Source organism: Anguilla anguilla, chromosome 5 (genome assembly GCF_013347855.1).
Source record: "Anguilla anguilla isolate fAngAng1 chromosome 5, fAngAng1.pri, whole genome shotgun sequence".
NCBI lineage: Eukaryota > Metazoa > Chordata > Actinopteri > Anguilliformes > Anguillidae > Anguilla > Anguilla anguilla.
The window spans coordinates 16,091,220-16,350,001 of NC_049205.1; the positions used below are offsets into that span (position 1 = coordinate 16,091,220).

At 42.1% G+C, this 258,782-nt stretch overlaps 5 protein-coding genes across 12 annotated transcripts in view; 2 read left to right on the top strand and 3 right to left on the bottom strand.

Annotated features, from left to right (window-relative positions):
• Positions 1–13,218, bottom strand: part of LOC118226888 (serine/threonine-protein kinase DCLK2-like) — a 50,569-nt gene extending 37,351 nt beyond the window's left edge. For 2 of the 5 annotated variants that reach the window (XM_035416858.1, XM_035416856.1), the window contains exons 1-2: positions 12,049–13,215; positions 4,391–4,725 (exon numbers count right to left, since the gene is read on the bottom strand). In XM_035416858.1, coding sequence (XP_035272749.1) covers positions 4,391–4,725; positions 12,049–12,487 — 774 coding nt within the window. In that variant the 5' untranslated portion in view covers positions 12,488–13,215. Of the gene's footprint in view, positions 1–4,390; positions 4,726–12,048 lie in introns of all 5 variants that reach the window. The other 3 variants (XM_035416855.1, XM_035416857.1, XM_035416859.1) reach the window with 3 other exon arrangements.
• Positions 13,219–56,904: 43,686 nt separating this feature from the next.
• On the top strand, positions 56,905–130,068 carry LOC118226724 (mineralocorticoid receptor-like). The gene is given in 10 exon segments (XM_035416549.1): positions 56,905–57,672; positions 59,734–60,409; positions 60,411–61,516; positions 96,853–96,989; positions 109,369–109,485; positions 112,543–112,860; positions 114,641–114,785; positions 117,683–117,813; positions 125,695–125,852; positions 126,761–130,068. Coding segments are annotated over 9 exon segments (2,925 nt in total). The 5' UTR covers positions 56,905–57,672; positions 59,734–59,752; the 3' UTR covers positions 126,917–130,068.
• Positions 130,069–135,719: 5,651 nt separating this feature from the next.
• LOC118226725 (rho GTPase-activating protein 10-like) lies at positions 135,720–186,170 on the bottom strand. Of its 3 annotated transcripts, none has more exons than XM_035416552.1 (23): positions 186,152–186,170; positions 168,420–168,515; positions 168,057–168,118; positions 166,322–166,393; positions 165,054–165,155; positions 162,932–163,042; positions 162,444–162,548; positions 162,119–162,248; positions 161,693–161,799; positions 160,256–160,350; positions 159,917–159,998; positions 159,581–159,620; positions 159,049–159,117; positions 157,135–157,209; positions 155,242–155,329; positions 154,391–154,449; positions 150,642–150,747; positions 150,021–150,180; positions 145,493–145,634; positions 143,778–143,904; positions 139,200–139,346; positions 138,007–138,098; positions 135,720–137,058 (listed from the first exon to the last, which is right to left on the bottom strand). In XM_035416552.1, exons 2-23 carry the CDS (start codon positions 168,511–168,513, stop codon positions 136,970–136,972), a joined length of 2,154 nt encoding a protein of 717 aa, XP_035272443.1. In that variant the 5' UTR covers positions 168,514–168,515; positions 186,152–186,170; the 3' UTR covers positions 135,720–136,969. The 3 variants fall into 3 exon arrangements, with proteins under 3 accessions (XP_035272443.1, XP_035272441.1, XP_035272442.1); XM_035416550.1 differs by lacking the exon at positions 186,152–186,170 and adding an exon at positions 184,372–185,045; XM_035416551.1 differs by lacking the exon at positions 186,152–186,170 and adding an exon at positions 180,790–181,054.
• Positions 186,171–200,244: 14,074 nt separating this feature from the next.
• Positions 200,245–239,980, top strand: tmem131l (transmembrane 131 like). 2 transcript variants are annotated; one of them, XM_035418905.1, is made up of 34 exons: positions 200,245–200,469; positions 201,280–201,350; positions 205,194–205,237; positions 217,156–217,227; positions 219,081–219,204; positions 219,660–219,776; positions 220,426–220,530; positions 222,427–222,510; positions 223,525–223,672; positions 224,985–225,043; positions 225,156–225,261; positions 225,389–225,491; positions 226,000–226,147; positions 226,405–226,572; positions 226,830–226,899; positions 227,621–227,738; positions 227,941–228,010; positions 228,372–228,481; positions 229,560–229,629; positions 229,947–230,059; positions 231,025–231,167; positions 231,696–231,882; positions 232,529–232,714; positions 233,771–233,920; positions 234,675–235,197; positions 235,542–235,666; positions 235,964–236,127; positions 236,347–236,547; positions 236,862–236,940; positions 237,610–237,716; positions 238,109–238,241; positions 238,603–238,673; positions 238,793–238,929; positions 239,493–239,980. In XM_035418905.1, exons 1-34 carry the CDS (start codon positions 200,346–200,348, stop codon positions 239,778–239,780), a joined length of 4,518 nt encoding a protein of 1,505 aa, XP_035274796.1. In that variant the 5' UTR covers positions 200,245–200,345; the 3' UTR covers positions 239,781–239,980. The 2 variants fall into 2 exon arrangements, with proteins under 2 accessions (XP_035274796.1, XP_035274795.1); XM_035418904.1 differs by having other exon boundaries at positions 200,247–200,469; positions 225,997–226,147.
• Positions 239,981–241,005: 1,025 nt separating this feature from the next.
• LOC118227075 (secreted frizzled-related protein 2-like) lies at positions 241,006–244,294 on the bottom strand. Its single transcript, XM_035417191.1, has 3 exons — positions 243,678–244,294; positions 242,735–242,815; positions 241,006–242,374 (listed from the first exon to the last, which is right to left on the bottom strand). Exons 1-3 carry the CDS (start codon positions 244,174–244,176, stop codon positions 242,070–242,072), a joined length of 885 nt encoding a protein of 294 aa, XP_035273082.1. The 5' UTR covers positions 244,177–244,294; the 3' UTR covers positions 241,006–242,069.
• Between the last annotated feature and the right edge of the window lie 14,488 nt (positions 244,295–258,782).

Below are 258,782 nucleotides of genomic sequence, written 5' to 3' on the forward strand. Positions count from 1 at the left end.
AATTTCTATTAAAAAATGCCTATATAAATAGAGTGTGGACTAGAAACTCTCCAGATGGCTGCTGTGGTCTCAAATAATTGACACATGACACATGTTAAATTGTCAAAACTTCAGTCCAGAGTTAAAAACTCGAGAACTACATTCAAACCATAATATCCTCTTCCATGTGCCTTTCTATTTGGGGCGCTTCCAAAATCAGCATCCACATATGTTACTCGTATCTTTGGAATTTCTGGAGGCCTGAAACCCGAAAACCCCCCCTTGGGTACATCTCTGGTAACATAAACGTGAACGCATTACCACAACACCAGTGTGCTTCCACATAGAGGAACAGGCCTTTCAACTATTTCAGATTGCAAAAGTGACAACCTTGTTCAGAAAATGGCCTCCTCTGCAGGACTGTACCCTGAATCACACTTCAGATTCAATGACAAAGCTTCTCAGTTTGTTATTTTTGTACAAACGGAAGTAACTTGTTCTCAGTTCCTCTGGCCAGGCTTCACTTGCAGGCATGTTTAATGTTTAACCCTTTGAAGAGCAGGTTTGGAATTTCTAAATTCTAAGTCAGTGTTCTAGTGTTCTAGAGTGATTCAACAGCATTCATCAGCATTAGAATGTCCAGTTAAGAACATTCTAATCACATATTAGAAGAGTAAGGCATGGTAGGCCTCACCAGGAGCAGAGGTTGCAGGAAGCTGTACTCCACGCCTGCGGCTCTAAATTAGCGTTGTCACTCAGCAGGGTGACAGACACCAGTCAGAGCTTGCCCACACTGCAGAAACATAATCGATCCTGTCACTACATATACTGTACAGACTCTCTTTCTCCTCCCTTGCTCCATCACTCTCAAAGTCTGAAGACCGAGCAAAACTTTAAATCTTTTCTTTATCCATTTTTTCTGTGTCTCAAGTACCAGTTATAACTGCAGTTCAGAAGAAATGTTCATATATTTATGCACTCTCTCTAAAGATTTTTTTTTTTGCCAAATTTGTTTATGCAATAGTGAACATGCACATTTAAATAACATAACAAACCCTAACCTTCACTGCCCTATAAACTCCTGGAGGAAAATCCAGCAGCAACAGCCCTGGGGATTTCACTGTGACTCACCACTGCAGCAGGATATACACCTAACGACATCAATGTTTGTCACACCGTTCCCATCTCTTAGACTGGAGTCTCCGGCGCTTCCTGCAGACACAGCTCATCTTTGAGCGATAAAAGCAGAGAGCTTTGCCCTTTGTGTGAGGTGCGTTTCGCACTGCTCAAATGATGGGTGAAAGTTACTGCCCTGTCATCAGCTTAGCGCTGCATAAACAGAGGTCACTGAAGCGGGGTTTTTAGAGGGCGGGTGTAGGGTCACTGAGGCGGGGTTTTTAGAGGGCAGGTTTAGGGTCACTGAGGCAGGGTTTTTAGAGGGCAGGTTTAGGGTCACTGAGGCAGGGTTTTTAGAGGGCAGGTTTAGGGTCACTGAGGCAGGGTTTTTAGAGGGCAGGTGTAGGGTCACTGAAGCGGGGTTTTTAGGGGCGGGTGTAGTGACACGGGCTTTCCGGAAAGGGAGATCATGCGGGCCCTCCAAAGAGATGTTCCTGCATTGCTATCAGGAGAGAAAGAAACAACGGGACACAAGAGAAAGCCTAAACATGTTTTTGAGTCTGGCTTTGGAAGGAAAGGAGATCATAGCTTCCGTGTCCCGAGAGACATCTGTGCTTTTTCACATTCCATTTAGCGTTTTCCCTGGTATGGTACATTAATAACCCTCTTCAGTACTAACCTGGTGCTTGGGATTGCATGGACATCTCTGGGTATAGACTCTGGGCTTATGGGTGTCTCTGGTCATAGATTCCTATAGTGAGGTTGACTCACAGTTCACAAGTTTTTCTGGATGGGAGATCAATCCGGAGTCACAGAGACACTTCACAGGTCAATGTTGAGGTTGGACAGCTGCCATGATTACAACCGCCTAAAGATTTTGTTGTTTTGTCCTTTGACACGGTGTACACTGAAGGAAATTCCCTATTCCAGAAACCGTGCCGCAACATTCATTCATTCATTTTTTTTAAAATAAATAATGCATGATTATGGTTCACTCACAATATTTACAGAATAATTCATTCATTCATTTTTACAGAATAAAATAAGTTGCATACTTTGAGAAGAGGACGATATGTTATAAGTAAGAGTTGGTGACTTTTCACAGAACTGCAATTTATTATTTATGATGTAATGTCATTTTAATAGGAGAAGGTCATACAAACTGAAAATCTAAAAGACAGAGAAAATAAATCAAGAGAATTAAATTTTTACTGCAACCATTTTCTGTCAGTCAGACCCTTAATATCTCCCATTAGAGAATAAAACACACTGTTAGGGAAACAGAACTGTTGCGGATAAATCTCAGGATGTTCTGTGATCAGATCCTTTAGTGGGCTGTCTGCTATAGGTTCTAGTAATGTCTCGTGGCACGCTAGCATTTTTTTTCTAGCATTTCAGTTTAATAAGTATTTGTCGTGTTTGTTTGTCTTACTTTCTTTAAGATAGGACAGCCTATCGATGGAGGGTATTTTTGCGTGCACTGTACTTGTACATTAACAAAAGTAGAATTTTGAAATATCCTAGCGAGCGCTATTCTCCCATTGATTTGTTCAATGATATTAACAATCAAATCTCACTGCAGCGGATGCTAAACAGGCTAAATTCATCCAGAAGGTTCCGTGTGGTCTACATCAACAGATCCATCAGCGGCTCCGTCTGAGCGCCGTACCTTGGTCACGTGCAGTCTCAGGATTATTCAGGCTCCGGTCTCCTCCTCAGAGCTCCGTCTGAAAGAGGGCTCTGTTGGGGAGCCACGGCTGAGCGGAAACAGCTCATTATTTTCCTGAGTCATGTCTTCGGCCTGTCTCTGAAGATCCCCATTGGCTGCTGGGGAAATAAGGCTCGATTGTGTTTCGGGCCACAGAGCCGTTCCGTCCGCTCGGCTGAAAAGAGCACGTGATTCCGCATCACGGTCGCCTCTCTTAAAACACCTGCTCCGCGGTATGCAACCGAACATTAATGCACTCAAGGACACCTGGGGGGTAGCTTGTCTTAATCAAAATGGAGGCCAAATTAATATTGTGTATTTTTCTTCAGTTTAACCAAACAATTCCCTCAAGTGAAGACTGAAACAGTCACTGGCTTCTACAGGAGAACTGGAGAAAGAATTCAAGGGCCAATATGACACAGCCTTTATATTACCGTGCAGTTTTAGTCAGAGTATGAATCAGGTTTCAGAGGTCAGCTACATTACAGTCCTGTGAAGTATGAACCACTGCTGTGGTTTTGACACACAGCCAAAGATAGCTTCCCGTTTCCAGCACATCTGCCAAAGCCACATATTCTAAAGTATTAACACACATCTCCCAGTCCTGAGAACACTATTCCTGCCAATCATCAGCAAACCCCGCCCTCAATGGCAAACATCTGGCCGATGAACAAAACATAAGAAAAGCACATTCTTTAGTCACTGTCCATTTTTTTCCCCAACTAGAAAGAGTAGTGGAGGCGTGATATTGGGAGGAGAAAGGAATTGGGAGGTCATTTTGAATAGCGGTTACTGAAGGATTACATTAACTGCAGTCCCGCAAAAGTTCTACTACTTTCATCTTTTGGTGTGTGCGAAATAAAAAATACAGGCAAAGCTCCGAAAACTCATAGATAGATCTCTGGCATCCCTGTCCTCTGCGAATGCATGAGCCCCAAAGAAAATTCATTAGCTCTGTACTGACAACACATTTCCGTGTGGCCACCCCATACGAGGCGAGGCAGAACGGACGAAGCATTCCAAAACATGAATTCTGCATTAAAAACTGGAGAATCCCGTTTTGCATGGTCAATTAGCAACAGCAGCACAGAGCAGCAAGACATGACTTCTAGGAAACACGTTCGAAATCCATTTCAAAGAAACATTTACACTGAATACTCTGAAGAACAAAACTGATTTGCCTCAACCGACAATATAAAGTACTTTATAGCTCAAGTACCGTCACATTATATATGTTCAGAATACTAATGGAGCTATATAAAAAATACAAAAATAAAAACACAAAGTTATATTGAAGTCTCCTAAGAATTCTGCTATGAATGTGAATATATCATATACACTCCTACAAGCAGCTAGGTTTGACAATTGCATGACCCACTTACTGAGCAAATACATATAAATGAAGAGCCTGACAAAAGATCAAATACCGTAAATAAAACTGCTGCTGCATTCAGATACTGCAATATATGTTTTAAAATATATTGAGAAATATATTTTTATTTATATATTTTTTTTAAAAAGGCCACATAGTTACTATATATCTTGATACAGTTGTATTCCATTTCTTTAAGGTGGGGCAGTGCTCACCTGCCTGCCCTCCAGCGTGTAGAGCCGCTTCACAGCGCCGGAGTCCAGCTTGATGGCGTCGGTGATGTCGGTGAGCACCTGCTCGAAGGAGTGGGCGGTCTTCTTGTTGAGCAGGACGCGCACGGCCTTGCGCGGCTTCACGCCGCTGCGGATCACCGTCACCAGCTTGGGCTTGATGAAGTCCTTGCTCTCCCGCGGCTCGCCCCGGGACGGCACCAGCGAGGGGAGCGACCGCGACGCCCCCGTCTTCACGTTCACCGACCAGTTGGGGTTGATGTTCCTGGTGTAGTCCACCCGGCGGTACGGCTCGTTGGAAGCGCACACGTAGCTCTCGCCTGCGGGGGGGCAGAAGAGATGGAGTCGGGTGATGCAGTCGCATTACAGGCATTTAGCAGATGGTGTTACCCGGTAGTGCCCTAGAGGGGGAAAGCGCCCTAGAGTGGAGAAGTGCCCTTTAGGGGAAAAGTGGTCGAAAGGGGGGAAGAGCCCTAGAGGGGGGAAGTGCCTTAAAGGAAAAGTGCTGTAAAGCAGGGAAGTGCCCTAAAGGTGGAAGTGCCCTAGAGGGGTAGAGGTAGAGACCCAAGAGAGAACACAAGTTCTAGAAGTGCACTCGAAAGACGACTTGCCAGCTATCTTATTGAACATTAAGCCAACTTGTACAAACTAGAACAAACAAATTTAAACAAACAAAAATAAGAGACTTTTCAAACAATAAAAGGACTTACATCTTAATGTTACATTGGTTAAGGCTTATCTCCAATGGGATACCAATGCACACACCAATAAAGATAGTGATGACTCTAATGGTTGAGATGCTGGTAGCAATAAGGACAAATGTGATCACGATCAAGGCAGAGGTAAATATAATCGTCGCAATGGTAGTCCCAATAACAGCACTGCTAGCACTAAAGATGCACAAGGAAATAAAGCTAACAAGCTAATTATTGAAAGCGTCTAGACTACAGCAATAAAAAGGAGATTGACATGATTGACATCAATCAGATTGCACTCAAAGCAATATTCTCCAATAACAGAATATGTCTAGCCGAACACTGCTGAGCACTTTACATGGGCATGAGCATAGACTGACAGTTCATTTAAGTCGCTGATTGTCTAACCGATTGTCCACATTGTTTTCAAGCACAAAAGACAGCAGCCACTGCAGCCTGCCAGGACTGGTGCTCCATAATCCTGGTACAGGCGCTAGCAAACTCTGTATAGTTCATCTCAGCAGTTATTTTCCCCAAAGGAAATGGGCTTTATGCACTCATCTGGTTCTCCCCATTCCCCGGGAAGTGCTTGCGATCACCAGCCTACCGGGTGTGAATAATGCAGCAGAGGGAGAAGCCGATAGCCGCGGCTCCTGGGGTTAGCGGGAAGGAGAGTAAACTGTGTTATTAACCCGTCGGTGAACGGAAACGGCCCGGGACCTCACCGGAGCCTTTGCCACCACTCAGGTACCCGGCAGGCTCTCTGTGGGGCTTACCCAAATAACCGTTCGGCGCGTGAACCGCGAACGGTCCCCTGCCGGTTCGCTGCAGACCGCTTTTGACCAGGTAAACCGAGCCATTAACGGCAAAACGATAGGGCAGATCGGCCATGACCCAAATACTCCGGTAACCTGCACGCACATCATCACCCAGGGAGAATAGGTCTGCTGAACACTATATTCTAAATCTCACACTGTGGTTGTGAGTATCTGCATCACGATGATAACACGCATCACAAAACAAGGTCATTTTCAGAAGTGACATGGCTGATACTTGTCCATTTTTTCCCATGACAGCTCAAGGAACTCTCAACTAAATTCAGTCTAAACCAGGATGTCTTTTTCTGAGCAATGCAAAAATAAATAAAGGAAAGCGTTTTGAAGTCTTTTCAAGGATGCAAAAAAGGAGAGCAAAAATTCTTTTTTGAGGTTTACTGCAGATTAGAACTGCACTGCAATGTCCTCTGCGCTTGGTAGCACTTTTGCACCCGGAGGGACTTTCTCTGGGACAAAAGCCCCATTCAGGGCCTCCATGTGCCCACCCCGTCAGTGTACACTTCGCACCAATGTGCTACATCCAGATAAAAATATTTCCCTTTCCTCTGTCCCTTCACTGCAGCTGCTAGTAGCCTGCGTACACGCTTGTCCGCGTGGTGAAGCACGAGGACCCGGACAGGCGAAAAGGCAAAAACGAAAGGTCTGTAAAAAGGCAGGAAGCCAGGCCTGGCTATTGTTTTCTGGAAATGATTGTTTAACACGTGAACTTCCTCTGGCTGATACAATCAGCGCGGCAGGAAGAACAACGCAGACTTGGTTGGAAGCGTACCTAAATTGTCTGGGAGATCTGATGTTCAACAGATACGTTTCGCTTTATAAATCTTAAGATTTAAGCGAAGCGCGTCCAGGGGACAGTCCGTACGACCGCCAGAATCTCAAGCAATAAAGCTAACCCCCCCATGCAGTTGGGGGTTCGATCCCCCGCCACGACACTTCCTACACAACAATCCCTTCTCTATCGGAATAAAGTAAAAAGAATCCAAAGGGAGGGCCAAAAAATGTCTAATTTAAATTTTAAATACCCAAACCCCAAAGCATCCGCACATGTGGATCAAATCCTGTTACAAAACCGACCACATTCGAAGGTCAAATAATTCAAACGCCGCAAAGCGATTACAGAACAATGCACTCCAGATCAAGAGAGGCTAAAGCGCTTTAAACCTCTTGTTATGTTTGTTCAGCCACTCTGAAAAGCAGCCCTCTGCTCATTTGCTGAGAAGAGAGAGGCACTGGAGAGGAGAAGTGATTTTAACCCTCGCAGGGGTGATTTCCACACACCACAGAAGCAGAACAAATGAGGTTATTAAACATCGCCTCGGCTCTCAGGGCGGCGCAGAGTTGCGTGTAAAATGTAATGCGCTACGTTTGACCGGAAGAAACGCAGCCTCGTCCGCAGCGTTAGCAAAGAGGTTAACGATCCTCGCAGGAAGATGGCACAGAAAGGGGGGTGGGGGGTGGGGTTGTCTTTCTGAGTGAAAAGAACAGATCAATTTGACCCAATCTATTTGGGTGTAATTGCCTAGAGCTGTGTTTGGTTCAAGGCCATTGGTCTCATTCTGCCTGTAACCTCTGCTTGAATTACGGGATTCAAACAAAAGAAGTGAGACAATGGCTCGAAACATGGCTGGGCACAAAGTAAGACTTGCACATCGGTGCACTTTTAAAAGCTTTCTGCAATTTACAGAAACTCCTTTAATCTCTTACACATTCTTACACAGACAGTAAGACCATGAATGTCCAGAGACAAAGGACTAAAGCATCAATTTAAAAAAAAACATCCTCTCATCTTTGACCGTGTTGTTCTCACACATTCCCTTATACCGCTGCAGTGCCAAAGAGCAAATATCTGTAAGAAAATGAAATGAATGAAAACACATTTAATTATCCACTTCAATGAAGGCCATTATGAAATAAAGCCACTAAAGCCATTGTGCACACACGCACTTATACTCCTCTAATGTAAAACCATTTACGTCTGTACTCATCTCTACTATTCACACAGGACTGTAGATAAATCAAGAGTAACCACGTGGCAGTTAACTCAAGGAATAGTATAAAAGGATGTCCAATAGCGTAAAATAACCTCACACAAAACTGGCAGCGGTGCAAGTTACCGGCTGTAAATCTATGCCACTAGAGACCAAACGTATTCTACTGTAAGTGTTCCCTGTAAGTGTTCCGCACTCCACCACAAAGAAATGTCAATGCATGTCTCTTCAAACACTTTCCTCTCCCGAATATGAAATGGAAAACACACAATGAAATACACAACGGAATCACAGTACATTTATCAAAACCACACTTTAAAAAAAATAAATTAAATTTATAACTAAAGCAAAGAACAACGTGCTCACGTCTTTACGAGACAATAGCTCATGTGTTCAGGCACACGACGGCCTTGCACTTTGAAACAAAACCAAACTCTGACCGCGATGACTGCGCGAAACTGATTTAGGCTTAAACGCAATCTCTTCCAGGGATTGAAATGAGACCAGGATGAACCAATGTTGGTTTTTATTTTAAGTTACTACCGGTCATGCGTACGGCAAGCGTGCAGCATAAATAGAGAAACGTGGTTCAGATGCCCCAGGAGTTCTTACGGGCAGCTTAAGGGAACAGCGTGACTCACTGCAGCTTATGGCCTTGAGTGATGGGCCCACTCCTACTTCCTGTGATGTGGGCAGAGCTGTCCGTGGTGCTGAACCCAACGTATGGGGTTGACCTCAATTTCCTGAACCTCGTCAAAATGCCAGGTCATTAACTCTCTTTGGTTTCCGTCTCTAACTGGCCACAACTGGCCAGCTGATGTCTGGTCTCCATACGGCACTCAGTGGGTCAAAGCCAACAAAGTTGTCTCAAAAGACAAAGCTGGAAATGATTCCGTGTTTCTAAACTATGTTTAGAAATATGATTTCACAGAACATGTTACCTGTAAGTACGTGCCTTTATTTCACCAGAATATGCAGGTTTGCTGTATTTTAATAAAATGCACATTTGGACTTTCTAAGAATCTGATTATAAGCATTATGTGTGAGCAACTGATGAGATCAAACCATAAACATAGTACATACATTCTATTTCAACTTTTTCCAGTTGTGCTCTCCTTCCAAAAGAACAGGGTCATTCCATCTGTCTTTTTTTGCACTGTTCTTCATCTACATATCGCAGACAAAGAGACAGCTGAGAGACAGTTAAACTCCCTTGACTGTAGGCTTTAATAGGGCCTCAATTAACAAACCGCTAATTAATAAGATTAGCTCCAGCTGAGTGGGTGTTGCCTGAGGCCTGACTGGTGACAGCAGTGACACAAATTAGGGGGGAACTGTCATTAAATCTCAGAGACATTTAAAAACCGAAAGAGAGTTTCCTGTAGGAGGACAGGGGGACAGGGACCGCCCGGAGAGCCCGGTCTCAGGTGTTTGATTATAGTCAGACCCTAAACACAGACACCCTCCAGTGAGCACGGTTTATCAGAGCCTCCATTTGCTCACCCTTAAACAAATGCAATTCCCTTGTCAATCGTATCCAGATTTCTCTCCAAGGAGGCTCAATTCAAGTCAGCAGCTGTGCTGTTCAGTGCTCACACAAGTCAACACTGATATACGCACTGGCTTTACACCACCAAACTTTGTGTTGAGTTCACTTTAAGCTATCCCCAGGTCAGTTTTGCACTGATTGCTCGCTGCAGCCTCCTCGATATGGTCCAGTGTGCTGTACAGGAAAGGAACAGTAGGGGAGCAGCAGTTGGTCTGCCCCCTCTGTTCCTTAGTGGGGGGCACTAACGGTCTTCCGTCTATTCCTTTGGCTGCTGAGCTTGGCAGTTCTGGGGTTCTTCCCCTCCTGCCTGTTTAATGCCTGAGTAAACAAAGACAAGGCGCTGGTGTTTGGCTTCCCATTGCCCCCCTCTCCCCACCAACCGCCCGCCTGCCCCCCACCGTGTGCCCAACTCAACTGGAGGCAGCCCGGGTCCTCCCCTCTCCCGACATTGTTGCGAGTGACTCTGTATTGCCTACGCGCACGCACACACAGTCACTGACACATGCAGTCGCAGTGTGTCACGGCAGGACGTTTTTGAAGGGTATGGTTCTGAACTCTATCATCCACTCGGGGCCAGTGGTCAACGTTTCCAATAGAATCCCTGGAATGACGACAAATAATTCCACGTGGAAATGATAACGAGCACGTGTGCAGCTGCCGCCCTCCGCTACTGTAGATTAGCACAGGGCGCCATCGCGGGCGAACGAAAGAGTAGCGATCCAAAATAGCCTTGGCTCCCCGCCAAAGCGCAATTAAATCTGATTCAAAAGCCCGAAGTCACATGTCTCTTGCAACCCTACAGTGAGACTAATGCATTTAAAACACAGGCCGTGTTAATTTCCCAACCTCCCTCTCCATCTCCACAAATTTGCAAAACAAAACTATAAACCAAATATTTGCTTTGAAACATGTATCATGTTTCCACAGCATACCTCTAAATTGTATTAGACTGTGAAAGTGGAGGACTAGATTGAGCTCAGAGTTAAATCATCACAGATGTAGACCACAGCTGTTGTAAAAGATGGTCTATGTGTATTCATACGTTTTTTTAAAACTGTTTCACTGGCTAATGTCCAGGTGTTTGAAGTCTGATTAGACAGTGAGTATGAAAGGATACGAGTCGCAATTTTGCAGTCTATCTTCCAGGAGGAATGCTCAACTGCTCTCCAAACCGCATCATACAATACCTTGGTTTACCTCAGTTAGGCCTAGTTCTCCCATCCAAAAACAGTCACTAACCACCATGAAGACCATCACAACCCCTGTAGGATTAGACCACATTAAACCTTGGATGAGATATAGGATAAGTAACCAAAGGAAAGCCTACTGCTGTACAAATAAAAACAACATTTACTGGATGGCCTGGTTACGGTCATATGAGAAGAAAGAGGGTCTCCGTGGTTGCACAACTAAACTATCCGGGCAAACGCCAAATATTAAGGAATTACCAAATCACCATCACCCCCTGCAGACAGTTAAGCCATGCAGTACAAGAACCACTTGGCCAGGCATTACTGAGGAAACACCAGGCAGAGGTGAAAGTCATATTCACATATAGGTTAATCACTGCTTCCCCTGCAAAATGTAGTGTCGACAGATAATTATCATAACCCTCCACTCGCCTTTCTGTTAAAATCCTTCTGACTAAATTTAACAAACAACTGCATATGAATGGAATCATTTGCATTACGTTCTTACACTCAAGAGAAAATTCACATTTACCTACTTATGCTCATAAAGACAAACAAAACACTTGAATTTATCTGTACATGTTCTATATAAATAAAAATTTAAATATCTATGAGCTAGTATGAACTTGGCAGATTAAACCTTTAAAACTCTACATAAAAATCAATGGAATTTATCCACTGAAATCAGACATGCACCAAGCTTCCACACCATGATCTATGAGCACAGAGATTCTTGGAGATCCAAACAAAATCAATGAGGTATTGTGCAAGGAAATGGAAAATTTGATAAAGGCAAGACATACTATAAGCTATATCCACATGTGTCTGATATCTGATGTATCAAATGTGAAGTTTACTTGCTTATACACATCCAATATAACATTGACATAGCTTTTCTGACATGTGAAATATCCTTTTCTGACACACACACAAACACAAACAAATAACCTATATTTGTCTGATATGTGAAAGTTAAATATATATATTCTGCTATATGATGTTAATCTGTCAATGAATGTGTTTTTCTTTTATATGACGTATCCAGTTAGACTACTTCGGAGCTCGTCGCCCTCCTATACTTTTATGTGGTGTAGTTTACATTTTTTAAGGTCTCTTTGAGCACTTTCTGGCAAATTCAGTAAGCCTTGTTTAAATTCTCATTTTAATAGATACAGCTTAATAAAGCGGCATGCGCAGGTGGCTAAGTGATTTGAATGTTTATATCGGCACAGCTGTAACCTGCTTTATAAAGATGGATCCATTAGGCTGGTCATTTAAGCGATCAATTAGTTTGTCCACCCGTGCATGCGCGCCTATCCAGCCGAGCAGTGATGCGCTGTGATGCGTGTCCACTGGTGCAGGCGGGTGTTCTAAACTTGATTTACCTTCCACCAGCTCCTCCAGGCTTGTGATTTTCCTGGTTCCGTCCACAGTGTATATGCTCCGTACCCCTTGGGGCAAGTTCACGTTGTCCGACAGCGACCTGGTCAGTTCCATAAGCAGCGCGTCCAGGGACCTGAAGCGGTCATTCGACACCGCGTACACCAAACCCTTGAAGTATTTGTCCCCATTTCGGTAAAAACGAACTTTTTTGGCTTTCTTCTCAGAAGTAAGGGACTGCAGCGTACGCGTACGGTAGAAGCTGCAGTGGGCACTGTGCGCCGGACTGGGAACCAGTCCATTTCCCCGAGACCCGGACTGGGAACCAGTACCTGTGCCCCGAGAAGACCGGTGCATCTTGTCACGCTCTTCAAAATGTTCCCATTCAATACTTTTATTGAGGGACATTGTTGTGTCAAACAGAGAGTGCTGACTACGAGACATAAATGACTTTTCTCAACGATCCAGGGCAATCCCTTTTGTCAGCAGCTTTCTGTGATGACGGAGACAAAAAAACCCTCTGCAATCAGCTGCAATTTTGACGAGTATATTCACACAGACCTTCCATCTACAAAACGTAGCTTTACCTTCATGTATCGTAATAAGTAATCAAACCGCGAAATACACCTACACCGAATTAACATTAACATAAAATACAGATGTTATATCCACAAAAACAATGTTATATCCGTCCTGCTGAACTCGACTAAAATTGAAACATGTAACGCCTGACAATCGATGGGTTCCTACCCTGTCTTCTTAAGCCAGCCAGTGATAATTTTGGAACGTAACTCTTGAACATAAATGAAACATAAAACATAAATAGTGTTTCTGTCCATGAAAAACTGTCCTCGTTAAAATAAAATTAATAGTCATTGGAAAATTAACCCAGATATTTTGAGAACGCCGTCCAAACTGAGAGCTACACTAGCTGTTACAGTGCAGTATATCCGTAGTCCCAAAAACCCGAATTACGAAAAGAGTTAAAATATTCAAGGGAAAAAGAGAATTTGAATCGTTACAAATTGGCTGACAATAGCATAACATTGCAATCAGCGGTGAGCATACCGACGTCCAGACCATTGCCGAGAATGCGAACCTCCCGTTTCTAACTGGCGACCTCCTTGCTCCACGCTACAGCAGTCGAAATTGTAAAGCTAACACATCATGCTGTTCTCCTGGGTCCTAAAACCGACTAAGTTCTCGTTTCATGTCGTTATCATGGGGGGCCCAGTCTCGCCCTTTTCGTCCCATGATGTTTATTGACCAATTAAGATTAATTAACAGCTGTCAATTTCTTCCAAACGTTTTCCTTTCCTTACTTTTTTTTAACATAATACAGGGTTGGCTCATTGCCACTTTATTTGCCTTTGAAAGAAAGTTATTTCTATTTCAGCAAGCAGATATTGAAGATATTGATTCTGCATTTAGAACTTTTTTAGATTTTACCCATTAATCATTTATCATTTATATGTATTCTCTTTCTAAAGCAATGACTGGCAATATAGCACATTGTACAAAATGATTCTGGGGATGAATGGGCATTCTTTTTCCTATACATTTGAACTTCTCACCTAATTTGGCCTTTAGAGAGTAAATCATCCTTCAATGATCATCAGAAATTAGTGGCTCTTAGCACTTCAGGGATTTAAATTGCACAAATATACATCCCACACAATACAGCCCCAAGGCCAAATCTGGGAATATGTATTTATTTATTTTATTTTATTTGTTTATTTGTTTGTTTGTTTATATTTTTTTGACCTGTATTTTCAGTGCGATCCAACTCCAAATGAATTACTTGATTGCTTTTCCAAATGATTCCACTTATTATGTATGCTATCGCATGCAGGTCTAGAAGTCTAGAAGTGAATGTCTTTACAGGAAGGCATTTTGGATGTTTGATTTAAAAGATTATCTCCCAACAGTATAGATGAGAATTTCAATTTATCCCACTTGCTATAATCCTCATCATTAAATGAGCAGAGTACCTCAATGTGTGATCTGTTGCCAAGAATTTTTACTTCTGTCCTGAGACCTTCTGTTGAGAGAAATTGATATGTAATCATCTTGTGGCCCAAGGCTAAATATTATTCTGTAGACAATATGTATATGCATCTTTATTTAGTATTTTTTAACCATTTAATTCTCAAAATATGTTTTATGCACTGTGCTTTGCAGAAAACTTGCATTGTAAATTCTAAAATTGTCTTGTGATTTCTTGCCAGCCATTGCCTGTTGAATGCATTGTATTTCTAATGGGAAATTATCTTGGGTGTCAGTTGTGCAATTCCATTACAGGTTTTGCATCAAGTCGTTAGCTTTTCCCCCTGTATCAGTCTCTCAGATCCGAAATAATAAGTCAGGAGTGCGACAAGGGTTGATCCGTTTCAGGATTTTGTTCCAATTTCTACTCTTAATTATTTAATTAACACAATCATATCTTAATCTGACATTCCTATAAGCATTAGCTATAGCCACAGACTGCAAAATGTACCCTAATGATTTACTGTGTTCAAGTACAGGAGAGAAACAGTGTAGTGTATATAGCTGTCAGAAAACTGAAACTATTGGTAGTTTCACCCTCCAGGACAGGAGTTATACCCAGATATAACTAGATGTAATCAGTTGATAATGCAATTAACTGACTAAATGTGCTACAGTTAACTATTTAGTCGGCTCTGCCTGATCCAGCCCTCCAGAATGATTGCTTTGTTGTTTTCCTTGTGTAGAACCTATGATAAAACCTATTAAGATGAAGACCATGCAAATACGAATTGCCTAATGGCACTGCTATGTTTTTTTACCTTGTGGTTCGCTGCACCACCTATATCCAATATCTCCCAAGAGTTTTAATGGCTGTGTGCGTGTAGTTTTGCTTTAGGAAAATTACTTGCCTGAATCTGCTGCTATTTTGCACATTTATTTATTTAGTTATTTGTTCTTTTTTCCTGTGGAAACAATACCACATAAATAAAATTTTTGCTATTAAAGATCTTTGTCTAGAAGGTGTTTTTCACCTGTATGAATATCAAATATTCAGCGGCATGCTATAGTCATACAACCATGGCATATGCATGAAAACATGGCTTGGGACTACAATCATCAAGCCACTTGGTAGCCAAAAAATTGCTTGTCTTGGCATTTAGCCAATCAGAGCAAGGGGGCTAAAAATTCATGAAAACCTTTGCCATAATAAAGGGCAAAGATTAGAAAAGTGTTACAAACAGGCCATGCAGGGACGTTAGGAACATCCCTTTGTATTGAACAATGCCTGGATGTGGGAGGAGGACAAAAAGCAGCCAGCCAATGAAATCCCTTTGCAGTATGTATAAACAAGTCCGAGATGAATGAATGTAAGCATACAGTGTTTACCAAATCACTGGGCAGGCACACACTACAAGAGCTGAGTGGACCTGATATGGAAAGAACAGAACAGCAGATAATTTTGATTGGCCAAAATCAGTATTTTCTCAGCCTTATATTAAATCATGTAATCCAACTGAGAAAATAATCTTAAAAAAGAAACAACTGAAAACAAAATGAAAACACTGAGAGAAACTCCTGGAAAGGACAGAAAAGAACAAGAAAGACATAAACCCAGCATAAAATAGTTTTTTAAAAATGTTTTATTATTAATTAATTTTTTAAAAGAAGATAGACATAGTAGATAAACCCAGATGCAGGATTGCTTCGTCTGGTCTGTGTTGTGATACTAGGTTACCTGTCAGGGCACAGACTGTGGGAGAACAGTGTCCTGAATCCTAGAGAACCTAGAGAACCTAGAGAACCACATGGTTTCTTTATATTAGTACTATTTTTTTATTTCAGAACTTAATTGATAAATTAAAGTAAGTTATTCACCTCACCTATCTCATGGGACAGAACTGGTGCAAAAAAAAAACCCCACCAGACTCTCTGTGGCTCTCCAGGACCAGGGCTGAGGACCACTCTTGTAGAAGAGGTGAAGGAGCTGGTCACAGGATTATAGGAAAGAGGAGTCCACCTTATTATAAAATGCAGCATAAAATGCATAAAACAAAGATACTAAGGTTGAGGGATGGTTGTCAAACAGTTAAAATATTTGCATTCTGTTACCATACAGAATAAAACCTCCAGCTTTGATGCTATGTTGTATAGGACAGTGAAAATCTACACTTGGATTAAGGCTGGTTTTCAGGGACACTGGATTTCAGACTGCAGGAGGTACAGCACAGGAGGGAGGGGAGGGTGTTAGGGGTCAGAGGTCAAGCTGTAGATTAGACAGCCAGCTTGCCAGTGTCACAGTTACACTGCATTGCATTCACTTGGCAGATGCTCTTATCCAGAATTAATGTTACTCTCATTGTTACTCTCAGGAGTACAAGAAGTGTGACATCACTATGAAGGCATGAAAATAGCTGGTGCAAATGTGAAGGACAGAGGAAGGTGAAGATAATGAACACAGGGGTAAATGGTTGCTCATTTTAAACTAGGCATACTGTAAATGCAAGACACTCCTCTGTGTGAATGCGTGCGTAAGTGTAATGATTTCATTCACAGTTATGCATTTCATCATTTTTAATTATGTAATAGGTCATACATGCATTGTAAAGTGAAACCTACATTCCAGTGATACTGTATGAAAGTGCCATTATAGAAATTATAGACTAACCAGATAGTCAGTTTCTGCGTTCTTTTTGTGCACTATTAGCACAATTCCCCAGCCAGAAGGTCAAACTATTTAGTGAAATCAGCTAGCTAACTACAAGAAACACATGGCAAGAATTTTAGTTTCTGACCCCTGGACTTTCCACCTCTGGTTTCTATTAGAAGATTCACCAAATCTGAATGTCAGCATCAGAGGAAGGAACTTTCAATGTTAAACATAATGAGTGGAGCATCTGGTTAGTCTGTGACAATATCTATGGTACTACTCAGGTACAATACCTTACATTTAGGAGACTGATTACTGCAGGTTAGTAAAAATATATTGTATGGCTATGCAATTCAGATATTCAGGGAGACCAGTTAGGTTTGTGAGTGAAATAAATATGAGTGCTATGCCACAAACTTAACAAGGAAAAAAAAAATTTTAGAAGAAAAGGTCAGCATGTTGTGCCTCCTTTTATTCAGGACCACACAGAATTCCCACTGCTCTCACAACACACTGATATGAGCGAGAGTCCTGTCAGAGATCTGGGCAGTACTAAGCAGCTGCACACACATACAGCCAGAGTGTTTGTGGATTAAAGAGAAGCCATACACCGTAATCATAATTCTCAGTGGGCCCATTGCTGCAGTGTTCTGCGCTCATTACCTGACAGGCGTGGCTCTCCGGTCAAAATTCAGGCTCTTCCATCAGCCACATAGCTGTGATGCAGCTAACGAGCTTCTCTACATCAGATATGGAGGTGTGATGGCACTCTTGAGACGCATCACTCGGGTGTGACATACAAATTGGTGATGGTTGAGACCAAAGCTGTTACGTGAAAGATAACCACCTTCTTCTTCTTCTTCTTTGTAGAATGCACAAGTTTATTGAACACCGCAGTCCTTGTGTTTCTACATGCAGACTCAAACACTATTAGTTGGCAACTCATCAGGTTGGTTAGCTAAAACAGTGTACCAGTTTCATTATGGTTCGTTACACTAGTTGTGCTATAGTAAAAATATGGCCTAACACATGCAATCAAAATGTTCTGTTAAAATGTGTTAAGAAAACTTGTCAGGAAGTCAGTAAATACCTTTAAACCTACATTCAATAAAGTTGTCCTTTACTCGGACTAAAAGTAAACCAGCACAATACGTATTCACAAATCCAGTTTGGGGATTTTAGTTGTAATTATTTGCTTTACTCACTAAACCATGTTTGTGAAACATGCAGCCTTTATCTGTCAGTCACAAACCGTAAGCACTAGCACCCCTTTTGTGACCACAGGTAATTTATGTTTCACTTCAGCTCTCTTAGATAAAAAACCTTTGGGGAATCTTCAGTGAATCTTATCAGAATGTGTATGCGGTTGCTGATGTCTCCAATTAAATTACAGTCTCTAATAATCTGTCCATGTGCTTTAGTTTTCCTGTTTGAAGAAGACTGTGATTAATTACCTCCCTGAAGGCATCTTTCACCCCCAGAAATCAACATGTTTTTTGTGAGAAAGCATGTCTGAACACTAATGTAAAAAAATGATTTAACATTGACCAATGGACCTGGTAACAGCTGTCTATTGCCGTGGCTGGCTCTTTTCCCATAATGCTATTGCAAGTCAACCATGTCAGGCGACGGTTCCTGACCTCCAAAATAATCAATCTGTGTGTGTAGGATAATGCAGTGAGATTCTTAATTGTTTAGAGTTTTACTGCCATCTAAAGGTAGAACACCACCGGTGCACTAATCAGTGAAATGGCACTGACTGCGGGCAATAAAAAAATGCCAGGTGATTTATTTGTGGTTCCCCATAGTCTGTCAATAATATTTAGGTGTTATCACTGATTAATGGTTGTTTTGTGTAGCATAAGATTACCTTATGCCACTAAATCACTGTAACTAATACTGACTGCAGTCAACTTGTGTACAGTCTTCCCAAAGATGATCATGTTACACCCCTCCTGTGTACTATTCGCTGGATACCTGTTGCTGCTCACATCAAGTTTTAAAGAGTGGTTCTAGCCTACAGAGCAGCGAATGGAACAGCTCCACCCTGCTTCCAACACATCTTCAAACCTCCACCCTGGCCAGACTTTGAGGCATCTGGCTCACTCTTCCCTGCGTGGTGTCTTCTCCCAGTCATGATACCTGTCTGTACTGGGCCCACAGTGGTGATGCAAACATCCCAATCCCAAAGTGGTTCCCTAGCAACCATGGGGCAGAGTGCTCCGCTGCGTAGACATAATACATAGACGCCTCATTGGCCGCTCCGGCCCCTTGCTGCGATACGTCAACGTGGCCGCCATATTGGTCCAGGCAAGACTGGGCTGAAAACAAATAGAAGTAAACGGGGGAGCTGCGGTTTTTCTGGATAAAAAGCACTATAACGTTTACATTTCTCAACCGATTTCAATAAGTCGTTTTTATATTCAAGGGTTTATGACCTACGTGGAGTACAAAAAAAGTTTTATGTCCAGTTACTTAGAATCTTGATAGTTAGGCTAATCGCTGCTAGACGCCCAAGAGAGGAGTGTGTATCAACGTTAGGTTATATATATATAGCGCTATAGCGCTTTTTACCCAGAAAAAACGCAGCTCCTCCGTTGTATTTGTTTACAGGCAAGTCTTGCCTGGACCAATATGGCGGCGACGTTGACGTACGATCCAAAGGCCAATGTGGCGTCTATGTATATACGTCTATGCTCCACTGCCCCACAGCAGAGAGATAGGACCATAGACACATGTGTATGGATAGCACAGGAAGCGCAGTCCGCAGCGCGAGCACACATACACACAAAGGAAATTACTCCAAAACAGCACTATAAGGATTGTGAGTCAAGTTTATTATATTTATACACGCAAATTTCACCACTGAATCACTATTTTGTACTAAATATAAAATACGTTATGCCACAACGTTCAGATGTTACGAGACTCTTGCACCACAGCGCCATCTTCGGTGGGGCACTGCCCCACATGCCCCTAATGTAAAAACGCCCCTGCACATAGGTAGGCAAAACCAAATAGATAAACAACAGCAGCACAGCAGGCCATCGCATAGCAGAACACTTTGGCGCTGGCTATTTATGGAATGAATTGTGTGGCCCACCCACTTTTATTCAGGCCCACCTGCAATTTCATTTCTGGCTACGCCACTGAGCTGCACACCAGGTTTTCTTCACTTGTCTCAAGGTAAACCCTAGGTTTTAGCTGCCCGGATGATGAAAGGCTCCCGTGATGTGTCCCTGTGACATGTGGATTGCCGTCCCGATTTTGCGTCAGAAACAATTCTGCTCTTCTCGCTATCGAGGCTAATTGAATTAAAGCAGGGGATGTCTGGTCCTGTGCGGGGGGATGGGGGGGGGGGGGGGATGTTGGGTGGTGCTGCATTTCCCATGACCCAATTCTCTCACATTCCATTAGGACAGGGTGGCCCTGCCCACCCTGGAGCAGTGCGACTGCTGCCACGCTCAGCTCTGATCCGGAGAGACAGGCCTATTCCACGGCTGTACCTCCCTCTCCCTCTATATCTGACCGTTTCAATTCCATAATGTAAAAATGCGCCAGAGCGGGCATCTCAAACTCCAGTCCTGACAGGTCACTCTACCTGTTGGTATTTGATGTGCGTCAGAGAATGAAAACTTTCTTAAGTTATTGAAATTATTCTTCTGTGGCCTACATTGGCTGCTCATATAAAGGAAATCTAGAAAGGCAAGAAAATGGAGATGCCACAACCCTGCAGGACCAAGGCTAGAGGTCCCTTCACTTGAGGGCATTTAATTATAGTTTGAAAAGCCACACGGTGGAAAAACAAAATCCTCTCTTCCCCAGTTTCACTTTTCATCTCTCCCTTTTAACCAGCTCAGTCCTGTGTTTTTACATTCTGTTATTTGAGTTTATTAATGTCTAACACTAAGATTCTCCTTTATTTTAGAGTAAGTAAATAAATACCAACCCAAAGGGAGATCAAGCACTCACACAGTGTAATTATAAGAGACTTGTCTGTCAGTTATGGTCCCTTATGGTTGGAAGGTCATAATATCTTTTAGTATTATTATTAAGTGACACATAGATGTGTTGTACTCTATCAACAGCCTAGTGCATCATCATCAGTAACCCCATAGGCTAGATTATATAGATATTAGCTGTTGGAGTCATGAAATATATAAAAAATATGGGACTGAAGGCCACACCTGCTATATAAACCTTTATCTCTGTTAACAGTCTACATTCAGTATGTTTCTGATCTTACGTCATTTCTCAGTATACATTTCCCAGACATATTCCATCCCTTCCCACCATGCATCTGATGCATGGAGAGATAGGTGTGTTTTTAGTTTCTCATATAAAGGCACAGGAGCTGATCTTGCCTGACTTGCCCGCCATAAATGGGAATAAAATATTCGGCTTTTTAGCGACCATTGCTAACAAGAGTGTTCAAATTGTGACCAGCAGATGGTGATGTTGGTTGGTCTCTGTAGGACGTGTCCTGGTGACAGCATGCATGGGTCTCACTGGCAAATTAAAGTGAAATAAAGCTGCCAAATGTTTTTTTTATTATAATTATTTTTATTAATAATGAATGCAGTAAAAGTCCTGCTGCTGTGACACACCAATAGGGGCCTTCAAAGACATGTAAATGTTGCCCATGGTTTCTTAAACCATGGTGAACGAGTCAGGAGAGCTTTGGTAGAGCCTGAGAAGGTGCTTTTCAATCTTCAGCCTCCAAATATTCAAATATATTATTCAGAGTATTACAGAATATTTTTCAGTGTGTGACTATATATATATATATATATATATATATATATATATCTATATGTATGTATATATATATATATATATATATATATGTATATATATATATATATATATATGTATATATATATATATATATTCATGGCATAAAGGGTAACACAGAAATACGTTTTACGCTTTAACTTTCTTATAGTCCACGTAAGCAGTATGGTTAAGTGAGAAATATGTGTTCCTTAACTGCAGACAAATACAATCCAGACTGCAGTTTGACCAAATTGGATTACTTAGACAGTTTGCCCATCTACTGCCTAAAACAGTAGTTTCTGTGGTTGCTAGGAAACCTGTCCCTCGATCTTTAGGACCAGCCCACTGTCTGACAGACCAGTGCCAACATACACTCTCAGTGCTGCCAGGCGATGGAGCGAAACAGTGTTTGTCATGGGCCACAGGTGGGCATATAGTAAATTGAATAGTTGTATGTACAGGCATTTTGTTGATTATATATATTTCATACACCAACAATGCACACAAACAATTGCACATATTGTTTCCATACATGTACACATGAAAAACATAAATATATACAGTACTGTGCAAAAGTCTTAGGCACCTGTAAAAAAAAATGCTGTACAGCTAAGATGCTTTCAAAAATAATGAAATGAAAGGTTATAAATATCGAAAAAAATATATAGAGAGCCGTAAATAGTTAAAAACTAAATAAAATCAATGTATGGTGTGACCACCCTTCGCATTCACTACATCAGTTCTCTTTGGTACACTGTCCTGCAGTTTTAAAAGCAAATCAGCTGCTAGGTTGTTCCAAGCATTTTGGAGAACTTGCCACAGTTCTTCTGCAGATTTTGGCTGTTTCGCTTGCTTCTGGCTCTCCAGGTAATCCCAGAAAAGTAGTATATTACTTAAAATATAACTTTATTTAACAAAATACAAAAATGTATCTGTAAAATTTCATTTTTTTGGAAAATTCATGTTTAGAAATCTCAAATTAGCTCTTTTCTACTGACACACTAATACAGAAACCAAAAAATTAACATCTAATATATACTATATATTATATTTAAAAATCTAGGGTGCTTAAGACTTTTGCACAGTACTGTACCTTTTTATATTACATACTACATTACATTTTTATATTACGTTATATTTTATATTGAGAATTACAGCCCTTTTTATACATAGTTCCTCCATTTTAGGGGACCAAAATGGAATGGACAACTAGCTTGACCAGCTATGTGTCACTGCATCATTAGTTCACCTGCCTCAGCTATAGTCTCATAGTACCAAAGAGGCCAGTTCTCTCATCCATTGAATGCAGTTGTCACTTTGTTCCACTTTATTTCTTTCAATTTATTCACTAGATTTTTGCATGAAGAATTGTATACTATGAATGACAACATGAAATCTTGTTCGGTTTCAAAGTAATTGAAAATTATTCCAAAATCAAAAGTTAGTTCCATTTTATTTAAATTAGTGATACTTCCTCTTCAATAAACGCATAATTGTATTATTTTACATTTATTTTTAATGTATTTATATGCATCTAAAAATTGATATTTTCATATTGCATTTTGTCTGATAGTCAGCTAAAATGTCCTCGGAAATGGTGGGATGCTTATTTAATAATGACTTAGTGGAGAGATATTGCTGTTTTGTCTCAGACAGGCATTCTTTTGCATTGCCAATGTCTGGAGGTGGCTGTGAAGCTCCCCTCATAAAGTATTTTGATATCCTCAATAAATTGGCTACATGCAGCACCATTTTTTCTTTACTGTTATTAAGTCTCTCAGCCAGTTTGCGATAAAATCCTGCTGCTAACATATCAAGGAGACCCAGCAGGGGTGGTGCTCAAAACAGGATTCCAAAACAGGATGTCCTGTTTGACTGTGTGCCTGCGCTGCAAGATGGTGAGGCTGGCAATACCCTGATGGCCCTAATGTCGCAGCTGGCATGGCTGAAATGTCCTTGCGCAATCATACGGGATCACTGCTTTTCAAGCTGGCCTCCAACCTCAAGTTCAGGCAATTTTTAGCTGGGGTTAATGGGTTTTAATGAGTTTTGAAAACAGAAACATCCTTCAACCAGTCAATGAATCACTCACACTCACTCTTGATCGATTAAGGGACTCCCAGGATAACTACAGCGCCCTTTTTTTCACCACTAGATGGCAGAAGTTACTAATATGGAGTTCCTCCTAATTTGGTGTTGTCACTGAACAGTATGCTCTCCTGTAGTACATCACAGGGAAGTACATAGTTAAAACTTCAACGACAGCCCTTTAAGGGATATTAAGCTGTAATAAGATCAATGTTGCAACACTGCACACGTACTCAGCGAGGCTGTCCACACTCTTTCATGTTCTGCCTATCACAGAATGGAGGTTTTCTTACAGTAAAATACTAGCTGCTTGTACTTGTAGAATACCCCCCCCCCCCCCCCCCCCCCCACACACATGAAATAAAATGTTGGATTGTTTCCACACAGCTGACCATAGTAACTGTATTATTTCTTGTTAATAGAGTACTAGTGTTTTGTGAAAAAGAAACTGAAACAATACACATTGTATGTTGTTTATTATATGTATGTAAGCTACCCTATCAATGTACATTGATGTATTGCCAATGGTAATTGTTCCTTTTTGTTTTAAAGATGAATGTTCTTTCACATAGCCTTTTGTGGGCCTATCTTTACTGTGTTCACATAGGTGTATGAAAGACTATTGCACACTATTCATTCAAAAATTACATTTCTGATTAATTATATCCTTTTTATAAGCCTTTTGTCAAATGATGAAATAAAATAAGGCATTTTAAAAATGATATTGTACGGAAAGCTTGTTGCATGATTTGTTCACAAGTAATATGCAAATAAGTTGAATTGTTTTGAACATGTTTGTGTGAAACGGATTGTTCTTCATTACTGATGCCACTGCTACTCTATTGGATTTCCTGTTGAAAAACTAACTCCAGACCATCCGTGGATACAGACCATTTGGAGATACTGTTGCAGACTGTAACATTCAAAACTCCAAAAATGGCTCCAGGTGCCACAATTCTGTTCTGTCATCTGTAGACAGTTAGAATAAATCAGTCCGTGTTCATATTATGATGGCAGTTCTGCAATGCTCTGAGAATTCCTTATTTCACTCAGAATTTATAAGAACATTTTCTCTCGTTAATGGCCCTTTGCCTTTTTCTTTTCAAAAGAAAAGCACAAATATTCTTTCGAGTTTTAGTGTACCATTAAAATAAATTGATTTTACAGTTAGATGATCAAATAGTTATAATATATATATATATATATAATATATATATATATATATATATATATATATATATATATGTACAGTATACTGTATATGTACTACAATTCCAAAGATATGTGGATACCTGAACATTACACCCATATGTTGCTGCTGTAACAGCTTCGACTCTTCTGCGAATTTTTTCCAGTAGATTTTGGAACATGGCTGCAGGGATTCGCTTCCATTCACCCAAAAGAGCACTAGTGAGGTTGGGCACTGATGTTTGGCGTAAGGTCTGGCTTGCAATATTTGACTGGGAGCAAATTCATTCTACTGCAAGATAATGATCCCAAGAACGCTGCTAAGAAGATCAAGCTGCTGGTGTTCTCAGAACAATGGAATGGCCACCCCAGAGTCCAGACCTCAACATCATTGAATGTGTTTGGAATTACTTGGGTCGAGAAAAGCAGAAAATGCAACCAACTTCTAAGACTGATGTTTGGAGGACAAAAGATGAAAAAAAAGAAGCACAGAAAAAATGCCCCTGTGGATTTCTTTGAAAAACTCAAAGCAAGTCTCCCCTAAAAAAGTATAGGACTTTTTATACATAACCCCCCCCCCCCCCCCCCCCCCCATTTCAGCATACCATAATGTTTGGGACATATTCATTATATCATGTAAACATTATAGCGCTATGGAGCTTTGTCTACACCTTCTCTTTCTCTCTCTCTCTCTCTCTCTCTCTCTCTCTCACACACACATACATATTCACACTTCTTTATAAGCGATTGTAAGTGAAATGGCATGATTATTTAATTAGTCTGGAGTTTAAGGATTTGACTGCTATAGGGTGATTCATGTTTGTGAGTTCACTCTCCTTAATTCTGAGATGTCTCTCCATGTGAAAAATGAGGAGCAGTGCAGCGGGAGGAGATTATATATCACTCGTTTTATAATGATGGAGGCGACACTGTCCCTCTGCTGTCTGCAGGGCTTAGGGTACTAACACACACAATACGTGGACACACACACATTCGTGCACATGCACACACACACACACACACACACACATACACAGACACACACACACACACATGCATACATAGGCACACACATTCACATACACATGCACAGAGACACAGGCTAGAGAGACGCAGACACAGAGACACGCACACGGTCTAATACACAGATATAGGCACGCACACACACACACACACACAAGCATACGCACATACACTGACACACACTCTGTCACCATTCTGTCTTTCCAGATCTCTGAAACGAAGAGTGGAAGCACAATGGAATGATGGAAAACACTGAGAAACAAGAGCTCCTGTTCATAACTATTTTTTTTATAGTGTTCATCATTGTGAACTGAAAACTGCCATTACTCCCACCCACCCACTGGCCTCAGCTTTATATCTTTCAGGATATGAACCAGGCCGTACCAACACCATGACAATAACTGAGCTTTTTTGGCATGTTTTAAAGAGTCTAAATTACTGTTGTACTTACTGATTCCTTTTATGCTTATTTTTAGGTATGAACAACATCACGCTGGTATTTTGCTCATAAAGATAATTGTGAGGAACAGCGTGTATGCTAAAACTATTGCTGTTGCATTTCAGCACTGTTTTTCCAATTAAAGCTTGATCACTGTGTTCTGTTCCGTTGAATGTTCCCTACCTACAGCATGACCTGCATTGTCCAGTGTTGCCACAGGTTCCTCTTACCCTTATTGCTCCCATGCGATGCATTTATTGTTGTCTTGATGTTAAACCTTCTGTAATTCACTCTTGATATAATGGTCTGGGAAATCTCACTCTGATTCTGTGTTATGCATTCATTAGCTAAATATTAACATGATTGTGAAAACACCTCAAATTAAATTTTACAATGAAAAAATTACCCGAGATTGAAAGCATCCATTAGTGTTGGCCCCTAAGACAATTTCAGTACCTGGTACCTGTCACACATTCCACACTGGGTTTTAATTTATTATTATGTCATTTTGTTACTTGGAACACACTTCACCTGTAATTCACCGGTAACAGTCCAATAGGGACATTATTTACCCTGATAGAGTTGAACGTGTCAGATTTTCATTTACATTTTACTAAGTAACCACAATTTATGTGATTACATCACATATGTACTCTTGTCATCCGCAACTTGCACTGCTCACATTCTCGTACATGCCATCTATTCATGGAGCTGGACATTTTTAGTGAAGGTTGGGCAGAAGGGTACAGCAGAAGTGGCTGTCAAAGAAATTGAACCCATAACCTGCCAGTTTTGCACGCCCAGTTCCCTAGAATTATGCTACATGCATTTACTGACCCCCTCCATGCATTTGATTGATGGGTGTCTATACGAAGTAGGCTGAATCCTCATGCAGACAGCGAACCATGTGCCTTAAACAGTAAGTAAGACTGCTGATTGGATTCATGACACATGTTTATAATGCATTTATTTGTGCTGCACATAGTCTCTAGAAACTATTCATAAGTCTGTGCACAGGTCAGAATGTTCACCTTGAGTCATTCCATGATAATATTTTACATAACTTGTGCTCTCCTGCCTGTTTCATTCAGTCTCCTCCACTCAAAATGTATATCTATTTTTCAAAGAACATTGGCCAGATAAAGTGAAGAATAATATTTATATCTCTATATTTCATCTAAAAAAAAAAGCTTTGCAATCAACTGAATGTAAGCCATATTGCTCCAAAATGATCCATGCGAGAAATATTTTGAATAAATGATAGAGAGCAGTTTGTACTGCACTCGTAACTCCACCAATGCAACATTGATAGACATTCTGTCAGACCAATCTGGACCACCCTACAATCCCCCCCACCCCCCACCCTCTTTCTAGAACAGCCCAGTCATATTTCCAGGCCTGTCTCTCAGCTGCAATGTCCACCATCAATTTGGAAGAAAGCAGACTGGCGCAGACATCCTACAAAATTTCCCTTACCGGCTGTCTCCACTTTTCACTCTGCTGTCTAAAAGCTGAGCCGCACAGTCATTGCACCGGAGAGCCACATTGCTCACACAGCTGGTGCTGGCAGACTGCAGTGATGCCGCTGACCAGAGGAGGCGCTCTTGCACAGTGAAGCGGGGTGCGCTTCTCAGACCCGCTCACTCACTGGGCGATGTCACGGTCGATCGTGCCATAATTATGTGCTCCCCCTGGAGCTGCTGGCTACAGTTGCCATTGGCGCTGTCAGGGTCTTATTCCAGTTCGAGAATACATTGAGCTTTAGTTGGACACACCTCCCCACAGATTTAACCAAATGCTTGAAATGTAATAAATGTTTTGCTTTCAATGTCGTTAGCAAATTAAGACTATCAGCGAGGAGCAGGTAGAACTGATTTATTTTAAAAATTACTGACTCATTCACTTGATCCTTAATGTAATCCATTTCTGTGTGCCAAAGCCTTCCATAGAGAATCCTGATTTGTCACCATTGCTTTCTATTTATATTTGTATGTTATACCTTATTTTGTTCTGATTTTTAATAAATAAGTACCTAATAAATACTACATGAAATCTTACTATCTCTGTCTTCGATACTTACATCTTCCAAACATAAAAAAAAAAACTTTTAATTGCTGGCATTGTAACACCTCTTCTTAATGCAGGGATTACAGCATTTGCCACATTTGAATACATTTAAATAAAACACCGTCGTTTTTGTAGACCGCTGCTTGCTTTCCGCCCCGGTGCTTGATTGATTACCAGTGTTGGCTCCCATGATTTTCCACATCAAAGTTGAGCCTCTTCAAAGCAGAACTGTTACAGCGTGCACTGCTGGGAGGTAAATTACTGTGATGTCTGCAGCTATCATAAAATCCCAGGAGGGACTTGGTCGGAATCTCTGCTCTTACCTTCTTTATTCAGGGTAAGACAAAGCGGTGTAAGACAAAATTAAATCTTCCCAGAGGTTTAATCAGACATAAAAAAGCAGACAAGTACATTTCATTAAGGAAATCTTTTGTGACAAATTTCATTGTATTTATCAAATTGTGTCATTTTGTTCATTTATTGTTTCACTGCATATGCCAAACAGCAAAATGCCCTGTGAAAATCAACTCTGATGGAGTACTTTTAAGTCCCGTGGAACACACATTGTCCTTAAGGAACACATTTGAACATTAATGCATAGTTGTGTTCAAGCAGAAAAGGGTCATTCCTGCATTTTCCTTCTTTTAAATATCAGGCTTAGATCACTTAAAACATCTTTAACTGTGAAGGCAACTGATTGAATTGACTAAGCTAAGATAGGCTTGACCACTGCTCGAATGTAGGAGAAGAAAACATGATTTATTTTTACTGAACATTTATGGAATTTTGAATTGCTATAACATAAAATCAAGCTTATCCAATTATGTTGGTTTCAAGGAGATGTAGGCCAGCAGGCATTTAGACTTTGTGGAGCTTTTCCATTCAAAAAAAAAAAAAGCAGTAAATAACTTTCAAAAGGATGGCTAAGTCTTTAAAACAGTAAAATTCTTGTTTACTTAGTAATTCACCACATCATATTTAAGGGAAATTATGGCTTTCTCTCAGTTTTTGCCACCATAAATCACCCAGTCATCAAGAGAACACGGACACTCTTTCAGACTTTAACTTTCCATGAAGAAAATCTGATTTGCCAGGATGGAATTAAATTTATTATCGCAGGTTATATATGTTGACAGGGTCTATAATTAATGATTCACATCCATTATTAAAGGGATAAAGTCTGGACAGGCCACTGTGTCCCAGTAAAACTCATTTCTTGGTCCTCCATTTCTCTGTGTTTTCCTTCATTAGTACCTCTTGCTTTCTTGTTGATGGTTCTTAAAATATAGCAGAACTTCAGAAGGAGCTTCCCAGAATCTCAGCATTTATTAATTATGTCTTTGGTACCATTAGCTGCCATTGTTTTGTGTTTGTGTTAACAATGAAAGGGATACTAAACTATCAATCATCCATTGTTGGGTAGGTGCTGACCATATTTGAAGCCTTTCTGTGGCAAATTGATTTTAGAGGGAATGATCTTCGACATTTGCACTGATAAACTCCTAACTTCAATAATACACCTGCTTGTCTATCACATAGTTATTTTTATGAAGATTATTATGACATCTGTGCCAATCTGTAAAATCAAACTCTACAATTTCTTAAAGGGGGACAATATCTTTCACTGCTTCATACAGGTGTTTGCAATGCAGTGTTGTATCAAACTATGTTAAGTGTTTCTGTGCTAGAGTAACGGCTTTGTTTGGATTTGCTGGATTATCACAATTGTAACTTTCATAATAGACACTCTAAACACATTTATATGTGCCATCCTCAAGGACAAATGACCTGATCTTTTCAGAGTACACTACGGCCTAGACACAATCTAAGGTGTGCTTATGAGTAGAACTTAATAACACAGCCTTGCTATAAATGTTTAATATAACATTACTAACACCATTATTGATTACTCACAGACATCAGTAAATATGTTATTTAGGAGCAGATCAGCGTTGCCACTTTAAAGAAATTCCACACACGGTTTCCCCAATGCACTGTTGCGATGAGACCATAACACACGTGGACATGAAACTTTCTTTGACTCAGCTAAGCAGGGCTTATCAGTTTGAAATAACCCACACCATCCCTGCCTCTGCTTGACCTCTAGCTCAATCCGAGGAGGGAATGGATAGCACTAAGATGAAAACAATTAGCGCTAAAGTGTGGTGGGAACCGCTAATCGGAGATGTGCTGCCTAGGGCTTTGGGCTCGTTCCATCCCAGAAGCCCCGCCCCCGACCATAGAGTCTTCGCATCCTGGGCGTCGCCGAGGCTCCTGGAGATTCGCCAGGTTTCCGTTTATCTGCTTCCACAATCCAGTGTGCTATTTAAGGAAGCAGGAACCAGCTCCCTACACTCTTCTCCAGGGTGCCATGGAAACAGCCCGCTTTAACTCCGAACTGTAGTGGAAATGTGTAGTGACCAACTCCTGCACTCACCAAAACCTTATAGAACCTTAAAGAATAACTTGAACGCATTTCTAACTTTATTCTAGTCAGTTAACAACAATTATTGAAACAACTGGAACATCACTTTGTGTTTGTATGTGTGTGTATGTGCGTGAGTGTGTGCGTGTATGTGTGTGCGCGTGTGTTTAAATGTTTTCCTGTGCATGCATCTGTGGGCCCCATTTACCGTTATCGTTTTATTAAACATCCGATTTCTTAAAAGTAATCATATGTGTTTTGCCATTCAAAATTGTGGTCAAAGCACTAAAGATGGGACATGGACTGGAATTATCCAAAACCGATTTTGATTTGAGTCGATTTGATTTGAGACAACTTGGAGGTTATCTGGGTGAGATACTGTCAGCATTGGAGCTGAATGTAAACACTTCAGCATGCATCTTCACCTGCCACCAACGTTCCACTAGAAAATGACATCCCATCATAATTATGCAATATAAACCACATACTGTGAAATACATATACAGAAATGTAACTTGTGCAATGATGCACCCCTACGATGTCCATTTTAGGACATTTTTATATGTCAGCCGTGTCCTCAGTCTAAACTAAAAAGGCATTGGCTCAAGTACTGTCACCCATTTCAGCCTGATGACCCATCACAAACACTGTCATACCTCAAACAGCAGGTCTTTACTTCCCATGACCTTGTCTTAAACATGAAACGAAGCTGTGGCTGGTTGACTTTTTACTTGATAGAGGTTGCAGCAATGAGCCAAGCATACAAATTAGATTTGAGGTTCTTGGCTCATTGCTGCAACCTCTATCTGTGAAAAATAAAAAAAATAGGAAACAAAAAGATGCCTTAAAGTTGTGCATTTTAAAATTGTACACTGTATGTTTAGTCTAGCCCTTATTTTGCGCAACACCATTGTGCAAAAGCATACACCACACAGAGCACCCTGCATGTGGCTTGTCCTACACAAGGAAAGTGACTTCCGTAACTGCCATGACAACACTTCCATGGATTCACTGCCCCTTCCGTTATCCGCTAATTTCCCAGAACACAGAACATGTTCCGTGTAAAATAAACTCTGACAGAATACCTTTGAGTCTAACAGACTTAGTAAGTATGGTCCCCATTGTTAGTTTATTTAACCCTGAGAGTTTTGCTGTGAACCGACATGTTATTGTTCCAGCTGCTGGTTGGTTTGGAATAGTACAAACATGTATACTATGTGAGCAAACCATAATAAATATTGAGACGTTATTTGCCTTCATTTTGTGCCATGTGAGTGCAATTTCAGGGTATGGAACCATAATAAGAACCCAATTTGTCGTTAGTTACATTAACAGTATGACAGACCACTGCCATTTTTTTGAGAGGAAACCCAGTGACAGCCCATGTTTATTTCAGGCTGGTCTTCTGCCTTGTGGCCATATTCAGGTTTCTGACAGGAAGTACAACTTCCCTCTGCTCATTGATTTCACTCATCATAAGGAAGTGGACCCTGAGCAGCCAGGGGGTCCACATTACCAAACCCAGGGGCCCAAGGTGAGGTCATTTCCCTGACTTCCCAAACACGACTGGTTTCATGCATGTTGTTTCATTCGTTTTGGGACTGAATACACAGAAGCAGTTGCTTTTTTTCTTCTGAGGCAGTGCTTCAGCTTTGAGCAAGCTAATATTTTCCACAGAAAAGTCCAAGTTTTGCAGAAAGTTTTGTGGAAGTTTCCGGAGAATAATTTTAGGCTTCATTACCCTGCTGTGTGCTGTCCAGTCTGAAGAGTCCGGTTGGATCTTTCACTTCAGTGATCAGAAAGAAAAGAACATCTGAAAACATATTTGCTAATTTTGTCATTCATTACTGTCTACCATGTTTGAATACCGAGATGCTAAAATTCATTGCGGTTGTTGATTTTTCTACTAAAGTTTGACATTTGCCCGTGTATATTTTTTGAGATGAAAAATAAAATAACTGAATTTCTCTTTACATAGTGTGTCATCTACAAAAATATCACTCTTGTTGGCAGGACTGTGTATCAATATAACTTAGAGTAGATTTATGGATGTTGGTGTGACACTTTTACTACTTTGATAGGTAGCTATAAATCAAAGATATAAAACTTTTCAGCTGAATTTTAGGACAAATTACAACCTTTCAGGAATATTTTGCATTATTCTATAAACTTTGATGACAGATTGAATAATAGCAATACACAAATTATCACAGATTGCCTCGCACCTATTGATTGTTAGTAATTGTAAGCTAGTCTAAATACATATTGGCTTTACACATTTTAACATACCCTAACGATGGCTAGAAATGCATTGGTGCAACGTGTTTAAAGATCTGCCCAATGATTGTGCATTAGCGAAGTTAATTTTGATATTTCAATGCAAGTGGACTGGCTTGGTGACAAATTGAAAGGATAATGGTAGCATTTAACAGTGAGGCTCCATTAATTAACCTGAACAAATAATGAACTAATCTATTAATGTTAATTAAGCCATTAGCGAAGGTGGAATACAAGCTAAAGGTTGAGCCAGTAGGTTTCTTATGTGTAAATACTGCTTTATTCATGCATGCGTTACATTAGTGAACAATTTGTTTGTTTTAGGAGATACAGCATTAGGCATGTCCTCTCCGTATATGAAACATTACTTGTGATGACCAAAAGGGAACACATCATACTCCTATAACATTGAGTTAACATGGAAGAGAATGGTACATGATTTGATAAAATGCAAATAAATGATTTGTTCAAGTCAACGGACGCCTTGCTAATAGATCAGTTCATTCTTTGTTCAGGTTAGTGAATGCATTAGCTCATCTCAGTTAATGGAACCTTATTGCAAAGTGTTATCAGAATAACTAATTGAGCAGACCCTTTCAAAGAAGCAGTTCTTGCTGTTCTTCTTTCATGCCATTGTACCCTATCCAGCGACAGTCTTCTCAGCCTCCACTGTACATCCGTGAATGTAAAGAACCCCATAAAAACTAATATGATATAGCCTCAAAGAGTCATAACTGATCAGTCAACCAAACAGTGGATGAACCCAGAATTAACATAAGCAAGTACACATTTTCATGCTTCTCATCATTTAACACACAGATTGTTATTATCACTGATGCAAAATACACTAAATGAAAGCCACCCCATTGATTAAAAACATGGCCAAACACCTCTTCCTCCATAACTGCATGTTGGGCCTGTTCAAAAAGTAGTGAGCTAGCTACCTTTATTCTAAAAACCTGAAATTGCACCATTTGGCATTAGTTCACTGAATGTACAGTAAGTTAACTAATGCCAACACAGAACGATAATGCAATACAGACACTTTTAGCTAACTTGCTACAGTTCCTCTTCACCACCAGAGGAGAGCAAAGGACTAATCTTGTGCATGTTCTTATATCAATAATGTGATCATTGTTTTCACTTGTCACTTTGTTTGTGTATTTGTGTATGTTGTGTATTTAAGTTGCTCCAGTTGCTTAAGTTGCTTCAGTCTTGGAGTCTCTTGTCTTTTGTCTCTTTTTGGCTTCATAAGTTCCAGTCCTTTGAAAAAAAAAAGAAAGAAAAAAAAGCCTCTTCATCGTTTATCCTGCTTCCTGTATTTTGTTTTGTTTTGTCTTTTTTAGTGTCTGCCCTTTGGTCTACACCTCTGTACCCTGTTACACAACTTTCACGTAAAAAGCATAAAGCATGCTGTTACATCCTGAAATAGACACATATGAACAAAAACAGATTTCTTAGAAGTTTATGAAACTTGAGATCTTTGTTCCTCAAGTTAAAGCTGTTGCTACAGCCAGGGGCAATACAATAATACCCAGCATGTTTTTGTTTCTTTGTTTCTTCTGATGCCATAGCCTGTACAGAGCATATTCCATTGCAGGCATTTACTGTAGCAGACACTCTTATGCAGAGCGACTTACACAGCTTTTATTTTGTTTTGTTTTGCATTTTTACATGTATCCATTTATACACCTACAGTGCTGAATTCATTCTGTTAATTACCTTGCTCATGGGCTCAATGGCAGTGTCCTTCTTGGGAATCAAACCTGTCTTTACGGAACATGCCTGGTTCCCGAGCCAGTGTGCTACACTGAAGGTGACATAGGGGCGACATAGCTCAGGAGGTAAGAGCGGTTGTCTGGCAGTCGGAGGGTTGCTGGTTCGATCCCCGCTCTGGGCTTGTCAAAGTGTCCCTGAGCAAGACACCTAACCCCTAACTGCTCTGGTGAATGAGAGGCATCAATTGTAAAGCGCTTTGGATAAAAGCGCTATATAAATGCAGTCCATTTACCATTTTACCATTTACTGAAGTCCTATATGTAAACAAAAACACTGAATAAGTTGTTGAAAATGGCTAAGAGCTATTTCCATTCTGGCCTGTTATAAGCTAATTTTACGTTGAACCTGTTTTTTCAAATTTTCAATGGCTGTGATGTCTTACATTTCCCTAAACTTCCTTATACATTGCAGTTCCACCTTCAACTGCTTCAAGAACAAGTCATTGACAGGAAGACAGAAAATATAATGCATATCTCATGCGTAAGTACGGAGGGAAGGAATGAAGGAAGGATACATTTTGTAAATGTATGTAAATCACAATGACAAATCGCTAAGAGCCAAACTCTATAGAAATGTGAGATAGCATGAACAAATATCTCAGATGGGTTTCGTGAAGAAACTGATTTTAAATCCGGATGGCGTGCCTGCTATATACTGTATCCCGAGACCACAGCAACACGCATTGCCAATTTGCATATTCATAGATTCTGGCATTCTCAATGAGGGTAAAGTTGTAAAGATGCTATTGAGCCATTTTCAGTAGTTTATTGAAAACCATCTTAAATAATTATTGAATATAGAATATTTTTTAAGGTTTTAAAATACACCGGGAGGGGTACTTTGAATGTTGAGTGCAGCTCACTGAACCTGTGTTTACTCTGGTGCACTATGGATGACCTTCAGTCTCTCATAATTGCAGGTCTCAGCATGTCCTCATCTGGACTTTTAATGGGAACAATTAAGGAGATTTACAATATGAATACACGTGTTATGAATGAGCCAATGCATCAAATTCAGAAGAGCAGCCAAACCATGGCAATCTTTATGATTAATTAAGGTTATATCTTTTCACATCGTTTATAATGGCTGATGGGATATCGCGTGTAATGCGATATTATGCGGGTGTGCAATCCTTTTTAATCCTTGTATTAAGGCACCTTGGCTGAAAGAGGATTGAAGTTATACAAGATAAGATACTTTGCAGCTGAGGAGGCTGAGCAAGACCAGAAATTGGTGCGATTGGTCTCAGGCAAGTGTGTACTTTCGGATGAAAGAACGAACTGTTGAACAAAATGTTGATACGCAACTAACCTGGAAGGGCGACTCAATCCCTAGCACCTCTTTGAATTACTGAATAATGAAAAGATGGTAATAATGTGATCATAACTTTTTATATTACTCAGTTACAACTGAAATTTTAAATTTCAAACAGTGGGTTCATTATCTAAGCTTTAGAGTTCATGAGACTAATTTTGATACGAAACTGTAAATAATTGTATTCTTAACAATTGTTAAAACCTCTCAAAGATAGGACTCACTCCAACTGGTTATGTGACTGGCCCCCCAAAGTCTTATGGGAAGTGGACTGCTAGACTGTTTATTTTTCTGATATTTTCCCTTACATTTCACCTACTATGCCGCCACATACATGCACAAGCACACACACACACACACACACACACACAAGCACACGCAAGCACACGCACACACGCACACACACACACACACACACCACAAAGGCAGGCTGTTAGTATTTTATTATGCTGGTTCTGTCAGTAGTTAGCACTGTGCTGTAATGCTTGCCCTTTGAATGCAGCTCTAAGTTACTGCCAGGGCTGGTGCTCTGGACACAGCTGCTTTGGCTGGATGTTAACATTTATTGGTCCTAGTTATCGCTGAGTAATGTTTGGTTTCTTTCTACATTTACATTACATTATATTTCAGACTTTAGCAGACCCTATTATCCAAAATTATTTACACACATTACATTTTTACATGCAATTTATACAGCTGGGTGTTTTTACTAAAGTCTGCGATGGATTGGCAACCTGTCCAGGTGATATTCCTGCCTCTCACCTAAAGCTGGGATAGGCTTCAACCTGCCCACGACCCTGACCAGGAATAAGCAGTTTGGAAGACAGATGGATGGATTCTAAGTAGTTCAGGTTGGATACCATGCTCAAGGTTATAACAGAACCCCAGCTGGGAAACAACAAACCTACAGCCTTTGAGTCGAATGTATTACATCACAAGAATTTAGCAGACACCCTTATCCAGAGTGACTTACTCAACTTTTTACATTTATGCAGCTGGATGAATACTAAAGCAATGCCGGTTAAGAGCTATGCTCAAGGGTACCCAGGAATCAACCCATGTATCACAGTTGTGACCTTCAAGTTACAAGAGCAGCACCTTACCCATTATACTACACTGCCGCCCAATGCCCAGGCCCCTAACCATTATACTCTCTGCCCCCCAGTATTCCTTCCTGTATTCCTTTCAATCCACAGCTCCACAGACTTGAAAGCATTACAACTACAGCTCTGTGGCAGTTTAGTATTGCGCTCATAAACTATTTATGAGTTACAATTTTTTGGACTGCATGTTAGGTTGCCCTGAATGTAACTGCTGATTCGAGGAGCGTTCCAGTGGAGGTGAACATTCTGGAAGGATTCAAGGAAGATACAAAACTGCAGTCTGCTTCTCTCCTATGTCTCTGGCTCCCAACGCACCTGTAACAGTGTTATGTGTTATGCGAAAGAAACAAGCGCTGCATAAGGAAACCCGAAAACCTCATCATTAGAAATATATGCAAGTCTTAGAGCATTAGTCACACCTACTTAATTCACATTTTAACTAAAGGAACTCATTTCACAGTCTGCTAAGCAGGGCACCGAAAATGGCACTTATACGGCAGTCAAGCATAAATCTTATGGCTTCTCTAGATATTGACAAATTTATCTTATAAAAATTACAATTGCGCATAAATATCGAAAATGCTGTAAGACTAAGAAATGGGAACGGTCGAAAGAAAAAAATATGAAAGATAATGGGACTGTTGGGGAGTGGGGGGTCAGGAACTCCTTCCATACAGGGATGAAAAATACTTAAATATATGGGCTTTTTGAAAAACAAAAGATAAATATATTACACAGCAGTATATTTTAACATATATTGCAATATTTGAAAGTGGGAATAATGTCTACACTGCCTCATTTATTCTGAAGTGTTGACACTATCTTGATTATATATTGTAGTATATTTCATTTCTGTACGTTCATATAAATCATCTACAGTACATTCTACTCAAAGTTAATGTCAATGAATTTTAAACTATTACAAGCACATTTTAAAGTTCCCTGTGCAGTTAATTTTCTCTACTATTCTCTCGATTTTCTTGTGAGGTGAAAAATGTATGTACACTTAATTAAAATAAGGTTCAACACAAATTTTTATTCCTTCAGTCCTTAATTTCTTGACACATACTGAATACTGTAATACATTGGGTTGGTCACACTATCTTGCTTCCATATGCAGATGGAGTAGTTTTGAGATAGGAAGTTTTATTAAAGGTTTGTATTACATCACGCAAGTTTTATTGTGATCTTCAGTTGTCTGACCTATTGCATAGCAAAAGGGTACTACAAAGAGAATTTTGAATCTTATGTTAATGATTCATTTGAATTGTGAATTCTAAGCCTCAGTATTTTCCAGCATGTTAGAGAATTGAATGACTTTAATAGGATTGTCTGCAGTAACAAAACATTTGAGAGAAATCGTAGCACTACAGTTCCCAGTATAGAGCATGATAAATTTTTGGCCATTAACTGCCTGACAGTAAGATAAAAACCGGCTACAGTTTGTTCTGAAAAATAGGGAATTGCTAAGTTCTCCCATGCAGTTTTGCCTTGATGATACTCTAAGATATAAATATCAGATTCTCTGACAGCCTAACCATCTATTCTCTTCTCAGCCAACTCCCTGATGAAGTCATCATTCACAGGATGTCTGTGATGACCATCGACAGGCAGCAGACTGTGAAGGGTACATCTTTATAACAACCTCTACAGTGGCAAGCCAGGATTGGCTTTAATGTCTTTAATTTACACTTATCAAAAGTTAAGACTGAGACCAATGACACCTGGTTATGAGAAACTGAAATTGCTTTGGCTCCAGAAACATTGTATGACATTACAGGGTGCTGGTGGGTATTGAAGTACAAGCTGAGTTCAAACCAGACTGTCTGACCCCATGAGGCTGTTCTCTATTTTAAAGAATGAGATGCTCAGAGATGATTCATTAGCTATACTGTATGAGCACTGCAGTAAATGCCACCTTTTCACTGTTCAAGAGCTCAGAACCAAAAAAGGCCAGAAAGGAACAGACCCGATTCAGCATGCAGAGTTCACTGGAACAGGCCAAACATAAAATGTCACTCAAACATGCAGCTCAGTAGTCCCTCTGTTCTATTCAGAAATACTCTGCCATCCACCATGATTCAAACAACTGATAAAGACAAACAAAATGCTGCATGAAATAAATCCCACTAAATACTAGGGTGTAGAACTTCATGAATATGGGAATTAACTTATTACTTTATTTCCTAAAAATACGAGCTGGCTTCCTTTGCAAAAATAACACCACAGAGGACACTGAGTATATATGGTTATGGGGGGGGGGGGGGGGGTCACTTTTTGTGGTCACTTTTCAATTTTCTCTCATTGTCTTTTTTAACATACAACACACAGTCGTTGCTTGCCAAACATGGGGTTCAGGTTCCTGAAAATGCCTTTGGCTGTCAAAACTACGGCTCACAAGAATAAAGGTTAACAGGAAATAAGTGATTAGGTTACGCAGTTTCAGTGAACACTCATGAAAGCCAAACAGAGTTTCCTGCTCCTTCTGTGAACATAATTAAAATAAACAATAATGACTAAAAACATACTGTAATGCAATTCAGACAATTGTAATACATTGCAAATACTACAAAGCTTCTAGTAGGCTACAGTAGAAGGAAAACAGTTTCTTATAACTGCCTCCAGAATTAAAAATGCACATCCAAATATCATGAGGAATAACTGCTTAGAAAAAAAATATTTCTTCATTTTTCTAAGTGTGAATGAACACCATGCTTTTGAGTGTGCCTTCATCAGATGCATACTGTTGGTAAAATGGCGCACAAAGAGCAAATTGTGGATACACAGAGTCCGCTGCAGCTCATTACCTGTGTTATTTATTTTACCGTCTTTTTTGCTCTTCTTTTCAAAGGTGTGAATTACTTTGGAGGGTGCTGTAATTTCCAGCCAGTGACATACAGTTCTTGCACAAAAAAAAAAAAAAAAAAAATATATATATATATATATATATATATATATATATATATATGTGTGTGTGTGTGTGTGTATATATATATATATATATATATATATATTTTTTTTTTTTTTTGTATATATAAGGTTGTATATATATATATATATATATATATATATATATATATATATATTGCCCAAACACCAACATTTTCACATTTTTCTTCCCCATTCAATCTCCTGCTAATCTGGGAAATCTTTCCGCTCTGCGGGCTACCTGTCAGTCATGTCGGCCCACAGATTCCTACAGACTGAGACACTGCGAGTGCGCCACGTTTTTGAATCACTTCGGCGCAACGACAGTGCCCATTATCTGCGGCTTCCCATTCTGCGATCGCTTTATTACCACATGGAGGGAACAGCTTGAGTGGAAATGCTTGATGCCTTCCCCTGCTTTAAGAGGATGGCAGTGCACATACTGTACAGACTGTGGCTCCTAAAGGCTGGCTTTGACCATGTGTGCGCTCCATAGGCAAGTGATTCCCGAGAAGAATTCCGTTTCAATTTATGGTGAATTTCAGAAACATGCATAGTACCAGTAAGGATTATTGAAATAAAGGACATTAGTACATTTTGACTTATTTAATTTTTTCACTTTCGAGTGTTCAAATGAAAAATAAACAACCTTGGAAAATGTAGCCTATTTGGAGTCATTGCATAAATTGATGTGCTTATCACAACAATGATATTTTTATCTTCACGAAAAGACAAGCTATCTGATACATGTCATCAATCATCTAGACTATTTCAGCTTTGAATACCTAGTCTGAACCTGTTGAATGTTCTTTTTTCCATAGAACGTTGAACAGTTGCAACATATTTCTTAGTTTGAAATGATTATTTGGCTCTGACTCCAGAGAAAGATAAGCCTTTCCAACTCAAACAATGGTGATAATAGTGACACGGATCACCACGGCCGCGAACAAGAGCTGCGTTGCCGCGGCAAAGAACGCCGGCCATGGCTCACCACAGTTCTTTTCCAGCGTTTTTTTCCGCCCCTTCTTCTTTCGCTTTTTCAGCCAGGCCTGTGAGAAATGCGAGCTTTTAATGGATCAAAGGCATTTTTTTTTTTACTGGAGCGGCATTTGTTTTTTCTGGCATGAGCATCCGCACCATGGAGAGCTCGAAGAAAACTCTAGAAAACCGAGGGGCCTCGGGAAGAGAGATAATGAAAGTAGGCTCTCTCGCTTTGGCATTTTTTTTTAACGTTGGGTTATTTAAAGATGTTCGCCACTTTTATTCCATTGTGAATTCTAACAATATTTAAACTTAGTTGGATTTTTGAAAATGTTAATTTGTTCTGGTGTTGTAAATCACAATGCTTTATTGTTTGAATAAAACAAATGCTAAACTGACATCCAAATGAATATGTATGTTTTTCTTAGATTACTTGAAACTATTATTGCAAACTGGACTACCAGTTTTGCACAAGCTTGTTAAGATGAATTTGTTAATATAATAAACATTGGTGCTGAGGTGTGCATCTGCACACGCTCTTTAAATATTAATATTAATGGAATGCAATTCAATACAGCATATTTGCGATATTGTCTTCAAAGATCTCAGTGCTATATTTAACATTATTTTCTTACCGTCCTCTTTTTTCTTCATATTAAATAATTCATCTCTTCATTAATTGAGTTTATCGTATTCAGGTCACATTGTGGATAATTACCCTTGCGTATTGTTCCGCATTCTGTAAACAAATTGAAGAGAGGAAGCGATCTTATGGCTCATTTCCATTTCACAGAAAGTGTTTGTTGTTTTGGGATTTTGTCCTTATTCTTCCTTAACTATGCTGTCACATGATCACAAAGTCTTTCCTCTAAGGTGCTGTAACAAATAAATTAATGCAATTTTAATGATGCAAAGAGTCCTTCAGTGTACTTCATTCTCACCGGGGCAAGCTTGTTGGATTACTCTGAATACCAGAATATTTTTTGCTGCAAGTTGGTCACAGTAATACTGAGGTAATTGCAAATGACAACAGAGACCAACAGAGGCTAAATATAGAAAACTGCTGGTTATATGAATGAATTCAACCTTGTCATAGAAATCTAAGGTTCCGGTTCAATTTAGCATGTGGTATTCATTTCATTTAACAATTAAAATAAGATTTACAACGTTTTACAACTTAATAAGTTACTTGCAGTATAGTCAAATTGATTACAAAAACACAATCCAAAACAGGAAATATAAGACCAATTAAAGGGCAATGTCTTTTTTTCTTAGTTTGGCCTGCATGTAAAATTGCAAATAATCTTGTGGGGATGTATCTGTGCATGTCTCAATGAATCCTGGGTAGAGAGGAATGCCTATTACTCATCTATTTTTGATGACACATTTCACTTTAAACTAGATCAATATCACATGTTCTTGTCAAGAAAAAAAATAAATATATTTTTTAGTCTGATCTGTTCATTGCTGCACAAGTCCTTTCTCCAATCATACTTTTAGACTCAAGTGCACTCATAGTCCTGTAATTGGACACACTTTGTTAAGCAGTTTTCATATTTGAGTAAAATACACTTGTAGTGAAAAGTAGCTTATATCAAATCTCAGAATATTCTCCCTACAGATGGATCTTTTATAAATATCTAACTAATAATTTTGTGTTGGTTAAAAATGTTCATATAAAAGCTGGCTTTTATACTATTCACTCAAAAACAGGTTGCTTATTCTATATTTCCAATATTTTCATATTTGCTAACAGACATTCTGTTTAGTTGAGAGTTGAAAATGATGCACTTTTAATGATGTTTGGGTTAAATCATTTAGTTATTTTATTTTATTTTATTAATTAATGTTTTCTGTTTGCTTTTGCACCCAGTCCTTGTTTATATACTGATTTTAAAAAGTGACTGAAAAACACACCCACAAAATTCACGAGGAAAATAAAAAATAAAAGTCAAATTCTGCATCTGTGTCTCATCTCACACACAATGCACCCTCTTACGATAAACATATCTTCTTGCAGGCATTGAATCAAACTCATCCGAAAAACCCAAATCTTTTATTAAAAATCAGCCGTGCGAATCTCGAGTTGTTTAGAGGCCGAAGGCTCTGGGTTGAACAGAAGGTGCAGTCTGGCACTGCAGGCTTGTAACACAGACACGCAGCAGAGACAGGTTAAATATTAACAACCCGGCCTTTTCACTGCATCTCAGCTGCCCAGTAACGGGAGCTGCAGTCTGTGTCCCTCTGAAGGGAATACCGTAATGATGAAGGTTAATGAGACCTTTTCAGAACGGTTTTACTTTGCAGGCGGGTTTCCCAGTTTTAAGAAGTGGTTCTCACTGCAATCTGGCATCGCTGCAGGGCCCCCACATTGAATCCAGTTAGATTTTTTGGCTTTTTTTTTTTTAGTTCTCAGATGTTGTTTGTCTGGAGGATCAGCGCAAAGCAAACCTGAGGACAATGGACTCATGCAGCAGAGTGGAGCAGTCTGTGGCATTCTTCTCTCTGAGAGGACTGCTGCCTCTCTGCAGAGGCACTTGAGGATGACAGAGGAAGCCACTTCACGCATAGCTTGAACAAGCTGAACGTAGGTTTCCCGGAATGACCGGTGCAACATGGTCATCTCAGCCAACTGAATACCTCTCTCCCTGGGTGATAATATTGCCAATAATAATAATAATAATAATAATAACAACAACAACAACAACAACAAACAACAATAATTGATTGTTATTATTATTATTATTATTATTAGTAGTAGTAGTAGTAGTAGTAGCATTTTTGGAATATGGTCTCTGCTTAATTGAATCCAAATGTTGTCTGCCAAGGCAGCACAATCGGACCTTGATGTTTCTCTTTTTCTCCTCACTCCACCATACTGGCATTCACAAAGTCAATTTACACTGTTATCAGCCGCACATCAATATTCTGAGGAAACAGCAGTCCACATTCTTGGCTGGCCAGACTTGAATTCAGTGAATCTGCTGTTAATTAGAATCTTTATGGATTGTCATATTTTTTACTGGAAGTTTTAGAAGGCTGATTTTTTTGCCCAATTTTATATTGTGTTGTACTGTTCAACTGTGTTTTTTTTTTATTCATGAGCCTTTGGCTCAGCTCTTATCTTCCTCCAAGCTGTTATAACAATATTCACCAATGTCATCATTATTAAAATTTTTGTTTATATAACCATTCATTTTTTTCTTTTTGCTATTATTATTGTTGATGCTGTTCTTATACTGTAATTTCTGACAGTCCTCCAAGATCAGCTTCAATCCATTGTTCTCAAGTCATAAATAAATTATATAAATTGACACATTTATACAGGGTGAATTATACATGTATGGTGACATTTAGATCATACCAGAAATGGCTGATATCCTACATCCCAAAGTTTGACTCCTCTCAAATAGGTCATGTGCCACCAGCTGACAAACTGAACCGGTGTGCTGCAATAAAATGTAATCCAAACCAATCGTAAATGGTAATTATCAAAGTGGTGGTAAAAGCAAAGGTTGATGTCATTTACTTTTTGAGCCAGCGGACTAATTACTGGCTGACCGACCGAAAAAGCAGGGCCAACTCTGTTATTGCAAAGTCTCTAGCTGCCACTCAAAAAGTTCTCCACACTTCTGCCTGCTCTAGACTATTGCTGACTGGCTCATCTGCATGCAAATCACCAAAAAGCCCCAGCGTGTTCAGAACCCTGCAGCAGAGACAGTAGAGTGAAACAAAGATAGTGTTAACCCCATCTTTAAAGTCAATTTACTGAATCCAGATTACATCTGATAAGCCATCATTGTCTACAAACCACTGTTGCCAAACTGTCTATAACCTATGTTTCTTTATATAGAAATAAGATGCATTATGAAGATTAATGACACTGCAACCTGGTCACAATATGTTGGCAAATATTCTAATTATTGCACCTTTCAGATTACTACTAGAAATTGTATTATACTGTATATAGAGCACACATGTAAAACGTAAAAATGAAAATTCATAATGTAGTAATGTAGTAAGCAAATAATGAGTCCAGGTGGGTTGCACTTTCTGTTTTCATCAAATATTCTCATACCCTCCTGTTTCCATGTATATTTGATTGTCCATTTGTGATCTGCTAAACCCAGGCTCCCTCTCTCCATCTGCACACACACACAGTCACACACACACTCACACACCATCTCAGACTCATCCAGAGGGTAATAGGAACCTCTTGCCTCACTCGTTGGCTTTATACAGCGGAATATCAACCCAACCTAATCTGAAATATTGAATCTATCTAATATCTAACGTGAACTTCAAACTCTATATTTTAAAGTAGCAATTGTTTTCGTTTATTGTTGCACGCTCTGCAGACACAAATTGTATATTCGCCTGACATTTATCGTGTTTACTCCTTTGCGACTGCTTGTTTTCACCCTGTTTTTTCCCTGCTTTTTTTCTTCTCATCCCCATGACATCGTTAACCACAGTGTGGGAAGTCTACACACACAGACACACAAAAAAAAAATCCTATATGAAATTAAGTTTTATTTTTATTATCACCGCAAAACTGTACGTTTTAAAGGGAAAGTAATGGGCAACAGCTGGGGAAACTGAAGAAAATGACTGCATTTGCCAGACTGATTTACACTTTGGCCAGATAACATAGTTCCTGTAATTTCACACAGGCAGTTTTGCTCCACAGAAATGGCAGGGAAGCAGGCGCGTCTGCCACGTTCCAGATGGAGTGCACAGTTACTGTATGAATAATGAAAAAGTTGGGAATGTGTTTTGGATGCCGGGTTATGCAACATTAAGTAAGTCACAGATTATCATAATTATTCTTATATAACAACAGATAATTTATTATTTAGCTGGTGTGTCGAGTGTGTGTGTGTGTGTGTGTGTGTGCGTGTGTGTGCATGTGTGCGTGCATGTGTGTGTGAGTGTTAATGTGAGTGAGTGTTTGTGTGTGTCTGAGTGTGTGTGTGTGCGTGTGTGCGTGCGTGTGTGTGTGTGTGTGAGTGAGTGTTAATGTGAGTGAGTGTTTGTGTGTGTCTGAGTGTGTGTGTGTGTGTGTGAATGTTAATGTGAGTGAGTGTTTGTGTGTGTCTGAGTGTGTGTGTGCGTGTGTGTGTGTGTGTGTGTGAGTGTTAATGTGAGTGAGTGTTTGTGTGTGTCTGTGTGAGTGTGTGTGTGTGTGTGTGTGTGTGTGTGAGTGTTAATGTGAGTGAGTGTTTGTGTGTGTGTGTGTGTGTGTGTGTGTGTCTGCGCGCATGTGTGTGGTGTTTTCAGAGGTGCTGTCAGGGTGATGTTTCACAATGTTTCTCATTCATTCTGCTCTGGTACATGTGCAGTCATTGGGGTTCCCAGTTGCTCTGAACCAGTTTCTCCGGTGCACAGCTTTAATAAGAAACCCCCCAGAATCCTCATCTCTACCGGCCAATTGTATAATAATGTTAATATGATGAAAGTAAACTGTTTGCACATTACAGTGAGGAATTATTGTACACTTACATCTAAAAAGTAGATGTAAGTGTACAATCTGTTGTTCATCATAAAATAAAAATTAATTTTTAAAAATGTTTTATATTTTTTTATTTGCTGGTAAGTATGTAGGGTATGAGCACCCACATTTCATTGCCAACTATGTGAGCATGTATGTGCATGCCACTGATACAAAAATAATTTCCTGGGAACACCTTTCTGGGCAACATAGCTGCATTTGCATCAAATGCTGTTGCTTTTTGTTGTTTTTCTGCATTTATGCCAAGGAAAGTTCTGCAAAGGAACGTATTGGATACAGAAAAGCATTTCTTTTTTAAACCTAGAAAGTCTTGATTGCTTTTCTCACCGATGCACATGGTGTGTTTATTTTGTTCTAAGCAGTAGATGAATCCCTCTTGCATCTTCAAGAGATATTTTTATTCCGAGAGGGCTTTATTTAAGGCTCCCTCAAATATTTAAGTCGCTAAAACATGACAGCACCAAAGACAGGCTCCTTCAAACACAGCTGTGCTCATTTTTGGTTTTCTGACCTAGAATTATGTCCTCAGCTGCTCTGTGTGTGATGCAGTCATTCACCGCACCATTAAGCAGATAACCTCAATGTTTACTGAAGTGTAAAGTGCTGTCTTTTATTTTTAATCCCTGTCTCTTATTTAACATACTGTTAAACAAGTTGTTGTAAAACAAGCTTTGTCAATATTGTTTTTGATATTGCTATGCCTTAGTGTATTGTTGATAGCTCTGTATGGTTTGTACTACAGAAGCATTCATGCAAAGTGATGCATTACATTATATATATATATGCATATACAGTAATTATATAATTGTATAATTTAATCATATGACATCATATGTTGTCATTGTTGGGCAGATTACTTGGAAAATGTGATCTTTTGCTCATTACAAATTACATGACAGGTATGCATGTGCGTGTCTATGTATGTGTGTGTGTGTGTGTGTGTGTGTGATCAGGAAATCTTTAGAAAAGGAACTGCAATCAGATTATGTATAAATTAAAAAGCATCCTGGATAAATTACAGTTACTTCATTCATTCATTCACGTAATCTGTTACTACCCAACACTGCATACTACAACAACATTACATTATATTATGGTATTGAAAGTGGAATCATTTTTGTGAGCAGTCAAGCAGTGCAGCAATATAAAGTAACAGTCCACGTAATGTTTTGGTTAGTTAGTGTTCTTGTTCTCTGTGGTAATGGATACAAGGGACTGTGGGGCAGATATTATCTGCTGTGGGGCAGTTCTTTGCTCCTCGAGAATCATTTGGGATCATTTGGTAAATAAAGCAGCAGCATTTAAGACTCAACCATACTGTTTTAGTTTATATATTGGATGGACAGTATGATTTTAATAACTTAAAATTATAGGGTTCTACTGACAAAGCTAAAGCTGAACCTAACAAAGATGTAATGAAATCAATGCTGTCATGTGGAATACTGTCTGCTGATGGTACCCTATGAATTTCCTAAAGCTCTCAAACGAGCAGTTAATTAATGTTCATGACAATGTGCATATACTGAATGAAACTACTGACTGCTCAAACATTGGCAGCTCCAGTCCATTGTGGTTTCTAGAATCTTCCATCCTCTAATGGCAGCTGTACATCCTTATAAGCTCTGACTTAGCTCACTAGAGCACAGTAGTTGAATGTTTGTATTATGAGTTGGACACAGAGCACATGGACCTCCATACTCAAAATGAGGTTGGTGGTTTTAAACTGTCTGGGTCAAGGATTACTTTTATTTCCCTGGAACGGTTTGTTTATCTTTTTGAAATAATTACTGTAAAATTTTGCTTAAGCAGTCATAACATTTACAGAAGTGTGTGTGTTCATTTGTGCGTGCGTGTGGGCGTGTGTGTGCATATGTAAACAAAGTTCTTATCAGTCAGATATCCACTACTGTGTCATTTCATTAGTGTAGTAGTTTTCCGTATAATTACAACAAATGTACCATTTTCAATTATTACAACAACAATTGCTTGCAATCTGCAAGATTAATCATGCTCAACCACTCAGCTAAATGAATGAAAATATAAGCTGGTGTGACTGTCAGAGAGAGAAATATTCAACAAGAATGTTTTACCCCTTAACCAGACATTCAGCCCACCTTATTATGAAAAAATGAAGGCCTTCATTGGTAATCGCTGGGCTAAATGGACAAATGCAGCAGAAGCCTATCCATTTCTCGGTGAAACTTCCCGATTCAAGCCAGCGTTATTTTTATTTTTTGAAGACACCCACATGATTTTCTTTTTACAGAAGCCAAAGGAAATATTTGTGTTAAAGTAACCAAGCTGAAAGACTAACAATTTAATTCATTCAATTACACATCGGTAAAAGATAAAGGCGCAAAACTTACTTGTTAGAAAATGTACGTTAACTTTGCTATCAAGAGCGTGACGCCTTAGCTTCAATCAAATCTCGGCAGCTCGTTTGACAAAAACGCTACGATTCGAAACCGGCGAAACGACGCAGCCAGGCGCTAGCCCAAGTAGCGCTGGGTTAAAAACGCTCACTCGGTCAAAGACGGTCTGGACTCATAGGTGTGATTCCGAGCAGGGGCCAATAAGATGCCACCCACCCTGACACGCAGTATGGCTCGTTATGCAACGGCCCTTATTAATTACCACTGACATGTCTGAGAATGTTCCCTGTCAAATTAATCATCGCACTCACGTCAGCGCTCGATGTGTAACATCAACTTTTTCGTGCAAACGATCATAGCCGTCCCTCTTCACAAGCCATGTGGCGACACAGCTTGGCCTACACGCAGGGAATGCATTCCTGTGCTCAGGAACGATTCTGCGTGTCAACAACTAAATCTTTTATTTTTTGTTTTGTTAACCTGGCATGCTTGCAATCGAACTGTTACAGGGTGCTTTGCAAAGCACAAAGTCAAATGACAAAGAAACACAAAGAAAAAGGACAGAAAAAGAGGTACAAGGTCCAAGATACAAGAAACAATTGAGATAAAGGTCAGTAGTACTGCTGGTTTTCTATTTGCCTGATAGTTCCTTGTCCAACGCCACTGATTGGCCAGAGATTACACTCACCTGGTGTATGAGGTTTAAATTAGTCTTTGATTTGAGGGGAGGAATGAAAACCAGCACTACTATTGACCCTGAGGGCCAGATTGGAGTACCCCTGAATGAGAGTCTGTGTGGAACCATCAGTAACCCACAATGAGTAAGGCAGAGGGGACAACATGGGAGGAGACACCTCAGGACGAGCCAATCAGAGGAAAGGCCCCGCCTGATGTCGACAGGCTGCCTGTAGTGGTCCAGATCCTCTCTGCTCTGGCTATCGCTGGTCCCAGTCAAATCCCCCATGCACGAAAACTAAAAATACCGACCATTCCCTCAGAATAATAAATGTTCAAGTCCGCTTGATTTTGCAGCTGAAAGTGGATCCCTAGTCCCAATAAGTGTGAAAGCACTTGAGCTTCTAGCGCAGCGTGACTGCTAACTGTGCGCGGGGGGAGTCCACGCTGGTTGAAGTAAAGACAGGATGTAATTCTACTAACAGAACTTGGCTGTTTTGCAACACAGTTGCTGTTAACGGTTTTTAATTTTACACTGCTGAAAATGGGGGGGACTCGACGCAAAAACAGCCATTTCTGGAAAATGGTCAAACGTGTATGTAGATACCATGAAATAAAATATTGTCTGTACTTCTGTCTTGTATGTACAGCTTATTGCATAATTCATCACTGAATTCATAAGCTTTAAATCAAACATTTTTGAATTAAGATATTTTACTGGTCTTCTGATTTGGGATTCCAACCACTCAGCTAAATTAATTCCTGTCAAATATGTCATCAACGAGAAATAGCAATAAAATGGGAGCTTGAGTCAATTTTTTTTTGGATATCAACACACCAATTCTCATTTTTGGGTGTTTTTTTCCTCTTGTGAACAGTGGATGAGTAACATAATTACTCATACATTGCTTACATCAATAAGCAGTAAACTGCTCACACAAATATTAACCACTGGAAATTTACATATGATTCAGAATACAGAATTCAGCAGAATATAGAATTCAGCAGAAGTGATATATGCTATAAGTTCATTTTAAAGACTTTCATGTTTTGGAAATATTAAATCATATTAAGATGCTTTATTCCAGGATCAGTGTTAATCAGGATTTGCACCCCAGAGCTAAATTTGGGCTTGTGGGAATATTAAAGGAAGAATGTCGCAACATTTTGCAGTATAATGATGATGCGCATGTAATCGTGTTTGTCGGAAGCCCGAGATTGTAATAGCACTAATTTCATTATAAATGCTCCATGTGGAGAGTGCCTTTCTTTACACAGATGAATGGATTTGACAAAGTGCAGGATTATCCTAACACGACCCTTTGAATGGCAGCTCTTGACCCAGTTCTGGGTCCCAACCCTGACTTTAAAGCCCCTGCTCTAGATAAACTTCTGTTTGCTTAGGGCAAGTGGGGGTCGGGTAGGGTGGGGGGATTCTCTACTGTGGCATACGCACTGCTCCTCAGTGAGGAATACTCGCATGGCTACGGTCACAGGGTTCGTCAGCAAACCAGTTAAAGCAGGTCAGATTGTGTTATCATTTTCAACGAAGAGGTGCCTCTTGTACACAACTGAAAAGTGTACGTTCTCAGAATCTGCATGGGGTTTTACCCTAATCCCCCTGCCCCCACTGCCTCAGCCAATCAGCAGGCTCCTGCCTCTCTGTTACATCACAGACTGACTGACCCAATTTGTCTGACAGTCTCTGCACCACAGCTTGGACAAGTTCAGCTCAGGACAAGCATGTGCATGTGTGTGTGTGTGTGTGTGTGTGTGTGTGTGTGTCTGTGCATGTGTGTGTGTGCGTGTATGTGGGGCGGGGGGGAGGGGAGTAGTGTGTGTGTGCATGTGTGTGTGTGTGTGTATGTGGGGTGGGGGGGGAGGGGGAGGCAGAGAGTGTGTGGGGAGGGGGAGTGTGTCAGCCATGGATGAACTGAAACATGTGTAAACATTATCTCTGCTTGACTTCAAGGACTTGAGCTAGTGTGAGATATGACACAGTGCTGCAAACATTCAGCCAAATGTGACCATTTTTAAGTCTTAGCAGAACAAAACATGTAAGTTCTCCCAAAAAGTAGCCCATACTTAAAATAATAATAATAATAATTATTATTATTATTATTATTATTATTATTATTATTATCCCTGTGGCTTAACATTTTGCAGTAGATGGAATTGGCCCTGACTGAGTCTGAACTTCATGCTTGTTGAATTGTTTTAATCTATTATAACTACTTATTTTGTGTTGTCTTGGAGACAAATATAGCTCATAGGATCAGTCAGGGTGGCAGTTAGTTCTGAGAAGCATGGTTTCCTGCTTCCGTACGAGACAAGTTGCTCCGACGTGGCAAACGAACAAGAAAATATTTTCCTGTGGTGCTGATGCAACACAGCTCCACGCAACAGGGCAGAAACGGTAAACACACGGCGCTGTCGCTAAACGTAGAGCTAAGAGAGGTTCCTGAGCGTTCACACTTCCCTCTGCACCATGTGTGCTGGAAAATATACTGCTGGGTTCAGTGAAAAACGATTAGATACCATTTCACCCAACGTCACATAATTCTTTAATTAAGGGGAGCGCGATAATGCGCAGATTAATATTCCGGCTACATTTTACACACCGTGTCCCTTATGAATATGCATTCGCCGATGTTTTATGTCCAACGTGATTCATCTCAGGCTACGTTCAGGCTGCAGACCTTGATGCTGAATCCCGATTTTGGTCCGATCTTTTAGACTGACTGTCCTTACTCATTTTTTGAAAGCGACCCAAAAGTACTGCCAATGCAGAATTACGAGAGCATTAACCTGTCGTGTGATGTATAAATCATTTTGCCGGTGTTCCTCCAGTTGATCCTGTCTTTGATGGAGGGCATGCCCCACCCACTCGGCGTACACTGGTGCACTAAATGCACCTGAGCAGGGAACAATTTCAATTTAAGCATCCACAGAAGAGTTGCATGCAGGCTGCGGGGTTACACATCAATTTATTTCCACATAGAAACCTAGCACAAATCAGAACTGAAAATATGTGAGTTCCGTGTGGGTTTCAGCTGTTCACGCTGCTCTTAAAACATCAAATTGTGTCACATCGGAAAAAATAAATAATTTGGGCCATTTTTGGCTGCTGTCTGAATGAAGCCGTAATGTGTTACTCTGCACCTTATTTTGAGGTTACTTGCCAATGCGGAAGGAATCCATGCTCTAGGAACTGATGCGGGCACCATTGTTTAATAGGAGGAATGGCACTTTTAGGAATGGCACTTTTGATGTTGAACTGTCAACTCTTGGTCGTTCTTCTTTCGGCTTCCCTCTGGCAAGCTTTTGGGATGAATCTCTCCGGTCAGAATCTCCGGTGGGCAGCCAAGGGAAAGATACGTAAAGACCGCCACCGAGCTCCGCGGGCCACGATCCGAGCAGGAAATGAGAGTTTTACAGGATCTCTGGGCCGAGCGTCCGGGAGCAGGAGAGGTCACGATTGCACGCTGTCAGGGCAGGAAATTGGCTCGGTTTCGAGTGAGGAGGCGGAACCCACTGCCGTAACATACTGTAGATAAAAACGACCCAATGGACACGCGCCAATGCCAGAAAGGAGAAACCGGTCACTACTGTGTCTCCAAGAGAATGCCATATGTACATTCTTTAATGTTATTTTGTCTATCTTGCCCTGTACAGATCAGCACACTACAGTTCCCACACTGTACATTAATAAAGATGGTGGGTATTCAACAATGCAAAAGCAGCCCAACCGCCCTGAATCAGAACCGATGACTTCCTGGTACAGTCATGTCCAGTCCCATTTTGACTTTGACATTTTGACCATATAAGTAAATGGGAAATTCTTTGAAAACCGTGCTGCATCACATATGAGCGGCAACATGCGTGACCATACTGCATTGTCGTTAGCAATCTGGTGTGTTAGACTGACAGAGTAGAACCATGGACAGAAAGGGTGGAAATCAACAGGGGCAGCCTCTGCCTTTACCCATACGAAGAAAGCAAAGTCACAGAGAAACAGATAAAGCTGAGGACATGCAGCAGGGTAAGGAGCTGTCAGTCCTCTGATCTTTTGCACAGGCAACCTCCTTTGTTCCAAGGATGAGAAATAAACAATATACACATGAAAAGCCATACTGTAAAGTCATCAAATATATATATAAAGCAGTTTTACATTATTGAAACTTACCTACAGTATGGATTGTGATGTGGAAATGAAACCTCAGGGTTGGGTTCATAATGATGTCTAGTTTAGAAAAAGCTGTTCATTAAAAGTAGGAATTTCACAATGAAAAACTTTCCTTTACTTATTTTTTATTGGGAAACTTTTTTCTTCTTCAGTATCCTGAAATTGAAGGCATGGTTATATAAGTGGATTTAAATAATTAATTCAGATCACCTGTAAGTGTTTTTATGAGTCTTTATCGCCAAAGATTTTTAACTTTGATTTTGCTTTTAACATTAATTTATGCAACAATTATTTATGCAGAATTATTGAAGATTCCTTGAAAATTATAATATTTTACCAGGAAGTGCTTGTTATCTGGATAAAAAGGAAAAGATTTTACCTTTAAAAAATGCTCATTTTTTTCTGATGATTATAAACTGTGTGTGCATACATGGTGTTATAAGACAGAGCCAAACAAAACTATCTATATATATACATATATATATATATACACATACATACATATATATTCTGATGCTCTTGTTCAACTGCATGTAGAGCTGTCCAAAGTGCTGAAATGACTAATGTGTCTATGTATCTTAGAGTACATTTATCATATATCTGGATAAGGACACCATTTGGATAAGGACACTGCAATTTGGAATAGCCAGTTGCGCTTCTGTAGTCACCATTGCACCCATAAAATGAGTGCAATTGCTGACGTGTTAGCACTTCTGATGCACTTGCTTGTGAACCAGTGACCATTTCATAGTCTACAAACCACACTGTGCTACAGCAGAGCTAGCACCGACTGGAGAACAGGTGCATCTACCGCTGTTTGACTAAACCTGCCAACCTTCTGGCACCTGCCTCATGGCTGAGAACATGTTCTGATACCTTCACAAATACATTTAATTCCCTCAGGAAAGCACAACAAAATCCGCCCGTTGGAATAACTTAGAACGAACACAAAGCTGCTGTGTTCTCAAGAATTGTATTTTAACATTACATTAAGGGCCGTGTTGAAAATAACACATTCCCATCCCAGTAATTACAGTTAAAAAGGCCTCAGAGCCCTGTTCAAAGGGATGAGCAGGGATTTTGCCTGTCAGATATATGAGAGATAACTGCCTAACAGAAGCTCAGAGCTGCCGTTACCATCTCCTCAGGAGAGAATTTCATGCTCTTTTAAGCAGCGTTTGGGGGGGTTGTGGGGGGGGGGGGGGTGGGCTGAAGGTCTGGGAGATCTTTTTTACCTGCCCCCACCTCCACCCAGCCACCCGCTCTTCTCTATGCTAAAGTTATATTCAGCTTCTGCAATACCGAATGGGTCCTAATGGGAATTGGAAAAAAAAACAATTTGTTTTACACCTAAAGAGTGTGATTACTTACAAATGAACAGGAAACAGCATTGAGTGAATCACGCCGCTGCGGCATCGAAACAGACAGTGAGTGGGCGGAGAGAGAGACAGCAAGGCTAACAAGGACTTTAACCCTCTTGAATTGTTGCATTTAAATCATTCTGAGGGAGAAATAGGACATTCAAAGCACATGGCTATAGGCAGACAGAACACGTACAGTATTCATTATACATTGTCTTTTGCATATAGGTAATACGGGAGGATAAATTTACCCATGGAAATCAGGCAGCGAACCAGCCTGCTGTCTTGCCTGTCTATTTTCCTTTAAGCTACTGTTGCCTGTCACTGCCAGATATTTCATTTGAATAAAGTGAAATAAAACATTCTGAAGCAGGCTTCCTCTGTGCCCAGCAGCCACACAGACACATAGGGTATCTATTCACTGCATGCATATCATGCCATACACATTAGAAGACAGTTGTTTTTTTTATTTTTTTATCTATGATGAATAAAAAAAGGCAATGGAATCAAAGGAGTTTTGACTAATGTTAAAGTTTCATGGATTCTTCATTGCAGCAGAAATGTGAACTCCCATTTAGATTTTTTAAAATTCATTTTAATTAAGCTTTCATTAACCTTGACTACAGCCTTTACGCGAGAATCACTTACTTCTGTATCCAAACGGTTTTATCTCTGAAACTTACAAATCCACATTTTTGGAAACAAAGCAAAATAACCTTAAATGTGTGTGTCTAGGGTAAAGGACAATTCAGGCAGAATGAATAACCATTTTCTATGATATTTGGAACTGGCCACAGAAAACACTCAGGACATAAATTGCTTTCTATTTCTCAAGCAGTATCTAGAGAAAAGACTGTAACCAAACACATTTTCTTTCCAAAGACAGCGCAGTACTGTGTAATATCTCTGAGCAGGACATTACTGAGACTTATGAAAACAAGAATTGTAGTGACATTACGTTACGGTGTCACCCTGCAACATAAATCAGCCTCTCAGCCCTTACAATACACCGCAGTTTCAGCAATATAGCACCACCTGGTGGGACGATATTTCACCGTCCCTCGACTGCCAGTTGTAGACATTGCAAATGTTCAATGCTATGCAAACGGAAATTTTTCTAACAAGACCATGTGAGAAACGTGCTAGATCCGGAAATGCAGGCATATCGAACAATGTTTCTGAATATGATGCGACATGAATACGACTTCGGTTTTTGTGTTAAGTATGTGACTGGGAGTTCGTTATAAACTTCAAAAATACATGGCAATGATTATGAATTACTGTAGTGGATTGTGGTAGGACATTTCCAGACATTTTGTTTATACATTCAACGTCGTCTTTAAATGAAATGTGCAATTTGCCATCCGTAACTTATATGTCCTTATTCATTTGTATGTTTTATAATTCTATAGATTTACAGGAGTAGCCTACTGTTTCATTGCTGTTTTCAGATTAATTAGCTTAAAACAACAGAAATCTTCATATACCCTATAAATGTGGCACAATTAGTAGGCTATGACATAAGCATTGATGTGAAGACGCGCGTTATAGCCTACCACACCATACCACATCACACAGAGGGCATATTACAATGCAAGTCAGCACTCCCGAAAAGTAAGACCACATAAGCAAACTTACGATTAATTAAAATGGAAGATACATTCAACCTGATGGTAACTCAAACTGCATTGCAGTATCAGAATATGTCGCTGGAATGATAATTAGAAAGATATTATTTTCAGTTCCACGGTGATAAATAATACAAGCATATACCTTCACACGTGGTCTGACATTGATCTATGTGTGCATTTTATCACATAGCTAACAGTTTAATCTTTACAGCTACAAAACCTAATCGGCCATGGTACATTGCAACAAAATGGCATTCTCTACAAGTTTAATTCTTTTTACCATCTTCTTTCCTCCGTTTATTTAGCTTGAACGGAACACCTGCTTAATTAGAATGCCCTGTCCTACTTCCAAAGGTTTGCAGTAGCGAACCTCTGTGCAGCAGCCGTAGAGTCTACCCCCTCCCAACCCGCGCCCTCCCATCCCTTGAGTTTGTAATGCACTCGTTGCAGTAGGAGGATCCATGTGCACGGAATGACGTCTCACTGCAAGTCTGTCTGACTGCTTCGCTGTTATTACCAGTCTTCTGTCGGGAAGCAACATAATCGGAAATCAGCCGTAATATGAAGTGAATGTAAAAAAAACAAAAAACAAAAACTAGACCATACTGTTGAGTCGTCGGTGTCAATCGACTAAAACGCCACTGTGCTGTACAGGATTACGACTGAGAAATGCAGCCATACACTTTTGCGCTTTAAGCTGTCAGAACTGGAACTAGTGGATGTATGGCAGGAGTAAATGGTTGTCAGCACACTGGGAATATTGTAAGGAAAAAATCTTTTTCTGTTTATTATCGTCTATTCTTTTCATTTCTGGATTATTGCTGCCCAGCAACACTGTCACCTGACTAAATTGGATGTCGTAATTCAGGTAAGGACTCACACTGTTCGGTTATATGTAGTCGACTAAAATCAGTTACACTTTATAGAATATTTGTTTGTTTTTTTCAAGTTCAAAAGATTTAGTCAAAGTAAAAATATTCACTTTGAATTTCCCGAGACCTCGTAAAACGCACGGTTCAGATATCCTATGAAACCACAACTGATATAGTACGGTCTATAAAACCATATAGGCTAGCCTACTGAATAATTTCAATAATAACTTCAGTTTAATAAAGTTCAGCGTGCTATATAATCTCCTCAATACGAATAGCAACAAAAATTAATGTTTCATTAAGTTTTGAAAAGGATGCTCAAACTATTAATAACTTTCACCGTGTAAACAAGCCTACATGTATTTCCTCTAACCCCGGTTTATTTACCTAATAAAATCTGACTTGACTAATATAACGATATATTTTATAGCCTAGTTAGTTAATATTTATCAAATTATGAATAGTAACCTACCTTAGTTGGAGAAGCAACCTTAACCCCTGTCACCCCATTTCATAGTTTCTGTCAACCTCTCATTAGAAAGTTTTAAACGGAACCGTAAAAAAGTCTGCAGAAACTTAAGGATTTTGTTTATATCCTACTTATTACAAGGACTTAGTCTACATTAATTCGCGGTTCTGGTGTGGTCACTAATATCAGTACCGTGTAGGCTGGTAATATACGCAAGCTTGCAATTCTGCGTTTAAACTATTTCTAGCACTTGCAGTGATCAATAATAAAAAGATACATCAAAAAATCGCATAATAAAGTATATTTGTCTATTTCGTGTTGACCATGTCCTTGCAAAGTATGGGTGCAAATTTATATTTGACGAAATCTGCTGAGTTGTTAAAATTAACATGTCATTTTCCTTTGAAGTACTTCCTACGGAGAACAGAAATCGGCATACTGCTTTCATCTAAGCATTTCCCCCCACTTTCCCTTATTCTCTGTAGCCTTATAGATCTTATAATTTTAGGCGACGTACCAGCAATGTTTTGACTGCAGTACCAATAAATGCGCGAAAGACAGTAGTCGAACCAGTCGAACCAATCGGTAGGTAGCATGATGGAAGTTTTCACGCAGCGCCTCTCATTTTGTCCAATGACTGGAAAGAAGAGGTGGGTGTAACTTAGAAGAGAACTCCACAGAGCCACGTGATGTAATTTTAAAGCAGCACCTATAATAAATAAATAAATCAATAAATCAATAAATAAATACTTCCCTGGGGAGAATTGGGTGGGACGAAGGGTTATCTAATATAATGAAACTAGTAGCACATTATGTTGAATTTTCCACAATATAAAATAGTTTTCAATGTTAAAGATAAGCAAATAAAATGACCAGTCAATGAGACACATTACCAGAAATGCAATCCTTAACTTATGCATTTGTGCCGTTATGTTTTTTTATAATAGCAAAAACACATCCATTGGGAAAGGCATTGGATAGCACTGCCAAAATCAACTTCAAAGTGGCACTCAGTGGTGTTACTTGGCATGAGTGAAAATTTCTGTCCCACTGGCCCCATCCCCCTGTTAGACAGATCATATCTCACCTCTGCTCTGTCTCAGTACCTGGCTGTGCTTCCTAGTTATTGTCACTGGATATTATTAAGACCTTTGACAATTGGTTTCAAATATGTAATTGAGGACTTGTGTATGTGTGCCCATTGCACTCCGAGCATAACTATTATACAGAATGCAAATTAATTTAAGAAAATAAATGTACCAATTCAGATTTTTTTAGAACACATTAACATATAAAGGATGTTAGCCTAACTTGTTTTCTTTGTGCCTATATTCTGGATATATCACAAATGTATATCTCTCCTCATGAACAATGCACAAAATATATTTATCAGCACATTAGGAAATATATCATATTCTGATGCTTTTAAGGGCTAATCAAACAGATGCACGTCGTTTTCAATTCATTGCTTTGTTCAGATGTGTATGGACGTCACAGCAGCAATAATGAGTGATAAATTATTCAAGGAACACATTCTAAATGCTCTTTTGCTTTGCTCCCCCCCCCCCCCCCCCCCCCCATCATCCAGGAGTATCAATGGTCCAGTCATGGAAAGACAGAGATACCAAAGCTTCTTTGAAGGCAAAGACACAGAACACAGGTGGCCTCACGCGCCCAACAGGGATTACGGTTGTTCAGGGGTGGACGGGAATCAGACCAACTGTGACATTTTAATAGAGGGTTTAAACGTCAACTCCGGGCACAATGTAACGGACAGCTTCAAGGAGAACGATGGAGACAAGGTCGAGGCGCCCCCGCCCTGCGCGAAACGCGCTCGACTGCTCGCCCCCCCGCGTTCCGGCACTTCCGTCAAATTAGAACCGGACTCTAAAGAGCTTTCCAAAACGGTGGCGGAGTCCATGGGACTGTACATGGATGACGTCAGAGATGTGGACTACGGCTATGGCCAGCAGCGGGCCCACGAGGGGCACTGCGCTCCCCAGAAACTGTACACCGGCGCCGGGCCGCACCTGGAGGTCGGCCTGCCCGGGTCGGCCGGCAGTCCTAAATTGACGCCTCCGCCGCTGTCCTGTCCCACGGTGCCCAATCTCCTGAAGAATCCGGTGGATGGTTCCTCGGGAGTCGCGCAGGGGTCTGGCTCTCTGGCACCGGCCGTCTGCTGTAGCCCCCACAACTCGCACAGCTCCCTCTCCAGCCCGACCAGCCTAGTGTCCTCCATCGCCAGCCCCTCCTGTTTCGGGACCCCCCCGCACGTCTGTGGGCAGCCCCATCCAGCAGGCTCTCCCCGGGCCCGTCCTCTCCCGAATTCAGCCCCGGCTCCCCACCACGTGCAGCCCGTCGAACACCAGCGGCGTCGGCTCCCCGCTGGCGAGTCCGCTCAACGTCCTGCGGTCGCCCATCTCCAGCCCGCGGAGCATGAGCAGCGTGAGGTCGCCGCCCTCCTGCAGCGCCAACCTGCGGTCTTCGGCGCTGAGCCCCGCTCACGGCGCTAACGGCAACGGCGGCAACGCGCACCCGCCGCTGCGCTCCAGCCCCGGTGCCGCCAACGCGGCGGCGGTGTCCAGCCCCCCGAGCTCGTCGGGGTTCCCCGTCTGCAGCCCCGACAGCGCTCTGGGCCTCGGCCTGGTCCAGAGCGACAGCCTCAGCCCCGGCGAGAGGGGCCGGGAGTTCAAAGGCTTCGAGTTCCCCAAGGTGGAGAGCGAGGACGGGGAGACGTACAGCGTGGGCCTGGACCAGACGGGCTCGGTGAAGTACATCAAGAACGAACCCGACCCCGAGGGCAGGAGCATGTGTCTGGCCTCTGAGCAGAGACGCTCGTCCGCCACGGCCTTCTCCGTGCAAATAAAAAGCGAGCCAAACCACGGCGGAGCCTGCCTGAATCTTCCCTACGACCAGCCACAGCACTCTGTGAGTCTCTTCCCTGCCACGGAGACCACTTACTTGTCCCTGAGGGATAACATAGATGAGTACAGCCTCTCTGGGATATTGGGACCTCCCGTCTCTTCCCTGAATGGTAACTATGACCCCGGTGTGTTTCCCAACGCCGCGCTGCCAAAGGGGATTAAGCAGGAGCTGAACGACGGCTGCTACTACCACGAGAACAGCGGCGTGCCGGCGTCGGCCATCGTCGGCGTCAACTCGAGCGGCCACTCGTTTCATTACCAGATCGGAGCGCAGGGAATGATGTCGTTTTCGCGGCACGACGTGAAGGACCAGACGAACCCCTTGTTGAATCTAATTTCTCCCGTTACGCATCAAGTGGAGGCCTGGAAGCCTCACCCGGACCTGTCCCAGGGCCCTCTGTCGTCCAGAGCAGGAGGTTATGCGGGTCAGAACTACATTACAGAAAGGTAAGAAACACGTGCTACATTTGAACATTGGCATTGTATGTCTTGTGTGTGGAAGCAACACTGCGAGGACTTACTACTAGAGGCAACATTTTGAGTACTGTGAGTTGTACTGTGAGGTGACATTATGAGGACTGACCCTGTAAGTGACTTTTTTGTTATTAGCATCATCATCATCAATAATATTACGGAGATACTGGAGATATTTTTCCCTAAATGAAGACTTAAGGACACTTTATGGGAAGGGTTACAGTGCCGCAAGCTGCCACTCATCTCGGGGGAGCAGAAAGAATCCACTGAAAAGTAGAATTAATGTTTTAGAAACGTGCATGCCTACATATATCTGCTGTAGGGTTTGAAAAAATAACAACTGTAATCATTTAGATTTATTAGTTGCTCATGTGTCAGCGGTGTATTAGAAGCTGAAGGTGATAAATCCATTCTTATGAGGAAAATTACAGATTCAGTGCCAAATTTGTTATTGGTGTTTTTCAGGAGACAGACAAGCGAATAACAACTTCTGGGCTTTCATCGCCCTTTATTATTATTGATCGAGAAACAGAGTGAGTTTGAGTTTGACGGAAATAAATGTTATATTTCCGTTTGTTTTGTGTCAAACCGCACAAGTTAGATTTTTTTAAATGTTATTTTTTCAAGCCTACACCTTAGGCTACATTCATTTTGCCTGAAGTTGGTTTAAATTATTTTAATTAAATTAAATTATTATGTTATCTCCCTCCATCATGAATATGTTTCATTTGTTTATTTAAAGATCATGTTATAGAGTTATGGACTGGAGCATTTATAGATATGCGTCGTGACAGTTCAATGAAAATGCCTTATAGTCAAGGTGCTTATAAGCTTCTATCATTAAGCCTGCATTGTCGGAAACAGTGAAGAGAAATCCAGTGAGGGGCGGGTGGGGGGGGGGGGGGGCAAAGACCTGACAAGCCTGAACAGGGATGCAGAGAACACACACTGAGAAACGACGATTGTGCCATTACAACAGAAACATGTGACCCTGATATCGTCTGTAAACACTGACATTCACCGTAGTGTAACTAGGAGCCAAAGTCTATCTCTTATCAAGGGAACATGTATGCTCAAAACCCAATTTATCCCATTATCATCAAGACACCCGACAACAACCTTGTGTAATGGAAATATCTTTTATGAAGGGGTCCGTCAGTTTTGAAGCAATATATATTAATTATTAATAGTAGGTTCCATGCTTTTGTTGCCAAATGGTTGGATTAAGCTGCTATTTTCTGTAAATGGGCCAGCATGCCATTAAAAAAATGTGTTTAAAAGAGACCAGGCTGCAATACTTTTTTAGGGGGCATTTAGATGGCCTAGTTGTTATAAAAAATATATATTTTCTGCTCCTGGAAATTACTAATACTTCTAATACTTATACGTATGTTGAGCAAACTTTAATTTTTGTAAGTCCAAAATATGCAGAAAACCTAACAAAACCATGAATTTTGTTTCCCTAACATAAGCTTACATAAGATCCGTAAACACAGTGATCTTTTTCTGGGTTGTGCATCGCAGTGCTATTCCAGGATAACCAATTTCAGTGTTCTAGCCCAATGTGACTCAGTGCTTTCCAGTTAATGATTTTTTCCCCCCAACTCACCACTACAACCTCCACAATTACCCACACTGTCAGCCACAATAGCATTGTTAGTTCAGTTGCGTAAGATGAACTGGGCCAAGGACAGTGGTAATGACCTTGTGGTTGACACGGCCCTACAGTCTTCCTAAACCACTCTTGGTGTTGCTTGGCAATGGCAATAGGATCCCCGCTTGAGCTGGCTTTGGTTATGTCTGCCCCTCCCTCCCCCCACCCCCAACTCAACCCCAGCCACTCTCATTCCAAAATGAAGGATTATCCTGCCAATTCTTATCCTAAACCCTGACCCAAGATTGCTGCTTGTGGGCAGTGCATCCACTCACCACACTGTGACTAGGCCCCTTCATTCATTTAATTTCAAGAATTGATCTTGCTGTGATTGGCAGAAACCATTTGTCTGAAGCAATTTGGGTTAACTATTTTGTGCCTCTAGTTGAACTTTCAAACCTCTGGCCAAAAGTCACTTTCTCTCACCGTATACTCATATGCTAGTGTACACAAAACCCCACAAACTCTTGCACTTAATCCATTTACCAGACACACATTTTAAACTTTATCCATGTACACACTTACCGATTTAACAAACCTTTACCAAAGTTTTATCAGTTGCTATTTCTATTTGTAGCCACTAGTACATAAGTATTACTCCAATGGTGTTTCAAAGCCAGCAGCTTCCTGTTTATAAACACACAACCCCACACTGCAGCCCAATTAGCTGCATGGCCAATTAATTGGGCCACACTGCTGGCAAATTAGTAGATTTAGTTGAACAATTATGGGAACAATGAAAGCATTTAGTTGATGATTTTCACTTCTTTGTGTTTGATTGATTTTCACACCGCCTGTCTGTAAAGAATGGGATTTTTTCCCCCCACATCACTCTTAATCAAGCTTAGGGATGGGCCAGATCAGGTTGGAGGACAAGTGATTGACATCAGAAAGCTCAGTATGGTCACATGCTTCTATGTTTTATTATAGATTTTTGGTGCACTTACAGAACTTCAGCAGAAAATGCAGATGCTTCCAACAGATGGTCCTTTCACTGCGGCAATAAATTTGTCTGCAGACGATGAAATTATTGCAGGAAAAGTTTAAATTGAGAATACACCATGAATATAAAATGAAATTATTTCTAAAGGTGCTCATTTACTTCAAATGCTCATTCTTTTTTGGCCCTGGTCTTCTACATCTGGGACACGCCCTTCTCCTTCTGAATGGATGCGTGTGGTCAAGGGTGTATCTGGGTAATCTCTGTCTAGAATTTGTACTCGTGAAAAGAATCTGCCCTTTTCTATTGGTGAAGCAGAAGCAGTAATTACCAGACGACTGGATCTTTTGAGAGTAAATTAAGCGCAGAGGTCAACCTACAGCTTAGTAACAGTTGTCACCCTCCCATTTGAACCCTATTCTGTATTATTGACCTCATTTGACCCTGAGGAAAAAAGCACTGCGTCCAGGATAACAGAAATCAATTTCCCCTTTTGCTCAGTCTCTACTCTGCTGGAATAAAAATAAATAAAAAAAACTTTACCTTGAGGGTATTTCACAGATAGATTCAATTGTTTTATATAATGGTTGCATGAGTTTGCTGTGTCTAGATCAATAATTGGCTTACAGCAAGCTATGTGTGTCTGATAAGATAGGAAAAAAGGAAATGTGTATCCGACAGAGTGGAAAAAACCCACTAACCAGACAGCGAAATGGCACTACAGTCCTACTGTAAAGCCATATGGTCCAGGGATATCTGTGGAATCCCAGCCACCCTTGTCTTAATAAGATCCAGCTTATCGTAGTGTCAGACGGGATGACAGGGCCGTGGGTGGAGTGGCAGGGCGCCACACAGATTTGACATCGGGTTTGACATTGAGCAGTGTCCACAGAACTAGGGGACTTCATAACCGCAGAGGTCAAACCCATTCTCTTAGGATCGTTCTGCCAATGTGCTGCTGTGGACGTTTTCACTGTGATATCCGAGCCCTGCGTTTATACTGAAACCGTCGTCTGATACAATACATTACATAAGAGTAAAAGCTCAAATCTTTGGCTCCCGCTAACCCCCAGAGTGAAATCCCAGCTATGTGTGTCTGTCTTTGGTGGGCCTGTAGGCGGGGGTAACATTTTTAATTAAAAAAGGCTGTACAGCAGAGGAATCTGGATTACACAGTGTGAGCTGGCTCCGCTTTGAGAGCTTTTAAACTCATTTAAATGCAAAAAAAAAAAAAAAAAAAGATCTACTGAGACTGAATGTATACTTAAAAAATGTGTGGAGGCACATTCCTCCACTATGTGGACAAAGTATATTGTTTATTAAATGTACACTGGTTAAACATTATGCGAAGAGGAAACGAATTACTTTTAACTACTGTTGTTCCACGCAGACGCAGATAAATGTCATTTCAGCCAAGCAATAACAAATGAGGAAACATTATCAATGACCTACTTTTACGTTCTAAATTACTTGTGTGTGTAAAATCATCCAATACCCTATTTACTCAGGGATTCTGCACGGGAGAGCAAAGTCAAAGTTGGTCATGGAGGAATGCTTTGTATTCACTCTCAGATTCTATTTAGGCTATCCATTAAAGACCAAAGAGCCCTGAAACTGGTTGATTCTCTCTGGTTACTTTGAAACTGTTAATGGCAAACTGTTTCATTTTTACTAAACTTTGTAGTAAATGTTTATAATTGAATCCTGTTTGAAAAGGGACTTCTGACCTGAAGGCTGCAAGTTTGAATTGAAGCGAGGCATTGCTGATTAGCAAGGTGCTGTAAAAAGCAGTGTAAAAAGAACGAAATGCAAAAGACAAGATGGTTACACAACGATAAAAACGAGCATTAAGCAAATGTTGCTGATCATACTGCGATAGAGACATTATTCTCAAATGATGATAGCCATATTGGCCTATTGGATTCAAGTCAAAATCAATCACCCAGTGCAAAGGAAACTGCCCGTAGCAGTGGATCCCAAACTGAGGGTTGCTCCATATGAAAAAGGTGTTACACATAAAAATGAGGGGGGGGGGAACCAATGTTGCATGGACCAATCACAGTCCAATGCAAAGTATCAATAAGGGGTGGATAACGTGTTAACGTGAAAACTGTTTGCTCATTCAGAGGTTCGCGGGCTTCTAAAGTGTGTTTACCTGCCCTGTGTAGCTAAGGCTCAACAGCTGACAAGACAACAGGGGAGGATCAGTTCAACGGGAAAGAACACTTGTAACTGGACCCCTGCCAACGCAATGTTCTGCACTGGGACGAACGCGCATATTCCTGCTGGATCGCTAATAGGCGCTTAATTGTATGTTCTTATACTGAATTAATGGAGGGCGTTGATTTGATTAAGCCCTACGCCACTGGATACAAATGCCCAATTAAATCCGAACCGCCACGCGTTCTCCCCGTGCGTCGTGTAGCATCGCGTGCAAAGCACCGAGAGCACGCCGAGCCGTGCTAGTCGCTCGCCCGTTCGGTTTGGTCAAGTTCAGTTTGCATGCGATTTGCAATGCTGGTGGTCCCTCGAAGGTTTTGTTTTGAGTTTAGTCTTGGTTTGCTTCAGGCCTGGACCTACTTGAATTTGTTTAAAAACTTGCAATGCGGATCAGCATTATTTTCATTTTGGGCTGCGGGGTGGCTGATCCTGTTAAGGCACTGTTCTAATGCACGGACAGGCCCCAAAATCTGGCATCAAACCTGGACCATTTCAGTGTTGATTGTTGCACAGTTAGCTGTAACTTAATGCAGGCATGATGGGGTTTATGATGTGTCGATGGAATCATCACACCCACAGTCCCCCTGCTAAGATGAATGAAGTGTCTTCCTCCAACTCGTGTCCGACTTGCAGTCGGAGTGTGCAAGTGTGACCAGATGTGGTAGATGCATTATTATTTGTGCTTGCCTGTCTCTATGGCAGAGATTTTGTGGGAATGAGTGGTGAATATGATTGGGCATTACAAATCGGCGTGGAAAAGCATACATTATTTTTTAAACAATTCTTTTAATTTCAGATTATAATTTTTTATAATTGGAAACGATTGTACGGTATGAAATTGAGTGAACGTGAATGGTCGAACATTGTTTGTGTTCACATCCAGGTATGATCCAATAACCGTCAGACATGCTGCGTACCACCCTATTCTATTCAAATCTGTCAACAGAACCAGGTGCAAAAGTGCTGATTGGTGGTGTGAAGCAGGTCGGGTTGAAGTGACCGCCCCTGTTGATGTGCGATCAGGGTAGGAGAGTGTCTGCTGCAATCGCTGAGCCTGGCCGAGTTGCTTCAAGACCCACACTGTTGGTTTGCTTGTGTAGCGTGAGTGAAAGCTTTAGCCAGGGTTTCCCGCTGCATATGATTTACATCTCATAGTATCTCTTTCACACGTGCAGTAGGTTTAAGAGTTTGCTTTGGACACTCCACCTGTAAGGCATGTTAAACCTGCTTGTCAGGACTCAAAAAATAATTTCCATTACATTCTTCAGGTAAATTAGAATTGCCAGTACATCTTTTGCGCATTCTTCCACAAGAAACAGTTTGTCAGAGTAAGGTTCCCAGCTTTAATGAAAGTTGTGCTCGGTCGAGTCAGTTTAATAGGCCTTGTTAACCTTTTTCTTATCAGCTTTATTATAGGAAACATATGCAAACTAGTTCCCATGCTGCATTGCTGTTGATAATGATTAAAATCTAAAGCCTTTAGGAATAACTTGTCTGAGGAGCACTTTTAAGAGTGAAGTGGATCCACAAATGCTCTATTTCTGTTATTGAGTGGGACAAATTTACACTTTTCAAATTCTAGATAAATTGTGCAGACTTTTGTTTAATTTAATTTCTGGTTTTATGATCACAAATACTTATGAATGAGGCAATGGAGACATGGCACACTGTTTTATAATGTTTAAAATAAAGATTAAAAACATGTACATATTTTTTATCTTTATTTTAAAGACTAAAAAAATAGACACGTGGCATACTGTATGTTATATATTTTTTTAATCCAATGTTTATTACAATAATATATTGAATATTGCTTTTATTATGTAGGCATATGAGAGTGCTTTTTCTGGGACTAGGTTTAAGGATTAATGTGGACTGGCCTTCCTGTATCTCAGATGTACCATGGGAAAATGAAAATAACTGAGAGATTAGCTGCTGTGTGTGGTAGTTACCGACTGTTGCAGGTAACCGTACCTCTGACTGTTGGGTGCCTTTCCTCTTCCTGTACGTACAACGTACACAGCATGTAATAACAATAATTCTTAGGCCCGTAAACCTTTTACTTTATATCTTTTGTATGTTAGAGACAGAATTTTGTTTTGTTTCGCTGGCACTCACCTCCAGTCAACCTCCTCCCACTCCTCCTCCATCGCACGCACACGTATTCATGCAGGCACGTACACACACAACTCACACTCTCGCTCACGCACGCACGCACGCATGCACGCATGCACACACACACACAAACACACACACTCTCTCTCTCTCTCTAATGTATACACAAACATAATCACTCCCACACATGCATGTCCATTTCTGACAGGGTGCTGCAAATCTCCCCATGAATGCACGGCTAAAAAGAAGAAGCCTGTCCTCATGTGAACTCCTTCCTGAAACGCCGCTTGAAAAAGTTGTGGGCATGCCCGAGTGCTAAAGTTTCCTTCTTCCTTCTGACAAAAAAAACCACACTCCTTAATTTTCCCTTAAGCCTATATCTGGGGCCGGACCTGGTATTTCTGTGCTCCATGTGTGGTGGGGTCACTTCAACGGAGCAAAGGAAGCAACGCGTGTCCCCACAACTCTCCTCTCTATTCTCTTCACTGGGGGGTGTTCCCCCTTATCGCAGCTCTTGGAACCTGTCTGGACATGAGTGGCCATTCCTACCCTGCCCTTAGAGCTCCTGAACACACTACATTAGCACGTCCGCGATTACCCGTCCGTATTAAACCGTATTAAACTATGCCATATGTGTTAGATATCCTGCAGGGTTTTTTTTTTAAACTGGTGTTACAAATGGGATTTCGATTTCCTCCAAAGAATTACCCGAAGCACAGTAACACATTTCTTTTGCATTGTTCCAAAAAAATAGTTTGTACCTGTTATTTATCATTTGAAGTATTTCCCACATCGTATGGTTTATTCATAAAACAAACGGACCGAGGCATTTGGCAGTAACAAAACTGGTGATTCAGTCCATTTTGGCTCACTATTTGCCACACAGCGTGGAAGTTTGGCAGGGCATTTACATGCCATCGACTGTGTATACATGCCACTGACTCCTTTCTGCTGGGGCCTGTATCACAAAGCAGGATTGCTGAGTTAGCTGGATAACTGCACTGAGTAAAACCCGGTACCCTCCCCATTCTGGAACATGGACTGTAGTAAAAAGAGCTGTTCCAGGTTTTACTCATTGCAGTTATGTGGCTAACTCAGTAATCCTGCTTTGCGAAATACCCTCTGGGTTTACAATACAAGCTATGCAGTATATTTGTACATACTGAATTTCAACAGATTGCTATGTTTGATCCTGAGAAAAAGATCTGCTGCCACTTCGGAATTCTTTTCTAGTAAACCAGAGCAACTCGGTTTTCAAAGTTACAGCCTACTTCATTTAGCTATTGTTGTTGTTGTTTTTGTTGTTATTATGGGAATACGGAATTAACATATTTTTTTGCGGCAATCATGACTGAACAAAGGATAGTTCAAGTTTATTTTGTGTCTTTGTGCACAAATATTGATTCTGTAGTGTTTATTGTGAGACTGGTTTTATTGTATTTACAGATTAACTTGGATCTGCTTTCTTTTATAGCAAATCTAGCCTTCATAAAGATTTTTTTTTTTTTTAAATCATGCAAGATGCTACCTGAATCAGTTAGGTCTGGCAGACTAGGAGTATTTGATATGAAACAGTCTGTATCAGGTGGGTGAATATTTGCATGTATGAAAGGTTCTGAATATGCAAAGAATTGTGACATTTAGCTTGTTGTGGGTTACATACCATTACGTACTTGCTAGATTTACAGTCGTTTATAGTTTATATGCAGGTCTATAAACATTGCAGGAGTGCATATTGGAAAGGTGTGGATCTTAGCTGCCATTGGAAATTGTAAATGGCATATAATTTGTCAGTGAAAATGTATGTAGGGCCACTATGAAACTACGTTTCAACTTTTAAATTGTGTACCAATCGGATTCTGGGTAACTGGAATTCAGTAAAGTCCACTGAAAAAATCACTACGAACCAACTGTGGATTGTATAGAATTATGCGGTATACAGTATTTTACCGAAATTGCTACAAACAAAGTGTACTGGAAACAAGTGCAACAGGAAGTTTCTGTGCATTGACTGATCCTGGATTACTGTTATACAGCTGCTGAAAATCCTGTTTACTCATCGGGGTCTATACCGGGGTTTCACACAGGTCTTGTGTTGCCTTCGGGATATGCAGTAGAATGACACATTGACCCTGTAGCTGAAGAAAGTAAGAAGAGGAGATGCCTCATGGCAGCCCACAGAAAAAGCACACATGCTGTATCGCATGGGCCTGCTCAGAGATTGGACAAAGGCCATAAAACAGGAATATAAATCATTGCTGCAGAAAATAAAAAAATAATAATTTTTGTGCCAGTTAAAATGTCTGCGGTACAGTGGGTCATAGGAGAAAGACTTTTTTGACTGTACTTGTTTGACGGGAAGCTTTAGAGTGATTTCGTTCTGAGGCTGATTGAGGGCTGGATGGTGCAATGCTGTGCTGAGCTCAACTTGCATTAAGCCATCGGTGTAGCGCACAGACGGACAAGATGCGACAACGGTGTTTGAGGTGGCATAGCAACTGCGTGAGAATGTGTGACATTACAGCCCAGTGGTGGGGGGGGGGGATTCGATGTCTCCCTGCTGATGGAACTCGCAGGCTTGTCTGGGGGCTTGGTCCGGCGTGTTCCGGATGTTTTGTGGGCACGTTCCGGGTCCCTCAGTACTCAGCTGGAGGACCGCTCTGAGATTGCTTCTCACCCTTAGCCTCTGTGCACCTTTCACCACCACAGCTGCCAAGGCTGCTCCGGTCTGGACAGCTTATTTTTTACCAGTTACCTTTCCTGTCACTCCCCCAGGGGGCGGGGCTAGGAAGTAGAGCTCTCTGGAATCACTTCAGAATAATGATGTCCTTCAAAACGCAATAGTTTTGTGCTAAAATTTCACACATTTCCAGATCTCCGATGCCATTTCATGTTTCTAGGGCATCTTTTTTTATGCATGGCAATATTCATCAGGCTTAAAAATTTCATTTTGAAAACTGAGACAACTGTGTCATGCATCTGATGCAGATCTATGTAAAAACCGTTTGGAAAACTCCCAAATTTAAATACTCATTTGATATGTGCTTAAGGCGTCAACAGAACACACATCTGGAGTGAGAATTTAGTATTTTTCATGGATGGCTGGAGTAATACTTTGCATTCTTTACTCGAGCCAGAAAATGAGGCAAGAATGCACGGAAAAGTGTCATTCGACCATAAAATGCACATTCCCACCATAAAATGCACATTATACAAGCTGTCGATAAGGGCATTCAGGTACACAGCCAGAGATGTCGCTGATACCATCTGTTCATTTCTGGTGGTGCTATCCCCATCCTCCCCAAAATGAGAATTTGTTATCTGACTGAGACAGCCAGTACATTGCTAGCCTCCTACTTCCAGCGCTAGCCTTTATTTTTGCCCTTTGCTAGACTGCCTGGCAGTTCATGTTCACTTTCATGACTATTGGATTATTTTGAATAATTGAATATAATTGTATTATCTATTGATAGTGACTCTACCTTTGGCGCAGAACCAGTCTGCCACTGCTGCTATCTCAAAGCCAACGTTTTGTTCAGTTTTTTTCCACTTTTTTCCAATACGGAAGGTAATACGAATCCCATATTTATTTATTTAGACCTTTCCTGGAATTTGTGAGTGTTTCGTTCACAAGAACTTAACTGATCCAAACAGTTTTTTTTTTGTTTTTGTTTATGCAGATGCTGTTTCTCTCAGAAGTAGGAAGCTTTTTCGCTATAGCCAGTTCTCGGGATGCCTGGTGCATTAACTTCGTTCCTCTTCTCCTCCGCGCTGGCAAAACACGTTTAAATTAAACTGCGCAGAAAACGGCTTCAGCGTGCGTGTGGAAGAGCAGCAGCGCCAGATCCATCAGGCAGACTCACGTAGCCCTGTGTGCGCTGCGCTGAGCTCTTCACACACAGCTACTTTTTATGGCTTTACCCAGAGGGCTTTGCTCTTTCAAGGGGATGCTGTTCTGTCACAACACGTTTGTTTGTTGTTTTTCGTTCACCTGTTTTCAGCTCCCTTTTCCCTTGCGTCCAGTCCAGCCCGAACAGAGCTGGGGGGGGGCGGGGGAACGGGATGCATGTACACACGTACATACTTGCCATGTTGATATGGGGGTGTGTGTGTGTGTTAGGGGGAACTGGTCTTATGAAACAGAGGTTCCAGTTTCAATTCTCTAGACCCTTGAACAAGGAAATGAACCTAAATTACTTGTACAAATGGTTTGTGTGCTTTAAAACATATACAGAAAATGCAAAAAAACTTCCTCTGACTCAGACTTAATACTAATTTCTGGATGTGTATGTTATAATGCATTTTTTCTGGCAGTGTTCTGGCAGGATGGCTGCCTTGCACCACCCAGGTGGGTTGTTGAGGTGACATTACCCTTCCTTCACTGTAGAGCACTGTGTTATTCTGAATGGTGTTAAATGAATGCAATGTAGCATTGCTATTTTTATATATGCGTCTTAAAGGGATGGTTAGTTTGCCTGCCACTAACAAACAGTAGTAGCCCACCAGTTGACCAATAGCGAACCACTATCAGCAAAGTTGTAAGTCATGAGCATATTGCTGATTGGCACTACACCTACCTGCCAGCACACAGTCAAGGTCCCAGTGAGCAAAAGCCAGATTCTAGATGTCTAGAGGGGTGGAAATCTAGGTTGAATGATGTTTTGACGTAAACGGATTAGGTTACCCTGAATATAGCTCAGGTTTTACCTGGATATAGCCTGGCTATGTCAACTAAAAAACTTTCCCTTTTCAACCAAATGTAGCCGGGTTTTCACCTGAATGCCTAGATGGCATTTCAAACACATTTTAACCACAAAACTATTCACTGGGGTGAAGTAGTTAATGCAATAAATATGCATAATAATTGGTGAATCTCCTGCCACTAGCAGGCTGCAGTAGCCTGATTTTTAAAATATTGGCCGTCCAACATCTGGTGCCAATGGTAGACCAGCAGGTTCTTGCTTTCTGTGTTAGCTAGAAAAGGGCACTCTACAAACTGCATTGGATCATTGTATCGACTCTTATGTCAAGTAGAAAAGAAAGAAATTAGTCTATGAATTGCCTAGTCGTCTATACACTTCATTTTAAGTCGGTAAAAGCTCTCGATTTTGATAGCTACCCTAACTGTATGTTGATCTTGACTCAATCAGTATTGTCTTCAACTTTTTCTTGTGCAAACATAGTTTTCATGGTAATTAAACTCCCCAAAATGTGTTTGTAAGTAAAAAACACATTCAGTGTGTATGTAAGTAATTAAAAATATGAAAGCTAAGGACAGATGTTGGTTGTATCCAGGCCATTTATCACAGAAAGCATGGGCTGCTGTATATTGGTCACACTCTAATGAAGGATAAAGCCAAATTACATTTGACTGTCATGTTCAGTAGTGAAGCAAAAGCTTGATTACTCTATAAAATCACATTTGGAGGGGTTCTTTCTTGATCTAGGACAGCATACTATCTATGTCTGCCCTTCCATTGAAATGTAACGCATTTAAAACTAGTCAAGAAAATGCAAAACTGAAACATCAAACCTTTTGTAGCCAAACCCAACAAAATTCTGGAATGGTTTGGCCCAGAACAGTTCTGTCAGCGGGTGAAAAAAATTTAATTCAGCTGTCAGAGATACAGGAAAAATAAACATGCATATAGAAAATAACCACCTTAAAAGTGAGGTTTTTTTATAATGACTGTAGTTTGGTTTCCAGAGGTCTTTAAAGGCGCCTTTAGAGGAAACAGACCACCAAGGCAGCTGTGGCAGGAGCCAGGTAACACAGACAGCTAAAACCCCAGCGAGCGAGCGAGCGCCCACCTAACCGCTGTTGGCCCACCAGAATTTTGCTCATCAGGGGCAACCAGATGAACCGCATGACCCGACTTGACTACGGCTATCTGCATGCGGCAGGACTCTTCTCCAGCCATTTTGCGTTCTCCAAGCCATTTGCGTTGATCCCCATCGCGGGTGCCTCGCCTGAGCTCCCTGCTGGTGCACTGCTGACACGTCAATTTGCAAAATGAGCAAAAAAAAAGAAAGAAAGAAAGAAAAAAATTTGACAGTTGAACCGATGGTAGGCCTGAATCGTAACTAGCTGGGAAGTGGTCAATACAAAGAGCCGATCTTGCTTGGGGTGGGGAGAAAGGGTGGCCTCAGCTCCTACAGTACATTATTTCTGTCCTCCCATTCTTTCTGTCCTTCCTTAACTGCATGCGAACAGGTTGTTAAACAGGATTTTCTGGTACAGTGTTGCAGTTCAAGTTATATATGCCCGTGGCTCTTAAATAAATTTACAGAAGTGTCAAATTTGAGTGCTTTGGCTTCCATAGAACTGATGAGAAACCATTAAATGAATATAGAGTTGAGTATCTGTTGTTAGGTTTCAGGGCTCCTCCCACAATATACAGAGGAGGTTCAGTTTCCCATATTCCTGCCCGAGGTCAACAAAGCACAACACTGTGGCACCTTTCATGGGTGTCCTAAAGCCCAAGGCATCCTTCCATTAGAAAGGGAGTGCAAGGGCAAATCCTGTGGTAAAATTGGGGCTGCACTTGTCTTTCTTTCCAGGGGACATTTTTGTCGTGAGAATTCAGTGAAACACTTTCAAGCATTCAGGTGAAAACCTGGCTAAATTTAGTTGAAAAGTGAAAGTGAATGTAGGACACAGCCTGGCTACATCCAAACCATATCCTGAGCTATATTGGGGTTAACCTAGTCCAGTGGTAACCAACCCTGTTCTACCATCCTGTAGGTTTTCATTCCAATCCCAACAAAGCACACCTCATTTAACAGCTGGAGACCTTATTAAGCTAATTAGTAAAGCCAGGTATGCCAAATTGGGGTTGAAATGAAAACCTGCAGGATGTTAGATCTCCAGAAACAGGGTTAGTTACCACTGACCTAGTCGATATTTGTCTCTCAGCCTTGATTTCCACCCCATTGGATGTCTGGATTCTGGATTTTGCTCACTGGGGTCCTTCTTCTTTGTTCTAACATCACACGGGCCAGCGCTGGCAGTCATCGGCCACATGCATTTTGTGGGCGGGCTTGCCTAGAGTCCCACCCTTTTCCCTGTTTCAACAGAAATTAGCAGGAGCACAGTGTAGGGGGAAAGGTGTCGGAACTGTGACTGTTTGGCTTCCTTTCTGCTGCTACACGCTGAACTCTCTCCAGATGGAGCTGATTTTGAATGTTATTTTTTTGTTTTTTTACCTTCAAAATAAATGGTGGCACTGACATTCACTTAAGCGCAGACCTCACAAGAAACGGCAAACTAATTTAAGTAAATCTGCAATCACTTTTGATGAAAAATGCTGATCAATTTCTTTGATCATTCTGTTCAGATGGGCACACCAATGATGTGGTGCTGGTCTGGATGGATGGGGTATCGGTGATTTGGCCTGAGTATTGGTAGTATTTACACAAACACCAAATGAAACACAGTGTCCTCGTAATGTCAGCAAGGAAACATGCTTACCCAATTTTAAAAGCTATAAAAAACAAAGAAAAAAAAAACATCAAATGTTTATTTTTGGATCGATATGAAACTGAAGTACACACGGAAGTGTGTATAGTATGAATTTCCGTTGTTTGTGAGGTTACTGTGTGCTCTGAGGTTACCTCTGTACCATGGTGCTCATCCGAAAATAATAAAAGTAAAGCAATATAACTGTAAACCAAATAGAGTCAATTTTATTTTTAAAGCTCATTTTACAAAAACATTTCACCGTGTACCCAAGCCTAACAGTCCAACAGAACCAAGGCTAAGATAAACAGGGGCAGGGAAAAAGTCCCTAGGTGGAAGAAATAGGAAGAAACATTGGGAGGAACCAGACTCAATAGGGGGAGCTCTTCCTCCTCCTCCTTAATTACTTGGCCCCGGCCAAGGGGGTGGGGGACTGTAAATTTGGCATTGTTTACCCGTTATCCCACAGTACGGTACACGCCTGCTATATGAAGAGACTGGCTTTCCATCATAGTCAGAGTCTTACACATTGTCCCCAGCTTCCTGATGCATGATCATTGTGGTTTCATTTATGTAACATTATTCAGTGACTTGTAACCTGCTGGGAATCCATTCAATGCTCATGACCAAGTAGACAAATCTGCAAAGCTACTGTATGAGAGCACATTGTGGCTACTGAATTAATTATCTGTCCTGTTGTGTATGCTTATGAATGTGTGTGTGCATGTGTATATGAATCTGTGTGTGTGTGTGTGCTTGTATGTTAATGTGCGTGTATGTGTGGTGCAAGGAGGCCGGGACTTATGTGAACTGTGAACTTAAACAGTGGCACAGTAAAGTCTGTCTTATTGAAGTGAGTCATATCCTGTACTCCTGTACCATGTGACACTGCATATAATCTCATACTACTCCCCCACACTGGTACAGATGATAAGAAAGATTGTTCTTCTTTACAGATTACAGATAGGAAGACATATTCTCAGGAAATGAAACATGCCACCTGTGCCCTCTTCAGTAGTATTTTTCTTTGTTTCTGTTGAGGCTGTGTTGGAGAAGATGACAGACTAATCAGGAATGAGTGGTGTAAACTGGCCTTTCCTGAGAGGTGTTGTTCTGACCTCACAGGGGTCAGTGGGCGGAGCCTCCTCTTGAGTTTCATAATTGGTCAGTGGTGAATCATAATGCCACAGGACCTTTTTCTCCTCTCAGTGTGCTTCTCTGTCTGCTGTCAATAACATTGTAATAATAACATAGCTTTATAATATATTAGGATTGGGGAACTGTAGCCTCTAGAAAATAAGAGTTTAACCTGTGTCTTGACTAAAATGTGGGGAATGACAGTTTACAGATACAGGAAATGAAATTGAATTAATTGCCTACGACAGTAGTTCTGGATTACGCTGATTAAGCAGCCTGTTGTAAATTGAACCTATCGGTGATTATGGAGGGTAAATCCATCAAGCCATTAATGACAAAATCCAGTTAGCACGTGATAAACAGACTGACATACTGTAAAGCCTTGCTGTACAAACTTGTCAGAGTGAAACTGATTCATGGTCTTAAAAATAGTATTCAGTGGTTCTGCCTGCAAAGACTCACTCTAAGGGTTGCACAAGGAAAGCAAATTACCGCAAACACGTCCCTACGAGTTTCGAAAACGTATGACTGTGGCCTTTGATTTGTCCATAATTTATTTGTTAATTTATTAAAAGCGGTCGGCATGCAGCCTGCAGCTGCCATCTTTGTCCGTTTGTTTTCAGATTACTCGATAATCCAATTACTGCCGGTGAGCTTTCTTTAGCCTAGCCTTCTGGCTGCACTAAAGAGCACTCCATAGCAGCATGAACCCAATGACCTGCTGTGCCGTGCCTCTTAAAGAGTGATGTCCCTCTCGTCTCCAAAGCAGCCAGTTCACTGCAGTGTTCTGAAGTGTCAGAACTGTTACCATGGGGAGGGGGGGAGGGAGGGGGGGAGCATTGAACAAACCTAATCCTGATCACTGCTTCCAGTCAGCAAATCTTTAATCTTTAATTGAATAAGATGTGGATGATTCTATATATTCCTGTCTGCTCAATATCAAGGTTAAGGGTTGACACAACTGATCTCATAATGTGAAAGAAGTGGAAGCGGATTGCTCTGGGGTGAGAGGAGGCTGTTTACAGGTGCCTAGTAAAGGTTAATTAAATTGCTTGGTAAGAAAGAGCATCTCTTGTCTGAGCTTGTTGCCATGCAGAGGAAAACCCTTCATGAAAGTAGCTTTGGATATTTCTGGTAACTTCTCAGATACGAGCTGAATGAAAACACAGCGGTTGTTAAAAATGATAAATGATAATGTGCATTTTTTAAACCAGTGAAGTTTTTTTTTTTTTTTTTTTGCAGATACAGTACAGCCATGGCTCAGTAGGGTGATTTTTTATTTATTTGACAACACCAAATTATCGAGGGAGCACAAAACTTGCTTTTACTTGTTACTCAATTTGTAGGGAATGTGCATTGTAATTGTTTTGAAACTATGCCAGTTTTTTGTGCCAATAAGTTTTGCTTTCATTTTTAATCTTATATTGAGACAATAAACTGGCAGCCATGTAAAAGTGTTAATTTTGTGATGACCAAAAAATGGCATTGCATTTTTAAACCCAAAAGTGTATAAAAAGTGTATTTTTTAATTATATATTTGCATATGCTTTTTTGGCACTGGTCATGAATACTAAAACTGGCATTCAAGACCAGTTGAATGATGATTAATATACAAAACAGGTAAAAGGCAGGCAATACCTACAATATGTAGAACCAATGCTGTGCCACTGCAAAGAGCCAGCTTTTTTAACTGATTGAGAAATCTTATCAGCATACTTTCCTCACAGATTAACTGTGATTCCCTTTTTACTTGCATGACCTACATAAGTTATTATACAGGAAAAGATACTGAGCTCCACACTCAGTATGCCTTGCATTTCAATGATTGGCTACCATCAGAAAAGTGTTACTTGGTACTATTTCAGTTTTATTGGCTGTGCAGTTAAACCACTGGTCCAATTTAACAAATATAACTTTTTTATTTTCAGTTTTCTCTTTCTGTCCTTGAAGCAAATTTAATCAAAACATTAAAGCCTCAGACAGCTCAGTCTCCCTGGCTTTATCAAAAGCCCAGAAATGCCAGTACAGAATTTTCATTCAAGCGCATGTATTCCAGGAGAAACCATCTCGGTAGAAGCAGAGCTCTGTTCCTTTTTGTATGTTTTATTTTATTTAGCCTAAGTGTTGTAGAATATATCATCATAGCCTTGATATGCCAACTGAGGAGTGAAGTTGATTAATGACAGGCCACAACTTTTAGCCATCTGGTGCTCTGACTTATTTTCATTTGACAGTATCTTCACTAGAAAAATAAAGCTTTGGAAAATGAATGTGAACTTCTGACGTATTGGGAAACTCTAAAGCTTATGGAATCCTTCTGGTCAACCTTTTCATTAATGTTCATAATGTTCTGAGGATGTAAAGAGAACGATAATCTGTACACTGTTTTTCCTGCTTAATGTGCTTTAATGTAGATATGCATGTTTCATATTTTAAGTTATTGTACTGAAGTGGCTAAATCTGTTTCTTGTTCAGATGTCATTTAAATTAACAAAATATATCATCTGAACTACAAAAAAGTAGCATGATTCATTTTGATAAATTGATATGTGAATGTGAAAGCGAACTTCTGATAAAACCCCTCTTGGTCCGGGGTAATTTACAATGCTTGCAAAATCGCAAGCAATCAAAATACTGAAACTAATAAATGACATTCAAATAAAATGAGGGACCAAAATACATTTAATCTGCAAGCCATTTTAAACAGCTAAAAAAAATCCCAGGCGCAATTACTGTACTGGAAAACAAGCAGTCATTAAGAGAAAAATCATGTGCGCTATTCCAGAAGATAAGAAGAAAGAAAATGGAAGGCATAAATGAGGTATGAGTAGCAGAACGAAATAGGCAGATGAGGAAATAATTGTTGTTATAAATCAAGTCCTCAGATCTTTCTACCTGTATATGTTCTCGTTTTAACTCCAAAAATGTTTTCCAATACCAAAGTGAAACCAGCTGTTAATTGGAGAAGTTAGACTTAGCTGTCAACAGTTAGTTCCTTTTTTAAGGTCATACTCTGTTGGAAATTCTCTGAATTGATAGTGGAACAGAAGCAGTTTTGCAGGTCTGTTAGATCAATATTTTTTAAAAGGTGAAGATAGCCTGGGAAGAAGTCAGAATGAGGACAGCTGAATAGAGTCGTTAATGGTTGTTTACGTGCCAAACTTGAGAATTCAGGGTGATTTTAAAAACGGCAAGAGGACAAAACTGCCATCGACTTGGTCAGAGGGATGCTTGGACTATAGTTAGCATAGCACAGCACAACGTAGCAATGTACAGGTTTTTGTTGACCAGTTCAGGGCCTATAGGCAGGGGCTGGGATTGTACGATCCGACCTGGTCTGGAAGATCTTGAGAGAAGAGAGACCAGAGGAACGGCAGAATGAAAAGACAGGGTACTGTAAAAGTAGCGCCGCGTCAACACATTTCTTTCTTCTCGCTCAAGCCAGTCTTGTGAACTGCTTAATTCCCCATAGCAGTGTATAAAGCCAATTGAGACAGTGCACGGCGCCAAAGTCTTATTTGCCTGTAAGTCCAGGCTGTTGACTTTAATGCTGTCATTACCGCAGTGTGGATTCCTAATGTGTCAGATCCACGATGACACTACTGGTGGCGCATTCACACATAGTGCTTCCTGACCAGCTCCTAGCAGGTCCCCATTCCCGATCACTCGCCCTCATGGAAAACTGTACCCTGCTCCATTCCACAGAGCTCTTAAATCAACAGTTTTATGATAGGCACGAGTCTTTTTGTTTTTACTTATCAGAATCATACCAAAATCAACTACTGCCAATAGCTTTGGGGCAGATGTGTTGGCGGGAGTTCTGTGGTGGATATCCAATAAGCCAGTCAGAAATCACTCTGACTTTGGGAAACGAACGTCAACAGAGAGAGCCTTCGAGTATCGCAAAAAATTATTTTCTGTTTAATTCAAAATGTTAGTCAAGTAAGCTGAAGCTCCGTTTATGTTATTTTAATATTCAAATGGGCCTCTCCAGTATACAGTATGTGGGCAGCTGATGGAAGTGGAGCGGCAGAGGGTGTTATGTTACCCTGTTCACTGCTGATGATAGCTCCTTTGTGTCATAGAGTTTGGATGCCTCCCACTGTGTCTTCAGTATTGTTGTATTTCATAATTATGTCTGTAATTTCCAGTGATAAAGCTGGTCATTAGCAATGGAGTGCTCTACATGAAGCTTCAACAATGGTGTGAGACACAAAAGAATAAAATTGAATCCATAAGTGGGTATTCTTACAGACAACTGAAAAATCCTTTTCTTTTGTTAGCAATTTACAGTAGCATCGTAGTGTACAGTGTTTTAAATCTCACTAGAGGCTGGAACAACTGGCAAAAATATGAAGTCATCCAAAACCCCTTTCCCTAGATTTTACAAAAGTGGTTTCACAAAAAGTCCCCATTGAGATTTCTCTAATCTTTTCTCTTCTTCCTAACACATACAGTACACTCATGGAAAAAAGGCCTGAGAAAGTGTCTACAAAGGTGCAAACACTTGTCACTGGAATGGTAACCTATAGCCAGAAATATATACTTAATTTGTACCTTCTTTGGTTGTAAAGGGAACATTATTGTTGTTTCACTGTATTTTTGGAAATTAATTCCTTGAAGAACAGTGAAAGCACCTCCACTGTACCTTTATTTCTGAGCTTTACTGGAAGTCCATGGAATGACTGCATTTTGGGACCATTGACTAAAAGTATACCTGCTAAAAAAACAAGTATGGTTGTGGTCAAATTGCCCATTGAAATAAGTGTGAAACAATACATTCATGACATGTCAATGTCCATATGCAAACAAACACACAATATCTTTATTCCCATTCATGTACAGTATGTCTTACTGTATGAGAAGTCATTTTTGCACTGTAAAATACAATCAAGATGCCAGAAATTACAATGAGACCACTTCTAGAATACACTACCATAAAATGTTTTAATTCAAATATTTTTCAGATGGAGAATGAAAAAGAAATTTGCAGGGCTTGATCTGAATGCTTCCTAACCTGAGAAGCTGCCAATTTTGACTAATCAAAAGTGTGATATGACAGAAATCAAGATATAGAGATTGATCAGCTGCAGAAGATGGAGGTCATTGGCTGAGCTAGAGATTTGTACATGGGCATAGTCTATTCATTTGGGTCAGGTCACCTCTGTTTTGATACTGAATCACAGTGACCATGGTGAGCTGGATGCACAGATGAATCAGCGGGACCTCTGTGTGAACAGAAGGTGTGATTTATTCATGGATGAGTGTGTGTGTGTGTGTGTGTGTGTGTGTGTGTATGTGTGTGTGTGTGTGTGTGTGTGAATGTTTTCACATGCGCGTGTGCGTGTATTTCTGTTCATGAGAGTATGCGTGTGTGATTATGTGTGCGTTTGTATTTGTTTGTGTATATGCATGTGTATAGGTGCGTGTATGTATGGGTATGTGCGTGTGCATACAGTGCATTTTATGTGTGTATATCTGCATGTGTGCGTGTGTGAGTGTGAATTTGTGTGTATGTATGTGCGCATGCATGATTGACTGAGGTTAGCTGATAAATGCCAGTAAAAAAAAATCAAAATTAAGAGTTATGTTCAGTAAGTGAGTGATTTATCCCCTGAACTGGACTTCTACTACTACTTTTCCCCCATTCCACACATTTTTATAAGCCATTTGCTGACAGAATTGACCGCAAGCATTCAAATGCAGGTCACACAGATGAAACTGGACCAGATTTAAAGATCACATCTCAGGGATTTGTGGTTCTGGGGTTTATTTTAGAGATGTGCCCCAGAGAAACATTTGTAACAAATACAGTTTTAGCCAATTCCAACTGTGGCATGCATCCATTCCTAATTGGCCATGACATCATACAGAGAGGGAAGCATTTTGCCAGCAGGGTGGGTCGGCTAAACCCATAGGTAAGGTATAGTACTTCTATTGCACTGCACAAAACCTGTAGTTGCCATTTCGGTCCCAATTCAGTTCAAATCCACAAGAACACCTTTAAAAGTTTCCCGAGAGGCTGTGGATTCATTCTTGTTTAAATCAGTTGACAGTGTATACATTTTTGTCAACTTCAAAAGGCCATACCATTGACTTGTACCATAGATTACCTGGTCAGTGGGCCAGAAGGACGTTGCTTCTATTAATTTTCATTGAGATAGGTAGGTCTGTCTGACTGTGTTTTATTAGTCATATAAACACAATTTATTGTGTTTATATGACTAATAAACCACATTTAGGCCACTATTTTGAGATATATTCAAAATAAATGGAAAATAGGCACAACAAAGGGAATTTTGAATGAATACACTTAGATACTGTATGATGTCATACTGTTATGCCCATTGCATTAAAAAAAAATAATGTATGCACTTTCATTATTTAAAAAATTGACAGTGGGGTTTGCGCATGAATGCGGCTATGGTAGCAGACAGTTTGCCATTTCAAAATACGGTGGGAATTTGACATGCTCAGCCCCATGTTTGGCATATATAAGTTTTATTAATAAAGTTTTTATTAGATTTAATTTATGTAAAACAACATTTGTTGAACAGGTGTGATTCAGCTTTGTTCTTTTGCTGTAATTAAGTACATTCTTGAAATCTGAATATCCTTTGACTTTCCTGTTTTGTTGAGTGATGTGGCAGCTTTTATTAGATTGTAATTGGCCAGTTAGAAAAACCACAGTAGCATGAACAGACATTAAAGAGTGAAAGTGATTCTGTTCATATTGATTCATTATCTTGTAGATATTCAATTGATTTAAATTCACAAATAAAAATGCATTGAAAATTCCTTGCCTGGGAGGATACATAAAACTGAAAGCCTGCAAAATATATTTGTATCCTTACTGTTTTGTAGACATTTATAAATTTAAAATCACAAGTAATGCTTTGAACATTTTCTGCCTAAGAGAATACAGACAGGTTGAAAGATTGCAAAATATATTTGTATCCTGCTGTAAACTGGGTTGTAAATGTGCTATATATTGGAAAGTTTTTTAGCATAGATAACAGTCAGGTCTTCTGCTTTCACCTGTTTTTTGTCTTTCGTCTGTTGAGTTGTCTTTCTTCAAACCCTGCAGAGATACCACTGGCAAGTCACTGAGGTCACCTTCCGCATTAACTTCCTGTAAGAAGAGATGAGCGTGCTCAGTTCACAATCTGAAAAGAATAAAGAACAGACCAAACAGAAAGTTGACTGCACAGCTGTGTGTCCAGAGAAACGTTACCTCTTGCGAGCGTCATCGCACGCAAATCGGGTGTATTGCCGTGCTGTTGAGTAGCAGTTTGGAAGTACTGAGGGAGATTAAGTGGCAGTCGGTTGGCCCTCGATGGGCAGCAGGGTGATATTTCATCCTTTGCATGGAGTATGTTAAACCAACCCTTGAGAGGAAAGCTAACCGGTGTGGGAGGGGGGTATGGAGGAGGCGGTGGCTTTGGGGGGTTGTTCACATCCTCTTGCTGGCTTCTTGCTGCCGCTTTCTCTCAAGGGCCTTAGCTTATGGTTGCGGTTTCAGTCTTTGCGATGATAAACACAGCTGGCAGTTTTCCAAAATAAGGTGTTGATATGCACCCCCCTCTCTCTTTCTCCATTGCTTGCTTTTTTTTTCCTGCAGTCTTTTATTTACATTTACTCTGCTAAATCACAGGTTTCTATTCCAGCTGAAACTGGCAGGGTACAGTTACATTTTGGGAAATGTTTGACACATAATAATAATAATAATAATAACAACCAGGGTAGTTTAAGAAGAATACTCTCTGCCAAGAAGCAATTGATCTTAGTAGTAGATATCTGCTGCTTGAAAATCTGTATGCAGGTTTGTACACTGTCCTATCCAGCACTGGGAATGCTTGTGTAAATGGGATTTAAAGAAGCCTAGCGTATCCTCATGTAACTTCTTGTTTTGCAACTGTTGGACACACGGAAGTTGAGGAGCTCATGGATCTTGCATTTTTCTGACCATAGATTATCCCAGCTGAGCGGCTTCTCTCCAGACTTCCGTCTGCGTCTTACTGTACATGTGTGCACTAAGCTAAACTGCACAGGCATGTATGCGCTCACGTCCTGTTTAAATGGTTACTGTACTTACAGGAAAAAGCCAAATCCATCTGCCTTGGGGGGGGGGGGGGGGGATTTAGGGAGAATGTCCCGGCCTGAACCCTATTGTTTATTGTTCTATAGAGTAAACACCCAGGCTAGATGGGGTCCGGTCAGAAGGCTAAAGCACAGATACTGAAGCTGTGCGATGTCAGATGACATTTATTGCACGATTTAGCGGATATTTTTGATATTTTAATAAAGAAAATGTGCACCTGCAGGGGATCTCTCAGACCCTGACTAACCCTGATAAAGGCAGTGGATGTGAAGGAAAGAGTATGTGGAGAGAGAGAGAGAGAGAGAGAGAGAGAGAGAGAGATGGGTCATGAGGACTCTGAGTGATCCTTTGAAGTTAATCTCACGCTTGAAGGGTTTATCATTCCTGTTTGCCCCAGCCACTGTAAGCCTGGTCTGGAGGTCGCCACCAAATCCAGGCCAGCCTGCCTCTGCCCAGCGGGACCTCCCCCTTCGACGAGGGGCTTCAACCGCTCGGAGGGGGGGAAGTTCACAAGTTCACCCTATGCCACCAAAAGCAAAAGACCTGTGCTTTAGTGACACAGATTTACCTAGACAGCCCGGACGCTGGTCTGCCTTTTTTTTTTTAAGGCAAATGCTGCTGATCCAGATTAAGGCATTTAGCATGTAGACCGTTAACTCTGAGGTTTGGGGTAATGATGCCAACTGTTTGCCCAGATTTCCCCGTAGCAGTTATTCTTTCACGCAGTTACAGTATCGCAGAACTCGCGTTATTAGGAAGGAAGTTACGATGAACCTGTGTGCCTGGTATTCCACGTCCCTCTGTTTGTTTAACCTCAGCCGCGTGTGTGACAAAACTCCTTTTCCTCTGCCTGGAAATAAATCCAATGTCCAACCGTTTCTCAACAGTTGAAATAACCTCGTGCCCAACAAACGAGTCCAGGAGCCAGCTGGCCCTGGGTCTCACTCAGAGTATCTCCGTTTCCTGATCTGACTCGTTCCAGGAAGGCGGTGACTAAACATGGTGGAGGTTCAGTAAATGATCAGCCAGTAAGTCTTTTACACAGCAAACACAAATATTGTCAGCCGGCCAGATGGAACTGCTCCCGAGGGCCAGATTCCGGAAAGGCTACTTCAGAAGGTGACGTAACCAAACTTTTGTTATTTCTTTGAGGTTTGAATGTATAGAAAACAGTGTGCTCATGGTAGGTTTTAGCAAGCTCGCTGAAAGGTGAGTCTGAATTTGCTATACAGGCTTTCACGCATTTCTAAATGGGATTTTCCTGGCAAGAGAAAGTTTTTTGCAAACTACTATAACAACATACAAATATAATCATTTTTGATGGAGAGAACAGGCCATTCAGCCTATGTGGGCTCATCAATTTGATTACTGCCTGGAAATTATCTGGCACTATGTCAAGTCTGGTCTTCAGAACCCCAAGCGGTTTTGCTTCTGTTATATAACCTGGCACACTGTTATACAAATTGACAGTTCCCCATGCAAAAAATGCTTCCTGATATCAGGGCTAAATTTACCTCTATTTTTCACCTATGTTCCCTTGTTCTGTTGGCAGAACAACCTAAATTGTGTTTACTATATGAAACACAAATTCTTGAAAAGTGCAAAGGTTTTTTTGGTGCCTTGGCATAATATTTCTGAACTGTTCCTCTCAGAACAAGCAACACAAGGTTCCAGCAGGACCTGACCAATGTTTTAAAGTAATAACTATAGTGGTGTTCAAACACATGGACACCCACTACAGAATGTGACTTGTGTGAATAGTTCCCTTGGCAGGGGACCTTGTTCTTTATCTCAGTTATCTGTATCTCCTGTGGAAAGCAGTACAGGATGAGTGTGGTGAGACCTACCCCAGATACAGAACCATACCACCTCAGAATGCTTCAGTCCTTGGACGGCAGATATCCTCCCAAGACATGGCAATTTATTTCTGTCCCCTATAGGAGACATGAGTATTTGGTTTCAATCTGAAGACCCATAATATTCTTAATGCTGAAACCCACACTACAAGAGACATTCAATAAAAAATAAAATAAACAATATTTTGGAAAATATTTTCACTGCATTGTGTTTTTGTCATCCAAGATACATGTACTATGTCAACAAAAATTTTAATACTTAAAACTTTTATTTTCTGCCAGATCTCAGCAGGATATGGAGATGAACATTGTTATTTCTGTTTATTAATAACTGTCTCTGATCTCAAAGGTCTATGAACATAACATATTTATGTGGGCACTGTGCATTGCTTTGTGTTCGGGTACTGTGGTGGGTAGCACAAATCTTTCCATTGCTGTTGGGCAGTGCATTGTGCACTGGTAGGTGCTTTAGTTGATTATTGGTTTGGCACTAGAATGGGCACTGTAATAGGTACTGTGGTGGGCACTGTGATGCATACTTCATTGGCCACTGTGAAGTAATACTTTGTCTGGTTCAGTAATGGGTGCTGTGACATTAGTTTCCCCTCTACGTTCTCTGGGAGCTTTTTACACTCAGAACACGGGATCCATCAAAGAGCATCATCTAAAGAGTTTCAAAGCAGAGACTACAGAACGAGACTACATTATCAAATGCAGTAACCATCAGTATGCAATCATACATTTATTTCACAATGAAAGGGACTGTTTTTGGTTTCGTAAAGTAATCAGATGTAGCACAGTATTGTTTTTTAAAAAGGAGAGGGGACCGCCTCCCCCCCTAAAGTTCTTCCCCCTTACCACTTCATTCAGACAGTGCTGGGAATCGAACCCTTACCTGGACAGGGGAATTAATATATGAAGAGTCAGCAGACCTATCCACACAGTCCCCAGTGTTGCTGCTCTCTTACTTCTTCACACATTATTCCTTCATAAGCAATTTTTTTTAGTATGAACACGGCACACTGAGCTCATACTGTAGGTGCTGCAGGTGGTGTGCATTGCTGCATTCCACAGATACAGCGCATGCAGATTTATTTAGCTGAGTGTGTACTCTCGATTATAAATTAGGCCTGGATACTGATTCTATTATTGGCTCTCTGTGTACTGTATAGATACTTTATGGCTTTCAGTGGATCTTTATGCTATGCTTTGTAATATTTCCCTGGCTATGATATGAAAGCTGTGGATGTCCTTCCTGTATCCTTCTGAGAGAACCCTATCTGTGGCCTCATGGGGCAGGCAGGTACCTGTAGTGAAGTGCCTGTAATCTAAATCTCTGTGAAAGGCGGGTGATTTATTGTTTAGTCAGGCACTTTTCTAGACGACCCCTAATGAGAGGCACCTTCATTATTGGAGCTGAAGGACGGTGGTCTGCAAGTGCAGCCCAGGGGGGGGGGGCTTGTGTGGCAAGAATATGAGTTGCTGTCGGGATAATGTTTACACTCTCATGACCACTATATAACCTGGTCTGAAGGGCATTAAAATGGAAAACTTCTAGATGTCTGGCAGTTAGTATATATTATAGACAACTGTACCTCGTCCCAGTTATGCCTGTTCTTTATAACTGAAGTTTACCTCAGTCTCTTGTTGTCCTGCATCGCCCAGCACCGGCGATGGTTATTATTTGGGCTCTGCTGTTATCAACTGCTCAACCCACTTGAACAGGTGCAGTAAAATTTAATGAAACTGCTCAGCGCTTGGTGCAGTGCTGCAGGCACCTGTGATTTCAGGTGATTTAACTTAATCATTTTCTCAGCTGGCCCACTCACATGCATGTTGTTTATATATGGCAGTGTTAGCAGCATGGTCTTGACAGATACACTAAATAGCCAAAAGTCTGTGGACACCTCACATCCAAAATTTTGTCCGAAATTATGGGCATTAACCTGGAGTTGGTCCCTTTGCTGCTTTAACAACCTCCACTCCTCTGTGAAGGCTTTATACTAGATGTGGGATCATTGTCTCAGGGATTTGCTTTCATTCAACCAGAAGAGCATTAGTTTAGGTCTGGCACTGATTGGGCCATTAGGCCTGGTTCGCAGTTGACTTTCCCAAAGGTGTTGGATGGGGTTGAGGTCAAGGCTCTCTGCAGACAAGTTCTTCCACACCATTCTTGGCAAAACCATTTCTATATGGACCTGGCTGTGTGCCCAGGGGCATTGTCATGCTGAAACAGGAGAGGACCTTCCCCAAACTGTTGGGGAAACACAGAATTGTCTTGAATGTGATTATATGTTGTAGTATAGAAGATTTTCCTTCACTGGAACTAAGGGGTCTAGCCCAAACCATGAAAAACTGCCCCTGACCATGGTCCAGATACTTTTGGCCATATGCTGTAGGTCAGAAAAGTTGTTGTTCTTTTCCCACACCTGCATTGGTGCTTGTAGCATGGGTCGCTTTACTACGTTCCCTGACATGCAAGCAGCACGGCCAGCCATTTTTGCAAAACACAGAGTACTTTCAGAACCATGAAGGAGGATTGGTTTTGTTATAAAAACTGAGATTCATGGCGAATGACAACTGGTTGCCGATTTGTGTGGGAGTTGTTTTGTTGTTGTTGTTGTTGTTGCTGCTGTTCTCTCCCGATTCCGAGTTTAACATCTCTGTCAGTCGCAGGCCCCGCTCTGTAGTTGGAATCACACGGCTCTTTAGTCGCTCTGTGGTATCGATCGTTCTTGGAGGACCGCGTGCCCCCGCTCCGCTGTCTTTCTCGCCAGCTATTTTTGCTTAAGCGGAGCCGACTGTGTTACAAGCGCTTGACTCCGTACGGCGAGGCCTGTGGTCTCTTTTCCGCCCTGAGCTTTCCCACATCTCCTCAGAGTTCAGGCAACCCTTCCTCTGACCCCTGGCACAGACCCATCATCTCAATGTTTGTTCACCGCTGTGAACCAGATTGACTTAATGAGGCTGGGAACTGAGCCGGGCCAAAAACAGCAACCCTGCTCCTCAGTGTTCAGGAACCACAAACCTGGTCCTCTGTGTTCAGGAACCATAAACCTGCTCCTCAGTGTTCAGGAACCACAAACCTTGTCCTCTGTGTTCAGTAAACACAAACCTGGTCCTCTGTGTTCAGTAACCACAAACCTGGTCCTCTGTGTTCAGTAATGACAAACCTACTCCTCTGTGTTCAGTAACCACACACCTGGTCCTCTGTGTTCAGTAACCACACACCTGGTCCTCTGTGTTCAGTAACCACACATCTGCTCCTCTGTGTTCAGTAACCACACACCTGGTCCTCTGTGTTCAGTAATGACAAACCTACTCCTCTGTGTTCAGTAACCACCCACCTGGTCCTCTGTGTTCAGTAATGACAAACTTGGTCCTCTATGTTCAGTAACCTCAAACCTACGTGTCTATTCTCTGTAACCATAAACCTACTCCTCTCTGTTCAGTAACCAGAAATATGGTCCTCTTTGTTCAGTAACACCCTTCTGCTCTATGTTAGTTACCACAAACCTGGCGCTCTTTGTTAGTAACCACTAACCTTGTCCTCTATGTTAAGTAACTGTAACCCTGGTCTTAGACATTCAGTAACCACAGTGCTTGTCCTTTCAATAACTGTTACCCTGATCCTTTAAAACCTACTGTAAATTTGGTCTTATTAACAAATAACTCAGGCTCATCGTAGTTCTTAAAATTTAATTTCAATTAATTTTTGTGGATGCTGTGGGTGGACGGGGCCACCGTATTCCAACTTTTCCACCCACGAATCACCATCTCCCCCCACTGTACAGACTACAGTATGCGCTGATGCAGCATGGCTCAGACAGCTGTGAAGCAGAAAATCTGAACAATGTGGAAAATGCTCCCACTGCAACATCCAATATAGACCAAGAGCTAAATATGAGCCATGTGCCACACTGAGCCTGAACATCTGTCCCGCGGTAAAGACACGTGTTCGGCGCGGCCCTTCGGCTTTTTAATACGCCAGCAGTCACAGAGGATGACTCACCTGAAAGGAATTGCTTGATCATCCAAGGCTGGATCATCACAGCCATGGATGATGTCAGCCAATAGAATTCATCCCTCCTAGCGCAATTCACGCAAGCTGCAGCTGTCAAGCCAGCCTGTTAGTTTCCGTAGGTAAGGAAAAATTGTTTTTTTTTTTTGCCCCCATTGCAGTTTTATTTTTAAAGGCCAACATGAATGTGAGTATCCAGAGGGTTTGCAGTACCTAAACAATTACACGTAACTACAGTGACATTGAACATTTAATGGCTGTTATTTTTCTGTTATTTGTTGTAATGTTTGCCTTTCTCTGTTATTTTATGTGTTTGAGTGTTTGAGCCAAAAAGAAATGTCTGTTTTTTTAACACAAATGGAGAACAAAGCTGTAGGATTGAATTGCCTTGAATTGTGGTGTTTACAACAGTTCAGAACTTCCGTCAGATAAAATCTATACCCCAAAGGGTTCACAGTGGGTGACTGTGAGGGCCAATTCTACAACCACAGTTCCCTTCATCCTAAACACCTTCAAATTACCAGCTCAGGGAGCCTACACCTTCTCATTGGAGCGGCGTTTGTTTCTGTTTGTGACTACTGACAAGTCTTTTTTTCGCCTGTCTGTAACTGTCCAAGTCTCTGTTTCCCCACATAGACTTGGAATATCTCGACCGAAGAAGTGGTGCGGAAATCTGAAACTCAAATTTGTACCGACACGTTTGCGAGCTGCTTTTTTTTTTCGCTTTCGTCTCTGCTCCGCTGCGTTCTGAAGCGCTGCGGATTTTGTTCCGCTGTGTTCCAGCTTGACTCCCCGGGACGCGAGCGCGCGTAAACAGCGAAGCCCCGGCCCGGAGCGACGCGCGCGAGGAAACGCCCCTTCGATCGCGCGCCGCTCCGCGCCCCCTCGGGCGCTCCCGTTCGGAAAGACCGGCGTGCATGCAAACGCGAGGAGGCCGGGAGCGGGTCGGAGAACCAGGATTGATTTCACAGGTAGCCTACTGGCTGCACGGGCGAGTTTAAGGATTCGGTACGCGTACGGTTTGTCAGCACGTGGCCGTTGGCATTGTCAGTTATTCCACGTCACTGTATCCAGGACATTGTGGTTCCTTAGTCCTCTGAATCAATGAGGCTTACACCCTTGCGGTGACAAGTTCATCGATTGGTCCTTAATTGTCTAATTGGTCATGTGCCTGTGACTGTTTACTGCTGATTAGTCCAATTAGAGTGGTTATAGTGACGCCATGAGGACAAGGCCTACGTACATGTTAAATGTTTTCCTGGTCACATGTTCAGGGAAAACTCATGGCCCTACTGACAGTACAGTGTGGTTCTTTTTGGGTTAAGACCAAGCTGTCTTTAACAGCATCCAAGAGGAAAGAATCTAACTTTTATTCATAATGGCAGAATTAAAACGGTCACAACATTTATCAAAGCCATACGAGCCTCTCTATAATGCAATAACTAGGGGTTCCACATAGCTGTCAGACTTCACTATGAAAGAGGAGCCAGTTCTTATTAGAACCGGGTCCACAGTCACGAAGCATCTCAGAGTAGGAATGCTGATCTAGGATCAGTTTTTTCCTTTGCCTTTAGCTCGTAAAGTAGTGGTGTCCAATCTGATCCAAAAAGACCCCTTCAGGTAACTGCAAAGCAGTGTGGGCTGGAGTGTATCCCAGCATGCAGTGGGCGAGAGTTAGGAATACACCCTGGCCAGTTTGGCGATCCATCGCCGGGCCCACACACTCACACACTCATTTAGAGACACTCATTTAGAGGCAATTTAGAGACTCCAATTAGCCTACTGTATGCATGCCACCCTGTACATGTATTAGGTGCCTTCTTGTACATTCATAACTTACCCAATTATTCTTCCAAAATGGTGTTAAATCTTATATTCAGCTGGAGCTATTTCCTCTGGTGCATGCAACCTGAGACCACTGTGCTCAAGGAAATTGTTGCATGGCTTCCAATATCAACATTACCACATGGGTCCTTGGGAATGAAAAGCTTGCACCTCTTCAGAACTGAGAAGGCCAGAAGTACTCCACAAGCAAGATATGAAAACTGAACTGATACTTATATCTGTAATGGAGAATAAATACTGTGAGATGAATGTGTTCATTTGTACAGACTCTGGAAACATAATGCACCGACTCAAGCTGTTTAGAGTTACTTGAAGTGCATTTTCCTACATTCATCCCCTGAGTACCTCTTTTTCAGCTATCGTAAAGCTAGCTGGTCATCAGAATCTCATGTAAGTGTCTGAAAGATCCTTCTTTGATCAAACAAGATACCTTGGACAACTGGAAACACAATAAAACTGTAATTACATATTTTTTTTTAAACTCCAGGAAGTGATCTATGCCTTTAAGAGATAAGGTCAAACTATGGAATGGTGAAACAGGCCCTGATTCGCTCTGTTTCTAATGGACCGATATGTCTTTCTGAAATCTGAAACATTATTTTATTTATCTTTTATACATTTTATTTTATTCCTTATACTGCAAGTAACAAGCCCTCAATGATTAAAGTTTGTAATTGTAATGGAAAAGAGACAATGGAAGACGATATTTTTCACCCCATTGAAATGAGCAGCCGCATTCATTACTATGACTCTCAAGTTTATTGCCAAGTGGATTTGTAAGGACCTCCTTCAGAAAGTCACCTTGTCTCGAGCGAGCGTTTGAAACAGTGGCGACCGCGCGCAGGCAGGGTGTAATATACAATCGATATGACCCCAGGTGGCATAAACAACAGCTCCTTTCCAGAAAAAAAAAGAGCACGTGGCAGGGCAATGGATTAGGTCACACGCTGATCCAAGGTCTCTGCCCAACAACAGGCCCTGACAGGCCGAGTCGGAGTGCGCGTTGCGAGGACCCATCGGGGCTGCATCTGGGGCCCCGCCGGCCGGTACGTCCAAACTGCTGTTAGCTCACATTATGTGAGAATGTGCCTTCGAGAGGAGACAGCCTGTTTAGGACGAGTTAGAGACAGAATCCTAAGCAGATCATCAGCCTGTGGTATTGACTGGATGGCTTGTGCTCTAATGAGACAAACTGAGTATCTCCAATGACCCTAAAGGAGGGAAACAGAGGGGGAGAAATGAGCCAAATGTTGCGGTTTCAACTCCCTTTTCAGCCCTAAAAAAACTGTTTATCTGCAGATTAAACTGTTTTAGTGTTAATGCTGAATACCAAAAATACGCAAGCAAATTATAGAGATGGCAAGTAAGTTTTCTTTCTGAAGAAAAACTATGGAAATTCTACATAACCTGCAGATTTTAATACTGTATTTAAATGAAGCTTCGTGCTGAAACCTACTGCAACAACACCGGTTCCCTGCCGTTAATAATAACTTTAATGTGAAAAGAGAGGCAGGCGGTAGGTCTTGGCAGTTCAGTAAATGAGGGCACATGTGCGTTTAAGCCGCCCGTCCCTGGGAGCTTCCAGAGAGGCTGCTCTGTGCCACACCTACCATGTGAGATTAGTCTAGCTGTCTGCACTGAGGACTTTGTCTTCCAAATGCTCTACCTCCCATGGTAAAGTGATGTGGATTCAGTGAGAGCTGACCGATCCTCTGTTGTACAGTCCAGCTTTGTGCTGTTTTTTTAGGCAGGTCCCCTCTGTGCAGCGGTGGAAAACCCAGGGGTCAGAAAGTGAAAGTCCAGTGATGTGTTTCTTCCATCCATGAACTGATTCCACTGATTAGTTCTACATCCTGGCTGATGAATTGTGCTAATTAGCAAATCCAGGTGATTGGAACAAAATACCGGGGAGGAGTTTTGCTTTCCTGGATTTTCCACCTCTGGGTCTATGCAAAATGTGGCTCCCAGTTTCAGAGTTCCTCCTATTTATTCATATAATGAAAGTAATACTTTAGTATGCACGGTATATCTTTTGAGGAGGTCATCCTGCGGAATTGTAAAGGTTATACTTGTGCGCACTCACACTGAAAATGTGTCGGTTTTGGCTACTTTCTGCTGAATCAGAAGCTATAAAGCAACAAGGCTCATTTTCTAGTGTTTGTGATTCAGCTGGAGGATATGCCACACAAAAGGATATCTCTCACATTCTCTCCCTTGCTGTTAAAGCAATGAAAGCTTTTTTTTTTTTTTTTGCATTTAATAATTGATGGAAACACAGTAAAACCAACAGGATGCTCCTGGTGTGGTCACAGAATAAGGTGTATCTGATGCATAATCTAGAGGCCTTCGCGGAGCCAAATGGCTCGGGGGGTGGGGTGGAAGTGGGCGGGGCCCCAGAGAGGACACACCCACTCACAGAGATGTTTGCAGTGAATGAACACATGGCGCACATTACCTGTACACTCCACTCTCAGGTTCTCAGCACTCAATAGGAACCAGCCTCGCTGAAATAATGCTGGGAGTGATAAGGGTGAGGAAGGAAACTGGAGAGCGGGTTTGTTTAGATTTTCTCCTTTTGTGTTTTTTTCTTTGTGTTTATTTTATTTTTTATTTTCATTTTGCTGATATTGTTGTTGATATTATGAATTGTTGTAGCTCTATTTCTTCTTCTGCTTCTTCTTCATCATCATCTTCTTCTTGAGCTTCACTGTTATGCTTTTCTATGTCACTTGTGTGTGAGGGGTTTGGGGGGAGGGGGGTGAATTTTGTTGTGTGAGGTGGGGGGGGGGTGGTGGTGGAAAGGCTGCAACCTGCAACCTGGGGCAGAAGGGGGTCACATAAATGTACAAGGCTCAAGGACAAAAAAAAAGAGAAAAATAAAAAAAACAGGAACCAGCCTCCACATTGCAGCACACTTCCCTCACCACTGCAGTAACAATGATTCACTGTGATCGCTATCACTCTGCGTCTCTCACTCTGCATCCATCTCTCAGACTGCATTATCTTTACTGCCGAGCTGCCTGTCAAACTGCACTGCATCTCCCGCACTGTGCACGTATTTCACACTGTGTTATCCTTCTGCACTGTCTCTCACACTCTGCAACCTCTCTCACTATGTGTTATCTCAGAGTGTGATCTCTCTTTCTGTACGCCATCTCTTACACTTTACAATCTCTCTCACACAGTGTTATCTCTCTGCACTGTCCCTCTCACTCTGCAATCTCTCTCAACATGTGTTATCTCGTGTAATCTCTATCCATATGCCATCTCTCACACTTTGCAATCTCTCTCATACTGTGTTATCTCAGTGTGGAATCTCTCTTTCTGTACACCATCTCTCACACTTCACAATCGCTCTCATACTGTGTTATCTCAGAGTGAAATCTCTCTCTCTATGCTGTCTATCATACTCTATAATCTCTCTCACCATGTGTTATCTCAGAGTGTGTAAAATCTTTTTATGTTGTCTCTCGTACTCTACAATCATTCTCATACTGTTATCTCAGTGTGTGCAATCTCTCTCTGTGTTGTGGTCTCAAACTGTGTATATCTCTTATCTCTGCTATCACTCAAAATTGTGTTATGTGTTGCATCTCAGTTTGTGCTACATCTCACACTGTGTTACCAGTCATTTGCGCATATCAGTTTACTTCTATTCAAGCATGGATATTCTATGAAAGGTGTTTGACTATTTTCCACTGTCACTCGAGAACATTTCTATTCTAAACACAGCATAATCAGCCAGGTTTTCTCCTCAGCACGCAGCTGCACGGTCACACTGTAGTGCTCCACCATACAGTTAGACACTCAAAATATAACAAACTTGCGGCACCACTCTCCTTAACTCTAAGCTGCTGGGACACACTGAGAGAAACGCTGTTCCTTTAGTCGCTGTTTTGTCCTCCCTCGGGTGTTTTACGTGTTAGAAAGTGTAACTCACGTCCCTGTTTTTGTGTTTCAGCGCGTCCCTGAGGCACACACCCATCGGCTCCTCGTCGGCCAAAGTGTGCTTGGTTTGTGGGGACGAGGCGTCGGGTTGTCACTACGGGGTCGTGACCTGCGGCAGCTGTAAGGTCTTCTTCAAAAGAGCAGTGGAAGGTATGTGCAGTATTAATGGGGTTTTTTTTCACTGCCAGTTTTTCCACACCTGTCATTCTCTCCGTGCCAAAATGTATGAATATATCTACCTATGCAAAGACTGAAGCAGTGGTTCTGAGCAAAGGGAGCAGAGATGAAGGTGTGTCTGTTGCATTGGTGCCTGAAGCTTTGTCTTTGGGCATATTAGATACCCCAGTCTGAACCATATATTGGACAAATGCAGGATATGTAAAATTCGCCAAAAAATGTTTTTTTTAAAAAGAATCCTAAGGGCAGAGGCTGCCTCGTGTGGAAGCACAAACTGAGATTAGGAGAGAGATTAGGAGTTTTTGCCGATTTAAATTTTTCCAGAACCACTGGCCTCAAGGGAAGTGAAGAGGTGAAGAACATAGCTCCCCCTCCCCAATCCACCCACCAAATAGCCGGAAACACGCGTTCAAATTGGAGAGAGTGACAGCACATACTAGCCTTATCATTCCACAGTGTATTTGTTGAATAGTTTTCACTTGAATGGCGGTTCCACAAATCTAGTATTGACATGCCCTCTGTTATCAGTAGGAGTGAATGAAAGTTTGCTTGAACAGGAATAACAAACAAACTGATGATACTTGATTGCAGTCCTGTGGGTGGAATCGTATGGCATGATTGTCACATGGTGGGAAAAACCTGGATTTGGAAATTAAGCTACTCTAAAAGTAGATGACCAGACCAACCATGTGTGCTGGTCTGCAAAATACACAGCATGGGATTCAACCAACATACATACTTAAAATGGATCTACAAACAGATGTTTCACATGCACAGATTGGTAGTCAGTATTAATTTGCCAAAATAAATGCCCATTTATTTATTATTGAACATTAAGAACAAATATTGAGTCCAGAGGATAGTCTTCTGTCATGATTCTGTAGTGTATGGACTAAAGACCATACAAGATTCCATAGTGTATGGTCTTCAGTCCATACATTATAGAACCTTGGTTGGCCATTGGGTAATAACCTTCAATCTCTGAGCCAATCAGAGATGCAGAGAGTGCAATGTGAGGGTTGTTTCAGCTTCTGTGTGAAATAAAAACGATGACAGAAAAGGCGCAAGCAGCTGTCACCTTTCATTATCCCAAAATGAGTGGACTCAAATGTGGACTATATACATTTATTCTCACACAGAAACAGGAACAGATGGACTGACTTGTGTTTTATATTATACTGTCATTTTATGACTTCAAATATAATTTTAACTCTAAAACTGCTTCCGGATGTATTTGAAAAGGATCGGTGCCACTTTTTCTTATTTACTGTTAGAGGCAGTTGTTTCAGTGCAAAGTTTTTAAGCTTTCCTTTAAACTTTCCTTTTCCTTTAAACTGATCTACATTTTCCTTTGCCCTGGTTTGGGAAGATCAGTGCCTTCTGTGGTGTTTATTTTTTTTCTCCTTGAACTGACTATTTCAGGAAAGGACCATCAGTTCTGCGTGCCCTGTCCAGCTGACGCATCTTGCACTGTAAAAACGTATAATCACCCCCTGGCTAGTACGTGGCCAATGAATACTTTAACCTTCCAGCAGGTCGGCGCTGTGTTGCAGGCCTACTCTCATCACTGCTGAAAAGAGAAAAAATAATAGAGATTGAGCAAGCCTTTATTTTGTCTTTCTACCAAACTGTAGATTAGACATCCCGCAGAAGCAAAAATACAAACAATGCAAGTTAAGCTAAAATATTAATCATCTAATTAATCATCCCAAGGTAGAATATTGCTTTCTGCAAAAAGGTTGTGCTCATCAAGTAAAAATGTCTTTTTTCCAGTTTTTTGTACCCCTGCTTTTAGTACTTTTGGCATCCTCCTTTCACAAATGATAACACTACTGAGTCATCGTTTATCATGTTTTAGATTTGTCAACATATATGTGGGGGAGGGGGCGGGGGGGGGCTCATTGACCACTCCTCCGGAAATGTCTGCGATCATTCAGATCCTTTGGTCAGTGCTTGCCGACTGTCCTCTTCTATTTAAATGACAAAATCTTGATCAGGTTCAGCTGTTGGAAAACAGTAATTTTGTGGTCAGTTAACCGTTTCTTGGTTGATTCTGCGGTGTTCTTGGAATCAACGTATTGCTGAAATATCCATTTTTGGCCAAGTTTGAACTTCCTGGCAGGGGGAATGAGGTTCTTGGCCAAAATGTCTAGGTGCTTGCTGGGGTTCATGATTCCATTGACCTTAGCAAGAGCCCCAGGGCCAATTAGATGGAAAATGAACCCAAAATCTGAACTGTCCTCCACCATTTTTCATTGTAGGTATGAAGTCCTTTTCAACATATGTGCCCTTCCTCTGATGCCAAAGCCACCACTGGTGTGTGTGGCCAAAAGCTTCATTTTGGTCTCCTCTGACCGTAACACCCGGTTCCAATTGAAGTTCCTGTGCCATTGAGCAAACTCCAGATGCTTATTTTTGTTGATTCAATAGAGGCTTTTTTTTCTGGCAACCCTTCTAAAAAGCCTACTGGCATCGCATCTGATGGTAGATTTGGAGACTCTGTGTCTCCAAGATGCAACCAAGTTGTGCAGATCTCTTTTTGTTAAAAATTACATTTTAAACAAAATATGTTTCTCTGAACAATTGTATTACTGTAAAATGACATAATTTTTTTAGCATGAGCTCATTATTTGTATTATTTATTTATTTTGTTTTCTTTTCTCATCTTTATCCAGGACGTGAATCATTTTGGATGGCACTGTATGCTGTACAGTATACCCGTGTGGTGTGTGTGTGTGTGAGAGAGAGAGAGAGAGAGAGAGAGAGGATAAAAAGGTGAAAAGAAAAAGGGAGAGATAGAGAGGTTTTGGTTTTAAAACAATGAGTCAGCACAGAGGGGCATTGGTTGACAGTCTGCTTCCCACTCTCTTTCTCTACGGTTGAAAAAGAGAACAGTTCAGTCTATGATATATGAGAGGAGACTGCAGGACACAGCCAAGGATACAGGTGGGAATTAAAACAGCCATTGCTTAATTTCTGTTGGCGTTGTCCTCTCAGGGGAAAGAGCTATTTCTGTGTCCTCCAAAGCAGGAAGGCCTGGGAATATACTGACTCAGACAAATCACAAAGAAAAAAAAACACTCTTTTAACTCTTTAACTTTGCGTTCTTCTGGATTCAACCATGCATGTCCGCTGACTTGCACTGACTATCTGGGGGTTCTGAGTAGGGGTTATGAGGGTACTGTATATGTAACCGATTGTAGGGAAGGAGAAAGAGGTCTGTTTGTGAGAAAGTCACAACCTACATATAATGTGATTAACTGCCTCTACTATGGGTCAGTGCCTCTATTATTGTAGCATTGCCCTCCTTGGATGACCTATACCATTTTCAGGAGATATTTCTCAATCTGTGCCCCTACTGGACATCCTTGAACTTCTCCAGATCTAACATTGCCCTTGCATTAGGTACTATCTTGGTTACTACCAAGGTCGTTACTTTACCCTGTGTATCACCTAGGGAAAGTAGTATTCCAACAGGAATCAAATTTCAGTTCTCTTTTCTCTGTGTATGATCTCCCTTGGCAGTATTCAAAAACAAAGTGTTTGTTTCCATAGCTATATGGAGGACACACACCTATATATTTCAGTCTAGCCGTTCCGAGGTTGTAGGTTCAAGTGGGACACCGCTATTGAGCAATGTACTTAACCTGATTTCCTTTAGTAAATGTCAGCCATGTAACTGGAGTGTAGGCCTGTTTTGAACAATTGAAGCTGTGTACTGTAAATTTCTCAGTATAAGAAAAACTGAAAAATGCCTAAAATATGAAGAACATACAAGTTTGGATGCCCAAACCAACTATTTTAATTATTGTGTCAAGAAGAAAATATCATTTGTGACCTAGGCTCCTTAGAATTAAATGTTAAACAAGTGGTGATGAACCTATGATTAATCTTGGAATCAGAATGCTTTCAGTCCCATATTGGAAACATTACTGACTGAAAGTGATTTTTGTTTGTTTATTTTGTTTTAGTTTTTCAGACTATAGCTGCAGTTAGGTTGTTTTGTTCACATTCATGAATGAATGAATTTGCACATTTGTTTCATGTAGACCAGATTATTGGTAGTGGACTTTTTCCTGGCCTTTCAAAGCATGTGTCTAAAATCAGTCCAAAATGTTGCTGTGAAACTGTTGACTAAAACAATGAAGGCAGCTCATATTACCCTGTACTTGCTGTGGTATTGATTTTAAAATTCTTTTACTTGTTTTTAAAGCCTTAAATGGCTTGGCAGCAGATATGTTGCTGAACTTTTTGCAGCTCAGACATGCTCTTTCATCCACAGATGCTATATTTCTCTGTATCGCCAAAGTTCACTAGTGAAAAGTAGGTACTGAAAAGTAGGTGAAGCTTCCTTTTCTATCTATACTTCTTGGCCAAGGCTCATTGTTCCCTTGTAGGGAGTCCCTAGCCTCCTCTGCTTCTCCTAGTCCAGTGCACAGAACCTCATAAGTAGACGAGTAGATGAGTTACAGGGTGCAGGTTAAGAGAAATGGAAAACAGTTTAAGTTATAATTATAACAGAGTTTCAGTTATAATTCTCCTTAATTATGGAACATGTTACAAACATGAATGAAGCTAGAGAATCTAGTATCCCTGTTCAAAGCATTGTTTTTTGCATGGCTGTGACTGTTTTTATGTGTGCTAGCATATATTGTACAAGTTAGTTGCATTGGAATAGTAATTTGATGTCACAGGTATATGTTTCCTTGCCCTATCTCTCACGCAACATACTGTAAATCATTAAGCTCAAGAGACCCCTGATTAAACAAAACTGAAATTAAATTTGACCTAGAAAACAGAAGAACAGCGAGGTGGTGAGATAATAGGTAACAAGGTAGTTTAACAGTTACAAAAAAGTGTGTGAAATTTACAGATATAAGTGATAGGTTTGATAGCAAGACAACGCACTACTGTTGTACTTTTGAGCAAGTTAATTAAGACTTTTGATTTATCCGCTTATGTAAATATCCAGCTGTAAAAATGGCTTGTATGCCAAGCAATGTAAGCCATGTAAGTCACTCTGGAAAAGAGCATTTGCTGAATTCTATAAAATGTACTAAAATGCAATGCAGTGTAGTGTAAAGTAAGAATATTTAGTGCTGCATCACCTGACGCATGTTGAACAATTGGTGCACCTCGTGTAAACCCTGGCTTGTCCAGCCAATGGGTGTTAGCAGTGAATTAATTTGCTTTAAAATGGAGGGTCCCATCCTAATAAAATATCTAATGCAGCTCAAAAACATGAAAAGCTTGTGCAGCATTGGACAGGGCAATATGCTTTATTATGTCATCCATATGAGAAATAGCCTGCTGTAGTTTAAAAAATAGAAACATTCATTTTAGAGAAATGATTAAATGTAATAACTTATACTGAATAGTGCTCTGTGGTTTTTCAACACTGAGAATATAACTTGTCAACAAGCATAATTACTTATTAAATACATTGTTTTAGAATATATTTTATATTGGTCATCCTACATGCATAATTCCTCCATTTCAGTGAAATGCAAAGCCCTCATTGGTTTTATCCTCACTTAATTTACCTTGCCCCTCAGGTCATGTGATCGAATTGGCCATGCCCTCTTCTTGGGACTCAAACAAGTTTAATCAAGCGTATGCTGGGTGTGCAAAGTCTTATTGAAGACATCATGGTCCATGACATCATCCAATTCCGTAAAACCTTTGCGAAGGACACGTGTTCCCTTTTGTGGAAGCGTCCTTCACACCCTTTTTTCAGAATTGCCTAACATTACACAGAGTTGCATAACATTACAGACCACAGTGCTTTTGATAACAGTTGCACTGTTGTGCTGTTACCTTGTCCAGGAAATGAGAAAAAAACCAGGCTGAACATGTCACTCAAATCAATAATATGAACAACCAATTTCTAAGAAGAGTGACGACTATCCAAAGATGTGTTTAACTAGTTAAACTAGTCATTATGTTATCAGTACTCAGTACTTGTGATATTCAATTATCTTTCTGAAATTAATGTTGGAATTTTTAAACTACAGCATTTCTCATAGGGAAGACATATGAACCATACTGTATATGCGTGTTAGTCTGAGAATAAATTGGAATTAGCATTTTTAGTCTATGAAAACTGAAGTTTGGAGCTTGCTGTTTGTTTGGAGCTTGTCCAGTTGTTTTAGGTTCGACCGAAGCAGGGTGGCCACTTCACCCCGCAGGGCAGGCCATTTCTAAATCGAGTTTGATCACTACTAACTCGATGTAGCAGCGGGATGAATCAGTGCCCACTGTTCAGCATTCGCCAGGCGATGCAATTGAGCTAACATTTACCTTATGTTGCATAGCATTTAGCAGACACATTTATCCAGAAGGACTTTCTTTTTTACTTACAATCCATACATACAGTGAAGCAAATATAAAAATAATAGCCAACTCGATCAAGAGTGCTAGAGCAGAACATCACGTACGTAAAGAAGCTATCACTCCTAAGATGTTTCAGCCACTTTTCTCTTGTCAATCTACAACCTATGGGAATATAAATGAATATAGTCAAGGCTGTATAAGAAACTGGTAGCTTTAATGTTTTTTATCATCTTTGCATCTGTTTTCTGAAGCACTTTGGGCTACAAATAACTTGCATGAAATGTGCTATATAAATAGGTTATTAGTTATTATTATTATTATTATTATTATTATTATTATTATTATTATTATTATTATTTATTTAGTATTGTTACTGTATGTTATATTGCATTGTAGCCTCTGTGATCTTGTGGAATGAGGAAAGAAGATAGTATAGCTGTTCACATATGAACTGCCACCTGTGTCCAACATCCAAAGAGCATGGAAACTCTGCTCATAAGCAACACAAGTGGCCACAGAAACTTACCTCTCCCAGTTTTAACCATTCATCCCCACTCTATGGCCATATCATTAGGCCAGAACCCTGTGGCCTCCATTTCACCTAAGCGCACTCTCCCAGAGCTCAAGGGGTTTTACCGCAAAGCAGCCTAAAGGCCTGAAGCCTCGCTGTGCGGCTCCTGGTTGTCGGTACTGAAATAAGTCGTCTGGATGGTGGTTGTGAAACCGACCACTAGGTTAACAGCATCCTTATTTCTCCCTCGCCTGAAATGACTTGTGTCACTCATGCCAAAGGCCCAATTCTGAATTACCAGTGATCTCTGTAGCGCCACCTAGGTAAGTGCTCTTTGACATCACTGAAAAATGAGAGAGAACTAAGAGGATGTACCTTTGTGCATAAGCAGGAATGAGAGAAGGTATCTGAATCCATTTTTCAGCAGGAATTACGTGCTGTTGTGTGTCAGTGAAAGGTGTCTGACATTGTACCTTCATGAGAATTGGCAACTGTTGTTTTTTTTGGAGTCGTTTGATGTAAGTGCAAATTAGATTGTTAGAATGTTATATGGATAGAGCTTTCGTTCTTTTCTAAAGCTAAAAACATCAACAGGAAATCAGAAATGACTGTACATTGATACATGTAGATAATTTAAAAATAACAGTTAATTTACGGAAAGGTTATTTTGACTTTTAATTCTGCAGATGTTCTCATTTGTGCACAAAGTATAGCTCCATGGAGATTTGCCGTCAGGCATTGAGAGACTGGTCAACTGAACCCTCTTCTATAGTGCTGCCTTAGTGCCTTTTGGTAACAGGCTGATTTTTCATCGGTTAATAGACGCAGATGTGAAATAACATAACCTTTGACTTTTAAGTATAAGCCTGCATCCACTAAATGGAAGATTTACCTGAGGTTGTTCCAGAGTCAGTGCATTTAGTTGCATTGCATTATGATTTATCTCCATGAATAAAATTTTACGTACTAGATAATAGACAAAATATAAATGATAAATATAGCCACATAAAGTATAAATAGGGTATGCTGGCTGAAGAATTTTCTATAAACAATAGAAAGAAGACTGTTTACATAAGGCTTGGATCTGTTGGTTTAGTTTTGTATCTCAACAACAAAAATATATTTCTGTATCATGATTTACTAATGACGAAGAGTATTGACTCCTGCATGGTAACTACAGAAGGCAATGCTCACATGCACAGACACACACGCACACACAGACTCACAATCATACACACACACACACGCACGCACAAACGCACAAGCGCTACACAGCTGGCCCCTGACAAGTTTATTTCGTATTAATACAGCTGGTGCCGAGAGCCATTAAATCTCCACCTCAGCAATTTAACACGGAGAAGAGGCGCCACATTTTACCCTGATACACAGAAAACAGTGGACCGGCTGAAGTGATTTATGTTCCTGGGCTGATGTTTGATTACATAAAACTGTATGCGAACATCAGTGGACCCGCGGATGCAGCTGGTAGGAAGAGAGGCATTTAGGGTGAGGTGTTTACAACCTCGGAGGAAAAAAACATAAATAAAAAAACGATAAAAACCCATGAATCTGTTGCGTAAACAGCACAGTTTCCTTTAATGTGAAGCCAAGGTTTCTCTTTCTTCGGCTGTTTTACCCCAGTCTGGTTTCCCCAATTCTCACTGCTCATTTTTATATCCAGCTCTAACAACAAGGACACAGAAATACGAGCGACAAATTAATTACAGAACCGTACCATAATGCAGTGCCTCATTTCCAAACTGGTCTTCCTTCTGAAAAAGTTAGTGGGCAGGAGAAAATCGTGTGAATTCTACCTCCTGTGTTATAAAATAGTGACAGTAGCTCATTTGCATTGTTTAGAGGACCAACACAGCCTCCCGGATCTCACTATGGGGGATGGGGGGGGGGGTGGAGGGGGTGGAGAGGGTGTTGTAACTAGTCAGAGAGGAGAGAACTGATGATTCTGCAAAGGCTGCAGGAGTCTGTGCAGAATGAGGCCATATTTTACTGAATCATTGGACATGGTGGCGTGACACTCCCACTCTGAATTCTGAACACCAAAAATTCACAAGTCTCATCAGCTCTACATCCAAGATCCTTCACGTTCCCCAGAACCGACTGTGCTCAGTTTCCAGAGAGTGATGTCATTGGCTAAAAGGAGTCGCCAGTCCATTCAGGAACTCTTCTCTTGGATTGCACTGAATGATATTTAGCAATTTGTTACTGAATTGTAATTCTGAAGTATCAAAATATATGTAAGTTTCTAAACACACTGAAATATTAGTTGGCCCCATTATGGTTTTAATACCATTACATAATCGAGTTTAAAAGGCCTTCAGTGTTGCTACAGAATTGTTTACAGAGCAGGAGTTGGAGGCGTGGGGGGGGTAAACACTAATTCCAGAAACAAATCTCCACAGTTTCTCAATCCATATGAAAGGTTCATGATTAATCCCTGGAAAAGGGAGCTCTTATCACTTTCTGGAAACATTGGGGAAAACCCTGGTCACTGTGCTGGAAGTTTGATGGTGGGTGAGTGTACAGTTGTTTCTGACAATGATTAACCAGATCGAGGAGGAGGAGGGGGAGCTCTCTGCTGTGGGTTTCGTCTCTGTTGACTTCGGTCTGCTCTGCGCTCGGTGCTGCACCCTGTTTCCTGTGTTACAGTTGAATGTTTTTTAGAGCAGGAAAAATGGCCTTATGTAACAGCCATGTGATTCAGACCGAAATAGCGCCGGAGCTCTGACTGCTCCTCCTGCTGGCCCTTTGGCTCTGCCCCGGCCTCCCGTCAGACAGACGGACGCGGCGTGCGGCCCGTCCTGCCCGCCGGGCCCTCTCGTGTTTCCCGCGCTCGGGAACCGCCGAGAGAGAAGCGTCGACGCCCGAGCTCTCGCTCGCCGCCGTTCTGCGGGAGACTCGTGTGAAAAATGTGCGGTCTGCGGGACCCAGAGCGAGAGAGAGACATTAGTGAGACGCAGACGCACAGAGAGAGAGAGAGAGAGAGAGAGCAAGGGAGAGAGGAAGAGAGCTGAAAGGGAGTGAGAGAGGGGGAGAGATGAGAGAGAGAGAGGGAGAGTGAGAGAGAGAGAGAAAGAGAGAGAGAGAGAGAGAGAGAAAGAGAGAGAGAGAGAGAGAGAATGTTTGAGGAAGCCCTGGACTCCCAGTTTTGAGAGGGTGTAGGCGTTCGGCTCGCTGTCCTGGGGTCGGTCTTGGCTCGGAGAGAGCGTGGGCGTGCGGTTCTCTGTCCTACGGAGCTGTGCGAGCGAACGCGTAGCAGACCTGAAATAAAAGCCCATACCGTGAACATTTTTGTGCAGGTGCTGCTTTAAGGATTCTCAGGTTGTCACGTTGGCAATGCCACAAGGCCAAAACCAGCTGTCAATCATCCAATTGGTGATGGCCGTTGGCCAAGAAATGGAGGTGTGTGGAGTGGAGGGGTGGGGATTAAACAGTAGCCTTGAAACCTATTGTTCTCCTGCCTCCTTTCACTTGCTTTTTTCCGCTGTCAAGCTTGCTGTTTTTATTATGCATCACCCATCTGCAGCTGATTCTTTTTTTTCATAATTGGGTCTAACACTCCTATTCACACGTTATTAAAAAATGGGAAAAAAACCAGCAATCTCTCGTGTTTTGCAGCTTTTTTTTTGGGTCAGAATGATGTCCCCAAGTGGAATTTTGTTTTTGCCTTCTGTTGTTAATTAAGTTAATTAATCCATCTGCCTTTTTTTCCCCCGTCCATTTGAAAACCGTTTCTGAAGGGCACAATAAGAATAATCTTTTATTATATCATAACATGCAATCTGAGAGGAGAGACGACTAATGCTCACTGAACACAACAAAACGAGCCTGCTCATAAGGGTCTGAAAAAACGGACGATGGACAAAAAAATCTGAAATAATGAGGGTTTTGAAGATAAGACTTTATCATCTACATATAAATCTACACTGTGCTTGAGAAAGCTAATAATTATATTGTAATATTGTGCCTGCGCGGGTCACATTAAATCAACTTGTGAATAAAAACAACGTTTGTCAAAACTGATGCGCAACTTCTTTGTTGTAATCAAAATGAACCGGGCCGCAGTCAAAGCTGCAGTTATCCTCAAAATGATCGAATGAGGAGAGAATAAAGACAATGCAGTCACTTAAGGGGACAGCATCATATTAGAAAAAACAATACAATTACATAAAAAGGAGTCTGCCACTGGTGGGTGAACTTATTAAATTCAGTAAAATTGGCAGGCTTGAGAATCACAAAAAAAAAAAAAAACGCATTAAACTAAACTGTAAACAGGAAAATTCTGCATAAACAGGTAGCCTAAGCTTCTGTTTTTGGGTCATGACTACGTAACATAGCATTAAGGTTGTTGAGAAGGTCTCGTATTACAATTGTGGGTTAAAATATATTGCTGTGCTCAATAATAATCAAAATGTGCTTTAAAGAGCATCTAAGGTTGTTTGTATCAATTTGATGAAAGCAGAACAACGTAATAAAATAGTTGAATATTGTGTGCATGGCAATGCTTGAAAGAGAAAAAAAAGGATTAAATAAATCTGTTGCTGTGTTTCCTGTTTCTTTGCTAGGAAGCTGAAAATGGATGTGGTGGGGACTGTTTCAAAATAAATACGAAATTTCAAATAAATTACATGGATAGATAGCTTTTGAGTAGCATGTCAAGATAGTGAACAGCAACACATCCTGCTACACAATAAAATGTTTAGTGTTAATTCAACTCTAACAGAGCTTATACGAGTCCAGTAGGAATGACATGTACCCAATCATAGGAAAATGTACTACATCAGAATTGATTTAACACAGAGCATTTTACTGTGCTGTCAGAATTGTTTTCATTGTGGAGCCAATACATTGCTGCAGTAAAACACTGAGCTTCCTATACTTGTGAATGATAAAGCAGGAGGCCCTCTATAGGTTGTTCATGGGACTCATTTTAGTAGCACTATAAGATACTCAGTGAAGGAGTCGGGATTTCTTAAAGGCACTATGCACAGACTGCTTAAACATGAATAAATGACTACTCTTTTATTTTTTATTTTACCTAATGCTTAAGGTGTCACTCTCACTCTCCACTGGAGATCTTTAGCAAGCGAGGGTGAGACTCCCACTTTAAGAAAAGGGAGGACTTTTCTTCTTAAAGGGGGCAAGTACAGCAGATACTAAACCACAATGGAATCTCTGTTTATGAAAACTGTGGGGATGTCATTCTCTGCAATTACCAACAGAAGATGATGGAACAGTTTAAATGGCCAAACCAGTGCTCATATTACACTTACTGCATACATGAGGCCACGCACTCCTTCAAAAAAATGCACCATTGATAATATTGTGCACTACCCCCGATAATTGCTATTGCCTGTTGCTAATAGGCATTCACACAGTACAGTGTCCTCCATATTCTGACAGCTCTCCAGCTTTGTTACGCTGCGAACATTAGGTCATGCCACCGTCTTTGTTTCCTTTAAAGCTGAATGTCCTTCTGTTTCCTTGCAGGTCAGCACAACTACCTTTGTGCCGGGAGGAACGACTGCATCATCGACAAAATCCGGAGGAAGAACTGTCCGGCTTGTCGAGTCCGCAAGTGTCTCCAGGCCGGGATGAATCTCGGAGGTACGGGAGTGGGCGCACGTACTGCCTGCCTGAGGGGGGGCAAAAATAGTAAATACCCTCAACCTTCGCCCTGGAGAGCCGCAGGGTGTGCAGATATTTGTTGTTACTCAGCACTTAATTGATCCATTAGAGTGGCTGTCGCACAGTCAGCTTGCTTCACCTGGTTTCTTGGGTCTGGTTTCTTGTTTGTTGATTTTAAGGTGAAAGCAAAAGCCAGCGCGTCCTTTGGTCCTCCTGCAGTGCACTATAGCTTAAATGTGTTCTTGGATCTATCAGATCTAGCTCTGGTGAAAACCAAATCAAAATTATCTCCAGTTGTAGAATGAATATGGAATGGATGCTTTCTGATGTGATACACAGTTCTGCTATTTTCACCGTTGGAAAATCAGCTAAATGAGACACAGAAAGAAAATTGCATACAGCTCTGAAAAAATGGGATTTGACTCCATTGGCCTTATTTTTGGCATTGCCTCTCCCCAAGTATTTATTTTTTTTAATACAGTGTACAATTGAAACCATTCACACAAAAACAAAGATGTGGAACACAAAAGTTACAGTAACACAGAGGCTAACAGCGATGGCAATGAAAGCAACATTTTCTGCGTAATGGATGCAAGCTTGCTGTCCTGAGACGGTACAGTAGGCAGAGGTGAAGCCTCACATAGGCGTGTGCCTTTGCATCCCGGTCTCGGCAGTGCGGGCTTTGTGTCGAATCTCTGCTGAGGGACTCTGGGAAGGTTGACCGCGAGAGCCCCGCTGACAGACGCACCTGCGCGGAATACCTGATCAGCTCCTGAGTGCTGGCGGCTGGAACTCAGAGGGTGCGCCGTGCCCAAGGTTACAGTTTCCTCAGTCTGTGCCAGTCGATTTCTGCCGGGCTCTACCAGTTTCTGTTGACGTCCGGTTCAGCTCAGCTGAACAATGGATGTCAGGCAGATAAAAAAGACGTTGGTTCATTGCCGCTGGTTTTTCCGTTTGAAGGGTATCGTCAAGGGTATTTAATAAAATTGATCCCTGGAGTAAACAACGCATTCGCATACAGCGGGTGGAAAACAATTATGCCTCTAAAAACAGAGCTCTTCAGACAGTGTTTACAGTATCAGAGTGGTAACTAGCCCTTGGTATCAAGTAGCGAGTTGAGACACCAATAAGAATCAAAAATTTTATTTGTGAGCAGTTATTGGAGTTATTTACTGACCCTTCCTTTACTTCAGCATTTCGCAGTTCCACCGCTGAGTCATAGTCTGATCAACATTGGTTGATATCATTTTTAAAGTTTAAGTTATTGAATTTATTGTTATTTCTTGTCATTCTCTTTATATTTAAAAATCTGTTTTAAAAAACATTTTTTTCAAATCTCAAAGGAGATGTGTGGCTTAACTGTAGATTGCTATAGACGTACACTTTACAAATCTGTGAAGGCTGAAACGTTAAGCATATTTGTCTCCAAGGAAACCAATTTGGCAATGGAATTTATTCCACATCTGTTTTTTTCTGTATTTAGCATACTGTGAGGATTTTCAATAAGCACATTATTTACATTTTTGAAAAAAGTAATCTTACAGTTCAAAGGAGAGGTAAGTGGAATCTCAACATAAACACATTTTCATTGTACAAAAAAGCCTAGTTTCTCACGCATGTAAAGCACCATCTGTAAGTCTTTAATTAAAACTTTCAAAATCTAGGCCTGCCTTTTAAAGTATTGCTATTAAATTCAAGCCATGTTGTAACAAACAATATTGGCTATCTTGGTTTGCACAAATTAAACAAGCTCTATACCAATGCAATGCTACCCAATATTTCCTAAATTATTGAATGTAACTTGGCCTGGTGATTTCTTCTCCGTCTGAAAAGAATGTGGTCATTCCAAGTTTACATGTCACATCAAATAACAGAAGTGTCAAATAACAGAAATTTCCTTGTGGAAGAAGACATCGTTTAAATGAATTAACTAAAATTATTAGTTAGCAAGAAAGATAGCTTCCACAAAAAACCAAGGTGGAAACCACAAATTTTTTATAATGCCCTTTCGCCCTCATTGCATATCTGAGTGTCTTGCTACTTTGATCTTGTTATTTTGATGAGATGTTGTTATTGGTTGATGCAGCTAAATGTCCAATGGGAAGAATTACTGATTTTGGGACTGGACCCTTGATGCTGTATAGGTATGCCATCCCACCAAGCCATAACTTGGCGGGATGGCATACATGCCATCCCAATAGAAATCCACTTTAATCAGTTTTGACATTATGGTTTTTAGACTACTTAATTTTAGCACTGATTGTCACCTACACAAGATTACTCCAATTTAGATCCAAGGTAAATAAGGTAAAATTACGAAATGTTTTCAGCCTGTCTTGGCAGCAGCCATACCACCCAATGCGCTCCTCCTGTCTGATAGTTGAAATTAAGAAGGTTTAGGATTAGGGTTTGAGGTGAACTGGGAAAGCTAAGTTACTGCTGGATGCTGGTAGGCCAGTCGGGGATAATCGTCCGTCTGCATCAAGTAGAAAACCAAGATCTTAATGTAGTGATGGTTCATTGTTGTGTAAGAGGCACCATTTTTTGGTTTCCTGGCAACTTGGCTTTTTCAGCCTGCCCATCTGATCACCCTCCATTATAATTGGCTTGATAAGCTTGATAATCCCTCCCTCTCCACCTTAACTAATGAATGTTGACCGTTGTGGTGAAAATGGCTGCCTGGCCACAACCTCCAGGGTTCTACACATAAGAGTACATAATGAGCAGAACAAACAATACACCCCATCACCATTAACCTAAAGCCTAGAGAGCACTGTAAAAAACCTGGACTTCAACACCCTGAGGGTCTCTGCCTCTATTGCTATTGCTACATTGGTGGTGGTTGTGGTGAGTCCCCCCCCCCCCTTAATGTATTTTGATTTCATGAGATGAAAGGCTGGACACACTATCATCACCATTTTGGCTCTTGAGAGGTAGAGTTGTCCTGAAATGAGATTTGTCTCTTTTCATTTTTAATGGGCTATACGGTAGTTGGGTCTCAGCTGACTGGCTGATCTGTGTCCTTCCGCTTTGCAGCTCGGAAATCAAAGAAGCTGGGGAAGCTGAAAGTCCTGAGCGATGACGGTTCTCTGCAGAGCGCCAAGGACGGCCAGATGTGCCTGGCGTCGGACAAGGAGCTGAGTGCCGGCGGCGCCCTGGTGGCCGGCATGGGCGGCGTCACGCCTTACCTGTCCCCGTCCATCTGCAGCATCCTGGAGCTCATCGAGCCCGAGGTGGTGTACGCCGGCTACGACAACACCCAGCCCGACACCACCGACCACCTCCTCTCCAGCCTCAACCAGCTCGCCGGGAAGCAGATGATCCGGGCGGTCAAGTGGGCCAAAGTACTTCCAGGTCAGTGGGTCAATTCGTGTAGCTGTGGCGTGTGCATGTGTAATGGCGTCGGTCTGCTGTGTTTTGAGCCAGCCACTCCTCAAAGCTAGAGATATGAGTGGCCCGTTGAGCTGAAGACCAAGGTCCACAGCCAATGGAATGAGTCATATGTGTATCGCTTCTCCATGGATTACATCATGTTCTGTAGTGGATGTCACATGTTTCATTGACATCCTTGAACTGCTGCATGCTACACATGTACATACTACACATGAAATATCTCTCTGACACAGCCGTACTGTCTGAAAACCTTAGCCAAGGTCTTCATGAAATACCATAAAATTCTATTTAATGTATATTATATATCAAGGCGTAACCATACTTAATGGTTAATTCATCCAGAAGCACTTGTGTCACATTAAAAAATGAAACCATTAGTAAATATATTAACATCTTTTTATGAATATTGAAAGTTATTGGAAAATATAGGCATAACAAATTACACTATGCAATCAAAAATATTAAGTGGCCTAATGTCAGCTGCCATGGTAACAACATGTGAATGCCAGTGTTTTACTCTGTGATCCTGCATGTCAGATGGATTTACTGTGGCTAGCAATGAGGTGGCTATCAAAGAAATGAATTTAGCTAATTTCATTGCTTTTTTCCCCCATCAAGTTGGGGTTCAACCTAACTTTTAACTACAGTAATATCACTAGTTAACACCCAATTTCAGAACTCATAATAAGTGTGGAGAATAATGTTAAGAATGTGTTGCATGCTACGACAGCTCACCAACGTTTTTATGTTTAATACTTCTCTAGTGGTTGCAGGCCTGGTTCAGGTGTATAAATAGGCTATTAGGCAAACAGTGGGCCAGAATACATGTTTCTGACTTTGAAAAGCACCATGTCATCAGCCTGCATTCATTTTAAGTCTGCTCTGAGCAAAGATAAGAAAATTAAACACAGATGAATTTTGAAAGAATTTCTTTAGCCTCAACTGCTGATTGTGTAAAAAGTTTTTTCACCCACATTGGGGGGAAGTACCTTTAATATAGCTCTGTAGCTTTAATTCAGGCCTGGAAATACCTGTCACTTTCACTTTCCAGCATTTTTAATGGTTTCTCTGGTATTTTGTAAGTTTTCATCCATCTTCTTGTGTTTATTAAAATCTGTCTTATCCAAAAAGCAAGGGTTTTTTGACAGGGGGCAAAATAAATGTTCTCATGGCTGTACAGTATTAAACTAAGGCAATGACACATCGATGCTGTGTTGACCATGGTGTAATGGCATGAATACGTTGTTAAATTACCACAAACACCTCAGCCCTCCCTGCCCTGACCAAATGTACTGCATATGAAACACTGTATGACGTGAAACAGTATCTAAGATATAGTCAAGCAGAAGGATAGAGCAGGAGTAGTAGATGAGCCTGTGATGTAATCATGGCCTTTTGACTTACTGCTGCGGTTTGAACTTTAAAGGGTAAACTCAGATTAGAATGCCTCTGGCCATGTGCCAGTGTAAATAATGTGTGCGTGTGTGTTTGCATGTGTGTGTGTGTGTTTGTGCGTGTGTATGTGTTTGTGTGAGTGTTTACTTTTGTGAGTGTATGTTTGTGTGGATGTACAGTACGTGTGTGTGTGCACGTTTCGGTGTGTGTGCGCGCGCACGTGCGTGTGCGTGTGTGTATATGTTGCTATGCCACCAAACGCTTTCCCGCCTTACCGTCTCCATCCCCCTCTCAGTCTCGGCTCGCCTCTCACCGGCCCCCTTCACGTCTTCCCGTTCTCCTCCAGGTTTCAGGGGTCTGCCCATCGAGGATCAGATCACCCTGATCCAGTACTCCTGGATGTGTCTGTCATCCTTCGCCCTCAGCTGGAGATCCTACAAACACACCAATGGACAGATGCTCTACTTCGCCCCGGACCTCGTTTTCAACGAGTAAGTGCCCACCCACACCCTTTTTTTAGATTATTTTTCCTCTTGTGGAAAACATAATTTCCTCTCAGTTGGGCAGGAAGAGTGGTATAGGTCAATATTTATTCGTTAAATTTTGTTGTGTTTAAAGTAATGTTAATGACACTGTGTCAGTCTGTTTTGATGGGAGCATTTTGACTGAGTGAGAATACTGTAAAGCTTACAGTATTGTTGTTTTCTCAACAAGGAAGATCATATCATCAGAATAGGCTCATTGTTCCTGAATGAACCCTCTTCCAAGGAAGGAAGTGCTCACACTCATTTGCATTGTTCCTCAATCGTGTGTGCGTGTGCGTGTGTGTGTGCAATCAAAGCAGAAAGAGGAGGAAATGGAGCGAGTGATCTGCTGTAATGTATTTGGAGAGGAAGAGCATTGGGGAGGTGTGCAACAACACTGTGCGGTGTTATGCGTAAGCACTTTCCAACACGTGCCATACTGTACGTCTGTGCTGAGCATGTGAGGAAGTGACGGGAACAAGAAGAGACTGGCCCCTGCAGGTCACTTAACTGTACTGCAACACAACAGATGCAATACGTGTTTTTAATTAAGTGAGGTCAAGGGAGCCTTATGCAATGTATGTCTGGTGATTATGAGTCAAGGCAGTGTCCCAAAGTGAGTTTTTACATTTGAATTTAGATTTACCCTATTATTACCCTATTATTTTGGGCATAGGGAATGGTATCAATTTCAAAAACTCTTAATAAGCTGCTCATATGTTCATATAAGAACCTTCATTTGTGCTTAAGATGATCATATGTAAAGTCTGTTTAGACATTTTCATCATTTGGTATATCATTTTGGTAACATAGTTATGTATTCAAGAGTTAAATTGACTGCATAATATTCTATGCAATTGTATATAATTGTACTATCAATTATCAAGTATTCATGCTTCGGTAATTGTATTTGGCTAATTGCATACTGCCAGCTATAGCTTTTTTCTCGTCTGTCTATGCAGGAATGGACCTTGTAATTATTTGTGCAGGGAAAAAAATATGAGAAGGGACCCCTGCGTGCATGCGCACACACACACACACACACACACACACACACACACACACACACACACACAACCTCTAGGGGCCCCCAAGACTCTCTAGAACCCAGGGTCCAGTGGCCCCGTTACATCCTGTTGGCTCCACCACTACGCCCATTGATGATACATTGCTTCATTAGCATTGCTTAATCATATATCCTTATGGTCCAGGCTCTTATGTTCAATCACAGAGTCATCTCTGAGCTCTCACAAGTGGGCAGAGAGTCACTGTATGTAAAGTATGCATTGTATAAAACAACAGGAAAGAATAACAATTAAGTTTCATGCTGGTGGTTATGGGTAGCTCCTGGGAAATGTAGATGACAATGACACCCCTTTTTAAATTTAGTTTTTAATCCTTGTTTATTGTTTGTGTGGTTGGTGTCACGCCTCTCAGTAATTCCTTAAGTAATTAAGGTCATCGTGTCATTAAATGTTTTTTTTTTTGTTTGTTTCTTGTTTGTGAGCTGCTCAAATTTTTGTGGCTGATCTGTGTGCTTTTCCAGTTATGACAGTTGTTCTAAAAATGCAGCTCCATCCAAATTGCAACTGTGCCTCTCATGCGGTGCTAGCAACTGATGCAGAAAGATGGATTTTTCTGCCCCACTTATCCCATCAAATATCAAATATCCCATCATAGTGCTCAACGACTATACATTAGACCAGGTGCGTCTTTTGACTTGGGTATACCCAACCTTTTTTAATTAAGAGAACCAGTATGCTTTACACTTTTTCTAAAATAGAAAAGGGAAAATCTTTGTAAAGAGAAGAACGAGAGAGCAGGAGGAAACTGTGAATCAGTGGCACTATACAGCATGCACGTCAGAGTGAGTCTGTGTTCTGTCTGTCTGAGAGTGAGCCAGTCTGTGCACTGTGTGTCTGAGAGTGAGACTGTGTGTGTACTGTCTGCCTGATTGTAAGACAGTCTGTGCACTGTGTGTCTGAGTGTGAGACTGTGTGTGTACTGTCTGCCTGATTGTGAGACAGTCTGCGCACTGTGTGTCTGAGAGTGAGACAGCCTGTGTACTGTGTGTCTGAGAGTGAGACTGTGTGTATATTGTCTGTCTGAGTGTGAGACAGTCTGCGTACTGTGTGTCTGAGAGTGAGACTGTGTGTATACTGTCTGTCTGAGTGTGAGACAGTCTGCATACTGTGTGTCTGAGAGTGAGACTGTGTGTATACTGTCTGTCTGAGTGTGAGACAGTCTGCGTACTGTGTGTCTGAGAGTGAGACTGTGTGTATACTGTCTGTCTGAGTGTGAGACAGTCTGCGCACTGTGTGTCTGAGAGTGAGACAGCCTGTGTACTGTGTGTCTGAGAGTGAGACTGTGTCTGTACTGTCTGCCTGATTGTAAGACAGTCTGCATACTGTGTGTCTGAGAGTGAGACAGCCTGTGTACTGTGTGTCTGAGAGTGAGACTGTGTGTATACTGTCTGTCTGAGAGTGAGACAGTCTGCGTACTGTGTGTCTGAGAGTGAGACACAAAGCTTGTGGACTGTCAGATTCTCTTCCACTGCAGCATCTGCTCTGATGTGGTTTGTGGCATAAGATGTAAGCTTGAGCCTTTCCGAGCAGGCTTGCGTTTGATTTATCTGTGGTTGCTATTGAGGGGGATTCCCAAGCTACGGGGCCAAATCCAACAGTCCCCTGCCCGCATAGCATCTGTTCAACAGGTTTTCATATACAGTATATGACACACAGCTTCCCACTGACTCTCCTCCGCTGTTGTCCTGTTATGTCTTTGCCTTTAAGATGTTTGAGTTTTGCAGTACGACGCAGAATCTGCTGAGGGAAGGGGTTAACCGCTCTCTCTCGCCCCTGCAGGCAGCGGATGAAGCAGTCGGCCATGTATGAGCTGTGCGTGGGCATGAGGCAGGTGAGCCAGGAGTTTGTGCGCCTGCAGCTGACCTACGAGGAGTTCCTGTCCATGAAGGTGCTGCTGCTCCTCAGCACAAGTGAGTGAACGCTGTGTATCGTGGACACACACACACACACACACACATGCGCGCACACACACACAGGCACACACACACACACACATAGATAGATGCACACACACGCACACATGCACACACACACATAGATAGACACACACATGCACACACAAACACACACACACACACGCACACACATTCAGGCAGACATGTACTGTATAGGCTTATACACATGCAGTATATAAACACTCAAGTGCGCACACACACACACATGCACACTCAAGAATGAGAACATATCTCTCAAATCCTTATGACCAGGACACACCTTGCCACTAATATGTGCAATGAGGAAGAAGTGATCCTGGATGCAGGTAACACCTCCCTCAGAAAATAATAACTGGTTTTCGTGTGGTGGGGTGGATACTTGTGCTTGTGAAAATAAAGACACTCGATGGTCACCAGCTGTACAGGATCAAATGACCCAGAGAAGGAAACAAAAATAATGAAAAGGCTTAAGCAGTTTGTTCTTACATTGAGGAACTGCCTTGACAGGAAAGAGGGAGACAAATATACTGTTGTGAACATGGTGCTATATACCGTACTGAGAACTGTTTTATGTCACTGTGAGAAAGGTCCTAAAACATATCCTGTTCTAAATGGTGTTCCTGTTTTTTGATTATGCAATGATTGGATGATTGGAGTGAATGGACCAATGAGCATCAGCGAGCGCTGAATGATTACTTTTTTGTGTAAGATGGCAGACAGACATAAGAGCCTGTTACCTGGTGTAGCGCAGGAAATAAGCCGAATGAAGAGAGGAAGAGGATTCTGAGATGGGCCTTAGTGGGAGATTTTTAGAGAAGGGAGAGGTGGCCTGTGCCTCAATCTGTTTGGATCCCTTCTGTGATTTATAGAGATATTTATCAAAGCCATCGGGCCATGGTTTCTCTTTCCCAGCATGCTCCAAGTATGTGTGGGATTGTGTGTGCATGCCTATGTGTGTATGTGTGTATGGTCTGTATTCAATCAACATTGGTCCTTAACTACGTTTAAAAGCAAGTCTTACATTTTGTTTCCTTGCATATACTTTGGCTTCAGTTAGTCTTAATGATTGTTGAACATGCCAAACTGTAGAATAATAATTTGCTTTCTCGCTTGTTTTTAATTGTTAGTCAGAGGTCCAATGTAGTTTTAATCCCAGCCTATGTACGTGATGCACTGCTAATGCTCACAATGATTCTGAACACTCATTTTGAACAATCTGAACATTCTGAACAATCATTTTCCATATTTTGAAGGTTATCATTTCCTGTTTAAACTTTGGTGAAATGTATATTACCATTTCGAGCAGCTACTGTAAGTAGTAATGTACACAGTTTGAGACAAATGTTTCACTTTCTTTTTACTACAAGCTCTATTTCAGAATTACTCGCTTGAAAACACTTCAAGCGGGCGCCAATTTACACTGCTGTGCTCATAATCGCAAGGTGATAGGCCTTGAACAGCACGACGCCAATTATTGTTTCTTTTTGACAAAGCTTTATTCGCCCATTTTTCTTTCCGCCGCATTTGGAATGCCTGGTCGTAACCACCAAACTGAGCTGCACTGCGTTTGCGCTGGGTTACTGCGCAGTTAATGTAGCTGATGCGGGAAAGGTACAGGCACTCAATGGACCAGAGCAGTCAGTAATACAGTGGATGACACCCTGCTGACTGAGAAACTCTGCCTCTGGGTTTTTTAAACGTGACCTCATCCCACACCCTTGGGTATGGTCAGGATTCCATTGTGCAAAAGGGATAGTGGGATTTTACTTAAACATTTGTGCATAATTGTAACAGGAAAGTCTTTGGTAACACTTTACAGTAAGGTCACATTAATTAACTGGCATTAACTAATGTAGTTGTTAACATGAATGAATGATGAACAACTGCATTAAAAATTGCTGTGTTTATCTTTGTGTGTGTGTGTGTGTGTGTGTGTGTGTGTGTGTGTGAGCGCGAGTCAGTGTGTGCACAAAAGCTATTTTTGTCATTCCTGTGTGACCTTGGCTAATGTTTCAGGTTGCCCTAGCTGGCTCCTTTATGGAGTGACCTTGCCTGTGTTGGAAGTATTGACCTGTTGAGGTCTCATTCTCCTGCTCCAAAGCTAGGAGCTGCGCAGCTATAAAGGCCTGAGTTTAGGAGCTCAGAGAGTGAGAGCCTGCTCTTTGCTCTCGATACCACACAGTCCTGATGTAATGTAAGGGGAAGGCAGGCAAACCCCTGCTCTTTTCTCTGTTCATTATCTGTATGTACGGATATATCTTTTCTTCACCTCAAACATTCTCCTTATTTTTAGGTAATTTAGTTTCCCTTATATGCAGTAAGAAAATCTGTATAATACACTTTCATCTCCAGCTCAGTGTGTTGTCTTCACACATTGTATTAGCTTGTTTATTATCCATTAACCATGCGGGTCATATTTCATTTACCCTGATGATTTACAGAGGGAAAACAAGGAACTTATTAGCCAGTAAAGGTGATGAACTTAAAGGAGATGATTAGGTGGCCAGATTGGGAGTTTGACCAGGACTCTGCTCCTTTTAACACCCCCCTCTTTTGATGAGTGCTATGAGCCATAATTACCACTAGTGACTCAGGACCTAGCATTTGAATCTCATCTTTAAAAACGTGCAGAATGGCGTCCCCATCATCGCTCATCGGTCTCCAATAAACCAAATGCATGTACACACGCAAACACACACACACACATGCATATGCACATAAACATGCATATCCACACAAACATGTACACGCACACACACATACACACACCCACTCTCACACCTACACGCACAGGCACCGTTAAAGAAATGAATAATGATACTATTTGTATATCTGGTAGTTATTTTGAAATTAACTATTGAAAATGGCAATTGTTTGTCCAGTATATTTATCCATTTACTGTGAAGTGTTGCAATATCACAGTGTATTTCATTGCAATATATTTGCAGCACTTTCCATTTCAGTAAGGGCAAATTTGCCCTGAAGTATTACTGTGCATGTTCAAGAATAACAAATGAGTGGTTGGCTCTTTTTGAATGATTTTTATCATTTTATTTTCACTACTTTGCAGTGCAGTGTTAATGGGTCTCATTTAGAGGTGTTGACCTTGCAATCCTTTTCCTGCCACAAGAGCCTCGTCCTGTTGATCTTAGACACTGGCAATCCCTTGCATTAGCCCACTCTCACTCATGGGCAGATTAAATGCCTGCAGTGTCAGTGTCTCCACTTTTAAACAGAGTGCCTGGCTGTCTTGCACTGGAGGTTAGGCAGCGAGATTTCTTTGGGAGACAGCCGAGTGCTCACTCTGGCGTGCAGGATGGGGGGGGGAGGGGGGGGGGGGGGGCGCTGAGGTCAGGAAAGGTCAGCTCTGCTTCCTGCTGCATCGGTGTAATGCAGGTTCGCTAACAGATACATACTGGCAGGGGAAGGGTCAAGCCGCAAAGTGCTGTCATGCAAGGGTTCTTGGTGAGGGAAGATATGAATCAGAAACTATGTTATCCCTTCAGGCATGAGAAGAGCATCTTTGCTGAAAGGAACAATTAATGATCTTTATGTATGCAACTTCCAGCCTCCCTCATTTTATATGTGATTCTGCTTTTGTCCTGAAAAATGATTCAGCTACATGAACAACTAATCTTGGATTAACCAAACATGTTAAATATTATTACATTAGAAAGAAGGAGTGGTTAGTTACCAAGCCAGCCTTAAGGACAATTATGCAAACCAAGTCCGATAGTGTAGACTTCTTATCAAGTAGCTTGGTAAACATGCTTACATGAATAACTACACTACATTGTCAGGTCAATTTCAGTTTTGTTTGTATAGCATTTTTTACAGATACATTGTCACAAATACACTTCATAGAAACAGGAAATATGACAAATTAGGAAAGACCGAGTCATTGTCATTTTAACCAGCCAGTCCATCAATCAAAAACCTGATCACCACATCAGTTGAATCTGTCTGGAATTTGTCTTGGCAGTTACTCATATACCAGGAGTTTTAACATGCGCATGCTGATTGACAGTATAATGTGTGTTCACATAGAGACAATCACGTGATTAAATATATCTTTTATTACTGTCTTGATTATTGTTATACCATATATCCCAATGTAAGTGATTAGAAATCAGACACTCTTTACAATGCGCATTATCTATTTTATTTGGCTGGATATTCGGTGAAAAGTTCAGGTGCCTTTCTACAGGGTCCAGTGGCTCACCAGAGATTCAAACCGCCGTCCTTCCGGGCACCGCTACGTCACGCTGCCCCTGCCGCTCAGCTACCTGCAGGGAAACGCATTCCCATGACTCCAATTACCCGGGCATAGTGGTGCCACTTTCCGCGGTGCCAGTCTGTGTCTAATAAGTGCTATGTAGGTCAGTGGGGGGTGGAGCCTAACAACAGAAATGTCAGGGTTCATCATGGAGCAAAGACACATCATGTCTGACTCAGTCTGCTCTGTAACAAATTCAATTACAAATAAATAAATAGATAAAAATCAGGACACAAATACACGCTTGAGATTTGGTATAGGTGGAGTGTAACTTTTGATTTATTATTCATTACTTGAGGGCAGTGGCAGTTGGTGAGCTGAAAATTGGTGAGGAGGAAAACTTTCTGCTGAAGTGATTATTATTCTCAACCTTTTTAAGTAAATTTTCTTAATTATCTATATGATAAATTCATAAAGTACTCTACCATCAAATTTAGCCAGCTCTCCTCAATTAAGCATTTAGCAAGTAAGAATTAAGCATTTAGCAAGTAAGAAAATTATTTTAATTGAATTGCAAAATTGTGCACATTTTATCAACATTATCTGTGGATACATGTACAGTACAGCTCTTCCTTCTTTGCACTCGCGCTCAGTGAATATTCATGGATCTGCAATGTGCAGAGTTTAAACAATCTTGAAGCGTATGTTTTGTTATAGCTCGTTATGCTGAAAGCTAATGCGGTAGTTAACATCTTTTTCGTTGAGTGTACTTAGTGATGAAAATTGATTTTATCATTTAACCTCCCAAACATGATATGAAGAAATTGTGTGTTACTTGCCAAATTGGCCGGGTTGTTGGCACGCTTGTTAATCAAGGACAACAGGTTGAGACAATGATCAATTTAAATTAGTTTTTCAGTTCAACTGCCGCTGCCTGTATGTAATTAATGAGTTCTGTGGTGTTATATTAATTTAGTGTGAATTGACCACATTTCTATACTCCACTCTACTACTCTCCTTTCCAATCCACTTCACTCTTCTCCACTTTACTCTAATTTTCTTCACAATACTCTGATCCACTCCACTTTACTTTTTTCCACTATACTCCACTCAGTTTATTATACTACTTTAAAGTAATCTGTTTTGTTCTATTAAACCATAGTACAGTATGCTGTACACTACTCCAGGCTACTTGGATCTACACTACCATACTACACTCAGCTCGTTGGCCATGCTGAGTCTGTACACCAGTACCCTTTTCACTATATAGGAGTCAGCACAGTGGTGTTCACTGTCTTCAGGTGTACTTGACACAGGTGGAATAACACTGTTTCAATTTAGACGTTATGGGACCATAACCTTGCAGGAGCCCTCTGTTGCTTTTCAATGGTTCAGCATGCAGCACTGATGAGAGCCTTAGGGTCTGTGTGTGATGTCATACTCCTTCTGATTTTGCATTTAGATTCCAGGTGTGTAAAGCTCTGCTCCCTCACAATCTGGAACATCAGAAAGCCCAGTGTATAGTTTTTTAGCCTACCACTCTACTCAGAAAATGATTCTCTGGTCAAATCATATGGTATATTTAATTTACAAAATGCTGCAGTAATAACCTCACCATTACCTTTTTTTGCACATGACCAAGTTACAAATGTTAAACGAGAAGCTATATTTTTTTAAAGACAAGAACTGAATTTGAATGTTGAAAACTGTTTCCATCACGTTACAATTATTGCTTGTGATTTCTTGTTTAATTAGATTTATGATGTGGCCAGCTGCCACCCTTAACTACTGCATGGTGCCGTGAGTAAAAGCAGCTGTAACTGATGTGATAAACAGGCAGCTGGCAGATCTGACTCCATCCCATTTACTAGTGAGAGACTAAAGTCACTGCATCTCTGTACTAAATACATACTGTCATTTGAAGAACATTGATGATAGCATGGTGGACATTGTATTTCTCTGCGGTAAACATGAATATCTTTTATAATTATTATAATTATAATTACCCCCACAGAACCCCCCCACCCCCCACCCACCACACACACACATCCTCACAACCCACAAAATCTCAAAAGCTTGCAACGATGCCATTAATCAAGACATACATTACACATTTAAGCTCGAAATGCTAAAAGATGTCATGCTTAATTTACGGAGGTGAAACCGATAAAGACAGGGGCACGCTTCTTCGCAAATGATTCAGCCGCTGGACGTCATTTCAGACTTTGGCTGAGGTCCATGCCTGTCGTTCTCCTCAGAGGGCCCGGTGGGGGGGGGGGGGGTGGGAGGGGGGGCATTGAGGTCTCTCCTCAGGACACCTCGTACCGCCGTTTCACTGCGCCCGGTGCCTGAGTTCCCGGGGCCCTCCCGAGGAGCGCGGCGTCGTCCTCCTTAATTGAATTCAGCTTTAACGCTCTCTCCATAAAGCCTGTGACACCTTGTTCTTTTCGGGAAGCTCTCCCTATCTGTCCTGAAAAACTAAATGTGGCCAGGGACCATAGAGTTTCCCACACCGACTTTTCTCAACGCGTTTGATTTCGATCCACGTCCCGAAGGTCCCAGCGAACAGCTAACCAGATCTCATCTCCACTGCCCATGAGTGTTTGGCCAGATAACAAAAGTTTTGTAAAAAAAGAAAACATTACGTGGTGAAGGTGGCAGTTCTTTCGAATCCTAAAAAGACAGGGAGATGAATTATGCAGCGCAATCTTGTGGCATCTTGACATGTAGAAGGAGTTTAGATTTGTAAACAAAATATCACTGTTCATCCGTGACTGCTAAGGACAATTTTCAAACGGAGGATATCTGCGCCACTCAGCATGAGTAGAATGTAGTCATGGTTCTCTCCAAATAGGTATTAATATGGAATAAGAAGAAAGCTGACATATAGCACCTTTTTAACTAATTGTAGGTCACAAGCCTAAATATACTGTATCTGTCTAGTTTGGCTAACTGTTATATTCTGTATGATTTTATTTAAATTATGTGAAATCATACTTGGACTTCAACTTTCATTTAGATCTTGCACAGTCACCACTTTCACAACATAGCATAACATAATAAAGAGAACATGCTTGCTACTAAAGTGTACAGTAGTGGTCAGTTACCTACAAACTAGATAGTACAGTATCTATCACCATATCAAGCTTGGTTTTGAGAACCCCCAGAGATTCGGCCTCTACTATATGACCTGGCAAGCTATTCCATACAGTGACTACTCTCTGTGTGAAAAAATATGGATTACACATTCAGCCTTTTCTGCTATTTTTCCAGGCACATATATGATGTAATCACACAAACTGTTGCCAGACAAATGTGGGAGTGCAGTATAACCGGGAACTGGGTTTTTAATTCAGAGTTTGATTCCCAGAAGGGGGCACCTTGAACAAGGCAATTAATGGGAATTGTTTCAGTATAAATAGATGGTATGCAATAAAAAAATGTAAAAAGTCAGTGGTGTAAGTTGCTCTGGATAATGGAGTCTGCTAAATGCCTGAATGTAAATGCAAATGCAAAAGTGCCAGTACACCTTGGTGTGGTTTTTACGGTTATTGCCGCGTTAATGAGTAGATGCGTATCTCTACCTGGCCGATCGCTCCATTTAGGCGTCCCTCGCTGAAATATTGCTCCTGACTTCGCAGTTCCCAAGGAGGGTTTGAAGAACCAGGCGGCGTTCGAGGAGATGAGGGTGAACTACATCAAGGAGCTGCGGCGGTCGGTGGCGAAGGCCACGAGCACCTCGGGCCAGACCTGGCACCGGTTCTTCCAGCTGACCAAACTGATGGACGCCATGCACGATGTAAGGCACGCCCCCTCATCGAGAGCTTTCTCAGGGTCAACGGGGGACAGCCGTCAGCTGGGAGTCAGTCTGAAGCCCAGTTTGTCATTGATATTTAGAAAAACCAGAATACTTCTGCCAGCATTTCCTGATATCAGTTATCAGGAAACTCTGGCTTAAAGTTAGTTTGAGGAAACCGTCCATATGAAATTTCACTGCTGGCGAGCTACAATGCTTGTTTTTGTCCGCTACTCTGTAATTATTTCAGTAGACTTTACTCATAATTGTTTGGATTAATTATTCAATTAAATTTAATTTGGTCTTTCAGATCTAGTCATTATCTGGGTCCCTGACCCAAAATCAGAAACATTTACTACAGTATTCTCACAAGCAAAAAAATAAAAAATAAAAAGATTTAAGTGTTTAAGGCTGAGTAATGACATAGATGTCTCAGCTCCTTATTGTATTATTTTAATGATTAGTTAGACCGTTGTATTTTTTGTGCAGTGATTTGCAATAAATCAGATATATTGTGACTCAGAATAAGCAATATAATCAGTTTGCATCACAATACAGCTAGTGATGGGACAGTGAGGTTTCATGAACCATAGAATGGTTGAAGTTACATCTGGCAATCTGGCAATCACTGACTTGTTTGGGCCAGTCAAATGATTTTGTATAGCAAATGGGATGGTGGTTAGATGTTGGGATCAATGGTGGAGGTATGGGTGAGACACATTAAGGGAACTTGTACTGTAACACCACTCTGAGTCCAAGGCATGCAATTTTAAGTACACGCACTAATTTAAATATTTAAGTACACCATAAATGTGGGCAGGGCCAGAACAGTGGGCAGGGCCAGAGAGCTTGAAGCTATTACATTTCGGCTGCTTTAGTCAGACCTGTAAGGCAGTGCCTTTTGTTTACAGCTGGTGGGGAACCTTCTGGATTTCTGCTTCTACACCTTCCGTGAGTCCCAGGCCCTGAAGGTGGAGTTCCCCGAGATGCTGGTGGAGATCATCAGCGATCAAATCCCAAAGGTGGAGTCGGGTCTCACCCACACGCTCTACTTTCACAAACAGTGATGGGGCGGAGCGGCACAGCAGGAGGACCCTGACGTGACACACCAGGTGACCAGCCACGCCTCGGAAAAAGGCTCCCTCGCGCCCCGACGGCCAACTGGGAAAAGCATTTGGGAGGAGAGCGCCCCTGACTCCAAAGACCATGGAAACGTTTCAGTGGATAAAAAGCCATACGTTTGTTTGGTCTATGAATCACAAACAATCACAACACACACGCACACCCACGAACGTACACATGAATGCGCGCGCACACACACACACACACACACACGAACACGCACACACATTCATCTATTAAGTCACCCTGGAAACTGCCTTGTAGTATGAAGTGCTATTGTGAAGCTGGCTCTTGCAGTACATTAGTCTCAAAAGTCCGTGGTTCAGAAATGATTTAATAGGAAGCAGTCTGTGGCACTTTAACAAGAGAATACAGGATGAAAAGCTAACAACAATAACATCTGAGCATTTCCCAAGGGCTACAAGAGTATTACGGAACACACACACACACACACACACACTTAATTTACGAGCGAAGTGCAACAAGCGAGCTTTTACCGATATGCAAAACCTAGGAATATGTACCCATACGAGGCAAATCATTTAAAAAGAAGCGGAACATTCTGACAACAGCAGAGGACGGGGGAGGTGGGAGCAAAGTTTCTGTGTCTTCTAATTAGAACATTCACAGCGAGAGATGCACAAATGTGCGCGCTGCAAACGCACCACGCCGCAAACATCCATAACCACGAGCTAGGACAACAGAAGCAGCAACAGATGCAAAAACGCCGGCTCTGTCTGAACTACGAAATTCAAACCCGGTCCATTTCTTACAATGGGACGTCTCATTGCGCTATGATTCATCTCTTGTGATGCCACGCGCGTACTTACTACAGCTCTTTGTTTCAGCTGTTTGGAGTCGCGGAGTCGACCGCTCATTTATTCAAAATCAGCTCTTTGTGAAACAGAAACGCAGACCAAGGTTCCAGCGAAAATGAAAGCAACATTTATAAAAGTGCTTAAATTTGTAACAAAAAAACAAAAACAAAAAACAACCTGTTCTGACAACATTTTATAAGAAGTCTGGGTTTCTTAAAGCTAAGCAGATATGACAAGCAAATGTGCATATATTGCGTTTTCAGCATTTGCTGAAATTATCAGTACCTGCAGAACCTAAAATTATTTGTTCCACGTGTAATGTTGCATTACATTAATGAATTAACATCTGTAGATATATGCAGATAAATGGCCTCTTTTAAAACAATACTTTTAAAGATATTGTAAAACAGAATCTTACATTAATTTTTTGTTGCAAAACAATATTCCTTTACAGTTTTTTGTCCATTTGGTTGAATACTACTGTTACAGTGTGTCCACCCAATGATTATACCCATTCAGAAAAAAATAGTAACAATAATTATGATGTTTCCTGACTCCACTGACCATAGAGTCATAGAGGAGCTCTGCCACTGATCAATGGGAAAGCCCCAGACTGTTTGGCCATCTTGTTTCATTCAGAAGTTGGAGGAGGGGGGAGGGTGTCGATACAGAGCTTTATTTAGAAAGCTCTTTTTACAGGACATTTCCTTTTCTTTAAAACGGGATTAGACTGGTCCCACTGCCAACCAGTAGATTTGCACAGAAAATTAAATGTGATTATTGAGACATTAGTATTGCTTTAATGTGATGTTTATGTATAGAAATGATGTGAGTGTGTGTATTGGGTGTGTGTGTGGAATGGGGGGGGTTATGCCACTTTATATTGTGGGCCCAGGTCCGAGTGAGAGAGCAAACCCAATGATGACAGTATACAAATTAGCATGTCCCTAACATCTCATGGATTCAGTTTCTTGTTATTTTGTATATTGCCGTGTGTATAAATTGTGAAGGACATGAAATAAGCTGTAAAGATGGTTTTATTGTTCATTTTCCTTTTTATATATATATATAAATGAGAATACATGTTAGTGGTTCAAAGCGAGACTGGGAAAGTATTTTTGAAAGAATTCTATTTTGCTGGAAAAAAAATATTTAAGTACTTTGAATAAAAAAAAAAAAATTATCTTTTTTGTAAAGTGAAATGTTTATGCATGCACACAGAAAGAGATGTTTACAGTGTAGTGAAGGGGACATGTGCCTTTTTAACTGATATGTTTTGCCATTTTCCAGTATCTTGTAAATACCACAGTGAGTCATTACGTTGAGTAATATAAGAGTTTCCTCTTTACCTGTGTTGTTAAAATAACTTCAGTTTGCGTTGTCTCCCACCAATACCAATGTTCCGGCTAGTTGGTGAATTTGTGAAGGTGAAGCCAGGAAGTGGCAGAAGCCATCAGGCATGTTTGGGTAATGAGAATGAATGTACAAACTATCGAGACTGACACCAAACTACCTGAATGTTAGTGTAACTTTTATTTGTGTTAATGTTGCCGAATGGCTTTTTGTATTATTTTGTACACTCTGAATTTCATTTCAATGTGATTGTCTCAACATTTCCAGATTGCCAGAATGGCTTTTCGGTTTTCCCAGAAGGCACCGGCGCGGTGTGTTAACACATCTGCGGCAGGCGCGATGCCTTCGCCGCAATGACAGCGATTTCCACGCTCATTCCAAACGGATCTTTAAAGAATCTAAGCTCGACTGAACTGCAGCGAGACGTTATCCAGCCTGCAAGCAGAGAGATCCGAATCAAAGATCAAATTCGAGAACTGCGGAGGACCAGATGTGACCGTGCAACCGCTTTGGCGAAGGGCGCCATGGGCCAGTCTTAAATACTCTGCGAGGAGTCCACGGGAATGTAAAAAGCAGAAGAGCTCATCTTCCTGTCAGTTCAGCCTCCATGGGCTGTCCGTGGAACATCACTCAACCCTTCTTAATTGGAATGTAGACTCTTAAATAATGCATTTTTTTCCCCTTCCCCCCGTTCTGCCCTGACATCGGTTCATCCTCTCTGCAGTGCGTCACCAGGACTGTCCTGAAGAATATGCCACTTTGTTTCACAAAGACAGCATTCCGCTGAGATTCAGCTGATCCTCTCCCTTTTCCGACCAGTTCTTGGATTCTGTATAATAAAATAAATATGGTAACTTCAATGATTATTAACTCCAGCTGAATTTCTCAGTACTTCATGAGAATAAGAATAAAATAAAAGCAACTCGCATTGTCTCCGTGTGATGAAAGTATTACGAACTGCTTACGGTGTGGGTGAAAGAGAGATGTTGTGATCTTCTATTTGGTAAAAGGAAAAAAAATTGAGCTGATGCAATTTTACCCAGTTTCTGAATCCACAGTACCTGAGCACGTTTCCTTAACACGCCTGAACTCTTCCTCCTCATTTTTAAAGCTGTTTTATTCCAGTGCTTTGAACAATATGGTGTGTCTGCTGATCTCTACAGTGCAAGAGCATCCTGAGTTTAAAAAAAAAAAAACTTAACAATTCCTGCAAAACTTACTGTATATCTTGAAGCAGATATTGCCCTAACAGTGTTTGCAGAAATATCGGGGGGATTCTAATAAATCATGTAGCGAATGCACTTTCCTTCCTTACCCGGCACCGCCAACCCCGAGACAATTCGGCGGGATTCTGACGCCAAGGCAGCTGGCAGGCAGAGGCTCCTGCTCGCATTCTGCACAAAGCCTTTCTGAACCAAGAGCTCGGCGGACATTTTGTGTTCATTTAAATATGACACCGCTAAATAACACATCCCCGCTCCCAGAAAATACAACACCCGAAAAACACGACCGCCTGTTCCCTCGCCTGACGGACCGAGACAGACGGACAGACGACCGTATTACACATGTGACCATGACAGGAGTGATTTTGGGCTTCAGGGTGAATTCATTCTGCTTTCATTGAACAGTATCCCGTGTTAAACTGAAAACACACATTCCTATATTTATATGTTCATTTTAATAGCCAGTTATGGGGCAGCAGTATTCAAATAGGTGAATATTCATATAAGTCATAACAAGCCAGGGTGTACTAACATTCTTCATAGACAGCTGTACCACTGATGTATCACAATCTAAAGACATAGATTAAATATCTGCTTGGTCACTCTCAGGCCAATGTTTTAATTATTATATTTTAAAAGCAAATGATTAATTTTCACACTGCCACGTAACATGAATGTAGAGACACAGTAGACTGCAGGTACGACTTAAGCTTCCCTGTAAGCTTCCTTAAGAAAGTTTTTAAGAGAGTTTCTGATTGAAATTATGATATGAAATTATGCTGTTTTGATTTGCTGGAAAATCTGAAGAGCTGTATTCTAAAAGAAAAAAATACATTGTTGAATATTTGCATATATTGAAGGTTATGGAATGAAACAGAATGCACAGGAAGATCAGATTTGTGGGGGACAGGATTACCTAGTGTGTGAGGAAGTGCAACACTGGGATTTGTTTCGGTGGTGCGGTGCCCCGACAGCAGAGTGAGACAGGGGGTCAGTGAGACTGACTGAGGCTTTGGCCCAAAGGGGACTTTCCAGGCTCAACAGAACCAGGACTGGGGCGGTGAGTAGAAGCAAAGACATAAATAACAGCACCATGATGCCAGGAGAGGGAAAGACAGAGGGAAGGAGGGAGGGGGGGAGAGAGAGAGCGAGTGGGGGAGGTAGAGGGAGAGAGAAGGAGGGAGAGAGATACAGAGAGAGATAGAGAGACAGAGAGAGAAGGCACGATTTCTACACTGAACAACCCCCCCCCCACAAAAGACGTTCACCCTCAGCTTTAGTCACCGCGCACAGAATTTTCCAGAATGCCAGACGGGAGAACAGACCGCTCTCTCTCTCTCTCTCTCTGCTTTTTGCTCTTTTCTCAAATCTGCGGCCCTCTTCCAAGCCTCGCTCCTAATCTCGCGCAAGGCTCCAGTGAGCTCAGGCTGCGCCGCGGGGCCCTCGAGAAGAGACTCCGCGGGATCAGCCCGACCCCGCCACTGCTGCTCACGTCCCTCCGGCCTGGCTCACCTGTCCTCACCCCGCGGCGCGCTAAAACGCTTCCGTCCTCGCTCCCTGTCATCCCTGAAGAGGAAGCTGGAGACGGAAGGACGCGCTGCTCCTTTGCTTCAGGGCTCAGGAAAAGGGTGCTCGACGGGAGCAGGTTTTGTCAAAATGTCAGAAAGTAGCAGAGTCCAAGAGGACTCCTTTTTTGGAATGTTTAACAGCCTTTATTAGGTTGCCATGACTATCAAAAAAGGGTAAAAAGAACCTTTGTGCCTTGGTCAGCGTGTAAACTGCCGTGTAGACTGCCAGTCTCTATGGAATGAGAGGCATGTGACAAGGTGGAATAACTATTAGAGGACATAAACAGAGGGCAGGGCAAGACGCCATCATCAACAAACAGAAAAAAATATTGAAATCATACATGAAATTACAGTAGGTAGTTACGCAACAGATTCAAAGAAAAGGGTCGCCATTCGAGCCTGATAAAATTGTGACTTACAGCCTAATAGAGGGCTTATACGCTTTCAAAAAATGAGCGCTTTGGATCGGTTTGACAAAAGGAAATACGTCTTTTCCGACAAAACTAGGTCTCCACAGCAGCGAAAACAACTCGCGAAGCAAATGATTTTTCAATTTTGAGACATTTTTCCCCCTCTGTTTGTTCCAATTTTCTGGTCATGCGTGAGTGTGTTTTGCATTTGGCCATTTGGGTATTTCTTCTGTACTGTACTGTAAACGCAACAACAGTACCACCTTTATTTTCCTCATAGAGCTTGGTTTTCTTATTTAGTATTTCTTATTTCCTTCATAGAGGCTTCAACACCATGTGTAACACTACACTGGAAGTGTACGCAGCTCTTGGCAGTTGGTAGGAGTGACAGTTCATCACACTGAGGGATAACCAATCATTTACAGAGGAGCCAACTGCTGTACAGTCTCTCTCACAAAAACACACACACGCAGGCATGCAAGCACGCACACGCAGACACACATTTGACCCATAAAAATGTGTGCGCACAAACACACACAACACAACACACACACAGGTTAATCATCTGCGCAGAGCACGCAAACACACAGATACGTGCACACTCGCACACAAATACACGGGCGGTGAACCAAACCCCCGTTTGGTGCCAAGCAGCAGATTTGAGCTTGGATGAAGCGCAGCCTCAGTGCTGCAGAGGTGCACTGTCAGTGTGTACAGCTGATGCATGCAGTCAGTGTGCAGTCAGTGCGTACAATCAGTATGCACAATTAATACATGCAGTCAGTGTGTAGTTATTGCATACAGTCAGTATGCATAGATGGTGCATCCAGTCAGTGTGTACAGTTAGTGCATACAGTCAGTGTGTAGTAAGTTTGTACAGTCAGTATGTACAGTTGGTGCATAGTGTGTAGTCAATGTGTACAGTCAGTATGTACAGTTGTTGCATGCATTCAGTGTGTATAGTCAGGGCATACAGCCAGTGTGGACAGGCCATGCATACAGTGTGAACTGTCCGTGCATACAGTTGGTGTGTACAGTCAGTATGTACAGTCAAAGTGTTGTCAGTACGTACAGTCAATGTGCACATTAACTGTATGTACAGTACAGTCAGTACTGTAAGTACAGTCAGTGCATCAGAGGTGCGCCTCCACGGTTCAGGCTGTGCACTGGGGTGTGCTGAGCAGAAACTGCATTAAGCCGGGCTAGGCTACGCTGGCAGATTTTAAATCTTTCATTTAAAATCTGAAAGCGACCATCAGTCACTGCATCGGGAGCGACGAGAAGCTCACACCTCGTAACGTCCACTTTGGCCAAAACGGTACGTGCGTGCGTGAGGCTTCACAAGCGCCGTCAAACCCTCGAGCCAGGGACCCGGAGAGACACAGAGGGGACTTCCTGCGCAGACGACCTTTGAATCTGGCAGGCGGAAGAGAGTTTTCGCTCTCAAAGACATTAGGATTCAGCACTGCTCCAGGACCTCAAAGACGAAAAAGACCTTGGAGTTTGATCACGGGAATAATTACCCCGCCTCGTTAGCTCTGCCTGGTTTGAGCAGGCGAGGCGCTCCCGTGGAAACGGTTCTACGCTCCGTCTCCAGCCGCCTCTCAAGTTTCTGTTTATTTTTACGGTGGTCAGGCTAAGAACCCTGCCGACACCATTAACTCCTGCACAAATTGCTGGCCTCTGGCTAGGAGCGTCATCTCCACGCTAATTAACAGCATATTATGTTCAGGTGCGTGTGAGCCGCGTTAGTCATCAACGAAGAGGCTCTGTGTCCGTTTTGTAATCGGTGTCAAGTGTTTCAGTCGACCAAAACATAGCTTTTCATGGCATGAAAAGTGTTTGACTGGATTTTTTTTCTTGTAGAGCGATTAGCGACATGGTTAGATGTATTCCACTGCTGAACAGCTAGGTGTGTTCTGGCCAAGGCACTACAAGAACACTTCTTTGCCTGACACAGGAGTGAAGAGTTGTCAAGCCAGCCATCTGTAATCATTCACCAGGAGGAGGAAGCAGACTACTTTTTTTTTACGACAAACAATACCAAGATGCTATTTATTAAGCAACCCTGAGGAGGGTCAGATGTTAGGAAATTGTAGTTGACGTTGCTATCAAGCATTTGTAAAGACACTGCATTTGTTTGCACGATTATCTATTAAACGTGTACACCCCCTTCCCCACTCCAGAAATAAACTGCGACGTCCTACTTAAAAGTACCAAACTGGAGGAAAATTATCCATGTAAGAAAATTAAGCTGCATATTTAAGTTCTGGACTGATGCTTAGAAGCAACACAATGTCTTAACCATGTAAAATGAACCCTGTTTCTCTATGAGGCATGGCCACACATCACTCAGTTTCATCAGAAATGACCGTGCAGTCCTTCTACAACAGTCAATGCTACGATACCTAGGATTTGGGGAACTGGACGTTTGGATAACCACCAAACTGTCTGATTAAAAAAAGTACCTTTGTTCAGGAAGAAATCTTGAGTGAACATCACAAGAAAATTGCCTCAACACCCAATAATTGCATTAGCCATTTTGAGCCAGTTTTTTTTTCTTTTTTAAAAACCAAAGGTTAACATTTAATAATGAGCCAGCTCAGTGACTGGAAATGTTAACTGCCACTGAACTGAGCTTAATGTCATAAAAAAGCCATTAATGAGTCGATTCAATACTAATTTTCTTCACTCATATCACAGGGTGGCATTAAAAGGTTGCTAAGACCTCTAAAAACTCCGCATTTCATGAACTTTCGGAAACAAGCGACACCAAAGTCACCCTTTAAAATGCGTACGCCGCGTAAGGGGGATCAGATGTGATTTTACCAGCCATGCCTCAGACATCAATCAGAAAGCTGGGAAATGGTACAGTGTAACAGGGCTCATTCATTATCTGTGAACATTATAAACGTTATATTCTCTTGCGTATTAACATCCACATACAAACAGAAAGACTCTTCTGTTCTGCAATATCTTTCACAGTAGACACAAACAGTATCTTCTCCTATGCATTAACATTCACACAGAAAGTCTCTTCTATTCTGTAATACTGTATCATTCACATTAGACACATACAGTCTCATCTCCTCTGTAATATCATTCACACTAGACAGACACACAGTCTCTTCTATTTTGTATAATCATTCACAGTACAGGCAGCTTCTCTGTAGTCTTCACAGTACAGACACATATTAAATAAACATATTACCTCAGAATTATAATCTGCTTCTAGTGAGCTATTTATGTCCATGTGTTGGTCTTGATGGCAAATCAAACCATCACGACTGAGTCAATAAATCTCTAACATTGACACATCCCTGTTATTTTTTTTATTTCTAATGTTAGTAACGTATATTATTCAGCGCCCAGACTATGAATTTTAAAAATCTTTATTATTTTTTATTGATTAGAGATATCCAAAAGTTACAAGCATCTTAGCCTTGATATATGATTACAAAATACACAAGTAAAGCATTTTTAATCAATCAATGGATGTCTTAAATTAACACACTTACATTCCATATTCAAAATTCATTCCATTCCATATTCAAGATTCAAAATCAGGTTTCATGAGAGCATGCAGTAATATCATTGCTACTTTACTGAAAATGAGTGGTTCATTGATGTTTCTACGCTCCACACAAACTTTCAGCAAAGTGAACACACGTATCCTTCTTTGAAGAAGCCGAAATCACGAAGTTGGACAAAGCTTTATCTCATCAAACTGAATACTGAAGCCTTACATATGAGGTCGAACATAACAATATAATACTTAACACAGACAGGTAAAATAGGGTAAAATGTGCTTGTGCTCATAAAAATATAAAAAGTCATCAAAACAACAACAATCAATAAGAGCAACTGGTACTTTAAGTTTAAGTTCACAAGTGCTCCAATTATAGGCATCTTTCATGTGAAGTCCATGTGAAAGTGTCATCCATATCAAAATATACCCATCAAATGTGCCTTGTTTCAGTCATGGTGAGCCAGAAGACACTATTGTGCAATTGTTACAGTATTTTATATGTTTGCTGCATCTAATAAAGAATCACAGCTCCAAATATTAAACTCATGCATGACTTCCAAACATTTTTAAATGACAGTAACCGTTAAAATAACATTTTTTTATTTTCATTCAGTATATTCCCCAAAATAAAGACTGGTTTCAGAATAACACAGCGTCGGACCACCAGTCTCCAAAGTACAAAATTTAACATTCGATTCTTCACCCTTGCAGAGACAGAATATCCTGAAACATATTGAAGTAAATATATTATCAAGACACTGCAAAATTCACGCATCTGTAAATATACAAATCTTTTTTCTACACAGCTGCTATTATATATTGCAAGAATTTTCTATTTTATTTACAAATAGGCTGGCGTGAAATAAATTTCTCATGACGTTTTCAAAAGATGACACATTTAGAATATATTGCAGCATATTCCATTCCTGTAAGGGTCCTTTTACGTATGAAGTTTGGTGGTTTTGGGGATGTGCGGGTTGATAAATATCTGATTGGGCGGTTGGTGCATAAGAAAAAGTATGCAATGGTGAGTCAGCATGTGAGGGGGGCAGGGACCATGGATACCATGTATAAGTGGGCGGAGTCAGCGGCCCTGGCTACAGCATCTCCACGTAGTTCTCCGGGATGAGGCCCCTCTTCCCCTCCAGCTCGCCCTCCAACCAGCCCGGCTCCTGGGAGACGGTCACTGCGGAAGGGACACGGTGCAAGCGGAGGTCAGAGGTCAGGAGGCGGGGTCAGCGGAATTAGGAGCGGTCTGCTCGATCGGACAGACACAGCGAGAGAAAAACAAACACGCGCTCCTAGCAAGTTTCACCCTGCGGAATCCCAGCCCAGCGACAATGGGGTTATACTGTAAGAAACGTTCGATAAGAAACGCGGTGACCTTCCTGTGAACCTCCTTACGCGTATCTACCGACTGCTGTGAATCGTCAAGCTGAAGCACAGTGCTGGGCCAAGATCTGATGAGCCCCAAAGACAAAAAAAGATTAAGGGGGAAGGGGGAAAAAAAAGTAGGAACCACACCGGCTTTTTTTCAGCCGTGACACGCCATCTTCAAAGCGCTTGGTGTGAGAGAGAGACAGAGCTGTCAGGCTGGAGCACGGAGCCTGCTGATTCCTGCCAGGTCCCACAGCTTTATGTGGCAAAACCCTGGTGTCTGAAATCTGCTCTGTATTCAGACACATTATATTGCACAGAGCAGCCACTGCTAATGGCTGGTGGGAGCAGTTGTTGACAAAATTGGGACACAAGGCCAGCCCATGGCTCCTGTTTTTTAACTTCAGGCATAAAAAGTGCCCAGATCCTCCTATTAGTGAATCGTTTGGCCTCCAATGGCGCTGACCCTGTGTGGCCTTGTCTGTACAGGCCCTGCAAGTGGACAGTTAGGGGAGATCAGATCTACAGAACACACTGGGGTGCAGCCTGGAGGAGCCCTCGTATCCCCATGTGGTGAGCCCAGTGCGATGCGTTTCACGTGCTCTTCCGCTGGTCTCAGATCAGCCTCAATGCCCTGCACAGTGCACTTCACACACTACTCCAATGATCTCAGATCAGCCTCACTGATCACTGCAGTGCACCTGACACGCTCCTACACTGATCTCAGATCATTCTGCGGTGCCTCTCGGATGCTTACCGTCACGGAATATGGCGCCAACTCGGAAGGAGAGCTCTGAATGGTGTTCGGCCTCACAGGGGTACACCGCCTTGGCCCTCCGGTTTGAGACGCTGTGAGACAGAAGGTGGTGACGGTATGATAAATATCTAAACAGCTGTATTCATGCTTGCCCAATGGCACAGATAGACACCCTGTCCTGAGACAGCAAGTCTGCCCTTTTGGCTGGACCAGTTTAAAAAAGCCATATTTTCTGGCTGTGACTGTGGGAGTGTGGCTGTGACTGTAAGAGTGGTTGGGGGTGGGACTATGAATGTGGGAGTGGTTGGGGGTGTGGCTCTGGATGGGGCCTGAGAGGAAGTAGTAAGTTCAGGGCTACACTGCTTTGCACATGGAAAACTGAGGTACCAGCACTAAACTCCCATGACTGAAACACAAAGACGTGCCATGGGAGCTTCTTTCTGGGGGAATCTGATCCTGAATGGGATCAGCAGACAGAGGGAGCTGTGCCAGGCACCGACTGCGGAGATACAAGCCTGCACCTGTCTGCCGCCATTTCAGAGAGAGTGGAGGGAGAATTTCACTTTTTATTCAGTTAGGGAAACAAGGGGAGAAAAGTCTAGAAGCACATTCTGCACCAGGAAGGAAAACACACACACACATACGCTTGTTTATTCAATAATTTTCAACAAAGAGAAAAAAAAGCCGCCAAAGGACTTTGGTTAAATCAAAATACGGTTAATATTTTAGCCTCGACAAGGCATTCCGTATCAAATGGCTCAGGGAAAACTGCTGGAACTTCTGTCTCTTTTCTAATATTTATTTTTGCTGGCAGAATTTTCTGGGCACACGCTGACTTCGATATTTGATAAATATTTCATGCATTTACTCAGAGCAGGCAACAAAGACACATAAATTGGAAAAAGTTTTGAGAACTCTTGTGAAGCTCTGCGACGGAAACGCATTCACCCGGTGATTGACACAGATTGATAAGAGCTTGACTGACTGTGCATAGTGCTTATGGAGACTGATAGGAAATGGGCGGAAACGGTGAGAAGGATTTATCAGGCACTGAATCAAGGGATGGGAACAGTACAGGAACAGCCAGGGCGTCGGCGGCGGTGAGCTCAGACTTCTCACGGGCCTGCGGTCACTAGCAAGAGAGTGTGCAAAAGGAGAGCGAGGAGAGAGAGAGAGGAAGAGAGGATGTTTACCTCTCCTCCTGCTTGTCCACGTCGGCGGCTGAGGTCGTGGGCGGGGCTGTGACCATGGGAGTGGTCGCGGGAGTGTTTGAGGGCGTGGCTGTGGGCGTGGTCCAACAGGCAGTGGAGGAGGCGGGTCCTTTATCTGAGGTGCCAATGCTGAGAACACAAGCGACGGAACTGTGAGCTCCTCTCGTAATAGCCCTGCAAGTGTTTTCAAATGCAATCTATATGGACAGGGCTGACTTACGAAGTCGCTTGGTCTCAACTGTATAATATAATAATATAAGACACAGGCACAGTCACAGATGAAAAGTAGAAAGGGAATTCATACACATATAGTAGGATTATATAGTCCTCACGTTTTTGCCTGCAAAAGATGAGCTTTGCTATCTGGTTCTTCCCCACCGTATTTTAACAGAAAGTTGATTTATTAGCATGAATCCCTTTTTGATAATATTGTTGCTATCGTTACCAATGCTCATCACATATACAGTATGCCTGGAGAGGAAGATAGAACTTTCATGAGAATAAACAAGGAAGCCTCTCCCGAACAAAGTGTTCTGTGGTGCATGAAGATTGTGTTAAAGTACATTTCACCCATTTAACTGGGAGTCACTGGGAGTCACAGCACAGGGAATGCTGGGCCTGAGCAGCACATGAGAGGACAGGTCCTTAGCAGAGAAGAGACCCTCAGTCAGAACAGTGGAGACCGAGTCAAAGTGTAGAGACTGAGAGTCACAGCAGAGGAGAGGTTTAGAGTCACAACAGCGAAGGACGACTGAGAGTCACAGCAGTGGAGAGGTTTAGAGAGTCACAGCAGTGGAGAGTATTAGAGGCACAACAGTAGAGACAGAGAGTCACAGCAGTGGAGAGTATTAGAGGCACAACAGTAGAGACAGAGAGTCACAGCAGTGTGGAGGCTGAGGGTCACTGCAGCAGAGAACAGGTTCGGGACGTCAGGGGAGGGGAGGCCCTTTTGTGCAGCACGAGACATTAGCATTAGCATGAGCGGCCACTGGAGCATTAGAGTCTGACAGAGAGAAAATGAGCAGGCCGCAGTGCCTAATGTGGACGAGCAACGGCAACACCTCCACCAGCAGTGCGGAAGGCAACGGGAGCCAGAGAAATCACACGGACGGATTAAATTCCCTCCTGCTAGTGCCTGAGAACGCCGTTTCCAGCTCTCTCTGAGAACAGAATCAGGCCTAACGAAGGGGAGCTGGTATCTCACTGTACTCAGATCAGTTTCATCAGTCCCTGCTCTTCTCTTCCTCTGACACCGTACGAGCCAATTTAGAGCCATCTCTCAATTCTCTGCAGATATTATTTGCTGGAGCTCATTGTGTATAGGGATATAATGAGCCAGCACATTCTTTTTCTATTACAAACAGAGCGAGTGCGTTTTAAGGTTTTTTTTGTTTTTTCCTCCACAAGGGGAATACTTTGCAGTGGGACGGATGTGAACACAGTCACAATAACAGATTTTTACCACTGAAAAGTCCCTAAAAATATAGAGGGCATCTTCATACAGAATCGTAGATCATGCACCTACATTTGATGACACATTTATTTTTAGCCGAATCCATTTTTAATGTATAATCATAATTATGATCACTTGAGATTGGCTGCTAGTTATAAAGTTGGACCACAGAGTTCAAAGCACTGGAACCAAAATATTTAGCTTCATTAAGGACCCAGATCCCTTGGCTTTCTCTTTTCTTCCTCTAGGCTTCTTTAGGACACCAGACGAATGACGCAGCTTCCAAATCAAAACTTTCGGAACCTCTATCGAACATAACACAGCAAGACTGAGGCACATCCTCATCAAATACTCGCGCAGAAGATTAGCACTTTTTAGAGAGAGGGACGTTCATGTAGAGGGCACGATGAGGGCCGATCAGCTTCGGGACTTCGTCCCAACATTCACTCTTCATTATTTAATTAGCCCCCAGGTCATTTTTGAGATAAAGCCATTACTGACTGTACATGTAGCCTTGCTGAAATTATTTTACTTGGTCTGATACAAGGTGAACTTGTGGTGTTCAGCTGTTTATGAAAATTAAACAAGAACAACGGGTCAGAAAACCAGCATGCACGCACGCACGCACACACACACACACACGCAGACAGACAAAGAGACAGACAGAGAGAAAGGCAGAGACACACACACACACACACACCCCCGCATAAACACACACATACACACACGCGTACACACATACACTCTTACACACACATCATCCCTGTGGGACTAGACTTGTGCATCCCTAATGCACTGTAGGCAAAGTTTCACTTCTAAGTGTCTCAGTAACACTGAATAACTAGGCAGATAGATTGGTAAAACAAGGAAAGAAGGTGCGATAGTCCTTTAAATAGGCTGTCTGGCTCATCAGAGTTTACTGGTGAGATGGTAACAGTGTCCATTAGAGGGGACTGCTGCAGAGGGTGTGCAGGGAGCGATGGGACAGTCCTGGGCCCAGTCACCATGTGATTTATGTGCCTGCAGAGTCTGCTGGCCTCATCACACACAGCCTAGGCGCTCACCTCTGCAGCACCATTTCTTATTCAGCTGCTACAGCCTGATCGGCACCCTGTATAATTCACACACACGTGAACACACACATACACACACACACACATATGCACCCATGCACATGCATGCACACACATGCACACACACACACACGCACATACACAATACATCCACACACACATGCACCCACACACATGAATGCATACACATACACACACACATGCACACATACACCCACACACACATGCACACACACACACACACACACACACTCAGGCACACTCAGGCACACTCACACACACACACACACACACACACACAAAAATGGACACGCACACACCGTGTTTTCTCTCATGCAGGCCCTTTACAGCTGACCTTGGAGAGCTGCGGAGCTAATGGGTATTCAAATTACTTCATGAAACGGCTGCTTTCAAATGATCACAGAATGAAATATGGTTGCTGGGGGGGAAATTGTTTTTCCTAAAAAAACGAAACATTTTTGAGTTAGGCTTAACCGAAGAAAATTGACTTAATTTAAACAGAGTATAAATAGCATTAAAAACAGAATCACATTTGGAGTGCTTTTTATCTACAGCTGGGTATCAAATCTTGGTAGTCCCTCCACGGTGTCCTCAGCAAACATGGAGAACGAGGGAAAAAAACGGGACAAATGTGAGCAGAACTAGCGCCACTGTTACACTGTACTTCTGTTTCTGTAAACAAGCCCATAAATCACACGTCTCAGCCGCATTTGTACAGAATAATCAGGCAGAGAGGCTGGAGCGGCTCGCCGCTTCTAAACAGTCAGACCGCGGGGATCCACAGCCCACGATATGGCACACTCAAACCCTGCTTAACCAATCACAAGGCGAGGGGGAAAAAAAAGGAAATAAGCAGAGAGAATGATGAATCAGCATTCCTGACGCAACACGCTTGCAGTGTTTCGGGCCTCGCCGGAGCCCGGCGGATCTTTCACCTGCTCCGTTCGGAAGAGCCAGACGGCCTCGCTATGACTCAACGTTGCATCAGTCCGCAATAGCCGGACGGCAAATTATGGCACTGCTAACGTTCGGGAGGTTCATACACTTCGACCCAGATTGCATGTGCGCATCAGGCACTATCCAGAGCAGCTGAACATCTTACCGAAACGATTTGAGTCCCCGGTCAATGACCTCTGAGTTACGAGTCCGGTTCCATAACAATTACACAACACAGCCTTCCGAGAGATAAGGCTGGGCTTCGCCCGTTAGCCATGTTCCTCAGAACTGGCACCCTGCTGCTGGAACCCCTGGTATGTGATGACATTAGTGACACCCTCCAGTCAGCCTGTCGTTAGCTGGGCGGTGGCACTTTCGCACGCCGTGTCCAGTCTGGCCGCGGCTCCCTCGCGTAGTTTTTCGTACACGGTTACCACAACAAATACCTCCTCGTTGTTAATATTTGCCTACTCTATCTCCCAGCATGCCTCACAGCTGTGCTGGATACTACTGAGGGACAGAGAGGAAAAGAGGGCAATAGGAAGAGGAAGTATATAAACTAAAAAAGTTATAAACTACAATAATCATTCTATATTATTATTTTAGATATTATTTCACTGGCACCCTCACCATTAACATTAGAATATGTATGTCTCATTTTTATTAAAACATGTATAGTATTTCTTGTTTCTTGTAAACTACCTGAATGTTTCACTTTGGCTAACTGCCTGTATCTCAAGCCAGCAAAGCACGTTGTGTCGAAGTCAACTGTATTGATATACACACAGATTATGCATATAATGCAGAGAGAGATCGCAGTACATTTATTCGGCAGATGCTTTTAGCCCAAGCAATACAATAAGTGCATGCCGAAGGCCACTGGAACAACTACAAACACAGGAGTGATAAGGCACAACGCTCATTATGTAACAGTTAGCAATAACCATGAACATCAAGAGATGGTGTGAAAGAGTGACACACAGGGAGAGTGGTGGTGATGGGTTCCAGTCCCATCCCGGATACCCCCAAACCCCCCCCCCTCCCCCCGCTACAGGTGCGGCGGGAGCGGCGACTCACCCCGCGCTCCCCTGCAGGCTGGGCGGTTTTTCGGGCGGGGTCCCGCACGAGACGCCGGAGGACTTGGACGACACGGACTCGGAGCTGCCCAGGGACGCCCCGTCGGCCACGCAGTTGGAGCCGTCGCCTGCGCGCAAAGCCACAGGGAGAGAAAACGTGTCTACAGGACAGCCAACGACACCAGCAAGAACCACTGGAATCCGCACGTCTGACTACAGCTTTGACTGTACTGGCAAACTATAGCATTGTTCGAACATCACCGCTGTTCTGAACTAGCTCATGAGGGTGAAGTCAGCATTTGGAAGAAAAATCTCTCTAATAACCAGTAACAATATATCAGAGAAACTACACCTCACAGCCATAAAGTATGACTTAACATAGGATTTTCAAAAAACAAATCTAATCTACTTACTGTCTGGCAGGAATTCCAGACCACACCCGCGTAGCATTATGCATACAAGCCTACTGAGCTCAAACAAAAGAGAAATCATGTTTTTCATAGCTGCAACATCTTTAATACCGTGCCAACATATTGTTAACACGTTTGCTCAATTTTCTTGAATTGGTCACATCATTATTTCCATCTTTGTATTATTATACTATTTCCACCTTTAAACAATATAATAACTTAATAACTTCTGGAAAAAAATACAAACATAGTATTAAGGTTTTAATAATGTCCAGCCTAACAAACTAACATTTCAGGAAACGGCAAAAGCAGCATAGTTACTGTAAACTTTGAGTCACAGTGTGTTAAGTTTTCTCCCGTTCAAGCAGTTTACTAGAGGTTCTGATCGATATCTGTTAAGAAGAGGGTGACCACAAATTCCAAAGCCCCTTTTGCTCTTCTGTGAAGTGACAAGCCCTTTGTAAAAGCAATTACTCTTCGTCCAGATGGAAGACAAAAAGATTTTTTAAATTACTGTTTATTTCATTGAAGAAATATTCAACAGTAAAAACCTGGTAGAATATAAGGAGCGAAACAGAGAAATATGGAGAGCACATGTATGCAGTTTATTTTATTTCAGAGTGGGGGGGGGGGTGTGACACCTTCAGTGTGTAAAGGAGGAGGGTCCATGTTTCCCTGCTCTCTTGGCCCTGGGTTTGAGTAGAGACCCGACTGCTAAAGCTTGTTTGAGATTTGAGAGGTGACAAAATCGCAGCGCCGCGACCGCAGTCTCGGTTGCGGTCGTCCGCAACGGCTCCAACGCGGTCGACCGCATGCAGCCTAGATTTTGTGACCGCACCACAGATATTACTGCAGACTAACAAGATGGCCGACTCTTACATTCCTTCCATCCTCTGTTTTTCTGACCTACAGGGAGACTGATTACATAACAACGAGAGCTTTCAGTAATTTGATCGTCCACTGGATTGTAATTTTTAATACAGCTACATCAAATCGGGATCAAATTGGAATGCACATAGAAAATGTGTTAAATTGTAATGTTTCAGGATCAATGGAAGAGAGTCAGAACTTTCAGGATTTAGAATAAGGATGTGAAATCTGGTGGGTCAACAATAATAGCTACGACCGTGCAGATGTGGCTTTTATCGACAAGACGGGGAAAAAAAAAAAAAACAACAAGGAAGACTTAAAGGCATAACAAACCCACATAACCAAAATGAAAGCTTTAACACCACAGATGGCCAGTCTGTGTGTAACAGTGGGCGGGGCTACAGCTTCTCTTCCTGGAGTCCGGTTTGGCCCTCACCTGTCTGCGCGTCCTGCGCCGGCGGATTGTAGACCGCCAGGGGCCGGTTCTGCTGCCGGCTCTGCTTCCTGGACTGCCGGGCCGGGGCGGTGGGGGACGGCACGGTCGTGGAGGGGGACGTGTCAGGAGCGTCTCCAAAAATCTGGAACCACCAGTTAAAATGAAGAGAAATTCGTAAAAATAAATAAATAAATAAATAAATAAAATAAAATTAAAATAAATAGCACGATGCATGTAAATTAGTCAAAATGACATAGTTGGGAATAACTTCATTTTTAATGTGAAAAGTATACATACACTGGCATTCTCAGCGACTCAATATATTTGCAGTTTCACGATCATTGAGTGTCTACTGTGTACCTGTCCCAAAGAGATTTATGAATGCATAAAGGCAATTACAGTCCAGGTACAGTGCAGCGCAGTGGAACTGGAAAACACAAACTAACTGACGAGTTAGCAAATGTCATTCTGCTAACCCAATGAGATCATACACTGCAGACAGAAAGATGGCGTTGAACAGTCGGTTTCTTTGAATTCTGTAAATCCTGCAAGGCACATAAAACAAGCCAAAAAAAGCCTCCCCAAAAAAAACAACAAAGACGAATTTTGACAGAGTTTTGACACGACTGCGCGTAGGAGGTGATGTAAAACGCCGCGCGTACTCGTCTTGACCCTGGAAGAAAAAGGCACGCAGAAAGCTAGAGACACAAAGACGCGTTCTAGACGATTCTGCTTTTCGGGGGTAACTTCGTATTGTGACTTTAAAAGCAGAGAGCCGATGACGGGAAAAGTGATGACTAGCGTCTGATGAGAGAAAGAGCGAGACAGACGAGGGGAGACGGGCGGGAAACCTGACGCGGCCCACGCTGCGCGCCTGCAGCGCCTCCCCGTCTGCACAGACGGACCCGAATGCAAAACAGTCTCCGCCGGCAACCTGCGGGACGGCAACGGTCTGCGGAAGACACGGCTGCCGAGGAGAGTCTGGCGAGCAGAGCGTCTGACTGAGAGGAGACGGTTCTGCTGCGAGGAGAGAGAGCCTTGGAGGGAGGAGAGCGCTTTACTGTGAGGAGTGAGAGAGTCTTAGTGTGAGGAGAGAGTGGTACTGTAAGGAGAGAGTGTTACTGTGAGGAGAGAGTGTTACTGTGAGAGTCAGTAACTGGGAGGAGAAAGTTTTACTGTGAGGAGAAACTCTTATAGGGATGAGAGAGTCTTAGTGTGAGGAGAGAGTGGTACTGTATGGAGAGAGTATTACTGTGAGGAGAGAGTGTTACTGTGAGAGTCAGTAACTGGGAGGAAAAAGTTTTACTGTGAGGAGAAACTCTTATAGGGATGAGAGAGTCTTAGTGTGAGGAGAGAGTGGTACTGTATGGAGAGAGTATTACTGTGAGGAGAGAGTGTTACTGTGAGAGTCAGTAACTGGGAGGAAAAAGTTTTACTGTGAGGAGAAACTCTTATAGGGATGAGAGAGTCTTACTGTGAGGAGAGGGGTAGTGAGGAGAAAGCATTACTGTGAGGAGTGTTACTGTGAGGAGAGAGTGTTACCATGAGTAGAGTCAGTTACTGTGACGACAATTTCACTGTGAGGAGAGTTTAACTGTGAGGAGTTTTACTGGAAGAAAGTTTTACTGTGAGGACAGACTGTTATTGTGAGGAGAGTCCGTTACAGTAATTCGAGTTTTACTGTGATGAGTGTTGTACTGTGAGGAGAGAGTTTCACTGTGAGGACAGACTTTCTGTGACGAGAAATTCTTACTGTGAGGGGAGGGAGTCTTTCTGTCAATGTTACCGTGCATACAGTCAAAATGAGAAAGACAGATCAATGAGTCTCAACTGGCCTCTCACAGAATCCCTAGGTTTTATATTGGTTGGTATTCAAATGCAGAATTACTGTGCCAGAAAGTTAGTCCCAGACAGACAATTTAACATTGTAAATGACAACACACAGAACTGGGAAATTGTGTGTTTGTGGAGAGCCCATGAAAAAAAGAAACATGGCTTTGCTTTTACTGTATATCAAATTAAAAAAAGAAAATACAGTCATTATGCATAATGGATTGTACAGATGAACAAGAATAAAAACAAATGAATGGCACTGAAAAAAGGAAAATCCCCCTTTCAGTAGTCTAGCTTAAAGGTCCCGCACGGGCCAGATTGTTTTTTTTTTTTTTAGACCACACCCGTCTGCTCCCGCTGCTTCTCTTGCCGCACCCTTTTCTCGCCACACCCACCCACGCCCACCGATCTTTGTCCCCAGCCCTCCAGCACGCCTGCATGCGTATAGGCGGGATATAGCTCACTCCACAATTAAATAAGTGCGGTTTGCCACTCCATATGCCCATCTGACACTGCCATTGAAATACAGTGGAAAAACCATTTACAGCGATTTAAGGTTTAACAACATTAAGACCACAAATTGACTATAATCTACATCCATTTAGACAGGAAAAAAAGACATTTACAAAAGCCTTGAGAACATTTTATTAGCCTTATTTGGCATTAGATTGATGCGCCACCGTATATTTCTTAAGTTGCAGTGTAAGTACAGGATATCGCTCGCTGAAGAGGGTCTCAGCATGGTGCGTCTCTCATACAAGATACGCCCACGCATGCTGAACGCTCTCTCAGAGGGTGCACTGCAGGCTGGAACGGAGAGCGCACGTCGAGCCAAGTAGCTCTGTGAAACCGCAAACGATGAGTATTGCACCACGGCAAAACATGTCTGGGTGTTGAATTGAGAGTAGGGTCTAGCTCAACTGGTGGCTAATCCCCAATCTATGTCTCAACAGACCTTCCACCTGTGGCTGCAGTATCTGTGGGTCCGTTCTCCCAGTCTGAAAAGGAGAACTTTTTTGGGGCTGCGGGTTCATCCTGGGCCCCAGCACTGGATGTGGATGGGACAAGCTTCTCCTGATTCAAGTCTGAAGCCTCTGTTGTTACTTGGTGACACGCACCATCATCAAACATCTTCAAGATGCGTCTTCAAGCATCTTCAAAATTTGAGAAACACATCTTTGAGAAACACACACCTTTGCTTTCTCAGACGATACCGACTCCAGTCTTGCAGCTGTGCAGTGTCTCATTGGTCAAACTGACCAAGGCAACACGACAGGGCAACGTCGTCTGATTCAATGCCATTAGAGGCATCCTTGAATGGCTCTGGGAATGGTATAACTGTTTGCAGGGTGTTAAAGTCTATGCAGTCTGTGATTATCCGTGAGTAGCACAGAGCCAAAATCCTCATATTGATATGAAGCACAGACTGACGAGTCATAGTTTGAATTCCATCTCACGTCAACAGTTTCAGTGAGGTGTTCAGTCTCCCTTGCAAGTGTTTGAAAGAAGCAACCAGCTTCTTCTTTTTTTTTTTTTTTACATCTGTTAGTATTGGGGAAATTCCAGGGGACCACTCCATTACCTCAGCTGAGAATGCGCTGGTCAAAATCACATTTAAAATGTGTACTTTGCAGTTGCTTGAATCCACGTAGAGCTGCCACAACATTAGCTGCTCAGTCTGTGACGAACAGAGTCTGGCAGCCCATGCAAACTGGATCGATTCCAAGCTTTCAAAACAACTTTCAAACGATCTGAAACTTTCAAAACGATTCAAAACAAAGGAGAGCACGGTCGTTCCCCCCCCCCCCCCTCCTTTTCACTGTGTCACCTTCAAATGGTGCTGCAAACAGTATCCAGGAGACAAGTTTGAAATGATTATTAATGTAGTGAAGGTAGCTGACAGGAATGACATTTTCCTGTAATTTTCTGTCCAAATGTCAGCGGTTATGGCACATTCATATCTTCCTATAGTTTGCTGTATTTCCACGATGACATTGTGTTCAATTTCCAGGGCTCTTTCCTGTATGTTACGGGAGAGAGCGGTCGGGGGGGGGGGGGGGAAGCACATCCTCCTGCACATCACGCTGTTCGAACTTCGACCCCGTGTTTACAAAACGCTGTGCTAGGGGAATGAATCCACCTCCCAGCAACAGCGTCATATGGCCAAAGATCAGAAAAAACAATAACATTCCACCTTATAAGGTAACATACCCCCCCCTCCTCCCACCCGGGCAATCCAGACAGTCAATCCATGGTTTGATATGCCTGACTTGTGACCATGGCAAGACAATATCCCTCTGAATTTGTTACACTGTAAAAACGGCAGTTGGTGGCCTGTGGTATCCACAACAGTCAAGAATATTTCCCACACCTCCGATTTTTCTTGTTTTTGATTGCAATTCCATACTCCATTTTAGACCAATTCCATTTTAGACCATTCTCAATATCTTTGATGTAACAATTTGTCTCACCCACCATTTTAGCGGTGTGTTCGTCTTGTCAAGCTATCAAGTTAAAACGTTGGTAGCGGCCATTACTGTAATGCGCTAAATGAATGTAATATACTGTAATGTAAAGCAGAGTCAGCCCTATTACAGGAGCTGAGGGGTGGAGTCATGCCTCTTGAAGGAGTGGAAAGGCGAAGTCAGACCTCTAGCTTGTGTGTACGAACTGGTGTAGTGAAGTGAACACCCACCTTCTCCTGGTTCTCAATCAGGACCTCCACCACAATGTTCTGGAACTTGAGGTCCATGATGGCAGCAACGGTCTCCTCTTCAGGCCTCATGAGGGTGGGCCCAAACACCACACCCAGGTTAGCAACTGTCATCAGGTTCTGTTTGCTGTGGGCCGCCACACTGTAGGAGATGGAGGGGGGAGGGGGGATATGCTGCAGGATTATTTTGACTGTTTCTACAGAGCTGCCTTGGTTGTGTGTCATTTTCTGTGAAAAATGATCGGCCGGCTTTTTAGGGCCCGAGGGGAAGAGATTATGACATGATGTACTCCCATTCGTTTGGGAAAGACTCTGTGACGTTACTAAAAATGCCTGTAAAATCTCAATCTGGTATAATCCCAGTTTCTGAGCTCCATTCTGAGGTCTGACATTGCAATCCCATTTTGGAGGCAAAACACTAATCTACTGCTTAGGAAATCAGACTTTAATCCCTCCTAGATCTATTTCATCAAAGTGCCACCAACTGGCCTTTAGGGGTGGGGCTTCAAATTGTCCCCGCTTCCCCCTTTCTAAAAAATCCTCTCCCTTCAGAGTGTCCTGCTACCTAGCAACAGTGGACCCGACTCTCTTCGGTACGCTTACCTGTCCAGGTGTTTCATCAGCAGTCCCAGAACCACCCGGTTCTTCTCAGGTAGCTTATGAACCAGGTAATGAATGGCCTCCACACGAGACTCTGGACTTCCACACTCTGTTCGTGTGAAGATGAAGGACTGGTTATTCATTTAATAAACATTGAATAAATGCATATGCATAAATATGAATAAATGCATATTTTGCACTGCAAAATAAACTGTATAATGTAAAAATGCATAAGCAAAAAATCTGCACAATGAATGATCTAAATGACAGTTTCCTGCTGAAAAATTCTTAACAACTCAAGCACCATATCTCACTGTAAAACTGCTTACTACTTCACTGTATGACTGTAACGCGGTGCAAGAAACATGTGAAGTGTATGAAAATGTGAAGTGTATGAAAATGCAGCCGTGAAAATGAAGTGTAAGTAAAAATGCCAAAGGAAACAGTTCTGGCCAGCACTGACCCAAAAACTGCAGGCTTTCTGGAGCAGCCAAGTGCCTCGGTGCCCTTTCCCACAATGAACCCATATCAAGCTCTACTCTTACTCTGATCTCTCCCCTAGAATATCTGGCAACCAAAGATGGCGGGGAGGGTAAGGTTGATCAAAAGTTGTCACAATTCTTTGTTGTTTTTTTTTTTTTCTAATAGAACTTACCCTGAAGCCTGTTTAAAGCCACTTCAAACCCCAAGCGCATGGAAGCAGAGAGTCTTATTGAATATTCACAATAGGGTAATGTTTTCTTGGAGGCCACGGACAAATAAGTAGTATTTAATAAGCCGCCCAATTACTTTAGCAGGGCTATCTAGGACAGGGATTCTCTGCAGATGATAATAACATAATTCAGGTTTAAATGCTTAAAGCCACAGAGGCACAGATGGCTACAGCAGGACTGCAGAGATAGTGGAGGTCTGGAACCTGTCACATGTACACGCTGCAGCGCATTAAACCTCCTACAGGAGGATCATCGCCTTAAATTTGCTCACCCCCTCCAGGGTCTGACAGTAGGCGCCCACGCATCCCTCCCCGCTCATTATAACAGGAGTGACAAGGGTTTCAACGCATTCTGACACCCTTCAGAAAATATTTATTACTAATCCATTGGTGCTTTCGGAGCCAAAACATTGGACAGAACTGATAAAACATTTAATCGTGATCCCATTAATTCCCAGCAAACAGATGGCATTTTCCAGAATAAACCTATAATAAATTTATGTACAGTACACCTGCAGTTTTTATTGCTAATGATTGGTTACCATGGAAAAAAGTCTGCATGCAGAATATCAGACTAATTATATTTTATATCCATATGAAACCCTACGAGTTATGAAAATCATAAACCAATTAGGATATGCTCAGTAAACACTCCTCAAACATTTCTCTGCTTCAGAGAGATAGACTTTGTCAAATATACCATAATATTTACTCGAGGGGACTTTAGAGCCTCTTACAACAGTCAGTTTTCTTACAAATAGTTCTACATTTTTATCCAAATTTTATCCAAATACACACAGAGTTGCACCCCATATTAACTCGCTTATACACTAGTGCCGTCGCAAGATACATACATTGTATCATTGTAGGCTACACACACCACAGGCACGTCCGCGTCTACCAAGATAGATATTAACCCGTATAGAGCCACACTACTGGCGGAAAGAGGCTTTAGCCTCTCATTTGCAGTCTCCTTCAGCCTCCTCCTATGTATAACTGTTCCAGTAGCGCCAGGTAAGCCTGCGTGCATTCCTTCGCTACTCAAAAGCTTCCGCTGTTGGTGTATCTGAGGGGATTCTTACAATACTGTATACACCGGCACTGTGCTGCTAAACGAAATTTTACAGTAAGTTACAGTATAACAGTGAAAGACTATGGGGCCCATCCACACACTGGAGCACTGCCTTAACAGGACAGACCACACAGCGGGTCACAACGTTTGAGGTGTTTCGTTTATAGTTTCCACAAGCTGTCAACACAGCAGTTTCGAGAGCAATAGCGAGTCAAAATGACATAGTGATGTTTTCAGTTTTTCGCCACTTTTATTAACAACAGAGATGAGCGCATAAGATGAAATGTTTGGCCACGTAGCTTTCATAATATACAAGGCTGAAAACATTTGAATCTGTTTTCCATAACTTTGAAATGGTGAAAACAATGCTTATTTGTGCAGCTGATAATATGGATCATATTCCTGAAATGTACTGTAATAACATAATATCCTCTCTGATGCTGACAGAAAAATTGGAAATACCCCAAAAAGGAATAAAATCTATTTTTGATGCTTTTTCCATTTTGGCAATGGCTGGTCTTTTTGCAGTCCTCCAGGCCTTCGTACAGAGCGAGTTCGTGAGCGTGAGTGGTAAAGTAACCAGAGAGAAACAGAACAAGAAAAGATTCGTTTCTCCAGAATGCTACGCTAATTTTCCAATTGAGATGGACTGGATCTCCTTTGGGAAAATTAGCTTCAAGGAAACACACTGCTGAAGTACCCCTCAACAACATGAAACATGGCGGCTGGACAGTAATGCTTTTTGGCTGCTTTCTTGGCTCAAGACCAGGACACTGAGTCAATATGATTCCACCATGTATTCCACGCAATGCCAGAGTATTCTGGAGCAGGGCTGCCCACAGGGTTTCTTCCCAAAGTACTCAGAAAAAAAGTAACTGTAACGGTAGCATGAATACTGGCTAAGCCATTAAATAGACTTAGATATTGATTTGCAAACTTTTAATGTTTGTAGGTAGCTGAATTTCACAATTTAGCTGAGTTAGAGAACGCACTGTATGTACAGCTGGGTGTGCGACCAAAATTCTACCGAGATGCCTTGAAAGGGCACTTTTTAACAGCACTCCAAGCTCCATAATGTTTGGGACAATTACATTTTTTCTTTTTATTCTTGATTCGGCTCTGTGTTCTGAAATTTTTCAGACTTGTAATCAAAGTGCACACTCTCAGCTTTTATTTAAGGCTGGTTTCACCATGGAGAAATCAGAGCACTCTTTATACGTAGTTCCCCCTATTTCCGGGCACAATGACGTTTGAGACATAATAATGTTCTATAAATGAAATTAGTCTTGTTTATGTTGCATGTCCTTTACATGCAATGACTGCTTCAACTCTATGACCTGCAAACATCACCAGGTGCTTAGTATCTTCATTGATGGTGCTTTGCCAGGCCTGTACTATAGCCATCTTCAGCTCTTGCTCTTATTTTGGTGCCAACTTTTCTCTTCAGCATAAGAAACTCATGTTCACTTGGATTCTGTTTGGGTGAATGACTTAGTCAGTCAAGAATTTTCCAGTTTTTGGCCTTGAAAAACCTTGGTTGTTTAAGGTGTGTTTGGAATCATTCTCTTGTTGTAGGGTGAAGCACCGTCCAATGAGTCTGGAGGCATTTCGTCAAACTTGAGCAGATAAGATGCTTCTGTACACTTCGGCTGCTATCAGCAGTTACATCATCAATGAAGACAAGTGAGCCAGTACCTGCGGCAGCCATACATGCCCAAACCATAACACCCCCACCACCATGTTTCACAGATGGAAAACCCTGGTCCTTATGTTGATAAACAGCAGTAACTGACTCCAAAGGCAATCAAAACCCTAGAATCAAGACTAAATACCAAAACCTCTCAGAGAGAGTGAGAGAGAGAGACAAAGAGAGGAACAGACAGACAGACATACAAACAGAGATAGAGAAGGGGTGAAGTAATGGAAAGACCAACAGTCAGACATACCAACAGAGACAGAGAAACTCACTTGCTGGGACAACAAACTCTTTGTAAAGTCCAGATGTCATCAGTGGCTCAGGCAGACTCCTTCAGAGAGACAGAACAGGGATCTGGGTTTAGATCACTGCACGGTGCATGATTATTGGGTCACACCCCAGGATAAAGACAAACAGACTGAAACTACCAAGGCCAGCCGCACTGTACTAAGGTACTGTCACACTACGCTAGCAACATAAGAACAGGGCATTCAGTCCATCTGGACCAAAGCACTCCAAAGGTCTCTGCCTCTACTACATGACCTCCGTCTGGCCTCGAAGCTCAGCAGGCTGGCTATGGGGGGAGTGATTATGCACCGAAGTGCACTTCAACAGCCATCACTTTAGCTCACTCAATACCAAATTCACTGTATGCTAACCGCTTCAGCTATCAGATCATTACGGAGACTCTTATCGATGAGGGCGCAGCCTGCGGAGAGCGCAGCACTCCCTCGTGGGAGCTGTAGTTCTGCCTGCTCGGCCCACGTAGCTGAAGAACTGATTTCCTTTGACACATAGTCCATTTCGGGCATTAGGTCTGACCATAGATCCAGCTGATTTATGTAGGGCTTTTCATTAAACTGTATAAACAGGCAGTCTCATTCCATGGGGGAACAGTGAGTGAAATTTACCCCCCTTCCCCCCAGCATGGAGACGGATAACTGGCTAATGCTGCACATGTGCATCGACGGACTACAGCTCTAATGAAAAATAATGAAAAAACATTTTTGGCTGTGCTGTCATCGATAAGTTTCCCTAATGATCTAATGCCAAAGGCAGTTAGCATATAAGCAGTTAGCGGTCCAGCCAAAAATTTCGGTTTGTGTTTTGTTACCATTCTTACCTCAGATACAGCTTCAATGCACTCGTGATGGTTTTGACATCCCACTCTTCAGCGACAGACAGATCCACTTCACTGCTGGCCTTTTCATCTGAGAAGATAATTAAATGTATTCATACGTACTTAGGTTCACAGTGCAAAGTCACGATAATTTGTACGGCAAGTGCAAAACAAAACAAAAAGATTTCAAATAAAGACCAGTATTGATGGATAAATAGCTGACATCACAAGAGCTGCCAATTCCACAATGTAGCATTCTCTTCCTTTGCCTTAACTAAGCAGTTTGCTACATGTAGCAAGCTAGTGACAAAACAGACTTCGGTTCAGTGAAATCAATTTAATCATTTCAATATGTAGGCTGCACCTAAAAGGTAAATATGGTTTTGTTTTGTGCATAATGCGAGCAAATGTTGTCCATTTCTAACAGTGGAGTGGAGGAAATAATTGTTCTTTATGTAATCAACATGGCAACCTTGCAATTTGGGCAAAGAGAATGAAGAGAAGACTACATGCAGAGGTGAAAAGTCCAGGGGTCAGAAAGTGAAAGTCCTGCCATGTGTTTCTTCCCCCCATAAACTCAGCCAGCTGATTTCGCTAATTAGTCCCACCTGCTGGCTGAAGAATTGCACTAATTAACAAATCCAGGTGACTGGAACAAAATACTGGAGAGGCCTTTGACTTTCGTAACCTGCATTTTCCACCTCTGCCTACATGTACCTGCAAGTACAACAAAATTTGTGCTGAACGGGAAAACAGTGAGCAATTTTGTAGTGTTACGAAAAATAATGCTATGAAAAATCTTCAATAAATCAATATCAGCATGTCAGCAACGACTACCTACCCTATGGCTTTTGACATATTTTGTAATCACGAGACTAAAAGTGAGATTCCAAGAGAAAATTTTTTTTAACACTATCACTGGGTACCATCTGTCGAGATGTTAGGGTCCCAGAAATTTCACACACTACTTCCGAGTGTGTGCGGACGTCTCTGGTCAAACGTGTGTTCGATGAGCGATGACTCTGCAGGCTATAACATTTACAGCGGAATGAGCTTTCAACGGCCGATATTTTCTATGGTGTAGAGAAACCCTTGGATGCGTACAGGACGGTGGAGGGGGGGTGTTGCCGGGCGCTTGTCATTCAGGACACGATGCGGGGAGGGGGAGGAGGGGTCGCTGAGGTCACGCCCGTCGCAGTCTGGGACGGGGGGGAAGGCTGCGCTCCAATTTCCTGCTTTCGGTAAGTGAGCCAAGTGTCGCCCGCGAGAGCCGCCGGCGGCCTGTCTGAATGCCAATGAGGCGGGCGCACGCGGGCACAGGTAACGACCGCGCGACCTACAGACCCCGCTCACGGTCACCCCGAACGCAAGCGGGATTCGGGGAAGAGGGGGGGCAGGGTAGAGGGGTTGACCGAGAGCCGACCCCCACTGTTTCTCAGCTGCTCTCTCCCGAATCTTCACCTTCTTGCCCACAACCCAACAAGAAACCACAGCAACGGCATTGTTTGTCTCAGAAACTGCAAGCGAAGTGAAAGCATTTATTTTGGTTGGAGCTCTGCGCTTGCTAACCCCTTATAGCGGTGTTCCAAATCCAGATTTAAACATGTGTAAGCACGTCCCCCTTTGCTTCTCTTCTATGCATATTTAACAGATGTTTGCTGAGATATAAATGAGACTTCCGGTATCTGGCACTGTGGATAACTTTGCGCTGGCAGACACAATGCTACTCCATCAGACAGAACTGTGCTCTCCTTCTCCTTCTCCCTCTTTCTCTTACAGGTGCATGCTGCCTACCCGCAACACAACATGAAAGCTTCACTGTTACAATGCCAAACTGCAGCATTTTGATTATTTTGGCCAATATTCTGACTGTGATGAACAGCGTGTGAGTCTTACCGATCATCAGGCTCACAAGCTTCTGAACTTTGGAGCTCACCCCCACCACTCTGTACAAGCCCTGGTCATTGATACCTGAACAGAGACAAATCACAACAAACAAATTAGGTCAGAGTGTAATGACGACTGTCCACAGATGCACGAGAGAGAGCTCTGTCCTTCACACAAGACTGCAGCATTTTGGATGTTCAGGTTACCAAGCTAACGCATTATTTTACATTACGTTCACGCAACAGATACTTATCCAACTCACAGAAGTGAAGAACAATGGTTTCATTCACTGGAACACCAAAGTGCAATATCACCAGAAGGACACAGAACGCAGGCCATTTGTAATCAATCAAGTGTAAAGCTACATCCAAGCACAGGTCATATATTTCTTTAATGTCATTTCGGGTCCAACTGTAAGTCTTTTCCACACAGAGCCAGTGCAGAGAATGCGTTGGCTCGTCTTGCAGACCAGCAGAAAAGCTAGGTAATGCTGCCCTCTAGTGTTAAACCGAAGGCATTGCATTATTTCAGCCACCATGCTGCTGGGCTTTTTATTCACCAGGGGAGCAGAAATATTTAATTTGTCTGACAGAACATTTTACATCTACGGACTACACACACTCTTCCCTAAATACTCTGAAGATTCATTTTGTTTAATCTTTTTATGTGAATTAGAGCAAATTTACATGAATGAAATACTAAATACAGGAGAACAGAACGTGAATGCTGCCAAAAATGACACAGCTGACCATATACAATAGAAGGAAACAAAAAGAATATTCAGAGGATAGTGAAGATTCACATTAAAATAATACTAGGTGACATCCATGATCAAGAATGAAGACTAGAAAAACCAAAATGAAATAATTTAAAATTATATTAAAATATCACTACAAGAACGTTTCTACATATGGAAACACAGACACTCAGTATATCTTATTATATGAATGCAAGAGCGTGCACCTGCCTGTATGTATATCTGTGTTTCGATTTATGTGAACATACAATATTTGGTTCTAATAGCAATTGTAGCAAAAAATCCACTCAGCTACAAATAGTGTGTGTAATATTTAGTTAGGTGGCTTTAAAAAAAAGTTCGAGCCATGGGTAATTTCCCAGTTACTCGTTTATAACCGGTCATAACTGGTTACCGATTTTAATGTCCAAACAAAAACCGAAAGCCCGCATGGCTCTCTGGGTCCCGGGCTGGTGACGAATATTCTCGTTGGCGTTTTTGGACTACAGCAGCGCAAGTCTGCCACCACTCTAAGGAATCGCTCCCGGCTGCGTGCAATCCGATCTGCGCATTATTTATATCGAACCGCTTCGGAGCTGAAAGCCAGCAGGCGAATGTTTCGGCGAACTTTAATAAGAAACACACAGTCACTTCTCATGACAGAAAACTGCTCTTCACCAGGGGGAGACTGTGGGTAATTTCATTCTGATGACACTTCTACATTTCTAACAATAAGCCTTTCAACCCTGTGGTTAGAGCTCGCTTTAAAAGTATGGGGGACAGATTTAAATTTGGTACTCTTATTGAGAGCTATTTTCAATGCATGAGAACAATGCATGGGGGGGGGGACCTAGGGTGTTGTCTTGGGCCCCAGAGGGGGCGGGGCAATAGCTTGTGAACTTCTGGCCAATATTATTACATGATACGCGCACAGAAAATTTTGTCCCAGGCCCAGGAATTACACCCGGCAGCCCTGTATGAGAATATGACAGCTCTAAGGGCTTGCACTCAGTACTGTAGGAGGCTATGGTTGTTATACAGTATTACATTCTACGAAGGCTCTGTCAGCATTATTTTTTCCATATATCCGCATATGCAGTTTCACTACCGGGTTTTCTTTGTACAGAAATGGAAGCGTAGGATTGCAACAGAGAAGTGTCAGTTTGTAGGAAGGCTGATATTCTCACCTCTTTTTTCAATGGCAGCAATTGCATTCTTCACAAACGAAAATCCTTCTTCATTCAACTGCGCATCGACTGCAAAACAAATGCAAGATTTGTTTTGTGCTCTAGCCTAGGGACTGTACAACTGGCACATACTGTGCATGCAGATATGGTACACTAATGGAAAACTAAACTTATGGAAAACAGACGCATGACGCTGCTCTGCGCTAAACAAATGTATCAGACTATCGCTTCAATTAGAAGAGACTGTTCTGCAATGGGAAAAAAATTAACTGCTGCAATGCATTTTGGATAATAAAAGAAAAAGAATTGTGATGCATAAGGACATTCAATAATCCATATCAATAAAAAACTTAATTGTTCAGCTTTGTACATTTATTAAAAAAATGATTTTATCGTTGCAGCACATATATACGGGAAATTATAACAGGTAGATCACAAATGCTACGGCTTCTGTGCTACAACTGACGCCTGCACATCTCGCGTCATTTATTAGCTTGGGCCACAAAGATAGAAAAGATTTTAGGATACTTGCTTCCTCTTTCTCTCGAGTAAGTCGTCCCAAAAGAGTGCACCTGTTCAAACAAGGAAACATTCACATTTAAATCATGCACCTGCCAGTGGAAGCTGTTTGAAGATGAGTTATGCCCTGCTACAAATGTATAATAAATAAAAAAACACAAAAAACATTAACACGTTACAATACACAAAGCAAAACAAAAAAAAAAAAACTTGGCTTGGTGTGAAAATGTCAGTACGGCACAAAAGACCCCAACAAAAAATGCAAGATGAAACATGATAAAGAAGACGTGGGGGGGGGGTTAGGGTTAGGGTTAGGGTAGAGAAAATAAAGATTCTGCGGCCCACTCACTGGCTCTTTGCCCCCCATGGCCTGCATCCAGAACCTGCGGTCGTCTTCAGAGAGTGCCTGCACAGCGAGGAGGACCCCTGGCCTAGTGGAGTAGAGGGGAAGGGGTTAACCGAAAACGCCAAAAATTGTCCTATGAACTCCTCAGCAACAGCACTCGCAGATAAGACTCACACATATTCAGATGGGCATGTCTCACTGAATACCGCACAGTGATACCACTCACCAGTGATCAAGCCCCTCTATGATGTCATTTCCTGTCCTATATCATGGTTCGGATCATTTTCATTCGACAGACTGTAAACTGGATACGTGACGCTAATACTGGAACGCGGATCTCACCGGTCTGTTATTTCTATGTCAAAACAGAACCTCCGGTCCAGCATGTCGTTTGATTTCCGTATGCAGGACTTCAACGTGACGGACTCCGTTTCACCCTGAGAATGAAGGGAGAGGAAGAGGGAGAGAGAGAGAGAGAGCACGGAAAGCCATCAATGCCAAAGCACTTTAAAAATAAACCTCATCACAGTAATTTTTAACCTGTTGACACAGCATAAATTGCTCTGCTAACACGGCTTTATTGCTCACCTCAACACACTTAGAAGAACCTCAGTCAATAGCAATGCAGGAATAGTGTGCAGATTAGTGTACTTCATCATCATGTGTCACCGCTATGACATTTCCAGAGCGTGTTGATGCATCCTGTTAAATTCATGAAATTATGATGTACCCCTTAGCATAAGCTTCTGGAGCATGTTAATGGATTCTGTTTTATTAATGAGATTGTGATGTACCCCTTAACGTAAGCTTCTGGAATGTGTTAACATGTTCTGTTATATTAATGAGATTATGATGTACCCCTTAACATAAGCTTCCAGTATGTGTTAACGCATTCTGTTTTATTAATGAGACTGTGATGTACCCCTTAACGTAAGCTCCTGGAATGTGTTAACATGTTCTGTTATATTAATGAGATTGTGATGTACCCCTTAACGTAAGCTTCCGGTGTGTGTTAACGCATTCTGTTGTATCAATGAGAATGTTTTTCACCCCTTAACGCAAGTCTCAGGAGCGCCTTGATGAGTTTTGTTATATTCAGGAGATTGTGGTACAGCCCTTAACCTAAGCTATGCTTGGCTTTCCACACATCTTAATCACTTCAACACGTCAAATTTTAACATGTCAAAAATGAACACGACAACGCACCCAATTTTAACATATCAAAAATTGACGCGATGACACGTTCTTTCTTTTCTTTTGAAGACCTGCCAGTTTTCCCGTTTACACAGCTATTTTTTTTTGCCCTGTCAACAGGTCAAAAATAACCGTTACGAGACATATTTTAAGACATTTTGGCACTGTTGGCTTTCTGTAAGAGAGAGATTCTGTTCATAGGGCAGAATCATACAGTGGGGGAACACCAGGCCTTGGCCTCTTCATGTCAGCATTCTGGGAGTGCAGGAGGTCTAGTTCTAGTCCGGTGTTAAATACAGAGATCAACGTTTTAAAATAAGAGGTGAAGACAGCCTGAGTTTTAACGGAATGAAAACAGGCAGCACTTGCATAGCCATTCAGACGACTGATGAACAGCTACAAAAATGCTATACAATACAAAATCAAAAACATCTGGAATGGTCTATGAGAAGATGAAGATGACGACGACAAAGAAGACGAAGAAGATGACAATGAAGAAGAGGAAGAAGACGACGAAGAGGACTAAGCAGGCAAAGAAGACAAAGAAGATGAAGACGACGAAAAGATGGAGGTGGTTTCACTTACGATCTTTCCCCCAGATCTGTGGTCGAAGGTGACCATGTGAAGGATCTTCTGCTCTTTCACAAAGGTGCAGTATCGCTTTACCCAGCTGGACCCAAACGGGGGCGGTCCTAGAGAGACAGCACAACAACGTGAGGCCACCAGCATATAGTATGTACAGGACAACTGCAAAATATACATCTGTGCTGAACATCGAACAATGCTTAAAATATCCCACCCTACAGCAACTACACAACTTCCTGTTGGCATAGAAATTAATAGCGCATTGGTAATTCCGGTTTCTCTTATCTCTATTCAGATTCTAAAAATGTCAAAGCGTGACATACAGTAACTGCCCTTGTGCTTGTGGTGTTGATGACTAAAGCACAGCTAGGCCACCGTTAAGGTGTAGAGCAGCCTCGTATAGAGGCCAGCCACTGTGATTCTTACGTTTCTCCTGGACATACAGGTAGCCCTCCACGCTGATGGGACTCGTTTGTCTGTGGTCCTCCGGGCTGTCTTTGATCTTCCTCATCAGCTCCATGACCTCTGACCTGGTGACCTCGAAACGACCTCGCGTCTGAGGAGGGACCAATGGGAGAAGAGCACAAACTTCTACACATTTTATGAAAAAGAATTATAAAACGACAAAACTGCCCCCACAAGACTGGTCAGGAAGCTTGAAAGTTTCAGAAGACTATCAGAAGAAAGAACGGAAGCAGGAATGTGTCTGACACGCTGCAATACAGTTACTGGACAATAAGAAGCGTCTCACATTCTGAATATTGATCTGCAACTCTGTTTTGTAATGGTCAAAGTCTTTGGCCAGCTCGTATCCCTGGTGATAAAAGGTGAAAACGGTCTGAAAAAAGGCCAGCATCTGAAAGAGAGAGAGATTACACATGACACGTGTGATTTCATATTCCACATAGTTCAAAATGACACAGCTCAGTAAAAGCAGTTACACATTCATGCGTTCCCTGTTAGGTGTACTCTATGTACACCAGTTAATGACAGTAAAATAAAGCATGAACACATATAGGAACAATTAATGAAGGTGTCTGAACACGTGAGGGAATAATTAGTGAAGGTGTTTGAACAGGTGTGCACTTACAGGTGTAGGATCAGTCAGTAAAAGTATTAGAACAGGTGAGTACATACAGGTGTAGGACCAGCGTGTGAACGTGTTTGTACTGGTGTGTACAGGCAGCTGTAGGAACAGTGTGTGAATGTGTTTGTACAGGTGTGTAGACAGCTACTCACAGGTTCCACGCACTCAAACTTCTTCCTCTCCTGTATTTCCTGTAGTTTGCAGACATACTCCAGTGACTCCTCCTGAAAGTGCTGCTTCATCCCCTCCACCTGGAGATCTGCCTGCAGGGAGAGGTACCAGAGAAGGGCTAAGAGTCTGAGACTGTAACATTCAGTATGGGCCACAGTCACAGTGCAGGCTTTTACCAGAACAGAGACTACCCACAACAGAGTATGGGTCACAGTGCAGGCTTTTATCAGAACAGAGACTACCCACAACATAGAGTATGAGTCACAGTCACAGTGCAGGGTTTTATCAGAACAGAGACTACCCACAACATATATTGCAGCTTATGCCATAACATATTAAAAGCATTCTGAAACAGAAAAGCTGGCGAAAAAGGTGAAAAGTTGATGCTGTCTATTAAACAAAAAGAAACTGATTTGTCCCCTGGAAAAATCAGTCCTGACTGTGCGTGCATGCGTGTGCATGCGTGCGTGCATGTGTGTGCATGCGTGTGCATGCGTGCGTGCATGCCTACATCGTTTGCTTATAAGACGAGGGTGGTTTCGTTCAGCCCTAAACTGAAAGGTAGCAGAAATGCACATGACGCGATTAATCTCCAGGGCCATTGTAAACTGTACTGACAGAACCTGTACACAAAGGAAAACCCACGCTACAGAGAACATAGCCGCACTGCAACTGTTTCCTGTGCCCTCTGCATGCATGGCATCCCACGCCAGCGTCACGAGCTCGCCAGGGCATCCTAAAGAATCCGCACGCCTTTGTGTTGCCGGACAATAACAAGAAAAACATTCCTGATGACTATGCACTTCTGCCACGGTGAGCGTGTTTAAAGCGCGTAAATAAAGAGCTCCTTTTGGCCGGAGATCCCTTTCCCTCCAGAGAAGAGTCTCTCTGTCCCGCACTCCGCGGCTTTTTCCATCCGGAACGCGAACCCCAGGATTTCCCCGACAACCGAAAACCTTGTTTCCACGTCGTCCCCCAGATAAATGTGTCAGGCCGAGGGCCTTCGGCGTTTCAGACGGTTGCCGTGGCGTCTGACCCGGGGCGCGGTGAAAACATGCAGCGCCCGGGGCGGCGTCCGCCGGGCCCTTTCCATATGAGGGCAGAGGGGGGGAGAGTGGAAAGAGAGCGGGGCCTGCGAACGCTCACAGAGGACACGCGCGTGCTCCCGGTGAGGTCACGCTTCCCCCCGCCCACCACCGCCAGGCCCCATTGTCTCTCCCCTTAACGTAAATATCCTCTGTGGATCGTTTATCGTTTTTCCAATATAGATAAAGATCCGTGTCTTTCTCCCATCTCCTCAAAGGAAAAATTCACCGCACTTAGTTCAGTCCCTATGTTTTTTTTTGTCTTAGAATCTAACCAAATACAACCTACAGCAATGGACCGAGTTGTATCTCCAACCTTTGCAAAATTCTGTAATATTCTGCAATCCTGGTCTTTAGATTTGTATCGTAAAGCAATCCTATCCAGCATTTCACTAGCATCTCAAAGACATCACAGATAATGATTTTGCAATGGATTGTGGGAGCTTGAGACAAAAAAGATGAAAATGGCTGCATACACTCTCTTTCAGTGTTCGTGTACTTTTCTAGTAACGCAGGGGCAGGGTTCTTCTTGGGTTGCATGTTCTTGTGAGTGTTTTGTTGTCAAGCTGGGTATTACGCTCCGGCATACAGTGCATATACATTATTGCAAAAACACTGCAGGACCACCCGAGCAGTGTGTCCAGCAATGGCATTAGGCATTGGTACGGTCACACATCCCAAGCCATGATCGTTCCAATAGGAGGGTTTCAGCACCCAGGGCTTCTCCAACCTCACTGTGCAAAAGCGACTCCCGCGGCCAATCAGGTGCCTGCATGCGAAACGCACCGTCCTGAGTCAGCCACGCAGCCCAATTGGAGCGACCGCAGGGTGAAAAGAAACAGCGACTGCCAGCCTGCCCTTCGCAGGACAGCCCGCCCCCCTCCCCAACCCCCCCTCAACCCCCCCACCCCCCCTCCCGTGCTGACTGAAGACACATCGGCCCATAAACAGGGCCGAGCATTCCAAACCGGGGATAAAGGAGAGAGGAAAAAGCAGAGCGGAGCGCGGGGAACAGTACCTCCTGTAACTGCTGCTCCTTCTTCTTGGCTGACAGAGTCAGGAGCTTCTCCAGAGAGCTGTAATACTTTTCCGTTTCCTTCTCGTACTTCTTTCTTTCCTCCTGAAAAGGACATGGCGTGAGAGTGGGGGAGTCTCATTAGTAACTCATGCCAGCCTCACTGCACAAAAGAACGGGAGGAACGTAAGCATTTAATAAGGAATACGCAGGCGCTGAAGTTAATATTAAGATAATAAGTAAGATTCCCTATTTAAATGTGAATCAGAAATGTGTGGCTAACAGTGTGTGGTGACCTGATCCTTATAAAACCTGTTTCAGACATAGCTGGAGAGCTGAAGATAATGATGACAATCCAGGAGGATGGTGACTGTAGAGAGCAGCGGATGAACTTGCAAAGACCCAGACCCAGAGTGTTGTACCGTTGCCTAAGAGTGTCTTAACCTCTGAGTAAGAGTGCTGGACCTACGCATGACCTCAGAGGATGACATTCATGTACTGTGGTAGCCTCCGGGCCAGGTTTGATCCGGAGCAAATTCATTCTACAGCGAGATAATGACCCCCAAGCACACTGCCGAGAAGGTCAAGCTGCTGGTGTTCTCAGAACAACGGACTGGCCACAACCTCAGCACCATTGAATGTGTTTGGGATTACTTGGATCGCGAGAAGCAGAAAATGCAACCAACTTCTAAGACTGAATTATGGAGGTGTTTACAAAAAGCATGGGAAAATATCCCTTCAGATTTCTTCGAAAAACTCAAAGCAAGTCTCCCGAAAAGAATGGAAGCTGTAATAAAGGCAAAGGGTGGACGCACTAAATACAGAAATATTTGGTGTCTACACAGTTGTGTGAAATATACGCTTCCTGCATTATTTTCAGACCCTGACAAATAAATAACTAGCACTTAATGGCTGTTTTAACTGGAAAGTAAATAAAAGAAAGGGTGGTCTTAGACTTTTGCACAGTATATGATTACAGACTATCCAGATGGCCAGCTCCTACGTTCCTTCTGTCCGCCCATTTCCTTAATTGCAGAAGGTTCCAGAAAGCAGCAGACGTTTCCAGTGCTTCCAAACATCAATTGAAACGCCACTGTAATGGTGATGAATTCGCAAAAGATGCATCAAATAACATGTCGGTATAAACTGAAGGGAGACAGACTTTTCAATGTCAAGAATACAAAGCTGGCCATCTGGTTAGTCTATTATAACATCTGTTACGTGACTGTACCACTGAAGACTGTCTTTAGTTTTGAGTGAATGTAGTGTACCTTTGCAGAGCCAAGCTGCTCCTTACGGAACTTCTCCAGAGGTTTCATCAGTGTCTCGGTGATGTTCTTCATCTGGGGAAACAGACAGGGCCCTCGGAACACACTACACCAAGGAGAAGGCCGCGAGGAAACTAAACAAAACGTAGCTTACCTATTGAACCGACCGTATGTTTATAAGCTCAAATGTCTGCTTACACTTCAGTCTTACATAAATTGCAAAAAAAGTCAAACACATAGAACCAGAATCATAAATACGGACCCGATCCTCAGAAAAAACACACTGAAATCATTTTACCTTTTCATGTTTAAGTATTCAGATATGCATTAAAAAAATAATATTTGTATTCAGTAACACGTGAATGTGGCTGTGGTAAACGGCCACAAAAATAACTGAAAATAATCAGTGCAAAGGGCTTGGCTACCACAAGAGAAGTGGGAATATTTGACTGACTGTCAGTGAATTAACATAGTCATATGTTATGAGGCCATTTCCACGTGTTCTGGGACCACAGGTTAAATCTAGGAGGGGTTCATCTGAATAAACACGATGTGAAAAAACCTTTTCACATCAAACCAACGGACTGTCAAGGCTGGACAGAATAGATTTTTTTAGTTGTACTCACCTAGTGAAGGGCAATATGACAATTTTATATCGTCACTGGCATAGTTTCATCCATGCTATGCTTTTTAAAGCAAATTGTGAAGATTGTCCGTCAAACTTTTCTGAAAAGCTGCTTTGGGTATGATTGCTAATCAGCTAGCATGTTGACGCTCACACAGTGCTGCTTGCTTGGAAGACCAGCACTGTAAAAATTGGCTGCAAAGATATTTCAACCAAAGCTGATGGATTCCAGAAGTATATTTAAGTGAAACGACGCTGCATTTTTTCTCATGTCTTTTGTCGCCTACATTCTTTTGCCACTAGGCATGTCAGGGTGTAAGTTTAGGTATGACTAACCCTCCTCAAAAATTCCACAGTAACCAGTTTCATGGTATCAATAATTGACACAGAATTGCTGCTAATAAATTAGCAGAATGAATCAGTAACAGCATGTATATACTTTCACTTTGGAAATCACTTGACCCAATGCTTCAAGATTATGAAGAAATACATTCATATTAGTTATTCAAGCTAAGGACTGAAAAACTGACATCATAATCCTATGCTCATTAATTATGTTTAAATAATGATTTTCTTTATTAATCATTTAAACATGAAAAATATGTGCAAAGTGAACATCTGGGCTCAACTCGATTAGCCCTAAATCTGACACATTAGCACGGGTTGCCATGCGGCACAGCTGTTGGGGGAACATGTGGGCGGGTTCAGATTCCAGGTGGGTCCCCTGCTGTGCTAAAAGCAAATTAACCTGAATTCGTTAAGCCAATACCCAGCAGTATTACAAGTATAAAGTGTCTGGCCTGGATATCGGTCTCCCCTGTGCCAGCATGAAGACGGTAACAGAGTGCCTTTGATTCTCTGGCCGTTTGAATGACCGCTCTACCCTTAAGCATGTCCTCTTTTTTAAAAAAAGGACACCTTTTGGTTTCCCACAGTACAGGCATCACCGGCCGGCGCATTCGGTCGAGGCGTTTCCTAGACAGTGGTGTTGCCATGACGGCAACGGGGCCAGCCTGGTACCGGTACAGGGGCCAAGTGTGCTCGAATAAGGCCAAAGTGAACACGAAATAAGAGGTCTTACAGTCTCATCGACGGCCCACTGAGCATACTCACCATCAGCTCCCTCTGGTCCTCAAGGTTCTTCAGGAAAGAGGCAAATTCCTGCAACGACTCATCTGAAACACACACACACACAGACATGCGCACACACCACCAGACCACAAGACCACAAGAACATTGGCAGTTATTCATGATTATTTTGCAGGTTCCATAGCTACAGGCAAAACAATGTACAGCCTTTATTGTAGTGATCCTTTAAGAGGAACTGGACATATAACAATGACAGCAGTCGTACACAACACATAAAGGTGCTCGCACGAACAGACGAGCAGAAACCCCAGACGCACGGTGAGGCGGGCAAAGCTAAAGACCTGGAACAGCAGTCATTCTCAGGGAGGGGGAGGCGATCGCTCTCACCAATGCATCTCTCATCATCGGTCTTGGCATCGCCGATGTACTCGAAATGAAAGTCGGCCAGGGAATTGGCAAACTTGCGCTGTGCCAAGGCCATTTCTGAAAGACAACGGGGGAGGGGATCACATTTTTTAATCATAGCAGAAACAAGGCATGAGTCAATCTACCAAAAAAAAAAAAAAACATATACAGTATATACAGTACTGTGCAAAAGTCTTAGGCACCCTAGATTTTTAAATATAACATATAGTATATATTTGGTCTTAGATGTTTATTTTTTGTTTTCTGCATTAGTGTGTAAGTAGAAAAGGGCACATCTAAGATTTCCAAATGTGAATTTTCCAAAAAATGAAATTTTATAGATTCCTTTTTTTATTTTGTTAAATAAAGTAATATTTAAAGCAATAGACTACTTTTCAGATAAAAACTTGATCAAGGGTCTCTGGGATTACCTGGAGAGCCAGAAGCAAGCGAAACAGCCAAAATCTGCAGAACTGTAGCAAGTTCTCCAAAATGCTTGGAACAACTTACCAGCCGATTTTCTTATAAAACTACCGGACAGTGTACCTAAGAGAATTGATGTAGTTTTAAAGGCAAAGGGTGAACACACCAAACATTGATTTTATTTAGTTTTTAACTATTTACTGCTCTTTATAATATTTTTTTTTAGATATTTACAACCTTTCATTTCATTATTTTTGAAAGCATCTTAGCTGTACAGCATTTTTTCTACAGGTGCCTAAGACCTTTGCACAGTACTATATATATATTTTCGGCTGATGTAGGCCGCATATATGCCGCTTATGAAACAACCGTGCCAACCTCTGATGCACTGAAAAGAACACTGAGGTTTTCCTGTCTGCCGCTTTTATTCGGTTTCATCTTTTCGCAGCACCTGCGGCGAGCGAGCAAGCAGCAGCCACTGAAGAACACAGAACGGTAACCCACCAAAGCAACTCTGTAGGCCTGGTTCATTACAGCCTTCTCTCTGAGAGGAAATGAGAAAAGTTCTTATGTGGTACAGAGCTGCTTACTTTTAATGTATTTAACACTGATAAAATTGTGTACTTTGCTTTATCTCTTTCACCTTGAGTTCACCGTGTTACAAACTATGACTTACACTTAGCATTTAGCCAAGCCCAATGATGATAGGAGCAGGAGTCATAAATGTTGTAGAATAGCGTCATTGTGACAGGGTTAACATAACCATGTGAACGAGCTGAAAAATGAATAAATGCACAGTAACAGTATTGGTGGAAATTTGAACGGTCTGACTTTTAAAGCCATAGCACAAACTGCTTTAAAATCAGACGGTGGTGCTGTAAGTAAAATGAAGCTGCCTGTGGCTCTGAAACAAAAGCCTGCTGCAGAAGCCCACAGCTTGACACCTCCTGCTAACATCCTGCCGCCTCCACACGGCGAAGCGAGCGCCGGAGTCTCATCACGTGACGGCTCTGCCTCCCGCGCGGAGGGGCCGAGGAACGCAAATTCGGCGAGCGCGAGGGCCTGCTGCCCTCGTTAAGCCCCCCCCGGCTTTCAGGTACGCAAGCAGAGCGGTCGCCCCGAGCGCCGGCCGCGTCGTCAAGGAGAGGAGCCGTCGAAGCCGAATGAAACAATAAACAGGCGCATCGAAGAAGCGCATGAGCACTCAAACGGACCCTGATGAGACCGCTTTGAACTGAGTACAAGCAATGCTTCCGTCTGCCTGTTACAGATGGGACTGGTGGTCGGCCTCAGAACAGAAGGGAGCTGGCTAGTAAGGGCTGGAGGCTTGGAAATTTATTAAAATTCAACTCATGAAGTGAAAAGCACCCATAATTATCTGTGGAGGCATTTCAATTTGTGTACTGGAAATAGAGAAGGGGAATCCAGGGACTACAGCTACAGTGAGCTCCACTGTCTTCAGAGCCCTGGAAACATTAGCCTCATTAGACAGGCTTGGGCTCAGCATGTGGTCATGGCAATGTTTACTCTCTCACTTAAGTTCCAGGGATGTACTTTGCTAATAGGTTGGTGGTCGGTTACATCTGATGAATTATGAGCTAGTGTAGGTGTGGCTCAAGCCAACTCAACTGCAGACCCCCATCTCACAAACTGTAACTTTCCCTCCCAGACACTCTATAGACATTTATGCACAAATATTGGTTCATTTGCTAAGCCGAAGCTGAAGACACCAGTGCTGGTTCCCTCACAGCAACATGTTATGCAACCGAATCCCATAAGGAAAAATTAGTTATTCAGGCCCTGTCCAATTCTGCGTCAGACTGGCGTCACGGGACCAGTGTCAGCCACTCACGGGATGGGGAATCCCACTCCATGGACATTGGCCATTTCTGGATTTCATTCTCCAGATTTCAGGCTCTGGATTTAATTTTGGTTGTCACCAACTACCCTAGCTCATTTTCCAACATTTACAGAACATTTAGTGTCATATAAACAAATACCAGTTTACTCAAAATAGACCACAGCAAAATGTTTCATCTAAGGATGCAAGAACAGTCTTTTCAGCCCTTTATGAGCTCAACAGTAAACGTAGCCAAAATGACAGATCATATAGCCGAAATAATAGGGCGAATAGCATAATCAAGAACAGATGTTTGTGTTAAATCCAAAAACAGATACGGATTTCCTGGAAAGGGGCAGCCCATCTCTGGTCCAACGGATTTACTCTCCTGCAAAAGCCACACTTGGGGCTCAAGCCAGAGGTCAGTAGCGGAGCTGCCATCACGCTTCGTCACCGTGTTCCCACTGCGTGTGCTCTCCACACCAAGTCACGTTTTTCCACTGTGGCTTGTGCTGAAGCGGTTTACTGGCCTTCCTGGGTGGTATTTCACGAAGCAGGATTTTGCTGCAGTAAAACCTGGAAGAGTTCTTTTTTTTACTTCAGTCCGTGTTCCAGATTTGAGCGGGATCCAGTGCCATTATCCAGCAAACTCTGTAATCCTGGTTCAACTCAGTGCTGAAGTTCCTGCAAAGAAGTATTGGAATAGATGCCGTTTGGTTTCTGACATGGTAAGCTAGGAATTAGTGGAGAATGTCAATTGTAGTTCTACATAATAATCTGCTGCAGTCCCTTACCAACAATATTTAACAACCTTTTTCTCACAATGAGGAGGGTGCAAGCATGTGTTGGTTGGGGGGGGTCACAATACCATCCATTCAGACCAACATTACGGCATTACTTTGGGCTGAGATGATTTACGAACAATATGGCAACTTTATTTCAAGAACAATTTGTGCCTGCGCAATACACCCACATATTTCTGTTCTGTGAGATTAAAATAACAGTTTAAGAGTTTATGCTGTTTAAATCCAAGTCAGACCAAAAGAAACACTCTGCGTATTCGATGATTAGCATCCCGTCGTCCAAACTGACCGAAAGGCGTCTGCGTTTTTCCTCCCGTGGTCATTTGCGGAGAAGGCTCGCCAGTTAACTGCCATTTTTGGGTTAGGAGGAATGCAGCTTAAGGAACGTTATCCTCACTGTGCTGCGGTGTTGAGGGCGCTAACATGACGGAGCGCTCTCCTCAGAGTTACGCTAGTTTAACGCAGATGAGAACAGCGGCTCCGTTGGAGGATCTTTCCTGTCATCGTGTCTTCTGCCACGCCCTCACACCTCCAGCATGCAGACCGCATCTGCTTATCAACCCTGAAGCACAGCCACCGCTCACCGTGACCTGCATCTCTCTGCTGTGAAATAGAGAAGAGCCTGCACGTTTTCTGGAGGGGACGGGTGACTAACAGGCTAGCTCCCGCTGCAGTCGGCTGCAGAAGGCGTTCGTTTTTCAAAAGGCGTTTCTCACACTGATAAAGGCCCGGCCTGACGTGAATAATCACCAGATGGGGCGGGGAGAGCACAGACGTACTGGCAAAACAAAAACATCAGCGAATTCAGGGCCGGTTTAAAGGAGAAACGCATAGAATAGGTGTTTCTGAAAAAACACTCCTTTGTATTTTTTAGACGAGGAGAGAGGGTGACAGAACCAAAAGCAGGTTTTGTGCTGTGCAAGATCCACTGGATTAGAGCTAAATGCCTTAATGAAAATGTCACGTTTCCACAAGCCTGGTATACTTTCACAGAAAGGAACTCTGCCCTTATGTGCAGCTTCTGTGCAGGATCCTCCCCTTCAACTGCAGTTGCTAATTACAGCGGAGAACTTCACAGCGGCGTTTTTCACTGGCGGGACCGGGCCCCGCCTCCAGCCCAGAGACCAAACGGGGCCCCTCGGTCACAGGCCCGGCTGCGGTACGGCGGACATTACCGCCGCCCTGGCTCCGATCCAGCGCACCCCAGCCACGAGGCACAAAGAGAGACTGTTCCCTGAGGACCAACGGGACAGAGCCGTACAGCAACACCGAGGACTCTGTAATCTCCAAAAGACACACCTTCACAGAGAAGACCTCATCGTTTCACCCTGCAGTCTAATTTTCGGCTGTTCAAATGTCATTATGGGACTTGCATTTAATTATCTCCTGCATCTCTCATACCCTTATGATACGGTACTCTTCCACAGTGCCCATGTTTTCTTTTAAAAAGCATTTGGATTGCCTTTGAACCCGAATCATTTTAAATAGGCTAACTGTCTTAATTCAAATAATTATAAGAAATGTTTGAATTTGCAGTTCCTGCAAATTATAATTTTAAAATAAATGTCTATTTCACCAATATCCAGTATGTTTTTTCCCCCTAGATTAGACAGGTCTATAATTATAGTGGTAATGGAAGGATGTAGGCTAATGGATATCTTGAACAATGCATACCCTGCTGAACAACGATGACAACAAAGGGACTAACTGTTTATCATATAACATTAGCATGCAGTTCTAACACTGCATTAAACTCCTGTAAATAGTATGTAGCAGTGCACTGTACAGTTAGCCGAGAAAGATTGCACAGCCACACACTGCCCAACCCAAACTGATACTCAGACACAGTTTCGCATTACACTATAGACCGATACAACCCTTCACATAAAACCTGACACACCCAGCATTAATCACCGTTACAGCAGTGCTCTCTAAATCCAAGTCCAGAAACATAAGGTTGTTGGGGACAGAGAAGCTCTAACATTGAACTGAAGAGTAATACCTTATTTTCACGTGTTCACACAAATTAGATTACAGGCTGTGCACGGCTGAACAGACACACTACGCAATGATGCAAAAAAATGTATTTATTTAACTATGATCCAGGTTCTGAAGCTTTCAGAGCATGTTCTGTAAAATTCCTTTAAACAAGCAAAACTCCTCCACATTCTTTCTTGCGTGGAAAATAAATAAATAAGAGGAACCTTCCAAATGACTCATTGTGGCAGGGCCTTCCGTTAATCTGATAGGACGCCCAAGGTTTCCTTTAACAGGAAAAATATGCGAAAACCAGAACTGCGATTTGAAGCCGCCGTACCCTTATTTGGGGCGCGGGGGTACAAAACGGGGCCCCTACAAACACGCGCCTACTGGACACCCCGGACCAAACGAGAGGGCTCGTCTTACAGCAGCGCAAAAACAAACTGAAAGAATGAACACTCAAACGCGAGCCAAAGATAGGGACTCTTCACTGCACAGCGCGCAAAGGCTACTCGTTTCCCAGCACGTGGAAGATCGCCCGTCTCACCATCTGCACAGATCGCCACAGCATCCGCAATGTCCCGCTATCGTATCTACCATCGAAGAAAGGGTTACATTACAATTACAGTCGCATATACATTTTCATCTGCGACAAAGGCCTGACTCATTTACTCCATGGGAAAGCAATGTGGATCTTTGCTACTTTGGCGCGAATTGGAGATACATACTGTTCAGTGCACAGAATAGCAGAGTCATGCACAATGTGATAATTTACCAAGGTTACGGACGTGTCCAGAAAACAGACTGATGCAGCCATATGCCGTGACTAGGAGTCTAATTACGCTCCGCTGCGGGGAACCGTGGACGCGTACCGCGGGCCAGCTGTTCGGACGGAGTGGGCGTGGGACAGCTGGCCGGGAAGACGAAAGGCCAGGCGTTGTGTGGAAGCCACACGTTAATCCAATGAGCTCGCCGCAGGACTCGACGTTGCCTCGGTGTTGCCTCGTTCGTTATAAATCGCAGGTCTCGGGAACAACTGCCAGATTCCACTGCTGGCATCAGAAAGCCATTCGGACCCTTCCGTCTGACTGAAGTCCTGGACCGGGATGGTCACCAAGGGCTGCGGTCTTACCAGAGCTGCTTACAGTAAGCATCTGAAAACTCTGGAGCCTTCTGTGCCACAGTGGTCCCACCTGATATTGCAGAGTCATTAGTCATCCTCTCTGGCAGAAAATGACTGCATTCTGTAGGCCTACAAAAAGCAAGTCAAGCACAAGCCTCTACACCTTCTTAGATTTGTGAAACCTCTTCAATTACTGAGAATTTTACTAATATTTAAAATACTTTAATGTTTTATATTGTTTTATATTGAAAAGGACTTTCAACATGTAGCCACAAAAAAGTTATCTATATTCACATTACCCTTTGAATAAAGGCTTAACTGTTTTTGGAACACGATTCTTGGGTTGCCATTTCAGGAGCACATAAATGAATCACTAAAGTGAATTCAGCGGGGGTAGTAATGAAATGAACTGAACCTCGCCCGCCAATATGGAGCCATTCCGGATCTTTCCATCCACAGTGATCTTTCCAGGCAGAGCTCCCTCTCCAGTGTCTGCCCCACCCCTCTCCCAAGTTTATTCAAGTTTCACCCCCCCCCCCCCCCCCAGTTATGTCATTACTCCACATTACGTCATGTTTACACACAGCAGCCTTGTCTACCATTTCATCACACTTCAGCAAAAGCAAAACAGCTAGAGGGAAATATAACCAGGAAATACATTAAACATGGTTTTATGCGTTCTCTTATTCTTAATAAGTTCTCTCTTTTTGTGAATAGTGTATAAAGGATCGCCCTTTGGTGACATGTTTTCTTGTTCTTAATAGCTAAATGATCTCTTTTTGTGAATGGTGAATTCAGTTTACATTACTTTCCGGTATTGTTCGGATTTGCCGCTTCATGAAATTGGTGGAGTGGAACCTACAATTAAAGTAAAATACAGTATAAAATACAGAATTACAGTGTATTACATTACATTTTCTATTCTAATATTATTTACAGCATATAATACGGTATAAAAAATCAATAGGTTTTAAAACCTTGTTACTTGAGCTAGCCTTGTATTATGTCCTATACCAAACATACTATAAACAAAAACACTATGCCTGTTAAATTAAACTTTATGAATATCATTATGAAAATGGCATTTACATTTTTCATCTGTCGAGCAATTTCTGCTGCTAGCTTATGTTCCATTTCTGTGGCCACACTGAGTCCTGGAATGAATCTGTAAGTTTCCCCAGTCTAAACAGACCAGGGCTGAAGTACACGTCTGTGATGTTTTACAAACATAATAACATTGTTTTAGGAAAATATTTAAGCCTTTAAAGAGCATTTGTCTAGCATCCAGCAAAAGAGTCGCCAATAAATCTGAACGGTCAAACAGCAAGGTTTATTTACAGTTTGCTTTCATCTGTCGCTGAGAGTTTAAATTAGCCAAAGTATGAAGATTATCAGTTAGGGGAAACAATGATGCAACTTCCTCTGCCACCAAGCTGAGGAAACTACCAATACACTGGTGGTGCAGTGTGTACACCGGACGAATGCATGGACTCAGAATTACTCCAGATCATAGCGTGCAATAATACTTTGATCTCTTTAACAGCAGTCATTTGAAAAACGCTATTATTAAAGTAAACATAAAAAAAGATTGTTCACACATGGGACTGACAGTACAGGTAAAACCTTCTTCATGATTTCCTGGTGAGTCAGGAAAGAAGTCTCTGGAAAATCTTGGATGAATGGATCACACAAAAACGCTCGCCTTTACAAAAGACAGCTAGGCCATCGGGTCTATCCCAGCAGCCCTGGTGGAACCTTACACTGAGCTGGCTCTGCAGCAGGCTCCACCCCTTGCATGAACCCCGGCTCTCCCCATCAACTCCGCCCACACCGGGAGCTCCATTTCCACACAACAGCAAATCTAATCAAGCGCTTCATTCCAAAATGGCCGTGCCAGCAGAGCTTGCCAATTGTTATTCAGCTACCCGACCACACCAATAAAATGCAAAAAATAAATACATAAGGCAGACATAATGTGTTTGGCCTGACATTAGCGATCAAATAAAAAGCATGTATATGCTATAGAGTAGTGTAGAGTACAGGTCCTGGCTGTTGAGCATCTATCCACTCCTCTTTTATTTAGCTAGCTAAGGAAGAAGATGCCCAACGCGCTTTTATTTAGAAGCGCGTTGGGCATCTTCTTCCTTAGCATTTATATGCTACGTCTATGATACTGCTAAACAGACTTTGGTTTTAGGATGATCAGGCTGCAGAACGTTCTTTCGTACATGTTCTTCCGTGTTCTTTCCTACACGTGTGCTTGGTCTGCTCCCGGAAACCTTTTGTGATATTACAGGATCACCATGCATGTTTTGTTTATGCAACACACCTGCGGTGACATAAATCAGCACGTTTGGCCACATGGCCGCTCCACCCATATTGACTGTATGATGGCCAACCCCGGAGGGGAGGGGGGTAGGTAAATAGAAGGTCTCCGTGGATACCGGAGAGTTTAGAGGTCACAGGTCAAAGAGCAGATCTGCCCCTGCCACCATTCATCACAGCAGCCTCTGAATATCATAAAGGATGCAGTCTCTCTCCAAGTTTCATATCGGCTAATGTCTTCTGGAAAAACAATCATTCTTATTGTATGACTTCATGCCCCAGAGATGTGACTTTAATAAAAGTCTCTGATGTAGCTTTTGGCAAAACTAGCGCTGTAATTAATGTGAAGAGTATTGCCAGACCAAATAACAGTGCTCAGTGCTTGGGACTGCCTGCACAGCCCGACATAACATCATTCTCATTTATTTTCTACAGTGCAACTGACATGAAGAAGAAAAAAAAAACTACAACTAGCAACTAACAATTAGCATTGAATGACAATTGATTGATGGATCAGCGGTGGATCAGACTGACGTGAAGTGTTGTGCTCATCTGAGCACAGGAAACTCAACTTCGCTCAAAACTACAGACATCATCCTCAGACAAACAGTCATCAAACCTCCAGACAGCGAAGGTAACGTTTTATGGTCATTCTTGCCCAAGCAGCATGACGTTCGCTTGAATAACAAATCCTCCACTCTCATCTGACAGGGCCCCTGAGATAAGATTGTGTGAGCGATTCAAGATGCCTGTGTACAGCTACTCTTCCTTGTTTTAATAAACTTCTGTAATGACAACAGTGGCGGAAAAAATCTGCACGAGCTGCAACCAGTACACTGGAATCCATCAGAACGAGGATACATTGGGAGGCCTCTAGTCTTGAGACGTAATGCAGAAAAGGGCAAAGTATCTGACATCATCTTCCTCACTGCTGGTCATGCCCAGAGGCTTTCCCATGTCATACTGTGTACAGTATAATACAAAAATAAACAGCAGCGCTGGGTAAGAGACTGACGGACGACAGGCTCAGTGCCACCGATGGGAGCGGAAACTCGGGTTTCATACAGAGCTCTGTCACATTCAAGGGCAGGAGATACTGTATGTTCACTGGGCTCTAGAAGAGGATCTCTCTGGGATCTTACATGGAGGAGAGAGGACCTAAGGCCTCTTTCCCACACAGAAGGTTGAATTAAGAGCACTGCCACGTCCACGAAATAATCATTACCCTCCAGCTGAATGTGCTTAATCTATGTTTTTGCTTCCATGTTTAATGAAAAAAAAAACAAGATGTTCACAAAGGGTCTTGCGTGCGTGTGTAGCTGGTAGGTCCTTGGGGAGTTGTGGGCGGGGTGTGGGTAGAGGGGGTCAAGGTTCTGACCGGAGTTTCCTAAATCATCAGGGGCCAGCGCTAATGTCACATGGAAAAGCCGCTGGCTTTAATCAGGGGGTTCGTAGAAGCGCTAACTGATCCACCTCTCGGCCTCTGCCAAAGGAACAAACTGAGCCAGGCACACGCCCTCCACCTCTTCCTTCTCCGTCCAGAGCCAGCACGCTCTATCTCAGGGACCACAGGCCTCGCGCTTCTGGCTCTCAGCTTTTTTTTCCATTGCACAGCATGGGAACCGTCCAAAGCCGAGACTAGCAGCAACTCTGGAAACAAGTCCATAATTTACTTTCCTCCCAACCCCGAATACTGGAGGAGGTTCCAACAACACGGAAAACATCGAACTGACATGTCGACGTGATGTTACAATGATGCAATTTCGGAAAACGTCCGAAAAGTATCGCTGGCTACATTCATCGGTTCACTTGGTTCCCCCGGCCAAGAGCAGGGAAGGAGAACATTCAGTTTCTGGAATTAGATATTTACATTACATTTTGGCATTGAGCAGACACTCTTATCCAGAACAACTTACACAGATGACATTTTTTACATACAATCCATTTATACAGCTGGATATTGTACCAAAGCAATTCAAGTTAAGTGCCACGTTAAGCACAATGGCAGAAACCCAGCTGGGAACAAAACCCATATCGCTTTACTTACAAGCCCAGTATAGCCGTTAAACTACATTACAGCCCCAGGTACAGTTCTGTTGGCAACAGAATTGTTTAAAGAACCTGGGATCTCAGCTTTGAGCTACAGTAATATATATGGGTGAAAGAGAAATCTGAAAAATAAACATCCAGTCCAGAAACTGATTCAATTAGGCTATATGTTCATTAAAGGACTACGAGGCCACAAATCTATCACTCCAATCGATATCCCAAGTTCTATTTTGTTATCATCTACATTCACAAGGAAGTCCATGAGAACCATGCATAAAATTTACATTGCGTTTAGAAATTTCCCCGCCTGAAAGTGTATCTGAATTCAGGTCTCTTTGCTGCAAGTCATTCCTGTATTTCACAGAGAAAGAAACAGCACTGAAAAAATACATCTTCAGAATCTCATAAAGTTTTCTCGCTGGTTCAATTACTGGAATAATCAGTCCCATGAGCTAGAATATTCTAAAAATATTGATCAGACTATTCAAAATGCAACGTCCCTACCGCAAACAAGAGTTGACTGGGAATCTTTCCTGACCAAGTAGAAACTCAATTATCTTCCTAATAGCCAAATGGAATGGATAAGCAATGGGTTGCCTAGTGAACAAAGAAAACAAAGAAATATACCAATAAAGCTGCATGTGGAAAAAAGGTTAGACGTGTGAGGGGAAACAGCATAGTGTACTTGGCCTTTATTTCCAAAACACAGCATTTTACCAGCAATGTTCAGAGACATTTCCTGCTTTCTGGAGATTCAGTGTTGAAGTTACATAGAATGTAGACCTACAAGAAATGCCTGACTGAAATTAGAAATAGGAAACAAAACATTGATCTGATGAACATTAGCTACTAAATGTGTCATTTTCTACACACAAAACACCTGCATGCTACAGGTACCGCTACCCTAATTTGTGGCCTGGAAATACCAAACAAACCTTAGGCTAGCTGGCAAAGTTCAAGGATTGTGCCCTTGTTGAAGTCAGCGTGTTCCGCACCTTAGACCAAATCTGCTAACAAGCGAGCTTTCGCTAAGGCTAACAGTAGAGTACTGTACATCTCAAAGAACAAAATAAATCTCTCAGCACATTAACAAATATATATGGCTTTCTTCCTGTGGTATACCCCAGTAATACACCTTGGCAGTGCCAAGCCATTCTTCAACAAGGGCCAATATTAGGCCCAGTTATTGAGAATAAGCCTTTTCTACCCATGCAGCTAGCAGGAAAAAAACCTTTTCTGTGTGCTGCCTGCAACCCAGGGCTTGTCAACAAAGCCAGCTGTGATTGGATGCCTTGGATTTCCTCATTCAAGCAGTAAGAGATTTCCACCCATTTCAAAGAAAGAAAGAAAGATGTTTCTCAACCACGAGGCAAATCTCCAATTGGCACAACGGTCCCTGCACTGAATTTGACCTTGCTGGCCCCAGTCAAGTTAATAAGCATGTGCCCATGACTAAGCCCCAGCTAAGGGCTCAAAAGTCACCAGTGCTGGCTGATAAGCTACAGAGGAGAAGGAGCATGAATCTCTCCTTTAAACCAGTGAGGCCACAAACTTGTTCTGCTTTGTCGTGACACAGAAGTTTCTCAGCTTTAGTGAGTACCAGACATAAGCCATTGATTACATTTTCCAGTCCAATGTGACTGCATCATTGTTATGTGCTTCAGATTAAGTCCCTCTAACAATAATGAAGTGACAAGTCACCTTAATTTATTCTGACTGCAGAAAACAGAGTTTCAGCCATTGATGAGTGACCCAACTGACATCCTCAATAATTGTGTAAAACTCTAAGAAGAAAGATGCAAAACATACCATGGATGCTTACCACACCAAGATCCGTCTCGTCTAATGCGTTTGCCCAACTGCAACAGACGGATGCTCACAGTGAAAACGGCTGAGGCGCTGAGGAGTCATAGCACAGCACAGTGTGCATTTCCAGGAACTAGATCAAAAGATTACAGCACCAGAAGGACCAATTCCCAGAGGACAACTGCTGCCATTGTACAATGCCAATGTCACAGTGCCACTTAGCTAACTCTAGCATACATACGTGCCATGGCTAAAAGCTCGCTCTGCTGTTACACATCTGTTAAGGAAAGGAAATGGATATATATAGATTCACAATGCGATAAACAGATACTGATTGAGAGTAAACAGGAAACCAGCAGTATGAAACGATCTAGATATAACCCTTGGAAAAAAATCCACACTGCAGGCAATTGAATAATATACCTACAAAGTGAACAGAAATTTCAGAATAACTGCTGAAAGTCTCTTTTGACAAAATAAATATAACTTTGAACTCCATTTAGTTTTGTGATCAATCTACTAGTTTTATCGGACATCTTAATGACATGTGCAGGCTTAGATTACCATTAAAGTGAAACACACCAATTTGTTAGGCTATGTGAAAACCAATTTTGTTTGTTTGGTTCATTATACTGGTCTGTGACCTGCTGCATATCCTGCAAGGTCACGGTCTCCACTCCATCACACTCACAATGACAGGAAACACAGCCAATCCCTGTTTTTCCCTGAAATAGTAACAATTCTCTTAAGCTTCTCAACTGAACCACTGTGGGCAATTACTCTCAGCAAATCATTGGACAGAACAGCCAACTGCCTGGTTACATCTCACTTGTTGTACCACACATGTGAAGTCCACAAAGTACAGCAATATTACCATCAAAACACACAGAAAGGGAGGTCAAATATGAGTTTCGTTATCGTTTCCAAGGGTGTTAGTTCTGGTGTGTGCAATGAAATTTTCATGTTTTGTCAGAGTTCCCCTTTAATACATGATGCCATGTAGCCTACTACTGGTTCAACTAAGGCTGGGCGATATACCACAATGATAATTATCGAATGTAATATCAGTCTTCGCCACCATATGCATTACCTTACTTTTCCTCTTTTTATTTTTAATTATACCTGAAGCGGTTATAAACAACCATGCTTCAGAAACAGCGTGAAATGCTTCCAGAAAAAAGTCACCACGGTTATCTATTGAGTGACCATATGACAGCCAATCAGCAGAAAGGCCTCACAGCTTCCATGTGATTGACAAAAACACATCACATGATCACATGGAAGCTTTATGACCTTGGTGCTGATTGGCTGTCTTATCCTATAGAACACAGTGTGGTGCCACACAGGTTAGACCTATAACAGTATAGAATTAATCACCGAAGAAACACACCAACCGCTGAAAATCCTCCAGCACGTTATCCCCTGTACTTTTAAACAAGCCCCAAAAAGGACAGCAAAACACACACTCCCAAAGTCACATGTGCAATTTATTTTTAGCCAATTATTTTTGTCTATAGCCTTTCCATGGGGAATATTCTAACTTTTATTGAGGGCTTAAAGAACAAATAATAGGATACATTTACACAACTGGATGACATGGGGAGAGAGAGAGAGAGAGAGAGGGAGCTAACACTAACACATTCATCAAATCTTTCCTACTGCAAACTGAAAGGGAATTCACATATCTAAAACCTTAAACAAACTCTACAGTAAAATCAAGTGAGAATCTCAACAGCAAAAAAGTAACTTTTATACTGTAGTTAGGCTACCTGCATACCAACTACATTTTCAAACAGCATGAAGGACGCTATATACATGCACGCTGCATCAAGATCTTACCAACTACATGAGTGTGACTTTAAATGTGTTAACAGCCAATAAATGTAACCTTTCAAAAGGCTGTGCACTGTCAGACGCTCAGTTTGAAACAAGTTTTCCAAGTGAAGGTTCCATTTGACAGGGCAACTCTCACTTTATCGTTCCCTAGCGACTCCTTTAACCAATCAGATGCCAGTTATCTGCCTGCATCAGCTCCACAGTCCTCCTTACAGATTGCAGAGCAGAAAGTAGGCAATCGGCTGACGGTACAAATTCCATACAAATTTTCCCATACTAATCTGCCCCAACCCAAAAGAAGTGGACGTTGGAGAAATGGGACAGGTCGACGTCTTGTGAATAGGCATTCAGAACCAGGGCGTAAAATTGGGAAAAATACAAAGAACAAAGATGGTGACAACCACAAAATGGGCTTCCATCTCCATCAGTTTGTAAGCCTAAAAAAAGCAAACAGCAAAAGCAAACTGGCAGATGCCATCTGAAATCCCCTGTGAAGCAAGGACTGTAAAAGAACTCCCTCATAAATGCACAGAAGCACTAATGGGAAACTTCCCAAGAGAAGTGTCTCCAGTTGGCAGAGGATATTTAAAGGACAGAAGTGTAATTACGTTACAATAACAGTGCTTCTTATGAGGCAGTTATGTCCATTAAACCCTGATATTCACAAAATTGAAGTTTGCTCAATTCAAGCTGAAGCACCGACAATTAAAAATATCAAATTAGATTTTGTCAGGCTAAATATTACAGTAATATGCATATGCCATGGCAGACCAGGGTCCTTCTTTCTACCAAGATGCATGTTGAGTTAGTTGCAGCTGAGGAAAGATCAACTGTGTATGCAATGACTGTTTGGAGCACGTTTTACTGAAACATCTGCAGTTCACCACTCATATTTCAACTTGTACAATCAACCAACCATTTAAAGACAGTGTAAAGATCTTTTTTTTAATCAGGTAGTACATAATCTATGTTTTAACCCAATTACGGGTGCGGGAGCTTAAAATAGCACAAATAGTGGCCCAGCGTCAGTAAAAGGTCAGGCTATCCTAAACCTTGGTATTTAGGGGTAGACAGTCAATAGCCAGACCACAGTTTATTATTCAGCATATATTTTTTCGGGCATATAAAAATGAATAGGATAGTAGGCTACTGAGCCGAAAGAGGGATGGTATTGCATGGTCAAGAAAGAAAACATTACAAGATCACACCTATTGTACAACAAAAGCAACTAGCGTTCATCACAAGGCAAACTAAACAGGTAACCATTCGACCGAGCCAAAAAGAGAAGGGTCAAACACATCAGTGATGTACTAGGGATCCATCTGCACTGTTGACCAAATATGGGCACTAGTAAAAAATAATAATAATTTGGATTACATACAGCGTTGTTTTCACTTTTCTCCGAGGACTAGAGGAATTAGTAATTTAGTTCAATTATCAAACAGTGCGATTTTTCGCATTATTTTCCATTCCAGTATACTTGTTTGTAGAATAGCCTAATTATTTTAAATACGTAGCGTATATACTAACCGGTAAACTACAGGTATGTAATCGCTGTAGGCTAGTTATACAGTTAACCAGGCGTTGGCGAGTTGACAGTGAATGAGCCTACATAAATTGCGTGACTAATGTTACTGCTCTTCGAAGCTGTGGAAGATTGATGTTGCATCAAAACCGTTATGAATCATCATTATTGCGAAAATCCATAGGACCTTACTTCAGAGACTTAGATGTGGAAGGTCGACTTACGTTTAATAGCACTGATAAGACTCTTGCCATCCTTGTAGAGTTCTTTTATAAATCTGTTAGTTTTGTCCAGCTCCGCTTCGTGGGCTTTTATTCTTTCTCTGAAAGAAGGACTATCCAGGTAGCATTCGCTGAATTCCAGCGCGTGTAATCCCATTGTTGCGGGTTGTAGTCAGTCACTGGCGAAGCAAAGTCTAACTCCGTAAAGTTCTTGTTCTTGAAACAATGTAGCCTGGAAGACGCCGTGGGAAACAGTTTTTTGCACCAATTTGAGAGAAGCTCGCTGCCCTGAACTAGCTGACAGTGTTTCAACAAAAGCTGTTATAATAACGTTTGCTATTGCGCGCAGACAGTTAGAATTAAATAGCTAGGTAGCTACGTTTCATATCATTGACATTATTGCCTTAGCTAGCTAACGTCAGCTAGCTAGATACGTAGCCTACGTGTCCGCAAACGCCCCCAACTAGCTATTGTTAACCTCCCCGTCGAGTTTTATATTCATATATAATATTGCTTTTGCAAGCTCAGTTCAATGAATATTAAAGTCTTTCATATTCAAGACGAATAGTCTCTGTCTAGCTAATGTTAACACCGGCCAGCTGTGCCAGGACGCAGTTTGACAGCGAACTGGAGTGACCGACAGTGCTTGTGAAGTGTTCTGCTCAGGACGATTGGAGCTGCGCCAGGATGTCCGACGATTCAGGCATGCGTCAGTGTCAACCAATCAGGTGCTTCTGTTCAAAAGTGCGCGATAATTACACCCTCAAAAAGTCTGCGGAACTGCAGAAGTCTGAGGTCTTCTCCGAACGTAGTTCTAAACAAACACAACGGTATCCGCAGAACAGATATTCTAGGTGTCCCGACACTGTCAGTCCACTTAGATTTGTCAATTGGACGATCTGTTAGTTGTAGTTGATTGCATGTAGATCATGTAGTTGGTTATTAACGCATTTCCTGCATGGGACAACTTAAGACAGCCTGGAGATTGATGTTCAGTGCCTTAGCTCACCCCTCTTTAGCTATGGGGTGTATTTTGTTCCATTCTTCTGAGAGTTTCCGACTGTGGAAAATGGTTTAGGTTCACACTCAAGCCCAGTTAAAGGGGGAAACTTTGAGGGATCACACACTCAAACAAAATATGGATGGTTAATGTCCAAAGTCAAATAGGGGGGGAAAATGGAACCAATGAACCAGCTGATTTCACCAATTCATTCTACCTCCTGGCTGAGGAATTTTACAAATTAGCAAATACAGGTGAATGGAACAAAATATGGGAGAACTTTTACTTTCGGAACATAAATTTTCCACCTGTGGCTATATGCAAGAAAAAAGTGATTGCACAGGGTCTGTAAAGTCAAGTGATCTGTGCATCATTCATTCTAAAAGACAAAGCAAACAATTCAAGTTAATTAGATAACATCTTTTTTTCATTATGCCCGTATCCCAAATTAGCGGTTCTCCTGAGGACCCCCTGTGTGTGCTGGTTTTTGTTCCAACCATGAAGATGCCATGCAGAATAAAATGCTCATATTCACATTGTCCTGTATTGCAAACAATTACATAAACACTGCTGCCCGACTTGGCTTCAACATTTCCTAAGTTCTCACATGTCAGTCCCCTGCTGGGGTCACTCCACTGGATCCCAGTCCATGCCAGGATCAGCTACAAAGTCCTGACCCTGGCCTACGCTGCAGCCAACAGGACAGCTCCCACCTACCTACAGGACATGATTCAACCCTACACAACAGCTCAACCACTCCGCTCTGCTGCAGCAGACACTCACTGCCATCCGGGTGAATGGTTCTCGCTCATACCAACTTGATGCTTCTCCACCCAAGCCCCATTCCTCAACAAACCACTTGGTCATTGCCCATCTTCCACCATGGCCTGAAGACACATCTCCTCAGATTGCACCTGGACTAACTATCACTGCTCTACAGGACACACCCCAAATAAAGGATCGCTCTTATCACTTGTATCCCTCTATCTTGTTCAACCACCTAATTAAGAGCATATTGATTAACCAGTCACAATCCACACACAATTTTATCAGTTAATAAAACTGTTGCCTCTTTTAATGTATTTATTTGCAATATAGCACAATAAGCATGTGAATATGGGACATTTATTCTCCATGGCATACATCGCTATTTATGTCATAATGTGGTTTAAGAGGGTAAATAATCCATCTAAACACAAAAAGTCTCTAATTAAGAAAACTTAATAGCATGGTGAAATGTTGGTATTGCAGTTGTGGTTGGAACAAAAACCAGCATACACAGGGGTCCCCAGGATTAAGATTGAGAACAATTTCACTAAGTAATGGTTATTTGAGGTCCTTCAGATTAAATATATGAATGGCAGTGGATATAGCATTTTTATAAATACGATTTAAATACTGCCTGATATGTCAGTCCTGCAGTAACCACCTCTGATCCTGGTTTACATGCCATGAAACAGTGAATCCTTTTTTTCACGCTCGTTTGAGTGTTTTTCTCCCCACTGTGGATTTTTTACCTCACCTGCTTGCTTTTTGGGGGTCCAGGCATGGATTCTGCCCAATTTTCCTTCTGCTCTCTGTAAAGTGCCTTTGTGACAGTTCTGTGTAAAAAGCGCCATACAAAATATATTGATATTGATTAGATTTTCAAAATGTAGTACCAAACTTTCACCTGACGCAGTGTGGTCAGTTAAGGGCTTTTTCCATTTCTCTTATTTATTCCGAAGAGCCACTGCTTTCTAGACCTTAGATTACTGATATTGTGCAGGCAGGAGTCAGGGAAAGAAACCTGAGACACTACCAGAGTCCATTGAGCAACAGAGGATTACACAAAAAGAAGGGGAGGTCAGCACACTTGGGCTGGTGTCCTCTTGGCAAAGACAGCGAATGCTACATCAGAACTCAACACAATGGAGCCAGAGAGGCTATAGCATCATACAATGGGTTTAGTGATGTACACCACATCACCGATGAACTGATCTGAGCTCTTCCCACGCTCAGTAAAATCTTCAGTGCTACATAAACTCAAACAGGGTTTATTTTGGTCCACAGTGGATAAAAGGTTCAATTGTACATTATATCACAGTATAATCTTGAATGTAGTGACAGGAAACAGTCTGTAAATACACTGTTCTTGTGTCACTGTAAAACACATACCTTTTTTTTTTTTACTTTCCGACTTCTACATAAAATAAAATGCCAGTAATACAAAAGAAAATAAAATGAGCATATTGCATAATTTTGTCTGTCATGTCCTTTGTTCCACCTCTTCTGTCACCACCCTACCCTCACTCAAATTCCCCCTCAAACTTTTGAAATTCCCTCAAAATTTTGCTCATAAAGGGGTAACCCCCCTCAAACCAAAAGCAAATGTTAAACCCTGGCTCAGTAATACACTCTCTCATGGTTTCTATTGCTGTGTTGATGACACACATCTGTTTCTTTGCTTTCCAAAGGTTGTCGTCATGACATTTTCAGTTTCAGGATCGGTCATCGTCAAATCCAATCTTGCCAAAACCGAGGTGCTGTGCCTACCAGCTACATCCTGCCCCCTCAAAGATCTGTCCTCCACCCTTGGCAACAGACCCATGTCCACACCTGAGAACCAGACGCTTGTCCTGTCCTGGACTGGACTACTGCAACTCTCACCTTGGTATCCCCCATGACTTCTTGGAGTTCATTACAGAGCAATGTGCCAAGAAAAAAAGTATGTACTTAGTAGTAAGTAGGTACAAGAAGACGACTGAGAATGTAGTGGTTCAAGAATAACATTAGTTTGAGGATGCATTTTTAAATGTGACATAAGTGGGGCTAGTGAAGCCATGAAAAATCGTTTCAGCATTAAGCAGGCACACGTATGGTCTATGGCAGAAGGTAGGCCGTGGCTCTGCAGTCAGTCAGTCCTGATTGCAGTGAGGGGCTCATTCCACCACCGGGGCCCAGACTAGAGGAAAGCTGTGACCAGGGAGAGGGATCTATAAGGGACGGGACTCTGAGGAAAGCAGCTGATGTGAAGTGGAGAGATCTGGCAGGAGTGTTAAGTTGTCTACTCTTCGCTGTGGCCAGAATGAATTGGCATCAGCTCTTCCTTGTCTAAATGTTTTTGTATGCACTTATGATAGTAGTGTTAGATAAGACATCTGCTAAATGGCCAAATGTAAAAAAAAATATACATATATCCTGTGTGGGAAAAAGTAAGATTTTTTCAGGTTTTAGGAAATAGCAGGTAATTCATTTAAAGCGAAGCCTTTTAAGTGTATCCTTTGTGGGAAGAGTTTTGAAGGGTTGAGAGGAGTTGAGAATGGCACAAAAAAAAATTAATCACAATAAAAAACCACAACGTACTGTATAGAATATGTGGGAAGAGTTTTAGTCATACATCAAGATCAAGTCAATGCCAGAAAATTCATAAAGGCGACAAACAATACAAGTGTGTTCTGTGTGGGAAGCATTTAATTCACACAACCAATCTGAGTCAACTCCTGAGAATTCAATCAAGTGAATAAAAACCAGAAAACTACTTTCCACAGAAATCTCATACAAAGTCTCACTTAGGTGAATACATTTACAACAACTCCCACTGTGGCATGGTTAAAGCTTTAAATTAATCAATCCTTTCAAAAGCCATGGAACTTTATTCACTGTGGGACGTATGTTAGTGGCGTCTGAGTACATAGAAGTGCATATAAACCACTAAAATATAAAAAACAGCTATATTGTTACCCTGAAAGATCATGCATTCTGCACCCCATAAGTGACCTCAAAATATAATTTCCTAATGAAAAAATGTCACTATAATAACACTAATCACGTCAGGTGCAAAAATTTAAATAAACTTCATCAAATACTACTGATGCACATAAACAACAAATGTACACATTAAACTTGCTTATAATCTGAATTTCTACCTGCAATATGCTCTTCAGGTATGCTTTTTCACACTTATTTAAAGCTCTTTGCTTGGCTTGCAATAAGAAAATGCATAAAGTACTGTATATATGCATAGTTATTTTATCCTGTGTGCAAGATAAGAGATACATATTTTTTTAACTCTCTAAAGAGATTTTAAATTTAATTTAAATGCAATGGTACTTTCTTCCTTTAGATAGATACAAATGTTTATTGGGGGGCAATCTTATTTTAAGCATAGCATAAATCCACATTTATTTTCTAAAAAAGGATGAAAGGATTTTCTGTTGGACTCAAGCCCACACAGCTTGGTTACAGCAGTGATTGTATCTAAAGGAACACTGTATATCTTGGGGATGTACAGGAAACCTGGAAATGTGCACTGTGACGTGACAATTTGGCATCCAGACCTGGCCTGAGTGGGCCATACTATCACATTCCCAGAGTTCTCATTTTCTTGTTACAGCAAAGTGGATCTTTCCTCTGGGTTCTTAGTCCCAGGTGCAGTGCTTTGATGCAGGCTTGCTTTACTTGGTTGGCCTTGTGGACCGTTAATGAGAGAATATGGAACTGAGAACTGACGCCAACTGTCTGGTTACATCAAGACAGTAATGGTGCTCTGTCTCCCCCCTGTGGTCAGTATGTGTAGTGGTAGCGTGTACAATTTTTAACTCGGACTGCCACGTCTCTCGCAAAAGGCAAAGCATTGGCTGGTAAGACTGCGATAGCATGCTTGTTCATTATGCAGTAAATACGTCTGTTAAAAAGTATATAATAGGTACCCAGGAACCAATATATTTGTGGCCTCTTTGTCAACATGATTTCAGAAGCTGACATCGAATTTTGACACCTATTGGTGTTAATGTATGTGCTCCTGAATGGAAACATAACATTACATTACATTACATTATAGGCATTTAGCAGACGCTCTTATCCAGAGCGACGTACAACAAGTGCATAGGTTTCATGATGTAGAGGCGCAAAAGAAACACTAGAGTGAAACATGACATACCTTCAAAAGTAGGTTCATAGCAGATTCTTGCTGGATTGTTCTATGTTGATACATTTTTTTAATCACTTTCTTTCCAGTCTGACCCTTGAAATCTGATTAAACATGATTCAATTGACCATCTTTTTCATTGAAACAGGCTGTTCTCTTCTACATTTGTGGATTGCACCCCCAGAGTGAAGTGTATAGCCATAGTAAAAGAGCAGTTTCTAGGAATAGCACAGTGTAGTCCTTGGTTAGAAAAAAGTAAATACTGCACACATTACAATACTGTTCATTCATTTTCTAATGAGGGCTCACAAGCGGCAGTGGAAAGGTGGATTGGGTTCAGGTCTGGTTCACTTAGTTTAAACTATTAAGTATTTAGAGAAGGGGGATTATGTAAGTGATTACATTAAAGACTGTGAATCATACAGTATATACACACTGGGGAGCACCCTTAATATAGAACACTGAGGAAAATTTTCTTAGAAGTGTTTCACGTGTTTTTGATTGGTCCCTGAGGGTAAACTATGACATCATAAAGCATCAGTCAATGAAAATATAATGCATTTTGAGCTGATTGTATTTCATTCCAAAGGGTAGGATTCATGCTACCCCATACTCTTCTTGGTTTTGATTAATATTAATATAGAACATTCTGGAGCAGGAATGTTAAATTTAGCTTCCCACGATGCATGCCACCATTTTGAGCAATGTCATTCCTGTAAGATCTTGTTTCTTCACACCTCGACCAGTCTCCTTTCCAAAATGGTACAGAAACTGAGCCAATCTCTGGCCCTGAGCTCTGCCTTCAAAATCTGCCTCTCAGCTGACCACCACATCCCACCATGCTCCTTGGGGACATTTCTGGATTTGAAACCCAAAAGTCATTTTAAAGAACTTGACATCCTTTGAGAGAAATGTAACCTGTGCTTTGAAAGATTATTTGTTTGAATAACCAAATCTCTAATGTTCTCTGCCAAAAAAAAATAGCCTACTGAAGGTCATCACTTCCTGAAAGTCCATGCAGAAATTCTCAGGCATACAGGACAATTCTGTTTCCCGCCCAGATATAAATATAACTACACTAACGTTGTCTCTCCCCAACCCAAAACCCAGCTAATGGATCTCAAAATAAATAACTGCAGAAATGGCAAAACTTCACTGGTGCGTCCTGATTAATCCTGAATAATGAGCTGTTAAAGTCGAAATAGTGGTTGTGGGACACTTATTACATGCTTGCATCGCGCTTGACATTCTTCGGAGAATCCGGTTCTGAAGACCCGCCCCCAGCGTGTCCGAGAGTCTCGCTCTAATGATTGATGAGCGCACGGAATGATGCCGTTGTCATCACGCAGCCACGGACACCCTGGTGTGAAGAGACGCCCGGGCCTTCCCTTCCTTCGGTTTTTTTCCGCCTTTTTCTGATCAGCTGCTTCACGGACGACTGACAACGAGGACACAGCGCACGCAAACTGGAGGGCTGCTTCATGGGGTTCTCTATTTCCACATACATTATCAGCAATATGTAAATTATGTTCGGAGTCGTTTGCACATCTCTGAGGATATAAGATACTTTGTTATGTCTTCCTTTTAATCACATTTGGAGCCAGCCTGGAGGGGGATTAAAGATGAGGAATCTCTACTAAGAGAGACATTGCAGTCTCTCCAGCAGTGTTGCCATTTTGTTGATTTTGTCACTAAATCAGGAGATATTTTTATACAGATGCAAGACCAAGTAAATAAAGTACCAGCGTGTAGAGTTGTGTGTTCATCATGAGTGCCCAAAAATGCAGGAAGTGATGAAAATAAACTAAACTTCCCTTGGGATGATCCCATGGCCCCCAGACACGAGTAATCAAGCAATTAACCCTTTCTGTAATCATTGATTTTTAACACTGATTCAGTATTGAACAAAGTTTCCAATTCATCTTGCATCTTCCTATTCCCATCTTCCTATTTCTTATGTAATTACTTACATGCTTCATGGCTTTATATGAATGTTAGCTGTATAAGTATAATTTCTTTATATATTTAATAAAAAATATATTTTTTGTGCATTAAATGTTGTATTTGTATATTGCAGTAAATTAGAATAATATAACCTTTTAGCGCACTTAGTACAGTAACTGCACATACAGTACACTCATTGGTCTGAGAATGTTTCTCAAATAACTACAAATTACTGGATGCAGTTATATTTTCTTACATTGTAAAAACTTAATTACAATGTGAACTCTGGATAAAAGTGTCTGCTAAATTAATGTAATGTAATGTCAGTTACAACAACACTCCGGAGAGTGTTATTGTAGCAAACAGTGGGAGCTCGCAGTTCTGTGACTGGCTGGATCATTGGCTTGTGGGGCAGGGTTTAATTTGTTTCAAATTATCAAAATTCCCTGAACTCAGATAAAATACCAAATACAAATTTGACGAGGACACTGTAGTCAATTTTCAATCAAAAATAAATAAATAAATCATGAGCTTAAAAGAACTATATAATATTGATATACGGATACATGATGTTAGCTGAATTAAATAAATATAAACATGATGCTGTTTCAGTCAACATAACTTTTGTGGGGGTCAAAAAAATAACTTTGTTTGTTCCTCACGCCAGGGTGAGTCTTTGAGAAGAGAAACCCAACTATCATTCTGTTCCAGCGAGCAGAGCAATGCATTTGGCCAAGTGCTGGGCTGTTTTGGCACTGCCACCCTGCTACCTCCAACAAGTACAGTCCCTGTCCAAAAAGCAGTGTTATCCTGGCAGGGCCCTTCAACCTTTCAAGCTTTTGAAATATTTTGATTCATGGTACACGCATTGTAATATTGTATTGAATCTAAAGAGTGGGGGGGGGGGGGGGGGGGGGGTTAACGTTTAACGTTTATTATGTTTTGTTCATTTGATTGTCAGTACAATGCATGGCCAATTGCCAAACATGATATACCACACCAAGACTCTGTCAGCTATAGAACTTTCCGTTCCAAAGACAACTTGTTGATTTTTTCTGCTCAGTAGTACTTCAATCTTTTATATGTTTTATTGAATTAAACTGCACTTACAAAGATTGGTGAAAACCAGTCAGCTGGAACTTACAATGAACACTGTGTATTGTGAACTAGTGCTACGGATTCTGTGAGTGTTCACTCATACCTAATTCCATGGAAGGACACACAGTGAGTAGGTGAATAGTCGAGTCAGAATATGTCCACAGTATGTGAAGTAGTGGTTTTGGGTGTGCACATTTATTTTTAGCTAACAGCTTAGTGAGTCTCATTTGAAATTGCTATATACTTGTAAATGTTCTTTGGTGGGTTTAATTATCCCATCCTGAACCTATAGAAGATTACAACTTCTTTTATTTCTTATCTCAGTGTGTGTTTGGACACTCCCATAAAAGGACAGAAGTTCTATGCCCTTCCCCCAGCTCTTTCCTTTGGGATTTTCGTCCGCCAGTTCACATGTGTAATGACTTTTGTGCACTAAAATGAGTAAAGGCAGTGACATCACGTACCTTCTTTGCCTCCTCTGATCACACATCCCTGATAGGCTTGGAGCAAAGTGTGAAATTATCTGGCGCTTTTTGTTTCAGCACTTATGACCATTTCTGCTTTCCCCAAAGGTGGAGCAGCTGTCTATCCTTAAATGATTCAAATACAAGTCTATAAGTACTAATTAGCCATGGAAGAAAAGAGAATTAAGGGATGAGAGAAACATGACTGAAAGTATTAAAAAGCCCTTCTGTATGTGTACACACACACTCAAAAGATACAATACAAGGAAATAATAGTTTAGATTTTAATCAGCCTCACTTGGCAAGAAGGATGGAGGACTCAAGCAAACTTCTGGCCATGTCCATAGAGAGAATTAACCGTGCCACAGATAATATATATATATAACACCAAGACAAAGCACAGAGCCCAGAAATACTGACTGTGAAGTGGAACAGCCCTTTGGGGTCATCCCCTGACTGCAGGAGTCATGGGTTATATCTAGATGCATGCGTACTGTGTGACCTAAGGCCTAACAGTGATGACCGGTGACCTCGAAGGTTATAATGATTACGGAAGACCTGGAGGACTGAGGCAGCGCTGTTCGGCTGACAGCAAGGTCTGTGTTTACATTCCTGCTATCATCTTACAGCAGATGACCGCAGTTAATCTTGAGTGTTTGCCACACTGACAGGAACCCCCCTGAGGATTAGGCCCAACACTGTTTTCACTTGACACTTTTTCAAATTTTGTCCTCGCTGGTTTTGTTGTTGATCTGAACATGGTGATGGAGAATGCATTTGATTCCTCATGGCTTGTCCTTTGTGAATAAAAGAGATGGAATGGTCCTATTGTCTTAATATTGTTTACATTTTGAGAATAGTGCCCAAAGGGTTTTTTCCCTGTATTCTTTCAGTGCATCATTGGTGGTCTCGAAGTTACAAAACACAAACCACATTATTTCTAAATCAAACCACATTATTTCTAAATCAAGCAAGGCCACTTTGGTGAAACAATTAAATTGTTAAGTTAAGAAGTTCTGGCTTTAAAAAGACTTAAAATAATATGACTCCCTTGCATTAAAAATAGTGGCTCAGAAGAGATTGTATGCTATAATTCAGAGCTGTTGTTCATATGCTTTCCCAACAGCCCAGAGAGTAATCTTCCTCGAACCAGAGATCTGTGAAATGTAGAGATTTACTTGCCTTCCTTTTGGACCTCACCTCTGGCCTTGGGGGAGCGGCTTCACAGTTGGTGCAAAATAAACATTTAGCTTGCGAAAATCGACTCTAACTGAGTGCGTAGTAAAGCAATTTGTTAGTTTTCTTTTAAAAAGGCAAAGTAATACCTCAGCAGAAGAGGAATTAGATATGAATTAAGCTCAAATGGACGTGAAAAACAGAGCTTAAACATATGATACATTCACCAAACAAGACCAGTAAAACCTTCACGGAGACATGCCTGTAGAGCCACATTGTAAATACTAATTTTATTCATGCAAAATTAAAATTATGGGGCGACATAGCTCAGGAGGTAAGAGTGGTTGTCTGGCAGTCGGAGGGTTGCTGGTTCGATCCCCCGCCCTGTGCGTGTCAAAGTGTCCCTGAGCAAGACACCTAACCCCTAATTGCTCCCAACGAGCTGATTGGTACCTTGCATGGCAGCCTTTCACCATTGGTGTGAGTGAGTGAGTGTGTGTGTGAAAGGGTGAATGAGAGGCATCAATTGTAAAGCACTTTGGATAAAAGCGCTATATAAATGCAGTCCATTTACCATTTAAAATGCCTGATCTTTAGATGTACATATTCCTTATCAGCCAGGTGTAAATTTGAATAACGTGAAACTAGAGAAGTTGTATGCTGACCTTTGGCTGCCCCAGAGCTTAGCGATGGACGCAGTGAGCAGGCTGACTTCTGATGCACCTGTTTGAGTGAAAACTGAGAGCCTGGGCCTGATGATAGAAATAAGGTGCGCGCTGCCGTGGCAACGGCTCACGGGGCAGTGTCACATAAGAGGCATATGCAAACAGTGCTACCATAGAATCTAAATTCACATATTGTATGAAAGGATATTTCCACCACTTTGTATCAGGGAACACCTTAAAATACTTACATTCTAAGGGGTTTAAACTGATTGTGCATTTTTCATATAGGAGTAGGTAAAATATGGCAGGCAATTCGTGTTAAATTTTATTGCATCTCAAGATATTGAGAGGTGGCTGGTTCACATATTTTATTAAGCATAGTCCACAATAGATATACAAATATTGCCATGACTGCTCATTAAAAAAGAAATAACCAGGTATTCATTTAACTACATGAATAACTTTCTTTAAAACCTGTACAAGCAGTTCCTTCCAGGGTAGTTTATAGATTTCCTTGGCACCCATGTCCAGCGTCCAATGTCCAGCGTGTACCTTACCCGTGCCTGCGGGCAAAGTCATTCTGGACAGGACGGTTGGCTGAATTCCCACAAAAAAGATCCCGGGCATTCCTTTTGGAAGCTTGTGGGTACTTTTTAGACGGAGAAGAATTCCCCCATCTTCCCCCAGTATTAATGTTATTCCATGCATCTGGCCAACCTATTTAGTTGGGGAAATGAGATATGTTGGCTGAATTTCAAGTGAGGTCCACAAATAAAATTTGCCGGGACAAAATTCCCCTCTCCCTCCACCTAATTTACTGAACAATTGTGCAATGTTTTGCAGAGTCCTGTCCTAACTGATTTCATGTGCCTCGCATTGCCAACAGACTGGAGAGAGGCCAAGCTGGCATTGAACGTGTCTTCTTCGATTCCTCCTGCCAGAGGAATGCCACACGACAACGTTTTATAATCAAAGGAAAAAGCGAGGGGCCGCCCCTGTGCTGAACTGTTTTATTTTATCACGTGGAAGGAGTGGTGTCACATCGGTGCTCCTCCAGTGAGTTTATGTAAATGTGTTTCATCGCATTTCCCTGTTTGCGGTAAACCAAACACAGGAATGGGGAGGGTGTGGACGGGGAGCGTGTGTTTGCTCAATAACAGGGGCAAGAGGGGAGACTCTCGTGCGGCAGGGAGAACAGATTTCGGACAAAAACTGCAGGCAATAACCTTTGGTCAGACACGCTGGCTGTTGTGTCCCCACCAAAATCATAGCTTACATAAACATTCAGACTGGGATAAAAAGGCACGTAACAAAGATTTTTTTAACCTTTTTTATGTCAACAAATGGCTCAGGTGGCTGATTTGATTATCAGCCGGTCTCTCCACTATCAAACCTTGGTTTAAATCATGCAGATCAGTTGCTATTTTCTGATAAATGGGCCTATATGACTGAAAGTGTATGTCATATGCAGTGAAGGAGCCTATGGGAGCCTATGGATATTAAGTCCCAACAATATTTCAGGTCCATGGGAGTAAGATAAACATGCCAAAAGAAGAATATCACTCTCTCCAGTTGAAGCATAGGCTCCCATCACAGTCGGCCGCCACGGGCTTATTCTGCTGTCACACAGTAAATGGACTGCATTTATATAGCGCTTTTATCCAAAGCGCTTTACAATTGATGCCTCTCATTCACCCATTCACACACACACACCAACGGTGAAAGGCTGCCATGCAAGGTACCAATCAGCTTGTTGGGAGCAATTAGGGGTTAGGTGTCTTGCTCAGGGACATTTCGACACTCCCAGGGTGGGGGAATCGAACCAGCAACCCTCCGACTGCCAGACAACCTCTCTTACCTCCTGAGCTATGTCGCCCAGAGCAAGTCCAAGTATCAGCTGTTCCCAATAACATGAGCAGGGAATGTCCCCAATGACTCTGACTGGGTCTGCCAGATGCCACTTTATTAGCATGGTATTTCACTCTGGTATTTCAATGTTTTTAACCATTCAGCGTGAGGACGTTTCCTAAAATTCAATGCACCATTCATAGTTGGCCATAGTTAAATACTGGACCATCTTTGCCTACGTTTGTTTGTATGACATTCCAGCATCAAAGTGCCCATTGGAGACTTACATTTATGTTTTAGGGACAGTGAGGTGCACAGTGGCAGGCTTGGATTGATTTTTGACAGTTTTGACAACACCAGTGCATGGTAGTTGCATTTAAGGAAAATAAAATATAAATTTAATCACACATCAACCACACCACAACCACCAGAAGGGAATTCAAGAAACCACCGCCCCCCCAAAACTAGAATATTTGAGGTTTGAAAGGCATCAGCTGGAATACAATACATAGTTACAGCGTTGTTGCAATAATGCAGTATATCCTGTTTTGTTTGACATGTAGAACATGAAACATAGTTTGGTTGTGGAAATAATAGGCCCAGTAAAAAGGAAAGAGACTGAAATAAGGCCACCCACTTAATGACAAAATACAACCATGTTGTAGTCTATTATTCCACAGACACATTTATTGGACCCAAAACTACATTTTAAATCAGCCCCTCCAATGTGAATGCAGAGAATGTGTGCTTTCAAAAGTATATACAGGATATGTAAATTGCGGTCATGAGTAGCACTTTTTAAAAACACTGTGAGCATTCCTGTTCTGGTACTTCCTGATTAAGACTAAGCTCTGTTTTGGTTGAGTGTGTCTGAAATCCACCCTCCAGAAAAATTAGGATTTAACTCATATTTTTGTGTCTGAATTAGCATTATGCTAGCTAATGTAAAGCCTATCATAATCTTCAGAGCTTATACATGTTTAACTGTATAAATAGGGATTATCTTCATAGGAAATATTTCCCATTAAGTGTTACTACAGAGATGTTTCGATTGTTGAAGTGGAAAAGGAATAAATTCCCTCTGGTCTTCCTTTTTTTAGTGCATACACAGGTGGAGATCACATTGTTTCTTAAAAAAAAAAAAAAAGAACATTTAAATTAGAGGCCATTAAATGCACTTACTGAAAATCAATTCAACTGTTCTCCCACACAGACAATGTGTACATAGCCCCAAGTGGACTTCCAGTAATTTGGTTTCAAGTGCAGTAGGGGCACATTCATGTTACTCAATGATGCAGGAAAGGAATACAACGCCTTACAATTACCTGTTGCTTTGCTGTGCTTCGTGTGTAACAGTGTTGCACAATATTCCTTTCAAGCCTTCTGAGACTACAATTTCAGAGCAACACAATTGTGACCTGTTCTCATTAAAAATTCTTAAGAGAGGTAGGCCTTCCAGGAAGTGTGATTCAGGATCCAGTACTCAGTCTTTCTCTTCCCTTTGCCCTGACATGAACCATTCTTCTCAATTTAACCATGCTGAGAGGACAGTGTTATATGCCCCCTGTTTTGATATGTGGCTACAGTAAATGTCATAGTTTAGGATTTTGATAGGGGTAAAATGTGGATGCATAACCACACAGAGAAGCTGTCGTTTTAATTTAAAATAAAAAGGCAATGTACCACAGTCCACAAAACAAGCACACTTTCCAACAGCTAATTTTTGTGAAAATGTAGACCTAACTATTCTTATCTATTGATGAGGTCATGCTGTTTTCTTTTTCTTCTTACACTAGACCTAATTTTTTCTTCAAGCATGATTTGTAGATATGGTGTGAAACCAAGGAATTCATTTTCCCAGGTAAGTCAAAAAATTAAATGCTGGATAGGTTCAAGATTTTTACCTGGATTAACAGATTTGATTCTTTTTAAAAAAAATTTTATTTCAATTATAGATTAAATATGGTTCATGAAGACTATGTGCAGTAGTCATTTGTACCCATAACAAAGGTCAGTGGACTGCAAACTAGATCAAGAACCCATGCAATCACATTTAATGACACTGTAGGAGGCATTTCCATAATAAACTTTTTACATTCAAGTGTATACTAAACTTGCTTAAAGGGCTGGCATGCGTTCACAAGCTGTTTCTATTTTACTATGCGACCATTAAGGCTATATGATCTCCCAGCTTTAGTTGTATGAAAAAAATTCAAAGACAGGGCAGCTTTGTATTACTAGGATACACTTCAAAAATCTATTTTAGGTATAGCACTCTGAAGAACGAACATTACGCTTCAAAAAATGTGCTGCAAAAACCATTCGTAAGGGGGGGGGGTAATTGTATTTGCGCAATGCACAATGTGCTTACACATTGTATAGGCTATCAAGCTTAGGCTATTATACTTCATTACAAATAAACGGGCAGAAATTGCCATGCATTACGTATACACATGTGAAATAAACGATATAACACGGGACACCTACAGAGAACAAAGACAACAACGACAGTGGGGGGAACGTTACGATATGCGAGGTTGGGATGACAGCTCTGTGTACTCTCGCAATTCAATGTAGCCTGCTTTTAGTAAATGTACTCAGCAGATTTAACGATTGCTGATGTTACTGATAGCAAGTCGTTGTGGTTAATTTGGGCAGTTTAATGTATGGCTTAATTTATAGTTGGTGAAATATAGGAACATAGCAGCTCAACCGTTTTACGCGCGTTGTCTACTCTGGCAGAGTGCAAAGCGAGAGGGCGAGGAGAAGGGAGGGTGTGTGACTGCAAGTAGAGGGTGTGTGAAGGGGAGGGCGAGAGAAAGGGAAAGCACACAACGCTCAGCAAAGCACGGTTGCGAGCCGAACAGAGGAGCATGGCGGGGCTGAGGGACTTCCAGCAAGGCGGCAACTGCCATAGGAAAACGTGGATAAATATTCTAGTTGGAATATTGCAGCTGATTTTAACAGACGCCGAGCAAAGAGGGGCACAGCTACAAGGTCTGGCTAATACATTCGCTTTTCAACGTAGCTAGCTATCAGGCTAACCGATCTATTGTTGAAATGTTTCAAAGAGCGGAGTGACTGCTGACTTTGACACCAGCATTTAAAGACAGAAGTCGTGTGGTGAAAGGGAATGCTGTTGTATTCTATATGCTGGGGTTTAACACACAATACAGATATAACAAGGATTTGTGCTGTTTATATGCAGGGGGATTTAAAGATTGTATATTTAATCAGAAAATTGGCTGATCAATTTTCACCAACCTCCATCCAGAACAAATCATTATTGTTCATAGCGCAGTTTCCTGTATTGATAGCATCGCTACGTTAGCTAGCAAGCTATATGTATAGCTAGGGTAGGTCCTGCATAGGCGATCACTGAAAGTGTCCCGTTTCCAAGCAAACTAGATATCCACCTTATCTAGTTTGTTAGGACAAAATGCGATTACCACACCTTTAACTTACTAGCTAGCTAAGTATATTTCTACCCATGAAGTTTTATTATTTGTGGATTGGCTGGTAGCTAGTTAGCGTGTAAGCTAAGTTAAATAGCGAGCTCGTCATAGCTGCCCGCTGGATTTCTAGCTAGCTAACTACTTCCAGTCCTCTCCATACACGTCTTTGTGTCACATCATAATTTAGCGAGCTGGCTTTCTGACCTCAACATTAGATGGCTATTTTGAAGAAACCCATAATTTCTCTTTGCATGGCTAATGTTAGTCATCAAGCGTACAGAACACCAGCATGCGTTTTGACACTGTTTACTTTCTCAGCCAAGTTGACTCGTTGTGCTGTCTTGTACCCCAGCTCTCTCACATATGTCCGGCGTGGTCGAGGTCTGGCAGGCTGAAGACGCTGAACTATTAGTCCCTCCTCAGGTAAAGTACCTTATCTTTAAATGTTAAAGCTGTCAGAGCTGCAAATACATTAAAACCCGGTACAGCGTTTTTTATGCATCAAACTCAAAATATAAAAACATTCCAGGTGTTGTTAGCTTGGAAAGAAAATTAAGTAAAGTAATTGATTGGTCGGTCATATAGCTCAAGCGATGTAACTTGTAATTTAGCAAGATAGCATTGCTTGCAATCGGGTTCTGCTAGAACATCTGATGTAAACAATCAGTAGCTTTCTCGCTGGTCATACGTAAATAAAATTGGCAGTGTCTTTATATTGCTGTTCTAAGATAACCGTCCGTAGGTACAGCAGTGCAGTGATGAACTGAGAGTGCTGTGTTATTGATAGTGGTGAAAGAGCGGGATCAGAGGCGGAATGAGCCAGCACGGTCCCGGCCACCTGCTCCAAGAGTGCCATGTGGCCCGTGGTGGCGCGCGGGTATGCACAATGCATTGTGCACGGATTTAACGAGTTTGAGTCTCTGTGCATCAAAAAATCCGGATCAGTAATTCAAACCCACAGTTGCAAACGCCGCATTTGGTATTATTTTGTGCTTTGGTTTGGTGATCTGTTGTGTTACGTAAAACAGATTATATGCTATTTTTGCTGTACCGTGGCAGCGGTGTCCATTGCATTTTGTTAGATTACATTGCGTGCTCTTTATTGCTATTATTCTGTTTTACAAGTTGTATAATTTTTTGGAAAATGTATGGTAGTCCAGTTTTTTTTTGCTTTCCATTTTATCTTGTTTGGACTGGCACCTTACAAAACTGTTTGGCCTACTGCATTTTTGGTACGTCTATTATACATGGTTAAACCTGTAAAAATGACATTAATTCAGGTATGTTAGAAGTTTGGGAGGACCAATGTTCTTTACGAGATGGAAACTGTTTTACGGGCCTTAGAACATTTAATTTAATTGATTTCTATTGTGACTGCGCAATTAAGGCATTTAAGTGACTGTTTTCAGTTAGTCAAGGATTCTTTCTTCCTAAGCAGCATTCATTTACAACATTGTCTGAAAAGAGTATCTATATACTGTAGTATATACACTATGAAGGGCATTTCTAGTGTAAAGGTGGAAGGTTGTGTTATCTGTTTTTAAAGAAAGGTGAAATTAGGTCACAACAGTAATTTGTTTATTTTGGTTGTGGTCAGTCATGAATTGGCAGTGACTGAAAAGAAATTGCAGTAGATAAAGAAGCATTTTCAGACTGGGTTTTTCGCACTTTGTACATCCCTTGCCCCGCCCTGAGAAGCAATGTGTACAAGATTGAAGGTGTTGAGCATGGTGTTGAGCTGTTTACATTCCCTAGTGTTTATGTCATTGAGAGACAGATATCCCAGGTGCTTGAGCAAGCGTGCTGAATGAGAAGTGTTAGCCTCTGTGTGCTGTAGTGATTTGTTACGTAACCCACCCAGCACTGGGCGGAGAAAAGAAAAGCAAAATGTTATTAATGACTAGAGGATCTGTCATTTCTTATTTGACAAGTCAAGCTCTGCCCTGTATTACATTTTATTTTAGCTGATCATACAGAGAATAAACATGCTTTTAGTTTATGTTTAGTTATGGATATATTTGATTGCTATGCATTTCCATGAATGCGGAAAGCTTATTTGAAAAGCTAAGAGTCATCGTACTCTAGTCATCATTGACATCAGAAGTGGCTTTGCTAATTTCACTTAGCTCATGTTATTTGAAAAAATGTAATTTTGAGTTTAGAATGCTTACTGGAAGAGTGCAAGCCTGTTAAGAGACACTTTGAAAAAATTATGTTTGGAAACTGACACGCCATGTAACTGCACGTTGATTTAGTGTCAGTACAGATGGAATGAAATACGTCATTGTTCAGCATTGCTTCAAGTTCAGGTGTGCTGGTAGTTAACTGCTGAATGGTAACACAGTGGCCTGTGTTGAAAGCCAAGGAAAGGGAACTTTTTATGGGTCGTGTGCCAATAGGATGTGAAATTGAACGACGGTGTAAACAGTTCGGCCCCTGGATTGCGTTTCCATAAAAGGCACTTGTGTAGTCACTGTATTTAAATCTCACACCCTCTCCACATCTTGCGCACGGGCACTTTTACACGTGCTCTCTTTACACAGAACAAGCAAACTGAAACTCTGCTGCCAGCCATGTGTTGTATTTATGATGTCATGGTATAGCCAGAATGTCTTGTGTTGTTGCCATGGAAACATGTCTGTTCAGCCTTACTTGGGAGAGCCAGGCTGAAGGTAGTTTATGATCTTGAGTGTGTAACGTACTGTACATTTCACAATCACTGCAAACTCACTGTCATATATTGAAGAGCAGTGCTTTGTATTTTAGTGCCTTATTTGATGACACATTGTGCCTAATTGCTTTCAGTTATTATATTACATAAGAGCAAATTAGCAGTAGTGAGTAATTGTAAGACATAGCCTCAATAGTCTCTAAGCTTTCATTTTCAGCTTTTAAAGAGCATATCATCCATCCTTGGAAATTTGTCGTGTTACTACAGCATTTTGTGAGCATTCACAAGTAATCAACATCTTAAGCATCCACAGAAATCAATTTATGATCAAAATCTCTTTAGAAAGTGATTCCATTTAGGCCTCATTTAGGCAGAAACGAAGGCACTGTGAAATTAAATTCCCTACTTGTTCATTTGTAAAGGTGAATTTCAAGGTGGCTTCATTTTGCAAATGTAGTTTTGTGCAATGGGGAAGGTGTCTGCAGCACAATAAAATAGCCATTTATGCTTGTATATGACGTTATGCAGAGAAACTGTAGCAGCTTACATATTCAAGTGCATTACACCCGCTGTTATAAATGCTAACTGTTGAGGCTAGGGAGCATTACAAAAGCCAGTCTCAAGTTTGGCCAGGCATAAACGGATAAATTGTTCCCCTCACCTGGCCCTCCACAAGATGCATTCAGCTCAAACTACTGTCTGTTTAAGATTACCGTAACTGTCGATGATTAAGGGAAGCTATGTCCCAACTCATTGTTATGTATTTTATTGCTGCCTTCACTGTTAGAACATAATAGCCTAACGTTTGTGATTGTCTAGATACCTTAATTGCGATGGCCAGAATCTTAAACAACCATCTTTGAATTAGCTGTGCTTTGTGGCTGCCCCAGATTAAGATTACATTTGGGCATGTTCTTCTAGGATATGACATGGATATCTGTAACATTGATATTTTTATCGGAGCATTTGTTTCACCATGTTATGGGTGGGCAGTTCAATTTACTGTCAAATTAAATTTAGTGTAAAGCTCCCAAGTAAATCTGTTTTTCTTGTAACTTGTTCCCTTTTGTTTAAGTGAGCGGTATAACTATTAATTATAAAATAAACACCTTGATATTTTGTCTGCGACTGTATATGTATGTCTGCAACCGCAGAGGGGAGGATAATGACATTTTTTCCTCTGTGTGGTTACCTCAACCCAAACCCCTAGCGCTGTTCCGTCATCTAGGCCTCACACCAAAGTCCTTAACCTCATTACAGTTGAAACAAAGAACATTTCCTTGCATTTGCAGCATAATTAACACCCACTAACTGTCATTTATTTCCTTATTGTAATATTTATTATCGTTGTTAATACATGTTTTATGAAAGGCATGTCATATTAGTGTTGTGTCATATTAGTGTCATATTACTTTTGTACATGTGTATTATCTGACTACTGCTGTTGTCTGATGAGGTCTCACGTACAAGTGCCTAGTTCTATGATTGGTTGGACATTCTGACCCAAGGGATGTGAAAGTGCTCTAGAGGGTTTGTTAGGTAACTTTTGATGTTTTCAGAAGTTAGCTCTTTTTTGATCCTTGTTTTTTTTGTAGGCTGAGGAAGAACGCAGAAAAGAGGGATTACCCCAGGAGGAGAGGTAAGATGCCTCTACATTCGAGAGGTGGTTGGAGGCAGTAAAGTTTGGGTTAATTGCACGATTTTCATTGTTTTATGTAGCAAGTGGGGCTTGCATAAAGAATGTATATGTTGTATGTATATATATATGTTGTGTGTGTATATATAAGTAGCCTATATGTTGTGTGCAGTGACTCAGCTCTACACTTGACCGGGAAGCATCTTACATGAGTTTCAGAACATTTTACAATGCTAAAACTGGCAAGCATCAATTCATATTCAGTCTGACTGGAAAAGGGAACTTCTCAGCTCTGTGAGTGTGTGTGTGTGTATGTGTGTGTGTGTGCATGTAATTGCTTAAATGTTTAAACCAGTATGTAACACAGGCCTTTTTGTGTTGGTTGGGCTGTTTTGCATTAGTTGGTGTGGAAGGGCCCTATGGGTTTTTGTGATGCTGAGAACATCACGGAATCGTGGAATTCAGTTCTTAATTTGGCAAATCCCAAAATACAAGTTCACTTTATTTCTGTTAAATTTGAAAGGGCACACTGCGGGAAACTGGGCTTTATGATGTTCTGAGTCACAAAACGTGATGACGCAATCCACAGGTGCACGCTAAGCGCCCCCAGCTAGTGAAGATTCTAACATCTGCCCCCTGAGTTAAGCTATGGCAGCATGTCAAAGAGACTGCCTTCCGTGACTGGTGCAGAACCCTTGTAAAAGCTCAAGAATATCACCACTGAAATTCGGGCGTTTGATTTCAAAACTAATGTTAAACACAACTGAATAAATTGGATACAGAGAACAGAAGTAATAAATGTATGTCCTGTATGATAATCAGAAAAAAATAAAACTGAATTTAGGAAAAGATAATTATTTAATTAATAAATGATTAAATGTCGGGCTTTATAGGGCCCTATTGTGGTTTAATAGGTGATCTGCAAAAATAAATAAAAAATTTTTTTTAAAAGAGCCTAACTAGCTAGTTTTCTCTCATCAGCCAAACTATCAGTTGAAGCAGCTGCAAGAACAAAGCAATGACAGAAAACCTCATCTCTGATGTGTACAATGTCCCTGTTTAATGTCTGTCAGAGCTGCTGGTGGGACCTCTTGTTATCCACCGTTTCTTTTTTTGTTGTGCTGCAACTGATCAACTGATCTCCCTCAGACTCTCAGTGGCATTGTAAATGAAACATGCTACACAATATCATCCATTTTGAAGCCCACACTCAAAATGGGATTTAATGTACAAACCATCTTTGATTCTTGCAATACATGCACCGCCTTGCGTGTATAGTGCATGTCTAGGACTGGCTTGCATTGGAACCAAGGCTGTGACATCATTGTCGTTGCACTCACTACTGACCTGTCGTTATGTCTATCACATTCACAATGTAAACTTGTTGTGGTTGTGGTGTTCTGAGTGCTGTCATATATATACAGTACAAGTATAGATTTTCTTTATGTATGCTTTTCCTTCTCGACGAAAGTGATAAAAATACTGGTAGTTAAAAACAAAATGTTGATACACATGTGATGGTGTTAAGTGGCATGTACAATGACACCACATTAAAAACACTTGCAATTGCACAATTGAACAATTGCACTTCTTGATTGTGATCTTCTGAGTGTCGCGTCTTGCCATCTGTACCAAGTTGGCAAGACACAAGTGGTGCTTATAGTCATGTAATTGGAGTTAAAATGAAACCCAGAAGTGAGCTACCTTAGAAGTGTTCAAAGTATAGGCTACTTTTTAATTGATGAAAAACAGGTCTTTGCATTTGGAAACTGGTGGAGCAATGAGGACATTATTATTATTATTATTTTTGGCACAGGGTGATATTTGCACATTATTAAAATATATCAGCTGCTCCCGCAGTGAGTCTACTCTTCCCTAAAGCAAACGCTGGACCCCACTTCTGCAGAGCGCTGGCAATTAAGAGAACAAGCCGGCTGTGTGCGGATCATTACCCTGCACCAGCAAGCAGCCGGCCTGCCGAAAAGCTCTGCCCTGGGTCTGGTGTGAAAACCCCAAAGTGCAAGATCCGCTCACCAGTCGCTGGCTACCGCAACGTTAAAAAACACCTCCTTGTGTAGGGTCCTTGCGTCCTGGCTGTCTATCCATCGGTATCCCTGCCCTCATAAAACGGCCCTTTCTGGCCCGCGAATTTAGCGGCAAACCGAGCTTTCCCTGTCGTTGCTACCGCACGTGACCATGACAAACGACCGGTGTCCTGAGTTGTCAGTGCCTTTGGCTAAACTGCTACTCTCTAGCTAAAGCGTACATTTTGATGTCATCTCACGTGCCTTTCACAGGCTCTGCAGGTGGTGTGTGAATCGCAAGCACGTGGCTGTCAAATCGGACGCCAGTTCAGAATGCATAACGACGCTTAAAAACACACTGAGAAACTAGTTCAAGAGCCAGTGGAAAATTACCAGAACAAACCACAGCGTAGATAATTGAGTTTGGATGATGTAACACAGAGATTTGAGTTCAAATTTTCTGTCAGAATTCCATAATTTCTGCATTGAAAAGTTAAAGTTTGCTTTAAGTATCTGTATTTACAAGCTAAAGTTTGGTTTAAATATGGAGTTTGCTTTAGATGTGCAGCGCAAGAGTATGGTTTAATATGACCAGTGGAAAATACTGTCTCTGCTTCTCTGACTTCCTGTCATAACTAGACTTGTGTAACTGGTCTAGAATCAATCAGACCTCCTTGATTGACAGTTTATAATCCTACACAATAGTCACAAACATTTTTGCAGCGAGGTGCAAGTCCTTATTGGACTATTTCTAAGAAAGAAGCATTTTTTCAGTGAATTATTTGGTGCCTGTGTGTTGCAAAACCGAAGTAAATGAAGGAAGTTGAGTGTGGCCCAAGTCAAAATGTTGACTTGCATCAATACTGGTAAATTTGATACACATGAATTGAAGCCTGTATTGTTCCACCATGTGCAAAGTAACACTCAAAAGTTACACTTTGAAAGTGTTTTTCAACACTGCAATCATGGCATAATGGGAGAGTGTCAAAACATTGTTTTCAAAAATATCTTCTTAGACTTTGCTGCACAATAGAGGGTTTATATTATAAAAAATCCTTTCTTGCTTGTTCCAACAAAGGTTTTTTGCCCTGACGTTTGTGCGCATAGGCAGTGTTCTCAATAACCTTTGACCTTTGCCCCCTCTCTCTTTGGCCACATCTTGGCCCATATTGACCCAGAGCATAATATCATATGACAGTATATGAACTAACCAGAGGGGTTCTATGAATGGCTGGAAAGCATTTTTATTACGAAACCATAGACAATATCTCCAGTGATAACAGTGATCTTGCCCCTAACAGAACACAGAGTTAAGCCCTCAGAGTTTGTTCTATGGTAACCGGTGTGTGAACTTAACGCTCACTTGAGTTAGCATGTGGAGTCAGCTGTGATGGGGTGTTAGGGAAACCGTTATGGAAATGGAATATACAGCAGTATATTCAAATTAAATATATTAACAAGTTCAGAAAAGGTATTGCAGTATTTCACATTATGTGAACAGTTAGACAGGTGAATGCTACTCTTATGTATTGCAATATGAAGCTATTTTTAATAACCCTGGACTGTAAAATGTACGTCGTTATATTTTCTACAAAGTCCAAATAAATATATTAAAAATGAACATAAAAAATAATGTTATGGTGGCAGAATGATGAGCATCACATATATAATTTAAAAAAATTTGTAAATAAGATGCCATGTGCTGTTGACAGCTGTGTTTTTACTGCATGCCTTATCTGGCTCTGTTAACGACAGCCGTTTGTGGTTACTCAGAATAAAATTTTACGGCTTGCACATGCCTCAGGAAAATAAAAATTTTAAAATCATCTTAAGATGAGCAGTGTTTTGGATTTTTAAAGCCTTTTCTTTGTTTGTTTTGTTTGCTATTAAATGCCTTGTGCCTCTTTTCAGAGTCAGAATGTCTCTCAGTGCCTCCTTCTAGACCCCAGTGCTATCTGTTCAGTATCTCTGTAGTATGGAGGCATTTCCTGTGCTCTTCAGTGTTTGGATTATTTAAATGAAGAAGCTCTGGGCTGTGGGGAGGTCCCCTGCATTCTGTTCATGCCAACTTCTCATTTCTCTTCAGTTATTGTAGCTGTAGGATTTTTAGGACTGCTTGACTATGGCACATAAAGCACGTATAGTGCTGTGAAATAGTATTCTCCCTATTCCTCATTTCCTCTATTATTGAATGTGTCACGCTAAATCCTTTCAGATCTTTAGAGAAAGTGTAGACTAATATTAGACAAAGGGAAACTGAACAAACACAAACCATATTTTTAAAATTATTATTTCTTTTATTTACTGAAATAAAATGATCAAACACCCATATCGCCCATGTGAATTACTGTCTAATATTGGCAAATATGCAATAATAGGGGAAATCAGAAAGGGGGCAAATACTTTTTCACTGCACTGTAGGGCATGTGCATGTGGGGGTTGGTTATTCATCAAATACATTCATCTGTGGTGCATGGCAACCATATACCCACTCAACAGGTGTTTCTCAAGTGCCAGTTGGCGGTTTGGTTTTTCCGTCGCCTGCTTTGATGTGTCTTTCATTGATGTGGTGACATTTGCAGGCCCTGGGAAAACGAGGGAACGGCGGCTCCCCATACGGGGCACTCCCGCACCACTTTTGGCTGAAATGCTAAGGCTAATACCGCACTGCCGGCGGCCATTTTCTGCTTTGCTTCCCACCCTTGCGCCCTTATTCCCCAAAATTATAAGCGGGGCTGAAACGCCCTGGCTTCTACTGAAGGCTGCCATATTTGCCAGTGTCCTCATACCAGTGTAACAACATTTTTATTACTTTAGGAACGCCCGCGTGGTAGCGCTTCGATGAGTAAAGTACACATAGCAGCCGGTGGGGAAGCGAGTTGTGTAGTTACACTTTTGAGTGGCCAGCTGCTGGGAAGTGGCACAGTGACAGAGTGCCGATTCAGATGCGCTTTCCACAGCCAGGGCCAAAGGCCAGCCCTCAAACTAACTCTCACTCTACCGGCAATGGCAAGGAAAAACCATCTGGTTAAAACAAATGAAAATATACACTTAGCCTACACATATACGCGCTTGTTTTTCGCAGTGTTTGCATACATTCTTGAGAATGTTTTGCCGCTGACGGATTGCGAAGGAATGCAAATTAGGAGTGGCGCTGTGCGTTTATTCAGAAGGCGACGGCTCAGCGTGGCCGAGCCACAGGATATACGTGTATTCGCTCAGTGTCTCAATAGCAGTTCTCAAATGTGTGTTTATATAACCATATGTGGGAGCACTTTTTGCTGGTTTCTGTGGTAAGTTCCTGATTTCTGTTAATTCGTACAGTATACTGTGGACAATTGGATTACAAAGTGCTGGTGCTGCCATCTCTAGTCTGCCGTACTACTGCCATGGTAGTTTAATGAGTTTCTGCGAGGAGGAGAAACTAGGGGAGGGGCCTTTTATCTGTCTCATTTCCAAAAAATATTAGGCTTTATTAGACTGATTGGCTGCAGATGTTGTTTGATGGACAGTTCATTGAGCTGTTCCAGGAAGCAACGATATAAAAATAGATGAAGCTTGGCTAGGTCTTAGAAACCATGGCCTAAGCCTGCAGAACATTTAGCCTTCAGCCTATAGTTTTGTGTCTCTCGTGTGCACTGCACTCAAGGGGATGGAGGTGGACGAGAAAATATGAGGCATTATGGGAAATAAATGCGCTAAATTAAATAACGTATGAATGAAAACGCACGGACACACACACTTGATGTTACCATTTTAAAAATATATTATTGTATATTGCTTGCACCATGTAGTTTTCATTATAAATATATAAAAAATAAAATAAATGTATCAGTAAATGTATTATTAGTTAATTAATGTTTTTCCAATTACATTTTATTTCCTAATTGATTAAGAATCTCCCGGCGAGTGCTTGTTTCCTTCAGTAAACGGTCTCCCATTAGAAACCCCTTCCCCCTATTAGAAAGAGTCCTTTGCTTTCCCTGCAATGCTGGATCCTCGGGTGCTGTCAGTGTGGGGATCTATGCAGTGCTACAGTCATTGCTGGACTATACAGTGAAGGGTCCTCTGTTGGCTTTGGTGCAGTGGCTCTATACAGTGAAGGTTTCTTTGCTGTGATGGTCTGTGTGCAGTGCTGGTTTTCTTATAGCTTGTGTTCAGTGTTGGTTAATGTGCAGTGCTGCTTTCTGTGCAGTACTGTTTTTATAATGGTCTGTGTCCACTCCAGTGCTGGTTTCTGTGCAGTACTGGTTGTATAATGGTCTGTGTCCAGTGCTGGTTTCTGATAGCCTTTGTGCAGTGCTGGTTTAGTGATAGCCTGTGTGCAGTGCTGGTTTAGTGATAGCCTGTGTGCAGTGCTGGTTTAGTGATAGCCTGTGTGCAGTGTGGTTAATGTGCAGCGCTAGTTTTCTGATAGCCTGTGTGCAGTGCTGGTTTCTGATAGCCTGTGTGCAGTGCTGGTTTAGTGATAGCCTGTGTGCAGTGCTGGTTTAGTGATAGCCTGTGTGCAGTGTGGTTAATGTGCAGTGCTAGTTTTCTGATAGCCTGTGTGCAGTACTGGTTTAGTGATAGCCTGTGTGCAGTGTGGTTAATGTGCAGTGCTAGTTTTCTGATAGCCTGTGTGCAGTGCTGGTTTCTGTGCACTCGGATGTTTGTGCTGCCCTGCACAGTGCTGCCGCATCAGTGCTAATTTTCGCACCTCCTGCTGTTCTGCACCCACACTGCGCTTCGGCCAGCCAGGCTACTTACGCACTGCACCGCAAATAGCAGCTCCACCGCTACCAGGGTCCACACCAGCTCGCTTTCCCCAAGACTGAAATGTACAAACAATCTGTCCGGCTATAGAATAGCCTGCTCTGGCTTATGTAAATATACAAACACTGCATTTTTTAAATACAGCTTTCGGGAACTGAGACTGTATGTTTGAGAAGATAATTTTGGTCTGTTTTTTTCTGTATATCAACTTATCTGTTTTCAGAATGTCCATTCGATACCTGCAATACTCTGGTCACATGGATTGCCAGCTGAGCTGCTCTGCAACCAATAAAAATTTGGTTATTGGTAAAAAAGGAATGGTTTGTCGGTGTTCAACATGCTAGGCTACATCCTGCTAACCGCAATTTTTATTAAATCAAAAAGAATTGGCAAAATATTAATTGTTGACCAATGGCTCGGTTTATTAACTCATCCCATTATAGTAAGAATGGCTGAAGCTTTTATTAATAGCATAAAAATATGAATCACCTTTATTTATTGGTGAAAAATAGGAATGTTGTGACGTTCTGCATATGGGCTGGCTGCAAGAAACATGTTTCAGCAGCTGCTGCATGGCCATCGTCTGTGGACACGTAGCAGAAACGTTGGAATAGCTCAGAGGTTATCTTAATCGAAGCGTGTTATCTGCCGCACTGGCCGCTCTGAGACCTTCCGTTACACTCCTCCAGCTCCTGTCCAGAGTAAAAGGCCAAATATGATAAAAGCCCTTTGGATGAGAGTGTGGCGTGGATTCAAGCTCCTGGCTAAAACTGGGGCCAACTCGAGCAAGCGTACGGGCTGCAGCCGGCTTCCTGTTTTACATCACACAGGAAACAGCCGCTGCGAGCGCGTGCTCCTCTAATGCATAGTGTGTGTTGTGCGTGGGAGTGAGCGTTTACCTACTCTCTGTCAAAGAGAAATTTCGGCAGAAGGCACTTTCCTCATGTGCTGCGTTGTTGATCACGGGCCAAATTGGCCACACTAATGTGAATCTAAATTTATCAGTGGAAGTCCTATGTTGGAGGGACCCATTTGTTATTTTAACCCTTAACGACTGGTTAGCTACTGGCTTCATGCAGGGTGTAGCCTAATTGTACAGGTAGCCAGTGTTTTAAGGTTCTGGAAACAATTCCTCTCAGTTCTGTGTTATAGACTGAGGCCAAGAAAGGATTGTTCAAAATGAAAGAAAAAAAAAAAACACAATACTGTGCCTGTTTATCTCAGTAGGGTGTAATTTAGCCATGCATTTGGGTTCCTCCTAGGCTCCGCCCCCTGACAGTCTCTCTCTCTTACTAGAGCACAGTAATTTATTAGCCTCACATGAGAGGCTGTCATGGTTCAAGTCTGTCAGTTATTTCCCTCAGGTCTTGTGTAGAGTTTTGCATTGTGAAACATGTTAGTGCAGAGACGGGTACAGGTGGTCACACCCACACGGACACTCTAAGGATTTGTTCAAGTGAAAGACAATTCCCAAGTTCCCCAGTCCCTCCTCCATTCATAAGGGAATTCATTTGATACTTATCTTTTTTATTGAACTGCTTTATTGAGTCATAATCATCCACTCAGCAGTTCATTTAATCTTTTTTTATGTCCATTTTATGATTTAGCAATGCGATTGTTCTACTTTGATGAGTCAAGGGTCGACTTTATGGATCCTGGATGTATCGGACATTTTTTTATGGCAGATTCAATGTGAGTAGACGAAAATGAAACCCAGATGATGGGTCACGACCATCCTAAAGGGGGACTGCATTAATGCGCCTCCTAAGCAGAAATCCAGCCGCTTTTTTGGCGGCGGGACGTGACCTGCGCTTGAACTCGGTCAGTGCGGGGGACCCGATCCTGACGCCCGTTAGGCTACCTTTTTACGCGCGTCGTCACAAGCGTGCACCGGGTGCGTTTCTCCTGCTTATTTATTCATGTATATTTTTATGGCTTGAGGATCTTGGAACGCTAACTTTAGCGACTTGACAGTTGGTGTTGGGCAGTTTGAAATGAGGAGCTGTTAATAGTCGGCTATTAACTGCCCTGCGCCGGATGGTTCCAGAGCCGCTTGTCCCTTCGTTAAAGCAAGTGCGGCTGCCAGGGAGCGAGTTGCCAGTTCATGCCCACTCCCCGAAGCAGAGGGGAGGAACCGGACCTGTTTAGAGCGTTCTTCAGCAGGTTGTGGTCATCCACTAAGCCAGGGCCGCCCAACCCTGTCCCTGAAGATCTACCTCCCTGTCGGTTTTCACTCCAACCCTAATTTGGCACTCCTGATTTTACTCATTAGCAGCTGAACGAGATCTCTGGCTGTTGAGTGAGGTGTGTTTTTTTTAGGGTTGGAATGAAAACCTGCAGGGCGGTAGATCTCCAGGAACAGGGTTGGGCGGTCCTACGCTAAGCCCTCAGGCAGTTGACATAGGCAGCAGTTTGGTCCGCTGATAACCTTGAGATGCTTGAACGTCATTGTTTTGTTAGTTATTTATTCTTTTATTTTTACAGCTTTCATAATATCTAGAAAATTTACTTGTGTAGTACTGTGTAAATGCTACATGCTGCTAATTGGTGAGGTCATGAGACAAATTTTTGGCTCCGTACTTTTCCCGTTCGACCTGTGCATGTGTCAGATTTTCTTTTAGTGGAAAATCTTTTTTTGGACTACCTCGATTGTTATCAACATTACAGGACAATGATGGCACACGAGATGATTAGCCAAAAAAAGCCTGTAAAGTGGGGAAATGGATTATATCACGGTGTTTAAACACAATAGTCTGCGTGAGAAAGAAAAGTTAGTTGATATTACATGTGGATTAGAGCCTTCGCTGCCATCCTGTATCTAGTCATTTAGCACATGTGGGTCTGGCACAGCAGGCTTAAATGAAATGTTACACCAAGAGAAAATTGTTTGTGGTGGCTAGCTAGCTCAGTCCTGATTTGACATTTCCACTGCTTACATTGTGGAGACTGCGGTCTAGATTGCTAGCTTTGTTTCTGTTTGTAAATAAGCCCAGTCTGGGAGTTGTCAACACGGAGTTGACTACCTCACAATGGATAGGAAGTCAGGCCAACATCATCCACAATTTTGAACCTCGAAAACCGAAAACAAATTCAACTTAGAAAGAGTGTCGGATGCAGTGTTTGTGTGTGAGTTTGTTTGCTAGCTGCAAAGTAGGCATTTTTCGGCATGAATTGTTCCAGTCCTTGGCCCCCACTGGGCACTGATGTCAGCGCGGCCATGTTCATCCAGATGTGTGCTGCGTGTGGCGCGGTCGCCTGGTCTCCTGCAGCTGCGCCTCGCCGTTTCCACCTGTCCGGGCCGCGGCGGTGTAATGGTTGCGGTCACTGGCGGTTGGTGTCATGTGCCGGAGGTTCCGTCCAGAGCTCCATGGTTGATTGAGTCCATTCAGAGACCTGAAACTGCATCTTCAGTGTGTCTGTTTTACAGCTGTTAATGCGAAAGCTTCCTGTTTTATATGTCCAATGTGCATTAAATATGTTGAAACGTCTTGCTTTAGTACTGATTTTTTCTTTTATTTTAATCATTTTAATCAATCCTGACGCAGCTAGGCTGACTAACACTGCCTGTGATTGATTAGCCTATTGATTTTATGTTCTTGTATTTTACTTGTTTTATTATTTTAAGTTTAAATGTTAGCAGCTGGTTGTAACTGATGACTTGGTGCAATACACTCTGCAGTTGTCTCTGTTCCAGGTTGTGGCTTTGTGCTGCTGATTTTCACAGTTGCGTGTGGTTACACTGAGATGACAGAGTGATATAACTGGTTATCATTTGGAGTTGAATGCCCTAATTCTTGCATGAATACCTGAAATCTGTCATTTCTCTTACATAATCTGTAATTTAATATTTAATTCACAAAATGGCATCGCCCCGGGGGTGCCTACCTGCTGGTATCAATCTGAGTAAGGATCCACAGGGCAACAAGTTCCTCAGCAAATCCATGAGAAACATTGAAAATATAGTTTTCCTGAAAATCCCTCAAATATTCCACTGTTATTGAGAATTGAGAATTGGCTAAATAAAAAAAGAACCAGGTGAGCTACTGGAAAGTATGAGTAATGTGGCCTCTTCGCTTGGCTTAGCTGTATAAGTCTTCTACTTCTACCTATTCACATGGCTCTATTGCTCACATTCTAATTTTATTATTTCTTGAATATCTGCAGTCTTATTACAGTTACTCAATTCGCAACGATATTGTAACACATTGTGATCGTATCGTCTTGACTTCTGCCCTTTCCTGTTGTGACAAAGTGACCTCTATCTGATAATGAGGTGGGGACACTGCACCGTGCGGTCAAAGCTTTTTGTTTCAGACAATTCACTCCTGCATAACAGTTAAATACAGTACGCAAGACGACATAAACAGGAAGTGGAGTGGGACTGTCCTCCTTTCTGAAGTGTCTGTTGATATTGCTTTCTTGTTCTTCTGAAAGAAGACATCAAAGGCCCACATGGTGTTTCAGAAATGCAGAAGAGGCTCATTAGCCTCATCTCGATACCCACTCGACGAACCGGATCACGATTAAAAGTTATGTGGGGCAACTGTGGTTTCCTTGAGTAGAACGGTGTTGTGCTAGACTGGGGCAGTTGGCTTGTACTGTACATTTAGGCTGAGACGGCAGAACTGTGGAAACGGAGAAAACAGGTTGGACTGTATACTGCACAAGGCTAGCGCGCTAGTACGCTACCATGTTTAGGGGTGAAGTCAGGTCGGCCTAAGCTGTAATTACCGATTTTCTCTCAGTTCACTGTCTGTGAAGGTGTTTCAGCACAAATTTGGGACCCCGTTAAAAAAATAACATGTCAGTGAAGCTGTTTTTGTCAAAACTTGTGTCTCTCTCTCTCTGGCCTGGGAGGTGGTGGCTTTTTCGCGTGAAAACAACAGGTTTTGTCTTCGTGTTTGGACTTGAGGTTATCAGCTGGATGGAATGTGGAATTGTTTTGTGGAATTCTGCTGAAAGCTTCGCCGTATAACGGGTTTGTGTTCTCCGACATAGGACATCGGACCATAGGTTCAAACTCAGACAGGAATATGTAGTTGTGATGTGCAATAATAACAATGTAAATCAATTTTTGGGCTGAATATTTAATAATGCCTTTTTCTCTCTCTCTCTATCCCTCTCTCTTTCTCTCTCTCTCAGCTCCTCATTCTATGTGGGGGATATAGGAAGAGCTCTGCACTTCAAGCCTGCAGTCCTGGACTTTGGGACACAGTGAGTTACTGCACGCGGTCACGGTTCCACTGCACACAGCCAGATATACTGAACCTTACTCATCAGCTGTTAAAGGCAACCTCAATTCATGCATCTGAAATGAAATGAAAATACAAATCTGCTATGTAATATTCAAAAACAAAACAAAAATGGACATTAATGTTACTGTTACATGTATCTAAAATCAGTAATTCCCATATTCTTTTGAAACGACGGAACAAAAAACAAAAAATGAAAATGTGCGTATTTCTGGTTTTTCTATGTTATGGAGTGATGGAGAAGTCATTTTTTATCATGTAGTATGATTCCTCATGCAGCAGACCGTAGTCTAATGTTTGGTAAATGTGGTCCTGTCTTTAATGCTAAATTTGGTTCCTTTCACCAAACGTCTGTGTTGCTGCGCTGATCTGTTGAAGGGATTTTCACATCCAGGGTATTGACCCTTTGAAAAGGGCTGACACTTGAGGCTATGTGCTTTATAAAGCAGGTGGGACTTTGAACAAACATCAGGTCACAGGCAGCACCAAATATGGCATTGAGATGTTTAGCTTTCATTTGTCAGAGGACGGTGAAAAGGGAAACCGTGGAATCCATCTCAGTGATTGACAGCTTCAGCCCCGCAAGTGAAAGCTCTCTCTTGCCACGCCCACTTCCCTAAAAAGACCAAACTGTGTTCATAGTTACATGCATAGGCGTTAGTGTTTCACATTTACAGTGAGAGCACAACCGTATAGAAGCCTCAGTTCCGGATGGGAGCGCTGTTGGTTGGAGTGTAAGTTAGTCGATTCTCTTTTTTGTTTGGTCTGTCGCTTTGCATGAAGGGGAAATTTGCAGCAGCGACATCCTTTTCCCTCGCTGGCAACATCTTTGCGCTGAATTGTCGAGGATAAACAGCAAGGCCTTGACGCCCGTTCTTTTTGCGTCGAAGCGGACAATAACAGCGTCTCGCCTCTGAGCCCTGGCATGTGTCGCGCTGTTTGCGGACCTGCCCGCACCCCTCCTCCCTGTAAAGAATAGATTTTAAACACCCAGGCGACGCTGCGGTTGAATTAAAAAAAACAAAAAACAAAAGGGACAAACCCATATTTACATAATGTCATGTTTGCGCAGCGGCGCTAGTAGCCAAATGTTCCTCGCGCTCGCGCTGTTTACCACGGCATAGTTTTAGCACATGACCGCTTTCCTGCAAGACGCTTATCAACGTCTTTTTGTTTAGGTCATGTCGACGTTTGGGTTAAGAGCGGGGAAAGATACTGAAGGGCTCTGTTACTGACCCAGAGGTCGTCACAAATCGCTGTGCCACGGGTCACTTGCTACGTTTTTCTTTTGTTGTGGGAAGAGTACTGCGTTCGAAATGCTATGCAGAGGTCCGCGCGGACGCTAAAGGTCATTTTTATTCCTGTCCAAAGCCTGCCCCTCTTTTATTCTCCTATCACTGAAGCTCTCCACATGACGCTCAGACGCGTCTTTCATGTTCGCTGTGGATGTGTGGGCTGTTTTGATGTCCATTAGCTATCTAAAATATTCAGTGAACCCATGCTAAAAGTATACCACGATATAAAAAAGTGCATACTTTGGTCATTTGTAGTACGCTGTGGTAACATTAGCATGCGTTTCCCTACGTGAATGTATAACGTTTGACTGCAAGTGCACTATTGTTTCTCATAATTGACCACTTTGTCCCTCACTTTGTGTATACGTGGATTTCAAGTCCCTGGTGGTCATTCTGAAAAGGTCTCAAAAGGGTTTCACTGTGCGTTTAAAAATACATTTTAATAAGCCTGAGAATGTTCTGCCTTGATGTTAGGAGAATGAAGAGTACTTTTTTTTCATCTCTGTGTTTATTTCTGTAGGCTGTTGGGCCTGCCCCGTGCTGAAACTGTATACATTCATAACCCCAGCCAGGAAGTGGGAGTGACCCTGCTGTCGGTGTTTGCGCCCAGCATACATATACACACCCCTCCTTTCCACAAAAGGGTGAGTAAGCGTTCTTTTGGCAGGCTTGTCGCGCAAGAGTTAGAACCTCTTTTGCATACGAGACCTTGTGTGGCTAGAGCTTATTCTAAAAAGACAAATTAGGAATCATGTGATCTCTCTCTCACTCTCTCCCTCCCTCCCCGCCTCCCTCGCTGTCTCTCTTTCCTTCTCCCCCCAACCATTTACTGCAAAAATATACAATCAAGACTACAATACTGTACATTGGCAAAAAGAGTTTGCACGTGCAGTTGACCAGCAGTAGATTCAGTTGTCTTGCAGTGGCTAGATACTCTCCCAGGCACTCAGGCAATCAATTTCATCTGTGCATCTTGATTAAACTGGATCATGAATCATAAGTTCATGTCTAGGGGGGGGGTTGTCTCACACCATTCTGTTTCTGGGTGGCAGGTGGAAGGTTAAGAGGTCATCCAGTCACGTTTCTGTCTCTTCCTTAGGTGATACCGCCACGGGGGAAAACATCGTTTAAGCTCATCTTCCTTCCTACGGAAGAGGGAAATGTAGAAACCTCATTATTTATAAACACATCTTCGCATGGACTCCTGCCTTACCAGGTTGGTCACATGATCACCACAGAGGCTTTCAGCAGCGTTGAGCTGGTCGGAGATGGGAGAGTCAGTTTACATGGAACTAAAAATGGGTGGGGCTACTTTAGGATCCCGGCGAATCACTGATTTGAGCCAATCATCGTGTGCCGCTGTGGGGGAAGAAAAGATCTTTTGATTTGCACAAACAAGCCAGTGATTGACAGCTCATTGTTGCTCAAATCTATTTTGGAAACATGAAACCTCGCTCTTCTATCATTAAAACTAGCAGCTACATCTAGCTTAATCCAGTACCAAAGGGTCACAGAAATATCCTGCTCAGTTAAATGCATGCTGTCGCCTAATCTTCTTTGGCCGTCAGTGAATTAATGGATTTTGTGTGGCATTGAGTGTTTACTTGTGGTTACCATGTACCATGAAATGGGGAAGTGAGAAAACTAAGGGCTGTATTAAAAACAACTGCTCTGCAATCTTGTTTTTTCACCATTGAGTGAGGAAGCTTTCTTAGTTCATACCCAGTCCTTGAACGTGGATTATTTTATTCAGCAAAATGTGAGACCGATTTCTCTTTTTTTTTTTTTTTTTTTTTTTACTTCCCCCTATGATTTCAGTTGTCTGAATTTGTGTTATGTGAGTTTTCTTTTGTTTTGTTTTACAGGTATTTGGAGTGGGGGTTCACCCAGGTGCTCTGACCTCATCTCAGATGAAGGCTGGTGTTTTGCTGTTTCCACATATCCATAGTATTAAACTGACACAAACTCAGGTACTGTCCTTACTCTGCTAAAGCAAATTAGGGGCTGAAAAACTGTCTCTTTCTAATTCAGAATTAAATGTCCTTTGCTGGCATGACTATAAAAAAGTCATATTGGCAAAACAATGGGGGTAAAATTATATAAACAGAAAAAACTGAAGAAAAATAAATTTCATCAAAGCATAATAAACAATTATAAAAATAAGTAAAGTAAGAATGTCTCTTGTCCTCTCTCTTCACCCCCTCTTTCACAACCTTCTCTTGTCTGTCACTCTTCTCCTTTCACTTTTCACTTTCAGTGCCAGTCCCCCTCCCCCCCACTTTCTTTTCTCTCATCCTCTCAGTTCATCTGAGAAACAGGGGACTGGACTGTGAAATTGTGGCGAGTATGTGAACTGGGGCTTGTCGATGTTGATGTGAGGTCTTCTAGAGGAAGTCGGTGGCGGGTTGCTTAGTTTCATGACCAGATACTTTGTGTTCCGTGAATGCCTTTCACAAGTTCCTATTGCAAAAAAGAGATTATTTTTACATTCTTGCAGCATTTTGCGTAATTTGATTTGTTGTTCAAGGGAGGAATGGATCATTGAATTAGATTTGCTTGCTGACTCGAACAAAATGGCTCACATTTTACTGCTAGACCAGTGGTATCAAACCTTGGTCTGCAGGGCCAGAATATAAGCAGGTTTTTGTACTTTTCTTTCAGTCCAAAGCCAGTTAAGTCCTTGGAAAAAGGTGTGTAGCCAATCAGAAACCTGAATTGATTAAATTCCAAAATAAATTGACATCAAGCAGACACTACAGCCCTCAAGGATTGGTGCATGACAACCCTTTGCTAGCTGGAAGCAGGTGTGAAGAGATCTATTAAGAGACTGCATTTGCAGTTTGTGTTGGGCACAGTCCACGCAGCTGGCCAAGGTATGGGCTGCTTTGAATTTTGCCCAATCAAATTGAGCCCCTGTCACGGGGTGGTTTAGAAGATTGATGTTCACTGCTGTGCGATGCTCTATACTCACTCAGCGTTCAGTTACACCTCTGTGTAAATCCTGCTGTGTCAATATTACCCAACACCTCTGCTGATATACTGCAATATTTATAATGTGAAGTGTCATCTCTGTATGACAGCTTGACTGTTAATAATGTGAAACAGCTCTGCGAAAATCCTAAATAATAATGATAAATGAATAGTAATAAAAAAATACCACCTTCTGCATATTGAGTGTTGATTTTATATAACAGTATTGTTTGGTGAAAGTTAGGTTTAAAAAAACTCAGTTGAGTACAGGGTTTTTCAAATGGGCTTCACTGTGTTAGCAGACTTCACTGGCTTTGCGGGGGAAGTCCCTTGAATCTTAAGCTTCCTCCAATCAGAAGTGATTTCTCTCTGGAGACTCAATGCCTCACATCTGGGTGGCAAGTGGGACCAAACTTTATAGTTACATGTATTTCAACTTTAGCAAGTCTGATGGCAGAAGTCTGAAATCTCAGATTTGACTTTCAAAGATTTGGGTTGCATAGCAACAGCACAATGCCCACCCACAAGGTTCCACTGTTCACACCCACCTTTAAAGAAACGTTAGCATGCGTTCACATGCGCACGCAGTAATACCACGCTCAAGGATTTGCTACCAAATGTGATAATTCGGGGGCAAACATGAACATGTCACCGTGGTTTATAGCAGAACAATTGGTGCTTTCCATCATGACCTTTGCACTTTAGACTTTACACTTTCTTGAGGCACAAAGGAAAACCACCTAACGCATACACCCACGCCACACGTAGACAGACACGCACACACACACACACCTAAACACAAACACCGCGTTCTTGTGTGTTCAGTTCTTGTATTTGACTCCCTGTGTGCTCTATGGTTTTGGCATACAGTGACCATAGACATTCTGTTTCCGCAGGAGGATGCCTCGAATATCACTCTCCTGGAGCTGCTGCTGGAGTGCGGGGTCCCTGAGAATACCTACAGACGCTCTCACCATCAGGTAAGGGCCCTGGAGAACAGGGGGCGACTGCAGTCTGTAACGAAGGCGGAGTTTGACATACACGAGTGTTCCCGCTTTGTCAGCGCTGAATTTATCAACCAGCTGCTTTAACAACTAAGAAACTGATTGGGTGTCACATTAGCCCTTTGTCAGGCAGACTGTACATAGGCTGCATGTTTGCTGTTCGGCCAAGTGTAATCCCCCGCTTCTCGGTTGGTGAACCTGCCATTTGTGAGGATATTAAATTACTTGTGTTCATTTAGCAGGGGCAGCTTATTCAGTGTGACTGAACCACCTGGGTGGTGACTTAGGCCTATACGAGAACCAGACCTGACACTTGATACAGGCGGTGTCGTCAGTGCAGTAATGTGGGTTAGGGTGCCAGCCTGCAGAGCGCAGGCTACTTGTGCTGTCACTCCCCACCGTCGCTGTGCGAAATCTGTGGGTGACACCCAACACCACGGCGCGTCCCCTCGGGCCGCGAGTGCCGCCGCGCCAGCGCCCTGCGCCCGGTGGGGCTGACGGCCTTTCGCCCGCCCCTCTGGGGCGCTGGGTTTAGCCGACTCGTGTTTCAGCAGGGCTCGGATCTTCCTCCCGCGATGTAGCGTTAGCGGTAGCGCCGCGACCCCAGCATTAGCGGCTCGCGTTACGGCTGAAGGCTGGGTCTCCTGAGAGCGGCGCCTACCTGGCTTTACCTGCCAGAGAGAGGTCCATCCATTTTCTGTGCCCACTTATTCCTGGTCAGGGTCGTGGGAGGTGCTTGAGCCTATCCCAGCATGCACTGGGCGAGAGGCAGGAACTCGCCCTGGACAGTTCGCCAGTCCATCGCAGGGCACCAGAGAGAGACGTCAGTCAGCTGATCAGACCCAGCGAGAAAGCCAAGCTGTCCCCCTCATGTCACCACCCCCCCACCCCTTTTGCTGTAATACTTTGCTGACAGCCCCCCCCCCCCCTCGCCGTTGAGGTGGCGAGTTCCCCTCCGCGTGCCTGTAATGGCTTCCTGTCATTTCCCAGGGGTCCTGCTTTGCGGCGGAGAAGCTCACCGCGCGGATCAGCCTGTCAGAGAGAGGCGAGAGGCGCAGAGACCTGGAGAGGCTCAAGCCTTACGTCATCGAGAACATCATGGTCCTGTTCGTGATGTCATCGGGAGGGAACGGCTTACGTAAGTGCAGCACGGCCACGTACTGTCACCCCCCCAAAGACGTACTCTTTTATCGTTTGGAAGGAGGAACAGTTTTTCAGGTGCATAGAAAATGTCAGACGGTTAAGGTGTACATCTGCAGTTATACCTCCCACTAGAAACATAATAAGAAGTAATAACTGTGTAGTCTTTACAAAGAGTTCTGCTTTGTTTACACGCGTGTACAGTAAGTAATATGCAGAGAATGCTCGGTGTGTGTGCGCCATTTGAAAAGGAAATGGTGGCCAGCAGAATCAAGCAGTTGAGTAAGTCTGATCTGAAGTTTCGTTCTGCATCGTGTTGTCAAACTGAAACACGACACCGGATTGAATGAGACAGAGCGGGATGTGAATGAGGAACTCCCGATGCGAGCGCGCTCGTCTGCGTCAGAAAGGAAGCTGGGAGTTCGGAGATTTCCGCACCAGCGTTATATTCGGCTGCTAACAGGAAGTGCACCCAGTGTTTCAATTGTCAATGTTTCGCCATCACTCGACGCAATTTTAAAGGTGAAATGCTGTGAAATCGGTGGCAGGTGGCCGGTTTTGGGCATTAATGTGGGGGTTGGGATTTAAACTGACCTGTTCCTCAGTTATTGTTTTAAAAAGTAAAATGTATGAAAGTGAAGGGAAATAGGTCTAAAAAAAGAGAGAGAATGGACACCGCTTCCTTTGTCATTATCATGTTGTAGCTCAACCCGCTTTGAGGATGTGGTGTCCTTTAGCAGAGCTGTGTTGCATAGGTGTTAATAGCGTGGGCAAGGTAAGAGTAGGTGCAATGAAACCACACTGCAAAACAGTGAGGATTGATGGGTACTCGGCTTGAAACTGCAGCTAAGACACAAACCATAATGGAAGAAAAACTAACGCTCCGCTCAAAACGGACTTACACAGGCTCTAGATATGTTCCTTTATTTTATTTTTGTGGGAGGATTTGTCCCAGGCCCCTGTGTGTTTCAGCGCTTGTAGACCCTCATCAAAACATGGCACAGTTCAGGTTAGCAGCTTACATACCAGCACACACCATAGGTTTCAGTTACACACAGAACAACCTATTGCGCAAAGAGTTACTCTTATGCATGTCCATGCATAGTTGTCAGTGTTCTAAAATTCGCCTTCCAGTGCAGCCTAATCCTCACCTGTTGTTTGAGCGCCATCTGTAGACGTAGTACGGACGTGCAGTCTACACTGAATTGTGCATGAATTGTGTGTGCAAGATTATGTTATTTACTGGTCACTTATTTTCGCACGTTCTCAACGGAAGAAGCTTATTTATTTCTATTTTGGTATTTCTGCAGGGGAGCCAAGGATTAAGATATATATGTTGAATTCAGGAGCTGAAAAATTATTTGTGAAGGTGAGTATTGTCAGTTTTGTGTTATTTAGCCTCATAGGTAGTGTCCTGTAGTTTAATTATTCATGCCCTTAAACCTTGTCAATGCTGAAATTCGTTTTTTTTTCCTTTAAAGGACATGCAGCTTTTGTCAAATGTGGAAGGCTCTCTACAATTCAAACAAATTCTACTGAAAGCTTCAGAGACGAATTTCACGCAAGTGGCTACATTAGTCTGTAGAGGTGAGTGTGGCACGCACCACTAGCACTGTGTGTTTTCACTGGGATATTCGGTCTGTGATGCGTGGGACGTGTATTGGGCTATGCCAGCGTCGTTCACATCGCTATCTGAACGCTTCCTGTTCCGCAGGGTCCGTGCCGGTCCCCGAAACGAGGTGCTCCACTCACGTCAGTCTGAGCGCCCTGAGAAACTCCTCCTTAAAACTGCATCCCGCGCTAGACCGCGCGCGCAGGTGAGAGGCGCACACGGATAAAGCTCTGTGGCCGCGCGCGTGTTTCTCCCACGCCCGGTCGTACTGATGAAGGACTGTGGGTCACATGGTGTCTCAGTGTAGGATTAGACATTAGACACTCTGTTTTTCTCATCTGGTATATATTCTCACATCATAGCCTGTATTCATAAAGCATCTGAGAGTCAGATTAGGCTATAGGCAGAGAACCCTGATCCTAGATTAGCGCTCCTGCTTTATTAATACAAGCCCAGGAGGTATTTCAGCACAGAGAGTTTGCATGCAGTGTAGGTGATATACAGCAATTTTCTTTTAGGGTGCAAATAATTTTGTTTGTTATGGCACAGGAAACATGTCGAAGTCAAATGCTTTGTGCATGTAGGTTTTATTTATACATTCATTTTATGTTTTTGTTTATTATTTCGCTGCTCAGTTAATAATGAGAATGAATGCTGAGTAATACTTTTTAAATTGTAATATTGTTTCCCCCCCCCCCCTCTCTCTTCAGAAGCTTTGGGTATGACCCTTCCATGCTGTTCCATGTTATGCCCAGGCAGAATGGGCGCCACCTGGTGGACCTCTGGCTAACTAACAGCTTTGACTTCAGCTTCTCTGTGAATGAGGCCACTGTCCCTCAGGATATGGAGGGTGTATTAACGGTACAGATCTATTGCGCTCCCCCTCCCCCCCAACACACACACACACACACTTGTGTCATATTCATTTAAACCAGGTTGGTCATTTTTAATGTATTTGACCTCTCAATGATTACATTGCATTATTCGGTCCATAAAATTGCTGAGAATTTAGCAACTTGCTAATGATTAATGTTTTCATCTGTCCTCGAATTTACATTGGCGTGATGTCATAATGGCGATGTGGTGATGCGTGCTGAAGAGAGGCGGGGCTCTTTCAGGTGACCAACTTCAGCAGGCCAGTGACAGTGCCCTGGGGCTGCTGGAGGCTGCTCTCGCTGCGGCTCAACCACAAGAAGCTGCCCGTGAACGTCGTGACCACCGTGGTCCTGGTCACCAGCATCGGCCTATCCCTGGAGATCCCTCTCCGCGTTCAGTCCGGCTCAAAGGTATACCGCCTCCTCCCTCGCTCCCATCTGTTCATTCTCTTCACCTCCTTTTCCCTCTGTCCTGGCTCACCATTTCACTCTATAAGGCACATGTACTGAGCTGAATTTGTGCTGTTGTCTCTATTTCAGACATATAGAGCTGACATTGGCATGTGTTGTCTTTAATACTGACAGCTGTATAGAGGTGAAATTGTACTGTGCTGTCCCTAATACAGATAGACATAGAGAACTGAAACTGCATTATGTTTTCTCTCCAGCAGGGGGACGTTGTGTTGGAGGCCAGTGCAGAATGTGGAAAGCCCTGCCCCATCAGGCTGTCTGATGCAGGTGAGCTGACTTTGCATCACCTCTACTTCACCTCTTCTGTACCTTTCGATTTCCTGTTGACGACACTGACTGTCTGTATGTCAGAGATATGGTGGTGCTGGTGTTGAAATACTGGTGAGGTAAATGTTGGTGGTAGTGATTATTTAATGCTGATGTGGCATGTATGAGTGATGGCTATTATGAAATGCTGGTGTGGTAAACATTGTGATGGTGGTTGTGTTAAATGAGGATGTGGAATATGTGAGTGATGGGGGTTGTATACAGATGTGGTATATGTGAGTGATGGTGGTTGTGTACAGATGTGGTACATGTGAGTGATGGTGGTTGTGTACAGATGCGGTACATGTGAGTGATGGTGGTTGTGTACAGATGTGGTATATGTGAGTGATGGTGGTTGTGTACAGATGTGATATATGTGAGTGATGGTGGTTGTGTACAGATGTGGTACATGTGAGTGATGGTGGTTGTGTACAGATGTGGTATATGTGAGTGATGGTGGTTGTGTACAGATGTGGTACATGTGAGTGATGGTGGTTGTGTACAGATGTGGTATATGTGAGTGATGGTGGTTGTGTACAGATGTGGTACATGTGAGTGATGGTGGTTGTGTACAGATGTGGTATATGTGAGTGATGGTGGTTGTGTACAGATGTGGTATATGTGAGTGATGGTGGTTGTGTACAGATGTGGTATATGTGAGTGATGGCGTTGTACTTAACAGGGCGTGTTCAGTGGCAGCAGGCTCTCCTCGACGTCTCTTCCTCATGGAGAGTGGACAGCAGCTTGGCTGCAGAGCTCTGCTCTCGCTGGAGGACCGACAAGGACCAGCTCACCTGCAGGTACTGTCTGTGGTCCATACACACACACACACACACACACACAGTACACATACACACATGCACACACACACACGGACACACATACACACAGACACACAGACAAACAGACAGCACTCCTCTCTGTGGAGGGGTTTGAGCTGAGTGGGAGTGGTCTGTTGGAGGGCAGCGCACTAACGCGGCGTTTGTTTCCTGTCTTTTGAAGCTGGCCCCGCCTCCCTGTAGAAACCAGCTCTCCACTCGATTTTGGTGCTACTCCAGTCAACGAGCGTAAGGTACAGGAACTGTCTGCGGAGTTGGATGTTTATTTTAGTATTATATGGTTGCGTATAGTAAAATGAATTTCTGTTCATACAAAATCCATATTTTTCCATGTTTAGTGCCTTTATTTATTTATAATATTATGTGCTTTATATAATTTGTTGCAACACTGTTTTTTATTAAAGCCAATATACCATAGCAAGGTTGTCTTTGTCAAAGGCACTGTAAAAATTAAATGGAATCAAAAAAGAATATCAAGAATTTTATGGTAGCTATTTTAGTGCTTCCTTAGTTTTCTGTTAATGATCACTTGTAAAAGTAATGCATTTAATGCATTCAGTTGAAGATGATCTATTGATGATTTTGGTCTCCCAGGTGAAATACTTCCAGTTGAAAAACCCCTCTGGGTCCCCCGTGCACGTGGAGGTGCGAGTTCTCTCATCTTACTCCGCCCCTCTGGATGCCCTGGATCTGCTGACCAAATGGTACTGAGGCACAGCCCGAAACACACCCAGCGCCAACATTACACCCATAACACCAGCACGCTAACAAGCCAGCATACAGACACATTAACACACACCAACACACACACCGACACGCACACCCAACACACAACATTACACCCATAACACCAGCACGCTAACAAGCCAGCATGCAGACACAGTAACACACACACCCAGCTTCAACATTACACCCATAACACCAGCACGCTAACAAGCCAGCATACAGACACATTAACACACACCAACACACACACCGACACGCACACCCAACACACAACATTACATCCATAACACCAGCACGCTAACAAGCCAGCATACAGATGCATTAACACACACCAACTCACACACCCAGCGCCAACATTACACCCATAGCACCAGTATGATAACCACCCAGCATGCAGACACAGTAACACACACACCCAGCTTCAACATTACACCCATAACACCAGCACGCTAACAAGCCAGCATACAGACACATTAACACACACCAACACACACACCGACACGCACACCCAACACACAACATTACATCCATAACACCAGCACGCTAACAAGCCAGCATACAGACACATTAACACACACCAACACACACACCGACACGCACACCCAACACACAACATTACATCCATAACACCAGCACGCTAACAAGCCAGCATACAGATGCATTAACACACACCAACACACACACCGACACGCACACCCAACACACAACATTACATCCATAACACCAGCACGCTAACAAGCCAGCATACAGACACATTAACACAAACCAACACTCACCCAGCGCCAACATTACACCCATAACACCAGTACACTAACAAACCAGCATGCCAGTACATTAACACACCAACACACTAGTATACCGATCACACAGAAATGCATACCATTCAGTTGCTGTACAAATACCAACCCAAACCAAAAGGCTGACACATAATAGTGTACAAGCAGACCAAAAAACAAGCACACTAATGCACCAGCAAGCCAGCATACAAACGAACACTTTTTTCCCCATGAGTTGATTATGTGTTCTTTTGGATTTCCCATTTTCCCCCTTCTTCAGGTTTAATATCAGTCCACTGTCAGTCAACGTCACCACTGGCGAGTTTGCTTTGCTGCAAGCAGACGGTCAGGTGAGCACATGGTCTCTTTCTCAAACATTAGTCAGTGTCTTTACAACTTCGCCTGTTGTTATTATTCTTTAATTATTAATGGGCCCAGAAAGTTGAGACCAGTCCACACAAAATGTTGTCACTTGGGTTTCTACACCATCACGTGTGTGTGTGTGTGTGTATATGTGGTGGGCACTGAAGCCAAGTAATGCATAAGACATGTTGGCTGTGGGTATGAAGTCATGTGACCACAAGAGAATGAAGGTTTGTTAACACGCAGGTGTGAGACCACTTCAGATATTGTGTAATTCATGCTGTGTGTGTGTATCTGTCCTCAGGAGGGCAAAGATGGAGCTGTGCGCCTGCTGCTCCTTCCCCAGGAGACCAAGGAGGTGGGCGTGGCCTTCACCCCTGCGGAGCACAGGCCTGTCACCTCCATCATCCTCGTCAGGTGACTGGGCAAAACGTCTGACCACGCCCTTCTGTGCCACTCGCTCCTCCCCCTGCTGGCGTAGTTTCAGCTCTTAAGTGGTTCAAGCCTACTTTTGTGTGTTTATTATTCTTCAGTGTCTTTGTCCAGCTTTTTGCAAATTCCTGTGAGATGGTAAATGCTAGAGACCTTAAATTTTCACCAATAACAGATATGATATGCAAACTCAGACACAAGGAATATTTTAAAAGATTTTAAAGGCTATATCTCCTACGCTGGAACTTTGGCATGCATGCTCTAGAACTCTGCCAGTTGGCCTGGCAAGTTCCGCATACAAAGTTTTCCTGCCATTTAGATTTTTTTGAAAAATACATCCTACTCCTCCTTCATAGTTTGCCTGCTGGATGGTTATGAAATTTAGTACAGATGTTGGGCTGTCCAACATACACCCGGTGCGCTACATATACCAAAATTGTATTTCTCATAATTGGATGGACCAAGTGTCATGAAATTGCTTACACATGCTGTGGCTTCTTGCAAATCCATTCATGTAAGGCTGAATGGAGCCAATTTAATGGTTCTACTAATGTCAGTATTACTAACGTTTCAGCTCCACATGTTTACTTAACCTTTATAAAATAAGTCTGGGATATAGTTTGACTTATTACAGTAGTTCTGTTTTCTTTAATTTATTCATATTGCACCGTTGCCCCATACTGCTTGGACCTCGCTAATTGCAGCTTGCGGGTATATTTTAAGTCAGTGATTGGCTAGTGTTCACGCAAGGCCTAAATCAGCTGCTGATTGAAAGGGAACTGGTTTGAGTGTCCATGTGAGGCCTAAACTGTTTGAAAGGACATCGTATAAACCTGCAGCCATTGTGCCCCTTCCAGACAGGGGCTCAAGGTCCTGCTTCTACCTGGTTTAGAACAGTAGCCATTTGCTACAGCGCCCCAAGGTGACGGTGTCTGTCCCTTTCGCGACAGGAACAACCTGACGGTGTTTGACATGGTGACGGTGAGGGGCCACGGCGCCAGGGAGCTCCTGCGGGTGGGCGGGAAGCTTCCGGGCCCCGGGGCCTCTTTGCGCTTCAACGTGCCCCAGGCCACCCTGATGGACTGCAGAGACGGTGAGCCAGGGGGAGGATCCCCCCAGTCTGTGCGCTGTACTGATCCCCAGCAGGGAAACTCAACTGCCTCAAGCAGCAGACACAAAGCACATATAAATCAGAGTTACAAAATACGCACAACATGTGGCGTAGCTGTGCCTAAACTTGTCACTATTTCTGAACTTGTGCCTTTAAAAAGACGATTTAAAAGTAAGCAAAGGCTCAGATGCATGTAGAATCATTGTGTCCTTTTTTGAAATTTCATTTACTGGCTATCAAAATTATTTTATTTATGTTAGACCATCTGTTCTGCCTCTGTAGTAAGTCTATGGTGTTCCTAGTCTGGCCATTCCATGAGCCCAAACTTGCCACAGAATTAATAAAATGAAAATGTAATGTTTTACACCAGGGAAAAAATTTTTGAACTCTTTAACTTTTCATAATGACCAGAGTTATGTAATTCTCAACTTAACCTTGATATAGTTATCTCTGCACTGTACTGATCTAAGCATAGTTTTAAAAAAGACTGGCTGTGATTTGGCTCCTCAGGTCTCAGATCCGACAAGCCGCAGCTATCCATCCGCAAGAGCTTCAAAGTGGAGAACGCGGGAGAGCTGCCCCTGACCGTGGTGTCCATGAACATCAACGGGTACGCGTGCCAGGGCTTCGGGTTCGAGGTGCTGCAGTGCGGGTCCTTCCAACTGGACCACAACTCCTCCTCGGAAATCAACATTGCGTAAGTTTCTCCAGCCAGTCGTCTGTGAGATCGGCTGTAAATATGACCACATGCCTTCACTGGCTGTAGTTAAAGGTCGACATTACAAATCATGTTGCAATATGCAGTCATAATTTCCTGTCTTGTTAAACATTGTGCCGCTTGTAAAAAGAGTTATATAGTCATCATAAACTGTATATACTGTGGAGACAGACCTAGTGCGGTGGTATTGGCCAAAATTAATATGTTTCAAAATACATGCAATGAAAAATGCAGAGGTAATAGTAAAAAGGGGAATTCTGTTCAGAGCACATTCCAGTATGAGAGAGCAGCTTCCTCAGAAGTGCTCCCTCTGTAGGACTGGGCACTGGGTTCATTGGGTGTATTCCTGTCTTCCTGTCTCTCTTTCTCTGCTTCTACTCTTTTGCTCATTGTTTGTTTCTTTTCCAACTTTATCTCCCTCCCACTATCTCTATTTCCTGCCCCACCTTTTGCTATTTATTTTATGCTTTTTTCTTTCCTTATCTCTCTTTTCCTCGCTCCCTTCCTCCCACTCTATGCTTCTCCTCTTTTGCTTTTTATTCTCTGTTTCTCTCCCTCCCTCCCTCTCCCTCTCTCCCTTCCTCCATCCCTCATCCTCTCTCTCTCTCTCTCTCTCTCTCTCCAGGTTCACCCCGGACTTCACCTCCTCCTGGGTGATTCGGGACCTGACGCTGGTGACGGGGCGGGGCACCTCGTTCCCCTTCACCCTGAACGTGACCCTGCCCCACCACATGCTGCCCCTCTGCGCCCAGGCGGTGCCAGGGCCCAGCTGGGAGGAGGCGTTTTGGGCAGTCACCCTCGTCTTCACGTGGTCAGTTCTGCGCCCACACCTACACCTTTAATTATTATTTTATTTATTTATCCTTTATTTAAACCGGCTAGTCATTTGAGACAGAAGTCTCATTTGCAAGAGAGCCCTGTGTGCATGCTTAACGCAGAATTAAAACATACAATTAAATATAAGTAGATGGCCTAGATACATTAAATTAGAATGGTACAATTGAGTAAAAAGTAAACAGTAAAAAATTTAAATGGCAGTAAATTGAGTAAAACGGCAAATAAAGTAGCAAATAAACATTACACTCATTCTTAAAACCACACAAAATAGCATACATAAAATAGTAGCTACGTATAACGTACACACATCTAAGAATAAGTCCTTGACAAGTATTTTGTAATAGTTAAGTGGCATCAATGTTTCCAGCTGAAGGGATAGTTGGACATTATTCCACGACAGAGGTGCATAATAACTAAAAGCAGATTTCACCAAATTGGAGGTAGTAAAAGGTACATCCAAAGTAATAAATGTTTTACTATGCGTGGAATAATTTGGAATGCTTACTTTCCAGCAGAGATGTTGAGGTAATTTCTGAAGTAATGTTTGCTCCGACAGGCTGTATGTAGCAGAAAAAAAGACTTGCAATGCCAGTGGGTCCTGACCACACTGGTCTTTCCATGATTATGATTATTAAATGGCTGAGCCTATCGTCTGTATCTTTCAAGGCTGAAGGCTGTTGAATCTTCGAGACGCTAGCAGCCGTCAGCAGATGTTTCAAAACTTGGTAGTTCATGCTAAGCAAATTGCAGCTGTTCACCAATGCATACAAATTATTCCCAGCTTCTCCTCACCATTTTTCTTTAGATTAATGAGGTTGTTTCCATGTTGTGTTATTCTAATGTTTTTTAATAGAATTTAGCTTTTGCTTCATAAGAGTGCAGTTTCCTTAGAAATCATTTTTCACACAGAGGTGATTGACGGTTGCTAAGAAGGTTATTCCCTGAGCTTCTCCACAGTTTTCTCCATTTTTTCTGGGTTCATGTATAGCTGTGCATTTGACTTATGTCATGTGACCTGTTTTTTCTGCAGCTGTTCTTTAGGTGGGGTGTGCTTTATGGCGTTCCATCAAGCGCAGTACATTCTGAATGAGTTCACCACACCCAGCCCGAGGACCAATCATGGCTCAATACTGTCTCGAGACAACAGCCCTGCTAGCCCCGTCTGCCACAACGGAGTGAGGTAAGGCATCGCCTTAGACAGGAACTCAGCACAAGCCTTTCAGGAAACTCTCCATTCTCTAACACATGAGTCATCTCTGTCCGTCTGATTGGCCTTAGACTGGCTTTCATAGATCTTCTCTTTGCCCTTTGATTACTGATAAGAAACAGAGGTGTTATTCTGATGAATGTTACTATGTCCAAGTCCACCATCCACACAGTGGATATATGTCCCACTGGAGAGTGGAGACATAATTAAAAAATGAAAATAATAACACTGTAGCTGTGCATATTTTATAAGGGCATCTTCTTCATTTACACACATGTATAACACACAAATATATACGCATAATCTTATTCAAATATTGTTTGATAAATAGTGCATGTAAGACGTGTGGCCCATATGCACCATTTTTAAGAAGAAATCCTGCCCCTGTTGAAGAAACTTGGCTTGTAGGCTTATGACTCAACTTTCTTTTTTTACTAAATGTACTCAGACACTTAAGCTGTCAACTCAATAGCACACATAAAATGGTAGCTGCGTATGACACATAGGTACACGCATCTAGGAATAAGTCCTTGACAAGTATTTTGAAATAGTTAAGTGGCACCAATATTTCCAGCTGAAGAGATAGTTGGACATTATTGCAGAAGTGAGATTGAAGAAGCTTGGCTTGTAGTCTTACGGCTCAGATTTCTGCTTTAGGAGTGTTAACTGCACGCAGATAAATCACTTAAGATGTCAGCTCGATAAGTTGTGGCTTGTTCCTTTCCAGTAAAGCAAAAGGCAGCTGCAAGACGTTTGTGGACTCGTGCAACAGCTCGGACAAAGGCAAGGGCAAGGGCTCCCTCGCGGTGGCCAGCCTCCCCTCCCGAAATCAGCCCTCGTCCAAGAAGAGCCCGGGCGCCGCCGGCCAGGCTCAGAAGAAGCACAAGGTGTCGCTCTACTACAGCAAGCCCAAAGCCAGCGCCGCGTCCCCCGCCGCCGCGGCCAGCGAGGAGAGGGAGGAGCCGGCCCCCGACCAGGCCGCCGAGCCGGAGTTCGACGCCTGCGCCGGCGCCGACGACCGCCGGGCCGATCTCGAGGCGCAACCGCCCGCCCCGGCGCACGCCAAACCGCACTACCCCCAAACGGAGGACAGGCCGCTGGCCCCGGTTATGTTTCCCATGGAAACGCACCCCGGTCTCCCGGACGATGTCGTCGCGGCGACGGGCTGTGGGCCTGACAAAGCACCACCGCTCTTCAGCGACGTTAAGCGCCTTGAGAAAAGGGACAACGCCGTAGCCTTGGTTACAGAGGTCAGAGACGTTACAGTCACTTGTTATTGTGAAAGCAAAAAGTCTGAGGACTCCTAACTCATTCATTTATTACTGTGAGAATCAGGAGTGCCCTCAAATAAATTAAGTCCCATTTCAGATTGCTAAACTATCATGGCATTGTATATTAGTTATTCTATTAATATATATATTATTATTATATTTTGTTATATGTCTAATTATGTATTGAGCATGCTCAATATCTTCTTTTGTATATCATTAAATAATTTTGTTTGTGCACAATTGAACTAGCTTGTCTGAAAAGCATTATTCATAACTGATTTGGTTAAATAGGTGTAATTTAAAAGATGTTTTTTTCTGCTCAGTTAAAAGAGGACTGTGACATTCAGAGACTGACTGAGACCGTGGAGCAGGGGGTCTTGGTCAGCGGCCACAAGGGCAAGAAGTCTGCAGGCAAGGGGCCGAGGAGGTCTGGAGAGCACATGCCTGGGTAGGTCTTTGCATGCACAGTGATGACTACAGGAAACATTTTACAAAGTCATAAGTACTTTTTTTGAGAATATGTTTACCAGCAATTCGTTTTAAGTGTTTATCAATTCGTCGAAGGAATCCATTTTACTCCTGTGACGTTTTCTTGGGGTGTTATAAACCGAAATAACGTGCTTTACCCTGCGCAGGTCTTTGTTTCATTGTGTTTTAAGGTTAGAGTACCGCAGTGGTCCATTATTTTCATTATTTTTCGCCTGTGTGGACGGAATGAAAACGTGTTTCTCCTGCACTGTCGCAGAGTCTCCGAGCGCGACGCGACCATGCTTCCGGAAAGGAACCGCGAGCAGGAGTGGAGGGAGAGCCGGAACGCCACCAGGAACCGGAATCGCTGCTGCAACGGAAAACCGGAATCGCCCAAGTGTGTGATGAACGTGGACATCCCCGTCAAACAGCTGCAGAACGGTGGGTCATTATTCACACTTATCACAGTCTCAACACACCGATCAACCTTTACACTGCTCTTATTGGCTTGGAAGGTTGTCAATCATGGGAAGACCCTTTTGATTTGCTGCGCAGTCACGTATGGATAAACTCTGGTTAGTGCCGTTAGACTTTGAAACAGAAATCAGCTGCTCACACGCCCTGACCCCAGAGTGTCCCCCTGTCCCGCCCCCTCCTCAGGTGTGTGCCCGTCCAGGCCCCGGAGGAAGGGGATGGAGCGGAGGCCTCAGTGGGAGTCGGGCTCGGATTCGGGCAGTTCCTCGTGCAGCGTCCGGGCCAGCCGGGGCAGCTGGGGCAGCTGGAGCAGTGCCAGCAGCCTGGAGGGCGAGAAGGACCCCAGCACTGGAGCCAGACCCTACTGTACTGGCCCAGCCAGGCCCAGTAAGGCCCATCGTTACTATATACAGCTCTACTCTCCCTATTCTATACCACAACCAGACCATACTGTACTGACCCAGCCAGGCCCATTAAGACCCACTGTTACTATATACAGCTCTACTCTCCCTATTCTATACCATAACCACACCCTACTGCACTGGCCCAGCCAGGCCCAGTAAGACCCGCTGTTACTGTACACAGTCCTACTATTGTCAGACTAATTGTAACATCCCTCTGTCACCCCCTTCTGGTAAAAATGGATGTATAGCATGATGCACATCCATGTTTTAACTGTTACCTTTTTTTCCTTTGCACAGGGGACACCATTCAGTACAGTGTTCATCCGGCTGAGAGAGACTGCTATCAGACCATGAACTCCAGTTATAAGGCCCAGAGGTAACCACAGCAATACATGCACAACAGAGACTACACTGTTTGGATGTCTTATGGTAGCTGTGTGTGTGTGTGTGTGTGTGTGTGTGTGTGTGTGAGCGTGAGTGTGAGCATGTGCACGTGTGCAGGCGTGTGTGTGAGTGTGTCATTAGGTTCTTAGGTGTGATTTGAATACTTAATTATCACCCGGATAATTACTTGAATTTGGTAGTAATTGAGTACTATCATATAAGCCTATGTATATACCTGGGCCTACAGCTGACCTGCACAACTTTATACTGATAAGATAAGATATAAGATATATAAGATATCACTTATATTGTTTCAACATTCCTCTTTGAGGAAGCGTATTGGGATGTTAGGACATGTAGGCCCTAACCTTAACAGTTATCTAAATTTGTACTTATGCATGCGACAAAACTTTTTGATTGGTACTTGGGCTTCATAAACCTATTGATAAACTAATTAGGTGGCAGTGTTGAGGGACTGCTGTTTTGTATGCTTGAGCAAGGTACTTAACTTGTGTTGTTTCAGTAAATATCCAGCTATATAAGTGGATTTGTGTAAAAATAAGAAAGTGCATGTAGTCTACTGTGTTAGTCACTGTGGATATGAACAGTTGATAATTAATGCTGTGATGTGATGTAATGTAATTTTTATTTCCCCTGCCAGTACCCATACGCTGTACAGGAAAGACCCAGGTACCCCTGACCCCGCCCCGACCCCCAGCTTCACTCCCAGTTTCGCTGCCGTGGCAGCAGGGGTCGAGCGCAACATGGGTATGTGGCCCCATATTTTCTGTGGTCTGTTTTATATTATTTTATGCCTGTTGTATAGCATTCTAATCTCATGTTGTTCAATGGCTTGTTTATAAGGTGTGACATTGTGATACGTTTCTTGTGTGGTATCTACTGTCTTGCTATTTCATGTTTATTCATATAATCTTATTTGTTTTTTCCTCGCCTTTTGGTTTTTGTATTTAATTCACTTGAATGACGAATTGGAAAAAGTAGAATTTATTTTATTTTATTTAACCTTTATTTAACCAGATAAAAGTGATTGAGAGCAAATTCTCATTTACAAACACTGACCTGGCCAAGAAGGAATCTGTGAAATGCCTTGCAAGTTAACGTATTGTTATATTTTTGTGCCCTCGTGTATTTCTGTTTAGATATTACCTGCACATATTTGCCAGAAGAGGCGTGGTCAGCCCCCTCTGTCCCTCTGACGAATGAGTTCAGGTACAACACAACTGAGCCACTCCCATTTGCACCTCAGGGGCCCTCTTCCAGCTCCTACAATGGGTACGTCTTCTCAAGCAGTCCCCTCTGCCACAAACGCCCCAAACTTTTGTTCCGGCTGATGGTAGTACTGCTGGTTTACATATAGCTCTACACTGCTGTACTAATTCTAAGAGAGAGACTTTGTTGCTTGCGTGTTTCTTGTCACGCAAAAATCTAAGGGACGCAAACATTCTCTGGTCCAGTTATAAAGTAGTGCTACGGTTACTATGTATGGATGTACATGTGCTTTACAACATAACGACTGCTACTAGTATTATTAGTACTGCTATTACTGTTAGTATTACAATTAGTATAGTCAAATTTTCCAGTGCTGCTAATTTGTCTATCATTTTTTTATTCATTTGTCTTTACTCTCATGAAGCTTTCCTTGGAGCAGTGCCAGCAACCACTGTACCAGCTCCTACCCATACTCTGAGCAGAGTGTGCCAGGAGGTAGGAGTCCGCAGTTAAACTTTATTAATGCATTTTTAAAAGACGTTTCTGTGTTTTATTGGCATGCCCTTGAAAACAGGCGTGTAAAATGTTTTTTTTTGTCCTGTGGTTTTGCACAGGGAGCTCAAATTTCCACAACAGCCTTTCACGCAAAGAAAACCAAAATGTGACGTACAGCACTCAGAGCAGCTGGGGGGAGGACAGCGCCCCGGAGGTACCCACCGCCTGGGACGTAACCGGCTGCGTGGGCGCCAAGGTGAGCCGGGGACCCGTCAGGCCTGGTGCCGCATGGCTCCCCCGACCTGGTCCCGGAGGGTCACGGGGCGTGGTGGATTCTGTGGTTACTCTTCACTTAACTGATCAGTTATAAAGCAGTTCATTTATGCAGTTACCTGAGCTGACTTGGCTTCTCGGGTCTGAACTGGTTGTTGATTTCAAGGTGAAAGCAAAAACTAGTAGAGACAGTGCAGCTCTCTGGGACCCAGGACGGGAAACCCTTCATTTCTGAATTTTGAGGTATCGATTGGTTGGAAGCACGAATCACCTGTTTTAGGTGCCGATAAGCTGTTGGCTGAACTTCCAAGACAAGGAGGGAACACCACTTATCATAAAGAATAGTGTAGCGCACTAGAAACTTTACTTTATGGCTTGAAAATGTATTTTGTGTATGCATTTGTAAACGCATTTATTACATACTCTTTTAATATATATTCTACATTAGTCATACTTGATGTGCTAGCCTAATCACCACACAAGAGGTTTCCCTTTCTGGAGCAGTTGTTATTTTGGCTGGGCTTGACCCTCTGTCTTCCACTCCAGGGGTTCTTCTCCGGGACCCGGAGCCTGTCCCCCATGTCGGGCCTTTTCGGCTCCATCTGGACCCCGCAGAGCGAGCCGTACCAGAACCACTTCCAGCGCGAGCGCTCCCTCCCCCCGTCCCCGCAGTCGCCCTACAGCCCCGAGCCCCTGGGGGTGTGCCGGCCCGGAAGCTTCTCCAGCTTCAACCCCTTCGGACCCCACATGAACCTGGACATCTGGAACTCCTCCTCCAACCGGAGCTCCAACTCCCAGCTCTCCAACGACTCCGGTTACTGCGGCGATGTCTGAGCCAGAATGTTGCTTTTTATCCGTACCAGGAAAAAAAAAAAAGGAAAACAAAAAAAGTGAATGTTCTTTTTTAATTTTCGTTCCCTCTCCCCCCCACCTCCCGAAGTTCAATGTTGTGGAAAAAGTTAAACGTTGTATATTTTTCTAGGTGTTTTGCAGATTTGATCATAGAAAAATAAAAAAAAATGTTTTGTACATAAGGATATCCTTGCTTATTTCTCTTTCTCATGAACATTTCTTTTTCGAGTGCGTATTCAGTGACCAGACAGAAGGCATTCCATGGATAGGAGTTGGGCCCAGTATCACAAAGGTCAAAGGCCATTGAGTTGTAGTGCCACCATCTCTGGCGTTCACATGATACACCATACAATGACTTACTTGAAATCTTATTGACAAATTGAGTTACTGCGATCACACAATAATGAGTGGCTGCAATATATTCTTTCCTTCAGACATAAACCAAACTGTAACCCTATTGTGCCCAGTGGCCTTTCTGTACCTAGGTGATATTACAATTGTGTTCCTGAGCCTAACTGATGTTCTGTACTCATGTGACTAGATGAGTGTCTAGCATCTTGTACGTTAAATCCAACTCAATAATTACTGTCTCTGACAACATATTTTCTGATATTTTGGCCACTGGGGGCTAAAGGCTATTCAGTATATAAGATAGGCAAAATTGATTCATTATGGTATTTGCAATGTAGCTGTCCACTTTAGTGGCCTCTACATAACATCACATAGCAAAGTGGTTAAATGCTCAGGGCTACAGATAAATGCCCATTACCTCCCCCCCCCCCCCCAAAAAAAAGCCTATGTGTATGGTGCAAATGAATGCCCAAACTGGGTGTAAATTTGAAACAAAATACGAACAAAACAAAAAAAAAAACACCCGCTTGCCACAGTCCGACTTAGGTATTTCCTCAAGAGGGCGCTGCACATTGGGGGAAAAAATACTCATTCATTTTGCACCTGTCCTTCCACTCGTGTCCTTGAATTAAATAAGTGCCGCTATACATTTTTTATTAGGACCCCGTTTATTGAATGATACACACCCATGTTTCTGTATTAACTGTGTGAATATTTGCTTCTTCATTTTTTTTCTAAAAATATAAATCATAGAAAACATACTAATATGTTAGAATTGTGCAATTACATAATTTTCATAAATTTTTCATGTTAGTTGTCTGGTGGTTCCAGCACAAAGTCATACAATACAAAGGAGTCTATTTTGTGTAGTTTAATGTTTAAGCAAATTACATATATGCGTAATAAGTCGAAATCTCTTGGTTAGTATCGCAGAAGGCCACGTCAGGCTAATTGCACATAGAAATAACAGTTACAACACTGTTTGAGTGCAGGATGGAAAAGCGTGTGTAAGAAACATAGGAACCAAACAGGTTGTTCATTCAAAAATAAACTGAACTTTTTACACTTTAATGCGTTACAATAATCAGTATCCCTCTATGTACATACATCTTTATACAATGTTTATATATGCAAATGCTACTTAACTCTTAAGTGGTATTTTACAACATTCAAGATAAAATTTTTGGTAAAGAGCCATTTTTAAAATGCACAATCAGCCGGGAAGAAAACATAGCGGCACTCAGTGGTTAAATCTACATGTACCTAGTGTATTGTCTATGAATGTTTCTCATTTATAAGGACAATGCACAAGTAGGCTATTTAACGACTACGACTCCAAACACATTTTCATCACCGGAATACACCAGTGCTATTCAAACTAACTTGAAGCCCTATGTTATAAAAAACGCGTTTTTAAAAACAGAATAAAAGTAAAATAAGATTTTAAAAAACAGTGCAGTACATGTGCTGAAAAACAAAAAGAAGCGCAAAATATTATCAACACAGAAATGTCGATGTAAAAAGCACATGCATTCACATCCGTGTTACATAATAGCTAGATTCAGTCAATGTAGGCCAGGATTTAAAAACATTTTAGGTATTATTAAAAACATGCTTTGAACAGATTCCCAAGCATACGAAAGCTAAATTAAAAGATGCATATGTTGAGAATATAGCCAGCTAATTCTCACGTTTTTTATTCAGATTTTTTAGCTCAAAATAATGCTCTATTATTGAAAATAGCATGCCACTCCATCGGCAAAGGTAAGTCTTATAGGTTGTTAAATGCGGAGTTCATTGTCAGTATGCATTATTTACGCGTAAACGGTTAGTGGTCCGTGGCGAAACTGTGTCGCGAAACCCACCGACAGCTCTAAAGGTGCTGAACGCCCTTGACAGTGCAGTGTGAACGGGGCATGATCAGCACTGAAGTTTTCGGATGCTGCGGGAGATTCTCTTGAACTCGCGCTGGCCGCGCTGCCACCGCTTTAGGGAGGTGATGACCAGGTTCCCGTCTACCTTCTGTCCCATCACTAGATAGGCGGCGTTAATGTCATTGATCTCGTCGCATGTGCACTGCAGGCCATTTTTCAGCCACAGAACAGTCTTTCTAAGATCCCGCTCAGTTACCCCGTTCAGTTTGTAGATGGTCTTGCTTTTTGTTTCAGGTACGATTTTGGTGTCTCCATTCATGTACGCGATTTCCTTCACTTTGATCTTGAGTGCTGTGAAGCAGAAAACCACATAGAGCCATGCAATGGCATTGATTTAAGAACCTGGTACATAAGTCGCCCACAAATAGCTTACCTAAAAGGGAAGGCTACTGAACTTAATGGTCGTGGGAAAAGGGAAAACATCGACACCAAAAATACCGAAATACCTCCCCATGTGGAAACTGTCCCCAGTATATTAGCACATATAGTTCTTACTGTGGGCTATTTATAAAGTTTATACCTCTGTAGTGCATTGTTAAGCGGAACACATTAATAAAGTAAATTGCACTGGGAAATACGTCAAATGGGCATAGAACAATTGTGTTCTTCAAACAGTTATAACTGACAAAAAATAGATAAATGGTAACTTACCAAAATCATTCTTACAAAGGCTGTCAACAATTTCGTTCTCGTTTTCTTCCTTTTCTTTGCAAGGATCACACACCTTTGGAACTGAAGCAGACGTAAATACGCAAATATGTTATGAATAAACTATATTCATGGATCATGGTTGAATGAATGAAGGGAGACATATTAGGCTATTTACTAAATCTTAAGACAACAGGCCTGCATAAACCCAGTTTGACTAATTCGCAATTATGTTGGAACTTCTGCTGAAGAGCAACATGGCGTATGTACCATATGCCCCGAATAAAGTTTGTTTCATTACCATTGGCAGCGCTGTTTTTTTAACATGAAATGCGTATGTTATCCATACTATAAACACATTTTAAATAGCCCAAATAATATAGGCTATATATCACAAGGAACCCCCCAAAAGCCTTTGCATCGATAGCTCTTGTCAAACAACGGAGAAAGGCAGAGCTTTAACCAATCAATTTTGTGAAGCTTGCCATTTTATGTTAATAAACGCAATCCAAATGTGTGAAATTCTAAAATGCACACAAGTCATCACATAGATCAACCTTCAGTTACGGTAAAGAGGAATATACCGTATGTTCGATATTTCCCAGCGACTGAACATGAAATCTCCCAATTGCTAGAGTAGCGACCGGGTGCACTAGTGACACTCACGCATTTAAGACCCTGCAATAGGCTATCACGGGAGATTCTCCATATAGCAAAATATCCTGTGTTAGATTTAATCTAGGTAGAGACAGCCACATATCAAGGTTTGGACTCCTACTGCTACAGTTTAATTAACAACGAATATTTTAATTTTACTGCAAAAACCATACCATAGATCCAAATGTATTTATATTTTGTCCAATAGCATTGTTACGGGACAAATGAAATGTGATGATGCGAGATTTGTGCATTTCCACGTTCCATAGTTCCTGACAGGCTACTTTACCTTCCTTGGTGGCGGGCACCAAATTATCAATGCCGACGGGAGGTATACACAGATCATTATCTGGTGGAAAGCGGTCACATTGCAACATATCCGGCCATGGGAAGCCAAAAGCGGACATCACGGGAGCGCAGCCTTCTTTCACGCTCTCGCAGAGGGACCGGCACGGCTGAATAGGTTCGTCCAAATCGTCCAAACACACCGGAGCAAAGAGTGAGCATAAGAACTTCCTCGTGTCCGGATGACACTGTTTCTGGACCAGAGGAATCCACGATGATGCTTGCTGTAGAACCTCATTCATCGTCTCGTGCCCAAGAAGGTTTGGAAGTCTCATCTCCGTATATTCTATATCGTGACATAGTAGAAGGGTCTCAGGAATGGGTTTGCAGTTTCTCTTCTTGTAAAATGTTTCTGACTGGCCGAAATTGTATATTCCATGAATCGATGCCATGCAAACAGGTAATGCAACCGCCCATATCACCACGCATCTGAAGTGGTTCATTGCGAGAAGCCAGTGGATTAAAAATATTTTTTAAAAGTTATTTAATAATTGTAGCTACCTACGTTCTGCAGCTACATCTAGATTTTGTGTCTCGTTTTTCTTTCCAAGGCGCTGCTGAAGAAGCAGAGGTTTGGGGAGGGTTTTTAATATTACTAAAGAGGGGGTGGAGCTACAGTTTAGAAGCAAGTTTCGATTGGTCTTCTTTGAGTCACTTTGGGTATCAGGTACATCTGCAATACAAAATTACATTTGGGGCGCAACAAAGACTTACTGAACTTTCTCCACTATAGAGCGTTGTGAAAAGCCATGCAATGTACACATGGATGTAATTTAATTCACCGTCTTACTTTAAAAAAAGACTGGGAAGTAAATAAACAGTAAATTATTAATATTACCAGTGGGCATTGAAAGCATGTAACTCTGAAAAGGGCATAACAGCTGTTTTCTGCCAAAGCATAAATGGCAGGTAAATATCTTACACACTTGTAAATACTAGATTTGTTTAACCGGCCTTATTTAAAGTGGCTCACATTTTGGGATAGATTTTCACTGTCGAATAGCAAGTTCAAAAGGAACAAGTTTAACTGTCTTTCATAGGATTTAAATCCCCAACTTTGCTCATTCGTTATTCACTCTATTACTAGTGTGTGTGCTTGTGCGGAGGGTAACCGTGGGCTCTGTTCAGCCCAGAGAAGGACCTTTAGATATTCTCTGCTCTTTGGCAACTTGTTCTGATCTGATGACTTGCTCTGTTGATCAATAAAGAAGTATGAGTATTATCCCAGATTTGCCTGGTCTCTCTATGGAGTCAGTCACTACACTGGTGTCAGAAGTGGGTCTTCACATCAGTGAAGAACTCACAAGACTTCAGGAAAGATGACCAGACATTATGAGGTGACTGCTCTCACTGACATGGGCTCCTCCACCACTTATGATTCAGATGGGACTGTTAGCACACACAGTGACTGGGCAGACAGCATGCATGGTCACTGTTGGCTACCCTTACGTCTAGGTTTGGTCACTATCAAGCAGGAGTTCTGTCAAGCAGACATTGCCAACTCCTACATCCTGGGCCTAGATGCCCTAATTAATGCTGGGGTGACCATCAACACAGCTAAGCATCTCACCCTCCTAAAGGGCTGGTGCCTGCCCCAACCTGCCCAAACTTGCCCCCAGTAGCCACGTCAATGCAACCCATCGCACCAGCACAAGAGGCAACTCCAAGGAGGTGCAGGCTGTGGTGGAAGACCTTGTGCAGTGCAGCAATGAGGGACACAGTCTGGGGGAGTGCAACCAGCTATGCACTCTGTTGGCTGAGTTCTGCTATCTGTCAGCAGGTAGGGACAGAAAGTGCACACAAACCCAATTCACCCAGCACAAAATCAGTTCAGGCACATCAGGCAGTGCCCTTGATGGCTTCCCCTGACACAGCAAGCAGATGGGGCAAAGATTCAGGAGATGGCAGCAGCCAGGGTTATCTGCCCCCCTGAGATCCCTGGGGCTCCCTATCATCGATTTTGCAGATGACAGACAGTTCCCAGAGGTTTTGCATGGATTACTGGTGGCTGAATGTGGTCACTAAAAAAGACTCCTTCTCTCTCGCCTGCATGGATGACTGCTTGCACCAGTCTGCACCGTGGTGGGGGGGCGGGGGGGGGGGGGGGGGGGGGGGTCATTGTCAATGTCTCCAGTGGCCTGTTCCTGACTCTGCGCCTGCTCCAGAACCTGTGCCGAGGTCTGACCTGAGCCTTGTTCCTGTGCCTGAGCCAGCCCCTGCTTCACTGCTCTTGCCTCCTGCTGAGGACCCCAGTGTGCAACTTCCCCACCGAGGCAAGCGCCTATGTGGTGAGTCGTCTTGGCTTGCGGACTTTGAAAAAGTGAGGGCCGCTTTCGGTAACTAATGCCACAAGGTCATTCAAGTTCTTCAGAGGGGGGGAATAGTGTAGGGGTGGCTAGCTAAAAGAGTTCGCTTGCTAACCACTGAAAGGCTATGTGTTCTGTAAGATGTCGTTTAACTACTATTGTGCGGTCACTGTAATATCACCCATAATGTGTGTGTTTGTGTGGGGTAACTGTGAGCCCTTGTTCATCCCAGTGAATGATTTTTGGCCATTCTCTGCTGTTTGGTAGCTTGTTCTGGTCTGATGACTTGCTACGTTGCTCCATAAAGAAGCATGAGTGTTATTCCAGACCCGCTTTGTCTATCTATGGAGTCAATCACTACACCTTTTTTCCTTCAAAGTTGAAATCACACTTCATAGAGAGAGAATGGCAACATATCCTCAAAATGAATTTCCCAGGGTACCCCTGAGTCAGGGTAGAGAGGTTCCAAGTCTGGATTTGTGCTTTTTTGGGAAAAGATAGCACTCTGGATGTTTTCCCACCCCGGAGGACATTTTTCTTAATGAGCATAGAATGCACTAAAATTAGTGCAGTTCACACAGAATGTTTGTGTTTCACAAATGAATGCAAGCTGGGAAAGTTTTTGTTGGAACAATATGGATTTTCATTTTATCAGTTTATTAGACTAACAAACCATTTGTTGATTTATATCTGATTTAAAAATATTACAAGTTATAAATTCCAACCATATTCTATCTGTCAGTTATTTACCAGAGATGTCCTATTATGTTTTCATATGGGAACCTTATGCTTTGAAATGAAACATAGGAGTGGTTACAGTATAATTTTACACATAATCTCAAACAGTTGTTAAAACTATATCCTGATGTGAATTGTTCTGTGAAAAGTCTGAAATGGCTCACCTCTCTGTGGAGAAATAGAGAGAGAGAGAGAGAGAGAGTTGCTAATGTATCAAATAATTCCCATTTGTAGCCATGCTTTAGCAATATGGTATATTATTAGGTCATACCAATAAAGGACACAGAGGTTTGAGAGCACAGAGGTTATATTCATTTTATAGGGCAACATTGTGCCAGCTAAAATATCCCCCAGAATGAAACACTACTACATCATTCTGCTTTCCATTTAATACTTTCCTTGCTGTGCTTCTAATTTAAAACAGAGAACTATAAACCTGTACCAGGGTATCATTTAACATAAAGGAACAGGCATGCTATCATAAATCTTTAACTTGTTAAGCCAATGCATTGTTTAATTTTTAAAAAGGAATATATTACATGGCAATGACAGAATATGTGTTATCAGGACTCCTAATGAAATTTAAAATATCTCCAAATCATCTGTGCGTGAAATCCAACAATCACAGATTTGTGTGTTGAGAACGTTGAGAATTTTACTCGGTTTCATGAAGTTGTAGTTCCCTTCCAGCAGAGTCCATCCAAGACAAACGAGCAAAGAGTGAAACAGCATCCCGCTGATCTGTATAAAAGTAATACAATACAAATTCGATCCTTAGGGCCGATGAAGCTGTCTTGTAGGAAAATGGGAAAGTTCGTGTTGCATCCCCAGGTGTGCTGTGCAATTTTGTGTTCTCTTTTTCTATTGACATGAATCAAATTTGCAACAGCGCAATATCAACCCCGCCCCCCCCCCCCCCCCCAACCAATTAGAATAAAGAGATGTTAAAAATGATCTGCATCATTTTAGAACCAAAATTAATTTTAGAGCATGTGCATTAGACTTCACATTAACCACCTCTTCATTGAGATGCCAAATTTTAGTACGGAGGAGGGGTGGGAATGAAAGGGTTTGGTGATCCAAAAACAATCCTGAAATATCAGTTTATCTTTTTCCACAGTAAAACAAGACCGAACTAATGTAAGCCACTGGGAGCACTTGGCACTTGTGCAGTGAATAAACCTTAATTTACTACAAATTAATAGCTTAGCAACAGCCCATTCCAGTAAATTAGGTATTTTATTGTTTGGTCCTGACGATAAATGACTTTCATGTTCCGTTTGGAACGAGTCATCACAGCGTTCTTTGGCAGATTAGCAAAGCTTGGCTCGGTGCTGTAATTTCATCTGACTTCAGACTTCATTTTTTGGAATGAAATGGAGTTATTTGTTTCCACCATTAACCCTGTCAGACTGATGACAGACTGATAATGTCTTTAAATAAAGTTGTTCCTCTGGATTGAAAGTGCGTTATCATGCCTGTCTTCGCCCAACAATCAAAATGAATGAATACAATCCAAATCACTAAAAAAAGAAAAAGAAAAAAAGGGCACTGCTTATAATGTGGTGTGCAGGTCACAATGGAGAATGCATACATCATTCTATGGTCATCAAAATCTTGGTGATCAATCGCTGGTGTCATTTAGCTTTGTACGTCTGAAATACTGAAATAATGATGTCCACAATGCACAGTGATGACAAAGACACCACTGAGACAGGTATGTTTTCTGGACAGTATCAAGGAAGGTTTTTGGTTTTGAAAATGACAGTTAATCAGTAAATGTGCTGTTATGAATCACTATGGGAGGATGATGATTCCCACACACAGATGCACAGGCATTCTTTCTCTCCCAGGTCACACCAACCCACAGGATTAATCTTCTTTTAGTCATTAATGCTCAGTAACAAGGATGGGAATTGAGCATTATGACAACTTTCCCTTTTTCTTAGATGATTTCCCTGTTTGTTTCACCTCATTTTGCTGTGTAGCTCATTCATTTTTAAACATCTGAAACTAAGACAATTAGCAGTCTGTCTTGGGTCTTAAGTCAGTGGAACTGACAGTCACATTATCTCATGAAACTTCTCTGCCTGACAGGGTCTGAGAAGATGACTTGGAGGTTAGAGGCTATCAAGAACTTGTTAACCCTGAGGTGCTCCCAGGACTGTCTTGCTCTACACCAGTAAAGCCTAGCAACTACTTCCACAATGAGCAGGGCTACCGTAGATCCAATCATTGCCTTGCAGGAACCAGTCAATGGATTTGGATGTCCATATCAAAACAATATGATCAGTTCCAATATCATATTTTGCAAGTGTTGATAATTTTACCAACTTTGGATTGCACAAACCTTCTCACCCCCACAAGTAATTTGGTAATACAATGTTTCATTCCCCATGAGGGTTCCACTGGAGTCCACAAAGTTGGCCACACAGGGTGGGGCCCTCAGTAAAGGTAACCTGGACTGGTGGACTTTATAAGCATGTCCACAACCAGCCCCACAGTGACTGCATACTTTGCTTTTAGGGATAATTATGTTTATGTTTTTCAGTTCTCTGGGCTATATACCAAATGTTTCAAATTACCAAAGGTTTACGCAATCTGATTAAATGGGTTATACATCTCATTAATCATCACACAATACAGATCACCGTGACGACAACTCTCCTAGGAAGGTTAGCATCTCCTCACCGAGAGTGCACCACGTCCCCACCTGCAGCTTCCACAGCAAACAGATGAGATGTGTGGTGAGAATTAACCAGCAGCTGGGTAATCAAAACTATCAAGTGTGCCAGACATAGGTGTTGGTAAACCTGTAGATATTTTCCCCTTATGATCTTGAAACCACAGAAGTTCCTCTGGTTTTGGGGGCAAGATAAATTGTGGTTGAAAAGGCACTTTATTTGATCTAATCTCATTAAGTGGTAATTAGCCAAAGGATGTTAATGTCATGTCATTACAGCTGTGCTGCTCACTGTGTTATCTCTACATCTCTGCATACTGCTGCCAATGTGGTATGCAGTGTCAGTGTCTGAATCCATATTTGATAAGGAGAAATGTCTTAGGATGTAGAAATGTGATTCTGCGGACCAACAAAAAACTATGCAGCTGATTAGAGTAGGGAAAAAATGTAATATCTCTTTACAGAAAGCTGCACAAACGGTAGGTAGTCTCTAACCATGAAATGTGCACAGTGGGTTTTCATTAGGGCTGTGCATGAACATAAAACGCAGCTTGTCTTCCTTGTGTAGGTCAGTAAACTTTCCATTCTTCCCCGTCCTTTTTTTAATTGAGAATTTTCTGGTTGAACTGCTGTCAGAACCAATTAGGAAATGCATGTTTTCCTGAGTTTGGGAGAAATGCGAAATCCACAGGGTGGCTTTTTGTTGGGCAGCAATGAAGTCTGGCTCAGTGTGAAGGACCGTCCTTGTTGGCACTGGGCTAAAATCAGCTATCCACCTTAATGTGCTGTACATCAAAGTATGGAGGCTTTTTAACCCTCTTTGTATGGAAGGAAAAGGGAGGCCTGCTTCTGGTTTTGTTTGCAATACTCTGGTCTTCATAAAATTTTGGTTATTGCTGCCGTGATTAGCATCCCTATGACAATACATCACAGTTTTTTACGATTAAAGGGTGCTTGGGTTGGCACGCTTTAGTGGAAATAAAAGACTCAGTTAGGTGTCAATGACTTATATTGTTGGTCATGGACATGAAGTTGACTTAAAAGCACTTGAACAGATGAATAACTCTTAATATGCTTTTGTTAGATAATGAGCTGTTTGTTATTGCATAATATTTTTTTTTGTCCTGTATGATAGGCTGGGAAGTGATGAAATCCAGACTGAAGAACAGACTACGGGGGTCTTCTGGGCTGAACAGGGGCAGGAATTCAAAGGCCACGCTGTCACATGGGTACCCCCAGCAGAGCCGCGGCGTACGGTTCAGAAAAAGCCGTCGGCTAATGAGCTCGTTAGCTTGAGCCGCTCTCCACTCTCTGACAACCGAACGGGAATTCACGCCACCTGCCAGCTTATTCGTATAATTAAAGTTCAAAAACCAGTCATGCAGATTATGCTTACTCAGCACAGTTTTATTATGTGCTGTCAATTTTGAACTGCAGTGGGCTCAGCAGGGGGTGGCGTGGGAGCTGGGGTTGGGGGGGGAGGGGGGGGGGTGAGTCCTGGCAGCCTCTATTTTGGATGTGCGACTCGCTGGTGTTCAAATGAGCTTACATTTTAAAAGTGCCTTATTAAGATTTTCAGGCTCAATACATATTATCCGGGATACCAGTTCAACCATTAAATGAACAAATAATTATCAGAATACACAATACAGCTAAATAAATTATTAACCATACAAAATGAATGTACAAAATTGTCAGTACTTCATGCAGTGAGATCATTTTACCAGGTCCCATAATCAGAAGTCAACTTTCTTTGTCATTTCCAAAACGTTCCTTACAAATATTAAAACAGCAGTGCAAGAGTTGCAAGTACTAGATTAACTACAGTACCGACTTTTAGAGGTAAAGTCCTTTTTTCAAAAGTACAGAGTTTACAGTTAAACGTATGGGTGCTTTAGAATAGAATCCACAGGGGTAAATGAGCTTGGTGGTTGTATTGTCTGTAGGATGTTTACAGTGACACTGAAGGAAGTCAGACGCATTGCGACCTTCGACCCTTGGCTCAAATAGATGTTACGGTCTCATGCTGTGTAGACTTAAGTACTTTGAAACACAGGCTGAAGAGTGATCAGAGCATTGTCAGTGATGCATGTCACCCCCAAACCCGATCTTCGAACATATGGAGAAAAGCTTACGCCTGAGTCACCCCCACCTCATTGAACCCCAGCTGCGATTCATTCCAACAGAAAAGATCTTGGCACACAGAGCCACACTTTGTTAAATAAAATACCTTGCAGCTTAAATCACTCCATTAAAAAGAGTGTGAAGTGTCACTTAAATTACAGAGTAATAAATCTGACAAGTTTAAGCTCTTGTCTGTATACTGTTATTGTATGTGGGGGCACATTGTAGATCACTGCATATATGATCGGAATGTTCCTGTATATAAATATTGAATATTTGCTTTTAATTTCATTGCACTGCACTCTTATCCAGAACGATGCACAGTAGTGGAGTACTGCTTTACCTACTGAAGCTGCAATTGGCCTCTTTAAGTTTCCTGACTATATGATGTTGGTGCTCCCTGAAATTCCTTAAACTTCACTCATAGCTTATTAGTGCTTCATAGCGCTGAATTTATTATATTTATTTTTCATTTGGAGCTTTGGAAATGAATTTCAGGGTGTCAGAGTTATAGCTACAGAATGTCTGGACAGGGCCAATATAGTGTTATAGGAAAGTGTACTGAAACAATAAGCTCTCTTAAATGAAAAGTGGGATAATTCCCAGACCACTGAAAATCTTATTATCAGATAATATACCATCACACTAATCATAGTATCAGATAATATATTACAACCAACTCATGTTTAAATAATAGTAATCTTAGTGCTTAGTGATCAGCTACATGAATATATTGATCAGTCTTCCATACAGAAATTACAGATGAGGTTATCTGGTTGTGTTCACACCAGGGATACTGTCTGAGCTCCTTAAATATATGACAAATGCTGTATGTATATTCACCAATGAAATATGTGCCACTCGTAATACAGAGGACCACTGTTAACAGATTTTAAAAAGCCACCAAAATAAGGAATGGCATTGTCCACAAAACCAAAATGCCTCTGCAGTGTGAACAAAACCCTTCAAAATTTGAGATAATCCTGTTATGAAACAAGATCTCCAGACTCCTTGTAGGAACACGTCAAGTTTGACAAAATATAAATCCTAATTTAGGCTAAGGTGAGAAGGGGTGGAATGACCCAGCCTGAACTGGCATCACCAGAATGGGGCCTGTGGGTAAATAAAGCTTGACATCTGCTACCTGAGTCACCGTAGCAGCCAAAAGCCAAAAGCTGCTTTACAGACATCAGCTGAATGGGCCAGTGTAACATGAGGAAATAGATAAACAGCCTCCACCAACCTCCCCCTCACCCACATCCCCCACCCCACCTCTGCCCCAGAATATTGCCACCCCCAAACCTCTGATGTGCACACCTGTCATCGTCAATCTACCCTATAGAAGGAACATTCAGTGACACTATTTCCATATAATTAAACAATGACTGTGGAAACTATTTTTGTTGGAAGGAAAGTGTTTTCATGCTAACCAAATTCTGCTCAGGGTAGAATTATGGGTTTTCTTTCCTCATTATGACTGGGTAAAGTAAAGTAGTAATAATAAGATTTGCTTGAGTTTTTAAGGTAAAGATTTAAGGTAAAGGCTTGTGAATTCATGGATTATTATTTTAATGCTGTCATGTTTTTCAGGTTTTTAGAAAAAAACAGTTATGGAAAGTTAGTAACCTACAAGAAGAACATATCTATTAAGTAATTAACAATTACACACATTACTGTTCTATCCCTATATGAGTGTTTGCTTTCTTTTTTTTTTTTTTTTTTTACAATTGTATTTATTTTCAATAATAAATAAAGACAGGGCAGAGTTCCTTTTAGAAAAAACAACTTACTGAATCAGTTCTGATTTATGCTGTTACTAGTATGTTTGAATCCAGAAGATGCAATGTGCAATCTATTTGACTAAAAATAATTTATTTTACACTAAACATTTTGCTGTGCAAGCTGTTTCTGATACTATTGTCTCTGGGTCATTTATCAAAGAGATACTAAGTCCTTTAGCAAAGTTTTGTTTTGAGTACAACCCAGAATCCATTTTGTGCACGTAAATCACTCCTTTTACTAGATGTCTTTAAAAAATACCTATTTAACTTGCCTGTAAAGTAACACAAAAATGTGCCATGTGGTTGACACATAATGTATAAGCTTACAGGCTTTGATGAGCATGTCCATGCTCCAACATGCTGGAGAGTTCACAAGACCTGAGAGCGCATTATCTTGACAGAGTTTGATGGAAGTTTGTGAGATCACTTGGTGAAATGGGGATATGGCATGGGAGTTTGGGTAGTCACCCGGGCCAACGGGCCTGTTTCTCGCGAGCTGTATCCAGCGTCTCAGGCCACACCGCTGAAACGAGAAATTGTTTGCAGAGCTCAGCTACGCTGGCGCCTGCTTGACCTTTTGACCTTGACTTTGAATAGTCGTGTTCCACTCCCGTCCACACTGAGTGATGACAGCAGTTGGAGAAACACAGCAGGGGACTGGAAGCCATATAAGCCTCTCTCTGATTTGGAAAAGGAGTGCGGGACTGCACCGTGTGTGTGTTTGTGTGTGTGTGCGTGTGTGTGTGCCTGTGTGTATGTGTGTTTTTGCCTAGTAGTGTGCGTGCAGTTTCCCCCAGAATTACTTGAAATGAGCCCCATCCCCCACCTCTCTTCTCTCTCTCCTCTCTCTCTCTCTCTCTCTCTCTCTCTCTCTCTCCCACCCCTCCTGTTTCTACTACTATAATGGATGGTAACGGAGTTAACTGTGCAATGAACAGAATCCACAAAGATGCCAAATTCAGTTTTATCATGCTTTATCATTTTTATTTTACCCACTGCATTTTAAATATTTTATGTTTCTCCAATAACAAAACTGAAATACCCTTGCAATGAAAGCTTTTATTGTAAGTGTTTCTCAATTCTAATAAAGCCAAAAACCAAAACCAAAAAAGTGCATACCGGTAGCCAAATTCCAGAGAAGTTCAATGGGCATGTTCAGTGAGGATTTAAAAGCCTCTTCACATCTGCCAGATGTATTTTGATGATGGCTATGAAAATGAATTATAAGCATAACTCCCCTAGACAAGGCTGAAGTGTGAGTTTAAAGCACTCTCATAACAGAGAAGCCCCATGTGGGTGGTACTCCTGGAGAGAACCGCTCTGCCTTCAGCGCCCCCTGCTGACAGAGCAAAAAACTCCCCACTGCATTATGAGCTGTAAACCTCATCCTCTATGGAAACAAAAACAATATAAAACTTTAACAGGAAATGTAATTTAACTTTACAGCATAACACAATGTACTGTGGATTGCTGCAAAATGCCACACCCTTTTCTAATAGCAAATGATAATTCATGAATATATTCCATTCCTTAAATTATCACGGAATCAGGAGAAAACCATGACTTGACTTAAGATTGTATTTCTTTATTCTCCTAAAATTTGCTGGAAAGCTGACATAGATGGAGTTATTCTCTTTTCTATGTTGCTCGCTATCAAATCCTTGTTTAGAGCAGTGGTAACCAACCCTGTTTCTGGAGATCTAGTGACTGTTTCACACCCTACAGGCCTCACGCTGCAACAGAAGCACTAATCAAGGCAGAGTGTACTCCTCGCAGAGTACTGATCAGAGTAGGCTCTGGATGCCTTGTACATTGTAATATAAGCAACCAGTAACTCTGTAGAGTACATTTCCACATATTTGAAACACATTTTGGCATTTTAACAGATGCTCTTATCCACAGTGTCTTGCACAGATGAGATATTTTTGTATTACACAAATGCAGGACATTTACAGAAGCAGGATAAGCACCCTGCTCAGGGATCCAACTGCATTGCCCCAGCTAGGAGGAATCAAACCCGCAACCTTTGCATTACAAGTCCTGTTCGCTAACCATTATTTTAAACAGCCACGAACAGCCAGACAATACAACAGATACTGTGTGCATTTTACAGCAGGGTTCTTTAAAACATGTAAAGTAAATTGCCATTTGGCGTGATGGTTTGGCATTTAATGGTAAAGTTGATTAGCATTTGATGCTTTTAATCTTTGGCTTGGAGTCTGGGGACAGAATCACACCTGGACAAGGTTGTCAACTGCCATTTGTATATCAAAGACAATAAATTAAAACAGAACAAACATGGAACAAATGTGGGGTTTGGAAGTGGGGAGGGTCGTCCCTTGATATATATACCTGTAGGGAAAATGGCCAGACCTGCAATGTCTGTACAACAGAACTCTTAGACTAAGCCTGCTTCTGTGGCCATTTCCTTTACTGACTGAACCAGCCAGTGGCCTTTCAGGACATTCTTTAATTAATCTCTGCAGTGCTCATTTTATGCTCAGAGCACCCAGGAGTTAAATGACTTATGGGGTACAGTAAATTCATACTAGAATTCCCTTTACAGCCAACAGAGCAGTGCTCCCTTAAGTTTATTTTTCTGTACTAGAGATCTCTATGCTGGCAGAGGGGCCTGTCTCTTGGCAGGCTCTGTGTGTTTTGTCGCACATTACTGTAATTTTTTAGCAATGGAGCTAGTTTATTTTATAGGAACTCGCACTTTGTGCACAGATCCAAAGCGGGCTCTGTAATTAGTTCTCCTCTGTTGTGTTGCTTGTATTCTCCTTGTCCACTAATTGGGCCATATCGTATGCACTGTGAAGTTAAATGGGGAATAAAATGGGCTGTGCTCTGTACTCTACAGAATACTTTGGCTTTGCAGTGAGATGAACTGAATTTTAAATGATGATCTCTGGCTTGTATGGCATCTCTTGTTGCTAGATTCTAAGTTGCGAGTCAATTTTTTACAGTAGTATGCACAGACTACTTTATGTAAATAATATAAATGATTAATTTTTGCTATTCATCCCTTATGTTAATGAAGAACCGCTCCTTCTAGAATGATGCCAGCAAGTATTTTATTTTTCGACAGAGAAAAAAGGGCGTATAGCATATCCGTATTGCGTTTTTAATCTTTCCATAACTAATTCAGATCCGTCTTTTTCGATCTGTCTGTTTGTTTATTTATGTGTTTCTGTGGGTATCTGTAGCTTAAGCTCTCCTGGTTTGAATACAGATTTATTCCTACAGAGAAACCGCTGGAAGTCAGGAAGTTATTCTGTCTTTCCCATTTCTTCTGAGTTAATCACTCTGTATCATCCAGAGTGATTCCAGAACGCGATAACTCAAATAAATGACAAACTCAGTAAATCTAAGGTCTTAAATGCCATTTATCTAACATTGCACATTTTTAAAGGGAGAAATAACTGAGCCAACTCTTCTTCTCTTGCCGACTGAAATGAACAATGTGTCAGTGCTTATAAACAACGCATTACAATAAAACTGGATTTTAGCCACAAGATACTCGATACTGTCACTGCATGTGAGCCTAGGATCAAGACTCAGAGTTTATATTTCAGTGGTTTAGTAGTCGTATAGCAATGGTATTCTGAAAAAAATAAATAACCAGACTCAGACATTTATAGTTGGAAAGACAAATATATTTTCTTTATTGTTACCAAACAATATTTTTGTCACATTACATAGCTATCAGAACAATGATTTGCAGGTATGACAAGAGTATCCATGTTAGTAAATCTTGTTTATGGATTGATCTTTATGGTGGATTGAAAACTTGGTGGTTCTACTGCCAGAGGTCTTCAACCTTATTCTGAATCTGAACTATGAACTATTTATTAGTTTTATCTCCATTGCCCTTCTATGATGTCTACTCCTGCAATTTTATTACGAGAGTTATTCACCTTGATCACAAGCGCAGCCCCCACAAGTTTTTGATGTGGCCCTGGAAGTAGGCCTACCCACTGGTGGAAATCATCTGTCCTATGCCCTTAGCTGCTATAGAGAAATCTCTACGACACAGAGGTGCTTACTTATAATAACAGGAATAGTTTTTTACCAGAAGAATGTAGGAGTGGAAGAGTGGAAAGCCCCTCTCAACATCTGTGAGGCCTAATTGTTAGATCTCCTCTCTGGAACCTACCAATGAAACATAAAGAATAAGAGGCCCATCAAAGGCTCCTGGCTTCTGAACCCTCATTAGCCCTCCACTGTACCCAGTAAATTTCATAGGTCAGCAGTTTTCTCAAGTGCAGCAGCACTACACCAATGTTTCTCCTCCTGGTGAGGGGGGACACACGAGCTGTTTTTTTTTGGCAGTTACTACAGAGATCCCATACAGTTCTACTGGAATGTCCATGCAAGGCATAATAAAATAGGGATAAGCCAGTCATGACATCAGAAATGGGGAGCTCCACCAATCATGGAGTATGTTGATAACAGCCAGTAGAACAACACCAATGTTGATTGGTAGTCACTTTCTGGCTATGTTTCCAGGCTCCCTGTACATATTAGCAAGATGTAGTACCCATAAGTCTTGTTTTATTAGTTGTCATCAACAAACTCTGGGATTGGTGGCTCTCTTTTTTCCAGTAAGGTCATGTCAAACTGTATTACCCTTGTTTTGAACCAGGGTTTGATAAAGTGTGCTTCCCTCTGGAGAGTGGCAGGATTTCTTTAGACCTGGAAGACTTTCCACCATTTTGACATACAGAATGCATTGACATCCTCCATTATCTTGCTGGAGACAAGGATGAAGGGCTAGACCTCACCTATCTCACATCACAATAGAGTCCAGTCTTCTACACCACTTATACAGAAAATGCCATGCATCACACACTGTGATGACAATCACCACTTCAGCAACCAGTCAGTACAATACAAATTTTAAAATCAAAACGTGTGGGCAGGGTGTTGATTCACTGTTAACCAATGAGGGGTTTGCGCAACTCGTATTTAGTACAATTCCTGTCTAAAATATACACTTATTCTACTATCTATGTAGCTGCAAAGCCACCACAGGGGTGATGTTTTTGGAGTGGAGTGTGTGAGTTTGAGATTGGTCCGATGCATGAGACTTGAGGTTAATGCAGTGCAGAAGTACTGTATGTCAGACCTTCTGAGAAAGTGATTCTGGTGGCAACCTGTGAACAGGAAATACGGATTGTTGGAAAGTCCTCCTTCAATCCCCCACATCTTTTGGTCTCTGAAAAACACTTTAGCCACATGTGCACCTCACTACCCTTCCAGATGCTTCTAAGGGAGGAGAAGAATGTGCATGGATGCACATGTGTTGTCTGTGTTCTTTAAGTTCTGAGTACTTGTGCCCTCTTCACACCCCCACTCCCCACCCCAGTGTTAAATGGAGTTAGGTACAGGCCCTGCTGCCCTTGATCTCTTTG

Bases quoted from the DNA above. Each gene is read 5' to 3' on its own strand.
- LOC118226725 (XM_035416550.1), bottom strand. From the start codon at position 184,525: ATGGGATTACACGCGCTGGAATTCAGCGAATGCTACCTGGATAGTCCT. The intron at 165,156-166,321 runs GTACACTACATT...TGTCCTTTTCAG, and splicing joins AGCAGCTTGGCTCTGCAAAG to GAGGAAAGAAAGAAGTACGA. The intron at 150,748-154,390 runs GTGAGTTTCTCT...TCACACGAACAG, and splicing joins AGAGTTTGTTGTCCCAGCAA to AGTGTGGAAGTCCAGAGTCT.
- tmem131l (XM_035418904.1), top strand. From the start codon at position 200,346: ATGGCGGGGCTGAGGGACTTCCAGCAAGGCGGCAACTGCCATAGGAAA. The intron at 205,238-217,155 runs GTAAGATGCCTC...TCTCTCTCTCAG, and splicing joins GGATTACCCCAGGAGGAGAG to CTCCTCATTCTATGTGGGGG. The intron at 219,777-220,425 runs GTTGGTCACATG...TTTGTTTTACAG, and splicing joins ATGGACTCCTGCCTTACCAG to GTATTTGGAGTGGGGGTTCA.
- LOC118227075 (XM_035417191.1), bottom strand. From the start codon at position 244,176: ATGAACCACTTCAGATGCGTGGTGATATGGGCGGTTGCATTACCTGTT. The intron at 242,816-243,677 runs GTAAAGTAGCCT...CGTCTGCTTCAG, and splicing joins GGTGCCCGCCACCAAGGAAG to TTCCAAAGGTGTGTGATCCT. The intron at 242,375-242,734 runs GTAAGTTACCAT...TCTGCTTCACAG, and splicing joins CCTTTGTAAGAATGATTTTG to CACTCAAGATCAAAGTGAAG.